At 38.4% G+C, this 205296-nt stretch overlaps 3 long non-coding RNA genes and 1 pseudogene across 5 annotated transcripts in view; 3 read left to right on the top strand and 1 right to left on the bottom strand.

Annotated features, from left to right (window-relative positions):
* The first annotated feature begins 22688 nt into the window (after positions 1–22688).
* LOC104849230 lies at positions 22689–76008 on the top strand. 2 transcript variants are annotated; one of them, XR_776698.2, is made up of 3 exons: positions 22689–22760; positions 22895–23003; positions 75869–76008. It is a non-coding gene; the product is annotated as an uncharacterized LOC104849230 (long non-coding RNA). The 2 variants fall into 2 exon arrangements; XR_776699.2 differs by lacking the exon at positions 75869–76008 and adding an exon at positions 27907–27971.
* A 2247-nt stretch (positions 76009–78255) lies between these two features.
* On the top strand, positions 78256–155007 carry LOC104849229. 2 transcript variants are annotated; one of them, XR_776697.2, is made up of 3 exons: positions 78256–78418; positions 112376–112523; positions 154853–155007. It is a non-coding gene; the product is annotated as an uncharacterized LOC104849229 (long non-coding RNA). The 2 variants fall into 2 exon arrangements; XR_004518073.1 differs by lacking the exon at positions 154853–155007 and adding an exon at positions 113325–113472.
* Positions 155008–170192: 15185 nt separating this feature from the next.
* Positions 170193–170292, bottom strand: LOC117287025 (annotated as a pseudogene).
* A 33645-nt stretch (positions 170293–203937) lies between these two features.
* Positions 203938–205296, top strand: part of LOC104849228 — a 114230-nt gene continuing 112871 nt past the window's right edge. Inside the window, exon 1 of the long non-coding RNA XR_776696.2 lies at positions 203938–204023. This is a non-coding gene — a long non-coding RNA (uncharacterized LOC104849228). The remainder of the gene's footprint in view (positions 204024–205296) is intronic.

Genomic DNA, 205296 nt, shown 5'->3' with positions numbered 1-205296 from the left:
AAAAAAAAAAAAAAAAAAAAAAAAAAAAAAAAAATCAATGGGTTTCATTGCCGGAGGAGTGGCACGGGCAGAGTGAGCCGGACCGCACAGTTTGCTCCTTATTTCTGGAGAGAGTGTAGAAATAAGCATGCTTAGTTTTATGAGTAAAACTTTTGAGTGCAAGTTTTACCAAGCAGTATTAGCAAAAACACAGCCCCCCAAGTAAAAATACTTCATATCACAAAGCCTGAAGATTATAAGGGACAGTGGAGGTATGAAGGAAGGGAGCCCTGTTTGCTGTGGGTGGGGATGTAATTAGAACAACACACACGGAGGGTCCTACGTTCTGGATATGCACTCCCCCACTGATATTTACATTGCAAATATTTCCTCAAGTTAGAATGTTATTGTTTTAATTCTACAAATGCCATCAATCCACTTTGTCTCCTGAGTGATTATATCTCCTTGAAGATGGGCTTTCCTTCTGTCAGGTTTTTCAAAAATTCTCCCATGTTTTCTTCTACTACTTTTATAATTTGTTCAGCTACATTGCTGTTTGCAATAGCAATACTGGGAACAAACAATACTGTTGATAAAATCACGGTGCGTTTGTACCAAGTGATACTTAGCACCAGTAACCACAGTTATAGGATATGATGTGCTATATGGAAAAAGTAAATCATAGAGTAAAATATGATGATTATATTAATGTAAAGAGAAGTCTGTATAGATTACAAATGCACCAAAAATGCCAAAAAAGGTACATAACAGAGCATATCAAATGGTGCTTTCTTCTAGGAAGGAGAATTAAATTATGGTGTTTACTCTGAATACTCAGGTACTATTCTGTTTTGGGTTTTTTGTTTGTTTGTTTTGTTTTGTGTTTTGGTACTGGGTATAGAACCAGTGACCTTGTGCTTGCGAGGCAGGAGGCAGAGCCATTGAGCTAAATCCCCAGCCCTGCTCGGTAGTATTTGAATCAAGAAGATAGTGTTAGAAGAAAGCATGAAAGAGAGAAAAATAAGGAAACGGAAATGCTGCAGGAATCTCATGAGCCTCCTCTTTAGACGGTGGATCTGCTGTTTCAGGCTATGGATTCGGGCCACCTGGAGGAGAGGGTAGCCCCGCCCCCACTGCTGCTAGAACCCGGAGAGACCTGGGTTCGTTCTCATCTTGATTTCGCCTTCAGAAAGTGTTTTTCTGTCCATAGGGGAGGGGAGGGATGGCAGTGCATCAATTACTGGGTGTGGGCAGGATACATGTAAATCATTTCCTAGTAGAGCGCCTGATTACCTTCTCTAACTTGGGATCATAAAACGGAGGCTGCAAAGGTTCTTTATGATTCCAACATGTTATGGGTCTTTTGGAGCAGAGGAGGGCTGGTGTGTTTTTGTAGTCATTTCCTTCAGGCATGTGAAGAGCATTTACAGTGGTAGCTTCGCACTGTGGCCTGCTAGATTAGATTAATTATTTGCCATGGATTAAAATGGATTTTAATTATAGGCTCAAATAAGATCCTGGTGTGATTCATCCACGTGAATGTTGAGTTTATTTATTTTTTTATAATGATTTTGACAGAACGAGGGGAAGGCTATTCCTGAAACATAAAAAAAAAAAAGCATAAATAGCCACAGCTGGTTTAATTACAACTAGGAACAGATCAGAGGAAAGAAAAAAGATGAGGTATATGATTCCACAATATGCTAATTAGAAGTTTTCACATATGTTGGTTTGCAAAATACTACTGAATCCATATCAGGTGTTTTGCAAAGCCTGAAAGGGAAAATTTGCAGTATTTTTTGCTCTCTGAAGATAGTCACTTTTCCAGACCACGCTGGTCAGGTTGCATGACTTTCTGCAGTCACAGTGATTGAAGGGAAGGTGCTGATTAAGGGCTCCGCAGGAAGGGGACGTACGCGGAATTGTAATAGGAAGGGAGCAGAGATTCAACCCAGGGGTCACGGACTTTGGGAACTATCATCAGCAGGTGACAGGGCTTCGGCGGAGGGGAAAGAAGAGTCACCCTGACACATTCCACAGTGCCTGCTTGTTCCTCCAGCTTAATGTTTACTTGATGTTGTTTTCCACTGTAGTAGTTTCCGTTTGTCACTCTGATAAGATTTTAAGCTGTGTGAAGGCATAAATTAGTCACATTTTCATCAGTGCACTCTGCAAGCTTAGCATAATGCTTTTATAATAAGTGCTAATGGAGTTGGAATTTCAGATATCTGGTCACTTTGATTTCTTCCAAAATTATGGAATTTGGAGACGTATAGACAGAAACATGGTGTGGGCTCTGGTGGGAACGGATCCTTCATTAAATCTGTCCAGTCACACTTAGCACTTGGCAGAAATATCTGAGTGTATTCCTCATTAGGAGCCATAGCTGGAGAGCAGTGCTCAGACCAGTCTGAGTTTTAGAAACCCCAAAGGAAGAGGAATCAAATGAGTGGAAATCAGCTCAGAGGTAGCTGATTTTAATTTTGAGCACCTCTTGGGATCAGTACTTCTTTCTTTCTGTCTAACTCCAGTCTCACAAGATGCATTTTAATCCTCTTTAACCCACCTACCCCTTTCTCATAGAAGAGATGGATTTTAGTCACTATGCTACACTGTGTAGAAGAGCCTTTTTACAGTGAAGCACTTTGTAAGTTTCGGGCTTCCTCGTGTATTGGTCTGTTTTCCCCATTAACTGGTGAGCTGCAGACTTAGAGCCATCCGTGCAGACTATGTTTCAAAGCCTGGTCATCAGTAGCAGCCTGATTAATTTCTTTAGACCTGATGTTAGTCCAGAGGCAGAGTGTTTCAGTTTGGTGAAAAACGTGAACTGCCTCCTCCATTTGGACTGATTGATGGTGGCTGAACAGAAGGCATTTCTTCTGGTCCAAGATTAATGGATATTTCATTTAAGATGCTCCCGCTGAAGGCATAATCATCGTTAGACTCGCACAAAGAATGGAAAGGTCAGGTTTCTTCTTTCCTAACTGTTCTTAACAGGTTTTTCAGGATCTTGGTTTCCTCCTGCTCTCAGCTAGCAAGGAGGACTGGTGACAAGAAGCTGCCTTTGAATTGGGGGAAGGGACTGAAGGCTGCTGCCATTCCTTTCCAGTCAATGCATTAATAAACAGCTCAGAAAATAACACGTCAACTCAGATTTCCTCTCTCTGCAGTGAATAACATTTCAGGGTACTTTGGAGGTGCTCACAACCGCAGTTCTGCCTGGTCCCCACTTCCCTCCCCAGATTCACTCCCTCTTTCTTTTCCTAAGCCCAAGTCGAAATGTATTCTGTCTGCCTGAGTGTACTTTTTTTCCTAAAGGAGAAATCAAACCTTTGTCCTGTGTTTCAGCTCTGCAGTGCATGTGCTTAATGTAACCTTTGGGACTGATTTCATTTAAAAGTTGGGACAACGCAATGAAAATGACCTTCACTCCAATTTTTTTTTTAACAGCAAGTCACGTAATTGCTAAATTATCTTCTAACCTTAAGTGACTACTTAAAAGTCAATCTGGGTAAATTTCAGCTGCCTGTCGCTTGTGCTGAAATCAGAAGTTTTGAGCGGGATAAATGCTTCTTCAGTCAAAAATGAAGCTTGTAATATGACTTGAGGCCAAAGTATAATAATCATGGTTATAATTTAAAGTAATTATAAATAAAATGATTACTAATTACCTTTGTGCTTTATCTCATTTAACCCAAGCCACATCTGAAGAGGCGAGTGCTACTATTATTCTTATTAACACTATTTTGTAGTTGAAGTAGCCCTAGATTACAAAGTTTATTAATCCAAGGTACCTGGCCAGAAAACAAAATGGGACTTCATCTTGTTGCATACAGGTGAATATAGTAAGCAAGTAAGTTGCATTTCCAGGCGGGCTGTGTGGTTGCAGTGGATTCTTGTTGTTAATTGGTTGATACTAGCTTTCAGGATGCTGTTTTCTTAAAAGAGGTGATTGGCGACAGGGTCATCCTCATCTTAGCACTGTTTTTGTTTAGATTCTAGAATCTGCACAAACACACATATCTCAGTTGATTAGTAAGTGATTGCTTTAGCAGAAAAGAACTTAGGTCACTTCATAGAAAAGATTGGCCTCAAAGAATGGGCAGGGTTTGGACTAAGTCAAGGAGTGATGAGAGCTGATGGAAAAATGTGCTGTCCTGGTGTGTAGTTGAGATGACCTCATCCTTCTCAGTGTAATCTTCAGAGACACAAAGTATTTTCTCTTTCAATGAATGGAGAGTGTTTTTCATTTAACCACTACAGTGGATTTACTGTGATTTTTATGTATAACCCTTTCCATTGCTGTGCTTTTAGGCAGTACCGTGGTGCACATTGTCTAGGTTTGGCTTCCTAGCATTTGAACACTATCCTGTTTGGAAGCTGTCCTTCATTATGTTGGTCTTTGTGAGAAAGAAAGAAATCCCCAGTAGAAATAAAGGCGGGGACAATATGCTGTCCTTGTGCTCCTTAGGGCTTGGGTAACCTGGACATGGCCAGTTAGATGTTCTGAGGAAGTCTGTGGAAATGTACAGCGGTGGTGCCTCTCTGGGGGAGGTGGCCCCAACCCTGGAGGCTGCCCAGACTTTCAGTGCAGGCTTGACCAGCCTTTGGGCAGCCAGGGTTCCTCTGCTTTGCTGATGTTCTAAGAGCATTTTCCAGATATCACAGGACCTTTGTGAACTCCTGCTACCCAGTCCTTCATAATATATTACATGAGTCTAAAGAAGTAGAGCCAATAAAGAAAAACACACATTTATTGTTTAGTTATTATAAGAGAATGGCTCAACTGACCTTGCAGGCTGGGGAGCTTCATGATCTTCTGCCTGCAAGCTCAGTCCTAAGCCCAGCTAGTGCCGTTGTCCATAGGAGGAGGAGGACTGTGTAGGGGCTGCTTGAAGACAGAAGGCCGACGTCCCCATCAAGGCACATCGCATTCTCTCTTCTCTGTTTGTTCTGTTTGTTCTCTTTTGTTCTATTCTGGCTCTAGCCACCTGGATCATGCCGTCTTTCTCCTTCGGGAATATGAACTACTGTCAACACAAATGCTGATGTCATCCAGGGAACCCTCTCAGACACCCAGAAATGCTGCTTAGCTTAATATATGGGCACCCCGTCATCCATTCAAGCCGACAGCTCAAACTTCACCATCCTGCATTTATTCCCACCAAATAAGCCACAGTTGATTTCTAACACATTCAGTCCTCTTTAAGAAAGGCACAACTAGATTTTAATATATAATGGAACTGTAATAATTAACAAGTGATATTACAGCAACTTATGAAGCAGAAAAACTTATCCAGAATCACACATCTTAACACGGTTATTATCACATTTGAAGTTTTTAAAAATTTCTTTAGCCAGTGCACATTTCCATAGTTACTTTCTTTTTCTTTTTTCTTTTTGGTATTGGGATTGAACTCAGGGCCATGTGCTTGCAAGGCAGGCACAGTGCCACTGCACTAAATCCCAGCCCCTCCATAGTTGTTTGCATTTCTTGTCCAGCTTTAAGTAGACACCCACCGTGGCCACGGCTCTTCCAGGGACTGCAGTTGGCCATGAGGTCTGAGGGACCTGCGGGAAACATGTTCCATCACGAGGAGCCAGGATCAGATGTGTGCCCCTGCCACTGCCCTATTTAGCATTTTACCCAGCTAAATAGCAGCCCGCTTTCAGAAAAGTCCTGTTAATAGACTCAGGACAATTAAGCATAGAAGATTTCTCATTTTACACAAAAATGAAATATAAGGCCAGAAGATGAGATGGGTTTTGAAGGGGAAATTGGTGGTGAAAGCTGTTTGCTGTCTACTCTGAGGCACATGCTCAGATTGTTCACATTTAAATAAGACAACGTTGATGTGAAGCCGCCTGTGCCCAGCATAGGAAGACTGGGAAGTGCGTGGCGAGTCCTTGGCTTTCAAAGTTCTTGCGATCAAGCTGGTTGGGATCAGAAAACTAGGGAGCATCGGATGCAAGCAGGGACAGTGAGGCCTATGTGTCACATGGCTCTCAGGAAAGGCTTCCTGGACATGGGAACACTTTGGATTTGCCACGAAGAAGGGCAGGACTGAAGGGATGAAGATAAACAGGGGCAGCAATTTGAGGGTCAAGGTGAGCTGGATAAGCCGGTAGGACGAGACTGCTGCTAGAGGGGGCATTCTTCCTGGCTGGAGCAGCTGTGAAGTAATGCAAAACCGTATCAGCAGTTCTCGCACTTACGGTCCCTGCAACACTTTACCGAACACATCATTCATTCTGTTTATGTGAATGATTTCTATTCACATATACCAGAGTAGAAATGTAAAGATTAATGTTTTTTATGAAAAAAACTTTGGTGAGACAAATGGTGTTGTTTCGAAAAGCTTGATAGAAGACAGATGGATCCTCTTATCTGCTGCTGCATTTCATCTGTTGCAACCCTGGGAATTTATTCCTGAAGAACACCACTTACTTTTTCTCACTTGGGCATTTGTGAGTTGGCTGCTTTTCTCAGTTGGTTAGAAAGTCCCCAGAGCCTGCCAGGGCTGCCTGTCACACTGGTGCTCTACAAAGCTCCTGGTGAGATCCGGTGAGTGAGGACATCACAGGAAGAGGGGCAGGCAATGTGGAGGAGGCACAAAAAGTGCTCTCTTCCTGGGTCATAAAATGCAGCCGCCCAGAAGAGACAATTAACCAGGAACAATGCTCACACTGATTACACCTCCTCTCCTGGCTGCCAGCTCACTGAAACTTTCCGATTAGGAAAACCTATAATTTATGGAATTCCTTTGAAGACACCCCTGTGAATAATGCATATCTCTGTCTCCCGTCCATCAAATGATTTTGTCATTCCAAGTGGGTCTGACCAAAATGAATAGTTGGAATTGACTCCTGCTGGACTTGAAGGAGGGTTACCCCTCTGTTCATAATTACCTGATGGAAAGAGCTTTGCACTGGATCCACAAAAGGCTTTGGCTTGACATGCTGCCTTACCTCAACCAGACGCCACTGTGCAGGCTAAAATAATGGTGCCTTTTGAAGTGATGGGAATTATATTTATTTCTGCACAAGATACGTAGATTCAGTTGAACATATTCATTTTTCAAAGGCAATTGAGTAGCAAGAAACACACAGCTGATCTTTCAGGTGGTGGTGCTGTCGGGGCCAAATGCGTGAGTTGAGGCCAATTAGCAGGTTGTGCCCCAGACTGACCTCCCCTGGGTCCCGGGGCCATCCCACTGTTGTCACCAAGGATTGCGCTGCTAGAACCTTGGCCTCTAACCCTTGTCCTAATTTAGGGAGGTGAAGCTTGAAAGTGGAGCTATTTTTACCTTTGGGCACAATGACAGCCAGCACCACAGGGAGAAGGAGAGTGCTGGGCAGCAGAGCAGCACCGGCTGTGAGTGTTGCCTTTGTTTTCTGTCGCAGTGCCCTATCTGCAGGTAGTACATACATCCCCTCTGCCCCCTAAACCACAACCTATCCAGGTGCAGCCCACAGGAGCCATGACCATCCGGCCATCTGCCCTGGTATCCCCTATACAAACCTCTGAGGCAAAGAAGTCATGAGAAATCATGAGATGGGGCTGAGTTCCCACTTAGTATGGAATGGCTGTCTCAGAGCTGGCACTCTGTCCTCCTGTGTTTCCCTGAAAATAAAACCTAGCTGGAAAATAGTCAACCTTGAAAACGAGAGATTAAAAGTAGCGGCCCTAATAGCCTATCCTTGCCATACCTTCTTTACAGAGGAGCCACCAAGCACGGGAATAGTGGTGGCAGGAAAGGCAAGGATAGGCTGATTGGGACTGCCATTTTTAATCTCTGCTTTTCAAGGCTGATTGTTTTCTAGCTGAGTCTTATTTTTGGGAAGAGTGTAGTTCCTTTTGAAGGAGCAAGGTTTTCTTGTGTGAGCGGGGGTTGGGGGCCAGCTGCCTCCTACTGGGCTGAGTTCCAGGGCTGCTTCCTTGCAGAGTGGGTGGAAGGCACCACAGGAGGATAGAGAGGGCAAAAAGGGCAGGGGACAGAGGGAAGTGTAGGGTGTTCTGTTTTAGTTTTGATTTTTCTGGGAGCACACAGTGAAGCCACATCTGGGGGACAAAGACAACCATAGAACAATAGACAAGGTCTAAGTTGACATTACCAATGCTTAGGTGGTTTGCAAAATGTAAATGTATAACGATCAGAACTGATGTAGTGGATTGGCTGGGTCATTAGCTGCGACATCAACGAAGAACTCACTGGCAAATGTGGAAAACCTAGCCGGCCTGTGCTGCAGAGTAGGTGCAAAGTGTCTGGGAAGGCAGGGCTCAGCTTTGCTTTGCTCCTCAGTCAGAAGGAGATCCAGTCCTTTATCTGCATGGGAGTTTAATATCCTTTCTTTTCTTTTCTTCAATTGTTAAATGAGAGACCAGCGGTTTCTTAGGTCACATGGTTGTTAAGAGGATCAACTATACACTGAAAGCCCTCACATTAAAATCAGAAACAAGACAAGGATATCCACTATCACCACTACTGTTCAACATAGCTCTAGAAACATTAGCCGCAGCAATTAGACAAGAGAAAGAAATTAAAGCAATGAAGATAGGAAAGGAAGAAGTTAAACTGTCACTATTTGCTGATGCTATGATACTTTACATAGAAGACCCAAAAAACTCTGCCAAAAGGCTTCAGGACATAGTTGATAGATTCAGTAGAGTAGCTGGATACAAGGTCAACACTCAAAAATCAATAGCCTTCTTGTACACAACAACAGACTCACTGAGTGATAAATTAAGGAAACAATTCCTTTCACAATAACAAATGAAATATTTAGGACTCAGTCTAGTGAAGGAGACAAAAGACCTCTACACCAAAAACTACAGCACTCTGAAAAAAGAGATAAAAAAGGATATAAGAAAATGGAAAGATATCCCTGTTCCTGGATAGGAATAATCAACACAGTGAAAATGAACATACTTCCAAAACTGCTATACAGATTCAATGCAATGCCGATTGAAAACCCAACAGTATATCTCACAGAACTTGAGGAAACAATCCAAAAATTCATTTGGAACCAGAAGAGACCTAGAATAGCAAAAGCCATTCTAAGCAACAGAGACATGGCAGGGGGTATCACAATCCCCAACTTGAAACTATACTGCAGAGCCACTGTGATAGGAACAGCATGGTACTAGCAAAGAAACAGACCCGAGGATCAATGGAATAGATTAGAAGATGCAGAAATAACATCAGACATACTCAGCTACCTCATCTTTGACAAAGGAGCCAACCATAATCACTGAGGGAAAGATAGCCTCTTTAATAAAAAACTGGCTTTCAACTTGTCAAAGATTAAAACTAGATCCCTGTCTTTCACCATTCACTAAACTAAAATCCAAGTGGATTAAAGATCTAAATATCAAAACAGAAACATTAAACTTGCTGGAAAATAAGTTCGGTAGAACTCTCAAAGACACTGGCATAGGAAAAGCCTTTATGAACGAATCCTCAGCAGTACAAGAATTTGCACAAAGAATCAATAAATGGGATCTCATTTTACTAAATTTCTGCAGTGCAAAACAAACCACCAACAGAGCTAAGAGACAACCTACAATGTGGAAAAAAAAATTTACCCGCTATTCCTCAGACAAGGGACTACTATCTAGAGTATATAAAAAACTAAAAAAAAAAAAAAAAAAAATCACCCCCCCATTGCAAAGCCCCAATTCAAAAATGGGCACCTGAAATGAACACACTTTTCTCAGGTAAAAGCAGAAAATAAATATTTGAAAAAAATGTTCAACATCACTGATCATTTCAGAGATATAGATGAAAGCAACACTGAGATTCCACCTCACCCCAGAAAGAATGGCTGCTATCAAGAAATCAACCAATAAAAAAAAAAAAAAGAAAAAGAAGAAAAAACCAACCAATAACAAATGCTGGCAGGGCTATGGGGAGAAAGGAACCCTTCTCCATTGTTGATGGGAGTGCAGACTGGAGCAACCACTATGGAAATCAATATGGAGATACCTCAAAGAACTAGGGTTAGAGGTCCATTTGACCCCGCTGTCCTGCTGGATATCTTTCCAAAAGAATTGAAAGAATCATACCACAGCAATATATGCACATCCATATTTATAGCAGCACAGTTAGTAATAGCTAAAACTTGGAAACAGCCCATCTGCCCATCAACTGGAGACTGGACAAAGAATATGTGGTTTTTCTATAAAATGGAGTACTAGTCAGCCATAGAGAATGAGGAAACTAGAGACATTTATAGATAAATGGATGTGCATTGAGGCTATACTCAAGTGAAATAAATAGGACACACGAGTAAATAGTGAATAGTTTCTGTGGTGTGAAAAACTAAAAGTGTAAATAAGGTTCAAATGGTATAATTGATAGTGTGAAATAGGAAGAAAATGATTAAAGGGGAAGTGGAAAGGGGAGGGGAAAGGAAATAAGGAAAAAAGAAAAAATGTGAAAAAAGAAAAAAATGGAAACAAAGTCTTTATAAATATGGAAGGGTGAAGGGAGTGAAGGGAGGGCAGGGGTATGGGGAAAAATAAGAACCAAGACATATCAGGTAAAGGTACAAGATCGCAATGATAAATGTAACTGTATTGTTTGCTTTAAATGTACCAATAAGCTTAACGGGAAAAAAACCCAATAATACAAAAAAATGCTGTTGAACAAATGAATCCTTTTTGAAAATGAGCAAAAAGACAATCAGGGGCAGGGTGGAGGGGTTGTGGTAGACAGCCACACAGTTCCTTCCTGTTCTGGAGCAGTTCTGGGAAGTACTACTAGCTCATTGGCCCATGCCCCAGTCCAGTTCCAGTCCATACTGTTTTGACGGATTCTACTTTTGGTCTCCAGCTATGCTTCTGGTCGATCCCTGTAACTGTGTGGTATTTTTCAAGTTTCTTTTCTCTGAGCACACATTTTCTCCTAGTCTTGTCTTTGAACTAATGGTGAAATTCAAGCGTTTATCACTTATGACCTAGTCAGAAGCACCATTACTTCCTGTAGTGAGGGAGATTCCCTCATGTTTTGGAGCAGAGCAACCCTGACTTCTCATGGTTGGCGGGGTGTCTGGAGACTTTTTCTTCCTTGGCAGGAAATGGTGAGAAGGTCATCCAGGAGCTCTTCCTGCCTTCTCGTCTGGGATTCGCCTTAAGTGTAGAATTATAAAACAAAGAAGAAAAAAGAAAGAAAAAGCACAGGGTATTTTGTGCAGACAGTGCTTTGCTTTACAGATTGAATGGTATTATTCATTTTTTCTTTCCAAGGGACGGAGTGATTGCTTAAGCTTGTTGGCTGAGAGAAAATGGCGAGTAAAGGGTGGGATCTTTGTGACGGCATTTGCATCTGTCCTCTCCGATTGCTGGGTGTATGACAATGCTGGATAACTCCATTTGACCAGAGCGACTGGGGATGGTGATTCTGCTGTGAATGAGTGATACCTCACCACAGCCAGCTTCCCATGCAGTTGCTTTGGTGGGAAGAGGATACCAGTAGGTGACGGTCTGATTGCTGGGTGCTGAGGTCATCTTGTCAAGCCGAAGTGCCTATTCTTTTGAAAGATTAGGGTAAAAATACAGTGGATCCTTGCCTTACAAACTCAGTTCCTTCCTGAGGGCTGGTTGTAACTGAAGTCAGTCGATGCCTTCAGAGCCTCTCTCCTGTATAATTATAGGCCACACTTTCTTCAGGCAGATCTCAGTGTCCTTAGAGAGACACTGGCCGAGGATTTCTCAGATGACCCCACCCAAGAAAGGATGCTGTCACGCTCCTTCCAGAACTCTTTCAGGGTTAAATCTGTGTCTGAGAGCATGGAGAAAAAGCAGCCGGCATTCAGGTGGCAACTCAAGACCTTGTTCTTAAGTTAAAACTAAACTTCTGGTCATAACAAGAGTTGTTTGTATGTCGGGACGGTTGTAGCTCGAGGGTCCATTGTACCAGTATGAAGCAATAAACAAAGGAACACTGATGGGGTTGGCAGCATTGTCAGTTTATTTTCTTCACTTGAAGCTTTGAACTCAAATGGTTGATGAGGTATCTTCTCTTTATTTTCCAAAAGTATTTTCTGGAAGAAATGTCAAAAGAGCCTAGTCAAAGAAGACTGCAAAGACAGGCCCTGAGTAACAGGTGAAGCCCTGCAGCCTCCTGGTCCACTGGAGGCGCCAGTCCATGCTAGGAAGAAACCTTGATGTTACTATCGGACAGGTGAGGGGAGAGTCGCTTGTGACACCACTTAGCCCTATGCATGCAGTGGTCTGCCTTTTTTCTCTTCTTTTTTTTTTTTTTTTAACTATTAGACTGAGATGACATGAGAAGGGACCATGGGGTATGGGGAGAGGAAATAATTACCAGGCTTGAGTGGAAAGGGGACCTCTTCCATATATCAAACTAATAGACCCTAGGTACGGTGGGCGCAGTCAGGTCGTGTGGCCCACGTTCCAGGAAAGATGCAAACAGCCAGACAAGGATGCCAAGCTGCATGCAGAATGAGGTCGCTCTGGGTGTTCTGGGACTCTTGGTGTGTGGGTGCTACCATAATGCACAGTGGAAGTCAGAATAATCAGATCTGCAAGCTGTGTCCAATTTTTCGTAAGAAGAGACTGCCCGAGGCAAAACTGTACCAGTTTCTGGAGGAAGCAGCTGAGTGTGTGTCGAGGGTCTCTGTCACTAGGAAGGGAGGGATGACACCGAGGCTGTCACTTGCTCTGCCCGAGCAGGCTGGGACTATGTCACTGTAAAGAAGGAGGAATGATCCTATTAACTTTGAGAAGCTGGACAAGACCTGTTCCTTCTAAGCTCTCCCACAGATGGAGGCAATGCTGAGTTGCGGAGGAGTCTGACGTTTGGAAGAGAGGCTAATGCTAATAGATAACTGAATAATTGAATTTAATTACCCGTTTTACTTGAGTGTGACTAGATCTCTGAGTCTAAATATTTAAGATCTGGTTTCTCTAGATCATATGCGTGAAGTGGAACTCGGATGATAATTGTGTAAGGTGCTTTTAAACTGCAGGACTTCATGCACAAATTGGCTGCTTTAATGGACATACAATTTGAATATTGCTCTAGTTCGTTGATTGGATAGCTTTTCCAGCTTCTGTATTCCTAACCAGGTGCTTCTCCCTTAAGTTAGAATCCTGCACATATGAAATACTCTTCCATATGAATCACATTCCACTTTAGTTTTAAGAAAATGAAGCATTTTACTATAAAAATAAGCCAATAAACGATTTTGAAAGAAAAAAAATGAATTACTATAAAGATTCAAGAATTACATCATGGTAAACTTTATCATCTGTGAAATAGTTATTCCTTGATAAGACTTCAGCTTCTTATATTGGTTTCAGTTTTCTATGATTTTATTTGGTGGTACTCTACTGTTTGATTGTCATTTCATGCTACCTGGTTTTATTGTTTATTTTCAGTGTTTGTTAGTTTCAGTGTCCCTTTTGCTATATCGTGTCATCATATCGTGTCATTCTTCTGAAATCCTTTAAAAGGTGAAAAGTCGATCTACATACATGAGCTAGGAAGCAACATAAAAGCCACTTGATTTGTGTTTCCTCTTCTTGTTTTATTGACATCTGTGAACAGATTTTCATTTCTTTCTTTAATGTATTCTCATGCTGCTGTTAACCATCTTCTCTATATCACTTTCAGAAGGTCACCTCTATTGTTCAAAAACTTTAATGACTCCCTATGAGTTACCTCATTAAGTCTGAACTATCTTCCTTTAAATACCAAGTTGTCTTTTAAATGATATTGAATGAATGTGTGAGTTTCCCATTACTCTCACCCAAGAGTCTCTTGACTCTTCCAGGAACATATATAGTTGAGACCTTTTGCCCACATTACTTGGCTCAGAACTTGCATGAGAGAATGCCTTATTATTTCTTATCATGAACAAACCAATACTGAATTATATCAGCCATTCTAAACCAGTGTTTCTGTTCATTTGCATTTGCTCTTTAGTTCTGGGCTGAGATGGGAAGATCAGAAGAGTGGGGTATGTCAGATACGTTAACTATCATGAAGGTGTCATAGGTGAAATGCAATTAATCAATGGCCGATTGTAAGTGAAACCTTAGCTGGAAGAATTTGATCAGTCACCTTAAGGTCACTGTTGGTTTCCATTTCTTGGCTGCTCTGATGTGTATTAATGTATGTAAATTGGCTTGTTTAAAAAATACACAGTGAGGTTGACTTTGGTAGTTACTCATGGACTCCATTAGGGTCTCTGACGCACCCCTAACTTTAGGCCTGGGGCCGATGATGAAATGCGTGCTGACACTAGGGAGGCCTGAGCATGGAATGCCAAGATGTGATTATCTTATTCCATTTGTAATTTCAGAAGTAAAGAAGTTTGGTCTCATTATTAATTAGTCTTTTTTTGGACTGGCCTCAAAACCTAATAGTTATTTAACATAATGTCTATGGAAACTGTTTTAACTTCCAAGTAATTAACAAGTAGGTTTGGGTTAGAGACCCTTACTCTGAATGTAGAATTGCTTATGTGTGACTTCTTTTGCATAAGAAATAGACATAGATATTTATTAAATAATGAAAAGTATAAATTCTTGAATATATTCTTTATAGATGAACTACTAAAATATTTTTATGATTCTTTAAGAAAAAAATTCATTATTTGTTGAGTGAATGAGAATGCAAATATAGAAATTGGTAATTACTATTCTCTTATTAAAATATGAGAACATCACCTTCTTGTATACAGATATATGAATTCCAAGGCCCTGCAAGTCTCATATAGTATGTCATTTCTGGTCTTTTTTCTCCTTCACTGGGTGCCATGGAGTGGATGGGCTCTTTATTTCTCTCATGCCAAATCAAGATTATTATTGCCTCACAAGTGCAAGGTCCTGAGTTCAATCCCTGGTACCAAAAAAAAAAAAAAAAAATTATCACTGTATTTTATTTTCTTGCTGGAAATTCCGCATCATACAAATAAGAAACTGATTGGTATAATAAGCATCTGACCACATACTGGTGCTGTGCAGAGACTACCATGCTCCTTTCAGCAGACCCAGGCTCTCATCTATCTAAAAAAGCCCTCAGATGCGTTTAAACATAGAACATCAAGTGCAACCTTTTTAGAAATGTATTTTTTAAAAGGACGATACTCCATTTTTCCTCTGTTAATTAATGTATCTCATGAAAGCCCATGTGCATTCAATGAATGATTATTCCTTCTCACCTGAGCTATCTGATTTTTAATCATATCGTTTTCCCATTCTAATGAAACAAGATGGCGTGTGGAGGTAGAAATGCTTATCTAAGGCTTATCGCTCCCATTCTTTCCGATGGAGTGGGTGGGCCTTCCACGGGTGCCACATCACTAAGATTTCATCTTGTTTTAATTTGTATTTCACTAATGGCCAGTAATATTGAAAATTTTTTATATGTTTATTGACCCCTTGTACTTTTTCATTTTAAGAAGTGTCTGTTTATTTTCCTGGCCCAGTTTTTACTGGGTCTTTTATTTCGGGGGATCTAATATTTTTGAGTTATTTATATATTCTAGATATTACTCCTCTGTCTAAGGGATGGCTGGCGAAATTTTCCCATTCTGTAGGTTGTCTCTTCACTCAGTCGATTGGTTCCTTTACCATGCTGAGCTTTTAATTTGATATGATCCCATTTGTTGATTCTTGCTCTTATTTGTTGTGCAACTGAAGTTCTAGAAGTCCTTCCCTATGCCTATGTCTTCAAGAGTCTGACCTATTGCATCTCCTGGTAGGTTAAGAGCTTCTGTTCTAATGTTTAGATCTTTGATCCATTTTGATTTTAGTTTAGTCCATGGTGAGAGCTTGGGTCCAGCTTCAATCCTCTGTATGTACTTAGCCGGTTTTCCCAACATTATTGCTAAAGAAGTTATTTTTCCTCCACTTTAAGGTTTGGCCTCTTTGTAAAAGATAAAATACTGGGGCCAGGATTTAGCTCAGTGATTCTGCTGCCTGCCTTGCAAGCACAAGGACCCGAGTTTGATCCCCGGAAAAAAAAAAACCATATACTGAATGTGTCTGGGGTTGTTTCTGCGTCATTTTTTCTGTTCCATTAACCTACACATCTGTTTTTGTTTTGTTTTGTTTTGATATTTGCCAACGGTATGCTTTTAAAAAAATCACTGTACCTTTGTAGTATAATTTGAAATCAAATACTGTGATGCCTCCTTATTTGTTCTTGATGCCCAGGACTGCATCTGCTATTCTAGATCTCCTTTGGTTCCATATGAATTTTAGGATTCTTTTTTCTATTTCTATGAGGAATAGTATTGGTAATTTTTATTGGGATTGCATTAGATCTAAACATAAACTTTGAAAGTATGGCCATTTTTGACACTGTTGGTTCTGCCTATCCAGAAATAGGGGATATTATTTCCATTTTTCTGACATCATTTACAATCTCCCTTTTCAGAGTACTGTGATTTTCATTGTAGAGGTCTAGTTAAGTTTTTGTTTTTGGTGTTATTGTGAATGGAATTGTTTACCTAATTTCTTTCTCAGTAAGTTCATTATCGGTGTACAGAACTGCTATTGATTTTTGTGTGCTGATTTTGTATCCTACTGCATTGCTGAATTTGATTATTAAATCTAGGAGTCTTTTCATGGAATTTTTGGGTCTTCCCCGTAAGGGATCATGTCATCTGCAAATAATGAGTGGTACCTGGGTTTTGAATTTAATTTGTTTTATGATTTGGGGGAAGATGGCTGCATTTGTGTTTGTGTAGAGAAGATGGCTGTGGTCGTGTTTGTCACCCAGTGCAGTGTTTGTGAATGGAAGCAAAATTTTGCTAAACACTTTTGTTTGTGAATCAAACTGTTTGCAAATAGAAGCGATCTTGAACTGAGGTGTCACTATATTTTAACTTCTTCCTTTCCTATCTGTATGTCTTTTATTTCTTTCTCTTTCCTGAATGTTCTAATGAGTGTTTTGAGAAGTACTATATTGAACAGAAGTGGTGATAATGGACATCCTTGACTTACTGCTGATTCTAGAGGGAAAGCTTTCAGTGTTTCTCCATTTAATATGATGTTGGCTGTTGGTTTGTCATAATTGGTTTTTATCACTTCTCTACCTATATTCTTTGTTTTTTTTTTTTTTTCTTGGTACTGGGGATAGAACTTGGGTTCTTGTGCTTGCAAGGCAGGTGGCAGAACCACTGAGCTAAATCCCCTACCCTGGTGTGCAGTTTTGTCAAAGGCTTTTTCTGTATCTGTTGATATGATCATGTGGTTTTGGTCCTTGCTTCTGTTTATGTGGTGTATCACATGTTCTTGTTTTGCATATGTTGAACCATCCATGCAACCATGGGATGAAGCCTCCTTGGTCATGATGTATGATGCTTTTGATTTGTTGCATTCGTTCCCAATATCTTTTTGAAGACTTTTTCATTTGCGTTCATTAAGGAGATTGGCCTGTAGTTTTCTGTTTTAGTTGGGTCTTTGTCTTGTTTTGGGATCAGAGTGATGGTAGCTTCCAGAAATGTGTTTGGAAGTACTCTTTTCCTTTCAATTTTATTCAAGATTTTGAGGAGCGATGGTTTTATAATGTCCCTAAAGTTTTGTAGAATTTGTCAGTGAATACATCAGGTCTTCTGCTTTTCTTACTAAGTATACTTTTTGTTATTGCCCAAATTTCATTTCTCGTTATTGGTTTGTTCATAATGTCTATGTCTTCATGGTTCTCAGAACTTAGGAGTGCATTCAATGTCAAGGCCATGCACGTGAGCATGTCTCTAAATTGAATAATTATCTGTTTTATAATACCTTCTGAGCTCTGCTTTGTGCTCATGGACCTTGATACCTGTGTCAGTCAATGGTTTTTCAGTACTTGAAGTCCAGCTCCCTCATCCTTACTCTGGGACAGTAGCCAGTTCTCCTTCCTACTGTTCTTCAATATTAGAGTTAAATGCCAGACTCTACTGTCTAAAAAATACTTGCTTCTTTATACAACAACTTAGTGTTGAATTTAAATTTTGAAACAGGATCTTGTTAAGTTGCCCAGGCTGGCTTTTAAGTCATGACCTTCCTGCCTCAGCCTCCGGAGTAGCTAGGGTTACAGACATACACCACTGTATCGGGATCACAGTCTTTTTATGACATTCCCACAGAAACAGAATTTGGTTCCATTGCCACTAGCATCCTAAGACCTTCTGTGGGACAATCTGATTTACAGTCTGTACATGTGGAATGTGGCTCTTTTTACTAATCCCTGTTCACACAGGGGCAAATTTAGGGTGACAGTTTCCCCATCTAGAAGAACTGTTCTTCTTTGTGGGCAGATAAGAACAAGAGCCTTTGAACATGGAGGACTCCAGCCTCTAGGAAGGACAAGACATGTCCTGGCTTGCCTGAAGGACATCTGGAGAGGAAATTTCACCTATTCTGGGCTACTTCTAGCCCTGGCAGCACATGACCCTTCCCTCCCCCATGGGCCATCTCCCTGCAGACCCTGTGGTTAGAGTCACTACCCAGCCACAGGCTGGGCAAAGAGGCAAGAGGTCAAAGTCCCCTAGGCTGAGCTGCTTCTCTCTGCTTCTTACCTTACGGCTGCCTCTGGTGATAATCTGCCACTCAGCATCAGTTTGAAAAGACCTCACTGGAGAATTCAAGAGGTTGCTGTGGAATATTTAAAAATTTAGAATATTGTATCTAAATCTGAGGGTGCTAATTTCTCGGGAAATGGTAAACGATCATTTATTTTAATTAGCAATTCCAAAGAGTGTACATGGCAAGTCAGCAACAGTCCTTGTCCACATCAGTTTTGTCCTGCAGTAGAAATCACATTGCACCTACAGTGCCAGAATATGGTGTTTTGAGGGTATGGGAAGGAGAAAGGACAAGTGAGGCAAGCCTTCAGTTACCTGCTCTGTGAGTCAGTGCAAAACACACCCCTCACCGTCCTTTCCCCAGTCTCCTGTATCTCCAGGGTAGAGATGAAAATAATTCCTGCTCAAGTTGAAGACCTTACTCTGTGTCAGCACTGCCCTAATAGTTTAGTGGGCGTGCGTTCTGTAGCCTCGAGCCCACAAAGTGGGTATCACCCCTATGCCCACTTTACAGATACAGGAGCCAAGGCAGACAAGAGCTAGGCACAGTTAGGCTTCAGGTCTAGGCTGTCTGCCTCTAAAGCTACAGAACACATCTTGTCTCCTGCATATTTTATAGAATGGCAGTTATGTTGCATTTTTAGCTCCAGTATAAAGTATTAATATGAGGTGCTAGCATATTGAAAACTGTGAGGACATGAACACATGCAGTAGACCCCCTTTGTCTGTGATTTCACTTCTCATGGTTTTGAGAACCTGTAGTCAACCATGATCCAAATACATTAAGTAGAAAATTCCAGAAGTTAACAATTCCCAGGTTTTAACATTTGCAGTGTTCTGAAGAGAGTGATGAAGTTTTGGGCTGTACTGCTCAGTCCTGCCTGGGATGTCCGCCACGTCTCTGTCCTGAGTGTCTGCCATACACAATGTCTGCCCATGGCTCATTTTGGAGCTGTCTTGGATTTCAGATTGACTGTCAGGTGTCTGAGGGCTTATGGTCAGGCAGCCTTCCCTTTCCTTCATATTGGCCTCAAATGCAAGAGTAGTGGCACTGTGGCAATTTGGATAGGGCAAAGAGAAACCATAAAATGTGTCCATTCAGTGAAAAAGTGAGTATATAGTAAGATATTTTGAGAGAGAAATAATATTCATATAACTTTTAGCCCAATATACTATTATAATTGCTCTACTATACTATTACTTGTTAATCTCTTACTGACACTATGCCTTAAACTTAATCAGAGGTGGATATGTGCAGCACTATGTGCGATTTCAGCATCCATGAAATTTCTGGATACTCTGCAGATGCAGGGGGCTGCTGGACTGTGTACATCAGTCTCACACTGGCTAACTGCCTTTTGGAGCTTTTGTTTTGATCCATGTTCTACTCAAATCTGTGGAATAATAAGCCACAAGGTAATAGGATTATAGACTTCCTAAAATCCAGAGCTGAAAAACCAAGAGCAACATGCACATCGGAGATCAAGGTTAAAATTTTGGTAGCACTCCGAGTGAGTCTCTCTGCATCTTCCCAGGGCTGCATGAGTGGCAGCTGGGTAGTTCTGAGGAGCAGGGATTTCCCCTTGGCTCTGACTCCAGTAGCTCTGTGATGATAGGTATGGCCTCAGTTCCCTCATTCATAAAAGGTGGTGGCAGTGAACAGCACTGAGATGAGGTTGCAGGGAGCATGTAAGCCACGTGTGGAAGGGTGGCTTCCAGGACAGGCTTTCTTGTTAAAATCATTAGATAATTCATTTAATGTAGGGAAGCAGCAGGTGGGGATACCCAGAAAACATAATTGGGAGAAAAGAGGAAACTTCCCCTGGGGAATCCTGGAAAGATTCCTAAAGGCAGCTGGGCAGGTCCTTGTCTCTGGGGTGCCCAGTCCTGGACAAGGTGTGGCTGTGAGCTGACCTGGAAGGCAGTGGCCACCTCGACTGCCTCTAACTCATTCTCTCAGAGCTATGGAGGCCAATTCTTCTGCATTTTCTTTATGTCAGCCAGCCTCGCTCAGAACAGATGTTCAGGGTCATCTAAAATAAGCTTATATTTCTTGGCAGGCACAATCCGAGTTCAGCGTATTTTCAAGCTCAGCAGAGTGGCTTCTGTGTGCAGCTGTAACTCACATTTCTTAGCATATATAAGTGCCACAGACACTCCCCGAAAGACACTGCCATATTAGCCTCCTGTTGTTCCTAGTTTGGGTTCAAGGATAAAACTCTCCACACATTTGGGTTGGGGGGATGAACAAGAAAAGTCAGTCTGAACCTGTGAACCAGTGAAAATGTGTGTCTTACCGCGCGCGCGCACACACACACACACACACACACAGAACTAGGACTAATTGTTTCCAGTACAAAAAAAAAATAAAAGGACATAGATTCTCACTCAAGAAGCTTTAGACATAAATCTTGCTAGGCCTGCTGTGGTGAAAATATTATGATTTTGAATTTTATATAACCAATGCCTGTGAAAGCCATCACATTTAAAATGAGATCTTATTTATATCATCTGCTTTGTTAGTAAGTGAAAACTTCAGTATTGGCTTTAGTGATTATCACACATTCAGGTTAACATAACTATACATTCATAATAGAGTGTTCTGTGCTTCTGAGGAGCAGTGAAAAGAATTAAGATGTATTGTATACATACAGCAACTCCCCACAGTGAATGTAATCATTGTGTACAGCAAACAGGGACTAAGAAAAAGCCATGGGTAATATGTAAACAGACATGGCTATGTTCCAATAAAACTTTATGGACATGGAAAAAATAAACAGTGTGGTACATTCCATAAGATCGATTTTTTGAAATGTCAAGCTTTTCCTGGGCTCTGTGTGCAATCTGGAGCTAGGCTGGGAGGTGGTGGAGTAAAACAGAAACCATTCTGGAGTCAGACTGAGCGGACTGAGAGCCAGTTTGCTACTTGCTCTCTGCCATCCTGGATCTCTCTGATAAACCCAGGAATCTTTTGAGCCAAAGGCTGAAGGATTCTCATTTCTATGATGCAGCTTTGGTGGTGAAATGGGACAGTGTAACATGTGAAATAGGTGCTGTGGTTTTTGACATCTGTTGGAGGTTCAACTAGGGTGATAGTTAGTGATGGTTTCAAGTCCTCCGACACACATCCTGGTCAGGGGCTGCTTCCGAGGACTAGAAGACAGCAGAGCGATTCTGTGTGACTCCCAGGGTTGGTCATGCAGAGCACACAGCATTTGCTGCCACCTGCTATGCTCGGAGGATGCTGCGGCTGCATGTGGAGAGGTCTCCACCAGCAGTGAACACCAGCTTGGGGCCATGAGTGAGCCACTTCCCGGACTCTCCAGCTTCAGTGGATCTGTGGGGCAGCAGCAGCCCTGGGCGCCATCTTGTCCTCAGCCTCACGAGGGGCCGTGAGTTATAGCCACCCAGCTGGTTCCTCCTGATTCCTAACTGTCAGGAAATAAATGCTTGTGGTTGCCAACTGTCCCATTTTGGGTCATTTGCTGTCTAGCAGTAGCACCACAGTGACAATAGCAGTAACAATCCAGAGTGAGGTGAAAAGCCAGAATTCGTTGACAGCCCCATCTCTGTCTAGGTGATTATAATTAGAACTAAAATCAAGCAAAAGATCACTTTGTTAATGTATTTGTTTATTTAACAAATAGATGGAGTGTGGAGTGTAAGTAAGACCCTGCCTGGCCCTGAGTGCCCTGTAAGGGAAATCAGCACCCCTTCTGGACAGAGATAAAGATCCTTGATTCCCTTAACCCCCGATCTTCACCAGAGTGATGTCTCCTGAGTGTCTTTTGCTCATGTGCTCCTTCATATCTTGCTGCCACCACCCTTGACCACAGCATAGTTGTCTCCTCTCCAGTCCACTGGTCGAGTCATCTCTTAAGTGACCCTCCAGCATAACTTCTTTCCTATTACAGTACACATAGATGGTTTGAATGAGAAGTAGGCATTCTGAACTATGCAAACCAAATTAAATTATTTGCCTATGTAAAACTCCATTCTCTTAGAAGACAAACTTTCTGGGACCTCCATGAACCATTCTCTGCTTACCTACCTCTGTACTTATGGTCTTTCACCCTCTGTCCTTGGCTGGTTATATCCGGTTCCTCAGATTCTCCATGGAGATTGTTGTCATGGGGAACTCAGTGAGTCACCCTTCTCTGCATCCCTCCCACTGTCCCTCCCACTGGCTTGTTCACCTGAGCTGCCTTGACCTCCGAGGGGGGAAAACACATGATGTACGTGGAGCCTTCATAGAGAGTGCACAGTTGGGAGCCCCCTTTCCTGCTTGTAGAAGAAGCCCGAAATATACCCTGTTTTTATTTGAGTAACATGTGCCTCAGTTTCCTTCTTTGTTTCTATCAATCTTTAGCCAGATTCTGGACATGTCCTGAGCCCTGCTACTGCGGGCTGAGCCACGACAGTTGACGTTCACCCAAACTGCTGCCCCAAGGGAATGTGACAGATAGATGACTGTTGTGGTAAGTCATCGGGTTTTGAGGTAGCTTGTGAGGTGGTGATTGCCAGCTGACATGTGCATCAAACTAAGTCCTCTTCTGAATCCTAATACCTAGTGTTCTCTCTGCTTAGTCTGTTCCCCTTCTACACCCTCTCACGCTCTCATGGAGGGCTGCTTTTGTTCCCTTAAGCGTCAGGTTAATAGCCACCACTCTAATAGGCCTGGCCTACTCACCCAACCCAATGTTCTTAGAGTCTCTCTTTATCATGTTGTCTGTCCTGTTTTTCTTATACCATAGCAACGGCTTACCTGCTACGCTCTGCTTGAGCACATTTTATCCCTGTCTAAGCAAATATGAGTTTTGACCCATACCTTAACTTTATAAATTTTTAAATGTGTGGGGGGGGGAATGAGTGCCTCACATTGATGAAATACGACATTTGTTTATTTTTTTACTCCTTGTCTCTCCATGGAGATTTATGTCCCATGAGAACAGGGACTCCTAAGTAGTCCTGCTTCCCATTCAGTCATTTCTCCACGTCGGAGAACAAGTCAGCTTTCAGAATTGGTGATCTAACCATGCCAGTTCTCCACTTAAATGTTTTAATTGACTTCTAACTCTGCCTTTGACAAAATCCAAAATACCCCATGGGTCCTGTGCCCTGTGAAGCTGGGGGCTGGTGCTGGTGCATCCGTTCAGAGAAGTACAAGGGACCATGCTCTGTTGTGCACATGTCTGCAGCAGCAGCCATTCTCTTTGGGGCTAGATCACATGATTCTGGCCCCATGTCCACCATCATGGGACAGTGCCAGTTGCACCTCAGGGTCTCTTCCTGGCTAGTTCGTCACAGTCATCCATCCTAGACTTGTAGTGTCTCAGTGAAAACTTCCCATTTCTCTTGACTAAATTAGCATCCTCAGTATTGAACTCTCATAACCATTTCAATGACAAAATATTGTCTGACGATTTGCTTGTTTATTTAGCATACATTTATTGAGCATCTACTCTGTGCCAGATATAATTTTAGGCATTGAGGTAACAATCAATAAATGAAGCAACAAAAATTCCTGCCCCAATAGTAGTTATTCTTCAACAAATATAAAGACAGTAAGTAAGTTGAACATACAAATATGAAGAGGTCAGATGCTAGTAAGAATTATGGAGAAAATTAAGGCAGAAAAAGGAGACATCAAAAATCCTACTGGCTGAGAGGGGCTGGAATTTTACATATAATGCTCAGGAAAGGCTCATTAAATATTAACATTTGTGTAAAATCCGAAGGAGGTAATGGCATTAGCAGATATTTGGGGAAGATGGTTCTAGCCAGGTCAACAGCCCTGAGGCAGGACCTTGCTCCCTGGGGGTAGGATTGGGGGATATTCTTAAGAATATTCCTAAGGATACACTTGTTAACAAGGGAGAGCCCTGGGAAATGAAGTGGAAGAGGTGATAAAGGAAACTGCATAGAGCCTCTCGGGCCCTGGAGCATGTGCTGGACCAGCCCCTTTGAGCGTTGTAGTAGAAGGGATACTATTTTGAGGCAAGTTTTAAAAACCACTGTGTCTAATATGTTAAGAATTGACTAAAGGAGAAGCAGAGAGAGTGTGGGAGGTCATCTGGGACCATTTCAGCCATTCAGGCAAGGGATGATTGTGGTTTCTAAGTGTGTTGGTGAGAATGGTTGTAACCTGGTTATGGTTTGGAGGAAGAGCCAACGGCACTCTGAGTGGAGTGAGTGTGGGGTATGTAAGACCGATTGGAATCCAGAAGAGTTCCAAGGAGTTGGGCCTGAGCAGGAAAAAGGATGAAATCTTGAGTAGCCAAGAGGAGAAAGCCTGAGGTAGAGAAAACCTTCCTGGGAAGAATGAGAGCTTGGTTTTAGATGTGTTAAGTTTGTAATGTCTTCTGTGTTATGTTCATGATGTCCAGAACTCAAAGTTGCATATATATGCAATGCAATCAGAGAGGAAGTCTGAACTAGAACCGTAGTTTTCAGGATGTTGAAAGTTTTTAAAGCCTGCATGCAGAAGAGTTTACCATGAGGGGAACATGGATTTATTATAATTTAGATTTAAAATGTCCCCCCAATGCTAACATGTGTGGAAACTGATTGGATCTGGGGGACACTATAGCTGACTTGCAGCTAGGAGGGGGGCCCGATAAGTCGCCAGCCTAGAGGTTGACCTGGGTTCTATCTCCCTCCCTGGCTCCTCCTTTGCTCTCCGCTTCCTGGCTGCCGTGGGATGAGCAGCTGTCCTCTGCTAGACCCTTTCTGCCTGGGGGTCAGCCAACCATGGACTGAATCCTCTAAAAACTGTGAGCCCAAATGAATCTCTCCTTTAAGTTGTGGGTACTGGGTGTTGTGTCCAGTGAAGGTGAAAGTGACTGAGACAGGATTAGAGTAGAGGACAGATGCAGGACTCTGAAGACCCCATTGGCAGATGTTAGGGAGGTCACGCAGGGAATGAGAAGCTCTGTCAACCCAAGGAAAGGGACACTCGACTGTCAAAGGATGCAGTGAGGTCACAGCAGCCCAGCATTGGCCACTGGCTACCTGGACCAGGCTGGTTTTGGTGCAAGGGGGATTCATATCTTCGCTCACTGTGCAGGATTAAAAACTGCCTCTTCTGTCAACTGTACCACTGCATTCCTAGTATCTAGCACAGTTATTAGACATATTACACACTAAATTAATACTTGGATGATTGACTCAAAACTGATCATTGGGTACTTTGTGATGGGTCACATATGAACTTACAAAATAAGCTACCTACAATTTGAAAATTCAACCGCTTTTTTCAGGGGGTGGTATGAGTCACTAAAAGATGAGGACATGGAAGCCTTTGTACTGAGTCTGTATTAATTTGTATTTTATTTAATATGTCTTATTATTTATTTAGTGCCGAGGATTAAATTCAGGGCCTCCTGTGTCCTGAGCCTGTGCTTGACCACTGAGCTGCATCCCTAGCCTAGATTAATTTATATTATAAAAGAGAAAATATTGGTGTCAGGAGAAGTCCATCGTATTTTTTGAGCTCCCAACATAGCGATCTAGTCACATAGAACATGAACCTCTATGCCTTGCTGAGCAGGAAAAGCTCTCCTCCCTATTTTAAGACAGAAAACCTTTCAGTTTGGCCCCAGAATGGCTTCTGCTTATTGCTGGGATGAACTGCTCTCTGATGATTGCTTCATGAATTTTCGATGGTCCCCAGAAACTTCAAAATATTTCCTTACCTGTTTTTTGTCAGGAATTCCTTTGATAGGACCAAAGATTTTCATTCCATCATTTTCATCATATAATAGTTGAAGATATAGAAAACAGGCAGTTTTTTTTTAAATGCATGAGGCTTTGCAAGAAACCATAGTTTCACTGAGTACAATGAAACATAAATAAGTGTTCTGTGAGTCCTTCAGAAGAAGCTGGTCTGAACTGTCAATCTCAACTCTTTCAGATTCTCTATGCAGACAGAATCCTCCTGCATGAGTGCACTTGCAAAAGAGGTCTTGGTTGGCAGAGAAGGAGCTCTCTCTATATCTGGAGAATTCAGAGGAGCAGATTAGTGCAGGGCACACTTCTCTAGGAGTGGGCTGTAAACACAGGCATTGGACCTTCTCTGCCATGGAGCTAGCCAGACATGGTTCTCACCGGCTTTTCTCAGCTGGAAGTGACTAGATGTTAAATCAAATCACACAATATTACTTGCAGGGGCCAGACAGGTAATTAGAGAACTACTTTTTTTCATAGCAGGTTGTCAGTACACCAAAGCCAAGGCTGTTCAATGATTTTTTTTTTTTTTTTTGGTTCCAAGGATCGAACTCAGGACCTTGCACTTGTGAGGCAGGTGGCGGCACCACTGAGCTAAATCCCTGTCCCTTGTTAGCCTATCTTTTAAAAATGCATAACTAAAAGTCAGTTACACATACCCACTTCAGACATAGCATCAGTACCTGCACTGCTGTACTCTAAGCTAGTTGCACGGAGTTTGCTAGTAGTCCTGACCAGTTTTCCCTGAAGACATCCCTCTGGAGCCAGGTTACCAAAACCCTACTGCAGGAGATTATCCAAGTTAAATCTCACCTGGGACAAGGAACAATGAATTAAGTTCCTGTCAACCTGTACGTGACAGGTATCTAATGCTTTCCTGAAAGTGGGTTTTGTCACAAGCAGGACAGAACAGGAAGGTCTTGAATGAATGAGAAATTGAAAGGAAGAATGCAAAATACCATTCTGCTGTTTCCTAAGCCTATTCAAGAACTAGCTTAGTGTGATGGTTTCTCTGATTCACACAAAGGGAATTGTGGCCCACGATGTCCTTTTTGAAATTTCATGTTTACCAAGGCTGCCGATTCATTGTTTTTTTCCCCTTAAACAAAATGTGTGAGGTTTTTAATGACACTGTTCAATGGTTTTCTCATCTATTTACATTTGGCCATCAGTTGTATTTTCACTTATCCAAAGAACAATTTTACTGTGCTACAGTAAAAATTTTGTAGGGTAAGTGAAAATCTTGTCCTATAAATCAAATCTGGCTTCCAGATTGGGCTGTATATTAGAAAAGACCATCCATATAGTTATTAATCGTTTAAATTTGATAATGTTACACAAATAAAATATACTAACATCTGTAAGTTACTATTTTGGTAGAAGCCCGGAAGCCCTTTAGGAAACCCTGCTATTTTGCTTATTTATGTTGATTCATTTAAATAGTTTTAAAATGCATTTCTAATTAGGAAAACAAACACTTTCTCATTATTAATGTTAAAATTCTATTTAAGAGTTTGACAAATCAATGAAAAATCCTTAGCATCCAGCAAAGAGTGGCTTTATTCTATGTTTAATCTAATCAAACGGTAGATATTTAGTTTTAACATTGTCTTTGCTGTATTAAACAACACTAGATACATTGTGTATATTTTTCAGATGTCAAATTGTTAAAATACAGGGTGGAAAATCTGCACCTGCTTCACAGGCGCCAACTCTGAAGGAAAGTATGTTGCTTATTGCACAGGGTTTTAGTGTTCAATTAAAGTTGATCAATACTGCTTGTTCCTTCTGTGTTTCTGTAGCTGCACTGTGCAGAGATTCTGGTGTGGCCAGCTAGAGGACACTGAAGTCTGTTGCCTCTTCACCCAGCAGACAATAAGAAGTAGTGTGTCGAATTTTGGGCACAGACTCAAACATCCAAAAGCAAAAAACATTCAGGCAGCCGCCATTGGTGTGGGCCAAAGGTCTGGTTTCCTGGAGGGTGGGTAGGACCCTACCTTATCACATGCTTTATTTTACTAATGAAATTAGCATTGCAAACAAAAATAGCAGCTATTTCTGGTTTTGGGCTAAGCACATTAATTTTCCTATTTTATGCTTGTAAGTACTCAAGCCAGAAGTAACGGAGAATAATCAACTAGAAGTTACAGATGGAACCAGATTCAATTTAGAAAGTTTGACTTCAGTCCTGTATTCTTGACATTAGCCACCTTAACTTTAATATTTCATCACTATAATAATGAAAATAAACTCTGAGGTGTTGATGAAGAACATCAGCTTTATTTGAGTAAGATGTTTACTCATAATGCAGTACATTTTCCAAATTAAGAACACACATTATTTGATGTGTTTCACTTATTCAGGAATCTTTATGAGTACTGTACCTTGTATTTGCTAGGCACTGTGTCAGGCTCTGGGACACACAGTGGTGACCAAGACAGATGTGGACCTTGCCTTCATAACTACATATGTTGGAATGTGGAGGGGACAGGCAAAATCCAGGCTCATGCAGGACCATGTGCTGACGCCTCTGACCAGTACACTCACAATGCTCCAGAAGATAAAACATGGCCCCGAACTTCATACCTTGCGAGCAAGGCTTATCTTTAAAGCAGCTTAAAGCTAAATAGAAGTGGGTTCTCTTCATATATTTGTTTTCTTTTTAAATTGAGCCTTGTCTCTGACTGTTCTTGGAAATACTAGGCAACCATAACATCAAGCATAAGTTATTTTATTTTCTAAGTGGCCTCATAGTATGACTAGAATTTTAGATAAAGCTTAGAAATATGTGTAACTTTTGGAAACTTGGCAGTTTTCTTTAGTTCAAGGTTACTCAATTTATGGCCCTCATGGAAAACTTGTTTCCCTGTAGTTTCTGGGATGTGCTAGAACTTCACAGAAATCATCAGACAAGCAGCTTTGAGACAGAGAGAGAGAGAGAGAGAGAGAGAGAGAGAGAGAGAGAGAGGTTTTCAATTTTTGTTTTTCAGTCTTTTTACTGTTTCTAGCCAGTAAGCCCGTTCCGATGGGCTTCCCTACGAAAGCTGAGTGTCTCATGGTGATGGTCACGCCTCCACTGCTTCCTGAAAAGCATTCTGTCAGAGCCCTCTTTTGTCTTGGGCACCAGTGATCTTGAGGAGGGCACAACTTCTGGCTCTGCTCTCAGAGTATCTTGAGTATGTGCAATATCTGAGCCACATTTGGTGCTCCACAACTGTTCAGTGAGAGAAGTGTGTCTCTGGGGAAACTTACAAACGCAGAAAGAAAAGTGGATCGATCCCTTGTTGCCTGCTAAACCAGCTCCTTCTCCATGCCGCAGGCTCTCTTTGTCTGCTTCTCTTGTTCCTGGACAAAGGGACACCTTAGATTAAAAAAAATGGTTTCCATATCTAACATTTCCACAATCTGTTTTCTTCCCGAAGGTCAAGTTACGCCCTCAGTAAGAAACATCAGCACTTCTCTGAACACCCCAGACAAGCACGTGGAACATGGGTGTTGTGGTTTGGATCTAAACATTTTCTAGAGGCCCAGCCCTGGCTGGCTCTATTGGGAGGTACTGGAGCCTTAGGCCTCATGGCCTGATAGACGGAGCTTGGGTCACTGAGGTTGGGTCCTTAAAGGACCTTTGGGACATGGCCCTTCCTCCCTTTTCCATCCCTCCCTTCCCCTCCTCTTCCCTTCTGTCTCTCCCAGAAATCCTCAGGTGAGCAACTCCACCCCCATGTGCTCTTGCGGTGAAGTTCTGTTTCACCACGGACCCAAAACAGCAAGACTAAGCAAACATGGGTGGAAACCTCTTTCCTCCTTATAAGTTGATTTTTCTCAAGTATATATCTGTTACGAGCTACAAAGCTGACTAATACAGTGGGCTATGAAGAAATATTTGTTTTCAAAATATAAAGCGTGTTTGTAATGTTTATCTTGGGGGGAGTAACAAAGGGAGGAAGGATATTCTTTCTGATTATCTTTGTAATTTGTCCAACTTCCATCAAAATTTAATGCAACTGAACAGAATAGTCTGAAAGATAAATTATGAGCTCTTCTGCTTTTAGCTGCTGACCCCAAAGGAAAGCAGATGGCATGTGTGGATCGGAACAGAATGTTCATAGAACTTGAGCATTGCATGTGATATTACCAGGGAAACTTTATGATATTCGTCATCTAATTATTTTCACTTCTTTTGTTGAAGACACTGAAAGAACAGATTTTATCTGAGACTACCTCTTTCAAAGAAATCTCAAGAGGTTTAGTGCTACTGGAGAAGCTAAAAGATATGAAAGTATTTGTTACATGCTAAGAAATCTTTAAAACAATGTAGAATAGGAAATGTACACCTGGTGACCTGTCCCCTACCTGGCAAGATAGTGAAAGAGATCTGATAGGGACGACAACTGTCACCGGTACTGATGTTAGACTTACTTTCTAATGGAGAGACAACAAAGGGTAAACTCTGTGGGAATTCAGTGATCAGACAAAACTGTCGAGAAGCATGAGGGTCTTACCTGAATATTGGTTCAAAGAAGTGGTGTAGCACCAGGAAACACTTAACAATCTAGAGAGAAAGGAAGCTGGGATTGATGTTTAGGTTGTCTACCTAAAATGATCCCAGGAGGGGTGAGGACAGAAGGATATTCTGCACATTACTTTTTCTCAGAAACATTAGCTTTATAATATCCCTTCCACCTACATGTCTGGACTGCACCTGTAAAACAATTGCTTCTTTCACCCATCACTTACATGTGGATGCCTGGAAATATTGTATGCATGTAACCATTTCCACTTTGCATACATGGTGTATGTGTGTGTTTGTAATTTTAAAAAATTACAATTCTCCTGAATTACAATTATAGAATATAGTGTGGTGTTTATAGTATATGTGCACATATGTATGTGTATTGTGAAATTAAATAAGTTATTGAATGTGATACATGAGATATGTTTTGTTCAAGTTGTACTCCTAATAGTAAGACAATAGAATACAATATTCATATGTCATCTTATTTATATATTTGACATGTGGGAAATGTAAGTGTTTTTTTCTTGAATTTTACTTGTTCCGGTTTCCTACAGATTTTTTTTCCCCCACCAGTATCATTTCTAGTAGTATGTCAATATTCGTGATATAAAATTTATATTGTGTAATGATATATTTTCTGAATTTTCTCACCAGTATTCATTTCATTAAAGCCATAAATTGACAGAAATAATGGGATAATGATATGTCTCAGAAACATTGACAACTTGCGGGATATAAAATAGGGTAGGGTACATTAGTCACAAAAGCCGAACTATCAGTTACCATAACTATTAACTGTGTCTTTTGTTTTATTATTAATGAATAAGGTAAGGTGCTCCCTAAGACAGTGGGATTATCTTGAGAGGTGAAAAATAAAAAATCCAAGGGAAATACTCACAAGAGTTGATATATATTATATATAATATATATATATTTCATTCCTTCAAGTGCAGTTACACTTTTCCACATCATGCTTCCATTTCCTAAATATATAGATTTTGTTTTAGATTACTTATAAGACTTGCTAGCAATTGTTAATCTTATTGTATCTGATTGCATGTATATGACACAGTTATATTTTAAGAGTATTCTAAGATTTATGGGCTGGGGATTTAGCTCAGTGAGTCCAGTGGCTGCTTCACAAGTGCAAGGACCCGAGCTCGATCCCCAATACAAAAAAAAAAAAAAAAAAAAAAAAAAGAATATTCTAAGATTTAGTTGTAGTTCTCAATGTCCTTTTGGAGTTTCTGCCTAACACTTTGTATTATGACACTATCACTCACAAAAAAGCCCAAGATGATTAAGAATTTTTATACCAGAGGAGAAAAAATATATTTCCAAGGAGGATGTAAATCATTAACGCGATTTAATGTGGTTTATGTCAAACAAGGCAACGATTATTTTACTGATTACTTTTATCTCGTAGCATAGAAGAATCTACATATTTGTGGACATCTCTTGTTTGCTTTCAAGAGTTGTGATTATTTCTTAGTACTTATAATTGCAGCTGCAACATCCTACGCTAGCCTGAATCTCTTTCTCATCTAGAAAATTATTTCTAGAAAATTAGATTTTTTCTCTTTATGGAATTTTGAGCAGCAGTTATTTATATGTATTTCCCATTAATATTCCCATCCAGGGATTTGGTGAGCATTTACTCTTAATAAATCAAGTGCATCCTCAGCTCAAGAAATTTTTTTGTTGTTTTTTCTTTGGTTATTGAATCTCTGCTGTTTACTGCAGTCTCTTCTTGTGGTGCTTGGTGGGCATTTTAGCTCAAGTCCATCTTTGGCTTAGGGATTTTTCTCCTGATCCTTCTAACAAGCATTGTACCTTCTGATCCATCTTTTCTTTCTCTTGTGCTCACTAGCATACTTTCTATCTTGTTTTCTCCTTAAATTTAAAAAAATTGCTCAAGATGAATTTCCAAATTACCAAAAGTATTGGAGTATCCTCTATGGCATGATATAGATATAGATATAGATATAGATATAGATAGCTATAGATATAGATATAGATGTAGATATAGATATATCTTTAAATTTTTGCAAGTTCATTTTTAAATTTCAAGAGGATTTTCTAATTCTCCAGATGATTTTTTTTTTTTTTGGTATAGTAGCCTGTTCTTTTATAGATGTGAAAGTCCTCAAAGCTAAGGTTCATAGTTTATTGTAGCCTTTTTCTAAATTGTCTGTATTTTTTTAGGGATCATTTTAATTGCTTGTCCCATCTGGTTGTCATCTTTCAGGCTGCTATATTTCTACAAAATGACCAGTGGTTTCACATATATTTATAGATCAATGAGCCAGTGATTAGGATAATTAGTACTGGATCCTAATCAGGGCCTCTGGAGTTTTGCAGGTCACTGTTGAATTTCTCTTTGAAGATGGAAGTTAACTTTGGGGTTCATCCGTTTCATTCATTTCAAGTTATTGCACATAACAAATCTGTGAGCTGCTTTGGGAAATGGTGATTAACAACAACAACAACAACAAAAGAACAGAACCAGACAGCAATCCCTGCCCATGGGAAAATTATATTCTTATGTGTATGGGGTGGGGGGCAACAACAGTAAGCACAATAAATATTAAATATTAAAATTTTACAGGTGATAATAGTATGAGAAAATTGACTAGTGTAAAGAGGATTGTCATTACTGGCAGAGAAGGGAGGTTAATGACTGCAAGCTAAATAAAAGGAGCAGAATGGGTCCTACTGAGAGGGTAGCTGTAGACAAGAGGTTCAGAGCACAGGAATAAGCAACCCAAGGAGGACTCTCATTCTGAGCAGAGGGAGTGATGAGGCAGAGGCGGAAATATGCCTGGAATGTTCCAGGAATAGCTAGGAAGTGGCTATGCTGGAATGATGTGAGTAGGGAGGGAAGAATTGTAGATGAAGTCAAAGAAATGATGCAGGGTCAAATCACACAAGGGCTCACACGCTGATTTTGCTCTGAGTAGCATGAAGAGCCATCAGTAGGGTTAAACAAAGCAAAGACCTGGTTGGATGAGGGTTTTTTTTTTCTTTTTATTAACCCAGTGCTGAGGATTGAACACAGGGCCTTCACTCTGAGTCACACGCAGCAGCCCTCTTAAATTTTTTATTTTGAGATAGTGTCTTGCTAAATCCCTAAATTGCACAGGCTGGGCTCTAACTCGCGATCCTCCAGCCTCAGCCTCCCCAAGTGTTGAGATTATAGGCACGTAGCCCTTTTCATACAGGAAGTGCTGAACTGTACCTGTATATACATTAGATGATGGGGTTTCTGGAGAGTGTAAGGGTGAATGTGAACTCATCTGGAAGGGGAAGCCATCTAACAAGTTCATTGTGTTGTAAGGCAAGATATGTTTAAATTACTATTTCTAACTTTTTTTATCTGAAGGCACATGAGATTATAAAATCACCAACCTAAATAAATATTTAAAATGTAAAATATATTTTACTTTTAGTCCTAGATGTTACAATGTTAATAAAAATATCAAGAAGCTTAAAGTCTCTGGAGTCATTATAGCTACTACTGTGTAAATAGCTTGCTTCAAAATAATATCAAAGGAAGAGTTAGTCTTATTAGATGTAGATCTAACAGTCAGAGTAGAAAAGGCCTGGCAACCATGGTATCCGAATATTAAACTGGGGGGAAACTGCCCTCGCAAAGGCTACAATCCAATGAAACTTTCCTTTTGAAATTTTCATTTGCAATGTAAAATTACAGTTTGCTAATATGGCTTATTTTTTGAGTCTATAACCAATTTTACTATTCACAATGTAAAATGAGAAAGCAGTTAACATGCCAAATTTAGAACAGCAATGCACTTGAGCACAGGGACGTACTGTGATTGATCATAGCATTTGTGATGTGACAGATGCGATGAAGCCAGAGTAGAAAGGAGACGTACAATTTTATGCACACTGAAACAGTGAGGAAAAAGTGACATAGAAGGTCCCTAGCCAACGTGCTTTGATGCCAAATCACAGTGCTCAATTTGTATTGGAAGTAATTTCCATAAATAACAATCCCACTCTTTCAAAATAATATGCTCTACGTTAGTTCAGGGGATAAAGCTGAGTTACTATGAAGAGTTTTGACAGAGTGGGGCAAGAAGAAAAAGATGGAAGCCATACAATTTCTGACTATTTAATGCAGGAGCTTCAGTCAAATAGATTGTATCCCTGATGTTTCTGTGCTCACACATGCTGTTAGCCCTAACATGGAAAGTATAATATGGTTTTCAGGTTTGACTGGGCATTTGTTAGGTGAGTAGGAAAGTAGGAAGATTTTTTTTTTTGGGGGGGACTGGGGATCGAGCTCAGGATCTTGCACTTGCGAGGCAGGCAGCAGTACCACTGAGATGTAGGAACCCTACAGAAGATGTTTTGGCAAGTCAGTTATTGAGTCCCCTTGGAAAGGTTTCACATCCAGGCATCGCTTCATATTTTCCAGTGATAAAGGAGACTGAGTTATTTATGGAGGCAAATGGTTATTTTCCATTTCACGGTGCACCCCCTCTCCTGCCTTCTCGTGCCCCTGTGTGAGTGCAGGCAGGCAAATCTCTGTGGTTCGTGCCACTCAAGGGCCACACAAAGGCCTTCTCCACTGGCTGAGAGCGAAGTGTGACCCATGGAAGGGATCGGCCAGACAAGAGGCGCAAGAAAGAGAGTGGGAATTTGACCTCCACTTTCTGGTCCTGCATGTCGTGTTTGAAAATAGCTCTGTCCCTCCATGACTATGGCTGGTGCCTAGCAGCTCCTCCTCGGCCAGCTCACACGCTGGTCACATGAGCCACCGTCACCCTTCCCCCCTCTGCCTTAAGGGTAGCAGCAACATTTCACGATCCAAAGTTCTGCAGCTTCAGTATCTCTCAGCAGTACAGTTCGACACTGCTTATGTCTCTGAAATTGTCCCGCCTTTAAATCGCTTTGGAGTCATCGCCTTGGTCTTCCTGCTGTGACCCTACTGATGAAGTCACAGAGATGCTGCCATGTGTGACACCCAGGTAAAGATGCACTTTGCAAGTGCTTACCTTGCTATATCAAGAAGGATGGAAGTGCTAGAGGGATCTGAATCTATTCTGTGATGACATCTGTGCCATCCGGTAATACAGCCTTAGTTACTGTGACAGTTCTAAAGTAATGACCAGCCGGCCCTGTCTTTTGAGGTATGGATGTCAGGAATGGTTATTTTAGGTAGAGGCAATAACCTCGAGGAAAAAGGACAGAGTGTAGGCCCTTGATATAAACAGATCACAGCATGGGCTGCTTTGCTTCTGGCCCACAGCAATGCCCTGCCTCAGCTGGTTGTCAACAAGTAGACTTCCTTGGGATGATGAGGCACTCCAATATTCACCCCAGAACCCGTGAAGGAAATGCCAATTTGTTTTTCTCAGCTTCTGGATTTCTTCCTGGAAAATTACAACACAGAGTCTAGGGATATTCAGGATATTGAGTCTTCATCAAAGGTGAAATGCTGGGGACATAGCAGAGGGAAATGACTCTACTCATCAGAAGAAACACTTCTTGCAGACTACTAGGGTGTTTTCGCAGAAGAGTTAAAAACTAGCAGCTACATATGGGTTTTAGATAAGTGGTTCAAGAATGTTTTGTGAGATTCTTGGATTCTCCTTTCCTAGTACCTAGGCTGAGTTGCTACACGTTTGTCTCCACAGATGAATCCTCAGCCCTGGCCTCTGGCCTTGGGTGTATTGCAGCTGACCTGTGTGGACTTTATTTCCCAGACACTGGGGTTGGCAACATTCTCCTAGATTTGATGAATAGTGGCATTGCCTGGAAATTAAAAAGGAGAGGAAAGAGAGCGATCTGGGATGCTTTCTCTCCACCCCTCCCTTGTCTTGGGCAGGGTCTGCATCCCTTATTGATGACGGCTCCTGCAGAGTGACCCTGTCCTCTCAGGGGATGTTCTCACAGGATTCCAATAGCACATTTTCATCCCTCTGCTCTTTCTGCCCTGCTGGTGTCAACAGTCTCTCACTGATCCAGGTCAGGGTACCTCAACATCCCTTGCTAGTTACCTTGATATCTTCCACAACTTTCTTAGTATCTCCCTCATTAAAGTGCTTTTTATTGGAAACATCTGTATTGGATTTCTTCTTTCTTCCTGTATATATTCTTCAAGTTTGATGGGCATTAGTATTTTTGTCAATAATATGCAGTTGGTTTGATTGTCACGATTCTGGTCAGAGCAATGCTTATCACTTCCTTTTTAGAATCAGGCCACTACAGCAGACGTAAGTCCGATAGCATTTACATATATGAGTGGAGGAATGGATGTGTTTTTTGTAATTGGAGACAGGAAGGCCAGGAACAAACCCAAGGCAACTCCCTCAGTGGCGGAGCACATGTACAACAGTGGTTTCTGTTTGAAAGGTTCTTTGTAAATGTCCAAAGGCGGCGAAGTGTGCCTTGTAAGGAACTGTGCTTCATGCAGAGGTTTATAATCTGACTCAAAATGAGCTTTTTCTGCTTGAAAAAAAGACAAACCATGTGACTTTCTGAGTTGAAGCTTTATTTTAATATTTGTTCTCTCCTTCAGTGTAAGATTTCTCTTTGGGGTTTTATTTTACTATCACAAAAATGTTTATATGGTCATTACTGTCTAGATTTATAATGATTTTATATAAATATAAGGTTATTTAATAATCATGTTAAATTTTGAATTTTGAAAAACATACCTTAAAATTATCCTCACAGAGGACTGCAAAAATATGGTCACAGTACCCTGCAGGACCAAATGAGAAAGAAAAAAATACTAAAACAAGTGGTGAATCTCTAGATGGTAAAGGAAGATAAACAGAAGAGTGATTAGATTTTTAGGGTAAGACAACACTCTTTTTTCTATAAAATCAGTATACATTTAGTAGTATGGAATCATGGATTTCAAAAAGCTGATTTGATGGCCTGAAATGAAAAAAATAAAAGAGCAACGAGTCCTTGGGAGGCGGTAACCATGGCTGTTAGGGAATCGAGCACTTAGGACATGAACTGATAGCGGCAGAGAGGCCAGTTCCACAGCCAGGAGAGGCTCCCTCACTCCCTCTGCCTCCCTCTCTCCCTTCCTCCTCCACACCCCTTGCTGGAAATTGAACACAGCCCTCACACGTGCTAAGCGACCACTCAGCTACGTTCAGCCAGCTGTGTCTCTCCTCTGTCTCTTACTCTTCCTCCTTGCACCAAGACCATTGGGCCTTTTTATTCAATTTATATTGTTTATATTTTTACAGGCATTTGTTATTTTGTTTCTTTTGAGTTTGTTACATTTTGTTTATTTTAAAGATGCTTAAAATTGTTTTTATTATTACCACTTCTGAATTGTATAACTTTTATAACCAGAGAATTCAGTAAAGATAGTTCTAGAGTTTACAGGTTTTTACATTTTTTTTGAGCTATTATGTATGTACTGTAAAAATCTATCCATTTGAAGTATGAAGATATTATGTACATATTATAAAACCTACCCACTGCGTGAATAATAGAGCATTATTTATCTGTAAAGCAGAACAGTCAAAGCTAGACTGAGACTCCGTCTCATCCCAGTCACAGTGGCTATCAAGATTACCCAAAATAATAAATGCTGGTGAAGATGCAGGAAACAGGACCCCTTCCACACTGCTGGTGAGAATGTTAGTATAGCCACTAAGGGAATAAATAGGAGAGTTCCTAAAAAAAAAAACCTCAAAAATAGAATTATCGTATGACCTCATTCTACCATTCTGTGGTGTGTACGCACATGAAAGTCATTGTACGGTGGGGATCCTGGATCGTCACGCTTACTGCATCTTAATGAACAATATCCGAGGTGTGGAACCAGCCTGGGTGCCTACCAACAGCTGGCTGGATGACGATAACGTGGTAGGTACACACAGTGGAGTATTCTTCGGCTCCTAAGAAGAGTGAAATTCTGTCATTTGCAAGAAGATTCATGGAACTGAAGATCATTATGTTCAGTGAAAAAAGCCAGAAGCAAATATTTCGTGAGTCTTTAAAAGATGTCATTAAAGTGGAAGTGACACTGAAGAAGAAGAGCACAGGGGAGTGGGACATAAGGGAAGGTACTGGAGGGATGAATATGATCAAAATACGTGTGTGGGAAAATGTCCATTGTTAACGGTGTGCCAAAATAGTGTCACTTGTGAAAGTTACAAGGTTAAAGACATAATATTATTAAAAATTCTTTTTGGAAGATAACTGAATTGACTTATTCGACATGTTAGGCAATAATTTTGTTTATAAAATGCAGCCATAAAAACCTCATATGATTCATTTTCAGTTTCCTGTACCCCCACTCCTCAAGCCTTAAGCAATAGGGCTTAGATTTGCCCAGTCTGGAAATTTTATGTTAATGGAGTCATATAATAAGTGATCTTTTATGACTGGCTTCTTTCACATTGAATGTTTTTAAGGATCATCCACATTGAGTACTTCCTTACTTTTCCTGGTCAAATAATACACCCTTGTGTGGCTGTACTGCCTGTTGTCTCTCCACTTACCAGTTGGTGGATGTCTGGATATTTTCCCCCTTTTGGCTATTACGAATAATGCTACTATGCACATCTGTGTGTAAGTTTCCATCTGGAAGTGTTCTTGTTTCTTTTGAACATACAGCTAGGAGTGGATTTGCTAGATCATGTGGTAGCCTTAACAATGCTGTGGACATAACTGTGTCCCTCCAGAATTTATACATTGAAGCCCTAACCTTCAATGAGATGGTTTCTGGAGTTGGGGCTTTTGAGAGATAAGTTTAACTGAAGTAATGCAGGGAAATCCCTCACAATGGGATTTAGAGTCCTTGTAAGAATAGGAAGTGGTATCAGAATGCTTATTTTTCTGTCCTTCTCTCCTTCACCCCTGAGTGAAGACACAGAAAAGCGGTGACCATTTTTAAGCCAGAAAAGTAGGCTACAAGAGGACTAGAATCTGCTAGCACCCCAGTCTTCAACTTTCTAGCCTACAGAACTATGAACAATTTTTGTTAAGCCACCCAGTCTGTGGGATTTTGTTTATAGCAGCCTGAGAAGACTAAGACCAGGAACCACAAGACTTTCTCCAAAGTGGATCTACCATTTAAAAATCCCTCCAGAAGTGTATGAGGGTGATAATTTCCCACACCCTTGTCAACAGTCATTATTGTTTGATGTTTTGATTATAGCTATCTTAGTAGATACGAAGTGTGATCATATGGCTTTGATTTGCACTGATGACTAAAGATGTTCAATATTCATGTGATTATTTGTTATTTATATATCTTTTTGGAGAAATGTCAAATAACTCACCCATCTTTGTCTTTTCATTATTGAGCTGCATGAGTTCTTTGTATATTCTAGATGTAAGTGCCGTACCAGATATATGAATTGCAAATATTTTATCATTTTGAGGATCGTGTTTCATTTCTTCAGAGTGTTATTTGAAGCACAAAAAATTTTAATTTTCCTGAACTTCAATTTACTTTTTCTTTTGTTGCTTATGATTTTGGTGTCATAGCTAAAAATCCATTGCAAATCCAAGGTTGTAAAAATTCACTTATGTTTTCTTCCAAGAGTTTCCTAGTTTTATTTCTTACACTTAGGTCTTCTCTGATACACTTGAGTTAAGTTTTTACTAGGCTGGGAGATAAAGTCTGACTTGATTCTTTTCATATGTTGCTTAGTTTTCAATTGGTGCTTATTAAAAAGACACATTGTCCCATTGAATGGTCTTGAACACTTGTGGAAATCAGTTGACTATTGACACATTTCTAAAGTTTGAATTTTATTTTATTCATCTCTTCTATTCATTATACCATATCCACATTGTCTTAATTTATTGTTCCTCTGCAGTAAAGTTTCAAATCAAAATATGTAATATCTCTAACTTTATTCTTTATTTCCAGCATTGTTTTGGCTATTCCTGGCCTATTGTAATGCCATATGACTTAGAATAGATTGCCAATTTTTGCAGAAGTGTTAGCTGTTGTGGTAGGGATTACACTGAATATTGCTATTTTAACAATATGAAGTCTTTTGATCTATGAATGAGAGATGGTATTTCATTTATTTAGATCTTTAAAAGCTTTTTTCAACTCCATTTTGTAGATTTCAGAGTATAAGATTTGCACCCTCTTGGTTAAATTCATTCCTCAGTATTTGTTTCTTTTTGATGCTATTCTAAATGGAATTGTGCTCAGTTTCATTCTCAGTTTGTTCAAGGCAAATGTGTAGAAGTGCTGTTGAAATTTCTGTGTTGATCCTGCAGTCTGCAACTTGCTGAACATTTTTATTAGTTCTTGCGGTGTTTGGTGGACTCCTTAGAATTGCCTATATGTGAATAGAAATTATACTTCTCTCTCCTACCTCAATTTACTTTATTTCTCTTTCTTGCCTAGTTACTCTGGTAAGAACCTCCAGTACAATGTTAAGTAGAGATGGTGATGCAGTAAGAGCTGACATTCTTCTCTTGTCCCTGGTCATAAAAGAGGAAAAAGTCAATGTTTCACTGTTAGCTATTATGTTAGTTGCAGGATTTTGTAGATATCTTTTATTATATTGAAGAGTTTCACCTGGATTCCTAATTTGTTGAGTACTATTTTGTCAAATGTGTTTTCTTATATCATGTGATTTTGGGTTTTTATTTCAATGATAAGTTGTATTTGTTAATTGATTTTCAGATGTTACACTAACTTTGCATCCTGCGGATAAATCCCACTTTGTCATGTTGTATAATGCCTATTATGTATTGCTGGACTGGATTGGTTTGCTAGCATTTTGTGGGGATTTTTGCATCTGTATTTATAAAGGATCTGTATATCAATATAGTATATCTATCTGTTGATCTATAGTCTGATGGTTTTGTCTGGTATTAGTATCATGATAATGGTGACTTCACAGAATAAGTGGAGATGTATGCTTGCCTCTTCTATATCTTTTAAAAGAATTGCTTTTAAGAATTAGTATCAGATCTTCTTTAAATGTTTGGTGGAATTCAACCATGAAGACACCTGGGCCTAGGCCTTTTATTGTGGGTAGGTTCTTAAAATTATTAATTGAATTTCTTGTTTGTGTATTAGAATCATCTAGTCTTTTTTTCCTTCCTCCTTCCCTTCCTTTTCTTGTCTTTCCCTTCCCCTCTTTATGTGTCTTAGTGTTGGGGTAAACCCAGGGCCTTGTGCATGTTAAGCATATGCTCTACCACTGAGCTACATCCTCAGCCCAAGTGAGTTTCTATAGAGTTTATCATTCCAGGACTTTTCATCTGAGTTATTTGGTTTATAAATTTCTCTAGAATCCTTATTTCTGTAGGATGATAGTACTGTCTTCACTTTCACTTTTTTTGGTACCAGAGTTCAAAATCAGGCCCTTGTGCTTGCGAAGCAGGTACTGAGCTAAATCCCCAGCACTTTCACTTTTGATTTTAGTAGTTTGGCTTCCCATTTTTTTCTGTCTTTAATGTAGTTAAATTTTTCCAATTTTATTAATCTCTTCAAATAATATTTTGGTTTTGTTGATTTTGCTATTCAACTTTTATTCTGTATTTTATTAATTTCTGCTCTAATATTTATTACTTAATTTAGGTTTAGTTTGCTCTTTTATTCCTAGCATCTTGAGATGAAAGATAATGATTTGAGATCTTTAAAAATTTTTTAAACCTTACAGTTATATCTTTCCTTCTAATTACTGCTTTAGTTGTTTGCTGTAAGTTTTTGCATTTTTAACATTTGTATTTATCCTGAAGTATTTTATATTTTTCCTTTTTATTTAGAAGTATATAAATTTTCACATATTTGTGAGTTTCCCAAATTTCTTCATCATGTTGGTTTCTGATTTCATTTCATTATGATTAGGACATATTTATTACTATTCATATCCTTTATAATCTATTGAGGCATCATTTATAGCCTTGTATATACACTCTTTGTACAAAAACCTTTCCATGTGCACTAGAATGTATATTCTGCTGTTGGGTGGTATGTGTTCTCTGTAGATGTAAGTCAGATCTGGCCAGTTTATATGTTGTTCAAGACTTCTACTTTCTTCTTTCATTATTTATCAAGTTTGGTTTTATTTCCTTCATGACGTTCTTAGCTGTTCTATGCATTCTTAAAAGTGAGCTATTTAGATCTCCAATTATTATTGTTGAATTTTATTCCCATTTGTCATTTTTTCTTTTGTACATTGGCACATTTTATACATTTATAAATTTATACATGTGTACTGTAGTTAGGCAAGTGTATGTTCCCAATAGCTAAATCTTTTTGATTTATTGAACATTTTATCATAAAATATCATTTAGTAACATTTTCTTATTGTTTTAAAGTACACTCTTGCTGGCATTAATATAATCATTTCAGGCTTCTTGTGGTTGTTGTTTGCCTGATGTATTTTTTTTAATCTTTTATTTTCAATGTGTTTGTATCTTTAAATCTAAAGTGTGTTTCTTGTAACAGCATATAGTTGGATCTTGTTTGGTTTTTTTGTTTGTTTTGATCAAGCTATTTAACCCAATTTAATACTTTCTTTTGTTGTTTCACGTTTTGTTTTGTATATCTCAGGCTTCTTTTTCCTTTCTATATCCCTATTGTTTTTAAGTAAATATTTTTCTAATGAAGTAATTTAATTTTTTTCTCTTTTTTCAGGTTCTTTTCTCAGTGACTAATCTATGATATATATACAAGGCATGTCAAAATATGTGCTAAATATTTAAATTTAAACAATCATGACAGTAAAAGACATATTGCCATTAATTCTCTTCAGGATACTTCCCCTTGCTCTGAACACATTCATACCGTAGTTCTTGTCACTCTCTGAAGAAACTCTGGAAATCCTCTTTGGTAAATGTCTTTGGCTGCGCTGTTGGGGCTGCCTGGGTGTCCTGAATCAGTTCAAAATATTTGTTTTTCCTGGCTATTTTGACTTTGGAGAAGAGCTAGAAGCTGCATGGTGCCAGATTTGGTAAATAAGGTGGATAAGGATGAACTGTAGTTTTTTTCTGGTACCTGTGATTGAATTCAGGACCTTGCTTTTAAGTCAGGCATGGTACCACTGAACCAGATCCATAGCTCATGAACTGTAATATTTTTATGAGCATACTTTTCTTTTGGATGGTTTCAGCAGCAACATTCACTATATTTAAAAACACTCATGAAAGTGTTCCTTCCAGAACTGCTTCAGAATGGACGCTGAGATAAAACTGAGAGAATGATGAGATAAATTTGAAATGAGAGAGTATTTTGAGGGGGATTTGCAGCAATGTGTCTTTTACTATTATAATTTTAAAAAATTTAAACATTCACTGCATATGTTGATCACTCCTTGTATGATAGTGACTCAGTAAAGTTAGACAATGTGAGATCAATGAGAAGAGAAAATAAAATGGCTGAAGTCCATTCAAAACATGTCTGTCAAACTGGAATGTCTTAGCTGATGTGCAGGTCTTGAAAATAGTAGGATGGTATTAAGAATCATTTCAGTAATTAATGTATGATCATGTACTAAATATTCTCCTATTCCTGGTTCACTTAAAGGTCATTTGTCGGTCTATTTTTATTTTAAGACAACATGTACAACATATACTTCATTTGGAAGGACATTTGGAGAGGTTTTAGAGGAGAATGAAGTGAATTCAGGCATTTATTCTGAATGAGGCCAGATGTTTTCCCAGGAGTTTTGCATTCCTAACCACAAGCCAGTGTCTGCAGGATTTGAGTGTTAGGTCTCAAAAACCAAACACCCTGGGCATAATGCAAATTAAATTAGAATGCAAAAAATAATTATACAAGACTAACAATGGCCAGCAAAGAACAGTCATGACCGCCTTCCATACAGAAAGATGCTGCTGATCTGCTACAAGCATTTTAAGCTCTTTGAGATGTTTTTCTTGAGGTGAAGCTGTGAGTAGTAGTGGGCTGAGCTCACTCCATCTACTCAGGCTTCCTGTCCCTTTATTCCTGAAGGTACACTTGAGCAAACAGCTGGATGGGCTTAAGGAATAACTTTCTTAACAAAAACTCTGAAACTTGATACATGGGGCTTGATACATCTACAAAAATAAGCATCGGCCTATGTGCTGAAAATAGTTCTGCTAGGTGGGAGGGCAGGTGGAGGCCATGCTGATAAAATGTAGGGCAATCTTGGTCAAATAAATCATGTCATGGGCTGAAAATATGTTCTGCTTTTTTTTTTCTCGGCTGACTTTTTTGTTTGTTTGTTTCCATAGGAATTTGGCAGGAAAGGGAGACTGGGGAGAGGGAAGCTGATGATTTAATGCATTTGCTGCATGTTGATTCATTTCTTTATCAGAGCAAGCACTGGTCTCATATTCTGCAGATTGACTGCACAGTTGAACAGGGTGGAGGATAATCCAGAGCCCTCTGGTGGGAACGCGCCGTGATGCTGAAATTTGAGGCTGGATCTAATTCCCATGTAAATCAAGCTAGCTTTCCATGTTGTTTTTGGGCTGTCGGGGACGTGGTTTTGTTTGGGTTATATTTGAACTGTACTGTATCATAATAACAAGGATTACATTTCATCTGCAAGAAAGCATTCATTCTCAGACTCAGAGGTATAGAACAATAGAGCTGGAAAAGACCTTTGGTGTAAGTACCTGATTTTATAAATAGGAAACTAAAGGACTTGCCTAAGGTCACACAGTTCATTAGCATCCCTCCCCAGATAACACTTTTAGTGCCTGGGAGATATTACTTCTAAACCAGAAAATGTATCCCCTCTGGAATAGCTAAGATTTCTTTGGCTTCAATCCTGATTGGGAAAGTTTCTTCAAAACCAGTTTTTCTTGAACAACCCTGAACATATCAGTAAGCTTTTTTGAATCTTTTATCTCTACCTGATATTCAATACAATGTAGCAACTACAAATCTCAAAGGTTATAGTTCTAGGACTCATCTTTAGATAGTGTAAAGAAATGATACAATTTTCAAAAATATATTCTTTTTGGCTGCAAATGTGGCAACCGTACAAGACTTGTGAGTTTGTTATTAGAAATAGAAATTCTACAGCGTGAATTTATATGTGAATAAAAGATTCACCAGGAGAAGAAATTATTTATTTTTATATTCTTTAGAATCTTTAGTTCTTCCTAAATGCTTATAATGAACTTGAGAAAATTAGAATTTAGTGAATGCCTCCATTCACGTTCTATATTAAACAGCTGTTCAGGAACTACTTGTTAGGCAACAGACTTTCAGATTAACCATACAACATCACAAAGAATCAAGGCTGAAATGACAAAAATGTGTTTTCTGGAGTAACAGAAATTTCCATTACAGATCAAACAGACATGAGGCCACTCATCCAGGTTGTAGAATGATTAGATTTTCTATTTTTAGCATTGTAATGTTTTAGTCACACTAATGTATATCCTTTCTTTGGTGTCTTTTTATGTGAAATAATGATTTTCTGAGTGATTATTAAGAAAGAGAGAGACAGAGGGGGGTAGAGAGAAATAGGTTTAGAGCAAGTTCTAGTGACTTGAGAAAAAGGAATATTGTTCTAGAAAGTTTCCATTAAAAAAATAACCCATGAGTATGTTCTCAGCATTGAAAACTTACTGTTAAAAAGTGATACAGACGATAATAATTTATATCAATTTGCTAATAAGAAGACAACAATAGCACCCTTTGAATACATTTCCAAGGACACTAGAGATTTGTAGAACCACCAATGAGATCCTGTCTCACTGAGGGGAATACAGATTCTGACTCAGGTTTTACCAATTGACCTTGACCTCTGAATGTAGGTAGAAAAGCCTCTGAGCATGGGAAAAGACTGAGCTCACCTTGCCTTCTGAATGTAGGTAGAAAAGCCTCTGAGCATGGGAAAAGACTGAGCTGTCACCTTGCCTTAAGCTTTTTTTTCATAGATGAGAACAGTGAGTTTCATAAAAGCTGTGACTTACCCAAGCTCACACATCCTGTTAGTGGCAAAGTAGACTGATTCAACCTCTATCCATTCAGCTGTCTGACCACGCACTGTACTGTGCTCCCAGCACAGTCAAATATTATGAAAATTTCAGAAGTATTATCTACTTCAACATGATCTTGTTGGAGACACTTTCTTCCCAGACTAAAAAAACTGTTCTGTAACCACAGTATTTGAAGGTATATTTGAACCTTAAAATCTACAAAGGCCTCATTTAAGCTCCAAACCATCATCTCTTTTATTCAGTTAGATGGCCTTTTCCAAAACTTGAACTTTTTAAGTAATGTTGGATACATTTAATTTTTATTTAGAATTTAGATTCCTCCGTGGAGCATACAGATCCCAGCAGGAATCTGGGCCAAACTATACTCTTTTCTTAATCTAAGATTTCATTTAAAGTTTCTCTATGAAATATGAATTTGTGAATGGGAGTTGATGGCCAGAAGCTGGGGAGTTTCAGGCTACTGAATGAGCTGTCACATTACCATAACCTGATATAGATTCCCCAGAAGGCAGTTGTGACTGGAATGTTCTGGGCTGAAATGATGATGGGAGAGTTGAACATAGAGAGGTTGTGACAGTCCCAGCCTCGAGCGTGACTGTAAGGGCAACAGATTGTGACGGGAGGTGAATTCATGAGTGTGTGAGCAAATTCTTTGAGGGGAAGGACGTTACTAGGGCAGAAAGTGAGAGTTAAACATGAAATTTTCAGGGCATAGGAAATTTCAGGATCAGAATGACTTGTAGCACAACTGATGAATTAAAAAAATACATTCATCCATCAGTCATCAGCTAAGTAGCTGAAATGTTGATAAAATGATACCATTTTAGAGCCTTTGGGGGAAAATGCTTACATCTCTAATTCCGCAGTCTATCTTTGGTATTGGTTCATATTTTCATGTTCAAGAGAGAAGGCTGTCCACTGGTTACTGGTGGATCTCTTGTAATTGATTATTGAAGGCAGTGGTTTAGAAAATAATAGAGGAGTGTTTGCAGTGAAATTCCCAGTCTCCCATCCCTTAAGTCCACTCATGTTGGCATTAAGGAGCATAAAGATCACCAGGCTATTTTGCAATTGCTTGCTTTTCTGTCTCAGGGGTTTACTACCTCTGTTTGGTGAATGTGGACTTGGTATTGCCTCACGTTATGGTACTTTTGTTGTTATTTCTCTCTCTCTCTCTCTCTCTCTCTCTCTCTCTCTTAGCATTAGGATAGGACCCAGGGCCTTATACAAGCAAGGCAAGTGCTGTAGCTCTGAGTTATACCCCAGCCCTTCAACATGGTGCTTCTTGGGGTAAATCTTGACCCAGAACCACTGGACATCATTGAGGTCTTGGACACACTGAGATGTTCAATCAAATGCTAATACTGATTGAAGACTTAATTTCTGCCAGACCATTTTCTAAAGGCTTTTACACATGGTAAATAATGGAGGCCTCAGGATTCCCCCTGTACACTGCGTACTATTTTCAACCTCCACTTTGAAATGAGGAAAGTTAAAAAAATTTTCATAGACCATATAGGTAGTAGTGGACCTGGGGTTTACAGCTAAGCTGTTTTTGCTTTTAATCATGGGAGTAACATTTAGTATGAGATGTACAAGTTTAGCAACTTTTTTAGGCAGTGTTAACTATAGGCACAATAGGCAACAGATCTCAGTACTTAATCTCATGCACCTGAGGCTTTATACAGTTTGACTAGCATCTCCACATTTCTCCATTTTGACCTGTCCTCAGTTACTGTTCTTCTCTGTTTCTATGGGTTTGAACATTCAAGATAATCATGTAAAGAATCATGCAGTGTTTGTTCTTCTGAAACTGGCTTCTTTTACTTAATGTCCTCCAGAATTTTCCATGTTGTTACATTTGGCAGGATAGCCTTCCTATTTAAAGCTAAATAATATTCAAATTATATATATATATATAATATAACATTTTCTTTATCCTTTCATCTATCAATGAACATTTGGCAGTTTTGCTCAGTTAATTAGAGTGGCTCCTAATGGCATCTGTACTTTCAGATTTTCTGAAGCCTTTTGTTTGCACCTTAAGTCCTCTTTCTTTAAGAAGTTTCTGATAGTAAAACAACTCTTGGAAAAGTAAACACTAGGAAACAAAAGGGAGGCATAAATACTAGAAGATATTAAACATAATCATGTCCAGGCTGTTCATTCCAAATTAAATCAGTGGTGTTCCGCAGAGTTGCCTTTGAATGACCTTTCATTGTCATGCAGAACCTGCTTAAGAACAATGATATCCGAACAGCTGATTTACAGACCAGCTATTTGAAACCCGAACTGTGTATTTTCTTTCACAGACACAATGTTATTCATATTCATTAGGCTGTCCTCGTCAGATTACATCTCAGAAACTGCAGCTAAATGATATTGTTGTGCAGATATTATTACTTCTACTTTTGAGTCCTGGTAGCAGAGAAGTAGGCAGTAAGAAAACGAGGCCATAAGAAAGCGAATGACTGGAGGCAGAAATGGTGGCCCTAGCAGGGTGTGAATTTGACCTGGGCAAGTTCTTTGATCTGGAGGAGCCCCAGTTTCTTTATCTGTGAGAGAGCTAATATTACCTAACACTGAAAGGTATGAAGCACTGGCAGAATACATTTCAATCTAACAATGTTCTTTTAACACTTATGCTGATTTTTGGTCATTGAAAAGTATATGTTCTTATACACCTGCTCAGTACGTGCTTTTCTGGGGACAAGAGCAGCTCTAGGAAATGGTTGGAAATTAAAAGCTTTTGTCACCTTCTCCCTTTTCCAGTGTGCTTATTTACAGATCTCTAGACTTCTCCATCTTCATTAGCCAGGCTAGCTTATTCCTTGCAACTGCCTTTCATCAAAAATACCCACCTTTCTTTGCCAGCCTTTTGAACTTTGATAAACTCGGGATTGTTGGTCTCAGCTGGGTGTTAGGAGGAAAGCAATCAGATTGAACCAACTCACATAAATGCATGAAGGGCCCAGCCATCTCTGACCTCTCCCAGAGCTAGTTGGATTAAAAAAAAAATGAAACTGCTTATTATCCCAAAAGATGTCCCAGTGATGTGATTGCAGCCAGCATGCCAAAGTGAAGTTAAAACTTCAGGCACAGTAGGGGACAGATATTTTTGGGCTGGTGAAGTTCAGCTCATCCTGTGCACCTGTCCCTGGTCAGCTCCATGCTGCATTCTCCTTTTCACAGTATCTTTCCATTCTTTACTTCTGAACCTTCAATTTCTCTAAAGCCTTTTGCCTACCCAGAATGGCTTTTTTGGCAGTAGCACCAGGGATTCTAGAGGTGAGGAGACAAAGGAAGGAAGGGGCATTTGCTCATGCTGTTCTTATTTTTGAGTCATTAATAGGTAGGGGTTATTTTTATTAATGTTTTGGATACCAGTCATAATGCTGTACTAATGGCTGTTTGATTATTTATACGTGAGGTTGGACATTCCATTGGCAGTATAAATGAACAGAACTTCTGAAGACTTTCTAGTGTCCTTAGAAGTAAGTTTTGTAAGAATGATTAACTTAGAAATACTTTTACCAAACTGCAAACTTCGTGTTTCAACTGGCATGAGTTTTGGCGCATTTTTCCTCTTCCCTCAGCTTAAGTATAAGGAAATCAAATTCCAGAAGGGTAAACATGAATGGCCTCTGCAATGTTCTTCTTCTCATTTTCTTTGGGTCTTCCTCAGAATATAGAGAATGAACATATAACAACAGCACTGGAGTATGTTGTCTTAGTTTCTTTCTTTATTTCTGGGACAAAGTACCCAACATGCACAATTTAAAGGAGTAAAACTTTATTTTAGCTCACAATCTGTAGAGGTTTCAGTCCATGGTTGGCTGGCTCCAAGGCACAGTGGCATAGCAGAAACAGTCCATTTCATGGTAGGCAGGAGTGAACTTTCCTTTTTTCCCTTTTTTTCTCCATCCAGGCTATAAGCCTACAGGTTGGTGCTGCCCACAACCAAGATGGGTCTTCCCTCTTCAGTAAGTCATCATGCACACCCAGAACTGTGTTATACCAATCAGTCGACTATCCAGTATTATACACCTATGATTCAGTATCACACACCCATGATCCAGGATCATACACCCTTGATTGAATTGTTCATAAAACTCTACCCATGAGTACATAAGGTTTTAGGGGGGCATCTAGATTTAACCTATAACAGATGGCTTAAAATAATTTCTTATCCAGATGATGACCTTAAAAAAAAATCAAGTGAACCAAAGGAAGCCGAGGGTAAATATATGGCAAGTTGTTTGCAGTGTGTGAGGCAAGGAATCAGACAAGGTTACTTCCTCGTCTGTAAGCTCAGAACTGTGAATAGGTCATCTAAATAACATATCTCAACTCCTTGCTCATCTTAGCAGTGAGAAATGTAGAAATGGTGCTTGAGTGGTTGTTTTGGGAGTTCACTTCATCTTGTACAAGGCTATTGCACAACCTCTAGTGCTTGGTGCTTGACAACACCCCTTTAAGTGCTAATGAAAGCAAAAACTGCTATTTGCCAAAAAAGGCTAAAAAACTCCACTCCCTAAATCGCAGACTGGATAGGAATACCAAACAAGGTCATCTATGTAAAAATATTTTACAAGCCAAACACACAAATGCAAGTTGTTCTTGCCTGCTGACCATTTTATACATGGCTTTCTAACTCCATCTTTTCTCCATCAGAATTGATTAAACTTTTTTTTCTTCAGGCTGGCATATTCTCTTGGTGTCAATCCACCAGTAAAGGTTCTTTTTTTTTTTTTTTTTTTTTTTTAATGGCTGGGACTTAAATGCACCGCCGGGGGCAGTGTGGAGGGTCAGAATCAAAGCTCAGTAGAATTCCAGTTATTGCTCCTTCACATGCTTCTAAAAAGTGCAGGTCACTGGGCAAATGCTCTTGTGCCTGCTGGGGATATCTGACCCTGAAAATAGTGAAAAAATTAAATTAAGATTTTTTTGTGCCCCCAGCTAAAACAGTTACTGAACCAGTTAAGTGTTAGTGTGACTGAAGCCTGCAGTTATAATTGTGATTCTAGGCAAGTTCTTAGACTATTTGCCTTCCTCTTAATAAAATGTATTAATTATATTACATGATTCTTGATCTTCCATGGAAAATCCCATAATTTTTTTTTCTCTTGGTGAAGCCATGAATTTCCAATTTTCTCTAGTTTAGCATTTATTAATTTAATCAAAAGGTAACCATTGCAAAGAAATTCTCAAAGAACAAAATATTTTCCATTGTTCCTTACAATAAATATACTTGCTTTGTAATATCCCAAATTTATATTAGAAACAATGGTAAGTTCTATGGTATTTAAAAATGTATGTAGCTACAGGACAAAGTGAATTACAGAAACAACACAAAAATTTATTGTTGTGCGTAGAGCTTTCTTTGGAATACACTCATTTAAAAATACTACTAATATGGATAATTTTATATTTGGCATTTGCCAGATAGAACTTCCTCATTATTTATTTTGAAATTGTCCAATCAAATAACAGTACATGAGTTATATCTTTCTAATATATGTATGTTTAGAGATTTGATAACAAATTTCAACTGTTTTTATAGTATTTTGCTAAAATATTTTTCAAGGCCTTATGTACATAATTCAAAACATCTATTGACCCTCAAAAATGTTTATGGCAAAATACTATCAATTATAAATATTTTTAACTCTCGGAGAAGGGATCTTCCCATAGTGGGGTAAGATTTTCCAGTCTCATAGCAGGGGCAGTGGGGGCAGGAAATTGTATAAGGGTCATGGAGAAGGGGAGCAGCTGTCAGAACCCAGAATCCAGGCAAAGATGAGGCAGCGGTGAAGAGCATGTGACAGATATGACAGCTGGGCACTCAGAACCTGCAGAATGTCACACAGAGATAAAGATCCTGCCACATACAAGGGATGAGCAGAAATAGACCCACCGTGGTTAAGGAGGGAAGTGGGTCAGGACCCCTGAGCTCAGAGTGTAAAAACAAAATTGTTTTTAACCTGTCTTAAGATAGTTTGCAAGTTTAATGAATGCTGTGGAGCTTCTACCAACCATGTACAATTTTATTGCTTTTTTGTGGACATCCATGGATTTTGGGTGATGATCTGCAAACTCCTAAATGTCCATAGATCCCAACATAAAAACTGTTCTTACTTGATTAAAGGTCTTTCTAGCAAGGAGATCTTCATTTCACTAAATGGCCAATGTTGAAGATTAATTATCACATACGGATCTCCCCGTGTGTTAAGATGCATCAAGAAAATTCTTACTGGTTCCCTCGGTAACGAGAGATTTTCGTAATTCCTTGATCTTCTTTTCACCTATCTGAAAAGCCAAAATAAAACATAATAACTCAGACAGGGGAAATGACTTGCAGTTTTCTGAAGTTTCCCAATAGCAACTCTACTTTATGAACTTCTAGCAGTTTAGAAGATGAGAATTTGGACAGAGTGGTGTATAGTGTGTGTGTGTGTGTGTGTGTGTGTGTGTGTGTGTGTGTGTGTGCTGGGAGTTGAATCTAGAGTCTCTTGATTATATGCCTTGCCTAAATTGAGTTTCACTTGCAGTAATTGGTCAGCATATATCGCTGCAGTATGATGCTTTTAATTCTTTTGGGAAGATACCCAGAAGGGGAATAGTTGGGTCAAATGGAACCTATAATCCTAGTTGTCAAGGAATCTCCACACTGATTTCCACAGTGGCTGCACCAATCTACACTCCCACCAGCAGTGGAGAAGGGTTCCTCTTTCCCCACAGCCCTGCCAGCATCTGTTGTTGGTTGATCTCTTGACAGCAGCCATTCTTTCTGGGGTGAGGTGGAATCTCAGTGCTGTTTTCATTTGCATCTCTCCAATGACCCTTGATGTTGAACAAATGTCCATGCATCAGCTTTAGACTGCCAAGTCCCTCTCAGTATGAAGGTGACATTTCAGTTCCATGTTGTGAGAAATCAGCATTTCTGGACTGTATGTTTGTGTAAATTAAGCTGAAAAATGCATAATTTATGAAACATAATTTAGATAAAACATGCTCTTTAATGTGAGATACTTCAAAATAAATGAGTAAGTTGTTAATTTTTTTTACCGTCTCATATATGAGCATTTTTAGTAGCTCATTGCACACAATACAAGTAAGACAAAATTATTTTTCCTTTTGAAATTAGAGGGCATTCATTTCAGATTCATTTCTTAAAGTTAATGGCATTTACACAGAAAAGAAACTGACATTTGTGTTTATGTAACAAATAATTTTTATGAGTTGCTGGTAGAAGTCCGATATGGCTTTTAAAGAATTTTTGAAATATTATTTGCGTGACAAGTAGGTAGCAAAGTTGAATTATAAAGACATCAAACACACAAGTGAATATGGACAAATAGCATTTGTGTGATTTTCTTGTCAAGTATGGATAATCTGGATCTACATAGGAAGAAATAGCTGAAAAAACTGGTGAAGAATATTCCTCAAAGTGACTGTTATCTGTTCTTACAACACAGTGAAGCTACAAAAAGATGAAAATTAATGATAAAATCTTAAGATTTGAGAAAGTCATTGGGACAACGAATGAGTATCAGTGAAATATGTTTTTCAATCCTGAAAATTTGAAATTACTTCAGAATACTACTAGTTGAAATATTTCATCATTTTGAAATTTAAAACATAAAAGCTGAACAGAATCTCTCTCTAGGACCTCTTTATCTCACATGATACTATATTCCCTGAATAACAGGAACGTTTTGTTTTTGCTTAATTATCTCACCCAGAAAGAGCAGTCGCTCCAAGATCTGTTTAGCCACATGCCCAATTGTGTGCATGTGTGTATGTTTTACTGGGAAATGAGTCCAGTGTATTTGCACTGATAATGGCCTCAGCCCTTTATAAAAGTTATATTTTCAGTAAGATTTCTTATTATGTTACTAAGCTGGGATGGAATTTGGGATCCTCCTGCTTCATCCTTGCAGAGTGCTGGGACTAGAGAATGCCCTGCCATACCTGGCTTCCTATGCTTTTGTGTTTTTTTAAAAAAATTTACACTATCGAAGTAATTGTGCTTATTTGAAAATGTGTGTACTAAGTTCCAGTCTATTCAGAATTAGATAAAAGTTTCTCTTCTTCTGAGGTGCAGTGATTTCACCAGGCCGTACCCTCAAAAACCTTCCACTATGAAGCGGGGCTCCAGGAATATGGCAGACCCACTGAGATCAGATCCTGTCTATTTCTGAAAAATTGTTGAAATTATGGATTCCTTGTAAAGTCCACTTCCCACATCTGAATCAAGTGAGACCTGTCTCACAATGCACATTAAATGGGCATAGCTACTCACCAAATATAGCCTTACATGACTACCGTTTACAAAAACTTAGTTTAGTCTTCATGCCGTTGTTATTCTCTTTCATCCATGCTTTCTGGTGAACCTAGGAGAGTATTTATTCTTGTTTTCTTTATTCTTCAAAATAATCAGTCACAGTCAGGAGAGGTGCAACATGGAATAACAAAATCCCCTCCAAGGTTGTGGGTCAGCATAACAAACCAAAAGCGCCAAGCAGCTAGCTGTTGGGGGGGGCTTTGCTCCCTTGTGGGATCAGGTCAGATGTCCAAGTGAAAGTGAGGCCCACCACCTTGTCCTTGGGAATTGCATTAGTTGGCTTTCTATCACCACAAAGAAATTCCTGAGGCCAGTCGCTTGCCGAGAGGAAAGGTTTACTTTGGCCCATGGTTCTGGAGGTTCTAGCCCCAGTTTGAATGGCCTGAGGGATCTGGGACCCTGCTGAGGGTGGTCCATCATGGCAGGAGTGCTTAGGGGAACACACTGCTTACCACATGAGTCAGGAAGCGGAAAAAGACAGGAAGGGACTGGGATGTCACACTGCACTTTGAGGCCTCGTGACCTGTGGACTTCTCTCTACGTTGGACCTTGTAAAGACCCACAGCACCTCCCAGTTGTGCCACCTAGGACACCAAACTCATCCATACCAGAGTAGGAACATACACACTCCTCGGCTGAAGTGGCAGGGAACAGAAGACATGGACACTTTCATTGCCTCTGTTAGAGATGACACATATCACCTACCCTCTGTTACCTGGACTGTTCTGGGGTCACAGCCTCACCCATCAGCAAGAGGCTGAGAGGAATGTCTCCCCCAGTGCTGGAGGAGACCTGATAGCTCATTACATATCGACTGCATTCTTGATCTTGCTTGAATGTTTTTTTTTTTGTTTGTTTCAGTGATCCAGTGCTGGAGGAGACCTGATAGCTCATTACATATCGACTGCATTCTTGATCTTGCTTGAATGGCTTTTTTGTTTGTTTGTTTCAGTGATGTGTGTATGTGTGTGTGTGTGTGTGTATGTGTGTGCTTTATTATAAACTACTACAAATATTTTTCATGGTCTTCTGGGATTTTTACCAGGAAAATTCTATTTATTCACCATCGAGACATTTGTGCCTCATACTATTATATTATTTGAAGACTCTTTCAAAATTTACATCTGGTGTGTTTTGTTAGAAGTGACCGATGCACAGAGAATTTTGCTGTCATCCAGAAATATTCCACAAAATATCCATCCTCAAATTATTTAGAGTTGATGGTCATAGTTTACATTCTTTATGGAAGTATATACTTTGAGAACGTAAAAGCTTACTGGAAAAAGATTGCTCTCCATAGAGCACTGGTGACAATGTACTTTAAAAAAAAAACATTAATATTAAACATTTGTGCAATCCTCAGAATCTAAGCTGTTCGGATTGTGGCAAGGCATCCTGAGAAACAAACAGATGTAAAACCCTCAAAGAGGGCTGATTATAACACATAGAGTCAAGCAATGCCAACAATAACGAGAAGACCTCGCAAGTGTATGATTTTGAAAACAGAAGTGATGGACTCAGTTTGAAAAGGGATTCAAAACATCAAATGCTTAATCTTTTTATTTTTCATTTCTTAAAGCATTGGTCTGCAAGCGTGATGACTCTCAGCCTGTCTTATTATTTTTGCTTCCATGTGGTCAGAAACACAAGAGGAGTCTTATTTCTCAGGATATTTGAAATTTTAGTTTCAAATCCTACTGTGAAATAGACGCAGCGGAAACAGATGAAAACAAAGGGCTTATTGTTGAGGTTTTGCAAAAAGTGTTTTCTTTTGAATAAAAGGATTCAATCCTGTACTTGATTTAAATTGGGCACTTAGGAGGTAATGGTTATGCCAAGTCATGCAGTGGGGAGAGCTGGAAGTGGTACCTTAATTTCAATATCCGAGATTGCTGCCCCTTTCCACAGAGACGGGATGCATGTAAACAAACAGTCCTTTGGAGGCCATTAAGGAAGTCACTCACACCCTCAGCGGCCCTTGGCTTCTCCTTTCCCTTACACCCGCACATGTTGTCTACTTACACGTCATGTTGATTCTACTTCTAAAGCTCTTCTTGGCTTGCTCCTGTTCTCCCCACTGTCACCAGCTAAATTCAAACCACCACCCTGTCTTGCTTAAAACTCCCCATGTAGCATCTTGACAATCTGTATTCAGCCACCTACTTTCAGCCTCATGCTGGGGTAACCTCGTCCTAAAGTCTGAGAAATGACAAAGGAATGCGAATCTAAGGAGGGCCCCTCTCACTTTCTTGTGTGGGATGAACTTCAGTGGCCACCTCTGCTCAAAGGCTGTATGGAGTCCGATGCCCTTAGTAGCATCTTCAGTGTTTTCTCCGTCTGAGCCATCTCTTACAAACTGGGTCCCTTTTAGCTGTGTCCCATGGAGAGTCTGGTGGGGGTTTAAAAAAAAAAAAAGGAAGAGGAGAATGAAGCAAAAACCAAAAGAGTTTTTGGATAAAGACCCTGTGAACTGGTGGACCCACACACAGTAAAACTAGAACATTAATAAAATATTCTTTCTCAGTTGATATAGATTGCTACAGAACTTACCGCAACTTAATATGATTTGACTAGAAAGTATATATAATTTGGAAATTCCTTGTTTGAAAGCAGGACAGTGCTATAGAGTGATCTTAGTGACAGAAGGGGAAATTATAGCTAGGTTCCCATTATGCTGTGTTACTATAAATTCATGACATGGTTTCATAAATCTTTTTTTATGGGCACAACAGTTTTCAGCTTTGGGCTGAGCCTTCCAGAGCTTTTTTGTTTGGTTTCAATGCCTGCTAGTTCAGACTAGTTTGGACAAGCACTGAACTGTGAGTTGATCAGTTACTAACCTGTTCATTCATATCTGCTCTCCTTATAAAGTAACTCTACTCAAGGTTAGCTTGTGAATTTTTATTTGGGGGTGCTGTAAATTGGATGATTTATTGGTGAGAAGTACAGCTCATGGAATTTGCCTTGACTCTGCATTTCTGCATGACAAGTGCACCATTTCATGTATTGATTCGTGTTTGTTTAGGGTGATGTTAGGGGAAACCAAAGGAGATTTCAGGGATCTGAGGCCATACCTCTCCCTACCATTGCTACATTTCAGCAAAATGGCCAGGCATTTTCCCTTCTGAGCATTAGCACCTGAAGTCACTATAATCTGTCTTAGCCTTTGCCATCCAATACAATGTTGTATCTTTAGGGGTTTGCTTGTCTCACATCTGTGTGTATTGTCCGCAACTCCAGGGGATCCATGTTTGTGTGTGGATTTTCTGAGCACCTGCTACCATGGTTTATATCTTGCCAAATCTCAATAAATATTTGATGGGGAAATGCTGGCTACCTTTCAAATGTGTGTACTCAGCAATAGCAATCTATTAGTCTCCGTGCAGTGGCTGGGTGTGTCATCACTGAAGTTTCTTAAAAAAGTTTAGATAATAATTGGCTGTGGCTTGGAGCCTTATTGCAGAAGTCCTAAGAATCTGTCTCAGGGATTCCTAACAGTGGAAAGCTGGAGGGATTTAATTAGCTAGGTGCACAGGTTTAGAAGTGGGGTACCCAAGAAAGCGAGCCCCATTCTCAGTGTCAAAGCTTGTTGGCTCCCAGGCTGGAATTGAGAAATTCAAGTTTGATAGCTTTTCTCCCCTGGTGCTGTTTTTGCCTTTTAATCCTGGCCTCTTACTAGACATAGCTAAAAATATAATTTCATCTTAGCTTACATTTTTAAAGTTTACTAATTAAAACTCAGGCCATATAACAGTGTCCAGAGTCATAGGGTCTATTTGTCACCGTGTATAAATTCAAAGAATCAGGCCTTGTTCATGCTAGTGCTCCAAGCAAAAAAGCCATCATGGTCTGTCTGCCTCTGAAGTATAGGGAAAAGGAAAAGAAATCTATCTGGATGAAATGCTTCTGCTTTATAAAAAAATGATTTTATTACTTGTAATAGGAAGAATGCTATGTTTTTAGTATATATGACAATTTATCTCTGAGATTTACATCTTTTACTTATATGTAAGCCAAACTTTTCACTACATGGCTTGTACCTGGGGCTTGATGTTCACAAAAGTAGACACTCATTTTCTACCTGAAAATGGGCATACAAGAACACTCTAAATATCCTTTGAAATACTATTTTTGGTTCTTAAATTATTTTAGTTGAGTTCTTTTCAGCATGGTAAATATAAAGCAAATTTAGAACTGAGAATTGTTCCCTCAATTCATTGATCATATTTTATAGAAAGGCAGAATTAATATGACATAATAGTTCAATATGTCAATCCTATAACATGTGATTTTTTTTTTAACCTTTAAAAGCATCCCAGGGCTGGAGATTTAGCTCAGTGGTGCTGCTGCATGCCTTGCAAGTGCAATGGTCCTGAGTTTGATCCCTGGTACAAAAAAAAAAAAAAAAAAAAAAAAAAAATTAAAAAGCATCCTGAGCATATACTTTTGCTCTTTGGAATTTCCTTTCAATCCTAGCCTGATCTGATTTCCAATCCCTCATGTCTGTCTTGCTGCTCTGTTTAGAATTCTAAGTTTTGACCCCCTGGCAGGTGTTTCTCTGGGGCATTCATAGAAAGACGGGGCTGGGGATTTAGCTCAGTGATACTGCCATCTGCTTTGCAAGCACAAGGACCCAAGTTCAATCCCTGGTACAAAAAAAAAAAAAATGAGAGAGCGAGAACATTACCTTTTCTTTTCTGGTTTAGTGATTTCTGTTCTATGTTCACCTTTTTGAGGATATCCAAGTGCTAGGCTAAATTTTCATTATTATTCAAAAAGAAGGATGTTTAAAAGTTGATAAAAGCTTAACTAGCGCTCAACAAAATGAGTTTTGCTAATTAAAAGGCTCTGATTCTTACTCTTGTTAACACCTGTCGAATACAAAACCAACATCTCAGTGTTAATCCAGGTGGCAACATATCTGTTGATGGCAGAACTATTTCATGAGACATAAGCAAGAAGGCAAAAATTAATTATTACTTACTGCGTTTGAATTAATAATTACTCTCATTTCCATCAGCTTCAAATGAGAATTATTTTCAAAGTCAAACTCTCCAGAAAAGAATCTCAGTGTTTGGGAGCAATGATTTTCTAAGAGGACATAGGAAGATGTTTATTTTCAACCTCTATCATTTCTATTCATATTTAAAATTGTATTAATTGCTTTAACCACAAATCTTTGGTATTTCCAAGAGATGATATTCAGAGGAATATTTTCAGGGACATGTGGACCCTGATAACATTTTTTATCAGCCCTCTGACACCTTTATGAACATTTTACCCAGATATGTATGTATGTATTTTATTTGTTGTTTACTTACAGCTTTCTTGATTTTACAAAGAATTTACATGAGAATTATAATGAAGAAATACGTCCCATATATTTTAATCTTAATTTTTTTGGGGGGGTGTACTGGGGATCGAACTTGAGTCCTTGTGCTTGCAAGGCAGGTGGTAGAACCACTAAGATAAATCCCCAGCCTGATCTTAAAATTTTTTAAAGAAGAAAAATTGATGCCTGCTTTTACATTGACCCATCTAGTGTTATGAAAATAACTATTAGACATAACTGTGGTGATTGTTTTAAAATGCATCTGAAAGTTCTTTGTGAGCCTCATTTAAATATGGATTCCAAATTCTCCCATTCTAATGTGGGCTGAGCTTAGTGACTTGCTTCTAATACAAGGAAAATGATGACGGTTACACTTGGGGCCTTGGGCTGAGTGAAAATGAAAGGCTTGTGCCCAGGTCACCTGCTCTCACAGGGATACTCGGCCGGTGGGCCCTGAGCCAACGTGCCCCAGGGACCACTCCTCTGAGGATAGTACTGGAGAGAGACCATGGGCTGAGAATCTGGAAGGAGACTTCCTGGGGCTCCAGCAGACCACACGGATGACAGAAGAAGCCTGGCCAGGGCCCAGCCCAGGTGCTCTGGAGGTCCTGATCTGCAGAATCCCAAAGACAGTAAATGATGGTGGTTGCTTTAGGCCATGGAATATTGGATGACTTTTAAAGCAGCCTACACGCCTAGAAAAACCACCATTATTGGGCTGGGTAATGGCAGAGGGTTTTAAAGGCCAAAGTAATGAATGCTCTCCCTGAAAAGCTCAAACTGTCAGGAAACCGTCTTTCAAACACAACAGGTCTTCAAATGCTCCTTTGCTGGGGCTGGAGAATAATCTGATAGTCCACATTGGAAGCTTCTGTCAACAACTGTTGGCCAGTTTGGCACAATCCTGACCATTACTCAACGCTAGTGAGCTGTACTTGCTCACCTTCAGTTCTAGGTCATGGCTGACACGGATCTTTTGATCAGTGCCTGTGTGTGTGCGTGTGCGTGCATATGTTTATATGTTTTTGTGGGTTTTTTTCTCATTTTATTCAAAGGGGCTAAATAATGTTGTCATAGTTGCTCCATGCACTAAAAATTGACCTAAAGAGGCAGTATACCCATGGTATCTGTCAGCCGACTTTTAAAGCAGATGTGGGAGAACCCCAAGGAAAGAAATGTATCTGACCAAAGGGAAAAAGAAAAATGACCCTCTTGACCCTGCTGTTTTCTTCCTTATCCACATGAATTTTAAACTAAGTATAAAATAGTATTTAGAAGTCCAAAGACCCAACTAAAGCTTTGGAATAAATTGGTGGGAATTGTCACAATTACTCAGGTAACTGTAAACTGAGATTATGCTATTTTTTTGTAAAACTAATCTAATTGACAATTGTCACCAAATCTTATTCTCCAAGGGCAGCCTAGCATGTGTTATGCTGCTTAATTCATTCTAAATTGAAAACAAAATCATATCCCCCAAAGACAAAAATATTTATAGTGCAGGGACCGTGCTATTTCCTGAGCTGTGTGGGATTTCACTTACACCAATTTCACAGCTCTTGGGAAAAAAGCCACGTAGCGCTGGCAGCGGTGATGAGGCCTGGGCCAAACCTCCCTGTGTCACTGGGGAATGCACCTGTTCTACATTAAGAAGAGAGCCACCAGTTCCTCCGGTGTCCTGGGCTTGTTCCCAATGAACAAGAAAATGTACTCTTAATGACTCTTAAAGATACAAATTTTAAATGTACCTGAATATATCATTAAAGGAAATATTGTGTTCCCAAATGATTAAAGTATCATCAGTTTTAAGTTTAAAGGTCAGTCCATTTATTATAGAGTGTGCATTTCATCAACACAGTGGCAGGGTCTGGAGACAGCTGGGGGAACTCGCTGAGTGTTTGCCATGGCTCACCAGGCTCCCTCAGCACTAGTGAGCCACTGATGCGCTCGGGCAGGGCTCAGGACAGTCACCTTGATGACAGGCGTGCCTGGTCCAGTGTTGGAGGCCAGGCTATTGTGGATTTTCAACCTGAAGCAACCGTCATTCTGGACAAGATAGAACACATATTCCCAGTGTTTGTAATCCTAAGACAGAGGTATTATGTGTTGGCCTTAACCTCAATTACAGGGGACCCTCGAGTTACAACTGGCCTGACATAGGAACAACTTGGCTTATGACCAGAATTTTAGTTTTAATGTACCACCAAAGTCTTGAGTTACTACCCCAAACCCTGGCTGCTTGTACTTCCACATGGTCTCAGATACAGATTTAACCCTTAAAGAGTTCTGGAAGGAACATACGACCTCCTTTTCAGTGTGGGGTTAACTGAGAATTCCCGGGCCAATGTCTCTCTCCGGACATTGAGCTCCGCCTGTGCACAGGAGAGAGTCTTTGAAAGCTAGGTAGAGGAGCCTGAGCCTTCAATTGACCAATTTGAGTCTCAGCCAGCCCTTGGAATAAATTGAGTTCATAAGCAAAGAGTCCACTGTATAATCCTTTTTCAAGTCAAATATTGGTAAGTTTTGCTGTATTGTGATAGGTGATCAATAACTGAAAGAATGGTGTCGTCACTGGACGAAGGGAAAATCTTTTGAAAATTACGAGACATTTTATTCTGAAGACTTTTCACTGCAAGGAACAAAAAAATCTCCTTTGTCTCACAAAGAGCATCCACGTTGTTGAAGGTAGTGAGGCCCTGTGTGGTGTGAACGTAAAGATGCTTTCAACACGGGGCTTCATAATTTGTTGAGACAGTAAGTTAGGTCCACAGCAATGGAAATTGGGTTCTGCGAAAAATGCTTTGAGCATTTCTACTTAATAAGAGTATTTGTTGATCTGTATGATAGTGCACCACTAGGGACTTCACATTTTATTATTTCTTGGGACTCTTAAGCCCACAGGTCTTTATTACTGTGTCCATTTCGCAGATGATGTTGCTAAAGATCTGAGAAGTTAAGTGCTTCGCTCACCTTCACAGAGGCATGTGGAGGGTCTGAGATTGAAACCTGGACTCCAGAACTCTGTACTGACTGCACACTAGGTGGATGGAGAAGTTTTTCTCCTCCTGGAGGCAGTGACAGTGAGGGGAAAGAAGCAGCAGTTGAGACTCAGATACGGCGCACACAGGCTGGCTTTCCTTCCAGTAATTTTCAGTCTATCTTTTCGATGGAGTGGGAGAAATTCAGCCAGCCTCTTCCTTGGAAATGGAGACTGAGTGCCGAGGCATCTTTTATAATTCTAATTTAGCAACAGCCTGGAGCCTTTCTTAACTTGGGAACATTGCCTAAACGGCTAATTCTGACAGTGACGAACGTATTTCGCCTGACACTTTCCGAAATTTGGATTTATTTATCTCATTAATATTTTTCTTTAGGCAAAATCTATTTGTAGTGCCCTTTCTATTTATAAAGTGGAAATGTTTTCTTTCTTGAGTCAAATGACCCTCCACGAGAGGCATCTGAGCAGCCAGGAGAGAGGTGAGTTTGCTGCCCCTTGAGTGTGGAATAACAACCGCAGTCCCTCTGTGAGAGGTTGTAAGTGAGTGAGGGCAGGGCTGCCTGTGTAGTGTTTAGGGTTTTTGAGAGTATTGATGTGAACTGAAGTCACCTACATCCAGAAAGCTGGATTTCTGCTGTGCATGCCACAGCCCTGATCATGGCTAGTTGGAGAGGCTGTGGCTACCCTGCCATGTTGGGTTCTTTACCACTGAAACACCTTCTCAAGGTGGGGGATTAAAGCTGAGATCCAGCCCTGAGCCAGAAGTTTGGGGTTCTGGTGTCAGGGCTGTTTCATTCTTCTGTGTGGCTCCCCTCATGGGATACCTTCCTCAGAATCTTGTAAATAAGCCAAAAATGTTACATATCCTTTCCATCAAGAGGATTCAAATATCAGAAAGATCCAAAGCTGCATGTCACACACACACACACACACACACACACACACACACACACACACACACACCTTAATTACTTTTACATCCTCTTCCCCATTCTAATTTCCCCTCTCTCCCTTCCCCCATCCCCTTTCTATTTCCGCAAAGTCTACTTCCTTGTTTCTTGTCATCTCTTGTTCATTTTGTTCTTAAAAATATTTATATTTTGGGTTTCTCATAAAAGAAAAATCATATGATATTTAGCCTTCTGTGTCTGATTTATTTCATGACCATTATGGTCTCAAGATCTGTTCATTTTCCTACAGATGACTCCAGTGTTTCTTCAGTATGGCTGAGTAGTTCTCCATTATGTATAAATACCACACTGTCTTGATCTGTTCATCTGTTGATGGACATAGAGGCCAATTCCAAGATTTGGCTATTACGACTTGTGCTGCTATAAACATGAGTATAAATTTATGGCCACAGTATGATGATGTCTTAACTCCTTCAGCAAGGTACCCAGGAGTGGTAGAGTTGGTCAACTGGAATTTCTGTTTTTAATTTTTAGAGGAATGTCCATACTGATTTCCATAGTAAGTATAATATATTGCAATCTCATTAACAGTTTAGAAAGCCCCCCCCATCTCATCAACGTTCAACATTTCTTGTTTACTTACGTTTGTGATGATAGCCATTCTTTCTGGAGTAAGATGGAATTTCATCGGTATTGTTTCTGTTTGCATGTCATTAATGGGAAAAGATGCTGAACATTTTTTCATATAATTAATTATTAGCCATTTGTACTTCTTCTTTTGAGAAGTGTCTGTCCATTTCAATTGCCCATTATTCTACTGGATCTTTTGTTTTTGAGAGTCTAAACTTTTGAGTTCTTTATGTTTTAAGTATCATTTCTCTGAAGTGTAGCTGGCAAGATTTTTCCCCCATTCTGCATGTTATTCCTTCACTCTCTTGGCTGTATTCTTTGCAGTGCAGTAGCTTTTAATTTTATATAATCCTATTTGCTGATTCTTTGTAGTATTTCTTACACGTTTGGGGTTCTGTTCAGGAAGTCCTTGCCTAGGTAAAGTTTTATCTGTTTTATCTAGAAGAAGGTTCTGTTTTGATATCTAGGTTTTTTTTTATCCATTTTCACTTTATTGTAGTAGAGGATAAGAGATAATTGATTGATTCTTTTTCATATGTGTAACCAGTTTTCCCACCACATTTGTTTAAGAGGCTATCTTTCTTCCAGCGTGTGTTTTTGGATGCTTTGTCAGAAATCAGGTGTCTAAAGGTACAGACTATTGTTTCTACATTCTCTATTCTATTGAAGCACACATCTGCTTTTGTGCCGGTGCCATGCTGTTTTATTACTGTAGCTTTGTAGTATAACATGAAATCCAGGATTGATGCTTACTTCCTTGTACTTATCCTCAGAATTGCTTTGTTTATTCTGGGTCTCTTCTGCCTTGATATAAATTTTAGGAGTCTTTATTTCTAGTCTTCTGAAGGAAGTTTTGTAATTTTGATGAAAATTGCACTGAATCTATTATATTACTGCTGGTACCATGGCTATTTTGACAATATTGGCTTTTTTTTTTTTTTTTTTTGGTACTGTGAATTGAGCTCAGCCAGAAATCGAACTCAGGACCTTTCACTTGCCAGGCAAGTGAGGTGCAAATGACAATATTAGATCTATAGGATCAGAGGATGTGTTTCTGTTTTCTAATGTCCTCTTCATTCTCCTTTTTTCAGAATGCTATTGTTGTTATACAGGTCTTTTACTTCATTGGCTAGGCTAATTCCTAGGTATTTAATTGTTTTTGAAGTACCATCTATGGATATTTCCTTTATTCTTTCTCAGCGGGTTCATTGTTGCTATATGTTATTGCCCACTGTGTATAGAGTTTGTGTCCTGCCACTTTGCTGAGTTTATTAGTTCCAAGGGCCTTCTGATGGAGTTTATTCAGGTCCTCTATGTAAAGGATCATCCCATCTGCACATAAGGATAGTTTGACTTCTTCCTTTTCTATTCATATACCTTTTATTTCTTTCTCTTATTTGATTGCTCTGGCTAAATTTTTCAGAACTATATTGAACATGAGTGGTGAGAGTGGACACCCTTATCTTCTTCCTGATTTTAGAGGAAATATTTTCAGTTTTTCCTCATTTAGTAGACTGTTGGCAATGAGTTGCCCATAAGTGGCTTTTTATTAGTCTGAGGTTAGATCCTTCTATACATATTTTTTTCACAGTTTTTAATTTTGAATAAATGTTGGGTTTTGTCAAAGGCTTTTTGCACTTATTGAGATGATCGAATGTTATCTCTGCTTTTGTTTACATGGCATATTGCATTTATTAACTCGTATATGTTGAACCATCCTTGTATCTGTGGGATGAAGCCAAATTGGTCATGATTTATGAACTTTCTAATAATTTGCTGTATTCTGTTTGTTGAGGATATTTGCTTCTATATTCATTAAGAAAATTAGCCTGTAATTTTCTTTTCTTTTCTTTCTTTTTTGTTGAGTCCTTATCTGGACAATGCTATCTTCAAGGAATGACTTTGGCAGGGTTTTTCCTCTTTCAATTTTATGAAAAAATTTGAGGAGTATTAGCATAAGTTCTTCCCTGAAGTTCTAATAAAATTCTGTGGTGAATCTATCGGGTTCGGGGCTTTTCTTAGTAGGGTGTTAATTAGACTCTATTACAATGCCCACTATAAGTCATTTCCAACCTTGTATATTTTCTTGTTTAAATTTAGTAATTCTTATGTGTCTAGTAATTTATTCATTTCTTCTAGGTTCTTTTATTCTTTGGAATATGTTTTTTGAAATAGTTCTTATAATCCTTTGGATTATAGCAGTGTAATTATGATATCTCCTTTTTCATTTCCAATTGAATTGTTGTGGGTCTTTTCTTTGCTTCTCTTGGGAAGTTTGGCTAAAATTTACGAATCTTGTTTATCCTTTCAAAGAACCAGCTGTGTTATTTAATCTCCAAGTGTCTGTGTAGCTTCTGTGGTTTCTTTTGCTATTGATTTCTAGTTTCATTCTGCTATGATCCAATGATATGCAGGCAATTTATCAATTTCTTTGTATTTAAACATGCTAGATGGTCTATTTTGTTTTCATTTTTCATTTTTATTTTTTACTTATTTTTCTATTTTTTTGGTACTGGGGGTCAAACTGAGTACCTTGTACTTGAAAGGTAGGTGCAGGACACTGAGCTAAATCCTTGGCCCTTACATGGTCTATTTTGTAGTAAGTTGCATGTGCTGCTCAGAAAAAAAAAATGTGTATTCTATTGTTGTTGAAACATTCTGTAGATATCTCTCAATTCTATCTATTCAGTGGTGTGGTTCAACTTTGATATTTCTTTGTTTGACTGACCTCCCTGTTTGTGAGAATGGAGTATTCAAGTGGCCTGCTATGATTGTACTGTTGTCTATCCTTTTATGTCCACTAGTTTTTGTTTTGTGGAATTGGGTACACAGACTTTGATGCACATATGTTTATATTGTTATCTCTTCCTGATGCATTGTTACTTCTACTAGTATATAGTGACTTTCTTTATCTCTTCTCATCAGTTTTGGCTTGAGTTCTGCTGTGTCTGAAAATAATATAGCTACTCCTGATTGCTTTGGGGCTACAGTTGCATTGAGTGTCATTTTCTATCCTTTCATTTTCAGTCCATATGTTTCTTTTTGAGTGATCTGAGTCTCTTGAGGCAACATATGTTTGGGGTTTTTGTTTTTAACCTAAACTCCAAGTCTGTATCTTTTGTTGAGGAATTAAGATCACTGATGGTTATTATTTTAAGGTATTTACTGAACCTTGTCATGGCATTATTTTTCTAATGCTAATTCCTTTATTTTTCCTTTTGCTTAACTACTGTCCTGGTTAGATGTGTTCTTTCTTTTGGGCTCCTGTTGATGATGGCCTCCCTGTCCCTGTCTAACATTCCTTTAAATACTTTCTACAATGCTGGGTTAGTGGTCATGAATTTCTTAGTCATGTAATGTTTTTATTATCCCATCTATTTTGAAAGATAATTTTGCAGTATACAGTAGTGTGGGTTGATTGTGGCTTTCCTTTATGGTTTGAAAAACTTCTCTCTAATCTTAACTGCCCTTTAATGTTTGTTCTGAGAAATCTGCTGTTATCCTAATAGGCTTGCCTTTATTGGTTGCTTGATGTTTTTAGTATTCATTATGATGCATTTCTGGCATTTTGACTATGATGTGTCATGGAGAGGTTCTTTTCTGGTTGTGATAATTTATGTGCCTTATTTATCTCAATACTGAATTCTTTCTCTAGATTTGGAAAAATTTCTGGTTTGATTTCAGCGAGTAATTTTTAATACCTTTGGTATCATCTTCTAACCTTTCCCTTACTTTTATATTTCTTAGTTTTTGTTTTTTGAGTTATCTAGTAGATGTTAGATCCAGATTTTCATGGTACCTCACTGTTTTTAGGATACCACAGAATATGTGATCTACTATATCAACTTTGCCTTTAAGTTCTAATATTCACTCTTCCCACTGGTTCTTCCTCCTGGCCATATTTTCAATTGAATTTTTCATACTCCGGATTTCTTTTCACAGTCCAATTCTTTACTAAAATGGTCCTTCACACCATATACTGTTTTGTTTAATTCAATCAAATTTTGTGTCTTTTTTAAAAGAAGAAAGATTTATATGATCTGAAGAGAAAATAGAGTATCTGTGTCTTTTTAAGCTCATCAAGCATTCTATTAAATCCTTACGTATTTATTGAGAGCTTCTTTGTGTTCATTGAACATCTTATAAATTTGTTTACTTTTTCCCCCTTAATGTCTTCAAACATTTTAACCATGTGACTTTTAAGTGCTTTACCTACAACTTTTCTGCTTCAGTGTCTGTGAGATCAGCTTTTAGGAAGTTAAAAGTGTTTATAGGCATCCTGTTGCCTTGTTTTCTCATGTTTCTATTGTTTTTGTGCTGAAGATTGAAGATCAGTTAGGGTAGAAAAACTTGCTACTGTGAGGAACTCTTTAGTTGGTTTCTGTCTCTCTATGATGCGTCCTTGGTATCTGTTATGTTTTGAAGTTAACACACCTCTTCAGTGTAACGAGATCAGTCTAGTTGCTACTTTCCAAGGAAAGAACAGTAGCAGTTTATATTAAACTCTATAGAGCCAACCATGAATTAACCATACAACTTACAACTTGTTTTAACAATTTAATACATTTTTCATTAACCCAGGAAGACAATTGAATATTACTACTGACCTATAGGCTGGAATGTAGAATAGAGGAAAAAGGGGAAAAATAGTTGAGAGAGAGAGAGAGAGAGAGAGAGAGAGAGAGAGAGAGAGGGAGAGAAAGAGAGGATAGCAAAACAGTGGCATCAAATGAGATTAAAAAAACAATAAAATTTTTGTCCTGTTATTTTTACATCTGAAATGGAGAGGCTTAAGAGTTACATGTGGGGGTAAGGAAAAAGAAGGAGAGAAGTACAATTGTAGATTGGGGGAAGCCATACTTGAGTCTTGCATACATAATTTGTGGTAGCGGGTCACCTGATATGACCATGAAAAATACATTTAAAATAGAGCATTAATTCTTATTCTCCATTTTGCATATCCGTAACCCCACCCCCACCCCGGTTCTGGTCCTTATCCAGAACATGCCCTTGTCTCTTTATGTTGCTAGGATTCATCTGTCCTAACTCCATCTTTACCCTCTAATTTTCTGGCCTGCACTTTCCTTAATGTGCTAATGTGAGGTGTCTCTTCTACAAATATCTTGCTTGCCACACTGTGTCCCAGTGAGAAGAAAGCTAGTTCGATAATAGCTCCTTGAACATGCCCTTGTCTCTTTATGTTGCTAGGATTCATCTGTCCTAACTCCATCTTTACCCTCTAATTTTCTGGCCTGCACTTTCCTTAATGTGCTAATGTGAGGTGTCTCTTCTACAAATATCTTGCTTGCCACACTGTGTCCCAGTGAGAAGAAAGCTAGTTCGATGGAATAGCTCCTTGTAAAAGTAGCTCGCCAAACAAGCACGGCCAGGTTTGGGGTTGCTTGCTTCTCCTTCTGGAGTTAGATTTCTGGTTTTTTTCGTCTTGAGCAAAGAATTGATCAAAATGAGCAAGAAGCAGTGGCAATGTTTATTTAGAGAAGTCCAAGTGAAAACTGAGAGAGAAACTATCTCTGTAGAGCAAGCTTGTGCCAAGTAAAAGAAGAAAGAGGAAGATAAAAGTACACTGTGGAGGAAGAAGCAGAGTGGGCTATCATGAGGAAAGCCATGCTAGCAAGCTCTTCCTGATGTCTGTGTCCTTTTATACTGCCCAAGTCTCAAAGAAACCCAAGGAATCTTCCACATACAGGTCCGTTCTTCACAGCCAGCTTTGCCATGCCAGAATCTCGTCTCTCTGGGGCACGTGGGCACTGGGCAATGACTGCTCAGCTCCCAGCCCTACTGTTGTACTCAGCTTCTTCCCTGGGAGTTAGATACTTTCTCAAGATGGTGTATTTAGGAAATCCGAGTTCTAAGCACCGAGGGATCAAGAGATGATATGCTTCTTTCTCTGATACTACAACTCATCAAGGGATGTCTGCTTCAAGTTGCCTTCCCATGTTTACATGTTTTTCCTTAGCCCCAGTTTCCTGATATCTGTGGATACTTGTGAGTGTCCTCTGAACATCTTGTTAGCACTAGTAGTTAGGTTTTTTTTCAAAACAGAATGTTTATTTAGCAAAAGGGGTGGAATGTGTGTCTTGGCTTGAGGATGTTCAAGCATCAGACAGACATTGAGAGAGATTAGGTCAGGAAAAACAAAAGCAACTATTGTTGAAAAGCAAAGGCCCCAAAGAATAAATTACTTTCTGAGTTTTTATGAAAAGTTCAGTGGCCCAGATCTCTCCTGCAGCAGTTGTCAGATTTATCTCAATTACCTGGATAGATTGATCAGAAACATCTCACAGATTGGAAATCATCACTTCAATTTCATATTGTTTATGAATAAATGGTTAGAAACAAAGACTAAGGTATTGCTTTTTCTTAAGGACGTCTTTCCCAATTCCTGGTACCATTGAATGTCTTTTCTCTAATTATAGCCTCAAAAACTGTATCTTTACACATGATATAATGCTATGTTTTATGGTAGGTTTTGTAAGAATACACAACATACTTAGAAGATGCAAGTCATGTCCCCCAGCAGCATTTAACTGAATGCAAGAGGGGCTTGGTAAACATCCTCTCATAAACTCAGTTCTCACTTCTGTAATATTGAAAATCATGCTTAAAATTGCAGCATCGGCTGCACTGGTTTTGCTGGATGTCAGTACTCAATAGGTCATGAACAAGAAGTGAAATTTGAAGGGTGAGGTTGCTGGGATTTTGTGAGTGAGAGAAGTGGGGCTTTCCTTCATAGCTTGTAAGAAGAGGGAAGGGAGGAAGTAAGGGCAGGAACAGAAGAGCAAAACCCTTTTGTTGTGATTTCAGGAGTCGAGACTTAGGGCTAGGAACGGAGAAGGGGAAGGGACTGTGAAATGTCAGAGAATCCAAGACCTTCACTGCCAGGTTGCAGTTTGGTTTAGTACAAGAGTTAGAGGCATGGCACCATTTAAAGTTGAGATTGGGGTCTTCGATTTTACATCTGCTCAACCTCTGATAATGTGAGTCATGTTGGCCAGAGATCAGTTGAAATTAATTCCCATAGTCAAGCAGGGTAATTAATCAGAAAAATTCTTATTCATGTAATAGAAAGAAACATCTTTCTACCACAGTTTCTACCCCTTAGATTTGTAAATCTGCAAAATCCTTTTGGTTTTTTTTTTTTTTTTAGAGGAACTAGCTCTTTTTTTTTTCTTCCCCAAAGCCTTAGTAGATGTTTGGCCTGTGTTAAGTGTGTTACATACATTTTGCTTCGTGGATCACATAAGCAACTCACTGCATTTATGAAGTCAATGAATCTCATTCAGGTCGGCCCAAATGCCTGAGCCTTCACATGGAAGCTTTCCTGCAGTGACCAGAGGACAAGGTAGTGATGTCTCTTTAGGCCCATTTGACAAAGGCAGTAAATTCTGTTCCAAAAAGCTGTGTGGCTGCAGACACTGTGAGGAGCAGGAAAACTCTTTCACAATTCAAGAAAACTTGCTGCCTGAAATGAGAGCTGCCAGGGACCCAAAATGTCAAGTGTTTCTTTCTATCACTGCTTAATATTGGGGAAAATTTGTTAACCAACCCATCTCATCACAGTGTCCCAGATAATAGACTATATTTTTGTATTTGCATGGGGAATATGCTTTTAAAAAGTTATATTTTATCAGATTATAAATTCCGTTTTGTATCCATATGCACAAAAGGAAGTTTGAAATGTACTTGAAAATGTTTTCAGTTATAATTCATTGTCAATGATAAAATTAGGTAACCCGATTTTTTTCTCTAGATTATTTCTCTTCCAAATCAAATAGATAGTTTAAATATGTTGTCTTGAATGTCAGGTCTCATCCTTTGGTGCTGGACTAAAGGCATGACTGTAATAATTAGAAAAATGTTCAAATAACCACACACAAGAAGAAAAACAGTTGGTCTTGAATTGAAAAGATTAAAGGGACTGTGTTCATTTAACCTGAACAGAATGGTTATTTAATGATGATGTTCATATATACATGCATGATTGGTATATAGGAAATGGCCAGAATCTTTACTTGAAAAAAATGACTAAATAGAATTATGCAGAGGGTGAAGAATTCAATTTAGGCTTAGAGAACCTTGAACGGGGGATTATGAAGTGTACACGAGAGGCAGAATGTCTTATCAAGTGTTTAAACAAAAGGTTGGCTATAGCCCATTAACCTATTTTATTTTTTAAGCTATTTTAGGTATCATCTTATCTAATAATAGTGATACTAAATTCAAATATTTGCTCAGGTTTTTTATATTTTGGTTTAGTTTTTTGTATATTATTTTGGTATTTGTATGTGTTAAGCAAGATATAGTCAATCATTAATGTGTATTTTATGGCTTCAGAGTTTTCAGTCCATGGTTCTCTGGCTCCAAGGCAGAAATATCATGGTGGAAGGGCATTCTGGAAGAAAACCACTAAATCCATGGCAGCCAGAGAGCAGAGAGCAAGGAAGGACAGGAGAGAAAGAGGGAGGGAGGGAGAGAGAGAAGAGAAAAACCCGTGAAAGAATATATCCCTCCGTGTTGTACCCAGTGATAATGTTAGTGTCACCATAATCTAATCTCCTTCTACAACCTCTGCTGTTGGGCACATGATACTTTTGGAGGACATTTCAATCTGAGCTACAATAGCCTGGAAAATACTTTGTTAGCCAAATCATAAGAAAAAAAATCTGCATTGTGTATTGTTGATCTGAAATGGACCCGTGTCACCTTCAGATTTTTATTTGAAAGGATTTTAAAAAGATTATCTGAAAAGACATTAGGAGCAAAGATGAATTAATAAGTGTGGTTTACTCCATAAAACAAATACTATAAATGTTTCAAATACATTTATATAATAAATTTCAAAGTACAAATTTGAATAATAGTCAATTGTAATGGAATACTTGGACTGCAGTAAAAGGAAGTAAATAACTAGGTGATATATTTATCTTTTCAAAATGTTTTTTAAAAGAGTAACATAGACCTGCAGAAGATTTAAGAGGATAGCACGAAACCCTCATATATACACCTTGCCCAGTTGCCATGTTATTAGCATCTACATTTGTTGGTTATGCTTGTGAAGATGAATTGTGAAGTCCGTTGTAGCTTATGTGTAGGGCATTGTCAGAATAATGTATATAGGCCCCTGTGGGAACACTCTACTTCAGGACATTGCTCGTGAAATCCTTTTTTGCCTTCAGTCTCAAGAGTCCACAGACCATTGTAATAAGCTTGTGGTGATTTACCATTATTCTTTTAATTTTCAGTTTCCCTGATGACTAATAGTGTTAAACGTCTTTTCTTATCCTACTTTTCTTCTATATAACTTCTTTGGTGAGGTGTTTATTTAGATTTAAATTGGGATGTATGCTCAGTTTTAAATGTTTTTCTATAGTTTTGTGTTTTGTTTTTGACCAGGGATCAAACTCAGAACCTTTGAGTTTGCCAGGCAAGTGGTGGAACCACTGAGCTAAATTTCTGGCCCTTTTTCTATAGTTTAATACAAGTTCTTTATTAGATTCATAGTTTGCAAATGTTTTCTCCCATATGAAGCTTCTTATTTTGTTTTCTTTCTTTTCTTGAACCCAGGACCCTGTGTATGTAGCTGTATTCTACTGCTGAGCTACACTGCCAGCCTTTGCTTTTCTTAAGAGTGTCTTTTGCAGAGAAAAAGCTTCTCATTTTAGTACAATTCATTGTATCTTCTTTTCTCATACAGATCTTATTTCCAGTGTCATATGAACTCATTGCCACATCAAAATCGAATAGGTATCTTTCTTCTGGAAGTTTTAAAGTTTTGCATTGTATTTATATAGCTCTATAATCTCTTTGAGTTAGATTCTGTGAAAAGAGTCAGACCTGCATAGAGGCTCATATTTTTAAAAGAAAATGATGACTCGGAAAAGGAAGAGAGAAATTAGTAAATAATGTGAGTGAAGGGAACTGGTGTCATCTGTGGGTCTTTACACTCCTAAGTGGGAACTAGCTGGGTCCAGGGAATAAAAGTGGCTTGGATCCTACACCAAGTCAAGAAGAGTAAAGAAAAGAAGCATCTGCACTTGTATTGTAAGCAGGAGCTGAGAGTGGGCTACGCGGAGCCTCATAGCCAGGCTGACCATGCTTGTCCTGGGCATGAGATGAAGCCACATCTCAGGTGTGAAGGTTAATTTTATGTGCGAATTTCACTGGGTCACAGGGTCACTTGCCCACAGTAAAGCATTCTAGGTATTTCTATGAGAAAGGTTCTGCAGGAGACTAACATGTAAATTGGTGGGCAGGTGGATTGCTCTCCAAATGTGGGTAGGCTTCCTTAAATCCACTGGAAGCCTGAGTCCAACAAAAGGCTGGTGCTTCCCTAGGTGAAAGAATTCTCTTCTGATGATCTTCAGAGTGAAGCATCAGCTTCTTTGGCTTCAAATGTTCCTGGTTCTTAGGCCTTGAGACTCGGCTCAGAACTACAGGATAAGCTCTCCTGGATCTCAAGCTTGCCAACTCATCCTGCAGTTCCGCGGACTCTCCCCTCTGTAATTCTGTCAGCCAATTCCTTATATAGTCTTTGACCTTTCTGTACACATGCTCATTCAGCTGGAGAGCACTGACTAGTACGCTGAGTTTCCTTTTAGTTTCCTGTGTGGTAAACACACATGCTGCATTCTGGGAGAGACAAGTCACTTTGTCAAAAGAGTATTCTGCTAGTCAGCTGGCTGTGCTTACAACAGGACCACTTTTCTTTTCACACTTTCCTACCTGATCTCCCAGGATAAAAGGCCATTGCCATGTCAGCTGGGGAAGCCTGAGTCACATAGCTGAGTCTGTTGTAGTTTGCTGTCATGAGTCTGCCTGAGCAATGTTACTTTTTGGTATTAGCTAATCCAGCAGGGTCTGTCTGAATAAGTAAAAAAAGATTCAGGTGATGTGTAAACGAGAAAGACTGACACCCCTTTCTTCCTTCCCACTCTGGAAGCGGGCTGGATGCACAGTTGCTCCGGGCGTAGCTCACCTCTGCAATTAAGCAAGATCCCAGAATTTGAACCTTGGAAGTGAAATCTGCTCAAGGCAAAGATCCAAGTCTTCATTCTGCTTGAATGGAAGAATGAGATTAAAAGAGAAAAATGGCTGCATTGAGGACAGAGGACAGAACTCCATTTCACCTCAGTCTGTTTTAGCAGTTAATTTCTTCTCAAGAGGGACATTAAAGTCTTTTTACCTGGCAGAGAGGCTCTGGCTGTGTAAACCCAGTGTGGGCCATGGAATGGAATGAATGATCAGATTTTACATTAGTCAAGAGAGAGACAAGGTGCGTATTATTTTCCCGTGCCTTTCGTCATGAAATATAGACTATCCTTCCACTGAGTATTTGCTTAACCAGGTCATACAAATTCTTAATTCAGGAAGAGGAAAAAACAGCGTCTGAAAGCTAGGACTTGAGTACTTGAGAACATTTGCAGGTGTTTCTGGACAACAGGAACACATTTGTTTACTCTCCTGTACTCTGCCAGTGTCTTTAACCAGTAATCCTGGCCAGTCTAACCTTCGAAGTGTACTTTGTGACAAAGAATGATTGTGAATTTCGGGCTTCAGGAAAAAGCACAAGTTTGTATAGACAGGAAAATGCTATGAATTTATATGTTATCAGTTTCTAACTTATAATAAAGGTATTCTATGAAAATAATTGGAAAAGAATTATTTAATGAAGTTTTAGGTTTTTAGTTTTATTTAAACTTCTAATCAAAATTCAGTAACTTAAGGGGATTTAGCTCAGTGGTTCCACCGCCTGTCTCACAAGTGCAAGGTCTCGAGTTTGATTCCAGGTACCAGAAAAAAAAATCAGTAACTTAAAAGCATTATGGATGCAAAGAATGTTCTACAAGTTTGTTAAATCTTGATTCTGCCCCAATCTTTATGTGAGAAATGCATTTCAATGCTCTTTTATACAAAATTATGGCTACAGAGCCTTCTTAGGAATTCTTGCTTTGGTCAGACACCTCATTTTGCTAACTGTTATCCATTTATAGTTTAGCTTAAAGATATAGTATATGTTAAGTAATAAAACTTACATTCCTGGGGCTGGGGATTTAGCTCAGTGGTTCTGCTGCCTCCCTCACAAGCACAAGGTCCTGAGTTGGATCCCTGGTACCAAAACAAACAAACAAACAAACACTTACGTTCCATCAGATGGAAATGTCTGGAATTCTGAAGAGCCTTCCAGTTGGGTCTGTGACCCTGAATAAAACCTTTGTGTGATTTGGTATAGCCCTGTGCCCAGAGAGAGTGCTTAATGCCTAAAACCATGCCAGAGCACAGAGAAGTACAAGCATGTGTCCCCCAGTGCCTTGAATTAGTGGGAAAAAGTAAGCACTTTTTCCTACTTCGATTGCTGATTAGTCAGTCTGATCTACTACCCAGGGAAAGATGTTAAAGCCAAATTCCAAGAAGATGGCTATAGCATTTCAGGAAAATAAGAATATATTTTTGAATATTAGAAATGAATAAATGAAATCCTGTGAAAAGAAATCATTTCTGCTGTCATCATCACTGTTACTATTCATCAAATTTCAATATTATGTTTATACCAAGAAGGGTGTTTGTGTCTCAGTGAAACTCAGAATCATGCATAGTTGGAAAAAGCAATATCAACATTTATTGCCTTTTTAGTGTTTACTTTTTTCGTGCCAGGAATCTGTGTGGCTATTTTGGCCTGGTGAGAAGTATTCTTACTCTCTGTACCTGTTTTTTTGTCAAGAACTGAGGATGTGGTCCTTGGTTAGAAAAAATAAAGAAGTATCTCCTTTGTAGAACTTATGGACCCTTTTTTGGAATCTCTGAAGCATCAATAACTTTATAAAAATCTATAAAGTATAAATACCCAGGGATGTTTTTGATTAGTAGTACACTAAGTCTCAGGTACTATGTGCCCTTTTACAACATAGTCATCTTGCATTAATATACAAAAATTCCACTTAATTACTTGGAGGTCCCCCTCATAGCATCACATGTGATTATTTGGTACTGTTTTGAGAGTGAAAGTGTTGTGGCTTTGGTTGTGCATAATTAAATAAGTAATATTCTCCTATAACATGTTTCAGGCTGCCTCTTTCCAAGCAGGCATCTGGGTTTAAATATGGCTCTGTGCTGGTCTTGCAGGACATTGTTCACAGGATGTGGATGTGTCCTGGCTCCTGACCTTAGTGAGCAAGCGGGTGTCGGAGAAGCAGTACAGTGGCAACATTGCTGTTCAGAGCATTATTCAGTTTTGGCTTTTGGCTCGGCTCACTCATCAGAGACTGCTATTTCCAGCTGCACTGCAAGCTCTCCCACAGTTTAATTCTTTGCTTATTTTTTTTAGAAATCCTCCGTCCAAGCACCACAGTGATGTGCCAAAATTATGATGATGACTTCACACCTCAGCGAATTCACATCTGCAAGGAGAGAGAACAATTTGCAACTGAATCCAGCCTCACTCATGCGATCCCCAAATTTCTCCTTGGTTATCAGCCACTCTGGAGACTGCTGGGTAAATCCAAGTTTTGTCTTAATAAATGTACACATGATATGATATGATATGATATGATATGATATGATATGCAATTACAGTTTACTACATACTGATTGACTTGTGTATTGACTTTATATTTATGAAGAGTTTGTGTAGCTCATGGGTCAAATCAACTCCACTTAACACTTCCTAGAATGTGCTCTAGAAGAATTATTCATACTTAACGTTTATATTATAATACACTGAACTTAGATGGGAAAAGAAAGAACAGAAGTGCCTTCACCATCCATGTACTTGTTGAAAACTGTTGTTATAACCTGAACTTTACAGGGACAGCAGAGAATCAATGTGTTTAGTCTTACCTGGTGCTGGTATTTAAAGAAGTAAATTGCCATGATATAAAAATACTATAAATATTTATTGAGCATCCAGAAAAGCACTAATCTAGAATTTGATTAGAGAAAACAAGACATGCAGAATCTTTGCCTTCTTGGACTTTGGATTTCTCAGTGTTGGGAGAAAACCTTAGTAAACAAATAATAACCACTTATGGATAAAGTTAGTGACAAGTGCTAGCCAGAAAACTAGACACTCAGTGAGGAGGCTTTGTAGAGATCAAAGATCTTCAGACAAGAAAGAACAGGCAGCTGAGGGCCAAGTGGAGAAAGACTCTGGCAGGAAACAGCAGCTTGTTAAGAAGTTCCAAGGCAGGAGTGAACAGGGCTTACTCAGAGGGCAGCTAGCAAACAGCACTGGATGGGGAGTAGCAGGTGAGGGACAGAGGGAGAAGAGGCGAGCCGGAACGCAAATGAAAACATGTGCATTCTACTCTGGGATGTCAAGCTCTACGCTGAACGTTTTGCACCAGTGAACTTCTTTCTCCTTTATCACAGCCTGTGACTGGGTAAGAGGATCCAGCAGTTGGACATTTAAATTTTAAGTTCTCCAAAAAGATAAGGGTTAGATCTAGATTTGGAAGTTTGTTTAATCTCAGTGGCATTTACAGCCACCCAGGTCTGGATTATCTATCTCGCTTATAATAACAGAATTGTGCTAACATTTAAGCCCAGGCTCACTACTGTAAGAACTTTGTATAACTGACTAAATCATTTTTTTGTTAACAGTTGCTTGCATTGGAATTATTTTCTATCATATTTCTTTTTTGCCACTGCTGGGGATTGAATGCAGGGCTTTCCCATGGAGCTACATCTCCAGCCGTTTTAATGTTTGTTGTTGTTACTAGTTTTTGAGGTGGGGTCTCATTTAGTTGCTAAATGACTAAGGTAAGGCTTCGATTTCTGACCTGCTCCAGCCCTCCAGTGGGCTGGGATTCGAGGCGAGTGCCGCCGCCATGCCTGGCCTTATTTTTTTTTTTTTGAGTTAGAAAACTTAAGGTATGAATTTAATTGGGAGAATTTAAAAATAATTTAAGGGATAATACCTAGGACATAGTAAATACCAAAGTGATGCTAGCTACTGTTATTAGTAGTCATGGTAGTATGTTCTGTTATCTCATTCTTATGTGTACTGAGAGTACAGCCCAATGCTCAATAAAAGGAATTTTAATTTGTACAAAGCTCCTAAGTTGGTGCGAGGAGGAAGAAAAAGACAAATTTATCATTCACTGTGCCTTCGCTGCTGACAGAATGCAAGGAAATCAGTCTTGGGAGAGGGCCCATTCTATTGAAGGAGCAGAGCTTGGGCAAAAAGTGATTTAGGACCAGATGATTCATTATACCCACATATAGGTCGATAGGATAAAATGACCTCATGGTTGGTATAGGACAGGCTGTTTCCTCCTCTTGCCCTACTCCCTTAACACATTAGTTTGGAAGTAGTGCTCTCACTAACTTTCCCTGAAAATCCTTCCTGGACCACGACCATCTTTACTGTGTGTGAAAGGACACAGAACTTAGAACAGGAAGAACACCTTCGCCTGCATGATCTTAAGTCCTTTTCTCTCTGGGAAATCGCAGAGTAGGGAGTGTCCGCGCATACGTTTTTAGAAACTTTTGTTTCCCTGTCTCTTGTTTTTCCCCCGGAAGATTCATTCCCATTTCTCAGCTCATCTGGTGGATGTGTAGAGCAGCGTTGCTGCAGGTGCTCTGTAGTGAACGTGGGGAAGATTTCCCTGGGTGCCAATGCTGAGTGATTCACTTTCCAGAGTCATTCGAAACAAGACCGGCGGCGTAACCCTCGAAGAATCAGTGCCGCAGGATAGTGATCACCTTATCATCTGTTGTATCTCTGTTTCCTGCTGTACTAGGAATGGCTGGTAACATGAGGAGTGACAGTTACGTTTTTCATATTTTTCCATAAACTACTTTTTTCCGTAAACTCCTATTTGGGCTGGCTTTCTGAGGCAGTGGAAAGAACGGATTTTACAATTATTATTTTTTATGATGATGTGGGGGCTACTGAGTGTGAGTTCATTTGGCAGGTATAATATTATTTTGGATAGCAGCGGATGCTATTTAAAGCATACCGGAAAGGGAGAAGACTCAGACCACACCCAGAAGTAGATACTGCTGATGTCAGTGCTAGCTGTAAATCCAATTTGGGTTACGGACATTTCTGTGAGTACGATACATTCTTTAGCTTCTAAATTAAGATTTGTTTTTACTGAATTTCTATACATATATAGTTTAAAGCTCAATCTGCTCCCCAAGCCTTCAATTCAAAGCATCACTATCCTTCCAAACACCTGAATTTTGTTCTCTGAAGGTGACGTACTCACCCGTGATTCTTCCTGTTCAGGCCTGAGTAACTAAGTAAATGTTAGGTTTGGACATTCTCTTTTAATTTGCCATTGTGGAATGTGGGGATTTAGCTCTTTTACTCAAACTCTACACTACAAAAATATATCCATCTATCCTCCTAAAATAAAATACGTTGAAAATGTTGGTTCAATTAATGGTATATATAATTATTATTTAAGGTTGAGGCATAGAGTCATGCTTGTAAGCTACGCTTTTATTTTTATGTCCTTACAATTTTTCACTTAGGATGACTATCGTTTAAAAACTAGTAATTACATTTATTTGCTTTATAAAAAAATTCAGGCGTTCAAACTTTTTCAGGTAATTAGAGTAATATAACAAAGTTCCGTGTACCCAGAAACCCATTTGAGAAGTAATATTTACAAGTACCACTTAAATTATAGATGAATTGATTTTTTATCACAATTCCCTTGCTACGCACTAGAGATAAATGCTATAAATTTTTGAGTATTATTCTAAGGGATTTACAGTTTTACTTAGTATGTTTTGTTCTTGAAGCAGCATATTAATTATTTTGTATCATTACCTTCATATAATTATATCATATATATATTAGAAACCTTGCTTTTCCTATCAGTGAGTTTTTGAGATTTCCAATGCATGTAGCTCTGCTTCATTTTATTGGTATAAATATTCCATTGCTTTATCTTTATATATATAATGTATTTTTTATTTCCCTGATTTTTTTTCTCATTGAGTTTACTGGTACATTCTAGGTATACAGTACAGTTACACTCATCATTGGGATCTTGTACCTTTACATGACAGGTCTTGGTTTTCTTTTTTTCCCCTTACCCCTGCTCTCCCTTCACCCCCTCCTCCCTTCCCTATTTACAATTTTTTTATTTATTTCCATTTTTTCATTTTTTTTTTCTTTTCCCTTATTTCCTTTCCCCTCCCGCTTCTCCTACACCTTCGGCCCTTTTCTTCCTATTTCACATTGTCATTTATACCATTAGGATCTTATGCACCATTATAGTTTTTCACACCAGAGAAACTATTTGGTATTTACACATGTGTGACTTATTTATTTCACTTGAGTATATCCTCAATATGTATTCATTTTTCTGTGAATGACTAATTTCTCATTCTTTATGGCTGAGTAGTATTCCATTTTATAGGAAAACCACATCTTCTTTATCTAGTCTTCACGCATTTGCCCATCAGTCCCCTGATTTCCTGATAGAGATTTGGTTTATACCCAAATTTAGCTATAAAAGCACTGCTGGAAGAATTCTACTGCATGCTTCCTTACACACAAAGATGTGATTCTTCATGGCATTTTCACATGGAAGCAGAAGCCGTGAGCTGTGCAGCTTGTTTCAATCGTTCTGATAGAGGATTTCTACAGCTTTCTGGGGATTCCAGCCATGTATAACCTCACAAGCACTGAACGGAGCTGCCCTTGTTCTTACCATGCGCTTGCTACTTTTTTTTTTCTTTTATTGAGTTTATTGGTACATTTTAGGGATACAGTACAGTTACATTCATTATTGGGATCTTGTACCTTTACATGACCAGTGGTCTCAGTTCTCATTTTTTCCCCTTGTCCCTGACCTCCCTTCACCCCCTCCTCCCCTCCCCATTTACAAACACTTTATTTCCATTTCTTCATTTTCTCATTTTTTTCCCTTATTACCTTTCCCATACCCTTCCCACTTTCCCTACCCCTTTAGCCCTTTTCTTCCCATTTCACGATGTCAGTTATCTCATTAGGATCTTATGTGCTACTTTTTAACTGTCAGCCTTAATAGTGTAAAATAATTTTCATTGTTGTTTTATTTTGCATTTTTCCAGTTATTAGAATTTCTCTTCCCTGGTTTGTTGGCCTTTGGGGTTTTTCCCAAAATTGCCTGTTTGTAGTTTTTGTTTGCCTTTTATTTATTCATTTTAGGGAATTCTTTATGTAATGTAGATTTTTAGGTATTTTTCAGTATAAAATTTCCCAGTGTAGCCTTTCTGTAACTTTTAGCTTTCTTTATAGTGTCTCTTGGTATTTGGATATTTTAAAATAGTTGAATTTGTTTTTTCTGATACTGGGGATTGAATCCAAGGCCTCACACTGAGCTACATCTGCAACCTTTTTTTTTTTTTCGTTTGAGACAGAGCCTCCCTCAGCTGCCTAGGCTGGGGTCGAACTTACGGTCTTCTTGCCTGAGCCCCTAGGAGTGCTGGGATTACACGTGTGCACCACCATGCTGGGTCAAATGGTTGAATTCGTTAATCTTTTTCTTGTGATGTTCATTTTTTTCTGTCTTATTGTAGATATCCTTTGCTCTATCAATATATGAATTGAAAAATAATCCATATTTTATTTTAATTTTTGTGACCTTGTTGTCAAGAACGTTTTTCCACCCAGGATTAATTTTCAGGCATGTTATTCAATTGGTATATAATCTTGTCTTTCTTATATGGATAACTATTGCCCTTGTATCTTTTTCCTATAGTTCATTTCCTAACTAATCTGCAAGGCTACCCCTTCAAAGTTTAATTTATTTATACATGAGGTAGTTTTTTTAAATATGGATTTCTATAATCGTAGAACAGATTCTATTGATTTGTATTTCTATGCATATGTCATCACACTCTTAATTACTGTACTTTAATAAGTTCTGATATAGCGTAGGATAAATCTCCACTCTCATTCAAATTTTCATTTTTTTCTTTTTCCTTTTCTCCTCCTCCTCCTCCTCTTCCTCCTCTTCCTCTTCTATCTCCTTTCTCTTCAGCCTTTTGTCTCTTCCTCCTCCTTTTATCTTTTTCTTTTTCTCTCTTTCATAGCAGATATTGAACTCAGGATCTTGTGCTTACAAGGCAGACATGGTGCCACTGAACTACATCTCTGGCCCATCCTTCTTTTCTTTTTAATTATCATCTTTATCCCCATTCTTTCTTATTTATCTTGTTCCTTTAGTAAAGGGTGAAAGATTTATAAGATCTGAAGAGAAACCAGAGTATTTTTATCTTGTTCCTAATGCCGTGCCTTTAAGTGCTGTTCTCACATTCCTGTCTCTTAATTTTTAGGTTTAGTCATTTTGTTTAGGTAGTCCATAATTAAATGTGTACTTAGCCTGCACTTCTCTTCCCATCTTTACCATATCACAGGAAGTTCCGCCATTATTCCCTTCCTCCAACGTAATTATGTAGTAATTCTGGGTAGACTGTTATTCAGTATTTATATTATTAAAATCATGTAAGTGTTATTTACTTAACAATTGATATACTTTTCCTGCAAAACTTTGGCTTCTCTGTCACAGTTTATTACCTTGTACCTTCGCATCCTCAGACACAGGTCACTAACCCAAGGCACATGTGCTTTGCCAGTCATCTCTTGTCCCTTGCGAGGCAGCACAGACAGGTATCCTGTCGCCTACCACCAGCTCCTGGAACCGGAGCCTCCTACCTGTGCACCTGGGGACTGGCTTCCCTGAGCCCACTCCTGAATTCTGATCATGTTTTTCTTTCCAGTCTTTCACCCTGTGAGTTTTCAGCTTTGTCCTGCTGAGGCATTAGACTAGGAGTCTCTTAAGAGGTCTATGGATCTGTTGAGGTGTTTTCTGCCAGGTAATTTATTTTCTCCGTGATTGCACTGGTTTATGTCTTGTCTGTGTGTTGCAGTTACAAACAGTAATTCCTTGTCGTGATGTTGTCAAATCGCCCCTTTGTCTCCTAGTGTCGTGGCTATGAATCGTGCTGTCAGCTCAGTTCCTTAACATTTGATATAACTCGCTTATTTTCCTCTTGAAAGTTTTAGGGTTTTCTCTGTTTTTGCGCTATACTAAAAAGCTACTGTGATATGCCCTAATGTGTGATATTCTTTATTCATTGTGCTGAGAATTGTTAAATCTTTCTTCATAATTTTTCTGATGATTCCCTTTTTCTTTTTTAAAAATTTTCTTAGTTGGATATCAGTTTCTTGGATGATTTTCATACTTAAAAATTATCTCCTACTTTTCTTCTTTGTATTTTTGCCTTACATTTGTGGTCTTTCCATCAACTTCATTTTCTGATTTTTCTGTGCTTTTTTTCAAATTTCTGTCATCATATATTCAATTTCTAGGAAATCTTATTCTTTGAACGCTCCTTCTATAACAATTTCTATTTTTATTTATTTTATGTTTATTCTCAGTTCTTAGAGGAAATAATATAAGTTTTTCTGATTTTTTTCTCCTACAAATCCATTTCCTTCAAGCTTCTGTTTTTTTGTTTGTTTGTTTTGTTTTGTTTTGTTTTGTTTTTTCTTTTCTTTTCCTGTGTGTGTTCTACTCCTACACAGGGTAAAGACTTAAAAAGTCAACTGGGTAAGTGGATCATGAATCTATGCGTTTCACCGGGGAGGGATCAGGCAGGATCCGGGTTACTTCCCCAGCCCTACGGTCCGATTTCAGGGCTTACAGAGAATCACAACCTAATAGACCAGAAGCCTCAAAATTAAATACTTCAGTACAAATCTAACAAAATATGTACAGGATCTGCATGAGGAGGAAACTACAAAACTCTCATAAAAAACTGTCAAAAAGGACCAAATGAAAGGAGAAATACTTCACACTCATGGATGTGGTGGTCAACTTTGTGAAGATTTCAGTTTTTCCTGATGTGAGCAGTAGATTCAATGCAAGACTCAAATACTGTTTAAAAGTGTTAATTAGAAATATATGTAGGTACTTTCACTTAAGACATAATTTGGAATAAATATATCTGATAAGTCAAATATACATTTTTATAAATTATAAATGAAAGTTGCTGGACATAGCAAACAATTCTTTATCTTAAATGAAAACTGAAGAATTGGGGTGATCCTTTCTGGGCATAAATTGTAACTGTACTCTTGTAGAAAAGTTTTTATGTCATTTTTGTTCTAGTCAAGTCAGTTTAGATTCGTTAATTTTGTCTTAAATATGTCAAAGAAATGGAGTTTTCTTGAAATATGCCTTTTGTACTAACATAATAATTAAGAATGTCTAATATAGATACAGTCATAATAAGCATATTATATTCAGTAATAGAAAATATATTGCTAATATTGTTTTTTTATTCCATAGGTATATCATGGGTTTCTGCTCATTCTATTTGAGATAGAAAGTATGAAAAATATACTATTTTAACATCTGAATGTTATCAGAAATAGGCACATTATTTGCGTGTAAAAAAGCAAAATTATTTGCATGTACCTATGTTTTGCAAGTTCTGTTTTATTAAAAACCCATTGGTCAGTACATAATCTCCAGGAGAAGAATGTCCTTCAAAAATATTGTGAAGTATTAATTATCTGTATTAGTTCACAGTTTATGTAGCAAGTCATCATGCATTCTCTCTATATAATTGAAAGTCATATTTTGAAAAACTTTCTTTCTGATGCATTTAAACATTTCGTAGTGTCATTAGTATTCAGAATGGAAAATCCAAAAGAGTAGTGGGAAAGTAATGGACTGTAGAGAGTTCATAACTGGAGCTGTGAAGAAAGCTCTGGAATTCCATCATAGGAGACCAGCTCTGCCTCGCAGATTTAAGCAGGCAAGATGATTATGTTATTTCTAGATAAGCACCGCGGTGTGGAGGTGCTTAGCAGCAGTGTAGCCCCTCCTCACAGGGGGCATCTGCAGGAGGATCTTCTCTCTGGCCCAGCTCGCAGAGCTGCAGCTTTTGGGCTGAGAAAGAAGCCACTCGCTGCATCCAGGGTTGGGAGCTGGAGTACGTGGGACTACCTGCGCAGATTGCCTGGAACATACACTTCAGTCTCAGAAAGGACTTTGTAAATAGCTCCATTTGAAAATGTAGATGCTGGGAAAAACCTTTGACTCTTTCTCAGCTGTTTAGACATTTGCCACTGAATGACACAAGTTGATTTGTTTACCCTTTGGACTTTAAGAATTGATCCAAATTACTAATTATCAAAGTCAAAACCTCTAAACTTCAGGAATGGTGACCTCCCGTTTTCTCTTCAGGAATCTCTAGGTAGACCAGTCTAAAATTCCAACAGACGCAAAAATGTAAGTGGAAGAAAATAAGCAGTCAGTGGGATTTGATAAAGTACGTCAGGTTTTCTTGGCAAGGGCAAAAAACACGGGGAAACTGAGAGGAGAAATGGGGACATTAGTAAATAAATATTTTGAGATTTGTGGAGGAAAAGATAAGGCCACTTGATTTTTGTTTTAAAAAAAAGCAGTCTGAATAAACAATGTTAGCCAAAAGGGTTAACAGGAGGTAGATGGATTTTTATAAGTATAAAAGGAAAGACATGTACTACGAAGGAATACTAGCACCATTTAGCAATTTCAGAGTGCTTTCATCTTCAAAGCATCTTGCATGTTAACTAATTAATCCTTCCAACACCCTAGTGACGTAGACGCGAGAAACAAGGACAGAAGCCAGTCTGAAACGACTAATCTACCAGGGCTCACTGGTGGAGGAAGAATCATGAAAGCAAGTTGCTAATGAGAGGAAACCTCTCTATAAACCATTGGAGTTTTATAGATGTAATTTTGGTGTTCTTTGGTGCTTCCTGGTTTTTAAGCTATGCAAGAGCAGGATAGTGTGTGTGTGTGTGTGTGTGTGTGTGTGTGTGTGTGTACTTTCAATACTTGTTTACAGAAACATAGAGCCAATAATAGAATTTTAAAGGAAGAGTTCATCACTGTTTGAGTTCAGTTAATGCTGTACTAATGTGAATTACACAAACAACCAAAACTTCAGCTATTGCTAGCACTGGAGCAGCAGTTAGGTAATTTCTTTTTATGATGTGTAACTTGTACTCTTAGATGATACACACCTACTATAAAACTGCAGTAGAGTAAAGGGACTAAGACTACTCAAGGACTTACTTTCTGCCCAAGTCTGACAGGTAGGTCGTCCTTCCCTAGTCACTTAAACACCAGTGCAACTATGCAAGGCCCAATTAAGTGAAAGATCTACAAATTTTAAGTTCCTAATCACCAGACATTCATTTGGGAAACTTCCAGTGAAGACTACCAATGCTGTCAGTGTTATAATAAAGTTCTTAGCCCCTTGTCATATGTGGAACACAATCCAGGCTATAGGAAAAAAAATATATATTCCTGTTTGCTTTACATAATGATTTATCTGGAATTTACGTAAAGAGAACTGACATGCATAGAAACTCTGGCTGTATTTCTTCAAGTCATTGCAGGCAATTCTACACCCCCAAATTATAAAATCAGCATTTGGGGTAAAAATGAAAGAATAATGTCCCTGTGTAAGCGCTTAGAAAATTACCTGTAACAGTTTTATGTTACTTCTACCTTTGTGCACAGAACACAAATAGATGTTTTAACTCATTAAAATAGTTGAATATTAATTGAAGTTTTGCTGTATCCTAAAGATAATAATTTTCTTCAAGAAATAGGATTTAAAAATTACCCATTCCACATAGTTTCTTTTACTAGAAGCCTGGATAATGCCATCTAGAAGAACCTATCAATGTATAGTAATAAAATCATTATAAATATAGATGATTAATACTTATAAAATTATGAAAGACTTGTTCACTTCTTATACATTGTCCAACCAGAGAATAAATTAAAGTTTCAAGGTTTTAGTTAAAATGTACCTTTGAAAAAGTTCCATTCTAGCTTCCTTATTTGTCCCTTGTGAGCCCCTGTATCTTCCTTTCTCATAGCTTGGCTTAAGTTTTAAATCTCAGTAGCCTCTGTGTGTGTGAACTTCTCAGAGATGTCAGCCTGCTTCCTTTCTCTGCCTGTCTGGGCGGTGCTGTGAGCCCTGTCTCCTATCATTCCATGGCGACAGCAGTGTGCCTATCCCCAAACTTGCAGCAGAAGATAGCATGACCGTGACCCTCCTAGGATGAGGATGGCATCCCGGGGACCACAGCAGGGAGTCACGGCACTCAGGAACAGCCTTTCCCTCTCAGGCTAAGGGGGTAACAGCAGTGTGACTCGCTGATGACAAATTGCTGACATGTGCACCTCCTTCACTTCCTGTCTCCTGCGAGCATTACTGCCGCAGGCGTACTCTGCCTGACTGTGCTGCTCTGAAATTTGGCACAAAGGTCTCTGAAACAGTAGTCAGCCTCAAGTGATAAATGATCGGCTCCAAAGAGCAACCCAGCTGCCTTGTTTACACCACTGCTACAAAATTTCCCTTCCAACCTTTAGGTGGCAGGGGATGTGAGGGAGTTGAACAGTCTGTCTTCCACTGTGTGGGCTCCACGATGTTGTGTGACTTTGTGTCTTTTCCTTCTCCCTCTCTTCACCCCTTCTTTTCTTTCCCAAAACGAAACATGGATTTTCAGCTCAGTCCATAATGTCCTACACACTGAACCTGCATAATAGAGTCACGTCTGTTACTGTCCACGATTTCAGACATGGCACAGACTTACAGCGGTTTCAGTCATTCAATTAACAAATGTTTGTTAGTCCTTACTGCAGGACTCTCACAGATTGAGGCACTTGTGACACAATAAAGAATAAAACAGAGCTTCTTCCCTTGTAGGGGTCTCAGTCGTTAGGGAGGCTGACTCTGGAATACTCCCAATTAAAAAGCTATCAGCTTTTTGATCATAAAATTCATTCAGCCTACTGTATCTCAATCGCTCATTGCATTGTCTGTAATTATTTCCGGCATTTTTGTTTTGCTACCTAACATCGCTGTCATTCCACTTAAAGAATAACCTTTGTTTTTTGCACTGGTCTGCTGGCAGCAAATTCTTCAGGTTTGAGTATCTATGGGAAGATCAGTATTAGTTTTGCTTGTGAGGGGTATTTTCTCCAGAATATGGAATTGCAGTTTGGCTGTTGTTTTTTTTTTTTTTTTTTTCCCTCATTGAGTTTATTAGTACATTTTAAGTATACAGTACAGTTGCATTCATCATTGGGGTCTTGTAGCTTTACATGACAGGTCTTGGTTCTCATTTTTTCCCCTTGTCCCAGCCCTCCCTTCACTGCCTCCTCCTCTCCCCATTCACAAACATTTTATTTCCGTTTTTTCATTTTCTCATGTATTTTTTTTCTTTTCCCTTATTCCCTTTCCCCTACCCTTCCCACTTTCCCTACACCTTTAGCCCCTTTCTTCCTATTCTACATTGTCAGTTATCTCAGTAGGATTTTATGTACTGTTGTAGTTTTTCATACCAGAGAAACTATTTGGTATTGGCTGTTGTTTTCTTTTAATATTTTAAATGTATTGATCCTCGTCACCTTGCTTTCATTTGTTTTTTTTTGTTTACATCTGTTAATATATATCATGGAAATTAGTGGAATTTAACGTGACATTTCTATATGTGGTTGCATCATTCATTGATCACGTCCACTTTCACTTTTTCTACCATCTTCCCCTCCTCCAGCCCACTTTCCAGTCCCTGGTGCTGCTTCTGCTTTCAGGTCTTCTTGTTACTATTTATTTAAGTTCCCACACAGGAGAAAAAGCAAAATATATGTCTTTCTGTGTCTGGCTTATTTTGCTTCTATTGAGGCATTAGTTACATGACTTTGATGCTTCTTTAAAGATACTGTTTTTCTTTGAGAGTTTTAAATATTTTTTTTCCTTTGCCTCTAGTTCTCAGTAGATTTTCCATGATTTGATTATTTGACTAGCTGCGTATGTGTGCACCTTATAATTATTCTCTTTGTGTTTTAAATTTTTGCTCAGATCTGTATCTTGTTTTTTAAAATCTATGCTCATTTCCAGGATTATAATATATATGTGTGTTCATGTGTATGTGGCTTATATATAACATTCATATATATATGTATATATGTATGTATATATGAGACATGGAGAACATCTCCAACATACATGTAATTGAACATAAATATGCATATATCTTATATATATATTTGCATACATATTTCTTTGCACCATTGTTTATCTTTGCTTTTGATCTCTAATTTAATCTGCATTTTTCTTATTTTTTTCTGGTAACTAGTTCACTAATCCTTTCTTCTACTGTATCAATATGCTATTAAACTCATGTAAGTATAAAATTCTGTGTATCACACTTTCAGTGCTAGAATTTTAATTTCAATGCTAGAATTTTTATGTCATTGTTTATAACATATAACAATTCTCTAGTGGTATACTTTACTTTGTCATCTACACTTTTTGGAAAATATTCCCTACAACTCTTTTAAAGTTCATTAGCAAAAAAACTTCAATAACTTGATTGAGAATTCTATTCTGTTGTTTTCTCTTCATCATGTTCTTATGTGTCTAGTACATTTTTCCTGAGTGACAGGCATCATATAGACTCTGGATGCTACTATAGTTTTTCCAGGAGGATTTACCCTGGTCTGTACAGATAATGTCAGATGGCAGTCTTCTGTGCTCGTGAAGACAACTCAATGCTAGGTTAAATCTATCTCTAATTGTCCCCTAATTTATGAGTACAGACTTTCCAGCATTCCCTCAGATTTCTAGAAATAATTGCTAGGATTCTTCTCCAGATATTCCCAGAATCTGATTTCTGTCTTGTGAGCACGGTGCTGTTTAGTCAGTGGAGAATGAGAATCCTCCAAATGTTTTTGTTCTTTTTCCCTTGAGAGTGTTACAATCAGGACCATATATGGAATAGATTATGGGAGCCCAGTTAAGAGGTTGTTGCAATAGTTTGGATATTAGCTAATGAAGCAAGATGAAGGGCGTTGGCAGGAGGAATTTATATGAAAAGAAAGATATGGACCTTCTAATGAAAGAACAGTGTGTTAGTTAACTATGTGAAGGATAATGTGTCAAAATCTCTTCGTAACTTTAAGACTAGGTAACTGAAATATAGTCTGTAGCCAACTGAAAAATGATACCATAACTTAGAAGAGATTTTAGAAATGGAAATATATAGATCCAATGCACATATAGGAGAAGACTGAAGACTTGGTAGAGGATGAGAGCTTTCGGTTGGGAACTAGAAAGGGAACAAAGGAGAAGAAACTAGAAAACGGATTCACTGGCATCACATCCATTTTGAGACGAATCTGATGGCAGATGATCGATCCTTTTGACTCTTAACCAATGTGTGCCACCATAATGTATAAGGAAAAATTCCATATAAATGTTCTATTTAAGTGTAGACAGTGTTTAGTATTAATTGGGGAATAGAGATTAAAGGAAACATGAAATGATTTTATGAATCTGTACTTCTAGCTTTTCTTCTGTCAGACAGACTGAAATGTCTATCGGCACAGTGTATAAAGACTATTGATCATTATGAAAGATTTAGTTAACTCTATTCTTTTTAAAACTTTTTATCCTTTGGATGCTTGAAATTTCCAAAAGAACTTGATGAAAAGTCTATTTGGAATTCTTAAATACAGGCGAGCTTAGTTAGGGCCCATGAATAGGGCAAAGGGAATGAGCCGGTGTTGAAAGTAAATTTACTCTGTCAAAATGCACTGTGGAGCCAGTGGTATGTGATAAGATATGGTGGCTTGCTTCGGACCTCTCCTCCTAAGTGCTAAGATTGGAGTTTTAATAATGTAACAGTTCTCTGGGCTTTATGACAAGGAATTCTTGAAAGCATGCAGCACTTCAGTAGGCTTATCAGACTACTTCCAGGACAAATACAGAAAGAATTTTTCTGTGTTAATCTTCAGGCAATGCGTTTGCCTCAGCTGTCACTTACATTTGCTGAGAAAAACTAACCTCAGTGATCTTTGCAACATTTGGTCCTTTTAAGAGTGCATTGGAATTAAGAGAGCCCATGATTTGAATAAAAAGTAGTAGACTTGCTTGAGTCGTTTTGTAACTCCCATCTAGTGCGTGGTCAAAATAAACAGTAAAACTATATAGTTTTAATCCCTTGATAAAAGCATAGATTTATGGATGCTTAACAGTTGGGCCCATAAAACCTGGCCTGATAAAGTCTTCATAAGCCTGCCTATATTTGCGGATCTAGCTTAGACTTAAAAAAAAAAATCTTATCTTAACTATTTCTCACCTCTTCCATTTAGTTCCCTTTAGTAGCTGTGTATCTTCTTATGAATTCCAAAAAAGGAAGGGGCAAAGCAACCAAGTCTTCTGCCAACCTAAATAACATTCAGCATTTCAAGCATGAGCCTCCATTTTATTTTTGCTTTTGTCACCACAAGTTGGCACATCAGTACCAGTTAGTCCAGAGCTGTGATTCTCACCTGGGTAGCACATGCGTGTCACTGGGAAGTTGTGTTTGTGTCGGGGGGGTACTGGAGATTGAACCCAGGACCTCACACATGCTAGGCAAGCAATCTACCACTGAATAACATCCCGAGCCATTTTTTATTTTGAATCAGAGTCTCTCTAAACTGCCCAGGCTACACTCAGACTTGTGAGCCTTCTGCCTTAGCTTCCTGAGTGGCTGAGATTGTAGGCATATTCTACCATCCCCAGCATTGGTGCAGACTCCTGAGTGCCGCCCACCGGTTTGGTTTAATTGGTCATAGGGATTTTTAAAACTCCCCAGATAGATAGAAAATGCCACCTTTTTGAAAAGACCTTGGGAATTTCAATTCCCTAAAGTAATTCCTGTAATTAACTTCTTAGAAGAGTCTGTCTGGATTTCATCCATTAAATACTACTTAATCTTTACAGTTCTATGTATATATATCTGTTGTACTTATTCACATATGAATTCAGTATGAGTGTGCAGACAGCACTGTATGAAACACAGGCCTATTTTACATATAATACAGATAAGCTTGCCAGATTTAACAAATAAAAATAGAGTGCACAGTTAAATTTGAATTTCAGGTAATCAGTGAATTTTTTTTTTAGTGTAAGTACAGCTCATGCAATACTGTATTTAGGACATGCTTATACCAGTGTGATCTCTTGTTTGTCTGAAATTCAAATTTAGCTGGTATCCTGCATTTTCATTTGGCAATCTCTAATTTATTTGCTATGCAGAAAATGTTTGGCAGTTCCACTCTAATGAAAGCATTTTTGTTGACTTGTAATCAATCACCTATGAAACCATTTCCTATTGGTGTAATCACAATGAAGTCATACAGATCACAGTTTAGTCAGTGTGGCTGAGCTGACCCAGCTCCCTAAGCCTCCAGACCTACTTATTCATTTTTTAAAAAGTCGCTTTGTCTAAGATATTTATAGAAAAGATCAATTTTAATTTCCTTTACCTCTTGAGTAACCAGTTCATAATTCTTCCTGTGGAGATTTATCAGCCATCTGATGCAGTTCTGGGTAAAACCTGGCGCCCGAGGGGGTTACTTCCCTTCCATCCTAAATTGTCTTGACTGTCTTAATCTGTGGACCAATTTGTTCTGTAGCCCCTTAAGGAAGGAACTTGTTGATTTTGGCCCTGTTTACCTTTTGTACAAACAAACTCAACATTTTCCAGACTGGCTGGCTCTTAAAAATCACAGGAGAGCAAGGAGAAAGCTGCCTGTAGGCTGCTGTGGAATATTCCCCGTGGAATATTCCCCGCTAGGTTCTAGGAAACGCATGTTCCTCACAGCTGCTGGAGGATAATCTACGGAGTCATGGTTATTTAGATTCTGTGAAGAGGCTGTACAGATCCTGAAATTATTTTTCATAAGGAGAGAGCAAGAATCTGTCAGATACAAAGATGAAATGTTCTTGCATTATATAACAGTACTATGGATTTTTCCGGGGGAAAAAGGGGGCAGGAACTATTTTAATTTTCTCATAAAAGTGAAATGTTTTTCAAATGCCATTGTAAACACAGGGCAATAACATTTAGTGTACTTCATGCTTGCACATGGCCAACTTTCTCTTAACATCGTTGTTCGTCTTTGCTTCAGAAAGCTTGAATTGATATGCTGGGATATGTTTGCAGTAAACTTTTAATTAGTCAAGATTTTCATCCACGTGCTACTCTCCAGCTGCTTCTTGCATCCCTAGGCTAAAAACCACATGGCATCACGTGGCAGCCTTCTCACATAAGAGAGTTGTTTTCTGTGATCACAAAGTAGAGGTTAAAGCACTAAGAACCAAGACTTCCTGTTTGTGCCAAACAAATAAGAAACCATAATGGGTTTGTTTATTAGAATTTCCTCATATTTGTCCTTTTATTTCTAAAAGAACTAAATAAAGATATTTAATTGAATATTCTGCTAGCTCTGTGGATGATGGGCTAGAGAGATTGGATCTTGATCTGGAGAGTATCATTTAATATATTTCATTGTTAGGTCTAGTGAGTTAAAAGCTATTATCTATTTAGTAAACACTGCTTCTTTTCCCCTCCAGGAAACAGCTTTATTGTTTCTATTTATTTTTAAACCGAAGTTAATGTCTCCATTCAGATCTTCTTTCTCATGCTTCCAAAGTCTGACCCAACCTGAATCTCCCACCTCTTCCTGCAAGGCTCCACTTTGGATCAATATACTTTTGCTTCAATTTTTCCTTGTTTCCTCTGCTTTCCTTTCTTTCTTTCTTTCTTTTCTTTTTCTTTTTTTTTATTTTAATCAACTTTAAACACCTTTACCAAATGTCTCGGACTATTTAGCCTAACTTACATGTTTGCTGAGATTTTTTTTCTTTTCTATTCCTGACCTCTCTCTCAATTCTGCATGGAAATAACTATTTCCTCTCTTGTCCATCTCTCTTCTTTACTGAATGACTTCCTTTCCTTTTTCAGTCTTTCCTGTTTGCTCAGAAGAGCTGTTAGAAGTGAAATGTACTGTTTGAGTCTTTAGCTTGCTTTTACCATTCATGCTAGGTCCCAGCACTACTTGGCTCCTGCCACACAGATTAAATTGATTATGGGAGCAGAGAAGGTGACAGATTTGTAATTCACCCCAAGAGAGGTGTTTTAAACGTTGGAACCAAACCTGCAATACTTTGATTTAATGCTTCAGAATGAACTTGAATCTTCGCCAAACTCACCAGTTATTTGGCTTACATGCATAAACCTGAGATGCCTTTAGCTTTACCCCTCTCCTGTCCCAGGAGTCCAGCATAGAATTCTCTTTGTGGGTGAAAGCCAGAGTTCATTTGTGGTTGGGACTCTGTATAGTCACTTTTTATGGTTTGTTATAAAGGGAGAGGTTGGGGGGATGGAATAGAGAGAAGTAAGATGTAGATTCTTCCCTTCAACTTACAAAATATCCTTCATTCTATTTTTCTTCTGAAACAAAGCCTGATCTCCATTGAAAGGCTTAGGTATCTTCTTTTTTTTTTCTGGGCAATTAAAGTCATATGAGCTCATTAATTGGCTCTGTGTGTTTTGGCTTTTGTTTGAATGACAGTATTCAATATAGGTTTGAGTTTTTGTGCTTTTTTGGTCATTCACATCTCTGAGTTGCACTGATCAAAATGAAGTTAACATTTCCATTCTAATCAAGTCCTGACCTGCTGCAGGCTACTGTGGTCCTCCCCTTACATGCTCTCAGGAGCTCGGAATTTTGAATCGGTCCCCAGGTCCCGGAGCAGCAGCCCTAACGTCCAATATTGTCGTACCATTTTCTAAAGCCACGCTTTTTCCCCATGGAAAATGGAGCTTGCTCACTAACTGTGAGAGGCTCCCAGAAGGCATTGCAGGGCCATGTGAGCGCAGGATGTCACCTTCTTGCTGGTTCACATCCAAGGCTATGGCATAACTTGCTGCCAAGTCACTCAGTGGGGACATTCTGGCCGTTTGGAAGTGGTTTTTATATGGATGGATATTAACAGCTTCCCAGACACAATTAAATCATAACAGAAACTATGTTAGGCAATTCTGCCAAATTTTGTTAAAGTGAACTAGATCACTGTTCATTCTTTACCATTACTTTGCTAAAACCTCATCTAAGCCAAAGGTTAAACAAACAAACCAACAAACAAACAAACAAACTGCTGGGCCCTCCTACCTGTACCATCATTACTTTTGCTCCAACAAAATACCATTGATTTAGGGTCACTAGGCATAGAGACCTCCTTTGCATATGATATGTACAATGAATGAAATATTGATATTTAAACCCTATAGAAGCTACTGATAAATTATTTAGGCTTTGAGAACTTTTTGTGGTGGCAGCGCAAGATTATGACAATGATTATAGGGCATCATTTGTAAATGTTGGGTATGTAAATGTTGGATGTGGTATGATAAAAGAGGAAATGAGAACAGGGTCTGGAAGGAGGAAGTTTATTATACTTACGAGTACCAGAAAGGTGTCACTGCTACCAGGCGGAGCTACAGGCTACATGTCCTGCATGTTTTAATGATTGGACTGTCGCAATTAAGCCGTCATCCAGCTTGAACTGAGTTTTATATGTTGAGTAATTTGTATGCATTTTGTTTTTACTGGAATCAAGATGAGCAAGTATTATTGATTGAATAATGCATCCCTTTTCCATTTACCTGTGGTGACCCAGTGTCAAGTTTCTTAGATGCGTGGATTTTCTTTACTTAGAGCTCTCTACTCTGATCCATTGGTCTATTTGTCTACTGTGGAACTAATATTAATTACTGTAGGTTATGAGTAACTCTATCTGGTAAGAACTGGATCTCCAATTTTTCCTCTTCTTCCTGCCATTTTTTTTTGTTTTTTTCTTCTTTTCTACCTACTTCTTTTCTTATTCCACCTTCTGGATTTTATTATTTCTTTTCTCAGTTCTTTCCCTTTTTTAGCTTTTTCTTTTCACATGCATTTTATAACCAATTTAAATGTTTCTATAGAAATAGCCTTTTGGAGTGTTAGACTGGAAATGCATTGAATCTAAGAAATAGTTTGTGGGAAAGTGCATTTTTGTACAAAGTAAGCTTTGTATCCATCTCTAAACAATCATAGTATCTATCTGACTTTATTTATAGGTTTTCTCTAATTCTTTTTTCTTTTAATAAAGCTTTGCAGTTTCCTCCATGATGATTTTACACAGCATTTTGCATGTTTATTTATAGGTATTTCATTGCAGTTGATGTATGACACATCCCATGCATACTTAGTAGTTTAAAATAGCAATTTATTATCATATGCTGTAGTTCTGTGGATGGGTAGGCACCACCTAGAATTGGTTTTGCGTAATTTGTCTCTTGGAGGATTAATCAGGTAACCAGAGTATGTAGGACTGGAGTCACCTGAAGGGTGTAGTGAGAAGAAAGTGTAGGATGGGTTATTCATTTGGCTGCAGATGGCCCTCTCCATTGGCTAAAAGTTCAGCAATAGCTGTGAATTGGAGCCTCTGTTAGGAAAAAGCCTCTCTGTGTCATCTCTGGAGGTTTGGGTTTCTGATAGCACAGTGGCTATGTTCCAAGAGGGATGACCCATAAGCAAGTGTAGTGAGAGCAAGTGTCCTAAGAGAACAGAGCACATGGTCTGTCCCAGGCTTTGTGGGTCACATGGCATTACTTCTTTTGTCCATTATTGGAAAAAGCAGTCATGAGTAGCTTCAGGTCCAAGGCGTAGAGCCCACACCTTTTCATGGAAGGAAAGAGTTTTGGAAAATCATACTATAAGACTGCCACACTAGATAACTTTCATTGTGTTTTTTTTGTTGTTGTTGTTATTATTGTTTGTTTTACTGCTACAGTAAATGACACTTTTAAATCACTTACATTACCTGTTGTGTGTATACTTGCAACTAATGTTGAGGTATTAACTCTGTATCTAATAACTTTTCTAAGTTTTCTTATTAGTTTACATAACTTGTAGTTCTTTAGGGTTTTTCACTTAGATAATCATATTACCTAAAAGTGAGGAATGCTTTATTTCTTCTTTCCTACGGTTATATGTTATGGTGGTCTTACCATTAGTATTTCATCCTATTTTTTATTTAGGTATCCAGCAAACACTGATTAGAATAGCAAATGTTCTAATCTTATTCTTGGTTTTAAAGGAAACGTTTTCAGATAAGAAAGATCCCCTCATTTATAGTTTTGTTTTATTACAAGTAGGTATTAAGTTTTACTCAATGTTTATTCTTCCAACACCCTGTATTTTTCTATTTTAATATATTACAATGGTGCATTTAACAGACAGATCTTAAGTCAAACTCTTGTGTTCTTGTAATTAATTAAATGTAGTTATGACATACTCTTGTGCTGTTTGCTTAGATTATGCTTAGATTTTTGCATCCCTGTTCTTGAGTGAAATGGGTCCATAATTTTTTGTTTCTAATCTGATACTTTTTGGCTGGATTTGGTTTAAAAAAAAAAAAAACTAGATTAGACTCATCAAACAGTTACAGAAGGTTGTGTATTTTTTATTTCTTTTCCCCTGAAAGATTTTTCCCCATGTATATGTGATAGAATCCACCTGTAAAAACATAGGAGAGTAGGATGGTGGTTTCCAGGGGCTGTGGTGAGTAAGGGGGAGAGAGTGACAGGGAAAGGTTGGTCAATTGGTTCTAGTTACAGTTAGAGAGGAGAAACAGGTTTTGATGTTCTCTTGCACAGTAGGTGAATATAAATAATGATATGTAGTGTACTCATAAAAATTAGAAGAAAGGATTCCGAATGTTCTCATCACAAAGAAATGATAAATATTTCAGAAGATAGATAAATCTACTCTGAATTGAACATTACACAATCACATGGTATCTAATAAATATGTACAGTTTTACTTGTAAATTAAAAAAGAAAAGTTCAATCTCGGGTACCAAAAAAAAAAATAACAAAAAAAAAAAAAAAAAAAAAAAAGGAAAAAAATTTGATCTTATTGCTCTCATTTTAGAGATATTTTAAGTACAGATGTATTTTTTCAAAATTATTGTACCAAATGAAGCTTTTCTAGTTCTTCTTGAGGCAGTTTGGATAATATATGTTTTTGTAGGGCTTTGTCTATTTCAACTAAGATGTAAACTTTATTTGTATAAAGATGTTCCTAATAACCTCTTATATTCTCAGGGTCTGCTTCACAGCTGAAAATTCCCTCTCTTTGGCTCTTATGATTTACTTAGGTCTTTATTTCCTCAATCACACTTGTTGGAGGATTATAATTCATTATTTTTTCAAAGAACTAATTTTTTCTGTTTTGTTAACTTCAGATCTCAGCTCATTATTTTATTTTTCTGCATTTTTTGGGAGGGGTTGTATCGATTCCTTTTATCTTACTCTTAAGATGTAAATGTTTCACGTGTTAATGTCAACTTCTCTATTTTAACAGAATTTTACCATTTAAATTCATCACTAACTACTCTTTTAGTATGAACTCACAAGTGTTACTACTCAATATTTTTATTATTATTCAGGTACAAATATATACATTGTTGGTTCATTAGTTATAAAAAGTATATCTTATACATCTCTAATTTAAAGGGCTAGAAAACTTTTTTCTCTAATAATTTTGTTGGAATATCGGATCACAGACTATATTCTGTATGATATAATTTTAAAATTTTCTTGAGGTTTACCACATAGCATTATATGCCTTTAAATCTTTATAAATTTTGAAAAGAATGTTCATTTATCAATTGTTAGATATAACATCCTGTAACCATTTGTAATATCAAGCTGCGGGTTTGTAGTGTTCAAATTTTCTAACCTTTATTGAACCATGAATCACAAAGAATGTTGTATTAAAATATTCTAGTATGATGAGATTTTGTATTATAATTTTTGTTATATGTATTTTGAAATTTAAATTTCAAATTAGATTATCTCCTTGGTCTATTGAAATGTTTATTATTATTATTATTGCTTTAAAGTCTGATAATTTGCAATGATTTTATCAAAATTATGAGTAGTAATTACCTGGTAAAAGTTTTTAGTTTTAACACTTCCTGTTAAGATTTTGAGTTATAAACTTAAATACTTTTCTTACAAGTGGGACAGAGGTCAGTTTCGCTTGGAAAAATATAACTGTTGATTTTAAATGGAGATATAGTAATTCTTGTTTACATTTATTGTTATTATTACAATATTTATGGTTTTTCTTAACTATTTTCCAATTCTATTTGTCTTAGTTTTTTTTTTTTTTTTTTGGTACCGGGGATCGAACTCTGGTCCTTGCGCTTGCAAGGCAGGTGGTAGAACCACTGAACTAAATCCCTAGTCTTTGTCTTAGTTTTTTAAGCTTCACTTTACTCCTACTATTTAAAATTGCAACCTTTCCTCATTCTACTTCTCCTATTTTTGTATTTTGGGATTACTTAAAATATTAGAAATTATAAAGTTAGAGCACTTTATGTTTAAAACAATATCTCAAGCTTCTTTCTGAAATATTCAAGACCATAATATAATTTAATTTTGATACTTTTTGCTTTGTATGCTTTAATATAGCTTAAATTCAATCTTTTTAATTAAACTTTTAAAACTGTATTATCATAACCATTTTTGTTTACCTCTGTTCATTGCCACTTATCATTGAGTTTTTTCTACATACATGTTTTATCCTAGAATCATTCTTGTTTTAGAAACTCAGTGTTTTGGGCTGGGTTTGATCCCCAGTACCCCCCCCCAAAAAAAAAAAACCCAAAACAAGAACAGCAACAAAGAAACTCAGTGGTTTTCTAGAAAATATCGTCACTTTTTTCTTTCATGAATGATTCTGTTCTTTCTCCAATTGTACAAGTTTTGTTCTTTATTTTAGTTTGTTCAGTCAGATCTTTTCATTTATTAAACTTTTCCAGACTTTTGCTTTTTAAATAATCTATTGAGTTTCCATTTTTTTAACTATTACACTTATCATTTGTTTTAGTCACTTTCTCATTGCTGAGACACAATACTATTGTGTTCTGGCTGTGTCTAGATGCTGCCCCCGCAAAGCCTCATAGGTGGGGTTTTTGGAGGTGGCTGCAGAGATCAAGGACGTGCTGCTGGGAATGATTCACCTGTGCTAGGATCCACCCTAGGGGTAGATAGTGGATGAAATATGAGGGACAGAGAGAGCTGCTGTGTTCCTTACTGGTTGCTTGTTGTTTATTGCTACTGCTACTTGTCTTCTGCTCTGCGGTGCCCCTCAGCCATGCCACCCTACCTTAGAGCCAGCCAATTATGGACTGAAACCCCTACAAACTGTGAGCCAAATGCACCTTTCTCTCTTTCACTTTGGGTGTTGGGTATTTTGTCTCAGCAACGAGAAAAGTAACTAAGACAACACCCAACACCCACAGTTAAAGAAGGAGAGGTTTACTTTGTCTCACGTTCATGGTCCATGGCTGCTTGGCATCAAGGCCGAAACAGCATGGTGGAAAACCAGGAAGAAAGCTGCTCCCAGAGTGGTGACCAGAAAGAGGATGAAGGGAGGAGCCAGGAGGGAGACCATCCTGAGACCTGACAGTGTTCCACCTCTTCCAAGAAGGCTCCACCCTCCAACTTCACACTCTGCAGTGCACCCACGAGAGTGGCGCCCACCCCACACTCATCCGATCACTTTGGGGGCCCCTTCACCACATCGTCAGTGTATAGGGAGACCTCTGAGCAATTAGGCTAATGAAGCCTTTGTTCCTGAAGGGGGACCTGGGAGGGACGTCCTGGAGTCCACCATGAGTACCTACTTCCTCAGCCATTTGCTCTGCATGCCCCTTAAGCTACAGATTAAGCCTTGTCTTTCTTTTAAATAGGAAAGCAGTTTTATTTATCTTTTCTTCTTCTTCAAGCAATGTCTCATTCGGCTTCAATAATGCAGCTCTCTCCTTTCTCCCAAGTTGCTTTGCTTCTGTGTCTCTCTTTCTGGGCTGTTCTTCTCTGCGGTGAATCTGGACTTTGTCTCAGAAGCTCTTCTCTCCTCTCTCCCATTCTCTTTAGGTGATCTTATTCAGATCCCTAGACATAAATTACATTCACAGCTTATGAATATTTAGCTAAAATCTCTGTACAACCAAATTCTGTTTGGAATAGATATATTCATTTATAACACCAGTAGCAATATGTGTTTATATCGTAAGGATTTCTACATTAATATTAAATGGAAAGTTTGATAACAATTTTTTCTTCAACCTAAGTCCTTGGAAGTATAACTTGTTCAAGATTATCTTGGGTTTCATTGTAATTCAGTGAAACATTGAGTTATATGAGTTCATATGCTGGGCCTCTTACATTGATATAAAATATAATATAAAATTAAAAGGGCCTTTTACACATAAAATATGGGCCTCTTACACAGGCTGCCATATGAATAAAACTGGAGAAATAGGGAGATATTTACAAGGAGATATTTACAAGTAATCACTTCTCAGATATGATAGATTCAGCAGTAAATACTTTAGATGCTGCTGTACCCTGTCTTACTAAAGGAAATGCATTATTTCTCATAATGAGAAAATATTAAAACTGCTAGTCATATTGGTAATAAGGTACCCACACCCTGATTAACCATGTGGGGTGAGTAAGTTTGGTGATTCTACCAAGTGTTCTAAAGTTCCACCGAGTTTCCACGCCACTGCCTCTCTTATCATCTCTAGGCTTGGCTTTCTCTTGTAATCACAAATGGTTGTGATATGCATCGTCATCTTGAGAGTGCCGTGATTATTTGGAAATGACCATGACTAGTGACACACGGGGACTATGTACATCCCTTGCATTCTGGAACGTATTACTCCTTATCACCCCAGTTCTCTGCTCTGACCCCATTTCGCTGGGAATATTCCCATGTCCAGCCTGACTCTGGGCTGGGCATCACCCATTGCAGACGTGGTATCCCTGTGGAGTCCTGCCTTGTTCTCCAAACCCACTCCAGAAACCTGAAATAGAAAGGGAAGAAAGGAGATCCCTAAGGTCACACAAGGGAGCGTGTCACAGAAGGTACTCGGTAGTCTGAAATACAGCCATTTCACAGCCCACTCGAACAGTAGAATAGGATTTCATTCATTGAAATAGCATTTCAAATTATTTACCTTCAGAAAGACAGTAACATCCAAACCAAGCTTTCTTGTTGGATCATGAATAAACAGTGGCTGATCTGAATTAAATTCATGTAAATGCCTTAAAAAAAAAGACAGTGTAGACCAATGCAATTTTTTTGCAATTTCTCAAAATCATTCCTTAATATTCAAGGTTAATTTTGAGTAATAGGTCAATGCCCAGACAGTCACATCTTGATGTCACATGTTTTGAGAACCTTGACTCACATAATAGACAACACAAGTGACAAACATTTCCTGATATTCTCTAAGCTCAGTCATAATAAAAACTGAGGAGAGATGCTCAAAATGCTGCCAGGCAAGGGACACATCAGAATGCAGGGGTCTCTAGCAGGTCACCTGAGGACAGATTTCAGCACCTCCAGAAGGAAATAAACAGATCTAGACAGGCACAATTGCCTATCTCCTCAGGCTCACTAATTTATGTCTCTCTGAGGGTATTTGAATTTTGTGCCTCTTGGTGTTTTGAAGCCACTGTTGAGGAAATCATCAACTGTCTCTCTCAGGTTACTGTCACACAGGTCTCTGATTGTTCACCTGACTCCGCCACTGGGCCTGGGAAATATTTCATGCACAGTCTTTTCACTCATGAAAGAATTTTTTCCTCAGACACTTTAACATACAACAAATGAAGAGTTTCCAATAATCTCCAAAGTCAAACTTCTTCATTCGGTTTATCTTCCTTACATTTACAATTGAAGCATATATAGATTATTTTTGATTTAGGGCATTTAGCTTTTAGGATATAGCTAGTAAACAAGATAAACCTGGGTCAACAAAGCTATCTGTCCAGATTTTATTCTTTTAAAAAAATGTCCTTACACCAGAAAGAAAAAATATTAACTTTCTAAGTTTGAAAATTCTGTTCATAACCTCCTCCTGACTCCTCTGGAAGATATCTGTGTAGGTACATTTTCATTTTAGTTCAGATTTTCTAATGAGCATGTATTTAAATTAGTGTTTTCAATTTCCTTTAAGAACATTCACCATTTTTACTACCTCTGTGAACAAACTGAAAAATATGAAAATAGCGATTTGAAAGAACTATTACTGAGTGATGCAGTAGTTTCTAGAAAACAGGATTTTCTCTGGCATGAGTCTGTATGCAGTGACTCATGTAGTTTTAATTACTTGTGGATTTTCCCTTTCCCTGCAGATGTTTATATATTCTTCAGCGACAAAAATAACTCTAACTGGTACATAGCTTAATAAAATTTTTATAAAATAAAAATATTTTCAGTTAACATATATATATATATATCCATAGATGAAATAATTATAAATGTAATAAATAAATCCAAAATACAATATGACTTAATTTGCCTGAGAGCCTAAAGTCTCTCAAGTGATTTTGTTTTTAGACATTTGGAAACTTGTTACTTGAAAATGTTCTGTGAGGAAAGTAATTTTTTCTTTAGTTTTGCCATCTTTATTTGCCAAAAGAATTATTTTTTCATATTTGAAGGTGAGCACTTTAGGTACCATTCCCTAGTGTCATCTTTCAAGGTGATTCTGAAAATATCATCTAACAAATCTTTAGTTTGATTTGTGTTCTTTATGTTCATCCAAACTAGTCTGCCCCCTTCCTAGAATCTGTTGTTTTTCTTCAGAATATTCATGATTTATCTTAAACTTCCTTTGAGAACAATTCAGATTTATAATTCTAGGTAATTTAATTTTTTCCTTTTGTCACAGGAGACGTCAGGATGTGTACTCCTTTTAACACTCACGATGATATAGCCCATGTTTTCTGTGAGCTCTGAGGAGTATCTTATCCCACGCTATGTCAGCTTCCCTCATGCCTGAGGTAATGAATGGCATTGTGATCTTAGGTACATGGGTCATATCACATACTTGGGCTACTTCAGACTGTTCTGGGCTTTATTACAAACACTATACACAAAGCATATGCTTTTTGTGTGCCAGTGTCATCTCATTTGAAAATATATTTGAACTGTTTTTTTTTTTCAATTTCAAAATAGCAAGCGAAGAATGATGCAAAAATCACAGCGCTCATAAATTATCAAGGATTTCTTGTGGTAGGAAGTGAAGCTAAATAGTTTATATGTTATTGATCAGTTATGAAGTTGACCTGGCTTGTGAGATGTGATGTTGTTTTCTGAAATTAATAAAAGGCATTCAAATTAAGAAGACTTATTTAAGTTTTATTTTATGATCCTCCACTCTCTAATCAGAAGTGCTAAGATTCCACTTTGGTATTAGCTATATAAGTTCATCACTAACTTTTCAATTCCTCTGTTTCCTATCAACTGTTTTTGCTTCCCCAGCCTTCATAAGAGCCTTTATATTGCCTGAAACTAAGAAGTGGGAATTTTTCAGACGTGCCTTTGACAGGACATTTTCAAATTGCAAACACTGAAAAACACTGCTTTTCCATCGGGACAGTAAAATACTGGAAAGTTGCACCATATTCAACCTATGCATGGCACGTGTCCTGGCCTAGGGGAATGTGCGCACTGCACTGTGAGAAGAACTTGAGTTCTGGCTGTGCTGCTTTCTTGTTCAGTGATGGTAAACAACACATTGTAGTTCTCTACACCTGATAATTTTTATTTTTGCTTAAAGGCCTGAAAGAGACAACACATGTGAAGTACTCAACAGTTTCCCTGGAGAATAGATGCTCAGTCGTTGTAAGAAATGTATTATTATGCAACTTCTGAGTCCTGGAAGAATCCTCCTTTTAGTACTCTGTAGACTATCCAATACATTTTCATTCTTGATTCTTTGTGAGAACAAACAATTTGAAATTGATCAGTCTTGGAAAAAGTAAATTTAGTCTCTGTTTTCTAGCATAAGCCATTACATGCGAGGTAGGGGTAAGTCCTTGGAAACCAGTATCATCTGGGTCTGGCGGGGTGGTCTTGTCCTCTAGTCCTCTTGCCTTTCTTTCTCTGGGATTCCAGTCATGTCTAAGTTACACCCACCCACTCAGACAGCACTGACCCATTTGTCTGGAGGTATAGTTGTTTTCATGCAAGAAGCAGGTTTTGCAGTTTGTGAAATTCTCCAGTAAGACCTGCTGACAGCTTGAATGGGCAAAGAAAAGCCTTCCTGAGAAGGGACCGTTTGATTTGACGGTGGCACCTTCCCTTCTGGAAGTGTCATGTCAGACAAATGATGGTGTATCGACTCTCAGTTTTTGTTATATCCTGTCTTACAATGGCCAGGAAATGACATCTCTAATCCTTGTGCACTTTGGGTTACAGCCCCATATGTCAGGATGACAGCCAGCAGGGATGGTATTGGGAAGTCCCACCAAGTCTCTCCGCCTTGTCCCCTCCCCTTCAGAGTGAGCAGGCCACAGCTGCAGTGGACTTTCTGAGGGTGGGAGGGAGAAAGAAGCTGGTCTACCCTACGTGGAGCCCAGCTGGGCTTGTGTGCTTGTGTGGGTCCTTAGTGAGCTATCAAGAGTCCCAAGAGCATTTCTCAAAAAAAAAAAAAATGAGTTTTAAGTATTTAGTGGATTTTAATACTGTAATAACATTGAAATTCTTGTGATTTTTTTTCATTGTGAGTGGGAAAATTTTTTCTCTCTTTATTCTTATACCTAATCAAAGGGATATAATTCATCGATACGAATTCAAAGACTAGGTAATAATACTGTTATTTTAATCTGACTTTGGAATGCTGTTGGTAGTTTTCTTTGGGCATCTTTGTTATTGTTTTGTATAGATGAGATTATCTTTTTTTTCCTCATTGAGTTTATTTTTCTGTCTACTCCATGGTTTATTTTGAAGGTATTTGGATTCTTTCCACTTGCTGCCAGCTGAAACATACAAAAAGTATCTCTAGAACACTCAACCACTGACTTGAATCTCAGTTGTAATTAAATTGAAATCTGGCAAATTATTTTGAGACTTAAAAGCAGACACACCTTATATTTGAAACATAATGCTACTCTGCATTTAAAAATTATTACTCTCCCTAGAGAATACTGGTGATACATTTTAACTAGCGTTTTTTTTTTTCCTTTTTCCTCATTGAGTTTATTGGTACATTTTAGGCATACAGTACAGTTACATTCATCATTGGGATCTTGTACCTTTACATGACAGGTCTTGTTCTCATTTTTTCCCCTTGTTCCTGCCCTCCCTTCATCCCTCCTCCCTCCCCCTTTATAGATGAGATTATCTTTTAAATGTTTTGTTTTCTGAGCTGGTCAGTTGCTCTGGGTTGGAAGTACCATAACGGCAAATCAGTCTACTCAAAAAAATGTTTGCTGATGATGCCAAAAACCAAGGTTTGATGATAATTTCCTGCATACCTGGGGATTTTATAAGTTCGTTACTTGTTTCATCTGTGAAAGAACAGTGGTCCTTACCTCAAAGTGTGCTCTGAAAACTAGGTTAGTACTGATAGGGAATTTGGAAGAGTGCTGGATCCAGCAAACCATGTTAGCTATTATTATTATGTGTTGTTTATTCATCATACTGGTTCTCTATGTCAGTGCTAATATTGCCAGTGCTTTACAGATGAGGAAACTGAAGGGCAGATAAAGGAATCTGTCCATGGTCATAGCAATGTGTGGGAGAGCTGGGATCAGAGTCCAGAAACTTGGACTCCTGATCAAACCTACTTATGTTTTTTTGAGTTTCCATTTTACTGGGCAGACCTTGTAATTCCGGGAAGGCCTTAATGAGCTAGAATTATTTATATGGCATGTGATTATATCTCCTGGGATCTATGAGTGACTATATGAGTTAATCATAGGCCTGTCATTGTACATCTTTGCATTTTAATTCTTAGCTGCAAAAGAGGGAAGATGAACCAAATGCTCTCCTGGGATTTTCCAGTTCTCTGAACACACTATAAGCCTGTGGAGTTTACTTTTGCTCAAGCAATTCACCGCATTTCATTTGACCGCCAGACAAAGAGAAATTGGTTAAAATTGTATGCATTTGGGTGTGTGTAAGAATGTTTTTTCTTGTAACAAGGTAGTTAAATACTGAAAAGAGAAGCTTTTAAATTCCCTTATCCAAAGCTCTGTAGGAAAAAGGTCGACGCTACCACTTGGAGTTGTCAGTGGGCACTGATTGCCTAGGGGCAGTGCACAAACTAGGTTATAGATTTCTTGCAGCTAAATGTTTCTATTTCTCCGTGATGTTAACTCACAGTAACTGTTAGGACTTAACAATCCTAGTCAAATCATTAGCCTGCACACCAAGCTGTGAATTTCTTGCTGGGAAAAGGAAGCAGGCATATTTCCCCATTCCCCTGGAGAAAAGGCAGCTGTAAAGTCAGGTGCTCTGTGGGCTGGAGGAAGGAAGGCCACTGGCAGGATCAGCTTTGAATGGAGGCTAAATTGTGAAATAGGCTGGGGTTTCTTTCAACTTCTCAAACCACACTGCACACTACTCACTCTTCCATTTAGGTGGTCCCTGTGCTCCTAAACAAGAATCCCCCTCCACTCCTACAGAACTCAGCACCTCCTTCCCCTCCTCCAGTGTCGTGCCCTGTACCTAGGAGCCCACCACTTTGGCAGCAAAGGGCTCATGGTGGTCTAGTAAGTAACACTTTCCAGGTAACATTGTTTTCGTACAGCCTTGACTGTAGGATCCATTATTTAATACACATATTAAAGAAAAGGTCCGGATGAAGACACATGACCTTCCTAGCTCAGTGTTTCCTGAATCTTCTTACCCTTCTATGGGCAAGGCAGCCTGGCCTGGGTGGAGAGAATTAGATCTACAAAGGAAAGACCTATTAAAAAGTATAATTTTTTAATTATTGTGGCTTCTGTGACAAAACAACACTTCCACATTGTTGGTGGGAATGTAAGTTAGTACAGCCATAATGGAAATCAGTATGGAGATTTCTCAAAAAACTGAAATTAGAAATTCCATTTGACCCAGGTATGTCCCTTCTAGGCATCTTCCCAAAAGAGCTGAAAACATCATGCTACAGCAATACATGCACACTGTTGTTTATAGCAGGATGATTCATAATAGCTAAATCCTGGAAGCAACTTATATTTTCATCAACAGAGGAATGGATAAAGTAAATGTGGTATCTATATAGAAAGGAATACTCCTTGGCTATATGGAAGGATAAATTTAAGACATTTGTAGGAAAACGAATACACTTGTAAAGTACAGTGTTCAGTGTAATAAATCAGACACACAAGCTTAAATACCGTGTGGTATCTCTCATTTGAGTAAAGCAAAGAGTAAATAAAGATAAAAATAAAGAATTGACAGGGACCAGGGATTTAGCTCAGTGGTTCTGCCTCCTGCCTCAAAAGTGCAAGGACCTGAGTTTAATCTCTGGTGCCAAACAAACTAACAAACAAACACAATGAATTGATAGAAGAAAATGGAAAGATAGATGTTTTGCAAGTGGGAAGGGGACCAATAGATCAATGTTGGGCAAAGCAGGTGTAGAAAGATTTAAGATATGTCATGCACATGTACCAACTACCCACAACGAGTGTAATCATTCCATGTCACCGATATGAACTAAAAATAATAAAAAACAATAAGGAAATTAGGGAAGAGGATCTAGAGATGGAGAGAGGGAGCAAGGTGTGGAAAGAAAGAATCGGGATGTGCTATATGCATACTCCTACTCCCCAAGATGAATGTAAACTTCATGTATTGCAAACATGTACTAATAAAATACAATTAAAGAAAATATGGGATCTGGGTGAGGTGGTGCTCACTTGGAGCCCCAGCTACTCGGGTGATAAAAGCAGGGAGATTGCTTGAGCCCAGCAATTAGGGGCCAATCTGGCAGCCTAGCTAGACCCCCATCTCTTAAAAACTTTCCACTCCTGGGAGGCATTGGGGCTTTTAAGAGGTGTGGCCCAGTGGAAGGTCTTGAGGTCACTGCAGGCCCTTATAGCAGTCAGTGCAATCTCAGCCTCTTCCCCTTGTTCTTTCTTCCTGCTCCCTTGGCCATGAAGTGAGTGGTTATGCTCTGCCACAGATCCCCCCACCGTTCTCATCTGGCACCTCCACCAGGGGTCTAAAAGCAATGGGTCTACAACTGGACCCTCTAAAACCATGAATCAAAACAACGTTTTTCTTTCTAAAGGTTTTTATCCCAGGTGTTTGTTACAGTGATGGAAGCTAAAACAGGTCCTAAAGGAAAAACATCCTCTTTTTGCTGTACTACTTAGTTTCTGAGGCTGGCAGGACCAAGTCTTAGGCTGATGAGTCTGTACTGCAGGCCAGGGCTCTGGAGTACAGCTCATTAGTAGAGCAGTTGCCTTGTGTATGTGAGGCCCTGGGTTTGATCTCCAGCACCAACAAAAACAAGGAACAGAAGTTACTGGTAAGCAAGGGTCCAAGCATAAAGAATGAACAAAACATTTTCCTTTTGGATAGAAAAGAGGACAAGATTCTTCAAATCTATTTTTCCAGGATTTAAACAAATTTTTTTTGTGGTAGTAAGTACGGGCTGAACCTAGGGCCTTGTGCCTGCCAGACCACTGCCCTATCACTAATCTTTATACCCAGCACTCCAGACCTTTTGTAACTCCCCTGTAAGAGTTAATAAATGACCTTAGATATGACACTTAGCTGGAGGTCTGGTGTTGAAATTCATTACTGGTGGAGCAGTCTGGGTGAATTATATTTCACTAACCTGTACCTCTGCTGTATAGCCAGGCTTACGTTTCAGCTTTTGCTTTCTCCCGTGATTAATATCTGTTGTTATCGTCACCATCTCTTGGCAGAGTCAAGAACTGATGGAGTTTCTAGTATTTTATAGGATTTCTGGGGCCTCTTAGTTTCTAACAGGAATATCTGAATAATTTAAATCTTTTGCATCCGTTCAATAGTGTCACCAAACCCTTGAATATGTTTCTCAAGGCACATGTGATCTTTAAAGTGACCTTGGATTGTTCTAGCCTGGTAGAATTCCTCCAGCCTTCAGAAGAGCTGGCCTTCTCCTGAGTCTTTGGCTGGCCTTAGGATGAATTTAGCTAGTACCCTCCACGATCCTCCTTCCTCCCCTCCCCAAATACCAACTTGCATACCATACATCGAGCTAGAAATGTGTGGTTTCTTAATAACAAAGCATAGTTTGATTGACTATCGGTATTTCTCAATTTGTTTGGATGGAAATAGTAGTACAGCAGTTGTGTCTATTTATTTCCTTCCACATACCATCTATTCTCTTACAAATTTTATCAAGTTGTACATGGAGTTGACAAATCCAGGTAATTTTTACAGCATCTGAAAATATCCTGTTATTCAAGATTGAGTATGTTTAATCATCCAAATCTGTATTTATCAAATTATGTGCAATATTTTGATAATGTCACACTTATGAGTATGTCGTGAAAATCATTAACTTTTTCTCCCTCACTGTTTCTCAAATGCTCTGTGTAGGTTTCTGGAAGCTTAGAGTAGAGAGTGACCTGTAGCGACTTTGGCTGACCCTCTTGTAGCATTGTCATTAGTATTTCATATCCTGTATTAATTTATACTCTCCTAACCTGAACATTTTTTTTTATTTACCTCTCCAGAGAGGTCCAGATCCTTCTGAAGTATGAAGGGAGGATCCCAGGAGAAAGAGCTGAACGAGACATATGTGGCAATTAGACAATCGATACACTTGAATCCAAGAAGTTGACTGCTGAGTTGGAGTAGCTGCTGTGCTCTGATCAAACCCACGTAAGTGACCATTGGCAAACAAGATGACATCTTTGCAGCAGCGTGGAGCCTTGATTTCCAGGCAGAGTAGTGAGACTGCTCCCACCAGCTCTCACAGGGCAACATGAAAGACCCAGGATTGGAGGGTGTTCCTACTAGGAAGTGATCATCTTGGGGTGTCTGTGCAGCTTTTTTCTATATGTAATTTTTCATAATCAGCAGTTTAAAAACATCCTCTTGTTTTCCTCCTTGTCTTTCTTGCAGTCTTATTTTAATTACTTTCTTGATCCCCTTTCCAATTCCTTCTAATCCTGGATTCAGGACTGATATCTACTGGCTCATAGACTTTGGCCCTGGGAAGTGAATTAAATATAGCTTGGATTCAAAACTCTGTTAGTTCAGTTGAAAAGCTCATATGTCTGAACATGCATTTAATTCAGTTCACAATGAGGCTAAAAGCAGAGTTTTATGTTGAGCAGAAACACAGAGAAAACACATGCCACACATCACAGAAATATATTTTTGAGAAAAACTAGTCAGCAGGCTTCCCTGTAGTTTATAGGACACTGCCTGTGGGTGCTCTGTGACACTTTCCTCTTGCTGTCATTCTGCATGGCAAACTTCTATCACAATTGTTATTTTCACGAGGAGTAACTCTTTAGGAACATTACATAGTGGGCGTAAACACAGGGCTGCATTATTTTCTTACCTACTTAAGGGAGTTTATAGATAATTAAAATAGTTATCTATAAATCTTTCCAATCTAAATAATAGCATTTCACATTTTTTCTTTCTCTCTTTCAATCATCCAATGCTGTCCAGGAGCCCTCACCATACGTCCAGCATCACTCTTAGAAATACCCTTGTTGACATGAACTGCTCAGGAACTAGAAAAAAAAAAAAAAAACAGAATCACCAGGAAAAATCAATTTCTTTCCTTATGAAAGAGGCAGAGGAATAAAGTAACAACAACGACAACAACAAAAGCTTACTCATGTTCACAGTCCCATTTTACTGTTTTTACGTCATTGCAGCTTGTCCTGAGTTCTTTTGCAAAAGGCCTCTGTGAGGTCAAGGCCGCTGAGACAGCCCAGGCAGTGGACCTTCAGAAAAGGGCTACAGTACTTCAAGGGCAGCTCCGAGTGAACCAGAAGAATCTGGTGTGGATTATAGAAGGAAAAGGAAAAAAGCGAGTCACAGTCACCGATTCACTGGCTAGCTGTGCAAAAAGGAAGACATTTTTAGTAGTAAATCTAGCAGGAGACTGCGTCAGGGCTTTTTGCCCCAAATTCACCCTTCCTGCCTCACATTTACTCTGCTGAACTGCCCAGTGAATGAATTCTTCTGACCTCCTAAGTCTGTTGTGAGTGGACCAGGAGTCTGGAGGAAAGTTGGGAGGATTCATTCACTGGGCAGATGCATAGTCGGTCTAAGGCAGGAAGAATGAATTTTAAAGCAAAAGACTTCTGAGTTTTAGAACAGAAGACTTCTGATTGACTTACAACACAGTTTAGAGGGTATTTTTGTTGTCTGTTTTGTGTATTTGCAGAAGTTCCAATCCTTTTGGATTTTCTGTTGTTTGAATGTAGCTGGGCAAAGAGACAAGGAGTAGGGAAGCTCAGACCTCAGCTTTAAAACAGAAAGACTAAGGCTGGGGATGTAGCTCAATAGTTCCATCGCCTGCTTCACAAGTGCTAAGTCCTGAGTTTGACCCCCAGTACCAATAAATAAATAAATAAATACATATGTACATACATACATTCATACAAACAAACAAACCAAAACCCAGAAAGACTGTCCCAAATAAGAGATTACCAATAATATGTGGACACAATTCCTATCATCTTGGAGTTGTCATACCTATACTTGTTTTAAAAATTAGTGTCAGTGCTCAGAGAGTATTGATCATGTAATTTAACAAAATGTAGTAGTTTCATTTAATGAATTTTGTGTTATGTTAAAAATGCATTAACACTTCCTTAGCTGTCCACAGGAAAATGACATTCACTTTGCATGATAGCAATGAGGGTAAAAGCTGTAATTCCAAGTTCAGTCAAGCACTTTTGGAGCTAATTTGTTCATATTTATTCATGTACTTGGAACAATTCACATTTGGAAGTGGCTGTTTCAGTCAAGCATCTTGCTGTAAGGGCTCTGAAGCTGTTCAGTCAGTGAGTCTAAAAAGGATTTTTCATTGTGGTTTTCAACAACCATAAGTGAATGTTTCCAGTTGTCTGGAAGAATTTTACTTACATTAAGATTCATTTTAGACATAATGCTGTAATACGTCAAATAAATTTGTTCAATCTCCGAGCCCTTCCTTCTTAAATAATTACAGTGTTAACCAATCACTGGGGACGTGGAATGTGGATACCCAAATATAAAGCTGATTAGAGGCAAATGAGCAAGTTTACTTGAGCCAGACACTTTTTGCTTCATTCCTCTCTACTCTTTCTCTAGACATAATTTAGTAAAACATACTTGCTCAAATTAGCTGTTTAGTTTGATTTTTCCTAGGGCTTGGCTTGAATATTAACAATGGGTACAGGAAACAAAGTTTGAAGGAGAAGAGGGACAGAAGTGCTGTACACTGTGCCCAAGGCCATAGTGACTCTGGGCTTACTATTTGATGTTAAGTGGGTTCACAGAGTACTTTAATGAAAACGTTTAAGAATTCAAATGTCCTCTGTAGGATTGACTCAGAACTCACAGCTATGTGGGGGAACATTCTTTGGTTTTCTAGAACTTTGGTTGGGTCTGTAAACACACATACATATAAAGAGGGAGAGAAAAATATAATCTATGGTAATTACTTAGCATGTATTAGCTTGTGGTACATTGGTGTATTAGCTTTTTGTTGCTGTGACAAAATGCCTGAGATAATCAAAAGAAGGAAAGGCTTGTTTTGGCTCATAGTTTCAGGATGTTAGTCCATGGTTGCTGGGTTCCTGTGGTGAAATAGAACGTCATGGTGAGAGCACACAAACCTGCTCGCTTTATAGCAGCTAGAAAGCAAAGGAAAAAGAGGAGAACAGTAGGACCTCCATATCCCCTTCAAGGCCCACCTCCTCTCCTAGGCTGTACCTCTTCTTGTTCCAACAACGCTTTCAGATGGAGGCCAAACCTTTGGCATAGGACTCTTTGGGGGACATTTAACATTCAAACTATATCCGGTAGAGATTGTAAAGATTGTTATTGTATTGAAAAATAAGATCATTTACTAATAGATTTCTGTGTTCTAGATGAGAGCTAGGAAATGTACACAGTCTTTCTGTGGTATAAATTTGGGATCAGTAAATGATGTTCTGCATACCCAATCTGGCTTATCACCTGTTTGTGCAAATAAAGTTTTATTGGAGCACAACAGTGCACTGCATTTGTTAATGTATCGCCTATGGTAGATTTTGTGCTGCAGCTATAGGATGGGTATGACAGGGACCGTACTATAGGGTATGTCCTGTGAAGCCTAAAATAGTTACCATCTGGTCCCTTACAGTAGAGGTTTGTCAATCCATGCTTGATAGTAGCTTGAAGGAAAAGATTAGGCTTGTTTCCTGCAAAATATGTGGTTTAGCGTTATTTATAAATTGGAACTAGTTGTTTTTAAAAGTTTAAACAAGAGGCATGAAAGTTATGGTTTTTTGCAAGTATAAAATCTAAGACTATGAAATTTTGTGTTTTATGAAGGTTTTTCCTGGATGTTTACTAAAATTCTCCTTACTACTTATTTTCCTGATAGGATATCCTGCTGACACTATAAAGCCATTGATGATGTGAAAATTGCAAAAGCATTCCATTTCTTACTTTCATTTGGTTGCCAAATAAATACAAATTAAGAACTAAGTTTAGTTGACAAGAGGTAGATTCTTTGGCTTTTAACCACAGGATTTTCTGTAGGTGTGAAATATCTTTAGACACTTTATGGAGAGAGATACCTTTTGAATGACAAAAGAATCATCTTCTGTGAACAGATATTAGAAGAGACTCCTAAATCCAGTGATAAAGTAGTGGATAAAGCTCTGTGGAATGCTAGTCAAGGCCTTTCCTGCCCTGTCAGGTTCTCAGGCGATGGAGTATGGCATCTGACTGATCTGCTTCACTGCTGTTTCCCTAGTTAAGAGTTCTGTTTACTGCTCAGCTCAGTTTTGAGCCTATTGCTTAATATCTTGGGCCTCACTTTTCCCATCTGCAAAAAGGAGCAATAATAATGACACCCCAGAGGGCGAGTACAGACAGCTTAGAAGTATGCTGTGATCACCCTTGGTATTGTCCAGTTGAAAGGTTAGGAGCAGAGAAGGGTCTTTGTAAAATAATAAACTAATTTAACTTCTAAAAAATTCACATTTCTGTAGGCATTATAATGAATTCATCAGAATGTTCTTAGAGAGACGGCATCCTCCCCTTGTACTGGTAAAGCCTTTGCTCTCACTTTTTTGTTTTCAATATTTATTTAGAAGCTTGAATATTTAAAAGGTTGTGTCTGTAATTTAGGTTTTTTGCACACTGTCTTTTTGCACCTGGCACATTTTCTCCCAAGTTCACAAAAGAAGCTGATTCCCTGACAGAAATGGGAAGTCTAGCAAGTCAAAACACTGCTTCCGAAGCTTAGCTGAGGTTATCCTGTTGTCAGACGTGCATGTCTTTACCTGTATCATCTCTCTGAAAATGAGCAGGCTAATGCACTTAACCACGGTCTGGGATAACACGAGACAATAGAACAGCAGCTCAATCAAACAGATGCAGAGAACAAGGGCATAGTATGTGCTCTGTCAGCCAAGTTTGCCTTGTTTTGTTTTTTAATGTTTCACTCATCTGCTCTAACACATAGTATGTTGTATAGTGAAAACAGAAAGGTGAGTGTTAAAAGAGGCCAAATGTGGCCCTCTAAAGACTGAAAATCCTCCTCCCCCACATACGGAGGTATGGTTTGACCACCACTCAAAGGCTGGTCTCTCTGAGTTTTATTTCCCTAAAGAATACTTTTGATCTAACATAAATTCTGCAAGAAGCTTAAAAACATTAAGCTTCCATATAACTTTACAATGATCTATAATTTGAATGCACAGTGACAAAGCTTCTAGAGCTAGGAAAATGAGGAGTAGATTGAAAAATGAATGTAGAGGATCAATTTTGAAGAAAACATCAAAAAGTGTTTTTTTTTTCTCATTGAGTTTATTGGTACATTTTAGGTATACAGTACAATTACATTCATCTTTGGGATCTTGTACCTTTACATGACAGGTCTTGGTTCTCATTTATCCCCCTTATCCCTGCCCTCCCTTCACCCCCTCCTCCCTTCCCTATTTATAAATACTTTATTTCCATTTTTTCATTTTCTCATTTTTTTTCTTTTCCCTTATTTCCTTTCCCCTACCCTTCCCACTTCCCCTACACCTTTAGCCCTTTTATTCCTATACCAAAAAGTGTTTTAAATGACACACTTCCTTCAGCTTTTGTCTCTCCTTTTATATCACAGCGAATTTCTTTTCTCACAGTGGGATTTTAAATTAATTTATAATTACACACACTTGCAGGAGATGGGAGTGGAGTGACCTAATTATAGCCCAAATGGATCGCCTCTGGCGATCCTGCAATTAGAGCCGCTGGTGTAGGTGACGGGCAGCATCCTGCCCCAGTGTGTGCAGCAGCTCCTGGGCAGTGGGCGCCGACAGCACTTCACACAGTCCTCAGCATCATGTCAAAATCCGCACAAGTTATTTGGAAGCAAAAATAAACAAATAAAAGTAAGCTTCAAAGTGATGATAGGCCAAAGACTTCCCCTGTCCTGTGCAGATATAAACACGAACTGTGACTATCAAGGGAACAAAAGCCAGCAGAGGGGTTTGATGCTGGGTCTGTATTTAACTAGATTCTAATTAGGCACAATTAAGCTGCCAGGGAATAATAGCTACAGTGACAACGAAGGCGAAAGTGCCCAGATCGAATGTTTCCCACCATCTCTTTAGATTTCTCTTTCTTGCTGAGATTTAGTTGGAAGTGATAGAGGAAGCAAAAGGTCTTAACAGGTATCTAATGGGGTCACTGCAGCAGCAAATTCCTTTTTGGTAATTCTTTGACCTCACTTTTTGTGCACTCTGCAGCAAAAGAATTAATTACTTCTATAATGTGTGCTCAATTCTTCTCTCTTCTTCAATCCAAGAGACATTTCTCCACCTTTATCAATCCCTAAAAGGGAGCTTAAACTGTAATCGGGAGTCACATTATTATTATTTTTTTTGGGGGGGGTTTGCAAAGTGAGAAAAGAATACTCTGGCAAACAAGGGAGATCCTAAATCCCATAAGAATCAGGGAATAAGTAATATAAATGACATGTGGTTGAGATGGAGGAGAAAAAGAAGCACCAAATGTACTGTTGATGAATCGGAACAAAATCAGGTAGAGCAATATGGTGCTGGTTGGTCGGTGAGTGGAGAGATGGCCCGGGTCTTGTGTGCTGGCAGAGACCACCAACTATAACAAAATGCAAATCCTGAAACTCTGAGTAACAAGTGGCTGTGGACAGCAAAAGGCCAACCTAGAGTCCTAGGTGACCTAATATTTGGACCCTTTTCTGTGTTCTATGTATAATAGAATTATTTAATGGTATATAGTATAGCTAATATTTAAGTGATAAATATTTGCATCGCCTAATTGACACATTTATTGTGGCTTTATTAAAACTATGTAACACTCCGCGAGATTATACATATTTTAGTAAGCTTGTGGCTAAAGAATAACTCATCTAGATTTTTAGTTATAATTTACACAGAACTATTCCTTTTTGAATAGCAAGAAATACTTTAAATATTTACCAAAATCTCATGACTTGAAATCCTGTCACAATCTGTTCTTAAAATTTTCCAATAACTTAGGATAAAAATAGGATGAATGCCATTGTTTTCTGACTGTTACTGCGTGTCCTCTTTTCTACCACAGACTGCACTTCAGGAGGTTGCTAGGTGTACAAATGGGAACAACACAAAAGGCGGAGCTTGGGGAGGGAGAAGAAACAGTCAAAAGAACTAGCAGATTAACACTTTTCACTGGCCTGCAAGCTAGTCCTATGCACTAAATGTGGCTCACTAGCTAGTTTTGTAAATAAAGTTTTATTGGTACACCATTTATTTATTTGTTTGTTTATTTATTTATTTATTTTCCTGTTTGTTTATGGCTGATTTTCTGCTACACTGGCAGAGTAACTTGCTACAAAACTGTCTGGCCTTCAAAACTTAAAATATATACTCTCTGGCCCTTTATTTAAAAAGTAAATGAATTAATAAAATGACAAGGTTATGCTAACTAAGCTAAGAATTTGTCACTAAGACAATGTGAAGTTTCATGTTACACCTAGGATATTTGTGATACTGAGTCACTAATTCCTTGAGATCAGGGTAATGGCTTCATGTTACAATGGAGAAATAGTGTTAACCAAAGATATTGTTTCTCCTGAAATCATTTTAGAATTGATAAGATTCATTTATCAGATGTTATTCATCTTAGTTACCCCTTGTAATTTATTCCTCCCCAAGTCTGACTGGTTGTTGAAAAATAAGCAGATCACTATAGTTCACTACTTTGATCAAATGGTTCTGATATTATGCTCCTAAAATTACAGCTGTTTCCAGGGATAAGAATGGTCCTGGTCCTATTTAATTTTTTTTCCCAAATGTTTTTTCCTTTGAAGAACTGAAACTATTATTATCCTAAATTTTCTATTCCATAACAAATTTTTGTTTGAAATCTGTCTTCCTTCTAATATTTTCTCTTTATTATATAATGGTAATATATCACAAATAAATATTAAAAGATCATTAGAAAATAGTAAAAATATTATTAAATTTTATTTTGTGCCAGCACCTGAAAATTAGTATTTTTGATTTTTCCACCCCAGCTGACCTAATCAGTAACAGATAGAGGCATTTATCATCTTTGTACTTATCTTTATACTTATTTTGGGCATATTGTATGATATAGCTATAGCTATTGTATAATACATGAGGAATACATTCTAAGGAGGAAACCACTCAGTGCAAATGAGAAATGTACTTACTGCAAAGAATAGAACAAGTATGGTGATTCAGTTGACACATTAACTACTACAAAATGGAGTATTCTGAAATCTGAGTTATAGGAGATACACACGCACACACGCACACATACACAAAGTAAAACACCTAGTAAGAAACCAAGCAAGTCAGTAAAGGGAATACAGATGAAAGTGGATATTTCAGAAGACCCAATAGGCTTTCATCCACACGGTAGTCATTTCTTGTGGGCCAAATATATAGTGGAAAAGACAAAGCACAAAGTTTAATCTGTAGTGGAGGCAGGCCTCACAGGAAGAAAGATAGTAAGGAAAGCAACAAGGTAACAAACATAGCTTCTGTTTCCATTTTAATGTTATTTAATGTAAGTTAAAGTAAGTTTAAAGATGAAATAGACAGTGGAATTAAAATAGAAAATAGAGGGAAGGGAGGAAGGGCTAAAGGGAGGGCATGGATAAGGGGAAAAAATGAGAACCAAGACCTGTCATGTAAAGGTACAAGATACCAATGATGAGTGCAACTGTACTGTATACCTGAAATGTACCAATAAACTCAATGAGAGAAAAAAATAAAATAAAATAGAAAATAGACCTCCAATTCAAAGGGCTTTCAAATCAGGCTGCCTGGGTTCCTTTCCTGGCTCCATTATTAAGGACCTCACACCTTAGGTTGGCTGTGAATATGGTGCATCAGTTTCAGCTGTATTTAAGCTTACCTGCTATCATATTGAACATGTTAATGTATTTATGACCCACCATACTGTGTCTGTCTCATGAGAAAAACATTTAGTGAATATTATTAATAATTAAATTATTAGAGGAAGGACAATTCAATTGGGCAGGAATAATGGTGTTGGACCCATGGCTGCCTAATAAGTATTTTGAATGATTTAAATGAATGACTGTAGAAAAACACGAAAATAAACAAGACTTTTTAATAAGGAAAAACATGAAAACTGTAATAAAAGCATGCAATTGTTATATGTAAATAGAACTACTACTCTAGTAAAAAGCAAGATTAATAGAAAAAGCTAGTTCAGGTATACTTTAAGACATAGCCATTTGAATGCTACAAGTAGTGTTGAAAACGCAGGGCAGGCCAACCTATATCGTAAATAAAAACCAACAGAAAGTAGACAGGCAACATCAGACAAATAAATACAGTGGCCCCCCGAAATTCACGGGAGTTATGGTCCTAGAGTGCCCGTGAATTGTGAAAAAACCATAAATTTCAGATTGAAAAATGACTTATAAGTGCCCATTTTTATCGTTTAAACCTTAAATATACTGTGTCTCCTGCAGTTATGTAATTCAATTTAAAAAAATACTGTGTTAAAAATGCCTTAGAGGGTGCAGGGTATTTTGTAGGCATCTTAGGGGTCTTAGGACCTTAAAAAGAACAAAGCCAGTAACTTTCGAGGTAGCTGCAAGCCACTGTTCAGCAACCTGTTATAATGCGGGAATGCTTGTTTTCTGCCGATTGGTTACAGGGTAGCATCCAATCAGCAGCAAGAAGACTGAATGACGCACTCGGATTGGCTACTTGCAACCCCCCCCCAAACCAAAATGTGGGCAATATTTACGATTTCTGAGAAATTGAGGGGCGTTTCTGGGAATAATTATTAGTTAGGTTCTAAGGAAAAATCTGCTAAGGACTGAAGCTGTGGAATCTTAAACTGACTTGGAGGGGCACATTTACTCTGCATTCAGAGTAAGCATTGAATGACAGAAAATAATGTTAAGATAAAAGGTAAGATTTGTAATGAAGGTAAGCAGACATGTACCACTAGAAATATAAACTATTATACCATATTTAAAGCAATTATTCATATAAATACTAAGCCATTACGTTAGGAAGATGCAATACACATTTCTCACCCTTATAGTGTAGCCATAAATGATTATAAAGTACTAATTCTCACTATATTTAAAACTAATCTTCCCTTTCAATGAATTTAAACTTTTCACACCCTTTTTGTTCTTTAAAATTTCAAGATAAATCAAATTATTTTTATTAAAACACATAAAATAGGACGATAAACAGTATTTCCACATTATAAGCACTCACCGATTTGATATACTGAGGAGTTTGTGGTACAAGTGGAAAGAAAATCACTGTTATGTATCAAAATAGTACAATTAATAAATACGCAGAGACTACTTCACTGAGAAAACACATGCTATTGTCAACATTTATGAGACATTTACAAAAATTGCTACTAAAGGAAACACAAAACATTCCCACTGTGTAGTTTAAAAGGTACCAGCTGCTTCGCAGGCGACCGGTGACAGAACGTTGGCAGCTCTGTACAGGACAACTGAAGGCAGGTGCGGGACTGTGTCCCCTAATGCTGCCACAGAACGGTAAATCACAACGAAGGCTTGAGATACAGTCAAAACATTGTTACATGGCGCACAGCTTCGATTTTTGTTGTTGTTGTTGTTTTTTGTTTTGTTTTCTGGTACTGGGGATCAAACTCAGGTCCTTGCGCTTGCGAGGCAGGCAGCGGAACCACTGAGCTAAACCCCTGGCCCTGACGCACAGCTTTGAAAAGGCCCTTCACGTGTACAGTGGTTCAGTGAGTAGTCAAAGAATAACATCTCACATCGCTTAGAATTTCGCAGCCAGGGTTCGTGCGTGCTGTTCAGGTGGGGCCTTGGCCTCAGTCGGTGTCCTCCACTCTTCTTCTCCCCCTCCTAATTCACCAGCACATCTTGGCTGCTTTTTCTCTATTAAAATTCTTGAGAATAATTTGTTTGCATAAAGGGTCTCTCTATGAAGAATAACCTCCAAAACCTAGAGATCACAGTTTGGTGATTAAAAAAAAAAAACTTTTTAAAAGATCAAGTAATGTTATAAAAGAGATGTGGAATGGATAAAATCTGTAGCTAGAAGATTTAGCAAGAAAGCAAAGTGAATATTCATTTTGTAAAATGAGGAATTATGTAGTGATCATTAATAAACAGCAAATGTTAAATTTTGGGCCAATGTTTGTGCTGTGTATATGAGACACAAGTCACTAAAAGAGCAGTGATAGGGTTAGAAAGAAAAGAATCCCCCCAAGCAAAATAAAACAACAAAATAAAGTACTTCTGAGCAGAACAAAAACTATAAAGAATTACCCCAAACCCTTGCCTTATAAACGAGCTTATCAAGCCTCAAGGAGCATGTAACTCCTGTGATATTAAGATAATATTGAAAGCTTCTCAATTTCCTGATGCTTGACACTTTTAGTATATGTGTTGCCGAAGCGAGCACTAGGCTTGACACTTTTAAACATTACAAAAGTAGCAAAGAAAACTGCACACTATCATCATATGTGAACTAGATAAAATACTCCTAAAAAACAGCATGTCCCACTAGGCAGCATGTTAAGAAATAATACATAATGAAATTCAATATTGTGGTTGATTTAACAGGGGAGAAGGTGGAGAAACACATATGTTGAGACAAAATGTTCAAAATGCTCTTGTCCCTAGACTGGGTGGAGATTTCTTGAGAGTTCTTTGAGAAGATGTTTTATAACTTACATAGAATATTTATGTTCTATGATATGTAGTAAACAGTATTTTGATCATAAGTAACAGAAGACAAAAGAAAATTCTGCCTAGCAGTATTTACTTAGTCCAAGAAAGTAAGGTGCAGGAAACATTTGCAAGTACAGTCATGTGTTATGTTAATGAGTCGGAAAGCAATTCCTGGCCATTCTGAAAAACTAAAATCAAAACACATACAGTTCAATATCTATGCTTATAAAAAATAAAAAAGACTGTAGTCATGGTAAGTTAGGTACCATTATGTGATAAGATATCTTATCAGCACCAGGAGCTGATGTCAGAAGCAAGGACTTCCTGTCAATGACAAGAATAATGCCATGGTCAAGTTCTCTGATAAACATTGTTCTGAAGGCCCTACTCGCTTTGGAATGGTATCGTCATTATTTATTGGCCTTTTAAAAATATTGCAGCAAACAAATGAATTTGCTAAGTGTTTTGAACTAAGAAAAATATAACTGGTGGCCATTTACTTGGTAAATGTACCCCAAATTCATAGCTTTCCTAGATACTGGTTAGAAAATATAGTACAAAAACATTATGTTCACAGAGCAACCTGTAAAGTTTTAGGAACAATATCATTAAAACAATTAAGATCTATATAATTATAAAACTACACAGAGTATCATAGGTCAAGAACTTAGCATCTCCCTTGGGAGAAAAATAAGGGGCTTCTGTATAATAGTGTTTTTTCTTTTTTCTTTTTTCTTTTTTTTTCTTTTGAGTCAGGGACTCACTGTGTAGTTGAGACTGACTGGAAACTCACTGACCAGCCTGTGTAGCCCAGGCTGGTCTCGAGCTCACAGTGATCCTCCTGCCTCAGCCTCCCAAGTGCCGGAATTACAGGTGAGCACCACCATGCCCCGCCAGTGTTTTCTTCTTTTTAAAAAACAAAACATAATAGAATTAATGTGATATATGCAAAAAAGGAAAAAAAAATGAATTGTGCTCTTTCCCTCAGTTCCTATGTTGAAGTCCTAACTGCAGGTGCTCATCGTGTGGCTGTATGTGGTGACAGAGAATTTAAAGAGGCAACAAAATTATAATAAAGTCATTATGGTAGCTCTGATCTAATCTCACAGCTATCCTCACCAATGTGGGCAGATAAAGCCACACCAGAAGTGCTCCAGACAGGAAAGACCGTGGGAAGATACATTTAGAGGCCAAGGAGAAAGGCCTCAAGGAAACCAAGCCTGCTTGATCTTGGGAAGAAGAGCCAGACACCTTGATCTTGGACTTCAGTGCCCAGAACTATGAGGGAACAAATTTCTGTTGTTGCAATCACCAGTTACTGTATTTGTTAGAGCAGGTCTTGTGAACAAACACTGTGCCCGCTGTGTACAGACACATTATATAGTCGTGTGTTTCCTGCAGTGTCAACGATGGTTATTATGAGATAATAATGTTTAGCATATTTTCAGTAAACATTTATAATTATCATGCGTTTTGGTGAAACAAAGCTATTTTAACTTGAAAACAGCTCAGTACTCAACAGATTCTTGTTTCTGTGCTGTATTATCTAGCATAAGGTCTTACACACAGAAAAAGCACAATACAAATGTATTAACTAGAAAATTAGCAAACACATTGTATTAAATATTCATTAATCATTAAATAATACTTCTTTTCTTTTCTTTTGCACTGCTGGGCATTGATCTAAGGCATAAGGCACTGCCAGGGTTGAATGCTGTGCTTCTGAAATCCACCCTCCAAACTGAAATGACACTTAAAGACACACCAACCTTCCTGGAGTTACAGATTTTTCGTATTCTTAGGAATAATTATTCAGGCCTATATTTCCATGGTGTTGTTTCCTTTATCTTGTCCAGTCGGCATGCATGTCAAATTAATTTTTGATTCTTAGGCATGTTTACTTCTGGTTACGTTTGGAGCCGTTTTGGTTCTTTACTCTTTACAGATTCTATTTTTAGGTTTCGTTGTCATAATTTGTCCCATTTTGCTTTTATGCCTTTTGGCCAGGCCAGGTGTAGGTTTGGTAAAATGGTCCTCCAATCTTGGAGAGCCCTTCTTTCCCCATCTGCAGCTCTGATGTTACCATGGTATATTGACAGGTGAGAATTGGGTAGAGCTCCAGTGCCTGACACAGATAAAGCTATCAAAAACACTCCACAGGGGCAAGCTCCAGGTCCAAATAGGCCTTGTTAGATCTGCAGAGACACTTTAGAGTTCCTCTCTCTGAACACACATTTAATCATTGCACAGATGCAAGCCATTTTCCCTTCGCCCCTAAACTCTGGATCCTGAGATCACAAATCTGTGCCTCCTGCAGGCATGTGTCTTTTATTGATGGAAACATCAAAATTCTGGTGCAGCTTTGGCAACTCAGTTTGCAGGGAATTATTAGACTCTATTGCTTGTTCCAGGTGAATATCTGGTGTTAAAATAAAGTCGTGCGGAGACAGAAACTTAATCAGTCAGTGTTGTAGGTGAAAGCATAAATCTGACATTATTAGTGAAAAATAGCAGAAGCAAAGGTCTATGTGGAATAGTCAGAGACAATATCAATTACTAGTTCCTGGGTTTCCGGTAACCTCTCTTTAATACAGAAACTTAATCAGTCAGTGTTGTAGGTGAAAGCATAAATCTGACATTATTAGTGAAAAATAGCAGAAGCAAAGGTCTATGTGGAATAGTCAGAGACAATATCAATTACTAGTTCCTGGGTTTCCGGTAACTTCTCTCTTTAAGAAAAAAAAAAAAAATTCTTGTCTGTGCACTAGAGTCTTAAGTGTCACCAGATGGAATTTCCCCCCCTTTCTTGAACTTAATCATTTAAGCTCTCAGAAATACATGAGGTAAGGTAACAAAAGCAGGGCTGTTGGATGGAAGAAGGAAAATCTTAAGTTTCTGTCTCATTGGAAAATAGAAAGTACAACTAATACCACTTATGGAAAAAGGCCCACTGTGAATGTGTGTGAGTCGGGGGGAGCGTGACACACCTGGAGAACTGACCTGTGTAGGGCTTGTTGTCCTGGGAACGTGTACTTTCTTTTGCTAGTGAGGCCTCTCTTCAGCTGGGGCTCAGTCCTTGTGTCAGAAGTGGAAACTTCGCACATAATGTACATGATTGCAGGTACTAAGTATTCCAGAGTTGTATTTCCCCCAGATCTTGAAAATGTCTGATTTTCCACAGCCTGTCTGGCAGACGGTGTTGCTGGATCCATGTAGCTGTTGTCCTTGTACCTGTGTGAAAACCAAAGCTCGGCTTTGGTTCAGTGGCTTCACTGGTGGGCCTCCTGCCATGGTGATCCTGGCTCCCACATTGGCCATAATTGTGCCAAAGTAAGCACGGTGGTACCTCGGTGCTCACAGTTAATTGGTACCAAAAAGAACAAGTACGGAGCAAATTGTTTTGGCTGCAAAGGTTAGGGAGTCATGAGGCAATTGACACAGGCTAGCTCTAGCCTATAACCGAGTAACAAACCACAAGTACTTAGACACAAGGTTGGAGTCTAAGTATGTGGAACACCGAACTTGATGAATTTCAAAACAGTTGAATTCCACGATATGACTGTATTTGCAGTTTTCTGTACTATGACAAAGAAGAATAATGGAAGCTAAAAACTGGACTACTTTTATGGAGGGTGGGGGAGATTAAAAAAATGGACTATTTTCTTTGAAGAGGAGTGTTCCAAGTGGTGGCCAGCTTAGTGAAAAGTCTGTTAAAGAGAGCCTGACAATGATAGGGTTAGGATATTTAAAATGGACCCACTTTTCAAGCTAGTTAATATTGAGGATCAGTGACCACATGCTTGTAGCAGCCGTCTCTTAGGGCTCACTGCGGGGCTCAGACTACTCACAGGTAGGGATGCAAGTGGTGCTGAACTCAGATTAAATCCAGAACGCTGTGAATCACCGCGTGATATGATTCCCTCTTCTTGTAAGGTGGTGGGAGATGGAAAGTTACGAATGAGTCATGAAAATGTCCTCCTTAGTCCACTGGAGTCTCTTTTAGATCTCATTGATTTCCGCCATATTGCTTTTGTCTTACAAAAATGATATTTCAGTCATATACATCCATAGCTATTACATTATCATAATTTGGTGTTCGCGGTGCAGAAGCAAGCTAAGGGTAGCATCTTAAATTTTTAAAAGAATTTTAAAATGAATTTTTGGTACATTCTAGGTAGATAGTACAGTTACATTCATTACTGGGATCTTGTACCTTTACATGCCAGGTCTTGGTTCTCATTTTTTCCCCTTGTCCTCACCCTCCCTTCACCCCCACCCTCCCCACCTTCAAACACTTTAATTCCATTTTTACATTTTCTCATATTTTTTCCATTTTCCCTTATTCCCCTTTCCCTATCCTTCTCACTGTCCCTACACCTTTGGTCCTTTTCTTCCTATTTCACATTACTAATTGCCCCATTAGGATCTTGAGTACTACTTTAGTTTTTCACACCAGAGAAACCATTCAGTATTTGCATATGTGTGACTTATTTATTTCACTTAGTATATCCTCAAAATGTACCCATTTACCTATGAATGAATCTACTTTCTCATTCTTTATGGCTGAGTAGTACTCCATTTTTTAGAAAAACCACATCTTTATCCAGTCTCCAACTGATGGGCAGATGGGCTGTTTCCAAGTTTTAGCTATTACAGACTGTGCTGCTACAAACATGGGTGTGTATATATCACTGTGATATGATTATTTCAATTCTTTTGAAAAGATACCCAACAGAGGGATGGCCGGGTCAAATGGAACCTCTAATCCTAGTTCTTTGAGGTATCTCCATATTGACTTCCATAGTGGTTGCACCAGTCTGCACTCTCACCAACAATGCAGAAGGGTTCCTTTCTCCCCACAATGGCACCAACATTTGTTGTTGTGTGATTTCTTGATAGCTGCCATTCTTTGTGGGGTGAGGTGGAATCTCAGTGTTGTTTTCATCTGCATCTCTCGAATGACCAGTGATGTGGAACATTTTTTCATATATTTACTTGCTGCTTTTATTTCTTTGTCTGAGAAATGTCTGTTCATTTCAGATGCCCATTTTAGAATAGGGTCTTCATATTTGGGGGAGATGGCTGTTTTGAGTTCTTTATATATTCTAGATAATAGTTCTTTGTCTGAGGAACAGCTGGTAAAAAATTTTTCCCACAGTGTAGGTTGTCTCTTAGTTCTGCTAATGGTTTCTTTTGAAGTACAGAAGCTTTTTAGTAAGATGAGATCCCAGTTGTTGATTCTTTCTGCTAGTTCCCGTGCTACTGAGGATTTGTTCATAAAGTCTTTTCCTATGCCAATGTCTTCAAGAGTTCTGCCTAACTTATCTTCCAGCAAGTTTAGTGTTTCTTTTTTTATATTTAGATCTTTAATCCACTTGGATTTTAATTTAGTGCATGGTGAAAGATAAGGGTCTAGTTTTAATCTGTGGCAGGTTGACATCCAGTTTTTCCAACACCATCTATTAAAGAGGCTGTCTTTCCTCCACTGAGGATGGTCAGCTCCTTTATCAAAGATGAGGTAGCTGAGTACATCTGGAGTTGTTTTTGTGTCTTCCAGTCTGTTCCACTGATCCTCAGGTCTGTTTCTTTGCCAGTACCATGCTGTTTTTATCATAGTGGCTTTGTAGTATAGTTTCAAATTGGGAATTGTTATACCCGCTGCCATGTGTCTGTTGCCTAGGATGGCTTTTGCTATTCTAGGTCTCTTATGATTATAAATGAATTTTTAGATTCTTCTTTCTAGTTCTGTGAAGTATTGTGTTGGGATTTCAATTGGCATTGCATTGAATCTGTATAGCAGTTTTGGTCGTATGGCCATTTTCACTATGTTGATTCTTCTTACCCAGGAGCAGGGGAGATCTTTCCATTTTTTTATATCCACCTCAATCTCTTTTTTCAGAGTGCTGTAGTTTTCAGTGTAGAGGTCTTTTGCTTCTTTTGTTAGATTGATTCCCAAATACTTCATTTTTTGGGGTGCTACTGTGAAAGGAATTGTTTCCCTAATTTCTTTCTCAGTGAGTCTGTTATTTGTGTACAAGAAGGCTATTGATTTTTGGGTGTTGACCTTGTATCCAGCTACTCTGCTAAAAGTGTCAATTAAGTCTAGAAGTCTTTTGGTGGAGTTTTTTGGGTCTTCAGTGTAGAGTATCATCATCAGCAAATAATGACAGTTTAACTTCTTCCTTTCCTATCTTTATTGCTTTAATTTCTTTCTCTTGTCTAATTGCTATGGCTAATGTTTCCAGAACTATATCAAAGAGGAGTGGTGATAGTGGGCATCCTTGTCTTGTTCCTGATTTTAATGTGAAGGTTTTCAGTTTTTGGCCATTTAATATGATGTTGGCTGTTGGTTTTTCATAGATAGCCTTTATTAAGTTGAGACATAGACCATCTATTCCAAGTTTTTGCAGTTTTATCATAAATGGGTGTTGAATTTTTGCAAATGTTTTTTCTGCATCTATCGAAAGGATCATGTGGTTCTTGTCCTTGACTTTGTTAATATAGTGTATTATATTTATTGATTTACATATGTTGAACTATACTTGCATCCCTGGAATAAATCCGACTTGGTCAGGATGTATGATCTTCTTGATGATCCTCTGTATCCTGTTTGCTAGTATCTTATTGAGGATTTTTGCATCTATATTCATTAAGGTGATTGTCCTGTCGTTCTCTTTTTTAGTTACATCTTTCCAAGGTTTGGGAATCAAAGTGATATTTGCTTCCAGGAATGAATTTGGAAGTATTGCTTCTCTTTCAATTTCATTGAAAAGTCTGAAGAGTAATGGCAGTAGATCTTCTCTAAATGTCTTGTAAAATTCAGCAGTGAATCCATCAGGACCTGGGTTTTTCTTTGTTGGTAAGTTTTTAATTACATTTTCAATTTCGCTGATTGTGACTGGGGTGTTTAAAATGTTTTTATCTTCTTTGTTCAACTTTGGTAATTCATAAGTATCTAGAAATCTGTCCATTTCTTCTGTGTTTTCCAGTTTATTAGAGTACAGTTTCTCATAGTATGTACTACTGATCCTCTGGATTTCTGTGGGGTCTGTTGTGACTTTGCCTTTTTCATTCCTGATTGCATGAATCTGAGCCTTTTCTTTCCTTTTTTTGATAAGGTTTACTAAGGGTTTATCAATTTTATTTATTCTCTTCAATTCATTTATTTTTTATATTGTTTTCTTAGTTTACATTGCATTGATTTCTGCTCTAATCTTTTTAATTTCCTCTCTTTTTCGAGCTTTGGGTTTTTCTTGCTCTTGTTTTTCTAGGAGTCTAAGAGTCATCGTTAAGTTTTTTATTTGAGCTTGCTCTGTTTTTCTAATGTGGGCATTCAGTGCTATGAATTTTCCACGTAGAACTGCTTTCATTGTGTCCCATAGATTCCTGTATGTTGTATTGGCATGTCTAATTTCTTCTTTAATTTCCTCTGTGATCTATTGATTGTTCAGGAGAGTGTTATTCAATTTCCATGTGTTTGTGACGTTCCTACGGTTTCTTATGCTATTGATCTCCAGCTTTTCTGCACTGTGATTTGATAATATACAGGGAATAACTTCAATTCTTTTGCATTTATTCAAACCTGTTTTGTGAGCTAGTATGTGATCTGTCTTGGAGAATGACCCATGTGCAGCTGAAAAGAATGTATATTCTTATTTTGTGGGGTGGAACACTCTATATTTGTCTAATAAGTCCATACATTCAAAAGCTTGGTTCAGTTCTAGTATTTCATTGTTGACTTTTTGCCTAGATGATCTGTCTATTCATGATAGTGGGGTATTCAGATCCTCCACTACAATTGTATTAGTGGTTATTTGGTTTTTCATGTTACTTAATATTTGTTTTATATAGTTGGGGGCATTTATATTTGGTGCATATATATTTATGATTGTCATTTCTTCCTCTTGGATTGTTCCCTTGACAAGGATGCAGTGGCCTTCTTTGTCTCTCTTAATCAGTTTTGTTTTGAAGTTTGCTTTGTCTGCGAATAAGATTGCTACCCCTGCTTTTTTCTGGGCTCCTGTCGCATGGGGAATTATTTTCCATCCTTTCACTTTCAGTTTATGGGCTTCTTTTTCACTAGGTGTGTTTCTTGTATACAACATATTGTTGGATTTTGCTTCTTAATCCATTCTGCCAATCTATTTCTCTTGATTGGTGAATTGAGCCCATTGACATTGATAGTTATAACTGATATGTACTTACTTATTATTGTCATGTTATTGTCCTTTTGTTGAATCTTTTTATTTTTTGTCCTCTCCTTTTAGTTTCTTGTCTTGGCTATTTGATTTGCTCTGTTGGGCCTCCTGGTGTTGTGATCTTCGTTGTCTTTTTCTAGGATATTGTTTAAAATTCTTTGTAGTGCTGTTTTAGTATTCATGAAGTTTCTCAAGTGTTCTTTGTCATTGAAGTATCTTATTTCTCCATCCATTCTGAAAGAGAGTTTTGCAGGATACATAAGTCTTGGTTGTAAGTTGTTTTCTTTTAGGACTTGAAATACCTGCAGGCTCTCCTTGACCTGAGAGTTTGTATTGAACAGTCTGCTGTGATTCTGATGGGCTTTCCTTTGCATGTGATTTGTTTCTTTTCTCTTACTGCTTGTAGTATTTTGTGCTTCTGGTGGGTTTCTGGAATCTTGATTATTATATGTCTAGCTGTAGATTTTTTTTGATCGTGGCTAGTTGGTGTCCTATATACCTCGCTTATCTGTATGTCTAATTTTTTCCCTCTGAGAAGTTTTCAGTTATTAATTCTTTGAACAGCTTTTTAAAATCATTTGCATTTTCTCCTGGTACTTCATGGATACCTATCAGTCTTATGTTATTCTTCTTTATATCATCTAGGAGTTGTTGGATTGATTTCTCATGCTCCCTTACTGTTTTTAAGAGACCTCTCTTTTCATGGTCACTGTCTGCTATCCTATCTTCTATATCTGAGATTCTATTCTCGCAATCTTTTATTCTGTTGTGTATGCTTTCAATAGAGTTTTTAATCTCCTGGATATCCGTTTGATTGTGTTTAATGGATTCCATTTCTTTCCTATGTTGGGTGTTCATTGTTTCCATTTTTTTCTTATGCTGGGCTTTCATTGCTTTTATTATGTTCCTAAGCTCATCTATTTTTTTTGTCAGTTTCTGTTCTGGAGTCTCAGTTCATGTCTTTCATTTTGCTCACCATCTCTATGGTTATCTGGGAAATAATTTCTGTTTTGAATTTTTCTAGAGCTTGATTGATCAGATTTTTTACTTCCTGTGCTGTGATTTCTGAGTGTCCTGGAGGTTCACTGTCTGATTTTTCATCCTCCTTTGCCCTACTGTTTGCCATTGGTGGACTGGAAGTCTGTTTTTGTGGCTTGCTTAAGTGTTTTCTCATCTTTATTTTTGCTGTTGGGTTGCCCTTGATTCAATCTCTGGGTCATTAAATCTTCGTGATACTGTTGCGTCCCAGTCTTTGATTCTCTAATGACATATAGACATTCTCATTTTCATAATTGAGAAAACAACTCATCACATCAACCCCTATCCTTTATCCCTAGCAATACAATCAGGAACATAATAGGATCAATCACCACCCTTTATAGCCCGCCATGCCTCTGCAGAGTGCGTCTAAGGACTGGCTCAATCAGGGGATCTAATATCGGGGAGGGGGGCGTGTTCAGCAGCACCCACAGGGCTACCCTCCTGGCGCTGTGTCAGAGCCAATCAGTGGCGCCTGCTGGAAAAGGTGCGGCTCCAGAGGAGGCCCGAAATTTGGCCGGGCAGTGCAGCAGAGGTGGCTCTGAGTCCAAGCCGGGCCAAGGATGCAAAACTCACCCGCCTGGAGCTGTGTTGGAGCCAGTCACTGGTGTCTGCTGGAATCTGCGTGGCTCCAGAGGAGGTGTGAAGTGACTGTGCAGGAGAGATGGCTCCGAGTCCAAGCCGGGCCGATGACACAAAACTACAGCATCTTAAATTTTTATAAGGAGGTAACTGTATTCCTTCTTTCCTTTATTATTGTCTTGCCCCCTCTCCCTCTAATTTTTCCTCTTTACCATGGCTGCTTGCATTAATGTGATTGCTTTCCTAAAACTGATGAGGCAGTGTCTATGCATTAGCTAAGTTTTACAGTTTACATTAAGGTTTGCTCTTTGTGTTCTATATTCTATGGGTTTTGAAAAATGTGTAGTATGTGTCCAGTATTACAGCAAAGTGAAATAGATCCACTGCCCTAAAACTTCTGTGCACTTCACCTCTTCCTGTTTACCTCTCTTTCAACCTACTAGACCTCTGGTACTTACTGATTGTTTTACTATCATAATGGTTTTGTCTTTTCCAAAATCTCATGGAATTGGAATATCATGCATTCAAGCTATAGTTTTCAGATTGGCTTCCTTCATTTAGCAATATACTCTTAAGGTTCCTCTGTGTCTTTTTGTGACTTGATACTTTGTTTCTTTTTATCATTGAATAAAATCCCATTGTCTAGAAGAGTTTATCTTTTCATGCACTGAAGGCTGTCTTTGTTGCATTTACATTTAGGCAATTATGAATAAGGCTAGCTTTTATGTGAATGTAGGTAAGCTTTTATTCTTGAATTTCCTGAAATTAAAGGTAATGAAGATTGTTGCATTTATAATGTTTTGAGAAATTCCCATACTGTTTTCCATAATGGTTGTACTAATTTACATTCCCACCAGTAATGTGAAAGGTTCCTTTTTCTCCACACTCTCATCAACATTTGCTGTATTTTGTCTTCTTTTTAATCTTTCTTAAGTTTATTGGTACATTTTAGGTATACAATACAGTTACATTCATTATTGGGATCTTGTACCTTTACATGGCTTTTCTTGGTTCTTATTTTTTCCCCATTTCCCAGCTTTCCTTTCAGCCCCTCCACCCTTCCCTGTTTACAAAGAAATTGTTTCCATGTTTTTCTTTTTCACAAATTTTTTCTTTTCCCTTTTTACCTTTCCCCTACCCCTCCTACTACCTCTACTCTTTTAGATCTTTTCTTCCTATTACACAATATCAATTACATATTTTGATCCTCATTTACACTTTTAGTTTTTCACACCAGAGGAACTATTTGGTGTTTACACATGTGTGACTTATTAATTTCACTTGAGCATGGCCTCAATGTGCATTCATTTAGCTATAAATGTCTCTAGTTTCTCATTTTTATGGCTGAGTAGTGCTCCATTTTATTAAAAAAAAAAACACATCTTTTTTTTTCCAGTCTCCAGTTGATGGGCAATTGGACTGCTTCCAATTTTTAGCTATTACAAACTGTGCTGCTATAAACAAGGGTGTACACATATCACTGTGCTATGATTCTTTTAATTCTTTAGGGAAGATGCCCAGCAGGGAAATAGTTGGGTCAAACAGGACTTGTTTGAGCTATCTCCGTATTAATCTAATACTTATCTAATAAATTATCTAACCCTACTTGTTTGAGGTATCTCCATATTAATGTCCACAGTGGTTGCACCAGTCCGCACTTCCACCAACAAAGAAGAAGTGTTCCTATCTCCCCACCATCCCTCCAGCATTTATTATTTCTTGATTTCTTAATAGCAGCCATTCTTACTGGGGTGAGATGAAATCTCAGTATTGTTTTCATCTGCATCTCTCGAATGACCCTCTAATGTGAAACACTTTTTCATATGTTTATTTGATGCTTTTACTTCTTTATCTGAGAAATGTCTGTTCATCTCAGATGCCTATTTTTTAACTGGGTCTTTATATTTGCAAGGTCTGATTTTTTTTAGTTCTTTATATATTCTAGATAGTAGATCTTTGTTTGAGGAACAGCTAGTGAAAATTTTTCCCACATTATGTGTTGTCTCTTAGCTCTGTTTGTCATTTCTCTGCTTGTGTAGAAACTTTTTAAAAAGATGAGGTCCCAATTATGGGTTCTTTGTGCTAGTTCCCATGCAACTGAGGATTTGTTCATATAGTTATGCCAATATCTTCAAGAGTTCTACCTAACTTATCTGGAAGATAACTTCAGTATTTCTGTTTTAATATTTATATCTTTAATCCACTTGGATTTTAGTTTAGTGCATGGTGAAAGTTTTAATCTTTGACATTTTTAAATCCAGTTTTTTCCAACACCATTTGTTAATGAGGCTATCTTTCCTCCAGTGAGGGTGTTTGGCTCCTTTGTCAAAGATGAGGTAGCTGAGTATGTCAGGAGTTGTTTCTGCATCTTCTCATCTGTTACACTGATCCTTAGATCTGTTTCTTTTCCAGTACCATGCTGTTTTTATCACAGTGGCTTTGTAGTATAGTTCAAGTTGGGGATTGTGATACGCCCTGCCATGTCTCTGTTGCCTAGAATTGCTTTTGGTATTCTAGGTCTCTTCTGATTTCATATGAATTTTTGGATTGTTTTCTCTAGTTCTGTGAAATATACTGTTGGGATTTCAATTGGGTTTGCATTGAATCTGTATAGCAGTTTTGGAACTATGGACATTTCACTATATTGATTTTTCCTACCCAGGAACAAGGGATGTCTTTCCATTTTCTTATATCCTCTTTTATCTCTTTTTTCAGAGTGTTATAGTTCTCAATGTAGAGGTCTTTTGCTTCTTTTGTTAGATTGATTCCCAAATACTTCATTTTTTTTTTGGATGCTATTGTGAAGGGATTGTTTCCCTATTTCTCTTTCAGTAAATCTGTTATTTGTGTATAAGAAGGCTATTGGTTTTTGAGTATTTACCTTATATCCAGCTACTTTACTGAATCTGTCAATTAAGTCTAGAAGTCTTTTGGAAAAGTTATTTGAATCTTCTATGTAGAATATATCATCAGCAAATAGTGACAGTTTAACTTCTTCCTTTCCTATCTTTATTCCTTTTATTTCTTTCTCTTGTCTAATTGCTAAGGCTAATTTTTCCAAAACGATATTAAACAGGAGTAGTGATAGTGGACATCCTTGTCTTGTTCCTGATTTTAGTGTGAAGTTTTTCAGTTTTTCACCTTTGAGTATGATGTTAGCTGTTGGCTTTTCATAGCTAGCCTTTATCTAGTTGAGATAAAACTATTCCAATTTTCTGTAGAGTTTTTATCATGAATGGGTATTGAATTTTGTGGAATGCTTTTTCTGCATCTCTTGAGATGATCATATGGTTTTTGTCCTTGACTATGAAAATATAGTTTATTACATTTATTGATTTATGTATGTTGAACCATTCTTGCATCCCAGGGATAAGTCCAACTTGGTTAGAGTGTATAATCTTCTTGATGACCCTCTGTATTCTGTTTGCCAGTATCTTATTGAGGATTTTGCATCTATGTTTATTGGGGAGATTGGCCTGTAGCTCTCCTTTTTGCTTGGGTCTTTCCCTGGTTTGGGAATCAAAGTAACACTTGTTTCCAGAAATAAATTTGGAAGTATTGCTTCTTTCAATTTCATTTTAAAAAGTTTAAAGAGTAATGGCAATAGTTCTTTTCTAAATGTCTTGCAGAATTCAGCAGTGAACCCATCAGGATCTGGGCTTTTCTCCATTGGTAAATTTTTAATCATATTTTTAATTTCATTGATATAATTGGGTTGTTCAGAATTTTTATGTCCTCTTCATTTAACTTTGGTAATTCATATGTATCGCGAAATCTGCCCATTTCTTCTGTGTTCTTCATTTTATTAGAGTACAGGTTCTCTAAATATTGTTGATCCTCTGGATTTCTGCTGATATGGTATTGCAACTGCACCATTTTCAATCCAATTGCATGAATTCAAGCCTTTTCTTTCCTTTTTTTTGGTAAGGTTGGCTAAAGGTTTATCAATTTTATTTATTTTTTCAAAAACCAACTCTGTGATTCATTGATTTTTTTATATCATTCTCTTAGTCTCCATTGTATTGATTTCTGCTCTGATCTTTGTAATTTCTTCCTTTGTATGAGCTTTGGGTTTCTCTTGCTCATCTTTTTCTAGGAGCTTAAGAGTCACCATTAGGTTGTTTATTTAAGTTTGCTCTGTTTTTCTAGTGTGGGCATTTATTGCTATGAATTTCCCATATAAAACTGCTTTTATTGTATCCCATAGATTCCTGTATGTGGTACTGGCATTGTCATTAAATTGTAAAAACTGTCTAATTTCTTTAATATCTGTTGTGACCCATTGGTTGTTCAGGAGAATGTTATTCAATTTCCTTGTGTTTGTGAAGTTCTTATGGTTTCTTATGCTATTGACCTCCAGTTTAAGTGCACTATAGGCTGATAATATGCATTGGATAGCTTCAGTTTTTTGCATTTACTTAAACATGTTCTATGGGCTAGCATGTGGTCTGTTTTGGAAAATGACCTGGCTGCAGCTGAAAAGAATGTATATTTTGATTTTGTGGTTTGGAGCACTCTGTAGACATCTATTAAGTCCATTTGTTCAAAAGCTTGGTTCATTTCTAGTATTTTGTTGTTGATTTTTTGTCTTGATGATCTGTCTATTTATGACAAAATATGATGTAAACACAAGTTATAATTCTTTGCTTGAAAATATAAAGCTCTGCTGAACAATCACTTGGTTGAGGACATTTTACCAGGTTTCAACTATTTCCCCCATTTGTTATACTTACTGTATCTTCGGACTCCAGTCGTAAAGTTTCTACAAATTAAATCCTAATTATATGGATGTCTATTCTGCATGCATGGGTGTGCACACAACAACACACTAACATACCTCCTGCCCCAGCTCTCTGCTTGTACTACGTTCTCTTTGGTTAATGTGCATTCTTCTGTCTCTGAGGAATTATCGATTTGATGGAGCTGGACCTCTCCAGTTTGAGCCATTTTGAAAATGCTATTTTTATTCTGATTAAAGAATTTGGGATTCAACAAGTCAATAGGGTATGGAGGATGTCAGGCTGGTTCACTTCCAGTCTTTTCAGATACCCTGGGGTGCAGGATAAACTATGTATAGATTATTCAGCTCTGGCTGCACAGCACTCTATTTTAGTTCCATTTTACGTTAATAGCTATGCAGAATGTCTAAGAGCAGAAAGTCAATTGAACTACAAGGGATGCATTGAATCATTGATTCTGAACACAGCAGTCAGTGCTTTGCAAGAAATAAAATATTGATTAAAACAAACTAAAGTGATTTTCTCTACTTCATTTAGAGTTATTTTATTTAACATTTTGATTTCACCAGTTTGATGGCAATGGTGGTATGCAAAAATTATGAGAATATTTGACATTATTTAGAGACTCATTCAATGGTCATCAGTAAAAACCTCTGAGATTGCATTATTGTTTCTAGAATGAGTTTTTCTAAATTTTCAGTTTTTTATAGAGGGCTTATACAGAAATAATTTCCCTATTGATACGGATTTGTTCCTGAGCATTTGCAGAGAGTAGGATTCTGTTAAGGTTAAATTAAAAACAATTTTTAAAAACTGTCACATGGAATCACTTTAAATGACAATATAGTTGACAGTTTTGTAATGCAGTAAAAGAGACTGATCACTAACAATTTGCACACAATACCAGGGTTGCACATCTAGAAAATGCACAGCTTTAAAATTAAATTGAAATGTTGAAAATAAGCAGACACGTCAAAATAACTCCAAGTATTTTAGAGCAGTTGAACAAAGGTTAAGGCCCCCAAATTGCTTCAGAAATGATAGTTTCCTCTTGGCCCAATTAAGGAACCTGAATGTGGTTATGTTGTTGTGGTTCTCAGGATCCTACTTGCACATAAAATCTCTTTCCAAATCATAATACATGTGCTATTTCTAAGTCTCTTTCCACTCTAAACAAAAGGCGAATTATTAAAATGTGGTGAGATTTCATGCAGAATTGGCAGTCAGCTTGAAGGGCAATCATTTAACACTTGCACTGTGAAATTAAAATTTACCTCCACTCATTGTAATTCCACTGAATTCCTACAGCAGGCTATATTTTCATTAGATTTTATTTTTCTGAAAGCAGAGAGATTTAAGTACTTCACTCTAAACAGAATGATCACCATTGCCTGTTGACAGGGTACTGAGGCAGGCAAACTATAGCAGATAAACTTCCCATTCCACTGAGATTCTTGGGAGAACCAGTCTGTGCTCCCAGCTGACTGAGTGGAGGGTCATGGAGGAGAGGCTCTACTCTTCTCAAAAACACTCGCCCCTTTGCTAAAAAGGAAGGCACTTGGGGAATCAGGCTTGCTACTGAAACCTGCTGCCTCTGTAACTCTCTCTCTTGACCTTCATTCTTAAATTCTTGTCTTTTACTGAAAACAAGTTTTTAAGCTTTTTCTTTTTTTTAAATCCAGACTAATAATGAGAGCAAAGTGTAATTTCTTCTTAAATGAGAAATAGGGACGGCTAACGTTACACTTTTGTGTTCTTAGAAATGAGACATTGATTGTCTTCCTTTAGGATAGAGACACAAACAAGCAATTGAACAGATGTACTGCGGCACATTTTACATGTCCCTTCTCCCCGGTGACTGTTGGAAGAGTGAACATTGTCACAGTCCTCAGCTGAACAACAAGCCCGGATTTTATTGCCGTTGAGTTGCTGTGCAATGCAGATAACTGTTTCTGAGCAGAAAAGTATGGAAAGAATTATACTCATGTGAGCATTTGCTGTACAACCACTTAGTAAACGCATCTCTGAATCGTAAAAGAAGATGATCTATATTTACATTCACATGCATGATACTGTTATAAAATAACGCAGATGAAGAACAGTATTCTTGCGAAGGTAGTGATGCTTCATTGTTGCCCAGCTCTTTAGTGGTTTAAAAAGCTCCTCCAGGTCTGGCAACTGTGCTGTCCCGTGGGGCCCCACGCCGAGAAGGTCCCCATATCACACTTGGTTTAATATCTGCTGTCACTGTCTTGAAATTTGTAATAATTTTCAGGCTGGGGCCCTTTCATTTTTATTTTGCACTGTGACCTGCAAATTCTTCAGCCAGTCTTAAGTCTCCCTAATTGTATATAAGCAGGTGTTGTCGTTTGCAGGCTTAAGTTTTCCCTTCTATTTCCTTCACTGTTGCATGGCTCTCATCTGGGTTATGGGGTTTAGCCTGTTCTTACCTTTCTGCACTGCTTCTTATGTTCCATTTTCACAGTGTTTAGATTATAGCAGACATGAACTTCCTGTGTCTCAGCGCCAGCCATGAATCAGGCTGTGAGCTGGGACCACAGGGCTGTCAAGGGAGCTGCCTGGTTCCAGCTTTAAAATAACAAGTGCTTGACAGCTCCGTTTACATAACTGCAAAACTGTGGCTACATTCTACAACACAGCTATATGTGACATAATAACTAGGGATTTAATTTATTTAGACTTTTTTGTGATACAATTTCCAATAAATACATCTCTCATGGGCAGGAAGACATGGCATTTCACAATGCTCACATTTTCCTCCCTGGTTTTGGACCTGCTTTCCTTTCTTCATAGTTATCAAAATCAATACTGCACCTCATAATTTTCCTTTTTCCCTTCGTACTACTCCTAGGCTCATGGCATGTGAGAATGAATGGAGCGCTCTTGGAGTTGGTTAGCACAAGCCCCGTTTCATTTTTAGTATTTTCTTTTCTTTCCTAATAATTTCTTTCCAAGTATTCAAAGCAGCATTCACAATGACATGCCAGAATGTAGCAGAAATTAAGATTGTTTTTAGAGTCATTATAATAATGTGCAGAAAACTAGGGTTAGTTTGAAAATGCATGCATGTTAGTTATTTTTAAAATTTCAAATTTCAGTTGAAATGTGCTAAGGAAGAGAGAGGGAGGTGAAAGTAAACAGTGGGAAATGTCCCTTTCCCTCTAGAGGAAGGAGCAGTCATTGTCTTGTTATTATTTGATATTTATATAAGGGAAGAGACATTTAGAGCCAAGCACAATGGATGAAATTGTGCCAAAGAGGAACAAGCTCTTCCTTGAGACACTTTCTGCCCAGGCCTGGGTCAAGAGTGCATTCAAGGGAAGGAAGTAAGCTGAAGAGTGGAGATTCCACTGGGTGGTGGTTGCCAGGCCACCTGTGGGCTTGAACAATGGCTTTGGATAGGAAATGTTGGGAAAACATCTCTGAAATATTGGAAAGCGTATGGTAAGTTTTGGGGTTAACAGCTATTATGAGTGTATGCACCTAGAACAAACAGACTAGAGTGAAGCTATTGGTAGTGTGTGAAAAGTGCTGATTATTGAGAAACAAAGAGAAGGATCCGATGGATAATTGAAAAGATCTTGAGCAGAAACCTAAACAGAAGTCACTGTTTAGTGACTTCTCAGTCACTTCCCACTGTGAGTGCTTGGTCATATTATTGCAGATAGGTCAGTTAATTAGATGTAAGCAGTGAGACAGGGTCAGCATGGAGGACAATCAAGACACATTCAATGAAGGTCAGCATTGTAAAAGGAGAGAAACTACTACATCCTTGTGCTTCCCCTGGGATAAACAGCAGTGATTGATATTCTAAATAGGTATCTATCACCTGGGTGGGGGGGGCATCAAGGTTTTAGCCCAGCCTTTCCAGGAAATATACCTGACCCCACCCTTACTGGAAATTCTTGTACGCTTGCTCTGTGACTTGATCCCCGATTTGACCCCCATTTAATCAATATTACCTGGGTGACTGTACTTGTAATCTTATTGGTTGGTCAGGGTTTTGGCCCACCTCATGCCCACCTTGTAATTTTCCATTGGGTCTTATAGTTTTGTCCTGCTTTGTATACACCTCACCCATGGCTTGGCTGTATAAAACATCTTTGAGAAGTGGGGTGGGTGGGGAGCCCACTTTCTGGTCCCCCTTCTGTCTCTCTTAGACAAAGATTTCTTTCTCTCAATGATTTTTTCCTACTCTTAACCTCTGTTGTTCCTAGAAGTCATTCTTTGACTTTAGAGAATACAACAGATATCTAGTAGGTTTAGGAGTTGCATCTCTTCCCCTTATATCAATACAGGACATCCGTGAAGACACTGAATGTCAGAATTTTTCTCCCAAGGGAAATCTGAGGAAGTCAGCCTTGAAAGTTTAAGTGAAACAAGTTGTATTAGACTGATCAAAATTTGTCCTTTTCTTCTTCATCGTCACAGCCACTTGAATTATATAACAGACAAAAACCGATAGTGAGATAAGAAATAAAGATATGTATGGATAAATTTTTCTTCAACCCCTTCCATGTGTAACTTATTTTCACTGGAAATGCCAATAGTTAATTGGTGCAAGAGTTGTTATGATGTAGAAAACTAAAGTAAGCAAGCAGCAGGAAAGAGTTAAGAATGATTTAAGAAAACTAAATTAAGCAAATAGCAGGAAAGAGCTAAGAATGATTTAAGGCTGGTAATTGTCCCTGAAGAAAAGTGAAAAATTAGCATAGGAAAAGCAGTAAGTTCAACTCAGCAATTGAATGCTTGACAACACTTTGTAGATGATTAAGGAGCCATTTATTTTAAGTGAGAGCCCTTTCTCCTTGCTTCTAATCTACAAAGTAGTTTCTGTTCCTGGTGTTCTTTTCTTATTCTTTTACTAGTTCTGCATCTTTTGAATGTCTTAATTTTTTTCTGTTTGGGTTTCTGTCTTGTACAATGCTTAATACCCACCTATGTAGCTTCTGAGTACATGAAAGTAGTAAAATAATAATAATAATAACAGAGACTCCAGAAATAAACCTTCATATATATGCCATCAATTTTGGACAAGAGTGCCCAAACCATTCAATTTGGAAAATATAGTTTCCAACAAATGGTATTGAGAAAACATGGACAAGAATGAAATTGGACCCTTTTTTACATTCAAAAATTAATCCAAAATGAATCAAAGATCTAAACATAAAAATTTAAATTTTAACCTCATAGAAGAAAACAGTAGAAAGAGAAATATTTATAGAATTGACTTTGGTAATGGTTTATTGTATGCAATGCCAAAATCACAGGCAACCGTAGAGGAAACATATAAATTAGACTTCATCGAAATGAAAAAGTTTATACTTTGAAAGCCACTAATAAGAGGATAAAAATAATCTACAGAGTGCAAGATTTGTAAATAAGATATTTGACAAGACATTAATATTCAGAATAGGTGAAGAATTCTTACAACTCAAAAACAACAACAAACAACTGAGTTTTATTTTATTTATCTTTTTGGGGGGTACCAGGGCTCAAACTTGGACCCTTTCCCTTGCAAGGAAGGTGGTGGAACCACTGAGCAAATCCCCGGCCCAACAGCTTAGTTTTAAAAACCAGCAGAGTAACTGAATCAACATTTCTGCAAAGAAGATGTACAGAAGGCCAGTAAGTACCTGAAAAGATACTCCACATCATAGTCACCGTGAGATACAACTAAACATCTATAAGGATGGTTATTGTTTTAAAAATTGGAGATAAATGAGTGTCAGTGAAGATGTGGAAAAATTGGAACATTTCTATAGTTGCTGTTGGGAATGTTTCATCCACTATAAAAGGCAGAATATTTTCCAAAATGCCAAATGTGTAATTACTGTGGAACTCAGCAATTCCACTCTTAGATATATACCCTGAACATCTAAAAGCAGGGAATCAAATAAATTTTTGTATATCTGTATTAATAACATCATTAATCATAATAGTCAAATGTTATGAGAAATACAAATATCCACAGATGAAACAAAATGCATCTAGATACAATAAATTATTAGCCAACCTCAAACAAATCCCCTGGAATTTTGGCCCATGCTATACCACCAACAAACCTTGAAGACATTATTCTAAGAGAAATAAGCCAGACAAAAGGAGGACAGATATTGCATGATTCCACTTATAAAAAGTACCTAAAATAGGTAAATTCTTGGAAACAAAATCATGCTTGTCAGTGCTAGAAGCGAGAAGCAGATGGGTAATGGCTCACTGTGCACATAATTAAGACTGGGATGGTGAAATAGTTCTGAAGATTGTTACAGTGATGGTTACACAACACGGAACGCACACAATGTCACAGGCCTGTAATGTTTAAAAAACAGTTAAAAAGCTGTCAACAAAAGATTTAAAATAGAAAAAAAAGAAATAAGGAACATTTTTGGAGCCTTTTTTTTCAGTTTTTATTGTTGTGAGTTGAATGAAAATCAGAGCTGCATACTGACGGTGGCTGGGCCATTTTCTGTAATATCGACTCTATTGACCCACTTACTCATCAATAATCTACATTAAAAATTGAGTCTGGTTAAATAATTAATTTATACATTTAAACGAAGCCTTTAATTCTTTTCCAGAGCTTTAGGACTGATACAGTCTAAATATTTTATAAAACTTTATAGTATCCAACTATCATTATCTATTACAATTGGATCAAAACCCTAAGATTTTAGGCAAGACAGGAGGTAGACACCAAGAGAGGGAAGGGAGAGGAATTATGAAGTGATCCGGTCTTGTGTTCGTTCACGTCCCAGTTCCCCGGGTTGTCTAACACCCCCAGGGGGCAGCTAAGAACACACCACACTGAGTTCCTCCTGATTAGCAAACTGTCTCAACTTGGGGAATATTCACCACTTGTTCATCTCCCAGCCATTTACCGAATGATTTTTCTGTTTAGTGTTAGATGCAAGATACAGAACCAAAAGTGCAACAAACAAACAAATAAACAAACAAACACCAAGTCTCCTGCTTTACTAGGAAAGACAAATAATTGCAATCTTACTAGAACTTTCACCAAGCTGAGGAAAGGATGCTTCAGAGGAGCCCTGCTCAATTCAGATTAGTTGGGCTATACTTTTCTTGGGGAAAATAAAACCCAGACAGAGTCCCAAAGAATAAATAAAACTAGAAATAAATGCAATGAGACAAAAACAGAAAAGTTGTGGTTCCCTAGGCCCTTCGGACAAACCAGCCCGAGATCTTGAACTACGTTCCTTGTCTCCCGATTTCTTGCTTTCTATCATACTCGTGTTTCATCAAAATGTATTTTGAATAACAGTGATGAAATATTAACTACTGAGCACTACATGGGAAAGGTGCTGTTAAACTGAACTACAAAAGTCACTCATCAAATTTGACCAGAAGGTGCCCTCTTCCCTCTTTCCTACTCATTTAACTCCTGCTTTAAATGTGCTCTTTGTTCCAACAAGCTACTGGTTGCATCTTGTGATGGTGTAGCATGGGAAAAGACCAAGAAGAGGGAGGGCAATCCCAGTCCTGGTTGAAGCAAGCCAGGAGATTCCTGAGTTGGGTATAAATTATCATTCTGCTATGTTCTACCAGAACCTTAGCAGCATAGGCCGTACATCTTCTTTACTATTTCTTCTCTAAATGACCAAGAGAGAAGAGAACCAGACCTAACTCAAAATAAAATAGATCAATATTTTCCTGGACATAAGTGGAAAGCTTCACTGAAAGATGCTCAGATATGTTCCCCGGGTTTTTCTGTGAATGACCTCATTTTAGAATATTAGGTATTATAGCATAAATCTCAGAGAAAAGAAATCAAAAGCAATTTAAGGCATGAATAAGCTCTGATGAAGGGCTTTCAGATAGGCTGTGTACATTTCTGCCACAGCAGAATTATAAATGCTGAGTTCCAAGAATAGATGTGGAAATTATGTGTTATGATTTTGAACAAACTCTTTGTTTTGAAAGTAAGTAGAAAAGAACTGATTAGGGCAAAACCTGATATAAACAGAAAAAGAACATCAAAACAAACATAGTCTTTGAGCCCTGGCCACAAAATACAATAGGGTTTGAATCTTTATCCATTTATTCTCGGTAAATATTAAAAAGTCCTGGGTTGTTGTTGAAGTCACAGGTGTGAACGAGACACACTCTATTCCTCCAGAGTCCTGTAGAGAGGGACATTTATCATTTATGCAAACCTATAAAACACAGTGAGCTAAGAGGCAAATGAACAAAGGCTAAGAGTGGGGAACAATTAATACAGCCGTTCATCCAAAGGAGAGTTCTCCACGGATGTGACGTGTGAGGAGTAGAACCTTGAAGTATTTCTAAGGACAGAATGGGTAAACCCTATGTCCAGGAAGCGACAGCATCTTGGTGTCACCACTAAGAAGCCATAGCAGTTTTTCTCTCTGCGGTACTGATGGTGATGACTGTGACAGTTGATATTTGTGATAATTTCCTGATTGGTAACTCGAAGAATTTTATGTGTATTATTATTATTTTTTAAATCCTCACTGCATGCCATGAAACAGACAGTTGGATGCTTATCACAGCCACTGTGCATTCGGCTCACAATTCTCCTCGGGCTGGGAGTACAAGCTGGAGGCCCAGCTCCCTTCGCAGTCTGTGGGGCAGGTCCAGGTCTGCTCAGCTGTGTGGTCCTCCGCAGCCTGGGTCCTCGCTGGACAGTTATCATGGAAGAGCAGGAGGGACAACCTGGTCACTGGTGCCAGGACAAATCACATCTGTGGGAGCAGAAGCGGACTCCACCTGGCAACAGGGATCTTCCAAGTCACTTTACAGCAGGACAGAGATGCAGGAGGAGTGCTGTGCTCCTTCTGATGAGTAATCCTCCCTAGTAGTATCATTTCTACCTTACAGAGGACACGGGCTTAGAGTGAGAGAGGAGAAAGGAGGTGAGGCAGGACTTTCAGTCTGAGCTGCCCAGCACCATGTGAACAGCCATCTTGCTATCAGGTTGCCTTTCCGTAAAAACACAGTACTTTCCTACTGTTATTTAGATTCTGCTATGTTCAGATGGATTCTCCTAACCTAAGATTTCCCCCTATGAAATAATGCCTGCCTGACTGTTTACTTGTATATAAAGATAGTTTCAAAGCTTCTGTTTGCTTCAGTATTCATTTTTCTGTTAACCGGAAGTACAGATGCAAGAACATAGTCACGCTCTACCTCAGAAAGGGATGGGTTGCCCAGATGGTTGTCTTAAGGTCTGTACAATTTCTTGCTTGTCAAAGTTATCTAAGGTGAATAAAGACGAGTAAGAACGATAAACAAATATTGAACTCCAATGTTATCTACTATAACATTGGGGGAGGGCTATACTGATGCGTATAATTCACTTTGAAATACATTTTAAAATAGCATGTATGCTCAGTACCATATAATTGTAGAATCAAGGGGAGTAATATACCCTTTAACATTCTTCCAACTTGTGTGTGTGTGTGTGTGTGTGTGTGTTTGAACATTTTCATAGGAATATCTCAAGAACCAAATTTAAGTTCAGTTTTGAAACCAGAGTTAGAAACTAGGCTGTTCTATTTGCTAGGTATCTTATCTTGACCAGCATCCGGAATATTCTCAAGCCTCAAATTCCCCATCTGTAGAGTAGCAGAGATATTGACATCTAATTTATAAATTGTGGACTAGATAAACATGAGGATTAAATAAACACAATATATCAATGGCTTTCAGATTGTGTAGCTGACAAATTGCCGAACACTTTGTGTATAAACATTTTACAGCAAGTTTTCAATAAATAGTATTTATCCTGTAGAGGCATAAAACATGCTTGGAATCCTCTCATTTGTAAGTTTTCTCCCAGATTTCCTGAGTAGTTTCTTCAAAGACTCAACTATTCTATTTGACGGATACTTCTATGTATTTTTACTGAACACTTGGGCCTTTGTTAATTGATTTTAGAAGGAGTAGATATCTTGCTTAACATAAACATTGTCTCTTACAAAGAGAAGGTTAGCAAGACACAGAATAATTTGGAATTTCAAGAATCTAAAAACAATATATTTTTGGAAGAGCCATTATATACCAAGATGAAAAGATGTTTATTAGAATTTCATTTTAATGCATTGAATAAAGAGGCAAGAAATGTATTTATTTAAATCTAGATAACTGAGCCTTATTCAGCCCCCCAAAAGAGTGGAGTATATGCTGCTGAATAGATGCACCTTGAAAACGTTATGCTAACTGAAGGGTGCCTGTCAACAGAGTTCAGGAATTACACAACTACATTTATGTGAAACATCCAGCACAGGAGCCAAGAATCTTCAGACAGAGATAGAAGAGTGACAACCCAGGGCTGGAGAGGAGGAGAGGGGCAGGAAGTAAGGGGAGGGAGATAGCTGAAAGAGCCTGGGTTTCTCTGTGAGGTGATGAAAATGTCCACATTTGGGCTTGGTAATGGCTGAACGAGTCAGGACATTTGTTGTACATAAAGTGAAAAACCATTGCACTGCACACTTTGAAAACGCTGAATTCCATGGTACATGTGACACATGTCTCAGTGAAGATGTTATAAATGAAAGTCTGATTTAAAATTTAAAAGTAGGGCTGGGGATTTAGCTCAGTGGTTCTGCCACCTGCCTCAAAAGCGCAAAGACCCACGTTTGATCCCCAGTACCAAAATAAATAAATAAGTAAACAAACAAGCAAACAAATAAATAAATTAAAATAAATAAATACATAAAAATGCAAAGTAGCACATACTATAACATGTAAATGCTCAAAAATCTTTTTTTAAGTTCAAATATTTTTTTCCTTAAAATATATTCTTATAAATTCAGGAGCTTGGTGGCATTGGGTATAATGCCAGCATTCTTAGAGGCTGAGGCAAGAGGATCGAAAGTTCAAGCCCAGCCTGAGAAAATTTAGCAATTTAGCAAGATCCTGTTTCAGAATAAAAATTGTTTTAAGAAAAGGCTGGGAAGTTGCTCAGTGCCCTGGTGCAATACCCAGTACCATGAAAAAAAATCTTACAAATGCATCATTTCTCTGTGAGAATCACATTTAAGAGTAATAAGGAGACAATTCTTTTCCTTATTTTTTCTCTCAGAAAAAATTATATTTTTTTGAGTTTAGTCTATTTTAATATTTTTATCAATTTGGATTAATCTATCATTATAAAATTCTAAAAAGTTCTTGTGAAATACAACATTTATCTAAGTATAACCTTATTCATTGAAGTGGAAATGTGGGAGGGTGAAAAAAAGCCTAACCAGTTAGAAAAGTGATTTGAAATGAATTTGCTTTTAATGTAAAATGGGCAAGCTTCATAAATCAAAGTGATTTTAAATATGAAAAATAATCTATAGTGTTTTATGCAGGAACTCATCAGTCATGTAGACCGACATGTCTTTTAATTAAAATAAGCCCAAATTTTGTTTTACTGTTTATATCCCAATTCAGACTTTAAAAAAAAAATTTTAACAAAGAGTTTATTTTAATAAAGAAACACCTAGCAGGAAGAAAACGCAGAACAAAGACAAAACAAAATGTGGTTAGGTTGTTAAAATATTCCCCACTAAAGTGACTACAATGCAAGAAAGCAGGGAGAAAGAGAAGTTTCTGCAAAACCCATCAGCCCTAAGTGAGTCTGCAGGGTCCCGGCCCAGGCCCCCAGACAGCCAGCCCGGCCTCTGTGCTTCCCAGCTGACGCTTTTCCAGGGTCTGCTGAGTGATGTCAATGCGGAGCTTTCCCAAACTTCCTGGAAATTTTACAAAACAACTCACTAGAGATACCAAAAAAATATCTGGGGCCTCAGCCAACAACATTCCTCTATGAAAACTGGCTCTCGGTTTGCCTTTTCTTTTTCTTAATTGAAGTTGTGCAATTTTAAAGATTTACAGTTAAGGGAGAAAAGTACAATAGCAAGGCTTAGAGGACAAGGAACAGATAAGAAAACGACAATGATTTTTAACCCCTCCCCCGTGGGCATGACTTTTCCATAGGTGGAAACAGGCTGAATTTTACACATGAGCATCCTTTTAATTAGCTTTAGTTAAACGTAAGTTTCTCTATTAAATCATATTGCTTATTGAAGCTATAAATGGATATTTTAATTAAACGAGTGCGCTAAGAGTAATAGGAAATTTCATCTGGGAAAAGGGGCGTGTTTCCTAAACAGCGGAAAAAGGGCAAAAGGAAATCTCAGGTCTTATTTCCTCCAAAATTCAGTTCCCTTTTTTATGGCCTGTGTTTTGTGCAGCAGTTTTCTTTCTGTGCCCTCTAATTCCGCTCTACAGATGTTTCTCAGTGTGAGTACTAAATACGGGACCTGCTCAGTATTAGCTGCACCTCAGACAAAATCTTATTCTGGGTTATTAGACAGTGTCTGATGCTGCCGGCTTAGGGAGAGGCTTTTTTTTGGCGGGGGAGATGGTCCAGGATAATGCCTGGCCTTCTCAACAAGCATTCCAGGTGGGGTGTCCCTGAAAGTATATGGGGGTGGCATCCCTTTAAGCAGAAGGAAAGGGCAGGTCCTGCTGTTATCCTTGACCTTCTGACAAAATAGTCAGACGCTGTTTGTAAAAGAGCCAAGTAATTAAAAGTATCCCAGGGTTATGGTGAAATAGGGCAGGTAAAATACGCTCCTGGATAGCAGCTCTCTTTCAGGGCCAGCTCTTTTGTATTTTCTCTCTATTTTGTTTTCTTCTTTATTTCAATTTTTTCGTGGCACAGTTTCCCCTCGCCTACATTGTTCTTTGCCTTTCCATTGCTAAAATGATAAGGACCCTTATTACTGCCTGTCTGGCTTGTGGTCTTTCTGGAAATATTTGATTCCAGCCCCTGAGACATCCCCAAACTCCTGGGCTCTGTTAATGTCAGAACAGATGTAATATGGGAAGGGGTGGAGATAGATTCAGATACAAAGGAGAGTGATAGGACACTTTTCCACGTTCCATAGGATGGCAAGTGAAGTCTTGGGGTGTCCTCCAGCTTCCTCTAGTTTTGCCCTGGTTCCCATTTAACCCCCAACAGGGTAAAGGCCCCCTGTCCTGGCTTCTTATTTAACAGTATATCTTCTAACTCTCAGAAGTTTTGAATTACACAGGAGGCTGAGGCTGGAGGATTGCAGCTTCAAGCCCAGCTTGGGCAAATTAATGAGACCTTATCTCAAAATTGAAAATGCAAAAGGGTTAGGGATGTAGCTCAGCAGCAGAGCGTGGGTGAGGCCCTGGGTCCAATCTCCAGCACCACAAAGGGGGAATAAAATTCTAACTTAAATGGTAGATTTTGTAATCACCCCAGCTGGATCTCTTGTTTGATTATTGTGTAGATAAATAGAGAAATTGGCCCTCATTGTGTTATGAGAATTCAGAGTTATAAAAGCTGTTATACAATCGTCTTTGCTATTGTTACTGAATTACTGTTTGGACCGTGAGAATGGAAATGATTCATTACTGTATAGAAGCCATTCATTGCTGGTCAGATACTCCCCACATCTCTAGAAGACATGGACTTTGGGTGAGGTAGAAGGCTGGGCTTGAACCTGTTAAACTACACAAGATCTGTGAGGCCTTGGACAGAAGTTTAATTTCTTGGAGCCTACGTTTCCTTACTTGTTTTTTCTACATAATAATTGTTTTATGTTGTCATGAAGACTAAACAGTAGACTACAGTTATATACTTGCATTAATCTACATGTCCATCCAGCCTGTATCATCTGTTGTCTACTCACCCTATCATCTTTTCAACCACTGAGTTATTTTAGTCACTCTCATTTATTTAAGCACGATGCCTGACACTGTAAATGAAAGTAGTTTAAAATAACAATCATGTATTATTTTGCTTAGGCAAAGCACTAAATTTAAACTCCACAAGGTTAATTAATGTGCTTCAATCTAATGCTGGTTCCTCAGGTTGCAGCCCAACTGCCACAGTCCCTGCCATCACATCCAAACCCACCAGCATCCAAACACAAGAGAATGTGCCACCACCATCTTCTGTCTTATATATATATATATTTTTTTTTTAATTATTGAGTTTATTGGTACATTTAGGGATACAGTACAGTTACATTCATTGTTGGGATCATGTACCTTTACATGGCAACTCTTGATTCTCATTTTTTCCCCTTACCTCTGCCCTCCCTTCACCCCCTCCTCCCCTCCCCATCTACAAACACTTTATTTTCATCTTTTCATTCTCTCACATTTTTTTCTTTTCCCTTTTTGTTCTTCCCCTACGTATCACACCTTCCCTACACCTTTAGCTCCTTTCCTCCCATTTCTAAATGTCAGTAATCTTATTAGAATCTTATGCATTGTTGCAGAATATTCACACCAGGGAAACTATTTGGTATTTACACATGTGGGACTTATTTATTTCACTTAGGAGTATATCTTCAATATGTATCCATTTTCCTATGAATGAATCTATTCTCTCGCTCTTTATGGCTGAGTAATATTCCATTTTATAGAAAAACCACAACTTCTTTATCCAGTTTCCAACGGATGGGCAAATAGGTTGTTTCCAAGATTTAGCTATTACAAACTGTGCCGCTATAAACATGGGTGCACATACTTCTCTGTGATATGATTCTTTTAGTTCTCTTGGAAAGATACCCAACAGAGGGATGGCTGGGTCAAATGGCACCTCCAGTCCAAGCTCTTTGAGGTATCTCCATATTGATTTCCATAGTGGTTGCACTAGTCTGCACTCCCACCAACAATGGAGGAGGGTTCCTTTCCCCCCACAACCCCGCCAACATTTGTTATTGTGTGATTTCTTGATAGCAGCCATTCTTTGTGGGGTGAGGTGGAACATTAATGACTACCACAAGTGGTCAGTTGACAAGCTGTGCCTGATCCTATTGGGCTGCTGTCTTATATTTTTGTAAGAAACTTCATCAGAAGCCCTTGTCTTTATTCTTTCTCCCTTCTCCTTGACCTGAATTCCATCACATGCCAGTATACTAGTCCATTGTTGATAAGGAGAATGGAGTCCTGCAAATAGGTTGCCAACAAAGCTCTCCCTTGGTGGAGAAAATCGGGCATCTGATTAAATCATGGATCTGTGCACTAGCAGGAGGCTGTGTGGTTGCCAGGCATGGCTGTGGTGTGGCGTCGGGCTCTCTGAAATACAGCCAAGGATGTCAGAGAATACTGCTTTGGGAACTGGGTAAAATCACATCACCTTCTGTGTACCTGCATGTAAAAAGTGATCTTGGCTTCCCAGCAGTATAAAATCCCTTCCAACTTTTATCATTCTATTTAGTCAGGTTTTCTCAAAACCATCGGAGTCCTAAACTGCCAAAGATACCCTTCTTGCTTTCATAATCTATTTCATATCCACCACAAAGTTTTTAGATAAAGATGAACTTTTAGAAGACATTAGAACATAAAGCTGAATACCTGGTTCAAACCCAGATTCTCAGCTTAATAATTTTATGCTGCTGTCTATTAAAGAAAAAGCTCTTTGCAAACTATAAAGAACTTTATAAAACCTATGGTTAGACTTCACTGACAAACTGCTAGGATTAAAAAAAAAACTTTTAAAAATTCAGGATCCTTTTAGGGGCTAATTTGCTTAGGATGTGGAACACTCAGGACTGTGCCTTGAACTTGTTTTCACATCTGTTCTTTATTCCTTCTGGAAAAGGGATTGTACATAAAAAGAAAAGTAGAGCTTTGGCCTAATGTCCTATTCCCAACTATTTCCAATACCTTCACTATTTACAAATAATTTTCAAATGCCAAATTTCATCCTAGATCATGAGCACTTGCATCCAGTTATGAAATGGGTGAGGAATAATGTCATAATCTGATTTTGCCATGGTCTTGTTGCCCCACATTATCACTGTCGTTCGGGGTTCAAGTATGGACCTGGCCTCTGCGAAGGAACCCCATAGCTGGTGGTCACATATCCCTTGGAGGGTTCCTGTGGCAAGGGTGGGAGTATTGTTTCTCTTTCCGGGAGCAGAAGAATGATTGGAGGAGTGGTGTGTGACCCTGTGTAGCATCATGTGTCTTCCTTCCGTGATGCCACTAATGACATCAGGAGCCATGGGGTGCAAGGAACGCAGAGGGACTGTACCCTTGGTCAGAAGTAAGTAAGTCCTGGATGGCTGTGTGTGTGTGTGTGTGTGTGTGTGTGTGTGTGTGTGTGTGTGTGTGTCCAGTAGTGGCAAGGCTGGGTAGGAGGAGCAAAGAGGTCTGCAGATCCTTAGATCCTTATCTTCTTTCTAGGGCCGGAATCCTAGGTGTAGTAAAATAGAAGAGGCATATGCAGGGGATGATGGTACAAGGCCCAGCTTTCAAATCTGGATTCCAGTGGCCGCTGGCCTGAAGAACGGGAGCCGAAAGAACAGACGCTACTGAAGGATGCTGCTGCCAAGTAAGTCCACAAAGGTAGGAGAGCTGCAGCTACAGAGAGGGGCTCTATCTGGGGCCACAGGCGGAGAGCTGTCCGCCAGTTTTTTGGTTTTTTTTTTTACTGCTACAAAGTACCAGTGATAAAAGCTTGGAGGCAGGATAGGTTTACTTTGGCCCATCGTTTTTGGGCCTGTGTGAGGCAGCATGTCCTGGCATGAGTATGTGGTAGAACAACACCAACCACTTAACGGCCTCAGAAAGAAAGAGGAAGAGCAAGGGGCCGGCTTCTAGTATCTCTTTCAAGGCCACATCCTTCATGACCCAAAACTTCTCACTAGGCTCTGCCTCTGGAAAGTTCCATGACCTTCCTGTAGCATCCCAGGCTGAGGACCAAGTCTCCAACACATGGGCCTTGGAGGGCACTCCAGGCCGTGGCAGAGGGGCTGCTGGGGGCCACCAACAAGACCCATCCTGGAAGTTCTAACTGGGATTGCCGCAGGGGGCAGAAGATGGAGCTCATGCTAGGGAGGCCTTGTGGCTTAGAGCTTTCAGTCCTTTACCATACACTGTTTTGCAGAACATGCTCAGATTTTTCTCTATGCCTTCTTTGCCTGCCTTTCTTCTGATTTTGAATCTCTGACATCATTTTAATAATTTCTGATTTTGAATCTCTGATGTTATTTTAATAAAATAACTATGTTTTATCTTTTTGCACCTATCCTGGGTGAAAGCAGTGGGTCTTATATAGACCATGTTAAAAAATTAAGTCATATGTGTTTATTCAAGAAGCTCCCTGAAAAATCAACAAGTTACAGCCAGTTCTCAGCTGTCACATTCTTTGTTATCACCCAAGTAGTTAGCTTTTTATCCTTTCTCATCTCTGGTCACTTTTCTGCTCATTAGCTACTTGAGCTTGGAGTGGGCTGGAAATGAGATGGAATTTTAAACTTGTCAAGCTGAAGTCTGGTTAACAGCCATGTAGAGGTACAATGGACACAGAGGAGAAAATTATTTGGTAGGAATAGTGGCTGCAGTAAAAAAAATTAGTCTTGGTTTTCTTTCTGGAATATTAGTGGCTGACTGACACAGCCTCCAATTTCTACTATGGTTGACTTTTACTTTTCAAAATAATAGGCTCATAAAATCAAAATAGATTAAAGATCTAAATATTAAAACAGAAACACTAAACTGGCCAGAAGAGAGGTGACGCAGAACTCTTAAAGACACTGGTGTAGGGAAAGATTGTATGAACAAAACCTCATTTGCACATAAACTAGCACAAATAATCAACAAGTGGGAATCTCTTCTTATTAAACAGCTTTTGCACAGGAAGAGAAACTGCTAACAGGGTGAAAAGCCAACCCACAATGTGGGAAAAAAATTCTCACCAGCTGTTCCTCAGACAAAGGTCTACTATCTAGAATATAAATAGAACTTAAAAAAAATCAGACCTCCCAAATTTAAAGACCCAATCCAAAAATGGGCATCTGAAATGAACAGACATTTCTCAGACAAAGAAGTAGAAACAGCAAATAGACATATGAAAAAATGTTCAAAATCACTGGTCATTCGAGAGATTTAAATGAAAACAATGTTGAGATTCCACCTCACCCCAAAAAGAATGGCTGCTATCATGAAATCAACCAATAACAAATGCTGGTGGGGGTGTGGGGAGAAAGGAACCCTTCTCCAGTGTTGGTGGGAGTGCAGACTGGTGCGACCACTGTGGAAATCAGTATGGAGAGACCTCAGAGAGCTAGAATTAGAGGTCCCATTTGACCCAGCTATTCCTTTGCTGGGTATCTTCCCAAAGGAATTACAAGAATCCTACCACAGTGATATATGTGCACCCATGTTCACAGCAGCAGTTTGTAATAGTTAAAATTTAGAAGCAGCCCAATTGCCCATCAACTGGAGATTCGATAAAGAAAATGTGCTTTAAAAAAAAATATATAAAACAGAGTACTACTCAGCCATAAAGAATAAGAAACTAGAGACATTTATATAAATGGGTGCACACTGAGGCCATACTCTTAAGTGATATAAATAGGACACATGTGGAAATACCGAATAGTTTCTCTGGTGTGAGAACCTGAAAGTATAAGTAAGGACTAAAAGGTATAATAGATGATGTGAAATAGGAAGAAAGGGGGCAAAGGGAAAGGGGAAGGGGAAAGGAAAGAAAGGAATGGAATTAATATGAGAAAATGAAAAAAGTCTTTGTAAATAGGGAAGGGTTGGAGAGGTTGAAGGGAAGGTAGCGGAGTGAGGAAAAATAAGAACCAAGACACGTTATGTAAAGGTGCACATTTTGAATGATGAATGGCATTATATTCTATACCTAAAATATACCAATAAAATTAATTTTAAAAAGAAAAAATATATAGGTTCAAAGAATTATAGGTGCCAGAACTATACGAGTCCTTTCCTATCACTCTAACCTCTCAATTCATAAATGAGAAAGTGAGATCAATAAACATCAAGAGATGTACTTTTAACCAATGGTGGTTACCATCAACTGAGGGCTGGAAGAATTGAGCCGGGTCTCAAGTCCCCTGTGCCTGCCTCAGGCAACCTTCCCACCATGGTACCTGGATTTGTTCAGGGTCAAGACACTTGTAAAAGACCAAGACCACACTGTAGCATGTGTATTAAAGAAATTTTCAACCAAATTTATTTGAAGCCTTTCAGAAGTTATAATTTCCTTTGGAGCACAAAGGTATCTTTCATTTGCGTATTCTCAGGACCAACTCTAGGTCCTGATATGAAGTAGATTCTTGTGAAATATTTGTTTATTTACATAGATATCTTAATTCTTCGTTACATAGTTAAAAACCATTGATCAAGATTTCAGCATTAAGTCTACCTAGATTTGGAAATATTAACATTTTTTGGGATTCAAAATGACCTGTCATGGCTCTGGAGGCAGTGTGGCCTTGGTCCGGCCAGGTTTGTCCCCTCAGCACGGACACCAAATGCAGGGCTCTGATTGCACAGAACAGACCCACAAAGCAGATTCATGTTGCAGTTTCCTGTTCCTTCCTTTACTTTTACACCAATACCATAACTGCCTGTAGCTCTAATCACAAGCTTTTTGAATGTTGTCACCATCCCAGTTTTAGTATTCAACCGGCATTTCAGTGTAATGAAATAAACTTTATTATTGCGCATCCTTTCTTATGATACAACAAGAGGGTCAGAGTGAACTAGAAATTGCACAGACTCTGAATTCATAACACATCTGGCAAGCTGGAGATGATAGCACACACTTGCAATCCCAGCATTCTGGGAGGCTGAGGCAGCAGAATCATAAGTCCAAGCCCAGCCTGGACAAGTTAGTAATTTTTCAAGACCCTATCTTAAAATTTTTTTTTAAAGGGCTGGAGATGTAGCTCACTTTAGAGACCCTGGGCTGCATCCCTAACAGCACAGCAAATGCCTGACTTCCTATTTGTGCACTTGCAGACTGGAAGGTGGCCCAAAGAACTCCCATTTCTTCACCTGTAAGGCGTGATAATCACGCGGGTCCCCAGAGGAGAACATAAGGCCATTTTGAATATTAAATAAAAGAATCACATTGAATCTTTGAAACCTGCCACGAAGTAAGCATACTTCCCAGTATACAGTAAACACCTCATGAATGTTTGATTAGTGAATAATGTTCAGTTAATGAAGGTTCTATTAATAGATATGTCGGTGCCCACGTGATGCTGTTTCTCTATTCTCATCTTCGTCACTTTCCCAGAGTTCTTAAAACAGGCACCGACTGGGCTAGAGTGGAACCACCAGGCACCACTGCCCCTTTCCCTTGCTGTCTCTTGTTCTGTGCCTCGGCAGGTGGATGGATGAGTGCTCTCCCCGCCAGATACCAGGGAGGAATGGGTGCGGTCATTCTCCATTCAGCTCTCAGGCTGTGTGAATGCATCAGTCTACTCCAGCTGGGCCAGGTGAAAATGCAGCGGGCTGCTGAGATGTTCGCTGTCCTGTTGGACCCTTGGGGGAGGAGATGAGTTTTGCATCTGTGACCAGACGCATTATCTTTGCTGAAGAGCTGCAGCTCTGATTGGCCCTGGATCACAATTGCTCTTCCATCGGACACACAAGGTCGCCCAAGACTCCCAGGTGCAGTGCTGCTTATCACAGATGTGAGAGCAAAAGCCTCATATTCCCAAACCCAGGAACTGCATGATTAAAACATGAAAAGGAAGGAGTGGGCATCGTTGAATGTAGCTTTTCAGTGTATGGCTCAGCCTCGTTCACCAACTGGCCAGCAGCAGGCACAGAAGAAACTGGCTCTGCTTCAAGAAAACACAGCAAGAGCAGCCCCAGACATTATGGCTGCAGGGGTGTTGATGGCCCCAGCTTCTCCATCAGAGGCAGTGGACAGAGCTAGTGTGCCTAGGCCAGGAGTAAGGTGTTTGGAAGGGGCAGGCTCGGCTGTCATGACTGTGTACATCCAGCTCCTGCAGCAGGAAAGGCCTTAACCAGCGCAGCAGCCAGGATTGGGGTCACGACAAGCTTGTGCAGCGGGGAGTGCGCCACTAATACGGATGGCTTTGCTGTTTCCAGCACACTGGCTGGATGAGACATTCTTCTGCACGCCAAGATTGCTCCCAACAGCTGGAGCAGGAGCTGCTCCCTGGCTCCCCTCCTCCCCTCCATTTCTTGCTGGAGACCATGTGAAAGGGGAGTTAAAAATTGCTAAATGTATTTTGGGTAAAGAGTTCCTACTTTTCCAGGCTGAGCTCCCAAAGACCTTATGGAAATTAAAGGAAGAAAAGAGTGAGCTGCTAAGTCTGGTCCATAGCTTCTCTCTGATTTGGTGGCCGTTTGGCTATTAAGCTTGAGTTGTTGGATAGTCTCAAGGATTATTCATTTACCTTGGCGCACAGAGCTGGAGTGCTGAGTAACTGAGTGAAAATATGGTGACAGGATAAGGGTAACAAAAGGAAGCAGATCCACTGCAAGATAGCTGGACACTGGAAATCTCACAGCATTTGTTTCCCCCCGAGGAGGGAAATGGGAATATTACCTCAATGCAAAACAGTCGTTAAAACAGAATTGGGTGCTTCGCAGATGACAAGAGCTCACAATTCAGTGTCTAATTTCACTTTCAGGGAAAGTTATAATCAAAGTCAATATCTTTATGCAAAGCAATCACACAAAATTAGAGAGCAAGGCTGTAAAGATTTTCTAGGATGATTTAGTGTATGCTTTAGTTAGAAGAAAAGGAAGGCAGGCCTTAATCAAAGTCCAGGAAAATGAAGGAAGGAGGGAAAGAAGACAGGAAGGAAGGAAGGAAGAGAGGGAGGGCAGACGAGGATGTAGAAGAGAAAGGGGAAGGGAAAGGAAGGACAGAAGGAAAAGGAAGAGAAAGGAGAGAGAGAAAGAGAAAGATATCATGAGAAAGAGAAAAGGACGCTGTTTCGTATAAAATATATTGAGAAAACAGAGCTTGAAAGGTGACCTTTTAAACACAAGGTCTTCTTGGAATACTTTGGCCTTCCTAAGGATTCCAGGAGTCATCCACCTGGATTAGGGTGACATAAGACAGAAGCAGCATTGTTCAGCACTGCTGACACCCAGGCCGTTGTTTCACATGTTTCAAAATATACAGAAAGAAAAATCTTCGGGTTAGTTTTTTTAGTAAGTATTTATTAAACATGCAGCTTTCTTGGATACAATCATGGGACAGGAAAAGTAATTATATTACCAGCCATCAAAGATTAGCTTGTTAGCGACTATTAATTTTCCATGTTCTCTATACTTTCTGACTAACTAGGTCACCCTTCAGTCTTTCACTTAAGCTGCTAGCACATGTTTATCAAATGTGTATGAAGTCTCGGCTGTGTGCTGGAGGAAAGCCCGTCTGGATCCCACGGGAGTCTGTAGCCAGCAGAAGGGAGGTTCGTTTCATACTGTGTGGTGCAAAGTGAAGCAAGTTGTGTAGGGTCCTGTGAAATAAGGGAAGAGGCAATCAGATCAGCAACATGAAGCTTTTCCCAGAGAAAACAGTTCTTGTGTTGTGTCGTAGGGGTAAGAGTAGAGCAAGAGATCACAGCTTCAGGAGAGGGAACAGAGCTTATATACAGAGTGTGCCACACAAAATTTTGTTGCAGGTGAGGGGCAGACACTGGGCAGGATCCAGTGAGAGGAGAAATGGCAGTGTGGGAAGGAAAGCACTTTAGTCCACAGGAAGCCACCAAAAGGTGCAGCAGGGAGGTGGCTCAGCTGTGTCAGTCAGAGTGGCCCTATTCTTTCTTTAGGGAAGCTAATGGAAGATTATGTTTGGTGCAAGTTATTGATAGAGAAAAGATTTTCAATATCCAGTGACGCCGAAGATGCACACAAACCTACAACATGACTGAGTCTTTGCATCCAAGAGAAAATTTTCTCTGGATTCGTAGAGCTGTCTCATCTTGTTTAAGCTGGTTTGGGTCCTCTTGGCTCTATACTTTATAGTACATACTAATCTATAGTTGAGTGTCACACCGTGCAAGTCACACTCTCCAGGTCTTACACACTCACTACCTTTCTTTCTGCTTCTATGCTTTCCACTTTAGTGAAGTTTTAAGATTTAGAAGAAAAGAAAATTAGAGCAGTTTTAGGTTCCCAGCAAAATTAAAAGGAAAGAATAAAGAGTTTCAATGTACCCACTGCCTCTGCTCTTCCAGTTGGGCTCTCTAGGGAAAGAGAATAAACAGAAATATGTGTATAATTATGCAAGGGTACTTGATAGGTGGGCTGGCAGGATCAGAAGGCATCCAAGGGATCAGAGGTGGCGGGGGTCCACAATGGGCGTCTGCACACTGAACAGCCGAGAATCCAGGAGCTTTTCATGTGCAAGATAGAAGCCGCACAACAAGAGGGATTGAGGGTGCAGCACTAGCTCAAGGCTGAAGGGTTCAAACTCTTCGGGGAGAGTCTCTGGTTCTAGTCTGCCTTGGAAAGCTGAAAAAATGACAGATGGATCTCCAAAGGCAATGACAAAGGCTGAATCTTTTCCAGAACAAGTACGCTTCCTTCTTTCCCTTTTCATTCTGTCCAGATCACAAGCCTATTGGTTGGTGCACCACCATCTGGGGTGGGTCTTCTTTCAGTTTGATGGCCTGCACATGACTTGCCTCTCAGACACATCCAGTACCATGCTTTACTAATGTTCTAGGCATTTCTTAATCCAGTCACGTTCGTAGGCAGTCCTGGTGCTCAGTGCTCCTTAACAGTGAGCAACCTCAGCTGCAAAACGCTGGAAGATGCTCATTCATCAGTCACATGCAAGAGCAGAGGTGGGCCTGGACATAAGCACGGCCTTCTCTTTCGTATCCTTGCTACCCCGTCTGCCTCATTCTAGTCCTTGTTCCAGTTGAGCCCAGTGCCCTCAGACCTTATGTACTTGCTGCTGGCATCTTCTCCTCCTTCCCCTCCACCCCTATCTCTCTGGCCCATTTTCTTAATGGCTGGTAAATTTGAGATCTTAGTTCAAATGTCAAATGTCTCCCCAACACAAGTCTCCCCAGACACACTCATACGTTGTGCTATTACAACATCCATTTTTTAAGTCTCTTCCTAAAATACCTATCACTACTCGAAGTGATCTTTTAAAACATTTTTTCTAGTGTGTGTGTGGTTGGTAGATGGGCTGACCGTTGAAGTGTTCAGCTCAGCACACCAAACTTAAAAACAGGAGGGTTGGAATCCTGCTCTGGAAGACATGATAATCTACAGTCTATTAAGGGTTTGGAGACTGAAAAGTACATTAATGATCTTATCAGAATCTGTGCCACAGTTTGTAATAGCTAAAACTTGGAAACAGCCCATTTGCCCATCCGTTGGAAACTGGATAAAGAAGATATGGTTTTTCTATAAAATGGAATACTACTCAGCCATAAAGAATGAGAAATTAGATTCATTCATAGGAAAATGGATACATATTGAGGATATACTCCTAAGTGAAATAAATAAGGCACACGTGTAAATACCGAATAGTTTCTCTGGTGTGAAAAACTGTAATAGTACATAAGATCCTAATGAGATAATTAACAATGTGAAATAGGAAGAAAAGGGCTAAAGGTGTAGGGAAAGTGGGAAGGGTAGGGGAAAGGTAATAAGGGAAAAGAAAAAAATAGGAGAAAATGAAACAATGGAAATAAAATATTTGTAAATGGGGAGGGGAGAAGGGGGTGAAGGGAGGGCAGGGACAAGGGGAAAAAATGAGAACCAAGACCTGTCATGTAAAGCTAGAAGATCCCAGTGATGAATGTAACTGTACTGTAGACCTAGAATGTGCCAATAAACTCAATAAAAGAAAAAAGAATCTGTGCCGGCTGCATGGAAATATGAGGAGTGTTACCTGTATGTGGGCTGTGGTTTTGAACACAGCAGGGCAAGGGCAATGTTGGCAATGAGGTCTTCATCCTGTTCTAGTGAAAGCTGGTGGGTGAGGAGCAGGAAGAAGGAGTGAGTTAAGAGAGCACACCATCACAGCAATGGAAAGGGGGAGGGAAGGAAGTATTTCAGTCCCCTGAGAAACGTTTATCCTGCGCCCAACAAGAACAAGCTTAGCAGGCAGGAGTGAGCCAGCTGCACCATTTGTGCTGGTTTTCAGGGATTGTGTATTCCCCCTGATCCCCAGTTGCTTAGACAATTGAACACTATGTGAGGGTTTTCAGACAGCCTGGAGTTCTCAGAGTTGTAGCGCCCCCACCAAACTTACCTTAATATAATACTAAAGTGTAAGAAGTACTCCAAAAATTCCCCATGGTGACTTTTAGAGTGAAACTCTTCTGTTGATGTAATTGTAAACTCCATGTGTACTAGTAAGGAAAGCTTTAGAAAGACTCTGTGCCCTTTATGTACTTTCCTCCAGTTATAATACGATAATACCTCCTGAAGCTCTGGTCCAGCGTCACAACCAGGACACTTGATAGTTGCTTGTTTGAATTGACCCAGTTTCATTCGTACTTGTGCATGTGTGTGTGTATTCAGTTATGCAGTGTTATCATGAGTAGTTTTGGTTATTTACCACCATAGTCAAGGAGTTTTATCACCACAATGATTTCTTCTGTTGCCTTTATCTCACCACAGTTGGAGGGTTCGGGGATATGGGGTTGATTAAGGTAAAAAATCATGATCACAAGGACCACATGAGCCTTACTTTGACAGGTTCATGTGTCAGGCAAGTCCCTGGTAACAAGAGGCTATTTGGGGACTTGGGCATGGGAATGGATTCTCAAAAGGGAAGCCAAACAAGGGACTTCCTGGGAAACAGTGAATTGCAAAGGGCTTATGTGTCTAGCTGATGTCTCTCGACAGCACAGAGAGGAGACTGGGTCTCAGAGCTCCGGAAGGTACTGGTGACTTGGGGCCACTACAGCACAGGGGTTTATCTTACGTATGACTAGCAGATGTTGGGCATAGCTTCATGGTGTAAAGAAAGACAGGCAGATTGTAAATAGTGAAAATCTGCTTATTTGAGTTATATTCAAGACCACTGAATTGCGGTAGTGTGTTTGGTTCATGGGTTTTGATAACAGTGTACTCACCACTGCAGCATCGCACAGACTAATTTCACTGCCATAAAAACCATTGTGTTCTTATTCATCCTTTCTTCTCCCCTAATTTTTGGCAACACTGATCTTTTCTCTGTCACCATAGTTTCATCTTTTCCAGAATGTCACACAGTTGGAATCACACAATACCTAACCTTTTAAGATTGGCTTCAGTCTTTTGTAACCTGCATTTAAAGTTCCTCCGTGTCTTTTCATAGATTGATAGCTCATTCCTTTTTATCAACGAATACTCTTCTGTTGTCTGTGTGTACCATAGTCCAATTATTTACCTACTGAATTACCAATTATTACTGCCTACTCCTGGTTACGTCCTAGTTTGGGCAAGTGCAAACAAAGCTGTTATAGGCACCCATGTGCAGGTTTTTGCGTGGATACAAATTTTCAAGTCATTTGTCTAAATACAGTATTCCAGAGTGTGATTGCTAGGTGTCTGGTGAGAATATGTTTAATTTTATAAGAACCTGCCAAGTTGTCTTCCACACTCGCTGTTCCATTTTTCACCCCCACTTGCAATGAATAAGTGTTTCTTCTGCTGTCCACCCTCACCAGGCTCATTTGCTGTTGCCAGTGTTCTGTATTTTGGGCCTTCCTGATAAGTGCGCAGTGGTATTTCATAGTAGTTTAAATTTCCCTGGTGACATACGGTGTAGTGTAGGGGATTTTTTCGTGTGCATATTTATTATCTGAATATCTTCTTTTTTTGACATGTCCATCTGAATCTTTTATCCATTTTTATACATTGTCTTTTTCAGTTTTTATTTATGAGTTCTTCGTATCTTTTAGATGTAGTCTTTCCTCGAATGTGCCTTTTGAGAATATTTCCTCCCATTCTCTGTCTTGGATCCTCATTCTCTGAACAGTGTCTTAAGCAATGCAAAGACTTTAATTTTAATGGAGTATACTTCATCAATTCTTTTCCTTGTATGCTTCTTTTACGGATGTTGTTATGTATCAAAAAAGTGTTACCTTACTCAAGATCACGTAGCTTTTCCTCTGTACTATTGTCTTTCAAGAGTATTATACATTTAAATCCATGGTTTGTTTTTCAGGGGTTGGGTACTGGGGATTGAATGCAGAGCCTTTGTGCCAAGCTACATCCTTAATCCTTAAAAAAAATTTTTTTTTTTAAATTTTGAGGCAGGGTCTTGCTAAATTTCCCAGGGTGGGCTTGAACTTTTGATCCGCCTGCCTCAGGCTCTCCGAGGTCGTGGTCCACTTTGAACTAAAATTGTGAAGAGTATACAGTGTATTTCAATATTCTTTTTTTTTTTCATATGACTATCCAGTTCTAGGACTATTTGTTAAAAAGTCTGTTTTCTGTTATATTATTTTTATTTCTTTTTCAAAGATAATCTGAGTATGTTTATGTCAGTCTATTAATGAGCTCTCTATTCAGTTGACCTATTTGTTCTTAGCATTACCATACTATCTTGACTACTCTGTCTTTATAAAACGCCTTAAAATTTGGAGAGTTTCAATTTTCTTCATATAGATATTGTATACATTTTAACCTGTGTACTTCACTTTCTTGTGGGTGCTAATGTAAAGAGTAATGGTAATAGTAATGTAACAGTAAATTAAATTCAAATTTAATTTATTTGTTGTTGTCATAGAGGGAAAACAGTTAATTTTTATGTACTATTCCCACAACTTTGCTAAAATCATTTTTTAGTTTCAGGAGGTTTTCTATTATTATTTTTTTATTTTCTACATGGATAGTCATGCCTTCCATAAAGACAGTTTTATTTCTACCTTCTCAATCAATATATCTTTTATTTCCTTTTTCTTAGTGCATTAGCTAAGCCTCCAGTCCAATGTAAAAAATGAATTGTGTGAGGAGCTTTTCTTGTCTCATTCCTGGCCTTAGTAAGAAAGATTCTAGTTTTTCATTTTTGTGTATGAATTTTCCTATAGATTTTTTTTGTTTGCTTGGTTAGTTTTGATTTTGTTTTTGTAGATGTTCTTTATCATGGAGAAGTTCTCTCTACTTTAATGCAGAAATTTAACAAGCATATATAGTTATTCTATTTTGCCTTGCATTTTCTGCATCTATTGATATAACCGTGTTACTTTTTTCCCCCTATAGCTTGCTGGTGTGATAGATTTGGTTGCTTTTTTCCAAATGTTGAAGAACTTTGCATATCTGAGATAAATTACATTTGGCTATGCTGTATAATTCCTTTTATACAATGTTAGGTTCAGTTCAAGGGAGAGGAGGAGAAGGGGTCATAAAAAGAATTTCCTAGTACGTGTATCAACTCCCCCTAATAAATGTAATTGTTATGTACTATAAATATATACTAATAAAAATAAAAGAAAACTAAAGAGAAAGCCACTGCTTGGCTGGCAGCACAAGGCCACTGCCTGACAAGGCCTCCATAACTGCTCTGTAGTCTCCTTTTGTTAATTAAATCAAGTCTTCTTTTTTTCTTCTTTTTTTTTTGGTACTGGGGATTTAATTCAGGACCTAGCACTTGAAAGGCAGGCGCAGTGCCACTGAGCTAAATCCCCAGCCCCAAACAAGTCATTTTTAAGCACATTGCACATTACAGTGATAAAATTTATAATACTGGGACAGCATTGAGTTGGAATTGCTCATTCATAAATACATATTATCAACTACTGGTGAGGCAGAGAAGGGCAGGAAGACACACAGTCCTCTCAAACCGAGAAAGTGACGGATCCAGAGCCAAAGAGGAGGGTTTGTACATGTGGAAGGGATGTTAGGACTCACAGCCTCAGGTGTCACGAAATAATCAAGGCATCATGATTTGATCACAAAAGAGGGAGAAGAGAGAGGGGTGGAGAGAAGAAAAGTGGAAGCTGAGGGGAAGGCGGGAGTATCGCTTCATTCCCCTGCGCCATTATGAGAATTCTGCAGCGAGAGGGTTCAGTAAAGGGGGTGATGTGTCTTCTAACCTGCGCTGGCACCTCCTTTTAAGGAAGAAGACCGCACTTCCGATAGAATTTACATTTCTTTTAGTATATGTTTGCATATACTTAGTGTCTGCCTGCATCTAAGGGAGGTGGTACATGTACTGAATATATCCTGACTGTTTTTCCCGTCTTCTCTTTTCTCCTCACCCCCTTCATCTCCAGATCCCCTTCTTTACTTTCTCTCCTTTTATTTAGTTCATGTCTGTGACACAGTGATTGCATTCACCCTGGACGTTTGTTGTAGGCACATGAAGCATCTGAGTTCTTTTACATCCCTTCCCCCTCTCCCCACATCCTCTATTAAGGAGGTCCCCTTTCTGTTTACAAAAGATCTGTCTCCCTGGATTTTTGTATCTATGTTTTGCTTTTGGCTTTTTTGCACTTTAGATTTCTCACCTGAGAGAAATCAAGTGATATTTCAGGTTGTGAGTCTTATTTATTTGACTTAAAATATGTTCTCAAGATGCAACCATTTTCCTACAAATGACAGATTTATCCTAGTTTAGAACAAGGTATTTTTTCATTATGTATAGATGCCAGTTTTCTTTATCCATTTGTCTGTTGATGGACATATAGAGTGCTTTCAAGGTTAAGTTATGAATAGTATTACTATAAGTTGGTATGCATGTATCAGTATAATAGGATGTCTTTAACACTTTGGTAAAGATGCCTAATAAAGGAATAGCTGGTTGAATGGGATTTCAATTTTGTTTTTCAAGGGGTCTCCATGCTGATTTCCATAGTGATTGTACAAATTTATATTCCCACCAGCAATGTATGAGTGTTCCCTTTTCCCCACAGCCTCAGCAGCATTTGCTATTATTTGATTTCTTGATAGCAGCTGTTCTTTCTGGGGTGAGATGGAATCTCAGTGTTTCAATTTGCATTTCTCTGATGGCCAGAGATGTTGAACATTTTTTTCATGTATTTCATGTATTTGGTCATTTGTGTTTCTTCTCCTGAGAAATATCTATTCATTCCTGTGGCCCTTTTTAATTGGACATTTTATTTTGGGGAGTCTTTTTTTTTTCAGTTCTTTAGATAGTCTAGATATCAGTCCGCTGTCCAAGGTGTAGTGATAATTTTTTTTCCTGTTCTACAGGTTGTCTTTTCTCTCAATTAGTTGATTCCTTTGCTGTGAAGAAGCTTTTTAATTTGATGTGATCCAATTTATTGACGCTTGTTGTTATTTCTTATGCAACTGGTGTTCTGTCCAGAAAGTCCTTGCCGACACCTATGACTCTAAGAGTTGTACCTGTTTTATTTTCTGGCAGGTGAAGTGTTTCTGTCTTAGTATGTAAATCTTTGATCCTTTTGTATTTTAGTTTAGTACATGGTTAAAGCTATAAATCTAACTTCAATCTTCAGCTTTCAGAATAGCCAGTTTTCCCAGTACATTTGGTAAACAGACCATCTTTCCTGAGTGTGTGTTAGGAATCTTTTAAAAATATTGGGTAGCTGAATGTACCTGGGGTTGTTTCTGCATCCTCTGTTCTGTTCTGTTCATCTACATAGCTGTTTTTGTGCCATGCTGTTTTCCTCACTGTTGTATAATTTGAAGTCAGATATCGTGATGCTTTCTGCTTTGCTCTTGTTACTCAGGATTGCTTTTGTTATTCTGGATCTCTTTTAGTTTCGTATGAATTTTAGTACTATTTTTTCTAGTTCTCTGAGGAATTATATTGGTATTTTTATTGAGATTGTATTAAATCTGTATATCAGTTTTGGAATTATGGCCACAATGACAATATTGGTTCTGCATATCCAGGAGCAAGGTATATCTTTCAATTTTCTGTATCTCCTTCTGTCTCCTTTTTTAGATTTCTGTAGTTTTCAATGTAGAACTCTTTCATTTCTTTGGTTAGTTTAACTCCTAAGTATTAATTTTTATTAATACGATTGATAATTGTGCTGTTTGCCTAATTTTTTGTTGGTGAGTTCATTATTGGAATACAGAAATGCTATTAATGTTTGTATGTTGATTTTGTATTCTGCTGTACTGCTGAATTTGCTGATTCCATGAGTCTTTAGTAAAAATGTTAGTGAAATTTTAATGTAGAGGATCATGTAACTTGCAAACAATGATAATTTGATTTCATTCTTTCCTATATATATAAATGTATATGTCCCTTTCTCCTGCCTGATTGTTTTGTGTAGTGTTTTGAGTACTATATTGAACAGGTAATAATGGACACCCTTGTCTCTTATTCCTGTTTTTTTGGAGGGAAAGTTTTCAGCTTCTCTTCATTAAAGAAGATGTTCTCTTCTTCATTTGTTTTTCACAAATGGTCTTTATCATTTTAAGATAAGGTCCTTCTATACCTATTTTCTTCAAGATTTTTTTTCTAAATCACAAGTTGGTGTTGTTTCAAAAGCTTTTCCTTCATCTATTGATAGAATCATGTGGTTTTTGCCCCTTCTTCTGCTTATGCGATGTATTACATTTATTGATTTGTCTGTTTTGCATCAACTTTGCATCCCTAGAATGAAACCTATTTGGTCATAATCTATGATCCTTTCTGTGATTTTGGAATTGTGTATGCCCATCTCTTATTGAGGATTTTTGTGTCTGTGTTTATTAACGATATCGATGTAGTTTTCTTTCCTAGTTGGGTCTTTGTCTGGTTTTGGGGATAGGAGTGATGCTGGTTTCCAGGCATGATTTTGGAAGGAATCCTTCCCTTTCAATTTCATTGAAGAGTTTGAGGAAAAATATGGAAGGCTTCAAGAATTTGGTGTTATCCTTATTTGTGGGCCATGCTAGTCTTCTCTGCATCCTTCCAGTTTTCATATATCAGATAAAATTTAAATGACACCTTAGTCTCATCTCCAGCTGATCTGAACATTTTTGTAAGTTCTCTTAGTTAATTAAGCATGGCACCAATATCTAACTTTATTAGCAGTAACTTGAAATCAATGGTATTTGCCTTAATGAACGTGGATTCAAAAAATCCTAAACAAGATCCTGGCAAACAAAATGCAACAAAAGATCACAAAATGCAACAAAAGATCTCACACATCATGACCAAGTAGGCTTTATCACCGGGATGCAAGAATGGTTCAATGTGCTGAAATCATTAAAGGTACTGCATCACATAAACAGAAGCAAAGACAAAAATCACATTATTATCTCTGTAGACTCAGAAAAAGCCTTTGACAAAATCCAATATCTATTCATGATGAAAACCGTAAAAAGTTAGGTATAGGAGGACCTTATCTGAATCTGTTAAAAGCCATCTATGAAAACTTATTCTCAATATTATATTAAAAGGAGAAAAGCTGAAATCTTTTTCTCTAGAAGTGAGAATAAAATGAGTGTGTCCATTCTTAGCATGCCTGTTCAACTTAGTACTCAGAATTTTAGCCAGAGCAATCAGGCAAGAAAAATATATGAAAAGGGAGAGGAAGAGTTTTAAATCTATGTTCATGTTTCTATTTTTTTTTCCTTATAATGTCTGTCCAAATTTAGTAATACTGTCCTCATAAGTAAATTGGCACATGATTGCCTTTTATCTATAGAAACTGCAAAAAATCAGTGGTGATACTCCTTTAAATGAGAAAAATCCCCAGCGAAGACATCTCAGCATGAGAATTTCTTTATTGAAAAATTTCAGTAACAAATTTAGTTTATTTCATAGTTGTAGTGCTAATCAGGTTATTTAGTTCATTTGGTTAAGTTTGGTACTTTGTAATTTTCAAACAATTAATTGATTTCTTTTAAGATGCCTTTTGTAAAAATTCATTTGGTTAAGTTTGGTACTTTGTAATTTTCAAACAATTAATTGATTTCTTTTAAGATGCCTAATTTGTAAAGTGGTTTGTAGGAATTTTTTTTATTAATTTAATGACTAGAAGGCATGACTAGAGTTGAGATCATTTTTTTAAAGCAAGGCAAACACCAATGTCAATTTGTATTTAACCATTCATACTTTGTACGACACCTTTATTTTCCAAACCTAATTTGAATAGGTCTGGTCTTCTTGAGGGTGACCCCTATTCCTGTTAGTAGGATGTGCTGTAACTAGCAAAACCAGGAATACCACCAAGCTCCCAAGGGTGCTTAAAAAGTGTCCTAAGCTAAACCAGACATCCTGACTTCATTCATTTTGCTATATTCTTCTGTATCCCTCCTTTACTCCATGAACTTGGGAAAAGAAATGTTTATTGAGACTATATCATGCTCCGGTTCATTATTTTGCTTAACAAGAGAGATTTTGCCCTTGCCTTCATGTAGGTTATAGTCTGGCTGGCATACTTAAAAACAAAATGATTAAAAATTACATATATGCAGAGCTACTATGAAGGAGAAGTAAAATATAATACACAAATGAACAGTTATCAAGAAAATCCTGCCCGACCAAACACCAATGAGGCCAATGCCTGAAGGATGAGTAGGAATTACAAGGCAGAGTGTAGTGCATAGAGTCAACTCTGTGCCTTGACGAGGACCTAAGGAAGAAGAGACCATGCATGTGCAAAGAAGTGAATTCACTAGAGGTGGAAGAGGTACAAATGAAGAAGCAAAGACGCAACCAGAGAGAGAACAAAGACCAACTGATGGAGTGTTTGTGTGTCATGTTAATGATTTCACCTTTAATTTCCAGTAAATGCAAAAACAATCCTTGAAATGTTTAAACACGAGGGCTCTCGTGATCAGATTTGCCATGGTAACAACAAAGTCCACACAGCTGTAGATGAGGACGGAAAGAGAAGAGGATTACACAGACCTGCATTTGAGGTTACAGACACATGGGTCAGAGTTGATGGTGTCCCACACTATCACGGTGGGGATAGTGAGAGCAGGGCTTATTTGAGAGTGATGCAGCTGATGCTAAGTTTTAAGTAGGGGAGGAGATTAGGATGGTTCTGGGTTTCCGGCATGCGTAGTGGGCAGAGGATGGTGCCGTTTACTAGGACTGTCAACACGGAGGGCAAAGTTGCAGCTTGATGAGAGAGTCAGAGCTCAGTATGAAAAGTCATGACATGATGGCAAAATGAGAACCCTGAGGATTTAGAAAAGAATGACATAAAAGCTTTGTGTGCTTATTTCCAAAACTGTGCACTAAAGAATGGTTCATAAATTGTATGAATCCGTAAAATGTAGATTCCCAGGGTGTGGAAAGGATATTTCAATTTTGGCAGTGAGAGTTGCCTTACTTGACAGTAATCTACTCTCAAGGCCAATCCTTTCTTGAGCTGCTAATTTTCTCATCTCATTAATTTGTTGATTTTGCACACAAATGATTTTTAATTTGCTTTTGAAAATTAACTTCATGAAAAAGAAAGAACTATCCAAAGGAAAGTAACTTCAGTTGCATTAAAAACATTTAATGTTGGTCACTGAGGAGACACTGGAAAATAACCAGGCTACCGGGTCAATCCTATTGTCTCAAAAGTTATTCATTTCAAAAATAAATGAAATTAGCTAATATATATTTTTTAAAGTATTCAAGAATTCATATTTTCTACTCATTAAAAATTCCCCTTAACAATTAGTGACTAATTAGGGTTTACTATATTGGTTTTAGATGTTTTTCTGACTTTTTTCCTGAATCAGGCTAGTCATTTTTACTCATTGGTATTCTGAAGAGGCAAAAAAATAAATTATAACAAAAATTACTGTGAGATTACAGTTTAGGAACATTTTATTAATTGTATATGTCATCTGTATGTCAGAAAAATAACAATGAGGAGGTAGATAATTGTTTGAGAAATTAAACTTATGTTGCAAACAAGGAAAAAAAAAGGTGAACCAAATAGACAAAGAAAAAGAGAAAAAGGATAATCTGAACAGAAAAAAGAAATCTGTTCTGATTTGACCAGAATAATGGAAAATTCCTAAGTGTATAGACTCTTCTTATCATACAGTCATAATAAAAGAGATTTTATAACATGGTCAACTTAGATAAAGATCAAGTGCTGCTCTAGTTTTAGAGATACTGATTAGACTTCCCTTAGAAAGGTAATTTCATTTTGGAGGGGTGGTGGCTAGAGTATGATGGCTCATTTCCAAATATTTTCTGGTCAAAACATGGAGACACACTGACCTCAAATCCTTTAGATGCGTACTCAGAAGGGGGTTTCTAGAGCATTTGGTGATGCTGTCTTCAGTTGTTAATGGTGGTGCTGTTTTCCAGTACTGACTTCCATCCTGACACACTGTGCAGGGCTCGCCAGCACTTGCTATGTGTTTGATAACAGCTCTTCTGACAAGTATAAGGTGATGGATTTGTTAATGGCCTGACGTAATCATTCTACTTTGTAAATACACCTGAAAACGTCACATGGCCCACTGTAAATGTATACACTTATTATGTGTCAAAGAAAAATAAAGTGAAATAAAAATAAAAGCATTAAAAAAGAAATAGACGAAGACATGAGTGACACGTCTTGTTTGTTTTCACAGACCAGAGTGTCACATTTCCACAAACATGATTTCCTTGTAGTAAATTGGGATTATTAATGTATTTGAGTAGTTCTAAATTTAAGCACAGCTTTCTAAGTTCTTAGACTATTTGGGAAACTATCCGACTATTAGCAAACACTTAAGGGCTGCGTGAAGTGTGCTTGTGTGCTTTCTCATACAGATAATAACTTTAAGTAGGAGGAAAATACAATCTGTTTCTGACTTTTAAAAATCTGCTCATGCTTTCAATTGATTTCAGCTGGAAATAGTGAAGGTGCAAACCTTTTATCTCTAATGCTGAGATACCCAACCCCAATATAGTAACAGCTTTGGATTTCTGCTTCCTGACGCTCCTGACAGGTTTGTGCTCACAGTTGTGGTTGCCTAGGTCTGCTCCTTTCTTGGGTGCTATTTTATTTTACTGAGTACAATCACAGCTCTGTTTGTTCTGCAGCAGAGATGTGACAGTCTGGGGACTATGTCTGCTATTTATTTGTAGCACAGTGAGATACACTGTCAGTCCCTGGGTAAAGTTATTAGAATACACCAGAGCTTATGTGTTTGACTGTGCCGGGAACAAGGATGAAAAATTGAGGCTTTTGCACTTTTGCTTAGTATATCTGGCTTGTCCATTTGTTTTGCTTGATGTTGTAAGGGGGGTATTTTTTGCAGAGTTTGAAGGATGAATCTTGTCACTTAGTTTAAAAAAGTAAATGTCCTTACACTCTTGAGGGAACATCTGCTGGATCAGACTGTCTACAGATCAGCCTGATGCTCATGGACTTTGAAGGCTCACATTTTGTGGTTCGAGAAAGCTATTTGGTATAAATCCACTGAGTGATTAGCTACCTAGATTGACGGTGCCTATTTTGCATCACATCACTGTAGAGTCTAAGGGGAAGCCTGCATGAGGATCACAGTGAGGGTCCCCAGGTTCTTCTACAAATGACCATTTCCTACTGTCTGCATTTGAACTCCCTTGGATAATCTTTACTCTGCTCCAACAAGACATGAGCTGTATGTAGTATTTGAAAAAGGTTCCTCTACCTTCAGCTACATGGCTGTATAATTGATGAATAATACACATTCACCCCTAAATCCTGCCCTTTTGCTTCCTAAGTGTCTTGCCCTCTGTCTGCTTCTGTTCAATACACCTGCATTTTGACTCTATGCTACCACCTTGGTCTTATCTGGCTTTATGTGGATCCTCTGGAAGATCTTGCATTCAAGCTTAAAAGATATCTGTTATGAAATATGGGAAGTTTTCTGTTTTTATCATGTTGAAGTTTTCTGTTTTTATCATGTAAGACATGTAAGGTAAGTGACACATATAAACTAGCATATTATCAAATGCAATAGTGAATGTAGAACCTATTAATAATGTATAGTCATAATGTATAGTCCTTATCTGCTGTTGAAGTTTTTAAACTTTGTATATATGACAAAAATGTATTTGAAGTTTTCTTGTGTTATCTTTGGTGGGTTTTGGTGTTAAAATGATGCAGGTCTTATAAGATGGGGAACATAATCAATAAATGTAATACACTATATTAACAGAGTCAAGGACAAAAAACCATATGATCCTCGCAATAGATACAGAAAAAGCATTTGACAAAATTCAACAGCCATTCATAATAAAAACCCTGCAAAAAATTTGGAATACATGGTCTATATCTCAACTTAATACAGGCTGTCTATGAAAAACCAATAGCCAACATCATATTAAGTGGCTAAAAACTGAAAACCTTCATGTTAAAATCAGGAACAAGACAAGGATGCCCACTATCACCACTCCTCTTTGATATAGTTCTGGAAATATTTGCCATGACAATTAGACAAGAGAAAGAAATTAAAGCAATAAAGATAGGAAAGGAAGAAGTTAAACTGTCATTATTTGCTGATGATATGATACTCTACATTGAAGACCCAAAAAACTCCACCAAAAGACTTCTAGACTTAATTGACACTTTCAGCAGAGTAGCTGGATACAAGGTCAATACTCAAAAATCAACAGTCTTCTTGTACACAAATAACAGAGTCACTGAGAGAGAAATTAGGGAAACAATTCCTTTCACAATAGCATCCCAAAAAATGAAGTATCTAGGAATCAATCTAATGAAAGAAGCAAAAGACCTCTACACTGAAAACTACAGCACTCTGAAAAAAGATATTGAAGAGGATATAAAAAAATGGAAAGGTATCCCCTGCTCCTGGGTAGAAAGAATCAACATAGTGAAAATGGCCATACGACCAAAACTGCTATACAGATTCAATGCAATGCCGATTGAAATTCCAACAGTATATTTCACAGAACTAGAAATAATAATCCAAAAATTCATTTGGAACCATAAGAGACCTAGAATAGCAAAAGCCATCCTAGGCAACAGACACATGGCATCGGGTATAACAATTCCCAATTTGAAACTATACTACAAAGCCACTGTGATAAAAACAGTATGATATGGGCAAAGAAGGAGACCTGAGAATTAGTGGAACAGATTGGAAGACACAAAAACAACTCCAGATCCACTCAGCTACCTCGTCTTTAACAAAGGAGCCAACCATCCTCAGTGGAGGAAAGATAGCCTCTTTAATAGATGGTGTTGGAAAAACTGGATTTCAACTTGCCAAAGATTAAAACCAGACCCTTATCTTTCACCATGCACTAAGCTAAAATCCAAGTGGATTAAAGATCTAAATATTAAAAAAGAGACACTAAACTTGCTGGAAGATAAGTTAGGCAGAACTCTTGAAGACAATGGCATAGGAAAAGACTTTGTGAACAAATCCTCAGTAGTACAGGAACTAACACAAAGATTCAGCAATTGGGATCTCATCTTATTAAAAAGCTTCTGCTCTGCAAAAGAAACCATCAACAGAACTAAGAGACAACCTACAATGTGGGAAAAAATTTTTACCAGCTGCTTCTCAGACAAAGGACTACTATCTAGAATATATAAAGAACTCAAAACAATCAGCCCCCCGCAATATAAAGACTCAATTCAAAAATGGGCATCTGAAATGAACAGACATTTCTCAGACAAAGAAGTAAAAGCATCAAGTAAATACATGAAAAAATGTTCCATTCCACTGATCATTCGAGATTTGCAGATGAAAACAACACTGAGATTCCACCTCACCCCACAAAGAATGGCTGCTGTCAAGAAATCAACCAATAACAAATGTTGGCGGGGTTGTGGGGAGAAAGGAACCCTTCTCCATTGTTGGTGGTTGTGCAGACTGGTGCAACCACTATGGAAATAAATATGGGGATACCTCAAAGAACTAGGATTAGAGCTTCCATTTGACCCAGCCATCCCTCTGCTGGGTATCTTTTCAAAAGAATTAAAAGAATCATATCACAGTGACATATGCTTGCCTATGTTTATAGCGGCACAGTTTGTAATAGCTAAAACTTGGAAACAGCCCATTTGCCCATCAGTTGGAGACTGGATGAAGATGTGGTTTTTCAAAAAAATGGAGTACTACTCAGCCATAAAGAAGGATAAATTAGAGTCACTCATAGGAAAATGGATGCGTATGGAGGATATACTCTAAAGTGAAATAAATAAGTCACAGACGTGTAAATACCAAATAGTTTCTCTTGTGTGAAAAATTATAATTGTGCATAAGATCCTAATGAGATAATTGACAATGTGAAATAGGAAGAAAAGCGCTAAACATGTAGGGGAAGTGGGAGGGGTAGGGGAAAGGAAATAGAGCAAAAGAAAAAAATATAAGAAAATGGAAATAAAGTATTCGTAAATAGGAAAGGGAGGAGGAGGTGAAGGGAGGGCAAGGATAAGGGGAAAAAAAGAGAACCAAGACCTGTCATGTAAAGATACAAGATCCCAATGATGAATGTAATTGTAGTATATACCTGAAATGTACCAATAAATTCAATGAGAAAAAAAAATAAGATGAGGAGTTTTGCCTTCTGTCCAGTTTCTGAAAGTGCTTGGTCGAATTCATATTTTTTTTCCTTAAGTATTTTGTACAGTACACCAGTGATGCTACCTAGCCACAGAAGGATTTTTATTAAAGGGGGAAAAATGTAACTGCAATTTCAATTTATGTAACAAACTATGTGCTCAGATTATGTTTCTTTTTGAGTGAGCTTTCATGACTTATGTCTTTGAAGAAACTGGTCCATCTAATCTGAGCTGTCTAGTTTCTGTCCATTGAATCGGCCTAAACATTCCCTTATTACCCTTTAAGTGCCTATAATATCTGTAGTGATATTCTGCCTTACATTTCTGACCTTGATACTTTTGTCTTTACGTAGTCTGGCTAGAAAACCTTCACTTCTCTTGGTCTTTTTCCAATGACAAAGGTTTTAGTTTTCTTCTTATTATCATCATTATTATTTTCTATTTTATTTATGTCCTTTTACTATTATTTTCTTACTTCTGCTTGGTTTGGACTTACTTCACTCTTCCTAGTTTCTTAAAGTGGAAACTTGTAACCTTATTTGGAGACTTTTCTTCTTTTCTGATTAATAATGCTCTCACCCTTCTTCTATGAACTTCTTTAGTTGAATCCCTCAAACATTGTTTTTGGAGATAGATTCTTTATTTTGAAAATTACGCCAAAGATAGTCTCAATTTGGGAAGGTTCTGTCTTTACAACCTACTAAGAACTTTTTAAAGGAGAAATGTCACAAGCTCTTCTTCATGTCCTAACATCGTTTGCAGTCTGATTTCCCAGTCTAGTCCAGGCATGCGTTTTGCAATATGTTCACTTGCTCCATGCTTCGTGTGTATGCAGCCAACCCTCATCACCTCGTTCCAAGACATCTTGCTGTGTCTCCTTCCAAGATGGCAGCATGGAATGGCCCAGCCCATCCTGTCCTTTATCAGTTCTTGATGGTTTTTGAATTTTGAACACATTTTTCACAAAACTGTGTAAGATCTGGTAATATATGTCAAAATCATTTAAAGCTACTTTTTAAAAGTTACATCCAATGGATTATTGTTACACTAGAAAGCAAACTCCTCTCAGCAGATGGCGACTCTTCTGTTATATTCAAAGATGCACATGGAAAGGCCTTCTCTGCAGGTACTCAGGTTCTGAGCAGCGCCAAGGGCATTTGAGAGTGCTGTTCTGCCCGTCCTCACAGCTGCAATCATTTCCTCTGTAAGCTACAAAATAGATCCCTCACTATGCTCAAGGTGGCTCAACAGAGTCTAGGAGGTAAGAAATCCAACATCAAAGGGTCAGTAAGGTTGGAAACTTGTAGGAGCACTGAGGGAGAGCCCACCTGTATTAGCTTCATGCCGCTGTCATTTAGTACCTGAGCATTAACCTGTGATGTAAAGGAGTTTTTTGGCTCATGGTTTAGGGGAGTCCACTCCAAGGTCAGACAGCCCTGTTGCTTTGGGCCACTGGTGAGGCCACTGGCTGTGTGCCACAGGACAGAGCACTTATAATATAAACAGTCTGACGCAAAAGAGACCCAGAGGGAGAATAGGGCTTACAGTGACCCAAGCATGGCCAAAGGCTTCCACTCTCTGTTTCTCTACCTCTCAGTGTCATCCTGGGGGCTAATCCTTTAACAGGTGGACCTTTGGGGGTTGCTAATCAAACCACAGCACCATCCCTTGTGTTTGTCACAGATTTTGGAAATTGCTCTTCAATTGCTGGAACTCTTGGTTTTTCACATTTCACTCCAAAGTCTTTGTTGTTGTTGTTGTTGGACATACTGGGGATTGAAGTCAGCATCCTCATACTGAGCTGCATCCTTAGCCCTTTAAATTTTTTTAAATTTTGAGACGAGATCTCACTAAATCAGTAAGTTGCCCAGGCTGGGCTTAAACTTGTGATACTCCTGCCTCAGCCTCCCAGAATGGAGGGATTACAGGACTACACCGTAGTGTCCAACTTCTGCCTTCATTGTTACATGATCTTTTTTCCCTTGTGTATCTGCTCTATGTCTTTGTGGCCATCCTATGTATTTTGCTGTTTGTATTTTTATTTTTTCTTAGCTCAACATATTTTCTGAATATCACATATTTAGGATGCTTATCTGATATGTTTTTGATATTGAACTTTAATTCTGTTGTGATATTTGAGATATTGTTAGGTTTATAATATTTAATTTTAATTCTAAGTTTCTATTTTGCATTTTCTGCTGGTGCCTTTTTCTATGCTTATTTTTTCTCCCACTTTTTAAAGAGTATCACTGTTTCTCATTCCCTTTTAAATATTCTTTAGAAGTTATTCATTTTTAACGATTTTTGATATTTGCTGTTAAAATTGTAGTACATGCATAATACACTCTAAAGTTAATCCGAATCCTTACTCTGTTCATCAACAATATAAATTGAAAATTCCTTAATAAATCACTCATTCCCTTTTTAATCTTTCAGACATTATCATTTACATCTAAACTACAGAGAATTAAATGTCATTATAATAGATTTATACAGTCATTTTGTTCCTGGTCACTTACATTTTTTTTCAGTTTTAATTGAGTTTATTGGTACATTTTAGGGATACAGTACAGTTACATTCATTGTTGGGATGTTGTACCTCCACATTACAAGTCTTGATTCTCATTTTTAATAATATAATTCATTCACAATTCCTTTTAGGATCCAAAAGTTTGTGTCAGGAGTCAATTTTCTTCTTTGTCGCTTGCCTTTACAAATTTTTCTGGTGAGATTTTGTAGGTGGTCATTGGAGTTTCTAGTAAGCTGTATCCTTTTTCCTTACCCATGTTCTAAAGTTGCAAAGGATAAACCAGATAAATAACCAGATAACGGGCCCAGTGTTTCCATTATGAGAGAGAGAAGCAACATAAGGTGGGCAGAGGTGCTGTCCCTTTGAGCAGTGAGATGGAGAGACTTCTCTGGGCAGCTCTGTCCCAGAAGAAAGGATTGTCCCTATGGAGCTGGTTTCTTATCTTGAATACGTCTGGATTTTCTTGTTTTAAAGGGCAGAGATCTAGATTTATACCAAATGAGTCCGTTAGAGGATGCTCTCATGGATGACGTGTGGAAGTGAGGAAGTATTGTTACTGGGCTTGGGGGTGTTGGAGTCTCCTTCTGGGGTGGCTTCCAGGTTCTTTCTGTCTTGAGCCAAGAGTTGATGAAAACAACAGCAAGCAGGAGCAAAATTTTATTAAAGGTAGGAAAAAGAAACAGGCTCTGATGGGCAGGGGATTTAGCTCAGTTGCACTGTGCCTGTCTGGCAAGCGCAAAGTCTTGAGTTTGATTTCGGGTATAAAAAAAAAAAATCCTCTGGAGAGTGAATTTGGGCCAAGTTAAGTCAGGAAAAGCAGTAAACCCCACAGCGTGAGGGCCGGCCTCTGTGCAAGAAAGTGCAGTGGTGACAACTCAGCATGGAGCGTCCCTTTTGTATCACCCACTCCTCAGGCTGACGTCAGGTCTAGGCCATTCTATCTAAAATCTTACATTCTTGTGAGCAGTCCACCTGCCTTTGGGGACTGCTGTGCACAGGCATCCTGGGATTCGGTAATTAACGGGGCTTTACCTGCTTCCCGAGCCAGCTTTGCCACACCCTAATCTCCTGTGTCAGTATCATTCCTCTTTAATAATGGTAAACTCTGTTTTTATTCACTAAAATAATTTTACTCACTTCTCATTTTAGAATTATCAATTAAAGACTGCAATTCTAGACTGATGGCTACGTTTTCCCTCATATGTAGAAGGTATTTCACCACCATTCTGTGGTCTTCTATTACTTCTGCAGAGAAGTAGGATATCAGTTTAATTTCAGTTCATTTGCAGATAAAATGTTTTTCCTCTGGCTACTTTTGGGATTTCTTTGTGTCTCTCATGGCTTGCACTTAGATTAAAATATTCTGGACGTAGATGTGCTTCTAACTTGCTTTCCATACTTTGGACTTTTTCATGGAAAACATTTCTTTGTAAAATTCTGGATAGTTCAGCAATTGTCAGTTCAAGTATTACTTGCTCCACGTTTGTTTTTTAAATTTAAAATGGGCAAATAATAATTGTAAATATTTATGGAATTCCAGGTGACCTTATAATTTGTGAATACAACGTCAGATTCTTAAATCATGCTAATAAACATATTCATGACTTCAAATACCTTTCTTATGAGATCTCTTATGCTTCCCGCAATAATGAGGCTGTACATCATTATTAAATATATTCACAGCACTGTGCAGTAGATGCCACCAACTCTTGTCTTTACTAATTATTTGTATTGTCTTTCTAGCCTCTATTTTATTCATTTCTGCCTGTACCTTTTTTTTATTTAATCCCCCTGATGGCTTAAGCTTAGTGTGTTCGTTTTTTTCCTAGTTCCATCACAGCAATATTGTTTGATATCTTTTTTCATTTTTGATGTGTTTAGTGCCATGAACATTACTCTTAGAAATGCTTTTGCCTTATATCATAAGTTTGAGTATATTGTAATTCCATTTTCACTTGTCTCAAAAAATTTTGGGGGGGTTTTCTTTTTAATTTCTTCATGGAGTCACTGATTGCACAGAGGAATGTTGTTTAATTTCCATGTATTGTGAATTTGGTGAAATTCCCCTGTTACTAGTTTGTCATTTCATGCAATTGAGCTCAGAAGTAATAGTTGATACTTTCATTTCTCTTACAATTGCTTGCTTTGTGCTCTACCATGAGCTCTGTGATCCTGTGTGTGCTGGAGAAGAACGTATTGTGAATGCTTCAAGGCGGGATGTTCTGTGTGTGCCTGTTAGGTACATTTATCCTAAAATATTCATCAAATCCAATGTTTAATTATCAATTTACTGTCAAGATGTTCTGTCCCGTTTTTGTTTTGTTTTTGTTTTTGTTTTTTTGGAGGGGGGTACAGGGATAGAACTCGGTCCTTTCACTTGCAAGGCAGGTGGCGGCGCCACTGAGCTAAATCTTCGGCCCTTTCGGTTTGTATTTTGATGGGGTATCTTTTCCTTCCCCCCATTTTCTATGTACATAGTTCCTTGAAAGTGATGTGAGACTCCTGTAGATAGAATATTGTTCGGGTCCATGTTTTTAATTCGGTCAATAACTCTATGTCTTCCTATTAGAAAATTCACTCCATTTACAATCAAAGTAATTTATAGGTATTTTTACCGTTTTTGTTAGTTGCTGTCTTAGTTACTTTGTCTTGCTGATACTCAATGCCTGGCATCCACAGATCAGAGGAGGAGAGGTTTATTTTGGCTCACAGTTTGTAGAGGTTTTAGTCCGTGGTCTGTTGGCTCCAAGTCAGGGAGGGGTGGCAGGGGGGAAACAAGGAGGACTGGAGAACGCAGAGGGCAAGCGATGGACCAGTTACACTCTCAGCCACACACCTCTGCTGACGCTGTCCCACCTCAAAACAGTGAGCCAGAGAGAAGGCCCACCATCTGGTCACTTTCCGTGAGTCTTCCAGTCACCTATGAGCTCACGAGGTTCTGGGGAACATTTTCAGATGTGATCCATAATAGATGACTTGGGGTGGCTTTGTAGATACTTTATTCCTTCCTTTCTTGCCCACTTTCTTTGCAGTTTGAAGGTTTCCTGTAATGTTACGCTGGAATTCTTTCTGTTTTTGTTGTGTTTCTACTAAAGATTTTTGCTTTGCACTTACCATTTCGTTTATGTGGGGCCTCTTAGAGCAGCTTATTTCAAACTGAGCACAACTTAACTTGGAATGTCTACATCTCTACATTTATACTCCCCCGTTTTATGATTTTTTGCTTTCGGAATTAAAAAAACTTTGTAATGTATATATTTTGATGATTAAGCTGCAGTTGTTATGATTAGCTTTACTTTTTATACTAGAAATAAAATTGCTTTATATCCAAGTATTACAGTCTTCGAGTATCTGAATTTTGCTCTATTCTATATATACTTTTGAGTTTTGTACTTTTGTATGCTTCTGATTATTAATTAGTGGCCTTTTGTTGCTGCTTAGACAATTTTCTTTAGCAATTTCTATAGTGTAAGTCATAGCTTTTGTTTGCCTGAAAGAGTTTTATTCCTCCTTCATTTCTGAAAGATGGATTTGCTGGATAACTTATTCTTGGCTGGCAGTTTTTTCCCTTTCCTCTCTTGGAATATATCATCTCACTGTTTTCTGACCTGCAGGGCTTCAGCTCAGGAATCTTTTATTAGACATTTTAGAGGATTTCACTATTCAGTGTACCCTGTGATTCTGGAAGGACCAGCTGGTAATGACCCCAGGCTGCAGAACTTAATATGGGTTCTGTAGCTGGCTGGACTTCTGCCCTTTCTCTGATGTCAAGTGAGGATGCTGCCTGGTCTCTGCTCTCAGAGAAACTGCTGCTGGGTACTCACCTCCAATGAGGCTGTGATGACATCCTTGGATGGGCAATCTCACTATTTGGGATCTGCACCTGGGCAAAGTTTTAGTCTAGACTTTTAGGTTAGTCAGGGTCATTGCTCTGGAAGGGGAGGATCAAAGGGCATGTGCCTTAGAAATACAATTTCCCTGTTAGGGTAAAGCTACAGGCTCTGTTTTTGGCTGAATGGAGTGGCTGTTTGATCGCTAAGATAAAGTGTGCCTAGACCCTGTGTCTCTCTAAAACACATGGAAGTGGGTTTCTCCCTGACTGAGAAGGGTCACTGGGTGAGCTTTTGGGCTGAGTATGACCACGTCTTGAATTTGAAGGTCATGCAGGTCCAGCTTCTATGCTTCTTCCTCATATGTGGAAATGACCTATGGCCCTGTCCGGGTGTGGTCTTGGGGTGGTCTCTGAAGTTAGCTGTGGAGACCAGCTATCTAGGGACTCAAGATACGGTGAACTTCCCATGACACTTCTGAAGGCAAGCAAATAATGTCTGTTGGGTGAGCCGCAGAGCTGGCTGGTACCCTGCTCAGATGCAGTAGTTGGCGGGAACCCAGAGATACTACTATGAGCATTTGCCTATTGGAGAACTGTCAGCCCAGACAGTGCAACATAAAGAGGGCCTTGTGGAGTGAGTGGAGAATTGTGATAAATATGCTCTGACAACACAGCTCATTTCTTCTTTGGTTACAAAATATTTATAATATTTTATATAAACTTGCCCCTGAGACTATTTGATATGGAAGAGAGTAGTATTAAATTGTAGTAATACCGTTTCTTGGAGGCAAATGTTTTAAGGTCTGAAGAATGAGTTATCTTACCACTGGCTGGAAGTTCAAATGCTGAATTTCATCACGGCCTTCGTATTTTCACAGGACTTAAAGATGGCTTTACAGTTGTCCTGCTGATGGGGCCTTCAGAGGCACAATCACAGAAAGTAGGTGATCTGTTATGTGGTCAGGGGACCGAGACAGGGCTTTGGTGCAATTCAAAGCTGAGCATCCTGAGAAGAGCTCTCTAGAAATGACTCATAAATAGTTTCCACCAGGGCTCTAGTCAAATGATGACAAAAATCTTTTAAGTCTCAAATATGTGCAAATGAATCCCAACTTGGCTTTGCATCATGCTTTCCCCTCTATTTGATTCATTTTGAAAGTCAGCATAGTGTCATCTTTGTTTCTTTCAGAAGTAGCGAACACATCCAAACATGGACATATGGAATTATCGTCCTTCTGGTGGATGAATTAATCCCCCCAAAGCCTGAAAACTTAAAAGCCAAACACTTGGCATCTTTTCAGCTAGACTCTGAGGCATCAGACTAAGTGGATCTTAATTTAAATGCATGGATATAAATCTAATTGAGAAGACTATTTGTGCATATTATAAATTATTGGTGCACAGTGGGTGAAAAGCAGTCTGAATTGACCATTGAGACCCCCATTCAGGTATTCAGAGGGAAGAGCTGTGGCAGGCTGTGTACTCAATGTCCAAGTGTGTTTTTTCCATGGGAAAGGAAACTCACATTTTCCATATGCTAACCTAACCAGGTAGAAAATTATTTTGCAGACGCACTGACAGATGACCCTCTCCGTGTACAATGACGGCACTGTTCCAGTATTTTTCTGTTTGAAGTTTTATTTAGCCTCCTTCACTCTAATCCTCTTAGATGATTCTTTGCTAATCTGATATCTAAAATTGATCATGTTCAAAATGAAACTTGCCTGTTCTATTGTTCAACCCCTTCCTTAAAGTCTGAACTCTGGAGACTGACTCTGACTCTCTTTTCCCTTTCTTTTCACTTCTGCATCTCAGATTCCTTCTGTTTTGTGCCCTAGGTTTTGTAAAGTCTGTCATCCAATCTCAATTTCTTCTGCTATTGCCCTAATTTAGCCTCTTTCCATTTTTCCTTTGGACCAGTGTGCAATAGGCTGTCTGCAAACTTTCTGGCTACTACAACCTCCTTAACTCTTCAATATATTATCCTTGCCACTATGGTTAAGCTATTAGCTTTTAAAATATTCAAATCTAATTACATTATTCTCTTATTTATAAAGGCATATAAATCTCAAATGCATAGCTCAGAATAAAACCCCATTCAGGCAAGTGCCAATCATTCCAAGAATACTTCCTGCCACTTTATACTTTTTTTCAGGCAAATTATTTGCAGTTTGTATTGGTGATTGGGATTATAGTCCTTCCTCCAGCTGGTATATTTCATGTTTTGCTGTTTGACATGGTATTACTCATCTTTCAATTTCAAGTGTCAGAATCACCTCTTTTCTAGTCTTAGGAAAAACAAAGCCATTCCACTTTTTTCTTTTAGTATTCTCAATACTCTATTTCCATATAGACTGATCAGTACTGTCTAACACTTTAAGAATTTCTTATTTAAGTACTATAACAATTTAATTCCACATATGAAGAAATAGAGCACAAAGTGCGCATAGTGTTGAGCCTGACTTCAGAATCTATAGACTAATTCTTCTGCTCTATCAGTATTGTAACCTTCATGTGGTATCCTGTCTTCTACTGCTCACCTCTCCACCCCAGTGCCTACCATGTATAGAATCATGGTCTTGGGCCAGGTTCCAGGGCAAAAGGATCGCAGATGGAAACGTTAGCCTTTATCGGCTGCTTTTTGGTGATCAGTGCATTAAAAGGAATTTACAAAGCAGAAATCAGAAAAGCAACATATTGAACTGTGATGCATTTGCAACAAAGGTTCAGCTCATCCCATAGGGAACTCTGGAGCTAAGATGGTCCAAAGAGTCACCTTAGTTCGAAGTGAGTGAGCAGGGCCCTTACATGCCTACACGGTCTAGGCAGTGGTGTGAGAAGTCACCAGAAAGGAGGAAACGTGGACAGAATATCTCCTTTCCAAGGTGGGCCAAGGGTAGCCAGCCCTCCTGGAACCTGGAATTGGACTACAGGATGAGAGGGATTCCAGATGATCACACCTTCAATAATACTGACTCTTCCTATGTATCTTTTTTTATGCCATCTGGAAAATTGAGTTCCACTTCTTTTTCTACTATTCATTTGGAAATTGTACATACACTATTTCAGTGGCTACCCTTAGCTTTTAAAAATGTATTTTCATTTGTGTTCAAGATTGATCACTACTGTTTCCCACCTCTCAGTTGACAGAAGAATCTCAGAATGCTTTCAGTCAGATCACTTTCTCTAGGGGCCGGGGATTTAGCTCAGCGATTCGGTGGCCTGCCTTGCAAACCCAAGGACCTGAGTTCAATCCCTGGTACCAAAAAAAAAAAAACCCAAAACAAATCAGATCACTTTCTCTCATCTTCCCTGTGGTCTTTTCAGCGCTTTACTTCTCTTATTCCTCTACAGTGCCCTCCTGAATGATGATTACGGTTGCATTGTTCACATTCCCCCATCCTTATCATTCATGAATTTGTCTTCTATCTCAATAAATTTTATTGAATTTACTTTTTCTTGAAATGTTTCCTTTAGTTTTTCTTTCGACGAGGATCTTTTAAGGGCAAATTTTCTTTTTTTTTTTTTTTTTTTTTTTTTTTTTTTTTTTTTTTTTTTTTTTTTTTTTTTTTTTTTTTGCTCATCTGAAATTCTTTTACATGACCCACCCTTGAATAAATCACTTGGTGGTTTGTTGAATTCTAGGCTTTTATTTTCAGCACTTTGAGACTATCACTTGCTTTCTCCCGACTTCTGTTGTGGCCTTGAAGGAGTTTTTGGCTGAGATCAGCTCCTGAAGAGGGCTCCAGCATTCCAAGTAGCTGGAAAATGAATGCCTCATTTCTGGAGGGGAATTTTTGTGGTGTACCATACCATCCACTGGAGAGTTGAGCCATCTATTTCTGAAAGGAGGAAAGTACAGTGCAAAGAAGAGGTGGAGAAAAACTCCAGCTGACAGCTTCATATTAATGTTAGAGCTTGTGTGATTCTGTAAAGGCTCTTCTGCCATGAATCTTCAGCTCAGTGGCTGAATATACTGATTTTTAATACTCTTTTTACTTTTTTTTTGCAAAGTACAACATCATTTTCTCCTTGTGTGCAATGCCTCAACCAGCCCTTCAGGCAGTATTGTAATTCATTATTTACATTCTGACTTAGAAGAGGATACATGTTATTTTCATATGAATTCACCAGGGAAAGCCTATCAGGACATTTGTAGTCCCATCACACCAAGACAGGTTTAGACTTCATGGAGAGCAGCAGATGCATTGTCATTACTGAAACCTGGAAAACCTCCACCAACTCAGGTGATTATTCCATTCATTCCAGGAGATGTCCTTGGAAGGGACCCCACGAGGTGTCTCATTATTTCCGTGAAGCAGAACAGGCAGAAGTACTTCCTCTAATAGTGCAAAGCCATGGCCGAAGTAAGTGACATGACCAAGGTCTAGCACATTCTGATCTGACGCTGTCCACCTCATCTGTGATTACCAACTATAAACATTAATCAAGTGATCACTGCAGAATCTACTCATAACTCATACCTTTGCTTGAAAAACGGACTTAAGATTGTTTGTATAAACATGGGAATCTTTTTTGCTAAAAACATGAATGAACTTGAGTGAATAAAAATAAGGGCCAGTCAGCGTGAAAATTAATATACACAAATGTCTACCCCACAGCTTGACATTGTTAGCATAGGTGGGAACACATCACTTCACAAAAGTATTCAAATGCAAACTCTGAGTATCACAGAGTCATAAATACGGTTGGATTGACCAAATCACTATGACTGGACAGATCTTCTAATTCTATAAGCCAAGGTAGAAGAAGGAGAATAAATGAGGAGTGTTTTTTAATGGTCCTTTTCCTTTTCACTATGCCTGTCTAAAAGCTCTGTTTCTCTATCACCAGCCTCATGTGGCCGCCACAGTCATGTATTGTCTCACTGTATTCTGGTGGTCTTTGGGAAGATGTTTTTGCACTTGTTTTCTTCATCTTTCCTATGAGCACAGAATGCTCCAAACATCTTGTGGCCAGCCTTCACATCAAACTGAACTTTGACATGGCAATCCAAGGTCGCCTTATTATGTGCCTGGTTTTCTAGCTCCATCATCTAGGGTTACAGACAGCCCTTGGCTTATGATTGGACTGAACGATGTTTTTGAGTTGCCATTAGTGTGAAAGTGACACCCATTCTATAATAAGACTATTTGAACTTTGATGGTTTCTGTGTTGGCAATATTCATTACAGTACTGCTGACGCTGGGCAGCAGCAGCGAGCCCTGTGATCCAAAGGTGAAGCAACAGGAGCTCTTCAGTTACTGTGTTGCTCAGCTATGATGTTTAGTAGGTTACGTGTGTTAAACTCATGGCACACTTAAGACATATTCAGTTATACTGTTCCCGGTATCTGGACCCTGTCGTACCTGTGTGCAGTGAAGTATGCCTCCTAACTGTCCCTCACCATGGGTTTTCCTGCACTGCACTGCAGTAACACTCTACTCACAACTCCAATAGTTACCATCTTAGTGCCCATTAAGCCCGAGATTGTGGTATGTAGAAACTGTCCTCTATTCTGAGGTTTTGCTAACTCCATCAAGGAAAGGAGAAGGAAATTCAGCTGAGCATATTGTTTCTAACACATGGTTGATGGGAAAGGCGAATGAAGTGACCTTAGCAAAGTTTAGGATTGGTCCTAGAGTAGACTATGCATATTATGCACAGCTAAAGGTAAATGTGTTTTCTGAAAGATAACTTTTCATTCACTTTGTGCAGCTTTCTTGGGAGTGGTAGGACCCAGGATCATTTCTTAAATATGGGAGTAACTTCTTTTATTAAATCAAGCCAGTCAGGAAATCTTAGCAGTTACTCATTATTGAATGAAAGGGCTATGGAAGAGATCTCTTCTGTAGGTCCCCCCTTTTTTCCCCTTTGCAGCTCTAACTTCAGACAAGTAACTTTCTGCACTATTGCCATACAGCTTGTGCCTATTTACAAAAAGATTTTAACACTCTCTGCTTTTTTAGAATTTTCCTCAGCCTGGGCATGTCTTGGGCATAGGTTCAGTCTCTCTTCTGTAGGTCCCCCCTTTTTTCCCCTTTGCAGCTCTAACTTCAGACAAGTAACTTTCTGCGCTATTGCCATTCAGCTTGTGCCTATTTACAAAAAGATTTTAACACTCTCTGCTTTTTAGAATTTTCCTCAGCCTGGGCATGTCTTGGGCATAGGTTCAGTTAGCACTTCCAGTTTTAGATGATCCCACAGGATCCTGTCTGTTTGATTAAAAGTTGTGTATATGCATGGAAGTCTCCCTACCTGCGTTCCTGGAAAACACTCCATGGACTTGCTCCTGAGGAATTTGTGCAGCCTTAACAATGGATCCCTTGTGCCACAAAATGCCATTGGCAGCAGACACAGGGTAACATGATCAATATCTGTGAAGTCTAAATCTCTTCTTAGCACACTCTGGGATAATTTAACACTAAATCATACTTGGTTTTCAATGGTTGCCAGAGAAATACCCTGAAATTAGGTCATTTGTATTGTGATTTCTGACAAATGACCCAATCCAGACTAAATAATTAAAAATACCAGTGAAAATATAGAGTATAAAGGTAATAATTCAAGCAGAGTAAGAGTTAACACAGATGGTATGTATCATAGTTTCTAGCACACGTCTGACTTCTGTTTTGGTCTGTGTCATGCAGGCCTCCCAAGAAGAGAAAGCTTTTCTTTCCCCTCTTCTCTTTCATGTGGTTTTAGGGAAAGCATTCTTATTTTACTTTAACTAGGCTATTAGAAAGTGAGTTAAGATATTATTTTCTCATTAGACTGGCTGCATCAGTATCATTGATAGCAGCTTTGTATTTTTATATGAACAGATAAATAAAGAACAAAATAAAAGATAATAGGAAGTAGGGAGGTAGATACTTTTCAAATGGGAAGAGGATAAAGATATACATGGAGGGGAGGGAGAGAGAAGGGGAAAAAAGATGAAAAAATGAATTAAAATATGCTATATACATGTACCAAGTCTATAAAAGGAATCTAAGCTTTGGGTGCTACAGAGATACACTAATAAAATGAATACAAAGAAGAAATAATGTCAGTAAGACTATTTTCAAACTTTCTGCATTCAATATAAATTCTAATTTAAATTAGAGGATCCTTTAAGAGAAACACCTGAAAGAGAAGATTTTTTGTTTTTCTCATATCAAATCACCTAAAAATTAAAAATAAATTGCATTGCAGGAAGTACAACTTGAAGGGGTGTGTATGAGCTATACAGAATAGCAACAGTGATCAGATGGTGATTCATCAAATTTGGTGTATTTTCTAATTTGGAATACAAACTCTTAGAAGATGTGGAGTTTTGTATTGAGTTCATGACTAGATACGGGTGGAAAGTAGAGAGCACTGGTATTAGTTCAGCCTCTGATAACTGCTAAGCCCTGCTGGAAGTTCAGGTGTGATGTTCTTAGTAGCTGTGCGTGTAAGTAGTTAGGAGTCAGGAACAGAGTGTAACAGAGGCACTTATGAGTGGAAGACTTATAATCAGATCTTGCAATCATTAATTTTGTGTGCCTCCTAAAGAAAATGAAATAATATTTTTGTAAGTCTGTGTACATAATGGTAATATCTTTTTATATTTTTAATATAATCACACGATCCCCACACTGTACACTGATTTTTTACTATTATATAATAAATATTAGAAACTTTTCAATTTCTTTATATACTATCCCATCTCATGACAACACTATTTTATTTTATGGAACCAATATATTGAATTAAACAATGTACATTTACACCATTCCATATTTTCATAGTATAAGTTATACTATAATTCACATTCTTCTTTATATATCTTGAAATACTCTTAACTATATTCCTGGAATCAAATACTAGCACTGCAACTGATAAGACAAAAGATGTCTGCATTTAAAATTACAATGGGATGTGAGATGGGAGAACAAGAAGCTATGACCTTCCTTCCCACCATGAGTAAACCAATTCAATAACAATTCATAGACAGCTTTCTTTTGTGAGAACAGAACTTTGTCAAGAGGCTCTCATCCAGAGTGAGCATGAAACTATATCCATTGAAGCTGGTTAAGACATTTCAGACCCTCTCTTACTATAAACCCTACCCCTGACCCAGCTCCATATAATTGGGAGGTAAACTCCCATCTCCCTTCTGAGAGGGGAAAGCAGTAGAATATGTGTTCAGTGCTCCAGATATTCTGGGATCTATCCAGAGGACTGGCCTCTCCTTCAGCCCTTTTGGAGGTCTTATGAGACTTGGAATAATTCAGTTGTCTGGAAACAGAGAAAACATTATAGTATTGACTGGAAGTTGCTTTTACCCCCTACCCACTCCTTGTGACTCAAGACAGAGATAGTGAACGAATACTCCAAGTTTCTCCTGGGAGTTGGGGAAGTGGCAGGCCACATGTTCAACTACCCACCTTTTCTTGAAGCCAGCCAGGGGACTGCACCTTTCCAATTTGCCTGAAACACTGGTGGAATCCCCATTTGGAGGTCAGTGAGTTGACAGATAGTGAAGTAACTATTTACCATGGCTCCTTCCCCTGGCTCAGCAAAGAGTAAGCAAAAACCCCATCTCAATTTCTCTGGGAGGGAAAGAACTGGACAGAATGTCCAGTGATCAAACTTATCTGAAGGCTACCGAAGGAACTACCTGGCTTCAAGCTTATCTTAGAGTGTTAACAGGGTCTAGTATAGTCTAGATGCATTGGGCCCTCTAAGAACTGAGAAAATAAATTGGAATGTGTAAACATTGGAAAGGCTCTTAGATTGTCTGACCACACAGTTGGATGAGGGTCTTTGTATGAGGCCAGTCTGTGAGGACCGAGGAAGGTGGCTTTTTTTGTCTAATGTATTAAATATTATGACAGCATCAAGGAAAAGAAAAATTATAGGAAATATCCCTCCAAAAAAAGAACTAAGATAAATCTACAGAAACTGACCCAAGTGAAATGCAATTGTATGATTTATCTGGCAGAGAGTTGAAAATAATCATTGTGTAGCTGAACACCAAAGACAGTAGAACAATACATGGGTAAAGCCAGAAATTCAACAAAGGTAAAGAAAGTATTAAAAAGAACTAAACAGATTTTGGAGCTTAAGAATTCATAAACTGAACTGAAGAAAAAAAAAGAAAAAAAAACACTAGAGAGTTTCACTGCTGACTGTATGAATCAAAAGAAAGGATCTGTGAACTTGAAGACTGGTTATTGGAATTACCAAGTCAGAAGAGTAAAAAGAAAAAAATAAGAATGAACGAATGAAGAAAGCCAAAAAGATTTGTTAGAGACCAACAATGTTATACACACTATGAGTTTCAGAAGAAAAAGGAACATAAAGCATACAAAATTAAGCCTGAAATCTTTCCAACTCTATGAAACAAAATGTTTCATAGATTTGTTTAGAAAGTAAGGTTTTGAATAAAATGAATTCAAAGAAACCCATACCAAGACACCTTATACTAAAATACCCAAAATTAAGGAGAGAATTTTGAAAGTGGAAGGAAAAACAATTTGTTGTGTACAAGTGGACCTGCGTGACCATAAATACATTCCTTGGTGAAACAGAAGGGCGTAGAATGAGGCATTCAAAATCGTGAAAGAAGAAAATTGTTTTCCAGTCAAGAATATTATTCCCAGCAAAACGTTCTTCAAAACTGAAGTAAAGGACATAAGACTTACCTTACAAGAAATACTAACAGGAGTTCAACTTGAAACAAAAGGTGCTAAACAACAGCAATGTAGCACAAGAAAATATAAAACCTATAAGTAAAAGTAAATATGTGAACAAATCAGAAAGTTATATTATTATAATGGTGATAGGTAAATCATTTTTAATTTTATTATAAATTCCAGAGATAAAAGAAATAACTACACGTAAAAATATATTAGCATATGGACACTAAAACAGATATAAATTATGACATAAATAATATAAAATCTTAGGAGGGAGTTATAAATATGCAGAGATCTTATGTGTGATTGAAACTAGTGTGAATTCAAAATAGACAACTGTAATATTATATGTAGGACTCATGATGGAATATAAAGAAAGTGTCTATAGAAATCGCCCAGAAATAGAATCAAAATATAGCAACTTAAAAATCAGTAAAATGCAAATGAAAATAGCAAAAGAATTAAGAATAAAAGAACTGTATGATAAAGGGAAAACAGTAATGATAATAATTAATCATTACCTATCCTTAATTACTAAATAAGTGGATTAAAATCCCAAACATAAGACATGGTAGACAATGCATAAAAGCATGATCTAACTTTACACTGCCTATAAGGAACTCATACTCACTTTATTCAATATCCAGCATAAAAAGCAAAAACATAACCACCACATCTTACTTGAGATATAACAAAGCATAGAGATTGATAATAAAGGAATAGGAAAAGACATTCTAATACATATTGATCAAAAAATAGTTGAGGTGGTTGTAGTTACATCAGAAAAAATAGATTCTGAGTCAGAAACTCTTAAGAGATACAAAGAAGGAAAATGATATAATGAAAAAAAATGATTAACTTACCAGGAGGATATAATAATTACAAATATATATGTATTCAATATCAGAACACCTAAGTAGGTTTTAAATGTCTAAAGCTAGATGAATGGTGATTAGGTCTGGAGAAGAAACCGAATGGAAAAGTCATGAAGGATAATAGACAAAAAGATGTATTCTTTTGTTTACATTTTCTTTTGCTGAAGTACTCATGAAGTTACTCTAACCATGAATGAACCATTATGTTAAGGGATGCAGAAAATACAAGAAACTAAAGGGGAATTGTGATTCTCAGGAAATTTACAATTACTTACTTAAGAATAAAAATAAAACAGTTTAAGAAAAATACCAGAAAAGACCCAATAAATCAGATAAATAAATATCCCATAAGCGAATGCCCTTGATTCCAGATAGGAGAGTTCACTTAGACAGGAAGGTTTTATAGAGAAGATAAAATTTACACTGGAGCTTCAAGAGCCTCTCAACTCTGAAGAGTTGGGGGAGGATTCCTGGGGTGGAGGAAACATCTTACTGCACCTGAAGTTTCACAAAGGTATTCTTTAGCAGGTTAGATCCTTCAGAGCTGAGTTGTTCTGTTTTTGTTTGTTTGTTTGTTTGTTTTTGTATGGGGGATCAAACTCAGGACCTTGTGCTTGTGAGGCAGGTGACGGCACACACTGAGCTAAATCCCAGCCCTTGCGTCTGTTTTTACATTTGTTTCATTTTGTTTTTTAGATTCTGCCTGGGGACGGGGAGTCGTTTGTTGAGTGCCCCCCCTTTTGATATAACTACCATCTTTTAAGACAGCTTAGTAGATAAGAACTGGCAGAATTTAATTTAAAAAGTCACCCATCTTCCTGTCACACTGTATTTTATGGCATTTCTGTGCTATTTTTTGGTTGTGTACTTTGCTTAATAACCTGTTTTTTGCAGCAGTGTGATCAAATACGGTGCAGCAGATACTCAGCTGATAGTCATTAAACAGCCAGTCTGAAATGAAAGATGAATGGAGAAGTATTAAAAGCTCTGTATTTACAGGTTACCAACTATGGTACCCAAATTTTTTCTCTTAGAGTGTGTCTTCCGGGTTATAGCAGAAGTCTGCTGATTATGGCCTGTGGTACAGTGCAGCCCACTCACTGGTTTTGTGCAGCCTGTTTATGAAATTTTTAAAAAATAATCTTAAGTCGCTGGCAAAGAAGACAAAAGAATATTCTGTGACACAAGCATTTTATGAAATCTCAGTATCATGTGTGCTTAACATCTCAATCTTTTTAAAAATGTGTTGACAGAATGATAGAGTACAGCAGTTACTACAGAAACCCCAAGGTCCATGGGGTAATGAGCTATTTTATTTTTCATGCAGAAAACGTTTGCTGACCACTAGGTTAGAGGCTGATTTTTACAGGGTCACAAGTAAAATTGCTGCCTAGATGGTATTAAGGTAGGGTAAGTACCATGCATTAATGACTATGTTAGGATCTTCCTGAGTTTTTGGAGGAGAGGAGGAGGCTGTGATGACTCTGGGCTTTTCTCCCTTCCCTTCAGTTCTGGTGGCTTCACCATGTGCAGATGTGGATTGAAAGTTAAAGGTATTAGACCCAGTTAGCTGTGCTAGTCAGCTTTCCGTTATTATAAGGAAAGACCAGAGATAATCAGCTTATAAGGAGAAATGGTTATTTTGGTTCATAGGTTTGTAGTTTTTCGTCCATGGTTGATTGGCCCCGTTGCTTTTGGGTCTGTGGTGAGACAACACATCAAGGTGGGGTATAGGTAGAACAAAGCTGCTTTCCTCATGGCAGCCAGGAAACAAAGAGAAGAAGAGGAAGAGACCAGAGCCCCATAATCCCTCTGTGGTCACACCTTCAGGAACCTCACTTCCTCCCTCCGGATTTCACCTCTTCCTTAGAGTTGGTTCCACCAACCTCCCTGGCTCCACGGGCTGGGGACCATGTCTTTAATGCACTGGCCTTTGGAGGACACTTATCCAGACCAGCGCACTGCTCAGAATTCTCTTTCCCTTCTCCTGGGTCAGGATTAAATTCTCTGAATTCATCTGTCCAAAACATGTCAACTTTCCAGAGTTTTTGCTGAAAACTTCTTTACCTCTTGCTCCTTCCTGGGAAAATTTCTCTTCTCCATTTCTTCACCTTGAGAAAAGTGGAAGTGTGAAAACAAGCCCTTCGCCAAAGATTATCCAGTTCTGGCTCATGAACCCCTGGGAAATCTCTGAGATCCCTTCAAGTGCCATAAGGTCACGGTGTTGGCATAGTAATACCAAGATGCAATTTACTACTCCCCTGTGTATCTCTTCACTGATGTTACAAAATAAAGGTGAGTAAACCTCAGGAGTCTAACTTGGGCCTCAAACTGTACTACTCTTCACCAATATGCATTCTCAGAAGGAAAGAAAGAGTACATTTCCTCTGGATAAAGAATATTCTGGGCAAAGTATTAATTTTAGTCTCCATCTTTGTAATATTCTGCACAATGAAGCATATGGGCCGCATACTAGGTACAGTGGTGTCTGTAGGAAAAGCAGGTGTGTAACTGAGATAATTGTGGGCTGACTGGATGCTTTGTGTGCAAACACCTTTTTCTCCTGAAAGAAGGCTTGGCTGATTAAATGCATAGGTTATCCATACATGGCTATTCGGCAGACATTTTCTTGTGAATAAGCAAATGAGCTTGTCACTTCAAGGAAGACAACTGATAGTGTGTGTTGCCTGTGATAAAGTTGGAGCTTTTCAAGTGAAAATTAGAATTTTGAAAGACTTGTATCTACTCCCATGATCTTCACAGCTTCCTCATATTTTAAGATTTTTCTAACAAGATCCATGATGAGATTAATGAATGTGATTTTAATATTACATAATAAAATATGCTAACATTTGGGAGAGGTGTAATTTAGGAAACTGATTGTAGCATAATATTTCAACACTCTGGATGATATATTGGTTAAAATATTCATCCACAGTTCAAGACCAAACGATTTTGAGGTAACTGATTAAAAGAATTCATTGATATGTTTTAGAATTCATATCATAACTGGCATTTAAGAACTATTGGGCCTGGGATTTAGCTCCGAGGTTCTGGTGCCTGCCTTGCACCTGAGTTCGATCCCCAGTACCAAAAAAAAAAAAAAAAAGAACTACTGTCTGTCAAATTTTATTACTGAAGATTAGAGTGGCTATTCAAATGCTACTCGTTTTCTAAGTAAATACCTGTAGGATAGGCTCCAATACCCGTCAACCCTACTGCATATCAAAACAGACTGGGTGCAGAGGCGGAAATGTGAATTCAGCCATTCTTGGTAAGCCAGACATTAGAGCGGAAGGAATGAAAGACAATGGTACTTGTTCAGCTTTAAAAAAAAAACCCACAGAAGATGTATCTGTGTTTGAACATTGGAGTTATTATCAGGGTTTATTACTGCGGTTTCTGAATAAACTAATAAATATTTCAAACATTTTCAGTGCTAATCTCTAGTGCGGTAAATATTGATTGCTGAAACTCATCTAAACAGAGGTTCTCGGGGGTCCTTAAAATTGTAACCAAATCCCGAGACCACAGAGTTTGAGAAGCACAGAGGTGTGGGTGGCGGGAGGAACAAGAGAAGGAAATTGTGACCACCTTGCTTAAACTGGGGGTGGAAGGTGCTCAGCCGTGTGGGGAGGCTGGGTTGAGACTGCGTTTAGCTCGAAAGCTATGGAACCTGAGGCACCAACTCCACGAGAAGCCCGGGCTTTGGAGGAAGGGGAAAGGCAAGGAGAGGAGGCCCTAGGAAAAGTCTGGGTGCTGCCCGCCCAGCTGAGGACCTGGTCTAGTCAGAGTGGGGTCAGGTGTTTATACCATTGCTAGAAAAATGCCGCTAGCAAGTGTTAACCCAGACATCTATATATTAAACTTTACGATATGGCGCTGTAGTTACAATAACCAATTATAATGTATATTTGATGATATACACGATATCTCCATATAGCCTCTCTGCACCCTTGTGATTTAGGGAAATTAAATTCATAGATGAGATTGAGAACCTCCTCATCTCGGTGTCTGAGGGTAATCTCCACCATACTGTTGGAAGTACCTGTGGTTTCAGGGTGACTCTAAAACAATATAACTTTCAGAAAGATACTGAGGGCTCTCGAATAAAAAAGCTCTACAACTTTGCTGATATTCTATAATTAGGTAAAATTTTTATATTACATTTGATTCCAACTCCTTGATTTCCATGTTCTTTTTTCCTTTTCTTCTCCATTACTTTTCTTCTTCTAACGTGTTTTGCATACACAACTTTGTATGAGTCCTCAATTCCTTTTGTTGAATGAGGCAGTATATAATATATAATTAAAAATAATTTCGCAGTATACAAAACAAAATGTATTGCAGCAATGCAAGAAGTAAAGTCTCTTTTTTTTGCTAGTAGTGTATGTTTTTAGTACATAATGATTACATTTATCATAATACATTTTGATTCTCTTTTGGTTCCCTTCCACACCAGTGTCTCCCCATTACCTCTAAGTCTTGGTTCCCTTCCTATTTGCAAAAGCTTTATTTACACTTTTTTCTTTGATTCTCTCTCTCTCTCTCTCTCTTTTGAAATCCCTTTTCCCTTCCTCCCTCACTGTTCTCTTGGGCTCTTGTTCTCTTCCCACTTGAAAGACTTCTCTACTTCCTATTATCTTTTACCTTGCTCTTTATTTATATTTTGAATTTCTCATATAAAAGTAGGCTTTCAGTATTTAAACATGTGTGTTGATTTATTTCACTTAGCATCAGTTTTGTGAGTGAATTTGTTCTGAACTTTAGTCAATGATATAAACCCTCTCCTTTTTTCCTTGGTATATTTTGTATATTCTGTCTTTGATGTTGAAAATATTATAGTTTGATTTTTTTGCTTTGATAATAAAAAAGATGATAAAATGATAAAAAGAAAATATAGATGACTTTTCATATAGAAGTAATGGATTTTGGTAATCCAGACAAAAATCTATGAATAACTAATGTTAACAGATCAACTGTTTTGTTGGAAATTAAACTCATTTGGCCACATAATTAGTACTGAACTGAAAGTAAGGGTTAACAAGGGAACATTAGTGGAAGTCCAGGCCTATTACACAAGTTGGCTTCTACTTTCTGGATTTCTTCACATTTTTCTGTCTTCCCCATTGATAAGGCCAAGATGATGAAATGGCTCTCCTCATGCAGGAAAGTCTTGGAGAATTAGAATCAGGCTAAGCAACTGAGAATGAGTTTTAATTCCTTTCAGGAAGAAGATCAGAAGCTCATACTTAGGATCTGGACAGATGGTATCGCAGTATTTTCCAGCAAAATTTTCATATCTTAAAGTCCATTAATACTTATTCTTTTCCATGTGAAGTCGTGGGATGCATATTAGCTTGTATGTTGGGCAGTATCTTTCACAGAGCAGGGATTCACCATACTTCTGCCTTTTGGGAGATGTGGGACACTGTGGAACTAGACTACTCTTTTTCTTTCTGCACTAAAACATGTTTGTAGCCCTAGATGAGTCACATACCTGCCACAGAACATGGTCGGTGTCTACATGATGCCAACACAAGTGTTAGAGGATAAAACATTGGTTCAAACCAGTGATTAGAAGCTGTTTCACTGAATCCAATTTCTTTCCTTACCATTTTTATTTTCTTTTGTTCCTTTCCTTATTCTATGAAAGAGATTGATATGTGTAATCACCCAGTTTATGGTTTGGTAATAGGTTTTTTCCTCCAAAAACTGGTAGCATGCTTCCCATTTAAAATTTTTTAAGTAAATAATTGTATAGACTTTATTTTTGTACTTTCTAGGCAGGACCATAAATATTTTAAAATGAACATACATTAAGAGGTCGAAGACAAATTGATTTATCTTCCTGAGGGTTTCTAAATTGACAGAATTTCTTCCTAAAATTTGAATAAATTTTGCATGATTTCTGATGGGTGATAAAAACCATGTATCTCACAGTTGGGTCTGTGTTTATGAATGGAGTCTTATCCCATAGAGATGGGCAGTGAAAAGTATACATTCATTCACTAATAAATGTGTAGCAATGCCTGATGATACTCCTAGGCAGATCAGAAAAACTGCCTTGATGAAATAAAGTTTGAAATGTGTTAAACGTTATAGATCTAAACATTGGGAATATGGGCAGAATTGAATCTTGTCTCCCTATTAAACTGTGTTTTGATCCATACATTCTAGTGCAATTTTAAATTATTTACACTTCTAAGGAACTTGAAACTTTAGTGAAAAAATACAGATACCTGGCTTTTGTTATTAGAATGTCCTTAAAACATGTCCGGTGTTGAAACTGATTAACTGATAATTAAGGAAAATTTAAATAGTTTTATAGGCTTATTGTTTTAAAGGAAGCTTTATTAGTTCCCATCTGAAAGTGTTCGTACATGCTGATTTTTAATGTAAAATAACTTGACTAAATATATTTAAATAAAGCTTATAGTTTACCATATTTATAGGTGACCAAAGAGTTTGTTGGAATTTTTTGGCTTCCACATGGGAGATTTTGATGTTTGCTAGGGGGAAACTAAGGTATGTTCAAATTCAGAATCTTGAACTGTCTAACAGGATCTACCATACCCAAACCCAAAGATAGTAGAAAAATATAGTTGACTTAGGTGTTAATGTGACATAGAGGTAATTTCATGTTGTGACTTTTAAAAAGTTTTTTTTTGTTTTTTTTTTGTTTTGTTTTGTTTTGTTTTTTTAACACTCAAGCTCACCTTGTGGGGCCAATGCATGATTGTTGTGAGCAGAAATTCACATAGACTAAGAAAGGTGCAGTGATTGACCTGACACGAACCTGGAGATTCTGGAGGTCAGGAGAAGCAGGGGCACACACACTGTAAAATGAACAGCTGTCTCATGGGCCACGTCACCAAGCAGGAAAGGCCAAGGAGGGTGCAGACTAGGAATGTAGACTGGAGAATCCCAGAGGGAGAATTCTGTGTGCTTACTCCTGAGTCTTAGCTACCTGCTCCATATTTTCAAAAGAGCTTTATAGTCAGGTCCCTGGATCCCTAGGGCTACCTTTTTATAAGGAAGACATTTAAATTATTACCTTTCATCCTTTTATATTTCTAGTAGAATAAAATATTTAACTCAAATTCACTTTTTTAAAAAAAAATAATTTTCTAATCTGGCTTACATGTTAAATATCAAGTAAAAAAAGACAGAATTCTTCATAATTTTATAAATATAGTGGGCATCTGTGTTCTTAGTAGTATTTAGGCTGTAATTAACAATTACGATAGGCTTGAGTAAATTTTAAAAAATTGGGAAGCAGTAATTTTAACATTGTTAGTATACCATTTTCGTTGTGGAATTCTTTCACATTAATAATAATTAGCATACCCAGATGCTAACTACAGAATTTAATTTATAAAAATCCCCTAATATTATAATTAGTGGTGCCTTCTATAAGGAATAAAAACCACAGAATCTTTAGCAGGTGGAATAACTAGCTAAAGAATTGGACTTTAAACTACCCTCTTTCTCTCCCTCCTTCCCTTTTTCTTTCTTTCCTCTCTCCTTTGATTTCTTACATTCTCCCTTTTCCTTCTTCCCTTTTCGTTTGTGCTTTCTTTTTTGAGCCCCTATAAGATATGACTGGTTTTAGTAATGTGTTTCCAGGATGATTTAGCTCATATCTCAAACTTAAAAAAAAAAAAAAAACTCTTTTAAAGAGAATAACATCAAATTATACTATCCTGAACAAAACAATCCTGTTTTTTTTTTATAATAGTTTCTAAAAATTATTTTCAGTTAACATGCTGTTAGAAAAATCTAGACTTCAGGAAGATATCTATGAGATATTGTATTTTATTAACTTATTTAACCTTATTAAGCAGAAGAATTAAGCTTTGACATATTAAGATCAGCACTGATGTTAAATATTAATGTATGTTCTAATCCTCCAAAGTTACTCTAGGTTGAACTGGACCGTACATTCTTTTATATTGATTTTTTAATTGGTTTCATCCAAGTCTTTGTTCCATGGGTCAGAATGGAAAGATTTTGCAAAGAACTATGCAAAACAGCAGCTACAAATCTGTTGCTAAATTCTTAATACTGGGAAGTATGTGGATTGATCCCTGTAAGTATGAAAGTTCCTAATTCAGGACAAGGAGGTGAGGCCGGGTACTGGGGGCTTTACTGCTGAGTTCATCACTTTTTGGAGATTTAGACAGGTTGCTAAGAGAATCAAAACATGTCAATTTATTGTTCAATTGAATTTTATTACAGATACCAAACTGTGTTAATTATGTGTTATAAGCTCTGTCTGGTAGGGTAGCCAGATATTGTTATGTTAAATATAAATTTTCACATTTCTGCTTATCGCCTTTAGTTGATGTAATTGTTTAACAAGTTGCCTCAGTGTTATCTAAGGCTGAGTGCAGTCATTCCCACCTAGTACTATTTTGAGATTTTAAAAAATGGAGCAGATGGTGGTTAGATGGATATAATTTAAAGCTGAGAAGAGAAAATAAGGCTTTGCTGCATCATGACGATGACCTTTTTCAGCCTCTGGACCTCCCAGTCTGAATTTACCTGTCCGCAAGAGGTGGCACTGAGTTGTCAGAGCCTCTGTCCCATGTGATAGTACAGCACTTGCTCATCTAAAGAGGCCGTGCTGAGCAGAGCCTGTCCCTCCTCCCAGGCTCTGGTTGCCCAGTTCTCTCCATGAGACGTCTAAGGGTTGACAAAGACCAACTATGTTTAGAGGAACCCCCTTTTTTTTATGGCAGCCAGAGGTATAAGGAAGAAATTTCCTAAGAGGCAACTCCTGGTATTTTCTTTATGTGGCTCCACTTCATCAGAGAATTGTTTCTACTAAAAGAACTTCATTAATAAGTAGTAAATGCAATCTCCAATTTTAATTAACTAAGGCAGGTAAAACTATCAATTAGAGAGGATGAGACAAAAAATAATAATAACCTATTCCACAAGTGAGTTAACATTATTTCAAACAAAAGCAAAGAAATATAGCATATTATTTAGCTTCTGGTAAAACATTTTTGAAGCATTTCATCTAAGTCCAAGATACTAATTGTTACTTTGGGGGCCCTCCAGGGAACAGGGTATAACAGATTGGGAACCAGTGTTCCGTGCTTCCTCCCCCAAGTTGGGAAATTCCTTTTTGGAAATGATTTGCCTTTTTACTCAGTCAGTTAATGACACTAAAAGTTAATGTAAAACAGCAGACCTTCCCGTTCTGCAACTTCCATAATGAAGCCACCGCCCTGGTGAATACAGTGTCACCAACCTTACCAAGTGCAGAGCTCCTGTTTCAAAAAGAACCTGTAAGTAATAGGAATTAAAGAAGTGGACGGCGACAGAGAATCCAACAGTGGTTACGGGGAGGGAGGGAAAACAGTCAAAAGAGGCAAAGTAGCAGATATGTAGATAAAGGGCAACATGAGGGCCAAAGTGAACAAGTTTGTAGTGTATTTGGGGTTCTTGACTAAATAGGTAGATTTTAGTAACTTGCTCTCAAACATGAGTAACTGTGGGAGAGGATGGTATGTTAATTGAGCTCACTCTAGTAACTATTTTACTGTATGTATTCCACAACATGTAAAGCGTTCCAAAATATACAAAATTTTATTTTAAAGCTATATTGATGGTTACTCATTAAGAGCCTACTATATGCAAAATACTATGCTGAGCTCATTATCTTCACTCTAATTTATTCTTCCAACGGAGGTTCAGACAGCTGAAATAAATTGCTCACAATCAGCATTGAAACCCTCGTCTGTTTTATTCGATGTGCCGGTCTCACTACGCTCCTAAAAGGAAAATGAGGCTGAATTCTTATCAGTATGAACTTTTCTGCTCACTTATTGTAGACGTAACAGGTAAAGCAATCTTATGTTTCTGCTACTAAAGATTAAGAATTTTAATTTACTCTGAGAAAAGTACTTTCATCTCCCTGTGCCTACTTTTCGAGTTTTGTTTATACTTGTAATACTTCTTTTAGTAATAACTTTTGTCATTCAGAAAAATTTTTATCAAGCTTTGATGATGTTTTTTGATACTGCTTGATAATTTAGAGAGATTTGTTTTCCACGCTGTTTTTCCTTTTCTTTTAATTGTTTAATTTTTATTGTGTAATGGTGCATGCTTATGGGGAATTGGTACGTGTACATAACATCTACCAGTTCTTTTTTCATCTCCTTTCCCTCTCCTCCCTCCCCATTTCCTCCAACTCTCGGAGCCCTTCCCATTGGCAACAGATCTATTTCCATATTTCCCACTATCTGTCTTTATTTGCATTTTTGGTTTCTGCGGTAAGAGACTATGTATGGCATTTAAGTTTGTTAACACAAGAATATTGAAAGACTTCTTCAAAGTCCTGATGGCACAGTTGTTGAACCTAATATTCTATATCCTATGAAATTGTCAAGCACGAAAGATAAAGGTAGGTTCAGAAGAAAAAGAATTTCAGGTTGGGATTTATCAGTTAACCTAAGTCCAAGCAGAATGTGATGAAGAACAGTTACTTAAATAAATGCTTTAATTAAACATTTACATCTGCTGCCTGCCTCACAAGCACAAGGGCTGGAGTTCAATCCC

This window comes from Fukomys damarensis, unplaced genomic scaffold (genome assembly GCF_012274545.1).
Source record: "Fukomys damarensis isolate Sample0158 unplaced genomic scaffold, DMR_v1.0_HiC HiC_scaffold_19, whole genome shotgun sequence".
Lineage (NCBI taxonomy): Eukaryota > Metazoa > Chordata > Mammalia > Rodentia > Bathyergidae > Fukomys > Fukomys damarensis.
Note: the sequence above shows the minus strand (reverse complement) of the source record. Positions and strands in the feature narration are given on the sequence as shown.